The sequence below is a fragment of the Scyliorhinus canicula genome, chromosome 11 (genome assembly GCF_902713615.1).
Source record: "Scyliorhinus canicula chromosome 11, sScyCan1.1, whole genome shotgun sequence".
NCBI lineage: Eukaryota > Metazoa > Chordata > Chondrichthyes > Carcharhiniformes > Scyliorhinidae > Scyliorhinus > Scyliorhinus canicula.
Window position 1 is genome coordinate 19,756,997 of NC_052156.1, and position 288,358 is coordinate 20,045,354.

At 47.9% G+C, this 288,358-nt stretch overlaps 1 protein-coding gene and 1 non-coding gene across 8 annotated transcripts; both read left to right on the forward strand.

The window, feature by feature from the left end:
- Nucleotides 1-399: 399 nt before the first annotated feature.
- On the forward strand, nucleotides 400-228,238 carry lhfpl4a (LHFPL tetraspan subfamily member 4a). 7 transcript variants are annotated; one of them, XM_038812442.1, is made up of 6 exons: nucleotides 400-1,001; nucleotides 174,648-174,884; nucleotides 181,196-181,279; nucleotides 193,646-193,662; nucleotides 221,734-221,748; nucleotides 225,609-228,238. In XM_038812442.1, exons 1-5 carry the CDS (start codon nucleotides 596-598, stop codon nucleotides 221,740-221,742), a joined length of 753 nt encoding a protein of 250 aa, XP_038668370.1. In that variant the 5' UTR covers nucleotides 400-595; the 3' UTR covers nucleotides 221,743-221,748; nucleotides 225,609-228,238. The 7 variants fall into 7 exon arrangements, with proteins under 7 accessions (XP_038668370.1, XP_038668369.1, XP_038668372.1 ...); XM_038812441.1 differs by lacking the exon at nucleotides 221,734-221,748; XM_038812444.1 differs by lacking the exon at nucleotides 181,196-181,279 and having other exon boundaries at nucleotides 225,609-225,721.
- Nucleotides 75,529-75,728, forward strand: LOC119974042. Its single transcript, XR_005462437.1, has one exon. It is a non-coding gene; the product is annotated as a U2 spliceosomal RNA (small nuclear RNA).
- Nucleotides 228,239-288,358: the final 60,120 nt, after the last annotated feature.

Consider the following 288,358-nt stretch of genomic DNA (forward strand, 5'->3'; position numbering starts at 1 on the left):
GTCTGCCTCTGGGAGATTAGACAAAGATTTACACACCTTGATATTGCTTCACTATGTGACTGTGTGTGTGCACACAGGGATGTCAAAGTATCTCGCTTCAGTGGGTTAGATTGGGAAAATATGGTTACACCGCGCCCAGCAGCTCAATCGTGTTTCATTTAACGAAAAAATGTTTCCACCTTTCCAGGGACCTGGCGAGTTCAATCTGATTTGGGAATCCTGAGCTGAACACACCGTGATGTTCGCCGGGAAATATTCCCAATAAGGCTGCATTGACTCGGTGACGCGCATTCGCCAAACAGCAAGTGTGTCGGGGGCGCGCATCCTGGAGCCAGAGAGAGGGAGGAAGGGAGAGAGGGAGGGAGAGTGGGGGGGTGGGGTGGGGGGAGGGGGGGGGGGAGAGAAAGAGAGGGAGTGAAAGAGGCAGAGAGCATCTGGAGAGATGGGGCATCTCCATCATATAGCCACACTATAACGATTGGACAAGGGGCAACATATTATTGGGATTTTATTTTAAATGTGAAGCTCTTGCATTAAGGAGCTACCGAGGAGAGAGAGAGGGACCGGGGGGAGAGAGAGAGAGAGAGAGGAGAATATGTTGCCTTCACAGGAAGCCTGTAAAATCTACCATGACAATTACATGCGGAATTCCCGAGCCATCGGCGTGCTGTGGGCCATCTTCACCATTTGCTTCGCGATCATCAACGTGGTGGTTTTCATCCAGCCTTACTGGATCGGGGACGGTGTGGATACTCCCTACGCTGGCTACTTTGGCCTTTTCCACTACTGCATCGGCACAGGTTTAAGCAGCCGGGATTTAATATGCCAGGGAACCTTCTCCGATTTCTCCAGCATCCCCTCGGGTGGCTTCAAAGCGGCGGCGTTCTTCGTGCTGCTCTCCATGGTGCTGATCCTGGGCTGCATCACCTGCTTCGCTCTCTTCTTCTTCTGCAACACTGCCACTGTCTACAAGATCTGCGCCTGGATGCAGCTCCTCGCAGGTAGGGGGTGGGCGATGGGTACATATGTGGGGATATACCTGTGTCTGTGTGTGTGTATTATATATACATGTGTGTGTACAGAGAGAGAGAGGATTCCTCAGATTGCCCTTAATACTGGAATACAGCCAATGTCAGGGAACTGCCAGAGAATGGTGCCCCCAGTATCAATCCACCCAGCTCCATCTCACATCCGATGGCTGTTATTAATCGAATCGATGTGCAGGGACATATAACAGGGTTATATAATATGTGGAGCAACGATTAAAGGTGGCGATAGACTGGAGGATGGTTAACAGTTCCGGATTCCCAGGCTCCAGTGGGAGTGTGCTGAATGCAATGCGAAGTTAATGTGATGAATCGCAGGATGCTGAATCTTCTGTGGCGACAGGGCTGGAATAATAACCCTTCTACCCTCCCAAAGAGTTTAACATCGCTCAACCTAATTATATCTCAGACATCGAACTGAACGTATCGACTGCATGGTGTGGATTGCGGATCAGTAACCGGGGCTGTCATCATGCTCCGAGTGCAGTCGCTCATTTTGATGATTAATCGAGATGATTGATCGCTGGGTGTAGATTACGGAGAGCGACACTAACAGGGGGTTGGGTTCCCTCTACAGTGATGTGGAATGGGATTGGTCACTCAGTGCTTTGAATTGAATGCTGTGGAATCACCCAAGGGCAATGAAGAGTTAATTAGCCACTGGAACTATTAATGAAAGAGCTGGGTAGCCAGACATAGACACGGCTGTTGTATTTTTATACTTCAGGGTCCAACTATTCAAATATGGATTCGAACTTGAGTTGGGTAGTCTCGATTGCAATCAGGAATATTGATAGGCAACGTTGCGAGTTTTCTATGCAGACAATTTGTTGATTTCATTGCTTTTGGGGAGATGGAATGCTGAATTTATTATTCCCTCTGCTCCCCCACCAACATTTCAGTTCGTCCATTCCCAAGTCTGGATGAAGAGGCAACCACTAAAACACAACAAAGTGAGGGTGTCAGTGCAGCACATGTCCAGGTATTGTAGGGACCACATTGATTAGGAGACAGTTCACAGCGAATGGTAAGTGAGGTGTACTCTTCTGAGTAGCTCTCAGATAGGAAATATCCATTCCCTCATTCTTATGAAGGGAAGCAAGGATTTCATCGTTGAGTCAGTATTGCAAGTTGATACGCAAAGGAGCTGAACTGTTAGAAAATCCTCTTTATGCAATGCAATGTATTCTCAAAGGGGACCTCTTTTAGCAATGCTTTTCTATGCACATTTGTCAGGCGGAAATGTTTTGTCTTGGGGGTTTGCAACACTTGTAGCCCAGGGCTCTGGGCATCGACAGATGTCACACGATTCCTGCGAAGCACTGTCAATTTTAAATATTTGAACGAATTTCACGGAAGGAGAGGAAATGATGATCGGGTGGACTTGGAACTCAAACCGAGCCCCACATGTAGGCAAAAAGCTTCTTTCTCCACTTGCTGGATCAAATGGAGAAATTTACTGGTTATCAACGCCAGGTGATGAAGACAGGACTGAGAAACAAGATACATGAACAGACCTGGGGCACTGTTACACACGGATCATTCAAAGAAAACTAAATGTTAGGTTAATAAAGCCATAAAATAAACTGGAGTTCATTTGTCGTGGCATAGAATTTAGAAAGAATAAGGCTGTTGAGCTGGATGTGCCTTCTGGGGGTCGAGACTCCTATGTCAAGACAAGCCATCGCCCCACACCATGTCAGAGTTAGTCACAATGGACAGATGGTGCTCTTTCCATTCAGTTGGGCTGCGAAAGCTGGAGGTCAATGCAAGGCGTTGATACTGTGCACCTTGTGTTGCCCTATTATGTATTTTCTCTTCATGTACTAAATGATCTGTTTGAGCTGCTGGCAGAAAAATACTTTTCACTGTACCTTGGTACACGTGACAATAAACAAATCCAATCCAATCCAATCCAAGGCCTCAAACCCGCTCACCATTGTGGGTGGTTGTCTGTGGCTGTAGCTGTGATCGTGTAGGTATGGCGGTCACAGAGGCTGGGTAATCCTCAAATTTCTCCTAAAGCGCTACCCCCCCCCCCCACCTTTCCCCCCCCCCCCCCCCCCCCCCCCCCCCCCCCCCACACACACACACACACACACACTTCCCAGGAGGCTGTCTCCAGTCATCTGCTACGCTCCAGATACCAGAGATGTTTTAATTCACTCAATAAACTATCCACTGTTTGCCGGTGGTTGTCCATCACCCCTGCCTGATTTGCCTCCCTAAGACCAACCCAGAGGCGGGAAGATGGCAGCCAGACGTCACTCTGAATATTGGGGAAAGTTTTGGTCTTCAGATTATGAAGCAGACATGCGGACACTGGAGAAGGTGCAAAGCAGGATTTCCCGCTACCGTACCAAAGTTGGGAATCTGTGCTGACCAGGAAGGATTGAACACCACTGGTGCTCCTTTCTGTAGAGTGGAAAATAGCGAGGAGTGTCCTGATGGAGGTTTTTAAGGTTATGAAGTTTCCCATTTACAGGTGTAAGAAATGGTACTTTTCAAAATATATCAGCAACATAGAACATAGAACAGTACAGCACAGAACAGGCCCTTCGGCCCTCGATGTTGTGCCGAGCAATGATCACCCTACTTAAACCCACGTAACCCGTATACCCGTAACCCAACAATCCCCCCATTAACCTTACACTACGGGCAATTTAGCATGGCCAATCCACCTAACCTTCACATCTTTGGACTGTGGGAGGAAACCGGAGCACCCGGAGGAAACCCACGCACACACGGGGAGGACGTGCAGACTCCACACAGACAGTGACCCAGCCGGGAATCAAACCTGGGACCCTGGAGCTGTGAAGCATTGATGCTAACCACCATGCTACCGTGAGGCCCAAAGGAGACAAGAGGAGAGGTGACCTCTCCTGACACCCTGGGTACCTGTCTTGTGTTCATTGGCTGGAAAGGGCAGAATAAGTGATTGACAAATCACAAACAATCAGCACCTTGAAATAAAGTATGTTACTGGGTGCTCAGAGGCAGTGGCCAGTCCTTGTCAGGAAGCTACCTGATCTTCAGATGGAGGAAGACCAGGAAAGATGGAGGAAGACTGGGGCAAGAGCTTTCTAGTTCTTCAGCTAGAGAGGCAGATGCTGCCAGCACACAGTACAGAGAAGCACACTTGAGTCTATCCCATCCACAGAAAATGCTGAACAATCTCAGCAGGTCTGATGGCATCTGTGGAGAGTGAACAGAGCGAATGTTTCAAGTCTGATTGAAGCTTTGACAAAGACTCATCCAGACTCAAAACATTAGCTCCGTTCTCTCTCCACAGATGCTGTCAGACCTGCTGAGATTATCCAGAATTTTCTGTTTGTGTTTCAAATTCCAGCATCCAGCTGCCCCAGGGTACCGGGTTCAATTCTGGCCTCGGGTGACAGTCTGTGTGGAGTTTGCACGTTCTCCCAGTGTCTGCGTGGGTTTCCTCTGGGTGCTCCGGTTTCCTCCCACAGTCCAAAGATGTGTGGGTAAGGTGGATTGGCCATGTTAAATTGCCCTTTGTGTCCAAAAATGTTAGCTGGTGTTACTGGGTTATGGGGATAGGGTGGAGACATGGGCTTAAGCAGGGTGCTCTTTCCAAGGGCCGGTGCAGACTTGATGGGCTGAATGGCCTCCTTCTGCACTGTAAATTCTATGATTCTATGATCTGCAGTAATTTGCTTTTATCTATCCATCCATCTGTTAGGAGCTGTGAACCACTCTCACATGTCATGGGTCGTTTGTTTATGCTATCTGTATAGCTAATGCATTATAACTAAAATATTGCTTTTTAATAAACTATCTTAAAATCATATATGAGTTCTCAACTGCCTATTTTGGGTAACTTCTGTCTCCTGAATTCTAAAACTTAAACAGGGCAGACCAGACCTTGGGGCCACATATGTAAGATTGTCGCTAATAGATTCAGCAGGGAATTCAGGAGAAACGTCTTTATCCAGACAGCAGTTAGGATGTGGAGTTTGCTACCACAAGGAGTAGTCGAAGCCACTTCCATGGATTCTTTAAGGAAAGCTAGATAAATATATAATGAAGAAAGGAAGATAATTAAATGTTGGTAGGCTTGGATGAAAAAGGGTGCTAATGTGATGTGATAACATTTTCTTTCAATCAGTGAGTGGTTCGGGTCTGGAATCCACTGCCTGGAAGAATGATGGAGGCAGGTTCAATTGAGCCATTCAGAAGAGCATTCGATGATTATCTGAATTGAAACATTGTGCAGGGGTACAGGGAAAAGGCAGGGGAATGATACAAAGTCATGATAGTCGTTTGGAAGCCGGTGCAGACAGAATGGGCCAAATGGCCTCCTTCCGCACCATAATAATTCTGCTATGATGTTCATGTGGGGCAACACGGTGGCACAGTGGTTAGCACTGCTGCCTCACAGCTCCAGGGACCCGGGTTCTATTCTAGCCTAGGGTGACTGCCTGTATGATGTTTGTATGTTCTGCCCGTGTTTGCGTGGGTTTCCTCCAGGTGCTCCGGTTTCCTCCAAAGACGTGCAGGTTAGGTGGATTGACCATGATAAATTACCCCTTAGTGCCCAAACATTAGGTGGGGCACAGGGTTGTGGGGGAGTGGACCTAAATAGGGTGCTCTTTTGAGGGTCGGTGCAGACTCGATGGGCCAAATGGCCTCCTTCTGCACTGTGGAGATTCTATGCGGATTCTATGACATGACATGTTGGAATAAATGGTCTGTTTCCATGTTATGAATACTGTGTGTGCTATGCATGCAATCTAACCTTGACCTAGCTTTATCCAACTTAAAATCATGCCCTTCTAGTCCTTCATAACCTATTTACTTGGAACATACGGTCAACTTGAACTCAATGGAGGCAGTAGGGGAACGAGCTTGAAGGCTTTGTTGTCAGCTCCTCTTCCGTTCTCGCTAGCCAGGTACTCCGTGAGCCCAGTGATGGTGTCGGCCGTAAGGGTGTGAGAGCACAAAGGCAGCATTTGGGACTGGAGTGTGCCTCATTGTGGGCACCAATCTGTGACAACCATAGGAACTTAATGGTTTAGCTGCTCATCTTTGAGAAAACTGTCCAGAATGATCTAGTAATCTCTGTGACATAGCCTTCCCTTTTCTAGTGTCAGTTTGTTTCCGGCACCAATCCAAAGGAGTTTCCAGGCATCCACCAACAGTGATGACATCACGCAGGGTAGGCAGTCAAACTCATTAAAGTAACACTGAAACACCCAGACAACAAACCGGTAAATAAAAACCAGGAATCCCCTCACTTTTAATTTCAAATATTTAGATATAATGAGATAAATGATTGGGGCATACATATTTGATTAAGGCAGAAGATAAAATATCGACAAACATTTAAAGAAATGGTTATTTTCAAAATATGTGGAATACTTTTATCGGACAGCTCCAGGGACCCGGGTTCAATTCCGGTCTCGGCTGACTGTCTGTGTGGAGTTTGCACTTTCTCCCCATATCTGTGTGGGTTTCTTTCCTCCGGGTGCTCCGGTTTCCTCCCGCAGTCCAAAGATGTACAGGTTAGGTGAATTGGCCGTGATCAATTGCACCTTAGTGTCCAAAAGGTTAGGTTAGGTGGGGGTACTGGGTTAAGAGAATAAGGTGGGGGCCTGGCCCTAGGTAGGGCACCTTTTCAGAGGGTCAGTGCAGACTCAATGAACGAATGGCCTGCTCCTGCACTGTAGTGATTCTATTCTATGATAATCAGGAATTCATGCACTGTTAAAATCCCAATTACATCTAATTCAAGATGTATACGTTTTACTACAGTTTATTTTAACAGGGAATAAGAGCCGAAGCATGGAGGGTTTTTGTCAGTTTAGTGATTTCCAATTGATTGAAGTCTGGGGAACGGCGAGGACTCAACAGTGCACTCTCTGGAAGTCTTGATGTCTGAAAAAATGCAACATCCCCATTGATATGTTGGGATGTCTTGCTCGAGACCCCCATAACTGGAGAAGAAACATGCATGGAGGTGCCAAGCATTTTGTGCATCCCTACCAGGCCCAAGTTGAGGCTAAGCACTAACAATGGAAGAAATGGACCAAAATCCAAAGCAATGTCAAACACTGCCTGCCTCACCTGTGGCAGAGTGTGTAGATCCAGCATTGGACTTTATCATCACCTCAGGATCCAGAACCTGTAGAAGAAAGTAATCCTCGGTCTGGAGGGGCTGCCTAAGAAGAATAAGGAGATTCTCTGGAGAAGCATAAAATCACTTTTGATTGTTGTGCCTACTGCAGAAGTTGCTGCCAGTTTCAGAGGAGTAATAACGGTGAACGTGAACAGTTTCTTCATCATTCCTACTGCAAGATTTGGGCCAAAGTATTCCATTCATCATCTTATGAATCTTGATTAGATTAAGTACGCTGCTGTAAAGAGCACAATTGTAGCACTTTTAACCTCTCTTCGTAACTAAGTCAGTCCTATCCAGTCAGCTCATATCATTGTCCAAAGATTCATAGATTGGTTATGCTGCTTTGCTGATCGACAGTAGTATTAAATGGTCATTATGGAGACACAAACTTCCCCTCACTGAGATTTCCAAATTAAAATGTATATTCTTGCAAATCATATTGGTCTTTGAATCAAGGAAGTTCAAAAGAAGCTAAGTGCTTAGTATCAGTCATTTAGCCACAATGTTAATAGGGCTTGTGTGCAACAGGAACATTGGCCTTGACATTTTGCTGTGAGGTAATTGTGTATGAATGATTAACACTTTTGTTTAAACTCCTTTCCACTATTTTAGCAGGTCTGTTCACCCATTCATTTTAACTGTCTTCTTTGAAACAGCAGAGAAGGATTTCAGATGAAGGCATTAAGTGCTCACTGCATAATTTCAAAGCCATTACCTAGAGATGTTTTTGCATTTGTAAACAAAACCAAATATTGGTTGTTTGTACATAGTTATGATATTACTTATGTCATCGTGGGCCGAAGGGCCTGTTCTGTGCTGTATTTTTCTATGTTCTATGTTCTATCATTGTGCCCCAAACATGTGCACTTTGTGACTCAACTCTGTCATGCAAATTTTGGAGGTTCATTTGCCAGATGCGTTTTAATATTTTGGCTGAAGGCTTAATGAAGTAGTGTTGTAAATAAATGCACTGTCCTTCCAGGTTGATTAGATTGAATAGGCTGAAAGTCTTGTGTTGACTTAATGTTGGAATCTAATGATGAAGTGAGATTTCAGCACTCTCAAGTCAGTTCTTATCTTCAACATAAATTAGTGGTGTTTGTCAGAAAGATGACAAAAATGATCGGTGTGGAAATTGGAATTGTTGTGTGGAATTTCCTTTTGAAATTGGGTTGTATGGTTGAAGAGAGAGTGGAGAATAAAATGTGGACAATCAATTCCAGGCATTTTTTTTCCCAATTAAGGGGCAATTTAGCATGTCCAATCCACCTACCCTGCATATCTTTGGGCTGTGAGGGTGAGACCCACGCAGGCACGGGGAGAATGTGCAAACTCCAGAGGGACAGTGACCCGGGGCCGGGATCAAACCCAGGTCCTCGGCACCGTGAGGCAGCAGTGCTAACCATTGCACTACCGTGCCGCCTCATCCACTCCAGACATAATGGGCGGGATTCTCCGCTGGCTCACGCCGAAATCGCGACACGTCATTGGGCAGAGAAAAGGTTCCGACACCAAGATCGCAGCGGGCGCCGATTTGTGGCAAATCGCAATTCTCCATCACCTTAGCAGTGGCGCCAGTATAGTCTGGAATGCATGTGCAGTAAACATAATTTGCATATCATTAGCGGTCCTGACCCAGTATTCTCCGGGGCCACCACGATTCTCCGCCTCCGATGGGTGGAGTTCCCAACAGCGTGGCTCACCTTTGCTTTAAAAATCATGAAAACGGCATTGTGGCTGATGAGGGAGAGAGAGGAGGTAGGACACAGAGAGACGTGACTGCGGGCTGCCGGACCGGAGGGGGTCCCTGCCAGGGCTGGGGGGTGGGGAGAGATCGGTGGGGGGGAAGGGCTGAGTGGCTGGGGTGGTCTCCAGTTACGGCCTGCCATTGCTGCAGCCTGCAATGCCGTCATCTTGCTGCGCACTGCACTGACCACCCACCTTGGCCCCTGGTTCTGCAGAGTGACACCGGCTGTATGGGTGCCGACCCCCCCCCCCCCCCCCATATCCCATCCTCCGCCATACCCCCTCTGCCCCCTCTACCCGGCTGACATCAGGCGGCTCACCCAGGGCAGTGCCCACTGTAGCCCCTACGGGGGCGCCGGGCTGGGGTGGCAAAGCCTACCACTGGCAAGGGCAGCGCCAGCCGATGGAACAAATGGCTGCAGGGACAAGCGGCAGGGCCAGTGGCCCCCACAGTGCCAGGCACCGACAGGGCAAGAGGTGCGGAGACGGGAGGCATGCGAGGCAGAGCCCGCAGTGCCAACTGGGGCCACCATGTAGCCCATTGCACCTGGTTGGCCAGGGGGGTACGCAACATGCTAACATGTTGACCTTTCACCACCTGAAGACAATGGGTATTGGAATTCAACCAGCAGTGGTGGCCTTCCTGTTAGTCGCCACAGCCCTGGGGATGCCCTGTGGCTGTACAATGACGGCAGATGACAGGCCGCTCTACACAAACTGAAAAGGGTCACTCTCGATGGACATGTAGCTGATATGTGACCATCAGCTGTGCATCAAGTATGTCTGTGTCCGGTTTCTGGGCAGTGTGAACGATGCCATCATTCTGGCAGACTCGATGATTCCTGACATGTTCGAGATGCCCCCCTGGCTGTGGGTTGGCTCCTCGATGACAGGGGTTCTCCACTGCAGTCGTGGCTGTTGACGCCTATCTGGAGGCCATAGGCCGACGCGAAGACCCGATACAATGACGCCCACGCAGCAACCAGGTCCATGATGAAGCAGTGCTTCGGCCTCCTGAAGACGCGATTCAGGTGCCTGGACTATGCTGGAAGGCACCTCCAGTATAACGGTGAGAGGGTTGCCCGCATTGTCCTCCACAACATCGCACAGCAGGGGGATGACGTGCTGGATGAGGAGCATGAACGGCAGTCCTCGTCCGATGAGGAGGGCGCGGGGGAGGGCGAGGATGGGCAGGATGTGGGGCCAAAGCAGGCACAGGAGGCCACAAGACGTGTGCGCCTGGGCCAACGTGCACAAGACACTCTGATCACCTCCAGGTTCACCGACTAGGTGTGCGGGGGGCTACTGGTCAGGGGCACGGACACCGCATCCCACCCAGCACCCCACCCCCTCATCCCTGGCTATCCCCCGCCTGCACCCCCTCCATGAAACATACCTGCCGCACTGTGGGTACAGACTCTGGGTTGACAGTAACAGTGGGTGTGGTCCATGGGATGGAGGATGATGACAACCCGCTCTGCAATGAGCTCTAGTGCTCTGCATCGTTCGGCAATGCCTGACTCCTGCCCACGGTAGCATTTTCCACCATCCATCTGTGTGATCCCTGCATGGTAGCTGGCCATTCCATCAAGTGGTGCCATCGGATCCCTGGGGTGACGACGGTGGGAATGGTCTGGGGGGAGGGTGGGTAAGGGTAGGGAGCCCAGGCCACTCACAGTGTCCACCCATTCCCCCCACCCCCCGCATCTCCCCTGCCCAGACCAGCCCACTCCTCACACCCACCTGACCGAGCACCGGGACAGGTTGTAACAGTGTGAACAGGTGTTTACTGTAACAATGTATATACAGATTTGTACCCTTGCCCCTAAAACTAAACTGTGCCCTGCACCCGTGCCAACTTAGCCGGTGTCTAACTTTCTGGCCTTATGGACCCTAACGCTACGTCTTGGTGGATCCCCAGACTGTACAGCAGGAGTGGAAGTGGTCTGCTGCGATTCCTGCCCTGTGACCTGGGTCCCCGTTGGCAGCCGTATTCTGGGGCGACCGGGCTGGGATGAGCCTGGCTGCTGCTCAGGGGCCCCAATTGGTGTGGGGCCACTTTATGCTCCAGGGACAGGAGGGGGTGGGGGGGAGTCCGAGGTGCTCCGGTACCTACCCTGCGGGAGTCACAGTCATGGTCCCCAACACAACCTCCTCCCTCAGGGTGCCCAATGGCCCCAGGGCTACTTCATGGGATGGAGGTGTGAGTGGAGCTATCCCCTGAGGCTCCCCCGCCACCTGGCATTGCCAATCCTGGAGCCCCACTCTGGTTTCGACCAGTGTTTGCATGCTTGTAGCTATAGAGCACAGGGAGTAGACCATCTCAGCTTGGGCCACTGTGCAGAGTCTGCATGTTCTCCCCGTATCTGCACCAGTTTCCTCCCACAAGTCCCGAAATACGTGCTTGTAAGGTGAATTGGACATTCTGAATTCTCCCTCCGTGTACCCGAACAGGCGCTGGAGTGTGGCGACGAGAGGGGCTTTTCACAGTAACATCATTGCAGTGTTAATGTAAGCCTACTTGTGACACTAATAAAGATTATTATTATCTCTGTCTGGGACTGTGCCACATCACCCAATAACTATGCCGTCACCTTCTGGGTTTGTGTCGCATGCGCCATCTCCCCCTGTTACTGGACCACCTCCCTCTGTGTCTGCACCACGTTGTTCAGTACCTGAGAAATGCCGCCGATGGTCCCAGCCATGACCTGCTGCGGCTGGGCCGGTGCTAGCCCCTTAACAGTCGCTGAATCGGCCCAGGTGCGGTGCCAGTTTTGCTGCTGTAGAACGCACCGAATTCTGCGCCGGCGTCAACACGTAGGGCTGCATTCTCTGATTTTGAGGCAATGTCCGGAGTTTTTACGATGAAAAAGTCGGCGCTGCCACGGCATCAATGCTCTGTCCAGTGGGGGGCTAGCAGCCGCGCCCCATAAAACACCTGGTGTTCCCGACATAAATGGCCAGAGAATTGCCGGGACCGTGGCCGCACATGCACGCAGTGACGACCTACAGCGGTCATGCCGTACAACATGGTGCCGGCGCACACGGACCCGGCCTGCCAGATAGTGTTCCCCCGTACCCCCCCCCGCCTCACCACCCCCGGACCACCCCCCACCAGTTCCCCCAGCCCCCGCCAAAGCCCACCCAGCCCCCGCAGAATGGTTTCCCACTGACTGTGACGGCGCTGAAAACAGTCCGCAGGCGCCACGCGAGGTCGATGAAACCTCAGACCACAAGTGATCCACGCCGTCGGGAAGTCGGCCCATCGGGGGCGGAGCATCGGGGGACGGCCTTCAGATGACATCCTGAGGCCATCCCAACGGCGTGCGGCGTACTCCCCGATGACGCCGTTTTGAAGGGGCCGGAGCTTCCGAAAACAGGCGCCGCCCCCGAATTCGGATCAAAATGGATTCTCTGCCCAATCGCCGAATGCGATTTTGGCATTGGCAATCGGAGAATCCCGCCCTCTATCTCAGAAATGGAGAACCCAGCCCAATGTCTCTGAATTGCTGGCTCACCACAAAAACAAATTCTTATATTTTCAGCCCTTCTAGGACCAGTCACTTTTCGGTTGTCAGTTCTCACAGCATCATAAATCTCACACATAAACATTAATAGCACAAATATTAGTCGTGTTTTTACACCATTCCTCCTCGGTCCAACAATAAACACATAAAACAGAATTTTAGTTGACAGTTTTAAAAGATTTATTTCTGCTTATCCCATTTCAATTTGCCACTATATTTTTCTTCTTTCTCTTGTAATTGAATTATTTTCCTGTCCAACGAGTTCATTTCATCCATTCAAAACTTTTCCCTTTCTGATGATCAATATTTTCCGTTCTGGTTTTCTTCTTAATTCCCAATGGCTGAAAAGCAGCTCCAATAATAATAATCGATTGTTGTCACAAGTAGGCTTCAAATGAAGTTACTGTGAAAAGCCCCGAGTCGCCACATTCCGGCGCTTGGGCGGGGAGGCCGGTACGGGAATTGAACCCGCACTGCTGGCTTTGTTCTGTATTACAAGCCAGCTATTTAGCCCACAGTGCTAAACCAGCCCAAGGTGCTTAGAGATGTCAAGAGTTGATAAACGTACATCTTAGTCCAAAGATGTGCAGGTTAGGTGGATTGGCCATGATAAATTGCCCTTAGTGTCCAAAATTGCCCTTAGTGTTGGGTGGGGTTACTGGGTTATGGGGATAGGCTGGAGGTGTTGACCTTGGGTGGGGTGCTCTTTCCAAGAGCCGGTGCAGACTCGATGGGCCGAATGGCCTCCTTCTGCACTGTAAATTCTATTCTATTAGATATGATGAGATCAAACCAGGGACAAACAACTGAAGGGCAAATAAACTAACTTATGTCTAACAGAGTTCTAATGCAAGTGGATGAACTAATACAGTCAAAATTGTATTATCCGGCATGCGCAGGGAATGAGTGGTACTGGTTAATCAAAAGTGCCAATTAATGGAGAGTTTCAGATGGAATACAGCCCAATGCTTCACAGAATCATAGAATCCCTTCAGTGCAGAGGAGGCTATTCGGCCCATTAAGTCTGCACCGACCCTCTGAGAGAGCACTCTACTTAGGCCCACTCTCCCACCCTATCCCTGTAACCCCACCTAATCTACACATCTTTGGACACTGAAGGGCAGTTTAGCATGGCCAATCCACCCAACCTGCACATCTTTGGACTGTGGGAGGAAATCCACGCACACATGGGAGAAAGTGCAAACTCTGCCCAGTCACCCAAGGTTGAAATTGAACCCAGGTCCCTGGCGCTGTAGTGCTAACCACTGTGCTGCCCCTAAGCATGAACAAATGTGCAAGTACTCGGGAAGTAAAGAACAGTATTGTTTATACTTCTAAATCTTCAACAGTGTTTTAGAATATAAATTAAAGTTTAAAGTGATGCAGTATACAGGCATGGGCTCTGGATTACTTTGTAATTGCTCCCGGTTGGCAAAACCGTAATTGGGGAATGTCAGAAATTCTGGTTAGTTGAGAATTCTGCTGGTGTGCTGGATAGCACAAAGTTGGCTGCATACCAATGAAGAGTTAAGGTTTAAAAACGCAGCTTTGCAATACGATGATGCAGACTTTCAGTTGTGCCAATTGTGTTACAATCCTGTACTGAACTCAACTTTCAAAACTTGTAAAAGAGATTTTCAGGCTCTTGTGAATGCAAACCTGCTGAATCTGCCTTCATAACTTACATAGTGTCAAACCTCAGATTACCAGGTGGTTCATACACATACATTTTATTTACAGGGACACACATTATATATCACACACCTTCATTCCAGCAACACTGCTCCTGCTCTTACATATGTAAGCATGGGTGATGACCACTACTGGAATATAACTCAATACCCAATCATTATACAATTAACATACATAACCTATACTTAGATACATGTAGAGATTTCAACCATGCAGCTCCCTTATTGTAGATTAAAAAATTATCCAAAGATGTCCAAAGATGAGCAGGTTAGGTTAATTGGCCATTCTAAATTGCCCCTTAGTATCCAGGGATGTGCAGGTTAGTTTACTGGGATTGGGGGGGTGGATCTAGGTTGAGTAATGTATCGGAGGGCCGGGGCGGACTCGATGGGCCAAATGGCCTCCTTCTGAACTGTAGAGGTTCGATGGTTCTATGATGATGTTTGAAGTTTATTGGGTTGTGTAAACAAGGGCACAGAAGTCCGAGATCAAACATCTGTAAGTATGAGCTAATACATGATACATCAGCACACACAGAGGATACACTCATATCTCGATAGAAAAAAAGCCAGTGACCAATCTTCCCGCTAAACCGAAGCCATGCAGTAGTCTGAAATGTACTGCACAGGCGTGATCTGTGTGTGCAAGGGTAAAGCAAAAAACAACTAAATTGTAAAGGGAACATCGCTGGTGGCTAAATGTGATTCTGACTAGTGCCTCAAACTGAAAATTAAACTCTGATTCACCTCAATTTAACAATTAGTCATTGTGACCTCAAAGGCATACAAAAAGACAATCTGACCTCGAACTGAACTGAGCATGGATTGCAAGAATGTAAAACAATTCCTTATAGCTTTGAAAGAATGTGCAGGGTTACGATCCCAAATGTGGATACGACTGGACAATCAAGTTCCAGAATGGAACCCTGGTTAAATAGACTGTAACTCTTATTACTTTTTGTTTGGAGACGTGGATGAACAGGGTCACATTAACCTTTAACAATGGAATAAAACATTTATTTCACATGAAAAGATTGACGAGAACGTAACAATCTTCACAGATTAATGCAGATTTTTAATCATTACACAAGTTACTGAATCTTATACTTTAATATTCTAGGTAAATACACAGTGGGCTGGTTTCTCCGCAGCCCCGTGCCGATATCGCGTTCGGTGCAGAGGCGGAGAATCCAATTTCACGCCAAAATCGGATCCAGCGCCAGTCTGGAGATGATGGTCCGGGACCCGAGAATCGGCATGAGTACGCCACGCGGCTGGGGGCCATGGACAGAGGCCAGCCCAGCGAGCCTCCTCTCCTGACCAGTCAAGTTCCCGACGGTGTGGAACTAACCTGCTATTGCCAGTCGGGATGCTCGCGTGGCGGCTGCGGACTCAGTCCGCGACCGCCCTGGTGGGGTGCGGGGGGGATCGGACACCTTATAGGCGACCGGGGAACAGATCCACGCGATCAGATCCTTGGGCGTGCGGCCGATCGGCGGGATTTAATTTGTATGTCTGACTCCGAGGTTCAAATCCGCCGTGGCGCTCGGCGCGGCCGCAAGAGGCTGCCGCCGGCGCATGCGCGGTCTCAAAACCGGAAGTGCGGGGGCCCGTGTCCGCAGCTAAAGCTGCGTGAATTACTCCGGGTCCCTGCTAGCCCCATGCAGGGCATTGAATTAGCTGATCTTTTTTGCAGGAATCTTCAGAGTAAAACTCCAGTGTTTTTCCGCTGACGTTGGGACATTGTCCCATTTTGGGAGAATCCAACCCAGTATATGTAAACCACCTGTCCAACTGTGGGTCAGACACACCGCACTTTGAGACCAAGTAACAGATGCCACCTGATATAACTTCCGTGGATTTCTCACCAAACCCCCCAGATGTTTGTCAGATGTGAGCCAACTGGCCTCATTGGAATCTGACTTCCGCACAACTGTTTCCAAACTCCACTCTTGAACAACATGCCTCAAAATCTTCTCCCAAGCAACAATTTCTCTCACAAGCCTTCACCGAGGATCCATTTCCAGGATTTCAGTCTCACCTTTCAGTATGCCTTGGCCTTGGATTGCCACATGCATTCACACTTCCACACAATCTCTCAAGTACCCCGCCAGGCCAACAGAACAACACTGCTTCACAGTCTGTGTTAAGGTGTCACCAATCTTTTTGTTTTACCTCTGTTGTCAGGTTCCCCCATTTTAAACCTGGTTACTGCAACTGTCTCTTTATCTCAAAACTGCCTTTTATTTGACTTGTCCTGAACAGGAACTTGCTCAACTTTCTGTTCTTTGTCCCTTTAACTTAACTGTCTTCCTGGTTGTCTGGATTTTCTCCGCTTCTTTTGGCAGGTCTGCCTTTCCCAGAAGCTCCCTTGTCCTGTCCAGCTTCCTCTTGGTTCAGTTAACAGCTAAATTCAAAAGTTCTTTCAATCTAAAGTGGCCCCTGGTTGCTAAGCAACAACGTGGTCTTTACTTTCATGTTATAAACCCTGTAATTACAATATAGGCTCAGTCTGAAATGAAAGCAAAACTCACACACGTGCAGGCACCGTTGTTTAACATGAGCGAACTGAAGTTTTAACCTTTCTCAGCACACAACTACAGGGATACAAATTAAGCTTAGACATAAACTAATACCTGAAGCAGAATCTGCAGAAAGGGCCACAAATGTAGATTGGAATGTGCTTGTCTGTTTCACGTTACTGTTCAGAATCATTCAGCGTTTCTTTGCAATAATAACAAAAGGGACAGATTTTCAAAATGGCTTTGGGAAACCCAACACCCGGATAGATTTCAGTCCTGGCCCCATACCTGGGGTGTGTCACTCCGACTATTTTGGTGGAAATGCCCTCATTGGGCTGGAGGTGAGCTCAGTGCCTAATTAGTGGCACTGACATCGCCAGGGAAAGAAAGACCGACATTTCTCTACTGCTTTTCACAATCTCCAGACACCTCAAAGCACTTTACAAGCAGTGGAGTACTTTTTGAAGTGTTGAAACTGAGGAAAGGCAGCGACTAATTTCCACCCAGTAAGCTCCCACAAACAGCAGTGTATTAATGACCAGATAATCTGTTTTAGTGATGTTGACTGAGGGATAGATATTAGTCAGCGTACCAGGGATAACAACCCCACACTTGTTCCAAATAGCAATCTTTTACATTCACTCGGGCATTCATAGAATTTACAGTGCAGAAGGAGGCCATTCGGCCCATCGAGTCTGCACCTTGGAAAGAGCACCCTACCCAACTGTACACCTTCACCCTATCCCCATAACCCAGTAACCCCACCCAACACGAAGAGCAATTTTGGACACTAAGGGCAATTTAGCATGGTCAATCCACCTAACCTGCACATCTTTGGACTGTGGGAGGAAACCGGAGCACCCGGAGGAAACCCACGCACACACGGCAAGAACGTGCAGACTCCGCACAGACAGTGCCCCAAGCCAGAATTGAACCTTGGACCCTGGAGTTGTGAAGCAATTGTGCTAATCACTATGCTACCGTGCTGCCCTGAAGAGCAGGTAATAGGACCTCGGTTTAAAAGACCGTGGCTAGGATTCTCTGGCCGTTCGCTGCCGGCAGGATTCTCTGGCCTCGCTGGCAGCACACCCCTATTGTGGGATTCCTGGCAAAGTGGGGTGGCTTCAAAGGGAACTCCCATTGATAGCGGCGGGTGCAGTGAATTCCGCTGCTAGTGAACAGCGCCAAATTCTCCGCCCTCGCTAGCAGCGATCACTGGGTGGACTCACATCAAAGAATCCTGGTCAGTATTTCTGTCTGTATAGTATACCCTCAGTGCTGCACTGCAGCGTCAGCAGTGATTTCTGTGCTGAAGCCCTTGAGTAAGATTTGAACCAACCCCTGGTGATTCAGAGGGAAGTGGGCTACCACCTGAGCAATAGTTGACACTCTGAAGGGAGATGGGAGCTACTTGAAGAACGTGAGTGGCAAAGGCAGATGGCATCCATGAGGGGGCCTGTCACTACCTTGCGAAGAGATCAGGCAGCTCCTGACAGGACCAACAGCATAAACACTCATGGCAGCGGCTGTCCGGCGAGATGATTTGCATTTGGATTTTGTTTATTATCACGTGTACCAAGGTACAGTGAAAAGTATTTTTCTGCGAGCAGCTCAAACAGATCATTCGGTACATGAAAAGAGAAGAAAATACATAATAGGGCAACACAAGGTACACAATGTAAATACAGCCCATAAAAGGGTCATTTAGGAGACTGGTAAAAGCAGGGAAGAAGCTGTTTTTGAGTCTGTTCTTGTGTGTTCTCAGACTTTTGTATCTCCTGCCCGATGGAAGAAGTTGGAAGAGTGAGTAAGCCGGGTGGGAGGTGTCTTTGATTATGCTGCCCGCTTTCCCCCGGCATCGGGAGGCGTAGATGGAGTCAATGGATGGGAGGCAGATTCATGCGATCGACTGGGCTGTGATCACGACTCTCTGAAGTTTCTTGTGGTCTTGGGCTGGGCAGTTGCCATACCAGGCTGTGAAGCTGCCAGATAGGATGCTTTCTATGATGTATCTGTAAAATTTGGTAAGGGTTAAGTGGACATGCCGAATTTCCTTAGTTTCCTGAGGAAGTATAGGCGCTGTTGTGCTTTCTTGGTGGTAGCGTCGACGTGGGTGGACCAGGACAGAATTTTGGGGAAGTGCACCCCTGGGAATTTGAAACTGCTAACCATCTCCACCTCGGCCCCGTTGATGCTGGCAGGGGAGTGTATAGTACTTTACTTCCTGAAGTCAGTGACCAGCTCTTTAGTTTGGCTGGCATTGAGGGATAGATTGTTGTCGTTGCACCACTCCATTAGGTTCTCTATCCCCTCCTGTATTCTGACTCATCGTTATCCGAGATCCAGCCCACTATAGTCGTGTCGTCAACAAACTTGTATAGAGTTGGAACCAAGTTTTGCCACGCAGTCGTGTGTGTACAGGAAGTAGAGTAGGGGGGCTAAGTACACAGCCTTGCAGGGCCCCGGTATTGAGGACTATCATGGAGGAGGTGTTGTTGTTTATTCTTACTGATTGTGGTCTGTGGGTCAGAAAGTCGAGGATCCAGTTGCAGAGTGAGGAGCCAAGTCCTAGGTTTTGGAGCTTTGATATGAGCTTGGCTGGGAGGTAATAGGCATGACCTGATGCAAAATCCTTCTGCAAGATTCTGTTATAAAGATCCTTAAAGGGACTTAAAGGGCTGTTAATTAGAGGCAACGAGGTTCCTGTTGCCCCCAGTCCTCTCTTTTGAAAATTTGAGTATGTCCCGGTGGTGTTGGGATCCAGAGATTCCCTCTGGGAAGATAATTTTAACATTGCGCCCACACCTGATTCCAGCCCCCACCATCAATCGAAAATCTGTCTCAAAATGTGGTGCCCAGAACTCATTGACCTTTCATTTCTGATGTTATTTGTGGGTCCCCAATGGCATTTCTGATCGGTGAACTGGCAGATGTGCTCTGCTATAAAGACACCAGTGTTACTCTGTGTAATACAGAATGTATTATTTTAACACCAGAATTTTACATTTCTTGGGCAGGCACATGCCAAAAGTGCACAGAATTGTGTGAGAGGAGGAGTCAGGCATGCATCCTGATGTCATCGCGCACTCACGCAATATTTCGGTGTGTGGGTGCACGCAAGAATCAGAAGCACGCCTGCCGCCGATCAAGCCGGCAATTTAGCCCATGAAGGGGATCAATTGAAAACAATTTTATCTGGCCCATCTGCTTTTGTGGTTGGGGAGGGCGGGCCGATTGGTCAGACGGCCTTCATGTTTTAGCTTCAACCTCGACCCAGGGATGGATGTCATGTCAGAGCTGAAATAAAATTTTGAAAAGGTGTCTGGGGACCGAGGTTTGTGCCTGAATGTGCTGCCTCGACATTCTTTGCCGTGCTTCTCCATCGCAAATTATTTTTCACAGGTCAGCAGTTCCCTGAGACAGCTCCACACCAGCTGTCCTGCTGAGGGAGTACATTCGAGGTGCCAGCCCGCACCCTCCCTTTTCTCCGGGAGGCCCGCCCTCTTCCCACCTTCCCCGGCCGCGCTGAGCTTTTCCCGACGCGCGTTTCATGCTGGCTGCCCGTTAAGTGTCCGGCCAGCACTAAGTCGCATTCTAGAGCTGATCGTGGCCAGAAACATGCCTGCTGCCAGGTCCACCTAGTGCACACGCAGGCCAGTGGGTGAAAATATCAGGCCGGGAGATCGTGCAAACTCCACGCAGACAGTCACCCAAGGCCGGAATTGAACCCGGGTCGCTGGCGCTGTGAGGCAGCAATGCTAACCACTATGCCGTCCAATAAATGCAACGGATATCGTTGGAAAACGTAAAAACATTCCAGATGCTGGAAATTTGTAGAAGTAACAACAGGAAATGCTAGAGGCGAGGAACAGGCAGACCGGTCGGTTGGTCTATTTTCACCACCTGCGCACCTTCATCCTTGGCCCTCGATAGGGTCTCAAAATCCTGCCCAAGGTTTCAGGTCTGTGAATTCTTTGGCAGAACTGGAAAATTTCTCAGATGTGACATTTTTTAAAGCAATCACGGAGGGGACGAAAGGGAGAGTGGTGGAAAAGAATGAGCAAAAGGGATGTTTGTGACAAGGTAGACAGAAAGGATGATAGTGCAGGGCAAATAGGGTGGCAATAGGATAAAAATCAAAAGATGCTTCTAGGGCAGTGCTTTGTAAACCTCCTCATTGGTGGAGACTGTGCAGGTCACATACTGTCCTATCCAACCTGCTTTTGTTTGCCACTGCAAAATAAACTGCTCAGAGTGAATGTGAAGAGGGGAGTGCCTTTACTGAGGCACCAATAACTGGCTTCAAGCTGAGAAGCTCAGTCTCATGTCAGACTCCACATTCAGTTGATTCCTCTTCTTCATTTTGTATATCCAATCTCACAGCTGTAAGTTGTAACAGTAACCCAAATCTTGCGTTTAAACCTACATTTTTGTTGCTGGCACTCATGATGATTCGTGCTGTCCACCAGTCACACCAGTGGCTGAGGGTTCTGGCCTGTTTTCTCGTACGGTCACAGCCGTGGAATTGCACCTCAGTAACCTGCATTTTGATCCAGCCAGCGGACCACATGGTAGGTAAGGTAAAGTCGCCATAGTCCCAGATGATCACAGGCTGCTTTCCCCTTTGAGGGGGGAGAGCTGACCTGCGGTGGTTTAGCCTGAGGATCACCACACCTCAGGCGAGGGGAGAGGTTGAGAAGGCCGGGCCTTCATGAAGAACCTCAACCCGTACGGGAATTGAACCCGCGCTGCTGGCCTCGCTTTGCATCACGAACCAGCTGTCCAGCCAACTGAGCTAAACCAGCCCCATCGGACAACTAAGCTAAACTAACCGCCTCAGACCACCAGTGCTCCACGGACCACACCTTGAGAACCATTGATCTCAAGAAGCTATATTTGTCAACAGCAAAACCTGTGCCAGCTGTCTGAAAAAATGTGAACATACATCAAAACATGCACAGCAAATAGAAGCAGGAAGAGGCCATTTGGCCCTTCAAGCCTGCTCCACCATTCATTATGATCAGGGCTGATCATCAAGTTCAACACCCTGATCCCGCCGTCCCCCCATATCCCTTTAGACCCAAGAGCTATATCTAATTCCTTCTTGAAATTACATAACGTTTTGGCCTCAGCTACTTTCTGTGGCAGTGAATTCCACAGATTCACCACTCTCTGGGTGAAGAAATATCTCCTCACCTCAGTTCTAACAATTTACCCCTTATCCTGAACTATGACCCCTAGTTCTGGACTCCCCCACCATTGGGAACATTCTTTCTAAATCTATCCTGTTTAATCTTATTAGAATTTCTTAAGTTTCTATGAGATCCCCTCTCACTCTTCTAAACTCCAATGAATATAATCCTAACCGACATAGTCTTTCTTCATATGACAGTCCTTCCATTCCAGGAATCAGCCTGGTAAACCTTCTCTGCAATCCCTCCACAGCAAGAACATCCTTCCTCAGATAAGGACACCAAAACTGCGCACAATACTCCAGGTGTGGCCTCACCAATGCGCTATACAATTGCAGTAAAACATCCCAATTCTGATACTCAAATCCTCTCGCTATGAAGGCCAACATACCATTTGCCTTCTTTACTGCCTGCTGAACCTGCGAGCTTACTTTCAGCGACTGATGCACAAGGGCCCCACGGTCTCGCTGAGTATACACCCATTCAAATAATAATCTCTCTCCCTATTTTTGCTCCCAAAGTGGATACCCTCACATTTATTCACATTATACTGCATCTGCCATGCATGTGCCCACTCACTCAGCCTGTCCAAATCCCACTGAAGCATCTCTGCATCCACCTCTCAGCTCACCCTCACACTCAACATTGGATCATCTGCAAATACAGAGATAATACATTTAGTTCCCTTGTCCAAGTCATTAATATATAATGTGAACAGTTGGGGTCTTAGCACAGATCCCTGTGGGACCCATTAGTCGCTGCCTAATAAGACCCATTTATTCCAACGTTTTGCTTCCTGTCTGCTAACCAGTTTTCTATCCATCTCAAGACACTACCCACAATCCCATGCGCTTTAATAGTACGTAGTAATCTGCTGTGTGAGAACTTTTCGAAAGCCTTCTGAAAGTCTAAATAAACCATATCCACCAGTTCCCCCTGGTCAACCCTACTCGTTACATATTTTAAAGTATTCGAGTAGATCTGTCAACCGTGATTTCCCTTTCATAAATCCATGCTGACTTTGTCTGATTATACCACTGCTTTCCAAATGCTGTGTCATGAAATCCTTGGTTACGGTTTGAAATTGTGAACTTGATGTTGACTAAATGGCTGGGAAGTGCCCAATTGAAATATTCCACAAGTATCTGTTGAGCTTCACTGGAACACCATGGTGAGGACAGTCAGAGTGGGTCTGTAACAGAGAATTAACTGGCAAGTGACTAAAAGTCAGGGCCCTTGTGCTTCTCAGTGTGGAAGAGATCACATTGTGAGCAGCGGTTACAGAATGCTAACTTGCCCGAAGAACAAGTAAATCACTGTTTCACCTGAAAGATGTGTTTGGGGCCTTGGACAGTAGGAATGGAGGAGGTGAAAGGGCAGGTATTGCAACTTTTGCACTTGCATGGGAAGATACCATGGGAAGGGGAGTGGGTGTTGGGAGTGGTGGAAGAGTGGAACAGGATGTAACAAGTTGTGGTAGTATGACTAGAGGTACTACGGTACCTAGCAATGCTGAGACACCATTGGTGGAGAAGCTCGCTGCTCATTGGCCCGATGGTATGTAACACTTGTCACCCATTGGTTAGAATAGTAAGGTAGCTCCGCCCAGTAAGGCGGGGTATAAGAGCCCGTGTATCCCCCACAGCTTCCTTTCTGTACCTGAGCTGCTGGGGGAAAACATCTTGTCTCTTAAAGCCTTCATCCTAACAGCCTAACAACCTCAGTACTGTGGTCATTGATAGTGCATCACGAGTGGAATTAGCCCCTTGCTGAAGATTGCTTGCTATTTTAAATCTTTGTACCCAGTCCTATTCTCATCTCTGTCCTCGGCCTCCTATACTGTTCCATTGAAGCTCAACAAAAGCTCAAGGAACAGTGCCTCACTGTTTGATGAGGCACTTTACAGCCTTCAGGGCATAACATGTGTTTAATAATTTCAGAACTTCCACCCTCATACTTTCGGACAGCAGGACCTGATAATGAATTTACGGTTGCCATTCATACCTCCTCTTGACCCATCTTTTGATCTTTACCTGCCACATTACCTCCTCTTTCCCTCACACTATCATTGTTTTTGTCATTTTAATTTCTCCTGGCTTCCACCCTATCTTTGATCTTCTCTTTTGTCCTTTCTTCCATTCTATCCCCCTTTCCCTGCCCCTGTGGTTGCTTATAACCTGCTACTCTATAAGAATAAATGCAGTGGGACTACAGAATGCTCCAGTACAGAGGGGTCTCATATATGAAATACAAAGGGTTAGTGTGCAAGTTCAGCAAGTAGTTAAGAAGGCAAATGGAATGTCGGTATTTATTGCAAGGAAGTGGAGTAGACAAATAGCGAAATTTTGCTACAAACTGAACAGGGAGTTGGCAAGACCACACCTAGAACACTGTATATAGTTTTGGTCTCCATATTTATAGAGATACAGATTTGCACTGGATCCCGTTTAGAGATTGAATCCTAGGATGAAGCGGTTGTCTTATGAGGAAAGTTTGAACACGCTGGCCCACTACTCATTGGTGTTTAGAGGAATGAGAGCTGATCTTATTGGAACATAGGTTTTTGGAGGTACTCGACAGGATGGATGCTGTGAAGATGCTTCTTATCCTGTGGAATTTAGAACGAGAGGGCATAGTTTCAGAATAAGGGATCACCCATTTAAAATGGAGATGGGGCGGAATTTCCTCCTCTCTCATTGAGTCATGAATCTTTGCAATTCTCTGTGGCAGAGAGCTGTGGAGGCTGGGTCATTAAATACATTCAAAGCTGAAAAATAAAGATTCTGGATGTATCGGGAAATTCAAGGGTTAGGAAATCAGGCAGGAATAGGTGGAGTTTAGTCCAAGATCTGATCAGCCATGATTTTATTAAATATCAGAGCCAGCTGGAAGGGCCATAAGGCCTACCATTTATTATGTTCTTATTTTCCAGTTCAGATGAAAGGTTACAAATGTATTTGGATAAAGGCTTTGATTACCCTATTGCAATTCATTTAATTATTGGTACAGGTTTGCACACAAGCTCCAGGCTTTCCTACAGACCTGACAATTCAAGTTTCCACAATCTGAAGTTGGGATAAAAACACTGCACTGAGAGTGGCAGATTTTCACAAAACTCTAAGTAATCATGCAGTGGTCGAATACAATGGAACTTTGGAGTCATGATGCAGATGTTTTCCATCCTCCATATGGGCTCTATCCCAAACAGAATGGCAAGATTGGAATGAAAACCAGCTCGAATTGTTTTGCACACCTTCTAGTGATCAATTTTGGACTAGTTGTGGTAGTTAGGGATCAAGCTGTTTGCCTTTCGGACATCAGTTCAATTTTATTGTCACAAGTAGGCTTACATTAACACTGCAATGAAGTTCCTGTGAAAATCCCCTCGTCACTGCCCTCCGCCGCCTGTTTGGGTACACTGAGGGAGTATTCAGAATGTTCAATTCACCCAACAAGAAAGTCTTTCAGGGCTTGTGGGAGGAAACCCACGCAGACCCGGGGAGAACGTGCAGACGCCCCACAGTGACCCAAGCTGGGAATTGAACCTGGGTCCCTGGCGCTGTGAAGCAACAGTGCTAACCACTGTGCTACCGTGCCGCCCTATGCATCATTGCTACATTAGATAGTTCTTTTTATGATTTAGAACATAGAAAAGTACAGCACAGTACAGGCCCTTCGGCCCACGATGTTGTGCTGACCATTTAGCCTAATCTAAGATCAACCTAACCTACGCCCCTTCAATTTACTGCTGTTGATGTGCCTGTCCAAGAGTCGCTTAAATGTCCCTAATGACTCTGACTCCACCACCTCTGCTGGCAGTGCATTCCACACACCCACCACCTCTGCTGGCAATGCATTCCACACACCCACCACTCTCTGCTGGCAATGCATTCCACACACACACCACCTCTGCTGGCAATGCATTCCACACACCCACCACCTCTGCTGGCAATGCATTCCACACACCCACCACTCTCTGCTGGCAATGCATTCCACACACCCACCACCTCCGCTGGCAGTGCATTCCACACACCCACCACCTCTGCTGGCAATGCATTCCACACACCCACCGCCTCTGCTGGCAGTGCATTCCACACACCCACCACCTCTGCTGGCAATGCATTCCACACACCCACCACCTCTGCTGGCAATGCATTCCACACACCCACCACTCTCTGCTGGCAGTGCATTCCACACACCCACCACCTCCGCTGGCAGTGCATTCCACACACCCACCACCTCCGCTGGCAGTGCATTCCGCACACCCACCACCTCCTCTGGCAGTGCATTCCACACACCCACCACCTCCGCTGGCAGTGCATTCCACACACCCACCACCTCCGCTGGCAGTGCATTCCACACACCCACCACCTCTGCTGGCAGTGCATTCCACACACCCACCACCTCTGCTGCCAGTGCATTCCACACACCCACCACCTCTGCTGGCAGTGCATTCCACACACCCACCACCTCCGCTGGCAGTGCATTCCACACACCCACCACCTCTGCTGGCAGTGCATTCCACACACCCACCACCTCCGCTGGCAGTGCATTCCACACACCCACCACACTCTGTGTAAAGAGAGTGCAATCGCACTCGGCGTGGGGGCAGAGAATGGGCGTCAGACCCATGATTGGGTCCGACACTGCTCCCGCCATTCTCCGGGGACGGGAGAATTGCCGCCAGTTGCCCGCGTGCGGTTGACCCGGCGCCAGTCGGGGGCCATTGAAAGAGGCCCCCGCGGCAATTCTCCGCCGACAACTGGCCGAGTTCGCCCCGGCGTGGTTCACTCATGGTTCCACCCAGCGGGGGCTCGGAGTGGCGGCTGAAGACTCAGTCTGCGGCTGCCCTGGTGGGAGGGGCATCCAGGACGGCGATTGGGGGCCACCGATCGGCGGGCACGCGCAATCGGGGGGGGTGCCTATATTGTCAGGGCCGGCCCGCGGTGTGGGTCCGCTGTGTTGCGCGGGGCCGCCGCCTCAGGCGGCCTCCGTGCGCATGCGCGGACTCGCGGCCGAAAGTGCAGGGCCCCATATCGGAAGCCGGAGCTGCGAAGAGCAGAGCACTCCGGTGACCTGCTAGCTCCCTGCAAAACGGAAAATCACTCTGGACTTTCTCCAGAAAAGTCCAGAGTGATTTGTGCCGGTTTTCTCACAGGCGTGGGGACATAGCCCCATTATGAGAGAATTCCGCCCCCTATCACAGACATCTCCCCTATGCCTTCCTCCAATCACCTTAAAATGATGTCCCCTTGTGACAGCCATTTCCACCCTGGGGAAAAGTCTCTGGCTATCCACTCTATCCATGCCTCTCATCACATTGTTCACTTCCACTCTAGTTTCATTCCATGTTTGCCTTGATTGTCTTTTGTTTTGAATTCTTGTCCAGTACTGGCATGATTAGCAGGGACCAAACATTGGTTACGATTGGGTGAAGTGATTTATTACTAAGTGTTGATGTTGATATCGGTCACTACTGTGGTACTCTTTATGTGCTGAGGTTTATGCATATGAGATAGAGCTCAAAGGTTGACTGGAGCAGCTTTATAAGGAGGTTAGGAATTGTCAACCAATAGTCAACCAATTGTCAACCAATAGCCAAAGTTGTAGCCACAACCCAGTTAGATATTTGCTGAGTAGAGTTCAATTACAGCCCAGGAACTGATCAGGTATGCTGTTAAATTGGGCCTACTTATTGCAGTTGACAAAAAAAAGGAACTCTATTTGATTCTGTGTTTTATTTTCCTTACTCAAACATTCCTCAATTTAAAAGGCTACATTGTTCATTAATGTTAGAAGTCTTGGTCAATGTCTGGTTGTATCCTGAGCATGGCAAACATCCACCTCAGTGTGGACAATCTATCCACATACTGTGTTCTGCAACCTAAACAATGATGTGGTTAATGTAAGAGGCAGCACATTTCAAAAATATATCCCACTTAAGCCAATTAGTTGGCGTAAGTGGTGAATACTGAAGTGTGATTAATGTCAGAATCAAGTAAAGCAGACTGTTGTCCATTAACTTTGCGTGACCATTGTGATGGTTTGAGACCATCTGAATGACTTGCAGTGGCAAGGAGTTATCCTTCTTCGCTCAAGGCTAATGTACTAAAATATTTAATGTGGTTCTAAGGACTATGAGCTAAACTTTCTTCTGCCGCATTGATTTCAGTTGTGGCCTCAAGTGGTGTAACAGTGCTCTTTGTTTCTGGTTTAGGCATTTGAATACAGTCACTTTATCAGGGCTTTGTGTACCTCGTAATTGGAGTCAGAATTTGCTGCAGTCCTTGGTGAAAAGCACCGACCGTAACTGCTGACTAGAGGGTTTCCGACCTGATTGAAATCCAGTTCTTGGGCAGGAAGCCAACATCCTTGTTTTATTTATCACAGATTTCTTTGTAAGTTATAGCCCTTGCATTATCACTTTCATACACACAAGGATTACCCACCTGTAATATGTTTGGCAGTCCAGTTAGGTGTTCTTATTCATAGATTATATTTGTAACACCAAATCAAAATTCCTTAATGTTGTAGTGCCAGACGCTATGTACATTGACTGACATATTTTCATTGAAAAGCGGAGCACAGGGAAGGCCATTTTCATGTTCACTGTTATATTTTATTTATTGCAAAATGGTTCATTATTCTGAAGAAATCCTAATCCAACTGGAGTAGAAGACATGTTAATGGCCACTTGCTGCTTATTGTCAGTTTGCAGGTTGACCACATGTATATGACAGGAACAAGAGTCATTGGCCTGGGATTCGACTAAATCTTTTCCTTTTGTCTTGAACATTGTGGCCATTTTCTTTTGTGCAGGTTTGAATCATCTACTGTCCATGTCTGTAGCCTAACCATCGAACAAGGTCACTGGGGAGTTAGGAAGTGAAGTGAAGTCTTTCAGAAAGGGGAATCATGGAAAAAGAAAATGGAGCAATTAGATCAGGAAGAATGGCAATCGTGGACTGACACAATACAGACAAGGAAGAAAATAAGTCAGAGGAAGTGTGATCAGGATTAGGATAACAACCATGGACTGGGTGGTGTGGTCTTGAATCTGAGAAAGTGAGATTGTGCCTGGGGGATAATGAACTAAAGCTTCTGAACTTGAATGTTTGAACTAGTTTGTTGACATAATAGTCTCCCAGTTGGGCAGCTACAATAGATGCCTTGCTCTGTCATCTTGCTCGCCCTACACTCTTAATAAATACAATTATGTATACAATATAGGTAAAAGCAAATTACTTTTGGGCAGCACGGTAGCATGGTGGTTAGCATAAATGCTTCACAGCTCCAGGGTCCCAGGTTCGGTTCCCGGCTGGGTCACTGTCTGTGCGGAGTCTGCACGTCCTCCCCGTGTGTGCGTGGGTTTCCTCCGGGTGCTCCGGTTTCCTCCCACAGTCCAAAGATGTGCGGGTTAGGTGGATTGGCCATGCTAAATTGCCCGTAGTGTCCTAAAAAAGTAAGGTTGGGGGGGGGGGGTTGTTGGGTTACGGGTATAGGGTGGATACGTGGGTTTGAGTAGGGTGATCATTGCTCGGCACAACATCGAGGGCTGAAGGGCCTGTTCTGTGCTGTACTGTTCTATGTTCTACTGCGGATGCTGGAATCTGAAACGAAAGGGAAAATGCTGGAAAATCTCAGCAAGTCTGGCAGCATCTGTGCTGCCAGATGCTGCCACACTTGCTGAGATTTTCCAGCATTTCCCCATATAATATAGGTAACCTGAGTTGGAATTATTTTCTTTGAGGTAAAGTAGGGGATGTAGAATGAAGGATACAGCATCCAAAAATGACAAAACAACATTTCCACAACATAAAACCAACCTCAGATGTCGGCTCCAAGGAGGTGGATATTTTTGCACCACGTTAGATGCACAGTAAGCCTCATTTGATTATTCCCTCATATGTTCTCCTCTATTTGCAAAATCTGTTCCTGTCTTCACGGCCGCCTTTTTTTTTGACAGCGTCATCAAATGTGTTCTCAACCTAACAAGAGAAAAGCACCACGGCACCTGTGGGAATCTTTCCATTTCCGACAGCGGACATTTATAGCATCTTTGAGATTGCCAATTCGTGGGCAGCTTCGCACTTTGTAGCTATTCTGAAAGCTGGGTTCAAACCGCTCACACTCAGTTCATTGAGACATTGTCACCTTCAGTTTTCATCTTAACATTTTGGGTAAAGTCAAACTCAAAACCCACAAGTAAAGCCCATTGTCAAACCCATTGCACAATGCAAAGCCCATAACGTTTGTTTTTATTCATATTAAGCTTTGATTAATTCTGAACAAAATAATTTAACGTTATATTTCAGTGACTCAATATTAAGAATTCATGTGAACAGTACACAAGATCAATAATCAAGTTAGGATTCATTTTTTTCATAAATTTAGTGTACCCAATTAATTTTTTCCAATTAAGGGGCAATTTAGCGTGGCTAGTCCACCTAACCTGCACATCTTTGGGTTGTGGGGGCGAAACCCACACAAACACGGGGAGAATGTTCAAACTCCACACGGACAGTGACCCAGAGCTGGGATTGAACCTGGGACCTCGGCGCCGTGAGGCAGCAGTGCTAACCACTCCGCCACCCTTCTGCCCCCAACTTAAGGATTAATGAAGATAATTGTCTTTTGAAATTGCAAACCCATCCTCTGCGATTTTCCGCAATATCTTTGCAGTCACATTTTCGCTCTAATGTGCCTTAAAAGTAAAAACAAAACTTTCAAATTTGTTGAAGTGTTTTGGGGAGGTTTTCCTCAAGAAAGTAAATCAAATTGTCAAGGAAGTTATTCTGGACATAAATATAAATGCTAGAAATAATAAATGGATCAGACAGCATTAGGGGAGAAAGAAATGTCGTTAATTGGAAGAATTTGTGTTTTGGGTCGAGACCTGATATCAGGCCTCCACTGTGTCGAGAGCAGTTACCTGGCAATGATTTTCCTTGAATTAGTCCAGTAGCTCCCTGTCCTAATAAGAATGACAGGCTGGTTCTCAAAGCTGGAGGGCCAATGGCTAGCTATCCAGCATATTAGATCTGCAGCCTGCCATAGCAGGTGAGAGAGAGATATTGCCGTCATCTTGAGGTGCCCACTCAGCAACTTTAAACAAATGTAAAAATCTTTTTAAATGGCCACAGCTGCCAGGCCACCATTGCCGAGGGGTAACCCCTCCATGGCCAGCAGGTGAGGGAAGGCCTCAGGCTCTGCCTGGAGTGCTGGCCTCTCACCAGGTGGTCACCTCAAGGCAGTTGTTCCCAAGGCCAACGGGAGTCCAAGAAATCAACTGGAAAATTCAAGCCAACCTCTCATCATTGACCTGAATTGGCCATTAGCTCACCTCAGTGGGTTACATAGAACATAGAACATAGAACAGTACAGCGCAGAACAGGCCCTTCGGCCCTCAATGTTGTGCCGAGCCATGATCACCCTACTCAAACCCACGTATCCACCCTATACCCATAACCCAACAACCCCCCCCCCCCCCCTTAACCTTACTTTTATTAGGACACTACGGGCAATTTAGCATGGCCAATCTGCCTAACCCGCATATCTTTGGACTGTGGGAGGAAACCGGAGCACCCGGAGGAAACCCACGCACACAGGGGGAGGACGTGCAGACTCCGCACAGACAGTGACCCAGCCGGGAATCGAACCTGGGACCCTGGAGCTGTGAAGCATTTATGCTAACCACCATGCTACCCTGCTGCCCCTTGCTGTTACCTGCTTCTTGAGGGCACCCAGCCCTTCCGCCACATGGAGAAGCTGCCAGCTTAATGGAGGTGGCCTCCTTGTGGCAGCTCAGGGTCAGAGCTGGTATCTGGATAGCCCGGGGGGGGTTGGGGGGGTTGGAAACCAGAACGGCAGCTCTTCCTCCTCCAACCCACAGCCCGCTGAATTTTATTTTGGACTTACCAATTGGGAGCTCGTGGCCTGCCTTGGCAGCACCCATCCCTCCAACTGGCACTGCTGGTCCTCTGATTTGGTCAGAGCATCAGGAGCCTGCCCACTGGAAAAGTGTTGAGCCAGTCCTGATGACGGCAGATGCAGAGCTGGGTCTCACTTTTCACCCTGAATTTGGAGACTTGAGGCTTACGGTAAAATGCAGGCCTCTGTCTTTGCCTATACTAAACAGTATATTGAAAAAGAGTTATACAGAATCAAAACGACAACTGTTTCTCTCCCCACAGATGCTGCAAAACCTGCTGAGTTTTTCCAGCATTTTCCGCTTGTATTTCAGCTTTCCAGCACTTTCCAGCACCCCTTGCCAGGAATGGGGCAAATAAGCTGTGCGCCTGCATCCCCTTTAAGATGTGAAATTGTAAGGCCATGTGGCATTCTTAAAGGATCGCGCAATGCAATGGGTCTCAAACAAAGGGGAATTAAAGGGAACATTGCTGTTCAAACACATGGGGCTGGATTCTCTGCCAGCGGGATGCTCCATTTTGCTGGCAGCCAGGGGGTTTCTCAACGGCGTGGGACTGCCCCACAATGGAAAACCCCATCTTGCCGGCGCGGTGAGAGAAATGTGGTGCGACTCTCACTCTAATTCCACTAAATATCATGATATTCGCCTTGTGCTCAAAAATCTTTCACCTGAGGAAGGAGCAGTGCTCTGAAAGCTCGTGGTTCGAAACAAACCTGTTGAACTTTAACCTGGTGTTGTCAGACTTCTTACTGTGCTCACCCCAGTCCAACGCCGGCATCTCCACATCATGGCTCAAAATTCTTCTCCCTCCATTATGCTCAGCATCAAGATCTCTGCCTTGACCAAAGCTAGCAAGCCTTGAGATCACCTTCCTCCCCAGCAGAGTTGAACGTCCCAGACTCACCATAAAGAATGTCCTGGATCTACTGGTAATATCAAAAAAAACAAACATCAGCATCCATTTTATCCAGATGCTTCCTTTTCACAATTTCTGATGGACTCAAATTTGATAGTGACAAAAAGGTGAAGCAAAGCAAGCAGCTAGAGATCGACCAATTAGACAACACTAAACACATAGAACAGCAACGAACCAGTCATGTCAATGAAGCGATTGTCGATATAATAGTTACACCAAAGCAGTCACCCTCTGAGGCTCTCCAGTTTATTTGTTTTCAGACGATGGCTTTTTGTAACCGCGGGTCTTAATTGAATGTGGCAAATAATGGTAATATCATCTCATTCTTAATTCGGCCTAATGGTTAGTTTCTTCTTTCTGACAGAAGAACGGAATTGTCATGAGGCAGAATGAGACCATTTGGCCCATTGTGTCCGCACACACTCCCCGAATGAGCAACTCACGTATAACCATTCTCCCGCTTTCTCCTCATATTCTTTTCAGATAAGTCTAATTCCCTTTGGAATGTTTCAATTGAACCGGCCTCCACCACATTCTCAAGCAGTGCATTCCAAACCCTCGCTGCATAAAATGATTTGCTTTATATCATTTTTACCTCTTTTGCGAATCACTTTAAATCTATGCCCACTTGTTCTCGATCCTTTCACAAATGCGAAGTTTCTTCCTATCTTCTCTGTCCAATCCCCCGCCTGATTGTGAATACCTCTATCAAATCTCCTTCTTTTCTTTAAGAAAAAAACTGTCCTAACGTCTCCAGTCTATCTTCATAATGAAGCTCCTCATCCCGGAACCATTCTCATGGATCTTTTGTGCACCCTCTCTAATGTCCGCATATTCTTAATGAAGGCTCATCTGGGATTTGAACCCAGGATCACTCGCACCCAAAACAAGAATCATGCCCATAGACCAGCAGGCTGATATATGACACAATTTGAGGCAGGGTGGACAAGGACTTTTTTTAATTTCAAAAATATACTTCATTCATAAAATCTGCAAAGAAAAAACATTGCAAATACATTTCAAATTGTCATAACAGTAAAGTACGATCATATTCACAATTTCTCCAGAGCTTAAGGTGCTCTCTGCGGTGCTTCAATTCACTAATGAGGACATTACATCCAATTCAATATTTTCATTACAATTCTGTTCAAACTATACAGATCGGTCATGTTGCACTCTGCTGTGCTTCAGTACAGTTAGATACAGTTACCATTAAGCACACAGACCGATGGGTTTTACCCGGTTACCAGTCCCTTGGCCTAAATTTGCTGAAAGGCCTTACACAATGGCATTTCACCATAGCACCTTGGTGGCGGCTGCCCCAAGCTGGAGTGCGTTCCTCAGCACATAGTCCTGGACCTTGGAATATACCAGTCTGCAACACTTGGTCGAGGATAATTGTTTCTACTGGAAGATTAACAAGCTTCGGCAGACCAAAGAGCATTTTTGTCCCTGGGAACATCCGTACAGCAGAGTCCTGCGTCACAGAGCTGCTCGGGATAAACCTCGACAAATACCACTGCATCTGTATCCAGACCTCCTTTAAAAAGGCACATTGCACTAGGAGGTGAGTGACCATCTCACCCGTCACCTCCAGCCCCCCAAACCCCTCCCGCCCCGTAGCTGCTTTGAGGGTAGCGTGCAGTGCCACTGAAACTTCGGGCATGCATGAAGGATCTGACAGTGAGGGCCCTTCTCACCACTAGCCAAGCTGGGTCTTAATGCTTGTTTGAAAGTTCTGGTGATGAGGCATCTACTAGATGACTCTGTCAACCTGCTCAGGGAACCTTCCGATAAGATCCACGGTCTCCTTTTCCCTAAGCACCTTCAGGACATTACATGCAGATCATCGCTTGATCGCCTTGTGGTCAAAGGGGCTTTTCTTAACAAATTTTGTCACGAGGTGATATGGCACGGCCCACCTATTTGAAGCATTATGCAGAAATGTGGCAGACCCATCCTTTGCAACACCCGAGTACCTCAGTACATAGTGACACTTGGTGTTTGCGTCCCAGGGGTCCACGCACAGCTTGATGCAGCCACACACCATGGTGGCCATCAGGATGAGGGAGACGTTGGGTACTTTTCTCCTTCCCTTATCCAAAGATTTGTGCATGGTGTCCCTTCAGACACAATCCATCTTGGATCTCCAGATAAATTTGAAGATGGCGCGGGTGGCTGCTGTGGCGCAGGGCCAGGGTAATGGGCCAGACCTGTGCCACGTACAGCAACACCGAGAGTTCCTCACACCTGATGACCAGGGTTTTGCTTGCAATGGAGAGGGAGCGTTCCTCCCTCAAGCCCAATTTCTGTCTTACCCTGGCAATATGCTGCTCCCAGTTTTTGCTGCATGCCCTAGCTGCTTCAAACCATATCCCCAGCACTTTCAGGAAACCTGATCTGATGGTGAAGGGGACAAAGGACCGGTCAGCCCAGTTCCCAAGTTCGAACTCACTCTTGCCACGGTTTACCTTGGCTCCCCAGGCCAGTTTGAACTTTTCGCAGGCGTTCAAGAGCCTGCGCACCGACGTTGGATCTGAGCAGAAGGCAGCGACATCATCCATGTAAAGGGAAGCTTTGGCCTGCGTGCCTCCGCTGCCTGGGATGGTCACTCCTCTTCTGCCCGGATCCTAATGGGATATTTTAGAAAGAGCTTCAACCAACATCCAACTGTGCCATTTCTTACCTGGAAGTGGTTGACAGGTTAGTGTAAAATGTCCTTTCCCGACAACAAACCTCCAGTGGTTTTTTTTTTTTTATAAATGTTTTTATTCAGTTTTCATATTTTATATTGAACAAATTACAAATTGTTAGGAGAAAGAAAAAAGAAAAAAAACAAACACGCAAAAATTAACATACATATTTATAGGTAAGCATCTTCGTGGTAGTAACTGCGCCCCCCCCCCCCCCCCCCCCTCAACATGTTTATTTAGTTTGGTTTTGGGCCTTAGCTAGCCATCGAACCCCCGTAACGAACCTGTAGCCCCCCCCCCCCCCCCTCCCGCTACCTTCCCCCGACTATTCTTCCTCTTGTACATTGGCCACAAATAGGTCCCGGAACAGTTGCATGAATGGCTCCCACGTTCTGTGGAAGCCGTCGTCCGACCCTCGGATGGCAAATTTGATTTTCTCCATTTGGAGAGATTCCGAGAGGTCGGACAGCCAGTCCGCAGCTCTGGGCGGTGCTGCTGACCGCCAGCCAAACAGGATTCTACGGCGGGCGATCAGGGAGGCAAAGGCAAGGGCGTCTGCCCTCCTCCCCAGGAATAGATCTGGCTGTTCTGAAACCCCGAAGACCGCCACTATCGGGCATGGCTCCACCCTCACTCCCACCACTTTGGACATTACCTCGAAGAAGGCTGTCCAGTACTCCACGAGTCTGGGGCAAGACCAGAACATGTGGGCGTGGTTGGCCGGGCCTCTTTGGCACCGTTCACATCTGTCTTCCACCTCCGGGAAGAACCTACTCATACGGGTTCTTGTTAAGTGGGCTCTATGTACCACTTTTAGTTGCGTCAGGCTGAGCCTTGCGCACGTGGAGGTGGAGTTGACCCTATGCAGTGCTTCGCTCCAGAGTCCCCACCCGATCTCCATCCCCAGGTCGTCCTCCCATTTCCTCCTTGTTGCGTCCAGTACGGTGTCGTCCCTATCTACCAGTCGGTCATACATGTCACTACAGTTCCCTTTCTCTAGGATACTTGCGTCCAGTAGGTCTTCCAGTAGTGTCTGTCGTGGCGGTTGTGGGTACGTCCTTGTCTCCTTTCGTAGGAAGTTTTTGAGCTGCAGGTACCGTAGCTCGTTCCCCCCAGCTAGCTGAAATTTCTCTGTCAGTTCGTCCAGTGTTGCGATCCTGTCGTCCGTGTATAGGTCCCTGACTGTCAGTGTCCCCCCGTCCTGCCTCCACCTTTTGAAGGTGGCGTCGGTCAGTGCTGGTTTGAACCTATGGTTGTTGCAGATGGGAGCCCTGTTCGACATTTTGGTCAGGCCAAGTTGCTGCCGCAGTTGGTTCCAGGATTGGAGGGTGGCTGTCACCACTGGGCTGCTGGAGTGTTTTTTGGGTGGGGATGGGAGTGCTGCCGTGGCGAGGGCCCGGAGGGAGGTTCCCATGCAGGAGGCCTCCTCCGCACGCACCCACTCAGCTTCTGGCTCCTGGATCCATCCCCTTACTCGCTCGGCTGTTGCTGCCCAGTGGTAGAATTGTAGATTCGGGAGGGCTAACCCTCCCCTGGTTTTTGTTTTTTGTAAGACCTTCTTTGGGATCCTAGCATTTTTACCCCCCCATACGAACGCCATGATGAGTTTGTCCAGCGCTTTGAAAAAGGCCTTGGGGATGTAGATCGGAATGGATCTAAACAGGAAGAGGAACCTGGGCAGTACGTTCATTTTGATCGTCTGAACTCTCCCCGCGAGGGAGAGCAGGAGTGTGTTCCATCTTTGCAGGTCCTTTTTAACTTCCTCCGTCAGGCTGGTGAGGTTCCATTTGTGGATCCCTTTCCAGTCATGGGCTATTTGGATCCCCAGGTAGCGGAATTTATGTCGGGCTTGTTTGAACCGCAGCCCCTTTAGTGCTGCCCCCCCCCCCCCCCCCCCCCCCCCCCCTTGCGGGTGTACTGGGAAGATCTCACTTTTGCTCATGTTGAGTTTGTAGCCCGAGAAGGCTCCAAACTCTTTCAGGAGCGCGATGATTCCGTCCATGCTGCTTTGTGGGTCCGAGATATAGAGGAGCAGATCATCCGCATAGAGTGAGACTCTGTGCTCTCTACCTCCCCTTCGGATCCCCCTCCAATTTTTTGCTGCCCTGAGCGCGATTGCTAGCGGTTCAATTGCTAGTGCGAACAGCAGCGGGGACAGTGGGCATCCTTGTCTGGTGCCCCTGTGCAGCTGGAAGTATTGGGAGTTGGTATTGTTGGTCTGTACACTCGCCATGGGAGCGTTGTACAGGAGCTTTACCCAAGCGGTGAACCCTGTTCCAAGCCCGAACCGCTCCAGTACCTCTATGAGGTATTTCCACTCGACTCTGTCGAAGGCCTTTTCTGCGTCCAGGGAGACGATCACCTCTTGTGTTCTCTCCCCGGAGGGGGTCATTATCACGTTCAGCAGGCGCCTGATGTTCGCGGTCAGCTGTCTACCTTTGACAAAGCCCGTCTGGTCCTCTGTGACCACCTCAGGTACACAGTCTTCTAGCCTTTTGGCTAGGATTTTGGCCAGTATTTTGGCGTCTGCATTCAGCAGAGATATGGGTCTGTATGACCCACATTCTGTTGGGTCTTTGTCTTTCTTAGGTATCAGCGAGATTGAGGCCTGTGCTAACGTGGGTGGCAACGTGCCCCTAGCTAGCGAGTCTGTGAACATCTCCCGCAGGTGCGGGGCCAGCGCTGCCGCAAATTTTTTGTAGAAGTCCGCCGGGAATCCGTCCGGTCCCGGCGCCTTCCCCGCCTGCATGGAGCTAATGCTCTCCATGATCTCTCCCAGTGCTAGTGGTGCTTCCAGATCCCGTTTTCTGCCCTCTCCCACAACTGGTATGTTCAGTCCGTCAAGAAACCGGTTCATCCCAGCCTTCCCCGTTGGGGGCTCTGAGGTAAACCTCCAGTGGTTGATGGTGACAGTATAAAAGCATCTAACCAATGTTGTACATGACCTGAGAATGTTTGACAGGGCAGCAGAGATGAAGTGTTGCCCTGCAATAATTGATGCATCACATGACAATACAATCCCCAGTTCCACAGCTAGCATGCAGGACCAAACAACAATCTGCATTTCTAAACTCACATGCAAAATGGAAGATACAGCCATGCTCCAGCTTCAACCAGCACAATGGGACATCATTGTGTAACCTTCAACGTCCACCAGGGGAAAAGTTACAGTCAGAATTCACAGTATTAGATTACTTTTAATTCCTCCGAAGGAAAATCAGACAAGGTACTGTGAAAATTGTGTGAAGTTATGTGTGAGCAAACCACTGAGTATAGATTGTCTATTATACTTTCTTTTTTGGACAAGTTAAATATTCCTTAGTTTAGAAAGAGTTAAACCACTGGCAGAGGGCAACATGAGTGACAGCAACAGTTTCATTGTTCCATGGCCTGGATCTGGATTCGGGGGTGATCATTCATTGTAGTGTAAACAATCTAAGGTACTGATCATTCCTAAGGTCATCAGTCAATGCAGTGTAAATGGACAGTGATTAATACTCTGATCCACACACTGTTGGAAATTCTGTACCTGACGCTCGCATTCTTTTCTCTTGTTTTTAAATTTGAAGTACCCAATTCATAATTTTTCCAATTAAGGGGCAATTTAGCATGGCCAATTCACCTCTCTGCACATCTTTGGGTTGTGGCAGCGAAACCCACGCAGACACGGGGACAATGTGCAAACTCCACACGGACAGTGACCTGGGGCCGGGATCGAACCCGGGTCCTCGGCACTATGAGGCAGCAGTGCTAACCACTGCACCACCGTGCTTGCCCACTGACCGTTGCATCCTTAAATGGGTGCAATGTATGATTGTGCAGTTTCATCAACTTCCCCTTCCAGTAAAGACTTTCAGAATGGAAACGTTATCTCTCCATGAGCGACAGACAAATATTTAACAATGATAAATGTGAGAAAAGCTAAGCACTGTGGATGCTGGAAACCAGAAGGAAAAATAAAATGCTGGGAATACCCAACAGGCCATGCAGCATTTGCAGAGAAAGTACCAAAGCGAATGGCAAGGTAGAAGACAAGGGGGCCAGTAGAATCATAGGGGGCCTGTTCGGATCGTTTCCCCGATACAGTCCCACCATCAGGGGACTTAACCGATGACGGGACTGGATGTGGAGAGGCTGCCTGTCCCAAAGAGGCGGAAAGCCAATTCATGTAATTAAAGGTAAAATTCACGGTGCCAATCACATTTTGCCAAAGGCACGCTGGGAAACTATCAGTTAAATGGAGGCAGCTGCCCTGTTGCCTTTTGGGAGGAGGTGGGTTAGCATGGCCAAATAAGAGATCACGGGCTGGAAAGCCAGAATCCATGGCCCCACTAAACTTTGTTTTTCAATTTTCTGCCCTGTGAATTTTTTTTAATTCCTTTTTTTTAACAATAACCTCTTGGATGTTCCAGGTCTCCTGCTGTTGAGAATTCAGAGTTACCGGCCAGCATCAGGAGCAGTCTATCCTTCCTTAATTGGATGGCGGGCTCCCGGGCAGCCAATTAGGAGGCCGCCTGTGGCAAAATTGCCGAGCAGGTCCCATGGCCGGCAAGCGCTAGCTCAGAACCCACTTTTAACCCTGACATCAGGATCTGAGCCCCCTCTTCAAATCTGGCCCACTGTTTCAGGTTGTTGATTTTCTGTCAGAACCGACCTGCTGGGTATTTCTAGCATTTTCTGATTTTTCTTAAAACAACAGATATGACTTGATTTAAAACAGTTATTTTGAGGCCGCCAAGTTTACAGCAGACTTTGTAAGAGAGAAATAGGTCAGAATGTAATCCTCAGAGGTAAGAGCGGAAAGAGCAAGCAGTCCGGTGAACTGTTAATAGACAATCGTCAGGAGCACAGTGGGGAGCCATGGTCTCTGCTGATTTAAAACACCGAATCAAAGGGAAAGTCAAACCGAGATGCTCATGCGTTAGCACAAAGTTTCCATCGCATGAGCACAGCGGGTTAAATACCTGATGAGTGAGCGTTTGGGTACTTGTTTGGGCTGTGAGGCTGCTGGTTCTCTGCTCTCCGGCCTACTTCATTCCTCAAGGCAATGGCCCACGCCTTGGTCTTTCAGAATCACCTTCCATCGCCAGTTCCCACCTCCAGGCTGTGCCTCACACCACTGTTTGGGCACCAACTCCACCAGTTAAGACTTTGCATATCAAAACAGCATCGCGTAAGTGAAGCTGACCCGGCATGGGGCCGGGATCTGGAAATGATACGGGCATTCTTTTTTTGCAAAAATATACTTTATTCATTAAATATCTGAAAGAACATTACAAACATTTCAAAGTGGCCTCCACACAAAGTGCAGTAATATTCAGGTTTTCAACATACATCATGCTGCACTCTGAGATGCTTCAATACAGTCAAAGAAATATTACAGACATTTCAAAATGGTAATTGCAAATGCTGCAGAGGTATTTAAGTTGTCTACATGCATCAAGTTGCACCCTGGCGTGCTACAATACAATTGCGGTGCATGTAATATTTACGATATATATTCAATGTTAGTCATATAGCTCAAAGGGGTCCGACACAATTCCCCTCCCCTCGATGCACTATGGCCGAAAGGTCTTAGACAGCGACTTTCCCCCATTGTGCCTCTGTGGAAGCTGTCCCAATCTTTAGTGCACTCCTCAGCATGATGTCCTGGACTTTGGAATGTGCCAGTCTGAAACATTTGGTTGGGGACAACTCTGGGTTCCCATCCCTGAATTGAAAATCCAGTCCTTGGTGTATGTGGTTCTAAGCTAACCTTGGGGCAGTTAGTACAAAGTACACATGAAGGTAAGCATTACCGATGCTATGAGTAATGGTACCAACACTGTTCAATGGCAAGGAATCAAATAGGGAATTCAGAGAGCGATGAGAATGTGGAACTTGCTACGACAGGGGTAGTTAAGGTGAATAGTATAAATGTATTTAAGAAGAAGCTGGATAACCACATGAGGGGGACATGAATAGAAGGTTATGCTGATAGAGATTGATGAAGAAGGAGTTGAGGAGCATGAACACTGTTATGTTCTTCATTAAGAGCTAGGAACTAATTTTTATGTGAATACATATCCCGGGGTGCCACATTTTACTGTTGCACTGTGATCATGTGCTGAATAACAATGCATCAGCCACATGGAGAGCAAAAGGAAATACACTGGATGAAGTTCAAGCATATAGAAGATAAAATGTGATTATTTTGAACTTACAGGGACATAACATGGTGACAACAGGGGTCTGTGAGTAAAAAGGCCCCAAACATTTTAAACAAATGTAATGTCGAATTTGATTGAAAAATCAGTCTGAATTAGCGTCAGAGAGAGAGAGAAAAATACTGAGCGAATCATCTTTTAAAAATAAATTTAGAGGACCCAATTAAGGGGCAATTAAGCATGGCCAATCCACCTAGCCTGCACATCTTTGGGTTGTGAGGGTGAGACCCATGCAGACACGGGGAGAATCTGCAAAGCCCACACAGATAGTGACCTGGGGCCGGGATCAAAACCGAGTCCTCATCACCGTAAGGCAGCAGTGCTAACCACTGCGCCACCGTGACACCCGTACAGTGTGAATCATGTAAAAATGATATGGATGCTGCAGTAATGAATGCACAGCTCCAGCACATGATGAATTGGTGGGTTAATGATCTTGTAGAGGTAGTTGAAAAGTTTAATCAAAAGTGTGGACTGATAATCAATAGCTTCCTACAAGTTACTAGTCAAGAGGACATGTTCAGCTATGTTCTTTTGTTGGCGGTAGAGAAAAGGTTACATTTATTTACTAACCGGGCAGAAGCTTAGTGAACACAAGAGCAGAAACCCAGGTAATAAAAATTTTGAAACGTTCAGCACGCGTTCCCAGCCAAAGTTAAATCATTGGATCTTTCGATATGTATTTCAAGACCTAAGGCAGGAATCAGGGATAGAATTCTCCGACCCCCCGCAGGGCCCACCGATCGGCCAACGGGCCAGTGCCGTGGGGGCACTCTTTTTCTTCCACCGCCGCCATGGCCTCCACCATGGCGGAGGCGGAAGAGACCCCCCCCTACCGCGCATGTGCCGGTGGTGACGTCAACGAACCGGCGAAGGCCTTTCGGCCAGCCCCGATGCCGGCCGGCGGGCGTCAAAGGCCGTTGCCGCCGATTTTGGCGCCAGCGGCGTTGTGCCAACCACTCCGGCGCGGGCCTGGCCCCTAAAGGTGCGAAGAATTCCGCACCTTTGCGGAGGCCCAATGCCGGAGTGGTTGGCACCACTCCGCAACCCCCCCCCCCCCCCCCCCCCCCCCTCCCCCCCCCCCCCCCCCCCCCCCCGCCCCGTCAGGTAGGGGAGAATCCCGGCCCAGGTGAGCCTGCTGACAATTTCATAACAAGATTGAAAAATGTGGCCAGAAAATGTCAGTTCAAGGTCACAGATGAAGGGCTGCAAGATTAGTTTAAATCTGTGCACCCTAAAACACAAAAAACAATTGTTTGGAAAGACAAGCTCACAATATCACAGGCTGTAGACTCTGGCACAGCACATGAAGCCACGAGTTGACAGGTGAAGAAAATGGCTTACCTAACTGTCGACCTTTCATTTAATTCAAGAGAAAGGCAGCAGGAAGTGAAGCAACAGTAAAATAATGAACACCAGACAGTGAGAAAGAGCTGTGAGTGACTACTCAGGCAGCACGGTAGCATAGTGGTTAGCACGATTGCTTCACTGCTCTAGGGTCCCAAGTTCGATTCCCGGCTTGGGTCACTGTCTGTGCGGAGTCTGCACATTCTCCCCGTGTGTGCGTGGGTTTCCTCCAGGTGCTTCGGGTTCCTCCCACAGTCCAAAGATGTGCCGGTTAGGTGGATTGGCCATGATAAATTGCCCTTAGTGTTGGGTGGGGTTACTGGGTTATGGGGTTATATGGATAGGGTGGAGGTGTGGGCTTGGGTAGGGTGCTCTTTCCAAGAGCCATTGCAGACTCGGTGGGCCGAATGGCCTCCTTCTGCACTGTAACTTCTATGACATGACTATGATATGACTTGAGCTCGTTGACAGAAGGAAATGTCCCGTACATGGATCAAATTGCAGAGCTTGTGGAAAGCCCAATCACTGGGAGAAGATGTGCAGACCAAAGAAAGAAGATAGCAAAGGAATTATCAGAGACAAAGAAGAAGGGAGAATGAGAAGTAAAAAGAACCAAAACAGCCATACCCTGGAAGATGACAATGTGTTTGAGAACACAATAGACGCAGGAAACATACAACTGTGACAGTTTCCCCGAGAAAAGGAATTCACACAACCATTCAGATCAGGAAGCATGTGAGAAATAAGCTCACAAACAAATCTGAAGCTGAAGCTTGATACTGCTCAGGCTATGTCAGGATATCTTCCCTGAAAATTTTCAAGTGAATGGATAGTCAAAGAAAGGTGCCCTAGAACTGAGCTACTGGCAAACGGGGGAACTGAGATTCGACAGCTGGGAACAACGCAAATCAGAGAGACACACAAAAGGAAAGTATTAAAACTGTATTTTCTCTGTCAATAAACCTTGAGGTGAAGGAGGGGACTCTGAGGGTCAAGGGCAGTACACCCATGGGATAGCTCTATCCAATCAGAAACAAGGCAAACCTGGGACAAATGTATCTGGAGTGGCTTGACGAGACAGTCAGATGGTTCGAAGATTTGAGTATCACATCACTGTTGATGAAGCGAGGAAACCAGTGATTCATCACCCGCGTAAAGTACCGATAGAACTAGCAGCAAAACTTGAAGTAAAGCACCAGAAATGGAAGAAAGGGAAGTGATCACCATGGCTACGGAGTTCCAGCGTGGTGAGAGAGAAGCCAAATGGATGGCTAAGAAATTGCTTGGATACCAAAGGTGTTAATCAAGCAATAAAGAGGAATCACTGGCCTATTTCAACACTGGAACCGATCGCACCAGCCTTGGCAGTGACTAAAATGTCCGGCAAGCTCGATAAGCGACTACTTGAATGTGAAGCTTGATGAGGAATCTTCGCCGCTGACAACATTCAGTGCATCCTTTTGTCAGTACAAATCATTGCATTTACCCATTAGCCTTAAAGTGAGCCAGGCTATGTTCCAGCAGAAAGTGGGCAAGACATGTCAAGGATGTAAAGCACAGTTGGCACAGCTGATGATATTGGGGTGTACATGAAAAAGATTGTAACCACCATCTGCATGAAGCCACGGTGGGAACCACCGAAACAGGGATGAAGCTAACACAGAGAGATGCATTGCGAAGGAGATGGAATGATGGTTCTTCGGACCGTGTGCACACACAACAGAGTCAAGTCGAGGCCTGAAACAAATCACAGCCACCGCTGAGATGGAAGATCCAAGAGGCAAAAAAGAGACAAGAAGTGTCTTTGGTTTGATCCAATACACGAGTTCTTCCATTCCTCGCATGTCAGAATACATAGTAAATCTATGAGAACTGATGAACGAAGATGGTGAATATGTTAAGACGATGGAGAAAAACCTTGGAATTATACAAGGATAGTTTGGACTTTAAAAAATGCTTTTTTTAATGGACACCAAAGATGGTTGAGAATGCGTAGTGTCCTAAAATGTAAGGTTAAGGAAGGGTTGTTGGGTTACGGGTATAGGGTGGATACGTGGGTTTGAGTAGGGTGATCATTGCTCGGCACAACATCGAGGGCCGAAGGGCCTGTTCTGTGCTGTACTGTTCTGTGTTCTGTGTGTGTTCTGTGTACAATTAGCCAATGACAGGGATTGCTGCAGGGGGGCTTCTCTAAGGAACAATGAAACCCTCCTGTACTTCCAGACAAGGTACTTTTAAAACCACCCAAAGACAGGTTAAGGACAAAGAGACGTAATGGCCCTTTCATCTCTAAGACTCTGGGTATAATGGCTAGTACATTCTGTTTCTCTCAGAATACACACATCTGGGGTTAAAAGCCTGCTTGCCATCAGCCTGAGCTGTTCTGTTTGTCAGCCTGTATGTGTGTGTGCTGTGAAAAAAGCAGCTGAACGTTTGCCACACTGAAGAGAATACAATAACCAAGGCAGGACCCCTGCAAAGATAGCCAAGTTTTGCAGGAACATCTAACACTCTCTCTCTTTCTGTGAAAGTCGATAAGCCAGCAGAAGAATCACAGCTGGAAAAGAACAGGAATATCTACCAAACTACAGGACACCTGAAGTGAAAAATCAACTCTTCGCCGGGTAGACAATAGCCATACTGAAAAGAATTGTACGAGCTCTAACACGTCTCTAACCACTCCTCCCACTTCAAGGGCTACTTCGTATAACAATTCTTATCTCTAATCTGTGTGACTGCAGATGTGTTTGACCATTTCTCCTTACTTTTTAGCAATTAACAAACTTGCCCAATCTTAACTCAAGAGAGCCTGGCTGAATTGGCTCCTTTTTAACCATAACAATTGGGTCTGGAAAAGACGTCCAAGGGAAAGGGAACCTACTTAGATTAAACCTTTGTTGCTACCAACAGAGGGTGTGTTGAATAAGGACATAGTGTCAGCCATCCCTTCCCACCGGGGTCTATGACACTTAGTCGGGTATTGTAGCTGGACGGTGACAAATCGAGGGCCTTGCCAAGAGCAATAACTTCTGGGGAACCTCACCTGGGGATGTTTGTAGCAAGTACCAGTGGTCAGAGTCACATGAAAAGAGGCGCCATAAACTCAAAGAAGCAGTACACAAGGAAACATTTGACAGAAGAAAAACCTGTTGCTCTGCACATAGATACTTCTACAAGAGGATTTCACACAGTCCAGTTGCAGACAGAAAACCAATTGCAGTTGCATCCAAAGCTCTAACATCAACTGAGACCCAGATATGCCAACATCAAAATGTAGCACCACAAAACGGAGTCAAATTAGAGAAAGCCAGCAAACATGAAGAGTTACAGATGCTCTCTCAGCATGTGATCCAGGCTCAACAAATACAGTAAGCGCAGTCGGAAATACAGAAGCACAGGTCCATCAGAGGTTAACAGATGGTGTTCTGTTAGCCAGATCCAGAATAATCGTAGCCAAAGCAATGCAGGAAGGACTTCTCTGGAAGACACATCAAGGCCACATGGGAACAGTAGAAGTGTACGCTTAGAGACAATCATCAGGATAGGCATCTACAAAGACATCACATCAATGGTGTCTCCATGCAAAGTATACCCTAAGTGCCAAAATACACTGCATAAAGAGATGATAGCTACTGAAGTACCACCCAAGGCACGGCATACTGTGAGAGCTGATTTATTCACACACAATCTAGAATGGTATCTCATGGTTGCAGACCACTACTCAAAATTCCCTTTTATCTGAAAGATGAAAGATTTGAGAGCTACAACAATGATCTCAGCCGCACGAGTTCCATTCCCTGAGCAAAGGATTCCTGAAAGGTTAATGTGTGAGATTGGAACCCAATTCACCTCCAGAGAATTTAAAGGAATTGTCGAACGGTACAGGCTCAACATCATCACCACATTCCCCAAAGGGACACAAGTTTATAGGAGAAACACCCAGACGAGAACTCTCACAAAATGCCGAGGGACAAAAGAATACCCAAACCATGCCTTGTTGTGACTCTGATCTGCACCTTTCAAGGCTGACATGCCTGCAGAGTTGAAGGATGCCTGTCGAAGTCAATATTTTTCCCGCTTCTGGACTGTAATAGAAAGATTCAACAACACTCGTTAAGAAAACAAAACAAAGCTTTATTTACGAATTACAGCTGCATGCAGAAATGGCTGAAACTTGAAGTCAGAGAACAGTCAGTAAAAACTGCTGTTTCCTTCTCCGCGCATTCACAGAGAATCCGCTCAATATTTATACATTATCAGAATCAGGGTTACGTGACTACAGCTTGGTCAGGAATTCAATCAGAAGTACAAACATAACCAATATCATAAAACAGGCGTCACCTTGCTGACCTTTCAGGACTCTGAGTCTCATACCATTATCTTGTCTTTTGATCGCATGTTTAAGAATAGGAGGAGACTTGTTCTGGCCCTATCTTGTCGTATTTAGACTGCTTTGGGTTATGACGAGTTAGTCTTATCAGAATTTACAGAGCCCAGGCATTTCAGAACAACTTGACCTTCTCTGATCTTAATCATGCTTTAGGTCATGCAAAGTCAGTTTTTCTTTCATTGTACCCAGTAGTTGACCAGTTTTCCCATCATGCCATTATTTACTTCGTACAACATCACAGCCAAGCAAGACACACGCTGCAAGTGACCCGGAGGAAGTCAACAACTCATTGCTGCACAGTTAGAAGGAGGTCAACACATCAAGCATGCTAATTCCCTACCTGAATTGTTGAACGGCCAAACCATGCACGGACAGCATCCAGTCATGAAAACCTGGAACCAGCTCAAGCTGTTGATGCAGCTGAGACTCCAAGGCCAACGAGACCAAAATCGGTAAGCAAATAAGAAGGAACATAGTCTATATTTGACCGACACTTGAGCTGAAACAGCAGGAAAAAATCAACATCACTAACAACATCACTAACCAGCAAAACCATTAACCAGCAACATCAATAACCAGCAAAATCATTAACCAGCAACATCAATAACCAACAACATCGTTAACCAGCAACATTAACAACCAGTGCGGCAACCTAACAGAATTACCAACAAGTGGTGCAGCATCAACCCCATCAGTAGCAAGGAGCACAACATTAGCGACATCATGCAAGACTCCTGCAACACCAGGAGCAACACACAACTCTGCCTGTGCAGCATTGCAATTCACCACTGAGGGTGGCGATTGTTAATTCCACAAGGTGAGCTGCAAGAGACTACCAGCTAAGCGTTACCGTGAATAATGTTTTTTCTCAGAAAAGAAAACACGCTACAAAAGATTCTTAAAACATTTAGTTTATTTATTGTTGATCTCAGAGCAGGCTCGAAGGGCCAAATGGCCCCACTCCTGAACCTAGTTTCTATGTTTATTTAGTTCAGGACAAAAGGTTGATGATTGAAAGTTACATTGATATGGAGGCACTATTCTAGCCAGAAGATAGTGATCACAGCAACTTGTATTTGCATACTTGGATTGGGAAATGCCTCGCAGTCGTTCACCTGCCCAATTCTATTGGCCATGGAACGGTGTATATATATATATATATAGCAAGGGGAGGTCCAGATAGAAAAACGGGAATAGAATGGCATGATAAAATGGCAGCACGGTAGCATTGAGGATAGCACAATTGCTTCACAGCTCCAGGGTCCCAGGTTCGATTCCGGTTTGGGTCACTGTTTGTGCGGAGTCTGCACAGCCTCTCCGTGTGTGTGTGGGTTTCCTCCGGGTGCTCCGGTTTCCTCCCACAGTCCAAAGATGTGCAGGTTAGGTGGATTGGTCATGCTAAATTGCCCTTAGTGTCCAAAATTGCCCTTAGTGTTGGGTGGGGTTACGGGGTTATGGGGATAGGGTAGAGGTGTTGACCTTGGGTAGGGTGCTCTTTCCAAGAGCCGGTGCAGACTCGATGGGCCGAATGGCCTCCTTCTGCACTGTAAATTCTATGAAAATGTGAAATTTCAAAGGGAAAATAACCAACATATTCCTGCATAACTCTCAAAATGCCTGACAACGGAAAATAAAATGTCATGATGCTGATTAAGAAAAATGTAACCCTCATACAGTACTTAAAGCAGTTGAGCTGCGTGTTGAAGGTGACTCGCCAAGTGTATTAATCTCCTTTGTCCTACTATCAATTGTGTTGAGATTTTTCTTAACAAATCGGGATTGAAAGAATTATCCTGAGTGCAGGAGCATGTAATCACAACATTGGGAGAGGTTGATGTTTGGAAAGATGTCAATGACCCTCCATAATGAGGAGAGGTGTTAAAATTCCAATTTGATAACTGACTCCAACATGTTGATGGATGGTGAAATCGACCAGCCATTGCCTGTCTGAGTAACTGGCTCCACTTCTCAATTAGAAGTATAATAATCGTCTTTCGAATCCCATCACCCATCGGTAAGACAGAATGCACCAAAAGCCAATGTCCTCACTGACAGTCGCTGTTGACACAAGCTAAACAGACCCCCTCAACCAATGTGCGTATCGACTGAGAACAGGATTGCACTCAGTATGGTTAAACTCGGAAATGAATAAAAGAAATATTCAGTGCAAAGTACTGTAGGATTGTAAATGCCGACAAAATCATAGGATCCCTGCAGTACAGAAGGAAGCCATTCAGCCCATCGGGTTCGCAGCAACCCTTCGAAACAGCACCCCTACGTAGGCCCACTACCCCCAACCTATCCCTGTAACCTAGTAACCCCACCCAATATTTTTGGATACTAAGGGACAATTTAGCATGGCCAATCCACCTAACATGTTATCCCTGTAAACATCAGTGACCTTAGGGAACAATGGGGCAATAAAACAAGAAATACAAGGGACTGATCCAAAGCTGAAATCTTAATATTTAAGACATCATTTGTGCTCCTTGAATGAATCTTCTCCCATTTATGCATTACGTCAGCACTGCTGGGAAGGGTGAGGATGTGATTTAGTTTCAATTATGCATCTGAGCTCTGAAACTACTCCTTAGCTTGGGTACATTCATTTTATTTTCTGTCCACACCACAAGTCTGGCAGTCACTCTATTACCGTGGTCCTTACTAAAAGAGAGCTCCTCAATCACAGCAGTGGTTTTCAGATTTTACTGAATAGGGAACAACTGGAAAATGGTCTCCCAATTCCAAGACCCTTATCGTGTGTCAAAGGAAAGCAGAGCTAAAATTAGACAATGTTTTTATTTTTAATGCAGCACCATTGATGACTCAGTGCAGAAATCAATGAAATCAACAGATGAATTGAACGGAAACATGATGATCTCAAACGATGATGTCGCCAGGAGCCACGGTTTGAAAACTTAAGCCTTGGTCCAACACTGCACTCTACACAGTTGAGGTCTTGTGGTGCAATGGTATAGTTCCTGCCTTTCAGCCAGAATCTCGGGTTTCAGTCCCACTCCAAGGCTCGATGGCTTTCCTTGGAAGGTGCTTTTGTAATGTGTTGAAACAGGCTGATTACCAACTTGCAAGTATGCCTATGGCAGGTGGTAAGAGTGGGCAAGTCTCTTGGTCCACCAAAGCTTGGTGACAGCCACAATGCAACAGCCTTCCAATGTTAAAAGACTCCCCACCAAATCCTTGCTCCAGGGTGCATTCTGTGTTAGGAATCCCTCTTACTTTGAGGGGTATTATGCAGTTTAGTTTTCTTCATACCAGCACAGTTTTAGGCTTTTAATGCCACTTAATAATGGCTAAATCACTGAATCCATTGAGGAATACCTGAAGAGCTAACTGACTGCTTAGCCTGCCCCGCGGTGCAATCCTGCATGAAGAGTTGGCCAGATTAAAATGTTCCCTCCTGCCATGCAATCTGGTTACTGATTGTTACTCAGATGCCTGGGAAGCAGATGCCTGTGTGTCACAATTGCCAGTTTGTCTGCAGTTTTAGCTTTGGCTCTGATGCAAAATGCGCTCCTTCGTACTTGAAGAATTAATGTAGGCACAGGAAACTCCTGTTGTATTTTCGTCTTGAGGAGTTCTTTTGCGTCAGTTTTGTCTGGTACCCGTATTCCTTCCGGAAGATCTCTGCTCGTGATAATCAGCCACATTCTTTTTCTTCCTTCATGCATGCGGAGTCTGGAGAACAGCCTACAATCAGCAACCAACAGCAGAAGACAGGGATCTTTGACGCAGGTGCAGGGGGTAGGAGACGAAACCTTACTCTATTAAAACTTCCTGTGCTGAAACCTTAACCTCTCTAATGGGTCAGTGATAATGCACCACAATACTTTATAGTAAACCCATAGCACATTTTATACAATGCGCAGAAATCAGAACAAAATATACATTATGCACTGTGTTGGGAAAGCTTTCAAGCAAAATTAGATTAAAAACAAATCAGCTAATCTATTCTTTTCCCAAAAGGAAATCAACATTACATAATATTACCATTTTTGTGTAATCCTCCTCTGCCTGTCAATAAACGTGTTGCTGCCTTGTGGAGGTTAGGCTCACTGCTTATCACAGAACATTCTAGTTGTCTTCTAGATGTCTTACATACCAGCATAGCTTCAGGAAACCTCTGAGTTATTTCAGAATATTGATTCCTCTTTAACACCACAAATGTTTGTTCTGTTCGAAAAGCAATAGAGCTCCTGCCTCTTTCTCTCTCTGTTTTATGGATGGGCTCTCTCGCCCACAATTGGAGCCTGTGAGATTTGTTTGACATCAAGAGCCGATGACGTTGCTCACGCTGAGTCCAGACTTTGAGAACGCTGCTGCTAGACATCAAATAATCTCTGTGGAGCAGGGGGTGCCCAAGCGTTGTGGACAATTACTTTTCTAATGCTGAATAAGCGTGCTCTGGCCTAACCCGACAGCTTGCAATTCCTTCCACATTAATTCACCCTTTAAATGGATTATGGTCTTTTATTTGCTCGCATTCTCTGTGATCTTGGTACTCATCAAGGAGAGGAATGTCATAGCTGGGAAGCAAAACTCTCCCCATGGTTCACATACAGTGTCAGCATCAGGAACATCCACATCAGGCGGAATAAAGCTGTGTCCATTAATGAGTCTTCTCCTTCACTGCAGTAGTGTGGTATCTCCAATACCGTCAGGACTTGGGGCGGGGCGGATCAGGGTGACGTTATAAGTTTAATGCAAAATTGTAATTATGGGCAATCATGGTGGCCCACACTGCTGAGGTTACAATTGTTCGAACCCACTCCTCTTGGCTCACCTGCAGCCAGCAAAGTAAAGGGATACGCTACTCACATTCCTCGGAGTTGAGAAGACAGCTTGCTAATCTATAAGCCATCCTGTATCAGTCCCCTCACGGTGTCCTCAAAGGACACGGATTTCTTGCTGCAGTGGCCAATAGCAGATATTGCTGTTGTTAGGAGTGTCCAATTCTCCATAACTAATCATCTCAAATAACAGCAACTGGAGGTCAGTGAGCCACGTCAGGTGACACAGTCAGCATCATTAAATCTATTCAGGAATAGTATAGAATAACCATGGACGTTAATGCACTTTTAAAAGACAGGAGCATTTGAACAGTCCTTTATGGCTTTCTTTGCCTTTGAACGATAGTCAGCAGGCTGGATTCTCCGGACCCCCAACCACATGTTTCACGGTGGCGCGCTCTTCGCTGGCAGCGGGATTCTATCTTCCTGCCCATTGTCAATGGGATTTCCCCTTGTAGCCACCCCACGAAACCCGCTGGGGGGCCTGTGCTGCCCACGAGAAAATTGAATGGCAACGACAGGGGGATTTCACCCAGTGTTTCTGACCAACTACTTCATTAGAAACCCATGGAACTGCTGTACAAACCACTTCAATTTTGTTTGCGCAGACGCATTTGAACTTCATTGTATGTGATGGAAAATTAAACGTTGATGCACTTGTGACATCTTGTGGGATCCTGCGGCTGCCAAAATGAATGACGATGGTAAAGGGGTGAATTGTATCACATCTGAACCTTCTTCGGTGTTCCCTAGATCTTCCCTCTGAAACTGTTTAAAGATACAATCGGGAACCAGCTCTTAATTACAGGGTTTGGTAATTAGTGCGTGGTGTTACAAATGGCCTGTCAAAACAGGTAGAATCTCCTCAAACAGCTCATTACTCTGAGACAGGAACCGTTAATTATGTAATAATCAGGTTGTTAATGATATAGACTATTGGCCAGCATTGGGACTATCAAACTCCTTTTGATCTGGCACAGATTTTGTTTTGGTGGGGGTGCAAGGTGTGGGACAATCATAAAAGTTTATTTTTGGTTTGTGACTGATTTGATGTATTTGGCACCCAGATTCAAGATTTAACACTCTCAAAATGCATGTTGTGGGTCCTGGATCATTGTGATCCAGGACAAACACGCCTACAGTAAGTGTTTGCGGCTTGAGGAACTTCGGCTCAGAGACATTGAGCTCCAGACACGGCAAGACATTCAGGGAGGGGGAAAGGTACCTGGATTCTCTGTACCAGGAGGTAGTCACACCACTTAGGATAGGGTCTTCTGATTCAGCCAGTGGCCAGGGACAGCGCAGTGTGACTGCGAGTAAGGACAGGTAAGGAGGGTAGGGGTGGTGGAGTGTCAGCCTCTGCAATTGTCCAACAGGTTTGAGGTCCTTGCAGATTGCTTGAATGAGAGTGAGGGCTGCAGGGTGGATGGGCTGACTGACCATAGCACCGAGGTGCGGAAAGCCGTTCAACTGGGGGGGGGGGGGGGGGGGGGCACGTAAGAATGTAGTGGCATTCGGGGACATTTTAGTGAGGGGCTTAACACTGTTCTCTGCAGCAAAGAATCAGAGACCAGACGGCTGTGTTGCCTGCCAGGTGCCAGGGTTTGGGCGCCTGCCCGGGCTGGAGAAGAACTTGCAGTTGGAGAGGCATGATTCAAGTGGTCATGGTCCATGTAGCTACCAACAGCACAGGCGCAATGAGGAAGGAGGTTCTGCATAGTCAGTTTGAGGAGCTAGGCACAACGTTAAGAAGCAGAGCCTCGAAGGTAGCCATTTCTGGATCATTACACGAGCCAGAGCAGATTGACATCGGAAAAATAAGATTAGAGAAATGACTGTGTGGGAGAATTGGGTTCCAGTTTGTGGGGCACTTGTGTGGGATGGCCCACAACAGATGCAAGCTGGGGCTGATGTTCTAGCGAGATACATAACGAGGGAAGTAGAGAGATAATGACAGTAAGAGAGGGAGATACGAATATCGGAAATGATGAACCGTCCGTGGCAGGAAGGGACAGAAAGTACAAATCTAAGAGCAATCCAGCAGTCAGGTTAGATGTTATAAAAGTAATAAAAAGACAAAACTAAATGACCCCTAATTGCAACAATAGGATAGGACAGAGGATGAAAGAAGAGATTGTCAGAAAGATATGGCGATAATCATGGAGGATTTTATCTATATCTGGACTGGAAAAATCAGATGGGCAAATGTAGCATAGATGAGGAGTTCTTAGAATATTTTTGAAGATAGTTTCTTCGAGCAGCACATTCGGGGACCAACCAGAGGGCAGGTTAAATCCTGGTATTGTGCAAAAGGATAGGATGAATTAATAACCTCACAGTGAAACCACCCCGAGATAGCAACAATCAGAATTTGATTGAATTTTACATGCAGTTTGAAGGAGAGAAGAGTACATCCAAGATTCGTATTTTAAACTTAAATAAGGGCAATTATAAGGGCCTGAAAGTAGAGCTAATCAGAGTAAACTGGCAAATGTGCTTAAGGGATAGATCAATAGAGGTTCAGTGGCAGAGTGAACATGGCTTTGTGAAAGGCAAATCCTGGGCGGGGTTCTCTGATCCTGAGGCTAAGTGCTGACGCCGTCGTAAACACCGTCGCGTTTCTCGATGGCATCAACATGGCCTCAGGAGCAGAAGTTCTGAGCCCTACAGGGGGTCAGCACGGCACTGGAGTGACCCACGCCGCTCCAGCTGCTGATCCCCAGCGTCATATGGGCGCCGCGGGTCTGCGCATGCACAGTGGGACCGGTGCCAATGCGCGCATGCGCAATGGCTCCCTTCTCTGCGCCGGCCCTGACGCAACATGGCGTAGGGTTACAGGGGCCGGCGCGGAACAAAAGAGGCCCCCAGCTAGAGAATCCGGCCCGCCTATTGGTAGGCCCCAATCGCGGGCCAGGCCACAGCGGAGGCCACCTCCCCCCCCCCCCCAACCGGGTCGGACCCCCTCCCCCCCCCCACCAGGCAGCCCCCGGATGCATCCACGTTGAGGGTCCGCCGGGCAAGAGCAGGTGTGAACGGCGCCTGCGGGACTCGGCTTTTTTTGCCATCCCGGGCCGAGAATCGCTGCGGGGGGGGGGGGGGGGGGGGGGGAGCCGTAGAGTGGCCCCCGATTAGATTTTCGGCACCGATTTTCCGCTCTCCGTAGAATCGGAGGACCGGCGTCGGGGCGGCATGGCGCGATTTGCGCCAATCCTGGCGATTCTGCCTTGGGGGGGAGAGAATCCCGCCCCCTGTTTACCTAATTTGTTGGAGTTCTTTGAAGGAGTCACATATGCTGCGGAGAAAGGAGAACGAGTGGATGTACTGTACTTAGATTCTCAGAAGACATTTAATAAAGTGACACATCAAACGGTTATTGCATAGATTAAAAGCTCATGTTGGAGGGGGTAACATACTGGCATAGATTGAAACTTGACTAGCCAACGGGAAACAGAAAGTTGGCAGGAATGGGTCTTTTTCTGGTTGGCAGGGTAGATGAGTGGTGTGCCATAGGGATCAGTGCTGGGGCCTCAGCTTTTTACAATTTATATAAATGACTTGGATGAAGGGACTGAAGGTATTGTTGCTAAATTTGCTGACGACACAAAGATAGGTGGGAAAGTAAATTGTGAAGAGGACATAAGGAGGCGACAAAGGGACATAGATGGATTAAGTGAGTGGACAAAAATCTGGCAAATGGAGATTGGCAAATATGAAATTGTCTATTTTGGAAGCAAGAATAAAAAATAAGCTTATTATCTAAATGGTGAGAGATTGCAGAGCTCTGAGGTGCAAAGGGATCTGGGTGTTCTCGTGTATGAATCACAAAATCCTAGGATACAAGTACATCAAGTAATTAGGGAGGCTAATAGAATATTATCATTTATTGTGAGGGAAATTGATCACAAAATTAGGGAGGTTATGCTTCAATTGTACAGTGCACTGGTGAGATCACATCTGGAGTATTGCATACAGTTTGGTCTCCTCAAGGAAGATGTACATGCGTTAGAAGCAGGTCAGGGAAGGTTTATTGACTAATACCAGGAAATGGGCAGGTTGTTTTATGGGGAAAGGTTGCAGAGGTTAGGGCCGGGATTCTCCCCTACCTGGCAGGGCGGGGGGTCCCGGCATGTTGGAGTGGCGTGAACCACTCCGGCGTCGGACCGCCCCAAAGGTGCGGAATCTTCGCATCTTTAGGGGCCAAGCCCTCACATTGAGGGGCTAGGCCTGCGCCGGAGCGGTTTCCACTCCGCCAGCTGGCGTGAACGGCCTTTTGCGCCACGCCAGCCGGGGCTGAAAGGACTTCGCCGGCCGGCGTGAGTCCGCGCATGAGCCAGAGCATCAGCAGCTGCTGACGTCATACTGGCGCATGCACAGGGGAGGGGGTCTCTTCCGCCTCCGCCATGCGGAAGAAAAAGAGTTCCCCCACGGCACAGGCCTGCCCGCCAATCGGTGGGCCTCGATCGCGGGCCAGCCACCGTGGGGGCACCCCCTGGGGTCAGATCACCCCGGCGCCCCCAGGACCCCAGAGCCCACCCTGCCAATCCCACCGGTAAGAGAGGTGGTTTAATCCACGCCGGCGGGAGAGGCTAGTCAGTGGCGGGACTTTGGCCCATCGCGGGCCGGAGAATCGCCACGGGGAGCCTGCCGACCACCGCGGGGGGCCCGCCGACTGGTGCGGCGCGATTCCCGCCCCCGCCGAATCTCAGGGGGCGGAGAATTCGGGACACGGCGGGGGCGGGATTGACGCCGGCCCTGGGCGATTCTCTGACCCGGCGGGGGGTCGGAGAATCCCGCCCTAGGCTTGTATCCACTTGAGTTTGGAAGAGTTAAAGGTGACTTGATTAAAGCCTTTAAGGTGGTGTATTGACAGGATGGACATAGGAAGATGTTTCCTCTTGTCTGAGAATCTAGAACGAGTTTCTGTTTAAAAGTAAGTGGTCACTCATTTAAGTTGGAGATGAAAAGAATATTTTTCTCTCAGTGGATCGAGAGTCTCTGGAACTCTGTTCCTCTAAAGGCAGCGGAAGCAGAATTTTGAATATTTCGAAGGCAGAGCTAGATAGATTCTTGATTAACAATGGGGTGAAAGGTTATCAGGGGTTGGCATTATTGGATGGTGGAGTAGGCTCGAGGGGCCGAGTAGCCCACTCCTGCTCCTGATGTGTATGTCCATATGTATAATGCATGCTCCACTTATTTATGAATACACAATCACCTTCTCCACTATTCTTCCTCACCCCCCAGCTTTCCTGCTACTTCTTCATCCTCACACGTCCCTTCCCTGCCAACCTCCTTCCCTCACTCTGCTTCTGCTCTCATCACCTTCTCTGCCCACCTTCGCCATCTCTCTCATCCTCTGTCTCTCTCCCACTCTTCTTTCAACCCGACAAATGCCCCCCATCTTCTCCTTATTTGTATCCTCTCATCTCTGTCCTCCTTACTCCCACCCTCTGCTCCCCTCGTAACCTTTTCTTATTTGATGCCATTCCCTCCTTCTTCATCCCATCCTCCCCTTCCACCCACTTTCCCCCAAGCCTTCCTTCCCCTGCCCATCTTTTCTATGGTCTTTGCACACCCCAACCTTCTTTCCTTTCGCCCCAACCCCGTGTCCTTCTCACACATCCTCCGCAGCCTCTTTTTCCCCAGAACCTCCGGTTCCTCTTCTCTCTCCCTTCCTCATATCCCTTCCTTTTCTTACCTGATCCCTCCCCCCGACCTCTCTGCTTCTCCTTTTCCTTCTATTCTTTGTTTCCTTCTTGCTCTCCCTAGTACCCTAATATTTACTCACTTCTCCTTCACCGCTTCATATGCAAACATGCGAACAGAATCTCTGACACGTATGTATCCCATTGCTCCAACAATTGTTTTCTAAATATATTGTTGGTATCTTCAGTTGAAGGATCGCGTTTAAAAGAAATTCAAAGATTGGCTGGTGACATATTAGTGCAATATTCTTGCACTGAAGTGGTGCTTGGTGAAGTAAACATATACTTTTTAAAATGTATTCTTTCATGGCCAGTGAAAAATGAAAATGAAATGAAAATCGCTTATTGTCACGAGTAGGCTTCAATGAAGTTACTGTGAAAAGCCCCTAGTCGCCACATTCCGGCGCCTGTCTGGGGAGGCTGGTACGGGAATCGAACCGTGCTGCTGGCCTGCTTGGTCTGCTTTAAAAGCCAGCGATTTAGCCCAGTGAGCTAAACCAGTGGGCGTTGCAGGTAGCATTTGTTGCCCATCTCCAGCTGCCCTTGAACTGAGTTGCTTGCTGACCATTTCAGAGGGCAGTTAAGAGTCCAAGTCACAGCGATTGACTCTTATCTGCCCTCCGAAATAGCCAGCAAGCCATTCAGTTCAAGGGCAAGAGGGCAAAATGATGTGAAAGCTCACTGTGAGGTCTAATTTCATAGAATCACTTTCACAGACTTTTACAAAACAAAAGGAAGCTGTTTGGGTCATCTGCCTGTATGAGCTCCATGAATCAGCTTTCTACAGAGTTCATTCTTCTGCCTTAACCCCTGCCCTTTAAAAAAAAAATTCTAAAACAAGATAAATGTTAGGAAGTTGGAATCAAGTGAAAAGTTAAAAAATGGATACAAAAGGAGCTGATAGGGTTTAGCTACACTGAGGACTTGTGAGATGCAGATTAGGCTAGAAGCGGGGTGAAATACTTACTTTGATAAGCAAAGTGGAGATTAGCAGTCTATCGACCTAGATCATAGCCATGTCCAGTTGCAACGCAGAGCACTGTCAGAAAGAATCAAGCTGGTGTACAGAAAATAAAGCACCAGAGGTTTTGCTGTGTGAGACCATTTTGTTCTACTCCAAGTTAGAAGAACGGTTTCTCAAAAGAAAACTACAGGTCCTGTCTGATAAATATTTGCTTGATTTGGCTCATAATGCTAAAACCTATGGGTCGTTGTTTTGGGGAAGAGTATTCTCAGAGTTTAGGAAATTAGATAGATTTAGATGGGGGAGTAATTTAAGTACACTGTCTGGCTAACCATTATTGTAGTTAATTGTAAATATTCTTTACTGCTGCCTTTCTCGTTGTGTTTTACAATTTGACAAATCATTTGTTCTTGGAATAATTAAGGTGGCACGGTAGCACAGTGATTAGCACTGCTGCTTCATAGCGCCAGGGTCCAAGGTTCGATTCCCGGCTTGGGTCACTGACTGTGCGGAGTCTGCACATTCTCCCTGTGTTTGCATGGGTTTCCTCCAGGTGCTCCGGTTTCCTCCCAAAAGTCCGAAAAGACGTGCTGTTAGGTGAATTGGACATTCTGAATTGCCCCTCCGTGTAGCTGAGCACGCGCCGGAATGTGGCGACTGCGGGCTTTTCACAGTAACTTCATTGCAGTGTTAATGTAAGCCTACTTGTGAAAATAAATATTATTATTATTCACAGCAAGACCTCACGGTTTCATCTCTTTTCTCGGGCGGGATTCTCCGACCCTCCCCGACCCCCCGCTGGGTCGGAGAATCGCCGGGGGAAGCGTGAATCCCCGCCCTGCCGCCGCCTACCGAATTCTACGGCACCAGTTTTTTTGGCGGGGGCGGGAATCATGTTGTGCCGGTCAGGGGCCGTTGGCAGTGGCCCCCCGGCGATTCTCCAGTCCCCGATGGGCCAAGCGGCCGCTTGTTTTCGGCCAGTCCCGCCGGCGTGGATTAGGCCAGATCCGTACAGGCGGGACCAGGCTCTGAGGGTGGCCTGCGGAGTCCTTGGGGGGCGCGGGGGGATCCGGCCCCAGTGGGGCCCCCGTGACGGCCTAACCCGCGATTGGGGCCCACCGATCTGCGGGTGGGCCTGTGCCGTGGGGGCACTCTTTCTCTCCGCGCCAGCCTGTGTAAAACTCCGCCATGGCCGGCACGAAAAGAAACCCCCTGCGCATGCGCAGGAATCACGCCAGCGGTTCTGCGCATGCACCAGAACACGCTGGCGCTCCTGCGCATGCACCAACTCGCATCGGCTGGCGAAGGCCCTTCGGCGCTGGTTGGCGCGGCGCCAACCTCTCCAGCACTGGCCTAGCCCCCGAAGCTGCAGAGGATTCCGCACATTCCGGGCGAACCGACGCGGGAGTGGTTGACGCCGCTCCTTGGTGCCGGTAAGGCCCACCGGATACCGGAGAATCCCGGCCCTCATTAATGTTTTCCAAATCACAAAAAATAAATAGCTAACATCCAGCATTCCAAGTTTGACATTTGGGATTTGGGATGCCCTTGCATCGAACATCAGTGAGGTTCATAACATAAGTTATCATGAATTTTGGGATAAAATTAACCCCGTCACTCAAATATGATTTTAATTTGCTGACTTCCGCAATATCCCAGTACAGCCTGTTAAGTGCAAATCTAACAACCACAATCACACCTATCACCTAATGACACTTATTCTGGTTAAACCTACTTACGTTTTTTATAATGCCAGCAATGGTGCTGGAAAACATCAAGCCTTGAATTTCCACGCCATTCTTGGAACAGAATTAGCAGCTTTTGGGTGACTGAGGTATTTGGATAGAAATATTTTCCATTGGATTCCTGCCCGTCTCTGCCTCATAGAGACATTTTGACTTGGGTGGCAGGAGGCATTTCTTCTGCCCTCTTCAGTCATGACGTCAATTTTGGATTTGAGTACAAAAGCAGTGAAGTCTTGCTTCAATTGTATGGAAGGTTGGTTAGACTGCACCTGGAGTACCGTGTGCAGTTTTGGTCCGCTTACCTCAGAAAGGATATTATTGCCATAGAGGGAGTGCAACGAATGTTCACTAGACTTGTTCCGGGGACGGTGGGACTGTCCTATGAAGAGAAATTGGGGAAGCTGGTCCTGTATTCACTAGAGTTTTGAAGGATGAGAGGTGATCTCATTGACCTGCAAAATACTTAAAGGTACAGACAGAGTAGATGCAGGTACGTTGTTTCACTGGTTTGGGAAGTCTAGATCCAGGGAGCACAATTTCAAATAACAGGGAAGCCACTTAGGTCTGAGATGTAGAGAATTTTCTTTACTCAGAGGGTGGTGAATCTTTGGAATTCTCGACCCCAGAGGCTGTGGAAGCTCATTGCTTATGTTTAAGATAGAGATTGATAAATGTCCGATTTATAATAATGTAAAGGGTTATGGAGATAGTGGGCGTAAAAGACATGGAGGTGTCCCAGCTGCCTTGATCATATTGAATGGTGGAGCAGGTTGAATGGGTTGAATGGCCAACTCCATTTGCTGTCTTTCTATGGATGTGGGGCTGGTCGAAAGCCAGGCTTCCCCAGTAACCCCATCAGATCAATCCAGCTTTTGGTAAGCACAGCCGGATGAAGCTGACATTTTTGCCACACAGTTGCCTTAAGTGGGCCTCACCGTCATATCCAAGAGAAATTGATTTGGAGAGAAGCAAATTAACAAGGGTGCAGGGATTGGCCAGAATCCTAGTACTTCAGCACTTGGGCCAGACCAGCCTGGCAGCAATTGGGACATTACTCTGACATCCTACTGGGTCTGTAGGACATCAGTTACTGGCTCAGAAAATCACCTCTATTATTCAAACATTTCCCAGGTCAGAAGGCTGAGTGAGAGTAAAGGGGTGGGCACATGTTCCATCATGCCATGCTTCCAGTGGCAGAGAGCGCGGCCTAGAATTCCTAATCTTCGGATCAAGATAAATTAACATTACAGTGCAGTTGTAATCGAATGTAGTGGTGAGCCTGGTAGAAGTCAGCAAAAAAAAAAACACCTAGTCAAGACTGTTACATGTATATGCAGTTATGTGTTATTAATAAACAGTTATTGTTCAACCATGTAGGGGCATGGGCAGTATATCAGTCATTTCATTTGTGGCCCATTCAACCCTTCACTTTTGCTTTAATAGTGCACATGGAAATCAAGTGAATTTTAACTTGCAGAATGTCCCTGTTAGTTGTAGTATTAGGGTTTTTAGGACTGTAACGTTTCATGTGTGACTGGGGAAACAATACCACCCACATTATGATATAGAGAGTCTCTTGGGAGTTATAGAGGACGGGATTTTCCGGTTGTACCCGTCGGCGGGATCTTCAGGTCCCTCCGACGGTGCCCCCCCCCCCCCGCTCCACCGCGGCTTCCTTGGCGGCAGAGGGTGCTAACAATGGGAAGCCCTGACAGCGACGGGGCCGGGAAATGCCACCACTGGCCACTGAAAAATATGCCGCGAGGAGGTGTGGGGTGGGGCAGATAATCTCGTCCAGAGTGTACTGGCATGAAGGTAGCACCTAGTCAGAACTGTATCCTATATATATATATATATATATGCATACAGTTACGCGTTGTTAATAAAATTATACTAATACTACAACTAACAGGGACATTCTGCAAGTTAAAATTCACTTGCTGAACAATGAGCTCTGAAAGAACTGAATCTCATCACCTGAGCTCACCGACCTTTTCTGCCAGTTTTAACAAGGTCACGTTGTGAGCTTCCTGTACCTAGGACCATCCTAACCTTCTGATTCCTGGCTAGAGAATATACTAAGCCTCTCGAGCCTGTCAATTTGTGAACTGAACCAAACACAGCATGAACCTTGCTTATGAGCCAGCCTTTATATGTGAGGGGAAGCCAGGATGGATTTTATACCTTGTGTTTATAAATAGTTACTGATATCCAGAATGAAGAAGCAAAGAAACTGCAGTCTGACCTGAGAGAAGTGGCCACATCGTGAAGGCCACGAATGCACTGCTGGAGATTGCCTAAGGAGCTGCATTTCAGGTCGGAAGGCTGATGGGCAGAAGAAAGATCCACTGTGTTGTGAAGACGGCTCTTTGAGGTACATTGTGAGACCTGCTTGGAAGCAAATACAAAGGGCCTAGCCGGATCGCAAAGGGTGAGCAAACTCCAAAAAACATGGTTGAAAACCCCTTTTAAATTCTGCGCATTAAGCAGGCAGCACCAGCCGAATGGTTGTCTTGACGAGCGTGACTTGAAGAACACTACATCCCAGATCCAGAGTTGGCGCCCACACGTGAACAAAAAAAATTGAAGCTGTACTCCCCTGTGCTGAAAACAGCCATGGATGGCAAATCAACACTGCTTGACCAAGGAAGGAAGATGGAAGGGGCAGACCTGGTATAACATTGGGCATTATGGAGGAGATAATTTTAAAGATATGTGGAAGCATCAGGTCTGAATAAGAAAACACGAGGCTGAACAAACACTGATATATGGGGTGGCACGGTAGCATTGTGGTTAGCACAGTTGCTTCACAGCTCCAGGGTCCCAGGTTTGATTCCTGGCTTGGATCACTAACTGTGCGGAGTCTGCACGTTCTCCCTGTGTGTGCGTGGGTTTCCTCCGGGTGCTTCGGTTTCCTCCCACAGTCCAAAGATGTGTGGGTTAGATGGATTGGCCATGCTAAATTGCCCATGCTAAATTGCCCTTAGTGTCCAAAAAGGTTAAGTGGGGTTACGGGGATAGGGTAAAGATGTGGGCTTGGGTAGGGTGCTCTTTCCAAGGGCCGGTGCAGACTCGATGGGCCAAATGGCCTTCTTCAGCACTGTAAATTCTATGAAATTCTATGAAATATTCAGTGGGCCCAATAATACGGGAATGGTTTAGCACAGGGCTAAATAGCTGGCTTTTAAAGCATACCAAGGCAGGCCAGCAGCGTGGATTCAATTCCCGTTCCAACCTCCCCGAACAGGCGCCGGATTGTGGCGACTAGGGGCTTTTCACAGTAACTTCATTTGAAGCCAACTTGTGACAATAAGCGATTTTCACTTTTTTTTCCACAACATGCAGTCCATCCTGGAGCAGGAGAGAAATGGCCACTAACTCACCAAGACAAAACTCAGGGAGGCATAAGTGCCCATGAAGACACAGAACGCAGCCTTAGAAGTCAAACTGTAGGTTGAGCTCAAGGATGAAGAACACACAAACGGACGGGAGGTAAACCTTTAACTTCCAGGAAGAACATGGTGGAGCCCATCGAGAAAGAAAACCCAAGTCTGCTTGATGAATGAATGGAGTGAACATTCTGCCCAGAAGAAGAGAAATAAGCTCAAGGAAGACAGATTATCGACAAAGAAAAATACAACCCGAAGGAGCGTAAGAAGCGAACCAGATGATGACATTTGAGTAATTGAAAGACGAGTCCGACATCTTCAACTCCAGACCAATAAAGTCATCCCAAAACAGCTAAGTCTATAATTCCTCCAAATGTGAAAATAACTAAATCTGAAGGACTTGTAGAGTTTCCAGATTGTCAGAAGCTGTGAAGTCAGAGATCTTGGCCGGGATTCTCCCCTACCTGGCGGGGCGGGGGGTCCTGGCATGTCGGAGTGGCGTGAACTACTCCGGCATCGGGCCGCCCCAAAGGTGCTCCGCACCTTTAGGGGCCAAGCCGTCACCTTGAGGGGCTAGGCCCGAGCCGGAGTGGTTGGCGTCCCGCCGGCCGGCGGGAACGGCCTTTGGTGCCACGCCAGCCGGGGCCGAAGGGACTTCACCGGCCGGCGGAAGTCCGCGCATGCGCCGGAGCGTCAGCGGCTGCTGACGTCATCCCCACGCATGCACAGGGGAGGTGGTCTCTTCCGCGTCCGCTATCGTGAAGACTATGGCGAACGCGGAAGGAAAAGAGTGTCCCCACGGCACAGGTCTGCCCGCCGATCAGTGGGCCCCGATCGTGGGCCAGGCCACCGCGGGGGCACTCCCCGGGGGCCAGATCGCCCCGTGCTCCCCCCAGGACCCCAGAGTCCGTCCGCGCCGCCTGGTCCCGCCGGTAAGGTAGCTGGTTTGATTCCCACCGGCGGGACCGGCACGAGAGCGGCAGGACTTCGGCCCATCGCAGGCCGGAGAATTGCCGGGGGGGGGGGGGGGCGCCGATAGGCGTGGCGCGATTCCCGCCCCCGCCGAATCTCTGGTGCCGGGGACTTTGGGAGACGGTGGGGGCGGGGTTCACGGCGGGGGTCGGAGAATCCCGCCCCTTGTAGGAGAAGGGGTGACATGTAAATATTTTTGTAAATACATTTGGGTAAAGACTTGGAGGAGGTGTAGTATTAGGGTGTTGGGAACTGTCAGGGTTAATGGGGGACAGGGGAAACAGTACTGTCCACATTATGATTTAGAGAGTCACATGGGAGTAATAATAATCTTTTATTGTCACAAGTATGAAGTTACTGTGGAAAGCCCCTAGTCGCCACATTCCGGCGCCTGTTCGGGTAAGCTGGTACGGGAATTGAACCCGCGCTGCTGGCCTTGCTCTGCATTACAAACCAGCTGTCTAGCCCATTGAGCTAAACCAGCCCTTAGAGAGGAGGTGGTAAGTTTGGGGAAGTCAGCATGTAGATTGTACCTAGACAGGTTTGTACCTAAATATATTAGATATATAAAGCATTATTATCAGTCTCTAGACCTATTCATGTGACAATATACAACCTTGCAACATTAACTAACTTGAAAACTAGAAGAAGCACAAAACCAAATGCAAAAATATTCTATATTAAGCCAGGCTTCAGTTTATTTTAATGTGTGTGGAGCTCACTATACCGTACCTTCAACATGCTGACCTGTACAGAAATAACTTCCTTTTCAGCCATGGATTTCTATTTTCCTGCATGAGTAAATGTCTCGTCAATCTGCTAATCTTCCTGTCAGTGTTGCAACTATAAAATAAACACAATGTGGATTATGTTCTGCTCTTTGAGCGAGGCATTACAGAAATAAACATACAGCTCATGCATGTCTAATCCTGAGCATCAAGCAGTTTGCAGGGACATCATAGTCCGTGAAATGAGTTGTTTTAGATTCCCGCTGGATTAGTTATTTGGGATGAGATTCACTGACCTGGATTCACCTTTGTTTTCCTCCTCCCCTCCCACTTTCAACTATAGAGCTGTGCAGTTTACGGAGGGAATGGTGTAAAGCTGCTGTTCCATCATTGTTCTCTCATTGGAGTTCCAGTACAGACACACAAGGCTCCTGTTCATACCATCTGAATACAGTGTTGTTAATGGAAATTCACCATAGTTGTTCTTTTTGAATTCTCTGCCCAAAGCAGGTCTGAGCCACTGTGCCAAAACCTCCAAATCTGCGGATAGGGCAAGGAGGCAGGTCCCGAATCAAGCCCCATGTCTGGCCCACATCAGCTGTCCAGCCAACAATTCCAAGTTACTGTGACAACAGACACTTTTACATGTTGTAGCCTCGAGTTATGGATGGTAATGGTGGGGGATCCAATTTTCTTTCTATTACATGGAATCTCTATCACCAGGAACCTTCCCACTCACCATTGGCACATGCTGGAAGGCTTTATAAGTTGATACTCAACCTGTTAAGCAGCATTCTTCATGCACCTTCTGTGGCCATCAAGTCCTGGGATGGGATTTGAACCTGCAGCTCCTGGCTCAGAGGCAGAGATGCTATCACTGCACCAAGAAACCTTCTCACCATAGAGAAATGGAAAGACAGTTTAGTCAGTGGTTTCGGTTACAGTATTCTAAGCAGTTTTCCTTGTAAACTCAATGCCATTAATTACCAATTAAACAATTCATTTACACCTTACTGCTCATCATAAAACCATCTGCATAATTTATTAACCACTTCAGTCACACTGTACAAGATCAATTCCACATTTGGTCCAGATTTGTCATGTCACATGGCAGGCAGATGTGTGTTTCAGAGAGTCTGCATGTGGAATATCCAACTTAACACAACTTTTGAGGATAACTCAACTGTTGTCTTTATTCACATTCATTTCTATAGCTGGACTGGAGTGGAGGCTCAATACAATTTCTATGTGTTCACATTGATTCTGAACTGTGATAAGTTGTTGTAATTGAGCATTTCATCCAGGAGACAAACATTTTGTAACTCTTAGCAGAATAAGAACTCATCCATGGAGGTCATGTCTTATGAAGAAAGGTTGAGGGAGCTAGGGCTTTACTCACTGGAGCGAATAAGGAAGAGGGGTGACCTGATAGAGGTGTACAAGGTGATGAGAGGCATGGATAGGGTGGATAGCCAGAGACTTTTCCCCAGGGCGGAAATGGCTGTCACCAGGGGACATAATTTTAAGGTGATTGGAGGAAGGTATAGGGGAGATGTCAGAGGTAGGATCTTTACACAGAGTGGTGGGTGCGTGGAATGCACTGCCAGCAGAGGTGGTGGAGTCAGAGTCATTGGGGACATTTAAGCGACTCTTGGACAGGCACATGGACAGCAGTAAATTGAAGGGGTGTAGATTAGATTGATCTTAGATTAGGATAAATGGTCGGCACAACATCGTAGGCCGAAGGGCCTGTACTGTGCTGTACTGTTCTATGTTCTATGTATATGCCTTAACTGGGTAGTACAATTTTTTTTCAAAAGCCAATTTTAAATACAAATTTATCAAATAATGATTTTGGGAAAGAGCAGCTTCATAATCTAGGGTACATTTGAACAAGTAACTGTGTGCGACTTTCGAACCAAAGAGGGCTTTGTGTGCCCAGTTCAAAAGGGTTTGATCCACTTGCTGCAGGGCCTACATCACCTCTTTTAGGGAGGGCCCTGCCAAAATAAGTGACACTCAGGCAATCAACTGGACAGCCGTTTGGCCTTCTCTGACGTCAAGGACCCCGGTATGCAGAAATCACGTGTGCTGAGAGCTGCCAGCCAATCAGAGAGACCGGTTGCTCCATTGAACGGCAGCACCACCAGAAAGATGGTGGCTGCATCCTGTACTGCACTTACTCAAGGCTTAGCATTGTCACTGGATCCCAGAGAATAGATTAATATTGGCAGGGTATATTCACGCCCAGAGCCTGTCACACAAAAACATTACAGTTCTATGCTATTTGACTAGTTTGGGCTGATGCCGTCACGTATCAGGGTTTCCTTGGCTGAAGAGTAAGAGTTCTATCGTATGCAAAGGTTGTGTCTTCACTCTCAGTTTCTTAGTGATCTATCTGAATAGGAAGAAACCCCAAATCTGAGCATTGATTGCTGGAAGGAAATGGAAGAGTTGAGAAGTCACGAATGAACTGCCAGAGCTCTATTACTAAGTAACTGTATACTACGGATAGGACTTTCCCATTGCCTAATATTGTGCTTCTCAATCCTTCCTTTTTAAGTACACATTAGCGTGGTTCACTTTGCAGCAGTACTAACGGATCTACGTACACAATCCAGGCTGACACTTCAGCGCAGTGCACAGGGAATATTGCATTTCCAGGCATTTCATCTTTTGTTTATGATGTTAAACCAGCTCTGCACCACCACTACCAAAATATAAATTAACCAGTCGTTTATTTAATTTGCCGCTTGTGGGAGTGTTCTGTGTGTAACAGGCTGTCACTTTGCCCACATAACAACAGTGACTGCACTTCAAAAATAACTCTTTGGCTGAGATGTTCTGAGAATAGGATAAGGTGTTAACTGCATGCAAACGATTTCCTCTTTAATCCTCTGCAACTCCCAATGACTGCCTCCTGTTCTGTGGAGTCAAACGATTCTCATCCTATTTTAAGCTCAATAACTCCACCTCACAGTTTGGAACGCAGTGCGAATGCCTGATTCTCTTAGTTACTGTTTATATTTGTATTTGTACAGCGTTCCTCACACAAAGATAACACATCTTTGCAAGCTGCAAAAAGATCAGGGAACAAACTGGTGCACGGGGAGGGGGGGGGGGGGGGAGATGGGTACTGTTTGCGTAGTTCTAGAGGGTTTGAACGTTTTTAGAAACAGGAAAGAAGATGGAGTGGTTTTTGAAGAGATTTGTGCAGAATAGCCTACTGACGGAGAGAGAGCCTCTGAGAGTGGTGTGGGGGATGTAGGAAATGAGCAGTAGCACACTTTCAGGCATTGGGCAGGATTTTCCATTTGGGAGACCATGGATTCTCCGACCCCCCACCGGGTCGGAGAATCGCCGGGGGTCGGGATGAATCCCCCCCCCCCCCACCCACCTCCGAATTCTCCGTCTCCCCAAAAATCGCCCCAGCGTGAATCGCGCCGCCCGCCTCGGAGAATGGCGGGGACCGGCACGACGCAATGGGCCCCGGGGCCGCCCGCATTCTCTGGGCCGCGATGGGCCGAAGTCCTGCCCGTTTAATGAGGGTCCCCCTGGCGTAAATCAAGGTTGGTCCCTACCGGCGGGACCCAGCTCCATGGGCAGCCTCCAGAGTCCTTGGAGGGGGGGGCAAGCTGGCCCCGGGAGGTGGCCTGGCCCGCAATCAGGGCCCACCGATCTGCGGGCAGGCCTGTGCCGTGGGGGCACTCTATTCCTCCGCGTCAGCCTTGTACCAATCCGCGATGGCTGACGCGGAGAGGACCCACCCCTGTGCATGTGCGGGGATGACGCAAGCAGACGCTGGCACTCCCGTGCATGCGCCAACTTACGCCGGCTGACGTGGTGCCAAGCCCCTTCCCCGCCGCCGGGGAGGCACAAACCACTCCGGCGCCATCCTAGCCCCCAAAGGCGCGGAGGATTCCACACCTTTGGGACGGCTCGACGACGGAGTGGATCCCGCCCGGGTTTGCGCCGTTTTTTTCCCACACCAACGATTTGTACAGAATCCCGCCCCATGCGCGTGCATTAGGCACTGTTTGCATATCATGATCTGGCCCTACCCGGTACACTCCAGGGCCTCCATGATTCTCCACCTCCGATGGGCTGCCATTAACACATTCTGACCTCTTAATGTGCACTATCAGCACCCTTCTTAGCCTTGATCGCCACCATATACATTCCCTTTGTCTTTCTGTCCAGAAATCTTTGTCAATCTCCACCTATCGCTGGTCCTCTATCCAGCCCCACAACTCCATGCACCCCCCTCCCCACCAACAGTATAAATCTGATTTTATTTCCAGTTCATAGAATCATAGAATCCCTACAGTACAGAAGGAGGCTATTTGGCCCATCTAGTCTGCACCAACCCTAGGCTCACTCCCCCCCACCACAACCCCATCTCACCTGCACATCCTTGGTCACGTAGTAATTTAGCATGTCCAATCCACCGAACCGGCACATCTTTGGACTGTGGGAGAAAACCCACACAGACATGGGGAGAAAATGCAAACTCCACACAGTCACCCAAGATGGGAATTGAGCCCGGGTCCCTGGCGCTGTGAGGTAGCAGTGTTAACCACTGTGCCACCCTGTCACCCAGTCTGCTCCAGCTTTGACAAAGAGTCACCCAGACTGGAAACGTTAGCTGCCTTCTCTCTCCACAGGTGCTGTTTGACCTGCTGAGATTGTCCAGCGTTTCCTGTTTGTGTTTCAGATTCCAGCATCCGCAGTCATTTGCTTTTATCTTGTATTGATTCACCCGGCCTGCCCCAGGAATTGAACCGTCTTCTGCATCACATTGCATTGGGCTAGATTTTGGAGTCAGTGGTGAAGCAACTGTATCATCAGTGACCTGGAGGAAAGCTGCCCACAAAAGACCCAGCAATCTGTGTGTGGGTGGTTCCCCTTTGTTGATGCCAGTTTGAATCTGGCACCAGGTCAAGGGGCTCGCTAGATGTCCATGAACAGTGATGTCAATGGAGCAGGGTAGGGCAGCCAATCACATCGAAATATTCTCAGTGGTCGCAAACGAGGAAGTAAAAACCACTAAACCTTTACTCCACTTGAGCTGTAATTTTTTAGATTTTACGGAGAACAAAACAAATGATTGGGTCACACACATAGGATTAAGATAGAAGCTAAAATATTGTAAACACGGTTTTAAAAATATATTATTTTTAAAATGTGTATTCTTTTATGATAATGGAAAAATTTGACACTCAACTATTACAAAATTACTCTTTCATAGAATCATAGACTTTACAGTGCAGAAGGAGGCCATTTGGCCCATCGGGTCTGCACCGGCCCTTGGAAAGAGCAATTTACTTAAGCCCATGCCTCCACCCTATCCCCGTAATCCCACCTAACCGTTTTGGACACTAAGGGGCAGTTTAAAGTGGCGAATCCACCTAAGCCGCACATCTTTGGACTGTGGGAAGAAACCGGAGCACCCAGAGGAAACCCCATGCACACACGGGGAGAATGTGCAAACTCCACACAGTCACCCGAGCCGGAATTGATCCCGGGACTCTGGAGCTGTGAGGCAGCAGTGCTAACCACTGTGCCGTCGTGCAGTTTTCAGCGCCAGAGAGGCATTTTCGCGGTAATTATAAACTTCAGTGCTCCATAAAAAAAAATCTAGTTACCCCTCGTTCGAGAAGGTGCAACTATTCCCTGGGCTTTTACTGAAAAACTAAGGGCATCAGTGTGGAAGTTCTTGTCAGTTCCAACCCCTGGAGAAGTGCAGAATCACTGACAAGCCACCTCTGCACTTAACCCAACATGGGTGGGTTCACTCCGACAGCTTTATCATCGTTACTGCCGTAAGGTCCAGGACACTTCCAATCGCACCAGGCAATCTCCCAGGAAGGCCAAAGAAGCACGATTGGAAATCTCAACCTGTTTTAGGGAAAACAATATGGGAAGTTACCCTCTGGTCCCTTTTATGCGATCAAAACAAATCCAGGAGACCATGCTAGCACTGATTGATGTTGCGCGATAGCTATTCTGACCCAGCAATTTGTTATGCTTTTCATAGTTTGCCCGCATTGTGGCTATGTCTTCCATATCTGTGATAAGTTAGCCTTCAGTACAAACAAGGACTGACGGCTCGGTCTATCATAACTGATGATGACTGCTGGGGAGAGACATGTACGCCCACTGCTGACAACAGGATGGAACATTAAGCACATCTGGATACTTGAGTAAGCATTCCTCGCCACGTCTCCCTGTGGCACCGAAAGGGAAAGGCTGCACAGAACTAACAGCTGCCATGCATTATTCAGCAATCGCTTGGTTTAATTGTGATGTTACGGCAATTGTTCCGTTGATATGAAGGACTCAGCATTTTATTTTAAGAAAGTCATGTTTGGTCTGTTTTTCCAACAACTCCCTGACGCCCACAGTGAAATGAAGTTTGTGAAACTTATTTTACAGAAGACCTGTCCGGCTTTACGTTAACAACTACTTCACTTTGCTTGGTGCCTTTTTAATGTTTTTGTTTAAAGTTCATTTTTGTGGGTGATTTGAGCAAGCCCACTTCTTATTTTAAAAATGTATTCCTGAGGTCTCCAAATTATTCTAGAAATTGTGGGTTTAATGCATGGTAATGCAGTGCTAATGTCCCCACTGAAATGGGTGTAGTAGTATCGCAGTGGTTAGCATTGCTGCCTCACGGCGCCGAGATCCCAGGCTCGATCCTGGCTCTGGGTCACTGTCTGTGTGGAGTTTGCACATTCTCCCCATGTCTGCATGGGTTTCGCCCCCACAACCCAAAGATGTACAGGGTAGGTAGATTGGCCACGCTAAGTTTCCCCTTATTTGGAAAAAAAAGAATTGGATACTCTAAATTTAATTTTAAAAAAGGAGGGTTTGAAAGCGCTCGAATATTGCTGACTTTTCATCCCACCTGAACAATCAGTCCTGCTCTTTAACATACAGACAGGGCTAAATCGCTGGCTTTGAAAGCAGACCAAGGCAGGCCAGCAGCATGGTTTGATTCCCGTACCAGCCTCCCCGAACAGGCGCTGGAATGTGGCGACTAGGGGCTCCTTGTGACAATAAGCGATTTTCATTTCACATGAGCTTGGTACGTTGGGGGAGGGCGGTATTGTCACTGGACTAGTAATCCAGACACCCAGGATAATGTTCTGAGGTCCCAGGTTCAAATCTCACCATGGCAGATGGTGAAATGTGAGTTTAATAAAAATCTGAAATCTAATCTGAGATTTTCCAGGAAAATGGGACCAGGAGCACTCACTAATGTTCCTTCCTAGATGGAACTCCTGCATTATCTCTCTATTGGGATGGAACTCCTGCGTTGTCTCTTTGAGCCACATTTGGGTGAACAGTCATCCTGACTAGAGGGTGAACAGACTTCAGCACTGCAGTGCAGGTAAACCTTTCTAGTGAGAGGTTGCTCCAAATTTCCATCCAAGAAAACAAAGGTCTTCGCTTCAAACCACTTGTGATGTGTTGGGAACTTCAGGCCATGAAACCATTGCTGATTGTCATAAAAACCGATCTGATTCACTAATGTCCTTCAAGGAAGGAAATCTGCTGTCCGATATGTGACTCCAGAGCCACACAGCAATGAGGTTGACCCTTAACTGCCCCCCACTGAAATGGCTTAGAAAGCCACTGAGTTCAAGGGCAATTAAGGATGAGTAGCAAATGCTGGGCCCAGCCAGCGACGCCCACATCCCAAGAATAAATTTTTTTAAACGCACATTGTTTACTATTGAATTTTATAATAAACAGTCTGTGATTTGTTTCCCTTTGGCACGAGGCGGCGTGATCTCATCACATTTTCCTCCAAAATGTCACTCTGATATGGTGCACACTGTTCATTACATTAGTCTCTGTCAGTCATGTGGTTCCTAGTTCACTGCGCTGTAGCCTCGCCTCATTGCGCTGACTCCATCTGACAAAAACAATAGAATCGGATAACCTACAAGTTGTGGAATGGATCTGCATGTCACAGCTCCGCAAAGTAATGTGCATAGCTGCATTGCACAAAGAGGCCAGACAGCAAAAAACTCTGAGCAAGATTCAATTAATCATTGTGTGCTGAATTACGACCTATTAATCTGGCATCAATCGTTCTTCAGAAGTGGAAATGCGCACGTTTGGAGACGAGGACCTAATCTCTGCAGCCGTGTACCGCTCCGATATAGCTGCTAGACTTTCTCATCTGCACTTGCGTCGCCTGCAGAATAGTGAGTCCAATGTGTCAATCAATGGGATCCAGAATTTCTTCACTGGCTTCCAACTTGCTGAGACTGAACAGTTAGATGCTGCAGTGGTTGTGATTGATTATACCTTTGGTGCGGAGGACGCGATCTACAAGTTTGTACCTCCTTTTGTAATGAGGTTTCATTCAGACTAATGGGACATGGAGCATCTTTTGACCTTGCAAGCTTTGCTTGAGAGATGGCAGGGATGCATTTGCAATAACACCTACAGAGCAATAATATTTAAAGGGAAGACGATAGATAGATAAATTAAGTAGAACAGAAGTGCCACCCCCCAGCTCCCTGCACTGGTACATTTGTATTGAATGCAGTGTATGTACAGCTGCTGCTTGGTTAGTGGGTGAGTTGGTAGTATTCTTACCTCCGACTCATCAAGTCCTGGGCTCTGGTCCTAGTGCACAAAAATCCAGGCCAAGAGAGTGCTATACTGTCAGGAAAGCTTCATTATGATGAGGTGCTAAACTGAGACCTCATCTGCCTGCTTGGGTGTATGTCAAGGAATCTGTGACATTCTTTTCAAGGAAGAGCTGTGGAGTTATTCTGGGTCAATATTTATCGCTTAATCAACATCGCAAAAACAGACTATCTGGCCATTTGTCACATTGTTCTTTCTGAGGGCTTGCTGTGCACAAATTGGCTACATTGCAACAATAACTACATATCAAATGAATGTCATTGGCTGCAAAACATTTCTAAATGACCAGTGGTTGTGAAAAGCCTTATATCATGTGATTTGTTTTGGTCCTGAATGTTAACAATCTGCATAAATCCGGAGGACCTTGTCTTACTCTCACTTTGTGCTGAATTGGTTGATCTCTCCTGGGAACTGTTCTGATCACAGGAACTTGTGCGCATGTGGTGCTTATTTGAGGACAAATGTAAGCTCATCAGTGGTGCCTCCCACAGCTTGAATACTTGCAAATGCTCACTGTCCCGGCAATGCATGAAGAAAAGGTCCTTGGAATGGGGGGGCTTTGTAGGTGGGGGGGGGGGGGGGGGGGGGGGGGAGTGTGAATCTTTGATATCTGTAAATCCGTACCCTAACGAGTCAATACGTTCAGGAGAGGGGGTAAACTTTAGAATAAAATGCACTATATGCATGTGCCATGCTTATTTCCCACAATGTTGTGGAGATGCCGGCGTTGGACTGGGGTGAGCACAGTAAGAAGTCTTACAACACCAGGTTAAAGTCCAACAGGTTTGCTTTGAATCACTAGCTTTCGGAGTCCGGCTCCTTCCTCTGGTGAATCATTCACCTGAGGAAGGAACTGGGCTCTGAAAGCTAGTGACTCAAAACAAACCTGTTGGACTTTAATAATAATCATTGCTTATTGTCACAAGTAGGCTTCAATGAAGTTAATGTGAAAAGCCTCAAGTCGCTACATTCCGGCCCCTGTTTGGGGAGGCCGGTAGAGGAATTAAACGCTCACTGCTGGCCTCGTTCTGCATTACAAGCAAGCTGTTTAGCCCACTTTGCTAAACCAGCCCCTGTAACCTGGCGTTGTAAGACTTCTTATTATTTCCTACAATGCCTTCATCTTCTATTATTTCCATCCTATTATTTTGCCACTACTGTCTCGTTTTTCTCTCATGCTTAAGCTTACTCATTTGTTACTCTGACTTCTCGGCCTTTTAGCTTAGATCAAGTGTAGTATCTGCTCTGCCTTTTGGCTCAGATCTGTTATGTCTCTCTTGTGGGGACCATGAATTGGATTCAATTTGAATTTGATTTGGTTTTTGGAGCAGGCAAGGAGCTGGATTAGGGGTTTGCCCCTGTCCACACTCAGAGCCCAGGCTTTGTAACTCCGAAACAATACTTCCAGGTCCAACCTCATCCATGATTGCTGAAAATCAAGCTAATCATCACAACTCTCCACATTACTGCTGCCTGCTCCACCTGGCTCCTCTCCCTTCACTCACATACCCCATGGTGACCTCTCTCCATCCCCACAATTCATTGCACCCCGACCTTTGAAAGTCCATCTATAACCCACTCATCCAAACTTTCTCCTGGATCCTCTACTTCAAGAAAATGCCCTAAATCCACATTCCTGTACTTGGCCTGGGACTGGATTTAATTTCTTTAGGCGAAACTTTTGGCCATGACAGTAAGAACAAGGTGAAAAGCGGCTTAAAGTCATTCCCCAGTCACCCCTGGGAGCACAGCTTTTGGATCCTGAATTTGAGAAAAGAATTCCCCCCAAAATAATAATAATGTTCCAGCACTAAGCTGAAGAGTCCTTTGCTACATAAAATGAATGCGGTGCCTTTACTGAATTACTGATAGTATGTAGCTAGTGGCATAACCCCACTTGGGAAGTCATCATTGATCTCCCATGGGACTTGTGGAGTACGAGCGTCCCAGGGGGTGGAGACTAACCACCTGGGGCTCGTTATGAGCTAACATAAAAGCAGGGCCTGGTGTGGTGAGTCCTCCCAGCTCAGATTGTACTGGGAGCGATATGCTATGTTATGCAGACCTTTGTAAATAATGCAAATAAATCTATGTTCATTTACCGCCAGCCTTCTCTGAATCATTAAAACTAGCCTGCACTTTAAGCACCAAGGGTTTCTCGTTACTAAAGCTGATAGGGGAGGAAAACAAGTTGACGCTTTCTTGCTCCCATTGCCAGTCTATTCTCATCGGTTGCCTTCACCTTTTGCTACTTTCTCCTGCCATCTCTCACCACTCCTGCATTAACGACCCATGCCTGCTTCCTACTGCCCTGTTGACCCATCTTCATGGAGGCCTCGTGGACAATGACCAAGTCACAACCATGAATATGGCAAAATACTGAGATGGAGGAAGCCACGACAGAGCTTTCCACTCCTTGAAAGGAGGTGGCAGTGTGTGGAAATAGGCCAGAGAACCAGTCACAATACACCCCCCCCCATCTCTAAACTTTTGGTGGATGAGGAAGAAGCAACCCGGCAGCGGTTCCAGTCACGGTGGTGAGGCAAAGGTGGGCCTCACTGACCAAATGTTTCCTCATTCTCCCACATGACCCCATCGAGCATTGGGCAGGAATGCGGAGGGAGCATCCTGGTCTACATGTTCTCTACACAAATGAACAAAAAGAAAGACAGACTTGCAATATTATAGCTCCTTTATAACCATAAGACATCCCAAAGTTCTTCACAGTTAATGAAGTACTTTTGAAATGCAGTCACTGCTGCAGTATAGAAAAGGTAGCAGCCAATTCGCACACAGGAAGCTCTCACAAACAAGAATGTAATAATGATCAGAAAATATGTTCTTGTGACATTGCTTAAGATAAATGTCAACCAGGACATCAGGGGTAACCCCCTTGCTCGCCTTTGTGCCATAGGTTATGTTCTATCTATCTGAGAGGGAGAACAATTTAATATCTCACTGGGACCAGGTTTAGCTCAGTGTGCTAGATGCTGGTATGCGATGCAGAGCGAGGCCAGTCGCACAGGTTCAATACCAGCTGAGGTTATTCATGAAGGTCCTGCCTTCTCAACCTTGCCCTTCACCTGAGGTAATCCTCGTTAAACCACCACCAGTCAGCTCTCCCCCTCAAAGGGCAAAGCAGCCTATGGCCATCTGGGACTATGGCGACTTTGCCTTTTATCTCTGATGGTGCAGCATACACTTAGGGCGTGATTCTCCGCTCCCCAGGCCGGGTGGGAGAATCGCAGGAGGGCCGCTCTGGCACCCCCCGCGATTCTCTCCTCCCCCCCCCAAAAATGGCATGTCGCGTTTTGCGACACGCCGCTCGGAGAATCTCTGGATGGGCCGAGCGGTCTGCCGTTCCCGACCTGTTCACACCGGCGGCAACCTGGTCGCTGCCGGCGTGAACAGCGCGCGACAGGTGAGTTTCGGGCCTGTGGGGGGCGGGGAGGGGGTTGAGCACCACGGCCGTGCTCGGGAGGGGACTGGCCCGCGATCGGTGCCCACCGATTGTCGGGCCGGCGTCTCCAAGAGACGCGCTCTTTCCCCTCTGCCGCCCCGCAAGATCAAGCCGCCACGTCTTGCGGGGCAGCGGAGGGGAAGACGGCAACCGCGCATGCGCAGGTTGGAGCCGGCCAACCTGCGCATGCGCTGTTGACGTCATTAGGCACCGCCGGCCGCGTCATTCTCGGTGCGTCACCTTGATGCCAGCGTCAAGGCCCGGATGGCGAGTTTGACGAAACGCTGCTCCTAGCCCCCCCCGGGGGGGGAGAATAGGGGGCGAGGAGCAGCCTCCGACGCCGTTGTGAAACACTCCGGGTTTCACGACAGCGTCGGCCGTTGCGGAGAATTCCGCCCTTAGTGTCCTGCGCTGGAGTGCCAGTCTAGATTTTTATGCTCAAGTCCTAGAATGGAACTTTAAACTCACAACTCTGGTGACTCAGAATGCTACCAACTGAGATCAGCTGACACTATGTCTAAAATGGGAATAATAACGAAGGCCATTGCAGGAAAATGTGACCAGAATCACATCATTTGAACACAAAATATCTCTGATGCTCTTGTAATGTTTTGTGATAAAATACAATTTCAAGTATACAATCTAAGTTAACAGTATCCCTGATATGTTGTGCTTTCCATAGCATGGAACAGCACATCCTGTGTCTCACTGTGAGCAACATCATGGAGGATCTGCTCATCTATATTGCTGCACAGAAATGCCATTCTTTCCGCAGTCCACATTTGCCTATGAATAATGCAGAATTTGTAAGCATTATTCCAGTGGGCAGGACAGGTTGTGGGTAGGGGATCTTTTGCGCCAGATCTATCACTTGTTCAGCCAAACAATTTTCCTCAGTACTTTCCAGTAGATGGGTGAAGTGCCTATCCTAAAATAGGGACGTGTATTGAAATGAAGTGATAATCACATGGTTGTGTTAGTTTTCTCAATTCATGTCATTATTCACTCATTTACATTCCTCTGTAACCGTGTCTGTGTACAAAGGGAGTTCAGGGTTGCTAGGCACCTAGGAAAAGTCCTATGTGTTAATAGAAGAGTGAAACAACAGAGATATGAAAGCTTGAAAAAAGTTCTATGTATCCACTGGTTATATTTTAAAAAAAATTTAGAACACCCAATTGAGGGGCAATTTAGCGTGGCCAATTCACCTACCCTGCACATCCTTTTGGGTTGTGGGGGTGAGACCCACGCAGACACGGGGAGAATGTGCAAACTACACACGGGCAGTGACCCGGGGCCGGGATCGAACCCGGGTCCTCGGCACCATGAGCAAACAGTGCCAACCACTGCGCCAACGTGCAGCCCTTCTGTTTTTTGTTTCTGTCAAGTATTTTATCATCTTCCTTTGTGAAATTTTCCGGAGGGAAGTTTTCCCATATTGCCGCACCCATCTCCACCCCCCCCCCCCCCCCCCCCCCCAACCTCACCTCCCTTCAGACAGGGATTTGCCGATGACAATCTCTCTGTACCTCGGCTTTGTGTAAGAAGAGGTAGAACAGAGGCAACCCAGGAGGCTGAGGTTGTACTGAAGAAGCATGCCACTACATGCCATTGTTCCCTACCTGACAAGACAAGGCAATGGTGCTCCTGGTCAAAAATTGTTCTTGAAACACAAGCACTAACGCCACATGAATACTGAAAGACAGAGGCTGAGGAGAGACCTGATAGAGGTCTACAAAATTATGGGAGGCATAGACAGGGTGAATAGTCAGAGGCTCAATTACAAGGAGGCACAGGTTCAAGGTGAGAGGGGAAAGTTTAAGGGAGATGTGTGGGGTAAGTTTTTCACGCAGACAATGAAGGGTGTCTGGAACACGCTGCCAGATGATGTGTTAGAAGCACATTAGCAACATAAGAGGCATCTGGATGTGCACGTGAATAGGGCGGAAATGACCGAGTATGTGCAGCAGGTTTTTTTAAAGTTGAGGCATCATGATCAGCACAGACTTGGAGGGCTGAAGGGCCTGTTCCTGTGCTGTACTTTTCTTTGCTTTTTGGTCTTTGAAGAACTTTATTTGACTCTATCCTTCCCGTTGCATAAACAGTCCTCCATACGTCTTCCTGTCATTTTCATGAAGTCACCCGCAGATCCTTCCCCCGTGTCTACTCCATTCATGCTGCCTCAGCAAAGCCAAATCCAAGATAAAAAGCAAATGTCTGCAGATTCTGAAATCTGAAACAAAAACAGAAAATACTGGCCAGCATCTGTGCAGAAAGAAGGGAGCTCACGTTTCCAGTCTGGACGACTCTTTGATAAAGCTTTCAAAGATTCCAGCTTTGACAAAGGGTTATCCAGTCTCAAAACATTAGCTCCCTTTTTTCTCCACAGATGTTGTCAGGCCTGCTGAGAAAGCCAAATCCAAACCTTGGCAAGAAGGTTGTGTGTGTGGATCATACGGCAAGCATAATTTTTACCTCCACCCATAATGTGTCTTTGCCTAATACTTCATAGAATCATAGAATCTACAGTGCAGAAGGAGGCCATCCAGCCCATCGAGTCCACACCGGCCCTTGGAAAGAGTATACCAAAAAGCCCACACCTCCACCCCACCCCCATAACCCAGCAACCCGACCCAACCCTTTAGGGACGCTACAGGGCAATTTAGCATGACCAATCCACCCAACCTACATATCTTTGGACTGGCTGTTTCCCCTTGCTACTAGTATGTAAAATCGATGAACTTTTACTGCTAATTTTGGGTTTCTCTGAAGGCCAATCAAAATGCACAGTGGTTGGCAGCTGCGTGCCTTATATGAGTGCTTATGTGAGTGCCTTATAACTGAGTGGTCTTCACCTCACGTCAGCTGTTATGGCAAGGACCAGCTTCAGGTTGCACTGTGTTTGCTGGTGAATGGGCAAGTTCTCCTCACCTCATTCCACCATAAATGACAGACATTCATGGAGGTTGTTGGGAGGACGTTGCATGTGCTGCCTTCCTGCGAGACAGAGTTATTGAAGCGGGCCCACTGATTTGTGGGAAAGAAGGCCCGGTGAAAGACGCTGAGATTCTCGTCTGCAACCTGGTCATTTGATCGCTTTGGCAGCAGTCTGGGCATCCATGCAGGAAACACATTAGCAACTCTACCCAAATCCGTTGCTCACGCCAGGGAGGACTGCAGGTGCTGAGAAGGCATCCGTTGGATGAACGGTCATTTGAGGTGGATTACCTTTCTGTGTTTTTTGTTTCCAAAATTACTTACTTCATATTTTTCCATATTGAAAAACAGCAACTGTTTACCCTGCGAGGTGATGCATAATCCTCTTCATGAAGATTATTCGCATTTCTACTGACAGTTTGAAATGTAACACCAAGACTGTGCCTATTGCTGGAGTGCAGTTCAATCCTGCACTTCGAACAGCGAGTTGTATTTATTGTTGGGGGAAGGAAAGGAGGAAGAGACGGAAGTAAATATTAGCACACATTCCTTTCATCAGGTACATTGATTGATTCGGTTTTAAGTCCTGGGTTTTGGGGATTTGAAAGAAAGGTCAGGACTGTTTCCATGTCTTGAGCCCTCCACCCGGAGAAAACAGTCACGCAATAGGATTTTCACATGGGCGCCCCCTTAATTGGCATGGGATCTCCATCCAATCAAGGATGGCGGGTAAGCTCTCGAAGTTGAAGGGCAACTCAGAGGCAGAAAAGATACAAGAAAGGGTGCCTCAAAATAGAGGCCTCCTCTCATCAACCCTTTCAAATCTTCAGTTAAAAAATAGATTCAGTAGCCGAACTACCTGTATGTGTGCATATGTGGCAGGCGTGGTTGCAGGGAGTGAGGAGCACACTCCACAGGGCAGCCTGTGACTACTCCCGCACCCGGTGGGCCTCTAGGCCGCCCTGGGGCACTGGCAATGGGAGCCTGGGGGGGGGGGGGGGGGGGGGGTGGAACATGGGGACTGGAATGCTCTAGTCAGCTTCCTTCACTTGGTCTCCAAAAGAGGCTGATCAGCCATTCATAGAAGATTTGCTGCTCTTCTGAGCCCAATACCACCTTCTCAAAAATAGCCCAGAGGGATGGAGCCAAGGAACCGGCATGTCAACGATCAGGACTACTTTTCGACCCATTCACCTGTGATCCCGGCCCCGGCGGAGGCTGCAAATACAGCCAAGGGTCGTGCTTTAAAGTGAATCCTTATTCTCCACCTGACAAAGAGCCACAAATCATCAAACAAGACCATGCACATGATATATTGGTACATCTCGTGCACATTTCCTACATATTTCTCGAATTGCTCCCTCTAATCAAACTCTCGCTAGCTAATTGGCTCAAATTTCAAATTGGTGAACTACCAGCAAATCAGAACTTTGAAAATGTACAAATCGAACAGAAAGAAAGTTGGTAAATATGCAATGAAAAGCTACTTAGAGCATTTCTTTCAGTCCCATCTTCATTGCTTTCTACAACAAACGCTTCTGACTGGAAGTAAGTTTAGTAACATCATAAAACATCAAAAACAACAGAAAACAAACAGCCCAGGTGTTCCCAAAGTACCTTATCTAAAAGAAATTAGGTTAATCTAATCAAGTGGATGGCTACAGCATGTTGAATGCTGGCAAATGAAATTCTGAGCAACGTCACATTTCAAAGGGAAATCTTTATATTACTCATGCTTGTTTACTGTGCTCCAGATAGCTACAACAGCTGCCTTTATTTTGTTCATTTATACTGGGAACTTCATGAGATATTTACTGTCCTAAATACAATTGTTAAGGAAAAACATTTACTGGACAAGAATATGGGAGCCAGGAATAGGTTATTCAACCACTTGTGCCTGCCCCACCCAGCATTCAATTCAACCATGGTTTACCTCTATCCCCATCCGCTGGACAAACCTAGGCTAAGTGAGTGTGAGAAGACTAACGCAGGACTGCGTGCAGGCTGCTGATGGATTGCAGGTCGAACTTGGCCCTGCAATATATCTGTAGGAGATTGAGTAAATGGCTCAAAGGAATTACAGATGCGAAAAAGGTTCTCAAGTCGAAGTCAGTGGGGAGATTGCAGAATATAGAGTTCCAACTGGGAGAGGGTTGGTAATAAATGATTAACCTTTGCTGCGTTGTCGGCTTTTCCCTGGCACCTTCACTCATGCAGAGGAAATCCCAGAATGAAATAGGGATCCATTGTCCATTAATTGGGCCATGGTAATTTGATTTTGAAATTGCTTTACCTTCCTTGCTACATTTGGCAAAAATGGCTCCGACGCTGGCTGGCGTATTCTCCGGTCGACAGGAATCGCGCCGCGCGCCTCGCAGGATCGCGAGAATCGGTGCGACGCGATGGGCCCCGGGGCTGCCTCAAATCTCCGGCCCGGATGGGCCGAAGTCCCGCTGGCGTGAATCAAACATGGTTTTTAACGGCGCCAACCAGTCGTGTTGGCTGACGCTGGTGAGCGCGGAGGTAGGGGTCGGAGATGAGATGGCATGGTCATAGCTGGGGGAGGGGGTGCTGGTGCCGGTGGAGGATGCCATCCAGGGCCGGAGTTGTATGCCGGTGATCGTGGTCGGTGCTGGGGGTGGGGAGTGCCGGGGAGGGGCGTGCCGGGGGGAGAGGAGTGCCGGGGATCGGGAGTGCCGGGGGTGGGGAGTGCCGGGTCAGGGAGGGGAGTGTCGTGGGTGGGGGTGCCGGGGAGGGGAGTGCCGGGGGTGGGGAGTGCCGGGGAGGGGAGTGCCGTGGGTGGGGGTGCCGGGGAGGGGAGTGCCGGAGGTGGGGAGCGCTGGGGGTGGGGAGGGTTGTCCCGGGGGTGGGGAGTGCCGGGAGTGGGGGTGCTGGGGGAGGGGTGTGCCAGGGGTGGGGAGTGCCGGGTCAGGGAGGGGAGTGTCGTGGATGGGGGTGCCGGGGAGGGGAGTGCCGGGGGTGGGGAGTGCCGGGTCAGGGAGGGGAGTGTCGTGGGTGGGGGTGCCGGGGAGGGGTGTGCCGGGGGTGGGGAGTGCCGGGGAGGGGAGGGGAGTGCCGTGGGTGGGGGTGCCGGGGAGGGGAGTGCCGTGGGTGGGGGTGCCGGGGAGGGGAGTGCCGGGGGGAGGGGAGTGCCAGGGATGGGGAGTGCCGGAGGTGGGGAGTGCCGGGGGGAGGGGAGTGCTGGGGGTGGGGAGGGTTGTCCCGGGGGTGGGGAGTGCCGGGAGTGGGGGTGCCGGGGGAGGAGTGTACCAGGGGTGGGGGTGCCGGGGGTGGGGGGTGCCGGGGGAGGGGTGTGCCAGAGGTGGGGGTGCCAGGGGAGGGGAGTGCCAGGGGTGGGGGTGCCGAGGATGCGGAGGGGAGTGCCCACGTTGGGGGGGGGAGGTTTCCCTGGCCAGGTGCCAGCTGGCAACAGTCATGACCATGCAGCCCATGGCACCTGGCTACGGAGGGGGGTATGAGCAATGATGACATGTCGTCTATACCCACTCCCTACAGACCGTTATGTTTGGGCATCACACAGCGATGTTGGCCAACGTAGCGGGACCTGCCCATCTATATGTTGCCCTATTGGGGCTGGAGCAGGGATGTGCCAGGGAGGTGGCAGAGGTGCCCGATAAGACCCCGTATTTACGGCGCCGCTCGTCGTAGCAGGATCTCACAGACTGGGAATGCACGAGGACACTCAGGATGAGCCGGGAAACCGTCGTCCATATCTGCCATCTGATGGCACAACTGGCACCACGTGGGACTGCGGGTGGACACCTTCTCCCGGTGGCCGTTAAGATGATGGTGGGCCTGAACGTCTACACCACAGGGTCATTCCAGTCGCCGAGTGGGTACCTGTCCGGAATCTCCCAGACATCGGGGCATTGCTGCATCCGTGCAGTGACTGACACCCTGTAGGATATTGCGAAACGGTACATCTGGTTCCCTGTGGACCAGGCCAACCAGGACATGTTGATGAACAGGAAGGGGGTACCACTCCATGAACATTCAAGTGGTCTGTGATCACCTGCACATCTGCGCCCGGTACCCGGACAGTGTACATGATGCGTTTGCCCTGGCACAATCGTTCATCCCTGCCATGTTCCAGGGACACCCCCCCCCCCCCCCCCCCCTCCACCCCCCTCCGCCGGCTGAGGGGCTGGTTGCTGGGCAACAAGGGTTACCCGTTGCGGTCATGGCTGATGACGCCTATACGGAGGCCACAGACTGGTGCGGAGACCGGATACAATGTGGCCCATGCAGCGACTAGGGGTGTGGTCGAGAGGTGCTTTGGGCTGCTGAAGATGCACAAGGTGCCTGGACCTCTCTGGAGGGGCACTCCAGTACAATTCAGAGAGGGTCGGCCGCATTATTGTAGTCTGCTGCGTCCTCCACAATATAGCCCAGCGGAGGGGCACTGTGCTGGAGGCAGAGAAGGGGAAGGGGGAGGAGCAATACGACGAAGGACAGGCCTCCCCAGATGATGCGCTTCTGCAGGTGTGAAAGTGATTTTAATGACAAACAGTTCATACATGTGCCCTCGCCCCTATGAATAATCTGTGCTCTGCACCCGTGTAAACTTACTCAGTGTCTAATTATTTGGCCTTACGGGCCCTATGTCTATGTCTCGGTGGTTCCCCAGACAGTACAGCAGAACTGGAGGCGGACTCCTGTGATTCCTGCCCTGTGACTAGGGACCCCTTTGGTGGACGTTTCCTGGGGCGGCCCGGGCTGGATGGGCCAGGCTGCGGCTCGGGTGACCAGGATGGCGTGCTGCCCGCTGCCCAACTGATGCACCTGGGATGAAAGCGGGGGAGTCCGAGGTGTCGTGGTGTTCTGGGACCTCCACTACAGGGGGATCCGGAACGGGCCCCAGCAACCCCTCCTCTCTCGGGGTGCCCGATGGCCCCCGGGCCTCTGCATGGGTCGGGGATGCGAATGGATCAGCACCCGACGCACCCCCAGCACCTGGCGCGGTCAGTCCTGGAATCCCGCCCTGGTATCAACAAGGGTCTACAAGTTTCCAGCCATGGAACTCAGGGAGTTGGCCATCGCCTGGGCAATGGCATCGATGCCCTCGGAGGAGGACTGCGCCATGGCCTGTTGATACTGGGCCATGGCCTGCTGAGACTGGGCCATGGCCTGTTGATACTGGGCCATGGCCTGCTGAGACTGGGCCATGGCCTGCTGAGACTGGGCCATGGCCTGCTGAAACTGGGCCATGGCCTGTTGAGACTGGGCCATGGCCTGCTGAGACTGGGCCATGGCCTGCTGAGACTGGGCCATGGCCTGCTGAGACTGGGCCATGGCCTGCTGAGACTGGGCCATGGCCTGCTGAGACTGGGCCATGACCTGCTGAGACTGGGCCATGGCCTGTTGAGACTGGGCCATGGCCTGTTGAGACTGGGCCATGGCCTGCTGAGACTGGGCCATGGCCTGCTGAGACTGGGCCATGGCCTGCTGAGACTGGGCCATGGCCTGCTGAGACTGGGCCATGGCCTGTTGAGACTGGGCCATGGCCTGCTGAGACTGGGCTATGGCCTGCTGAGACTAGGCCATGGCCTGCTGAGACTGGGCCATGACCTGCTGAGACTGGGCCATGGCCTGCTGAGACTGGGCCATGGCCTGTTGAGACTGGGCCATGGCCTGTTGAGACTGGGCCATGGCCTGCTGAGACTGGGCCATGGCCTGTTGAGACTGGGCCACGGCGTTGAGTGCCGCTGACTTCTGCTGCTGGCTCTGGCTCATGGCTTCCTGTGAGAGGGCAGCCACGTCCTGGGCCACGTACACCACCTGCACGGAAAGCCCCAGGCCTTGCATACTGCTCCCCATGTCTGACACTGTCACACCCATCACACCCATTGCCTCCACCACGGACGCCTTTCGTCCTGGGTGGCATGCATGAGAAGCACCACTCCCTGCTCCTGCATGTGGGTGGACTCCTCCACCTGCGTCTGCAGCTGCTGCAAGCCGGCAGTCATACCCTTCAATTGTCCCTGGGTCCGTGACTGCATCGGGTCTATGGGTGGCTGTGGTAACTCAAGGAACCCGGGACCTGTCTGGGCGGCAGATGGTTGCTGGGGCCGGGCTGCCCTCCGACCGTCCGCCCCATCGGCTGCTCCAACCTCCACCGGCTGTACCTGGACGGCTGTATTGTGCCACCAGTTAGTGTACCAGAAACCTCATCGCTAAAGGGCCCAACCGAAGTGAGTGTCTCTGTGATGGTGGTGTAGGAGATAGCAGTGGTGTAATGTCAAGGTCCTCATTGCACCCGATGTCCGGGGTCCCCTGTGGTGGTGTTTCCTGTCCGTCCGTCCCCTGTCATTGGGTGTCCTGTGTGAGGGTTTCCTGTGTGTGGGTGTCCTGGGTGGTTGAGTCCTGTGTGAGGGTGTCCAGGGTAGGTGTGTCCTGTGTGAGGGTGTCCTGGGTGTGTGTGTCCTGTGTGAGGGTGTCCAGGGTAGGTGTGTCCTGGGTGTGGGTGTCCAGGGTAGGTGTGTCCTGGGTGTGGGTGTCCAGGGTGTTGGTGTCCTGGGTCGACTAGGGACGGGGGCCTGGTGGTGTGGCTGCCCACCCCGTCGCTGGGTGTGGCCCTACTGGCACCAGATGGGGGTGGCGGACGCCTGATGGTCCGGGTCTATCTCTGGCCGTGGGCGCCCTGGCACTGGGTGGGGGCATCGTATTCCTCACGGCCTTGGTTGGTCCCTGTCCTTTGTGCGCCCTGGCACGTTCAGGGGGCGTCGTTTTCCTGACGGCCCTGGTCGGTCCATGTCCTGTGGACGTCTGGCACTGGGTGGGGGCGCGTATGCCAGACAGCCCTGGTCGTTCCCTGTCCTGTGGGCGCCCTGGCACGTCCTGGGGTGGTCGGCATCTGCAGGGATGGGTGGGTCGATGTTTGGTCCTGCAATACACATTACAGCACGCATGGTCGGACACACAGACGGAGGGGAAGGCAGTGGGGGGTCTCACTTGGTGCTGCGCCCCCGACTTCTGCTTCCGCAACCTCCCTTGTCCTCGGGTCCGCCTGCAATGGCCAGGGCCCTCTCCTCATGAACGGTGAGGGGGCGCGATTCAGGTTGACCCCCTCCGGTCCTCTCATGCGCCCGGTTGTTATGAGCGTGCTTCTCCTGGGGTGGGGGGGGGGATGACAGAGATAAAGAGCAACAGTGTTAGGCGGACATATACCTGTGGACCAGCGGTTGTGTGTATGTTGGCAGAGGTTCACAACCCATAGTGCCAATGCAGCCTGCATGGGTGGGTGCAGCCTTGTCGGTTCCAGCTTGAGAGGGGGGGGGGGGGGGGGGCGCTCACCCTGGCTGCCCTGACTAGGTCACTGACCTTCTTGTGGCACTGGTTGCCTGTCCTGGCTGTTCCGGCCACGGCGCTGACGGCCTCTGCCACCTCCATCCACAGGCGCCGGCTGACGTGTGGGGCGACCCTGTAGCCATGTCCGGGGTACAGGGCCTCCCTCCTCTGCTCCACTGCGTTCATGAGCGCCTCGATGTCCCACTCCTGGAACCTCGGTGCTGCACGGTGGGCGGCCATTTTGCCGAGTCTCCGGCAGTGGCATCTTTTGTGCTGCGAAGCCGCGCAGTGTCAATGACGGCGCGCGGGTCTGTGATGGGTGACGCCATTGCGATTGGCGTCACGCCTCTGCTAGCCCCTTCCAGGTCGGAGGTTTCTGGTAGTTCCGGGTAGCCCGACGCCGGAGTGGTTTGCGCCGTTCTTGGCGCCGGCGTCGGACCATCCCACCCATAATCTTTATTAGTGTCACAAGTAGGCTAACATTAACACCGCAATGACGTTACTGTGAAAATCCCCCTAGTCGCCACACTCCGGCGCCGGTTCGGGTACACAGAGGGAGAATTCAGAATGCCCGAATTCACCGAACAGCACGTCTTTCGGGACTTGTGGGAGGAAACCGGAGCACCCGGAGGAAAAACTCGCAGACACGGGGAGAACGTGCAAATTCCGCACACAGTGACCCAAGCTGAGATTTGAACCTAGGAGCCTGGTGCTGTGAAGCAACAGTGCTAACCATTGTGCTACCGTGCACATGTTAACTTCACGTGCCTGTGTCCTGGGGCATAGATCAGTAGCTTATTGCTTACAAATGGCATTAGCTATGGTTCTTGGTGGTTGCATCCACTTCTCTATAGCCTGTAACGTTCATATGAGTAACTGTTCCTGTTAAACTCTGTAAGGTTACGCTCCGGAACCCTGTAATACAAATATGTAACTGGTACGAGTGGGTATCACGGCAGTCCTATTATGCTAATTCTATAGCCCTGTACCCAATATTCGAATATTCCAGACTACTAGCAGATATTCTACTGAAGATCATTGACGTGGTCTAGGCTTGTGATTCATAACTGATGTCTATCAGATTTCTCAACCTTATAACTGGACCTATTACCCAGTGCAGGATTTTAATGTCAGAAGCGGGATCAGCTGACATCCAAATGATGCAAATTAGCAATTCCAAAATCAGACAATTATCAGATTTATAAGCGAGTGAACTCCATGGTTAAAATGTTAACATTTAGACTGCATAGCTCTGAAATGCACCCAGTGTTATAGAACATAGAACACAGAACAGTACAGCACAGAACAGGCCCTTCGGCCCTCGATGTTGTACCGAGCAATGATCACCCCACTTAAACCCACATACCCCAACCCAACAATCCCCCCATTAACCTTTACACTACGGGCAATTTAGCATGGCCAATCCACCTAACCCGCACATCTTTGGACTGTGGGAGGAAACCGGAGCACCCGGAGGAAACCCACGCACACACGGGGAGGACGTGCAGACTCCACACAGACAGTGACCCAGCCGGGAATCGAACCTGGGACCCTGGAGCTGTGAAGCATTGATGCTAACCACCATGCTACCGTGAGGCCCCTTGTTGTCAAAGGGTTATTGAGATAAGCACGAGTGTTCAGTTGACATGTTTCCCATGTAGATGTTGGAAACAGAGGCGCTTGTCAGTGATTCGGGATGTTGTTTGTAACTGAGGATCTCTTGTAGGTTCATGGAGGTCAACTGCATCCTCTCTCGTATGGGTTCTAGAGGGAGGCAGAAGATTTGTATAGAGCATAGGTTTAGAACAGCACCGCCTCCAAGCTCCCCTCCAAGTCACACGCCATCCTGACTTGGAATTATATTGCCATTCCTTCATTACTGCTAGGTCAGAACCCTGGCTCTACCGAAAAGCAGTGTTGGAGGACTTTCACCACATGGTGCTCAGAGTCCAAGAAAGGAACTCGCTGCCATCTGCTCAAGGACATTTAAGGATGGGCAATAAATGCCAGCCTTGCCAGCAATGCCCACATCCCCGCAAATTCATTTTACAAAAATCACTTGAGCTGGAAAGGGGAGGAGGGAAGTGACATGACTGTTTGACAACAATATAATCGTTCTTTAGATTGTGTTGCGCTGATCAGGTGAGGTTAGTTGTATCAGGCAACATTCGAGGACAGGTTGAGTTTCTTCTATGCTGTGTATCAGCAATGCCGAAGAGCGCTGGAGAAACTCCATCAGCAATGCCCCCGCCTTATCTTTCAGCTTCAATGGGAGAACAATCGAACAAATGCAAAGGTCCTTCTCGAAGACAGGGCACAAGTTCCTTCTATCCAAACTTTCAGGCAATACTCCTGCAAAGTCAACTTTGATGGATTAGCTGCTGTGTCTGCATGGCCTGTTCTCTCAACTCTAAAATGGCCAACATTCCAAGGCCAGGCGAAGAAAACGCTTCCAAGACACTCTGAAGCTCTCCTTGAAGTGAGGCAGCCTTGACCGAATGACTGGAGGAGTTTGCTACCAATCATTCAGAATGGCGATATCGAGCTGCATCAGGCTTCAAGTCCCAATATCTTACGTTATGAGGCAGAGCGCTGGTGGAGAAGGAAAGTCAATCAAGCAAATCCCGCATTCCGGAACCCACTACCTCTGGGATATCCTGCTCCATGTGGCCAACAATCTGTGGGTTGGCCTTGTTTAGTCACGTGTAGACCCATGGCAGAAACTCGCAACCCTGAGAAGACATCATTCTCATATTGAGAGATAGGCAATGATGCAGAACCCGTCCCCCTATTTGGAAATTAGTGTCGATGTCAAGCACTCTCTGGTTGGGTGTAGTTGAGTTGCAGAGTAAAGTTCCTTCTGCCCTACTCAATAATTCATCGTAACCTGCCAGGTATCAGCCGTGGTACATTTGGTAGCAATCTCGCCTCTGCGTCACAACGTTGTGGGTTCAAGTCCCACTCCAGAGATTGAGCACAAAAGACCAAGGACAACACTCCAGAAAAAAGTACTGTCAGAGGCACTGGCATTTGATGAGGCAGCAAATTGAAGCTTCACCTGCCTGCTCGGGAGGATGTAGAGCAGCCCATGACACTGTTTTAAAGAAGAGCCAGCAAAGTTATCACCCTGGTCAATATTTACCCATCAATCAACATTAAAATAACATTATCTGGCCATCGGCACGTTGCTGTTTGTGGGAGCTTGCTGTGCACAAATGGCTGCACTGTACATTACAAAAATGACTGCACTTCCAAACTACTTTGAGACTTACAGTAGTTGTGAAAGGTGCCGTATAAATGCAAGTTTGGCTTGTTTTTTAAGTTTTCAACTCCACCAATGGGACATTCCCAACCTCCCATAACAATCATGCATTGAGATGTCTGTCTATAATTCAGCACAAATTAGCTGCCTGAGCTATTTTTATACCATGGGCCCGTAGCCATGGAAACTGGGTTGAGACTGCCAAGTTCGTATTACAGAGGAAATTCATCCAACATTGTTGTGAGGCTCATTTGAACCTCAATCTATGAAGGTAAAGAGCAATGTGCTGACCCACTAGAGATGAATTGATCAGGAAATGTGTCCTTCTCGGTTAAGGTTGGGTTTGAGTTTAATTTCAATCTGCAAACTCCTCTGGAAAATGACTATCTTGAAATGTATGTGTCCTGTGTAAATATTTTCTATATTTAAGAAAATAGGCATTTTAAAATTCAACTACGAGTCTATTAATGATTTTAAATTAAGTTCCAGGCCACGTTACTGTAAGGTTGCTAAATGTAACTAGGCCCTATCAGTTTCCTCCCAATTTTCAGTAATGAAAGGACTCATCAATAGTGCTATGGAGTCACACCCATAAACTGCTCACTGGCATTCAGGTTGGATTTCACTCGAATCCCCACAGCTATATGCTTCATTATGGCTAAGTTCTAAAGCAAGTCAATGCCACAGGGGAGATCTCTGCAAATATCAAGGCAGTAGAGTTTAAGGGGAAAATGTTCCAATTGTTGGAATCAAGAGGAATCAAAAAGGAAGATGTTTGTCAGAGGGTTAATCATCAGAGCCGGAGAACATCACTGCGGAAACCTCTCAGAGGGACATCCTTGGGGCAATGTGAGGTCAGCGGTGGGTTTCCTCACTGATGTTTCTACAGTTTTTCTAAGGTTGGCCTGGTGGCACAGTGGTTAGCACTGCTGCCGCACGGCTCCAGGGACCCGGGTTCAATTCTGGCCTTGGTGACTGACTGTGTGGAATTTGCACGTTCTCCCCGTGTCTCCGTGGGTTTCCTCCGGGTGCTCCCGTTTCCTCCCACAGTCCAAAGATGTGCAGGTTAGGTGGATTGGTTGTGCTAAAATTGCCCCTTAGTGTCCACGGATGTGCAGGTTAGGTGGGGTTTCAGGATAGGGCGGGCGAGTGGGCCTAGGTGGGGTGCTCTTTCAGAGGGTTGGTGCAGACTCGATGGGCTGAATGGCTTCCTTCTGCACTGTAGGGATTCTATGCTCAAGTCCATTCACAATTCTCCAGTAAAGAAGCCAGTAACTAGGCCCTATCAGTTTCTTCCCACTTTTCAGTAATGAAAGGACTCATCAATAGTGCTATGGAGTGACACCCATAAGCTGCTCACTGGCATTCAGATTGGTTTATTATGCAGGACTTGGACAATATCCAAGTTTGGGATGGCAAACTGGCAGATAACATTATTAAAAATTCTTTCACAGGATATGGGCATCGCTGGCTCGCCCAGCATTTATTGCCTTCTTGAACTGCTGCAGTCTTGTGTGGTGTAGGAATACTCACAGGGTTGTTAGGCAGGGAGTTCCAGAGTTTTGACCCAGCAACAGTGATGGAATGGCAAAATATCTCCACGTCAGGATGGTGAGTGGCCTGGAGGAGAACCTGTGTTCACATTCATTTGCTGTTCTTGTTCCTTTCGGTGGTAGAGGTCACACGTTTGGAAGATGCTGTCAAAGGAGCTATGGTGAGTTGCTGCAGTGCATTGTAGATGGTGTGCACTACTGCCACTGTGTGCCGGTGGTGGAGGGAGTAAATGTTTATTATGGTGAATGGGGTGCCAATCAAACAGAGTGCTTTGTCTTGGATAATGCCGAGTTTCTTGAATGTTGTTGCTGATGAACTCATCCAGGCAAGCGGAGGGTATTCCATTAGACTCCTGACTTGTGCCTTGTAGATGATGGACAGGCTTTGAAGAGATAGGAGGTGAGTTACTTGCCACAGGAATCCTAGCCTCTGACCTGCTCTTCCAGCCACAATATTTATATGGCTGGTCCAGTTCAGTGTCTGGTCAATGGACCCCTAGAATGTTGATAACGGAGGATTCAGCTATGGTAATGCCATTGAGTGTCAAGTGGCAATGGCTGGATTCTCTCTTGTTGGAGATGGTCATTGCCTGGCACTTGTGTGGCATGAATGTAACTTGCCACTTGTCAGCCCAAGCCTGGATATTGTCCAGGTCTTGCTGTCTTTGGGCATGGACTGCGTCAGTATCTGTGGAGTTGCGAATAGTGTTGAACATTGCGCAGTCATCAGTGAACATCCCCACTTCTCACCTTACGAGGGCCCGTTCGCGGGCCCGTGCCCCCCCCCCCTTTGGCCAGCTCACGCACCCCGGACCACCCCCCAACAGTGCCCCCAGCACCTGTCAAAGTCCCCACTGCCCTCAGATCAACCCTCCCCCGACTGTGGCGGCGCTGGACTGAGTCCGTAGTTCCCGACGGATGACACCAAACGCAAGTGACGCTGTCGGGAACTCGGCCGGTTGGGGCGGAGCATCGGGGGGGGGGGGGGGGGGGGGTAGGCCTCAGGCAACGTCCTGAGGCTGACGGTACAGCAACTGGCGGACTCTCCGGGGGGCGGAGAATTGCGAAAGCGCCGCTGCCCCCGATTTGGTCGTGAACGGGGATTCTCAGGCTGATCGGCGATCGCGATCTCGCCACGGACAACCTGACAACCCCGCCCCAGGCACAAACAAAAAACACGGGCTGAGGTTTCTCAAGATCTGCCCCTTTTGCATTCAGGCAATAAAAGAGTGATTAGAGAACGAAAGGGGTACAGAGCAGAAATCGCAATAAAAATAAGAATTCTGGTTTCACGTGAGTCCAGAATGACGGTTCTTTCAGGTGGCTTTGCCTGACAGAATTCCCAGTCTGGCTCCTCGGAACTGAGTTGCAGGTTGAGTCTATTGAAGATACAGTGAAGTGTTCCTGAGTCCTGGAAATTCTTTCACTCTGTAGGATTTTTTCTGGAGACCAGACTTTGGGAGAGATGGAGGTCAAAGGCAAACTGCTAGCCGAGAGCCTGGTTTCCAAGGTCAACCCGCAACTGAAATAAAATCCAAAAGCTTTCGAATTAAAGCAAGCCAAGCCATCCAAGTCCAGGATATGTGACAGGGTGGATTCGGGTTGAGCTATTGAGCTAATGAGGCCCCTGGTTAAAATCATTGTCTTTTTTGAACAGGCAACTGTCGGACCATTAGCACAAAGTTGGAGATGAGGAGTCACAAACAGTGAGGAGTCTTTGTCTATAGCTGGCTGGTGCAGACATCTCGTCTCCTATTCTTTGTGTTGGCTTGGCTGGAATATTTACACAGTGCATGGAGTGTTACATTCCAGGAGTTTGATGTCTCCCCCAGGAAAATGGTGTGGGCTGGATACACGGGACTAGGGACAAGTCATCTGGATTTGGGCTTCTGCCACCATTTTGGACAAGTTGGGGACTGAAAATTCAGCCCAAGATGTTGACTGGAGGCAAGTTTTCAGGTGATTACATTTTCATGACATCCGTCCATAGCCTCTGTCCATTTTTAAACTGCCCGGAAACCTCCAGAACTACTATCATGTGGTCAGCGGTGGCACGGCCGGTAGCACAATGGTTAACACTGTTGCTTCACAACGCCAGGGTCCAAGGTACGATTCCCTGCTTGGGGCACTGTCTATGCGGAGTCTGCACGTTCTCCCCGTGTCTGCATGGGTTTCCTCTGGGTGCTCCGGTTTCCTCCCACAAGCCCTGAAAGACGTGCTTGCTAGGTAATTTGAACATTCTGAATTCTCCCAAACAGGCGCCGGAGTGTGGCGACTAGGGGCTTTTCACAGTAACTTCATTGCAGTGTTAATGTAAGCCTACTTGTGACAATAAGGATAATTATTATAAAGATTATTATTTAATCAGTCTTGCCATTTGCCTATTTAAAAATAATAGTAATGTCATAAAGTAGCCAGGGTGACGTATGTCTATTTTTTCCCTTCATGTCTTTTAATCATGATGGATGTCATGAAAATGTAATCACCTGAAAACTTGCCTCCAGTCAACATCTTGGGCTGAATTTTCAGAGAGAGTCCCAACTTGTCCAAAATGGTGGCAGAGGCCCGAATCCAGATGACTTGTCCCATGTCCCGTGTAGCCACACCACACCATTTTCCTAGGGCTGATAATGGGGGTCAGTTGCATATTTGCTGTTTACAGGTGCAACTGGTGCTGTTGAGCACAGGGCTAAATCGCTGGTTTTGAAAACAGACCAAGGCAGGCCAGCAGCACGGTTCAATTCCCGGAACAGGTGCCGGAATGTGGTGACTAGGGGGCTTTACACAGTAACTTCATTTGAAGCCTACTTGTGACAATAAGCGATTTTCATTTTCATTTAACAGAGGCAGCTGAACATATAAAGCTGCAGATGAATTCAGTCTGATCTGATATTTGTTGGGGAGGAGCAGGAAACACAACTTGTGCAGATTAGACCTGGCAGGAGAAAGTCTAAAGTTCCCTGCAGAGTGAGGATACCTTTTGGATAGGTCTAGGGTCCCCTTTTGATAAGACTGAAACATTGCAGCAACTGTCACAAAATGGTTGAAAATCAATGGACCGATTTTAACCCAAGCGAGGAGGAGGGTGGGGTTGCTGGACTGAGAGGGCAAAAGCTTTTGCTCCGACTAACTCAGCACTCGATGGCCGGAAGGAGACAATGCCAGAGAAAACAGCATTGCACATTGTGCCAAAGGGGAGACAACACGGGATGGCAACCTGCCCTCGGCACAAGGGCACCTGACCAACGTGAGGGCAGAATGAGGGCTCCAGGTCATGAGATAGCGGCCGTGCCTTGTGCACCAGTGTGCCAAAGCCACCATTTTGTGCCTTCTCAAACCGTGCCCACAATGCTGAAAGTGGCAGCGGGAACCATGACTTCACACCCAATTCTTGCTGATATGATTGTGCGAACAGACATACGGTGATGCACATTGCGCAATGCGAGGCCACAAATATGCTGGATCAGCTTTTTGAACAACCTTCCGAATTACCATTCATCCTCACGGTCCAGTTTCAGGAATGGGCAACAGATGCAGCATGCAAAGCCACCAAACAGCTTGGCTGCCTTACAAAGCACAGCCGTTGACACCTCAAATACAATCATGGGGGCAGCAGGCAGGGGTTCTTCACTGGAGCACCCATGGCATCTTGATCTGCAGTGCCCACACTTAGTTCACTTGGTGACTGCCATGTGATCAGTGCCTAACACCCAGCCCACGCTTGAGTCCACTATTTCCTGGCCAATACCCTGCTCCCGCATCCACTCTTGAGTGATGCTGTACACTGGACATTTACTCAGGGTTGGAGTTCATGCGATTGAGCCCCCGGGACCATAGCCATAGAATCGCTACAGTGTAGAAGGAGGCAGTTCGGCCCATTGAGTCTGCGTTGATCCTCTGAAAGAGCGCCCTACCTGGGTGAGGACGGGTGGGGGGGGGGGGGGGGGGGGGGGGGGGGTTGTTGTGCAAGCAGAGCTGAGACCTGTGTAAGAAACGGAGTTATGTAAGCGCAGCCCTTCACGCTGCCTTTAAGCATGCACATGCTGCCTTTATGATACAATCCCACCCACTCACTGCCACCTATGCAAACATCCCCTTGTGCCCAGTAAACTGACAGCACGACCTCCACCATTACCACCATGTTCCCAAGTCCCTTTACCACGACCTTTATCAGCAGCCCCCTGGCTACTTCCATGGCTGCCTGCTCCACAATACGAATATCTCAGTGACCCATCCCAGTCCGAGCCATCTTCCTGATGTCATGGGCCCTGCCAAGATGGCATGAATTGATGTTAACCTGATATATCCATGTATCTGTGCTTCACAGTCCTCATTCAGATGTGCACTGTGCGCACTGACATTAGCAGCTTGGTCATACAAGCCCTAGTGCTATAGGAGAGGAATGTGCCAGGTCTTCGATCTCAGCTGCAGAATGCAGATGTGATATTTCAACTGGACCCTTATGCACTTGTGCCTGACAACTCACCTTGTCTGAACGCAGCAGGTCATAGAATCCGCAAGCTTCTGTGCTCGCCGACAGCACTTCCCACTCCTGAGGTCTCCACTCGGGCCTAGTTTTGTTATGGTGGGAGGGTTGTGCCAGTCAGGTGGATAAAAGATGTCTATTTTCCTCTCCACACTAGTCGCCACACTACAGTCCTTCACAAGGTCAGTCTATCAGGTGAGATGGAGGTTTTGGAACAATGGGTGAGGGTGGAGATTTCAGGGGGGTGGTGTGGGTGGAGGTGGGTGAGATGGAGGTTTTGGGGCATTGGGTGAGGGTGAAGGTGGGTGAGATGGAGGTTTTGGGGCGTTGGGTGAGGGTGGAGGTGGGTGAGATGGAGCTTTTGGGAAGGTAGGTGAGGGTGGAGATTTCAGGGGTTGAGTGTGAGGTTAAGAGGGGAGGATGAGGGTGGAGGTTTCGGGGGGTGAGGGTGGAGGTTTCGGGGGAGTGAGGGTGGAGGTTTCGGGGGGGTGAGGGTGGAGGTTTTGGGGGGTGAGCGTGGAGGGTTTGGAGGGGTGAGGGTGGAGGTTTCAGGGGGGTGTGAGGGTGGAGGTTTCGGGGGGTGAGGGGGAGGATTCGGGGGGTGAGAGTGGAGGTTTCGGGGGTGAGGGTGGAGGTTTCAGGGGAGTGAGGGTGGAGGTTTCGGGGGGAGTGAGGGTGGAGGTTTCGGTGGGGTGAGGGTGGAGGTTTCGGGGGGGTGAGGGTGGAGGTTTCGGGGGGAGTGAGGGTGGAGGTTTCGGGGGGTGAGGGTGGAGGTTTTCGGGGGGTTGAGGGTGGAGGTTTCGGGGAGGTGAGAGTGGAGGTTCCGGGGGGTGAGGGGGGAGGTTTCGGGGGTGAGTGTGGAGGTTTCGGGGGGTGAGGGTGGAGGTGTCGGGGGTGAGGGTGGAGGTTTCGGGGGGGTGAGGGTGGAGATGTCGGGGGCGAGGGTGGAGGTGTCGGGGGGGTGATGGGGAGGATTCGGGGGGGTGAGGGTGGAGGTTTCGGGAGGTGTGAGGGTGGAGGTTTCGGGGGAGGGTGGAGGTTTCGGGGGGTGAGGGTGGAGGTTTCGGGGGAGGGTGGAGGTTTCGGGGGGTGAGGGTGGAGGTTTCGGGGGAGGGTGGAGGTTTCTGGGGGTGAGGGTGGAGGTTTCGGGGGAGTGACGGTGGATGTTTCTGGGGGTGAGGGTGGAGGTTTCGGGGGAGGGTGGAGGTTTCGGGGGAGTGACGGTGGATGTTTCTGGGGGTGAGGGTGGAGGTTTCGGGGGAGTGACGGTGGATGTTTCTGGGGGTGAGCGTGGAGGGTTTGGAGGGGTGAGGGTGGAGGTTTCAGGGGGGTGTGAGGGTGGAGGTTTCGGGGGGTGAGGGGGAGGATTCGGGGGGTGAGAGTGGAGGTTTCGGGGGTGAGGGTGGAAGTTTCAGGGGAGTGAGGGTGGAGGTTTCGGGGGGAGTGAGGGTGGAGGTTTCGGTGGGGTGAGGGTGGAGGTTTCGGGGGGGGTGAGTGTGGAGGTTTCGGGGGGAGTGAGGGTGGAGGTTTCGGGGGGTGAGGGTGGAGGTTTTCGGGGGGTTGAGGGTGGAGGTTTCGGGGAGGTGAGAGTGGAGGTTCCGGGGGGTGAGGGGGGAGGTTTCGGGGGTGAGTGTGGAGGTTTCGGGGGGTGAGGGTGGAGGTGTCGGGGGTGAGGGTGGAGGTTTCGGGGGGGTGAGGGTGGAGATGTCGGGGGCGAGGGTGGAGGTGTCGGGGGGGTGATGGGGAGGATTCGGGGGGGTGAGGGTGGAGGTTTCGGGAGGTGTGAGGGTGGAGGTTTCGGGGGAGGGTGGAGGTTTCGGGGGGTGAGGGTGGAGGTTTCGGGGGAGGGTGGAGGTTTCGGGGGGTGAGGGTGGAGGTTTCGGGGGAGGGTGGAGGTTTCTGGGGGTGAGGGTGGAGGTTTCGGGGGAGTGACGGTGGATGTTTCTGGGGGTGAGGGTGGAGGTTTCGGGGGAGGGTGGAGGTTTCGGGGGTGAGGGTGGAGGTTTCTGGGGGTGAGAGTGGAGGTTCCGGGGGAGGGTGGAGGTTTCGGGGGAGGGTGGTGGTTTCGGGGGAGTGACGGTGGATGTTTCTGGGGGGGAGGGTGGAGGTTTCGGGGGAGTGACGGTGGATGTTTCAGGGGGGGAGGGTGGAGGTTTCGGGGGAGTGACGGTGGATGTTTCTGGGGGTGAGGGTGGAGGTTTCGGGGGGGTGAGTGTGGAGGTTTCGGGGGGGGTGAGTGTGGAGGTTCCGGGGGGGAGGGGTTGAGGGTGGAGGTTTTGGAGGGGTAAGGGGGGAGGATTCGGGGGCTGGGGGTGGAGGTTTCTGGGGGTGAGGGTGGCAGTTTCAGTGGGGTGAGGGTGGAGGTTTCGGGGGGGGTGAGAGTGGAGGTTGCGGGGGGTTGAGGGTGGAGGTTTCGGGGGAGGTGAGAGTGGAGGTTCCGGGGGGTGAGGGGGGAGGTTTCGGGGGTGAGTGTGGAGGTTTCGGGGGGTGAGGGTGGAGGTGTCGGGGGTGAGGGTGGAGGTTTCGGGGGGGTGAGGGTGGAGATGTCGGGGGCGAGGGTGGAGGTGTCGGGGGGGTGATGGGGAGGATTCGGGGGGGGTGAGTGTGGAGGTTTCGGGAGGTGTGAGGGTGGAGGTTTCGGGGGAGGGTGGAGGTTTCGGGGGGTGAGGGCGGAGGTTTCGGGGGAGGGTGGAGGTGTCGGGGGGGTGATGGGGAGGATTCGGGGGGGTGAGGGTGGAGGTTTCGGGAGGTGTGAGGGTGGAGGTTTCGGGGGAGGGTGGAGGTTTCGGGGGGTGAGGGCGGAGGTTTCGGGGGAGGGTGGAGGTTTCGGGGGGTGAGGGTGGAGGTTTCGGGGGAGGGTGGATGTTTCTGGGGGTGAGGGTGGAGGTTTCGGGGGGGTGAGTGTGGAGGTTTCGGGGAGGGTGAGTGTGGAGGTTCCGGGGGGGGTGGGGGTGAGGGTGGAGGTTTTGGAGGGGTAAGGGGGGAGGATTCGGGGGGTGGGGGTGGAGGTTTCGGGGGTGAGGGTGGCGGTTTCAGGGATGAGGGTGGAGGTTTTGGAGGGGTGAGGGGGGAGGTTTCGGGAGGGGTGAGGGTGGCGGTTTCAGGGATGAGGGTGGAGGTTTTGGAGGGGTGAGGGGGGAGGTTTCGGGAGGGGTGAGGGTGGAGGTTTCGGGGGTGAGTGTGGAGGTTTCGGGGGGGGTGAGGGTGGAGGTGTCGGGGGAGTGAGGGTGGAGGTTTCGGGGGTGAGTGTGGAGGTTTCGGTGTGGATGAGGGTGGAGGTGTCGGGGGGGTGAGGGTGCAGGTTTCGGGGGGGTCAGAGCTGAGGGTTTGGGGGTGAGGTGGAGGTTTCGGGGGGCAGAGCGGATGTTTTGGGGGGTGAGGTGGAGGATTCGGGGGGGTGAGGGTGGCGTTTTCGGGGGGGTCAGAGCTGAGGTTTTGGGGGGTGAGGTGGAGGATTCGGGGGAGTGAGGGTGGAGGTTTCGGGGGGTCAGAGCTGAGGTTTCGGGGGGTGTGTGGGTGGAGGTTTCGGGGGGGTGTGGGTGAAGGTTTTGGGGGGGTGAGGGTGGCGGTTTCGGGGGTGAGGGCAGAGGTTTCGGGGGGTCAGAGCTGAGGTTTTGGGGGGTGATGGTTGAGGTTTCGGGGTGAGGGCAGAGGTTTCGGGGGGTCAGAGCTGAGGTTTTGTGGGGTGATGGTTGAGGTTTCAGGGGGTCAGAGCGGATGTTTTGGGGGTGAGGTGGAGGTTTCGGGGGGGCAGAGCGGATGTTTTGGGGGGTGATGGTTGAGGTTTCAGGGGGTCAGAGCTGAGGTTTTGTGGGGTGAAGTGGAGGATTCGGGGGGGTGATGGTTGAGGTTTCGGGGGTCAGAGCGGATGTTTTGGGGGTGAGGTGGAGGTTTTGGGAGGGGTGAGGGTGGAGGTTTCGGGGGGGGGGTGTGGGTGAAGGTTTCGCGGGGGGTGATGGTGGAGGTTTCAAGGGGTCAGAGTGATGTTTTGGGGGTTGAGGTGGAGGATTTGGGGGTTAGAGCGGAGGTTTTGGGGGGTGAAGGTGGAGGTTTCAGGGGGTCAGAGCGGATGTTTTGGGGGGTGAGGTGGAGGTTTCGGGGGGTCAGAGCTGAGGTTTTGGGGGTGAGGTGGAGGATTCGGGGGTGTGAGGGTGGAATTTTCGGGGGGTCAGAGCTGTGGTTTTGGGGGGTGAGGTGGAGGTTTCAGGGGGTCAGAGTGGATGTTTTGGGGGTGAGGTGGAGGTTTTTGGGAGGGGTGAGGGTGGAGGTTTTGGGGGGGGTTGAGGGTTGAGGTTTCGGGGGGTCAGAGCTGATGTTTTGGGGGGTGACGGTTGAGGTTTTGGGGGTGAGGTGGAGGTTTCGGGAGGGGTGAGGGTGGAGGTTTTGGGGGGGTGTGGGTGGAGGTTTCGGGGGGTCAGAGCTGATGTTTTGGGGGGTGACGGTTGAGGTTTCAGGGGGTCAGAGCGGATGTTTTGGGGGGTGAGGTGGATGATTCGGTGGTGTGAGGGTGGAGGTTTCAGGGGGTCAGAGGTGAGGTTTTGGGGGGTGACGGTTGAGGTTTCGGGGGGTCAGAGCGGATGTTTTGGGGGATGAGGTGGAGGTTTCGGGGGGGTCAGAGCTGAGGTTTTGGGGGGTGAGGTGAAGGATTCGGGGGTGTGAGGGTGGAAGATTCGGGGGGTCAGAGCTGAGGTTTTGGGGGTTGGATGAGGTGCGCAGCCTGTTGTGTGTCAGGCGGGTTCTGGTCTGAAGGTGTCTGTGGGATGGCTGTGAGGCTCTCGTGCTGCAAGACAAGCATAAAAGTTGGCTCAGTGCAAGGTAGATACTGCAGTCCATCTTTAAAGCGGAAGAATTAGTTTATATTTGTGCTGAGGCTGTGAATATGAAAACCAAAATCTTACCTGGTAGTGAGTTGTGAGTTGATCCTGCTGCTACAGGTTGAGGCCCTGCATCGTGTCCGAATGATCCTGTGCCCATTGCCATTTTCTCGAGGTCTCCTCCAGTTCCCGAGTGAGATCCTCCACCTTCCACTTCAGCACCTGGTTCTCATCTGCCCGGCTCCAGAAATCCCCTTCTGCCTCTACCTGGCATTCAAGGGACGACATTCTCAGTGCAGGGCTGCCCCGCTCAAAGTCCTTTGTTGCTGGGGTCGGGGGTGTCATGGGGTCAGGTTGCCTCATGCTCCCTGGGGTGAGTTCGATCTTCTCCAGCCATTCTGAGAGAAGGCTGCTTCTTCTGGGCGCTCACTGTCTGTGCATTCTTTTCCTTCTATCCATATACAAAAATGTAGAGGTTTGTAATTAGGGGTTGGTTTAGCACACTGGGCTAAATCGCTGGCTTTTAAAGCAGACCAAGGCAGGCCAGCAGCACGGTTCAATTCCTGTAGCAGCCTCCCCGAACAGGCGCTGGAATGTGGCGACTAGGGGCTTTTCACAGTAACTTCATTGAAGCCTACTCGTGACAATAAGCGATTTACATTTAAATTTTTCATTTTCATTTCGTCATTTTTTCAATTGTGAGGCGAGTAAATACAAAATGTATTGCTGTGCTGGGGAGTTCCTCCCGTGGCAGGAATGGTGGCGTCAAACACCCTATTTGACTGCTCTGCCTGTACCTGGATCCACGCCCGCATTTCTCCTCCACATTTCTATCCTCTACAAGAGGTTGCAGAAGTCTGCCTCGCTCCTTCTTGCCTCATACAGCCTCGAGGGCTCTGAGGAGACAGTTGCAACAATTAATCAACTTATTAGAGGAAAATATGAAATTTAAAAATAACATAATTCCCCACTATCGTAGTCATCGGACGCGTCAGTGCTCGCCTGGACCCAGAAGGCCGAGTAGACCCTTGCAGGTTTGTGCGTGGGGTTGAATTTCTTTATATTCTGCCTGATTGTCACAATTCTAAATATTCCCTTATCATCAAGGAATTGGACACACGCATGGGCAATGGAATCCATATCAACAGAATATATTGCGCAAGAGAACAGCATCCTTAAAAGTATAACACAGCTTAAAATGTGCTAGACTGACTAAACCTCTCAATGTCAAGCTGCAGATCACTTCTTCATAAACAGTTAGCCAAATGCACATGGCAAAAATTAATTTCCAGATCCTCTCTGGCCACAGGTGAGGTGCCAGAGGACTGGAGGGCAGTTAATTATTCAGGTACCTTTATTCAAGAAGGGGAGTAATTGCATTCAAGAAGGTAATTACATTGAGTCTACCATCAGTGGTAGGGAAATTATTGGAAAAACTCTGAGGGACAGAATTAATCTCGACTTGGAAAGGCAAGAATTCCTTCAAGGATCAAGGATAGTCAGTATGGTTTTGTCAGGGGGGAGATCATGTCTAACAAACTTAACTGAGTTTTTCGGGGAGGTGACTAGGTGTGTCGATGAGGGTAGTGTAGTTGATGCAGTTTACATGGACTTCAGTAAGGCTCTGTTCTTTCTTCATTAATGGTGTCAGACCTGCTGAAATTTTCCGCATTTTCTGCTATTGGTTCACCAGGATGGTGCCTGTGGTGGAATATTTCAGCTGTGAAGAGAGGCTGGTTTGGCTGGGGTTGTTTTCCTTCGAGCAGAGAAGACTAAGATGGGATCTGATTGTGATGTACAAAATGATGAGAGACATAGATAGGGTTGTGAGATTCGTGTGACCTGTTTTTCGGAGAATCCAGTCCCAGACCTACCATGGCAAGCACTAGCAGAAGATCCCGTGGGAAATTCATATTGGCGTAAACTGATTTTTGGGCCGAATTCTTCCCCACCGCCCGTCATTGAATGCGCTGGCTGGAAAGTGAAAGAAATCAGCCCCAAACACGTCACTGCTGGGTTTATCTGTAACTTGCGGTATAATTCCGGGCTACTACTCTGGTGAATGACAGCCTCTGCAGGTAACCTTTCTCAGAACAAGTGTGAGTGTATGTACTCCTGGCTGGTATATTCTGGTGTGACCACGTGGTTAGGTTGGACACCAATCACACCAACCCCTTGACCCTGTTGTTCCCCCTCTTCAAAAAGCAAATATATAACAGGTGGGGGGAAGGAGCCATTCTGTAAATATGATAGCAGAATTAGAAATAAAATGCACCACGGCCACAAGTCAGTGGACTCTGGAAACTGGGAAAAAGAAAAATTGGAAAGAAAATTCTTCAGTGACCTGAAAAATGGCTGCGAGATTTCCTTTTTAGAGCTCAAGTACTCGGCAGCCCTGACACCCAGCTTCTCAAAGCAGGGTGTAGAGATCTGTGAAATGATTGGAAAATTGGAGGAATAGGATTGTAATCTGTGATTCGCATGCAACCCCAGTCACAATTTGACCAGTGTTTTCTACACCATTTCAAATGCCAATTGGAGAATTGCAATGGGGCGGGGGTGGCGTTGGGGCAGAGATCGTGCATGAAAAATTGCCGCCAAGTATTCGCTTAAGCCTCAGAAAGGAAATATGATGCCCACTTACATTGGCGGACGGCAGCGAATTGCCCACTTGTTTTACACCCTCACCCAATTTGAAGTCAATGGAAACAGAATTGGGCGAGACAGGGCCCCATTTTCCACCTACTGGTTAAACGTGTAAATTCACCTCTAAACGTGTGCTGGTGGCAAACAAATTCTTGCCAGCAGCAGGATTGTCCTGCGCTCAGAGGCCTGTATCATTTTTTCCGCTTCCCGTTTGGAGCAGGATCCTTTTTTTGCAGGAGGCTGCAGCTGTTCCTTTGCCTGGATGGCCTGTTATGTTCTATGGATGAGCTGGGCAGGGAGTAGCTGATTCTAATTCTGCCCAAGCATCGTGACGCACATGCCCTCCAATGTTGTAGCTCGTGCACAATAACCACAGTCACAATAAACACGACGCACAGCACAGCTTCCCAGATGGTAAGTGCACAGCTGAAACAAAGCAGTCTCCCGAGACAAGAGAGAGGGATGAATTCCAGCTCCTGCTGTTTGGCCGTTGACATCATGACCAACAACAATTTACTATGTGAGGTGTACTTTTGTTTGTTGGGCATCTATCTCTTAAGTGTTAATTACTTAATGTGAGCTGGTCAGGAAGGAATTTCTAAGAACATGCTCTGTGGTTGGCATTGGTCCATATACAGTTGTATTCAGCGCAGCCTATAGCAAACTGGAGCTAACATCAGTGTGGGGGGCACGGTAGTACAGTGGCCAGCACTACTGCTTCACAGCTCCAGGGTCCCAGGTTCAATTCCCGGCTTGGGTCACTGTCTTTGCGGAGTCTGCACATCCTCCCCGTGTCTGCATGAGTTTCCTCCTGGAGCTCCGGTTTCCTCCCACAGCCCAAAGATGTGCAGGTTAGGTGGACTGGCCACGCTAAATTGCCTTTAGTGTCCAAAAAGGCTGGGTGGGGTTGCGGGGATGGGGTGGACGTGTGGGCTTGGGTGGGGTGCTCTTTCCAGGAACTGGTGCAGACTCGATGGGCCGAATGGTCTCCTTCTGCACTGTAAATTCTACGATTCTATGATCAGTCTGTAAGATTCAGAGATGCTGAATGGTTTTTAAAGTGGAAGGCAGGCTGGAGGAATGATTTGGGTGATTCCCATCATAAACAAAAAGGCTTTTTGCTTAAGGTGGGTCAAACTAGATCTGGGGAAATATTGCAGTGCATGTTTTTGATGGACTCCGCCGTAAATCACTTTGTGTAAAATAAGTCTTAATTTTACATTTTCTCTCTCCACATTGGCTTGCTTTAGGCAAAAGCGATCTTCTCTTTATTCTTAATGAGAATTGGAGGTTTAGAAAATGAACTGAGAGAATAGTTTCTCCCTCTATCCAGCTCCCAAATCATGAAACATGGGACATCAATCAAACAATTTGTTCAGGGGTTGTAAATGTTCCACTCAGGTTTGGCTGAGCATAACCAAATCATTTGTATCTCACGATTGCATAATCCTTCAATGGCCTTGATGATTAATCCTTGAAAAGTTGCTGCAGAATTTTTCATCCCAAAAGATAGATAAAGACCATCCTGGGTTACAAAAACTGCATCAGTTAATGGAACTAGCCAAAAATTGCTTCAATATATCAATTATTGTAACAAATATTGCCTGTCCAATCGTCTCAATATAATCTTCTAACCACCTGGAATGAAGAGCATGACATATGAGGAGTGGTTGAGGACTCTGGGTTGAGGACTCGGAGTTTAGAAGGATGAGGGGGGGATCTTATTGAAACTTACAGGACACTGCGAGGCCTGGGTAGAGTGGACGTGAAGACGATGTTTCCACTTGTAGGAACAACTAGAACCCGAGTCCACAGCCTCAGACTGAAGGGATGATCCTTTAAAACGGAGATAAGGAAGCATTTCTTGAGCCAGAGGGTGGTGAGTCCGTGGAGCTCTTTGCCACAGAAGGCTATGGAGGCCAAATCACTGAGTGTCTTTAAGACAGAGATAGATCGGTTCAGGGGTTATGGTGAGAAGGCAGGAGAATGGGGATGAGACACATATCAGTCATGATTGAATGGCGGAGCAGACTCGATGGGCTGAATGGCCTAATTCTGCTCCCATGACTTATGGTCTTGTGGAATTGGCTATGCATTTGCCTTTGTTACCACATTAACTTTGCAATAATCTATACGTAAATTGCTGTAACCCACACAGTTTAGCTTCCATTACAATAAGTGAGCTCCAGTTATTATGACTCTGTTCAGTAATGTCATTTTCCATCACAAACTTGATCTCTTCCCTCACTTGAGCTGACTTCTTGGGATTGAGTCTGTAAGGATCTTGCTTTATTCGGTAATGCATCTGCTATGGTATCGTATATGGCCCAGGGCATGTTCCCTCTATTAACGGTTCACCAGAGACAGGTAGCAATGTCTCCAGTGACAACATTTTGAATGTTGCCATTTCTACCTGTTCCAGCTTTCATTGTTTGTTGAGCAATTTCCAAATGCCCTTTGGCCAATTCACCCGCTTTGGTGACCACTCCCAGGAATTTGATATGCAAGTCAAAACCACTGAGCTTTCTTTTATAAATTTTTCTTCAATTAAGGGGACCTCTCACCTGATAGCCATCAGTTATAAAGGACTGAACCCTGTTGACTCATTCAGGGCATCCCGAATGGCAAACATTAAAAATGGAATTCCTTTATCCCAATCATTAGGGCATTCCTGACAATCGTCTTCCGTCATGGCTTTTAAAGTTTGGTGCTATCTTTCTTGTGGCTACCGATGATAAGCTGAATACTTCAATTATTTTATTCCCAAACTATTCATTATATCTTTGAATACTTGCAACGCCTTAATGTGATTATATTTCGTTTTGTAATCCATTTTGTAAAGAATTTGAACTAACATTTTGACTCACAATGCTTTCTGCAACTTTCCCCAAAGGTACTGACCAGGAAATCAGGGGAGGTAGTGGTATTGTCACTGGGCTAGTAATCCAGAGACCCCGAGTCATGCTCTGGAGACCTGGGTTCAAGTCCCGCCATGGCAGACGGTAATATTTAAATTCAGTACAAAAATATGAAACCATTGTCGATTGTCGTAAAAGCCCATCTCGCTCATGAATGTTCTTTAGGGAAGGAACTCTGTTGTCCTTACCTGGTCTGCCCTCCATGTGACACCAGATCCACAGCAATGTGGTTGACTCTTACAAATGCTCTCAAAGATGGGCAATAAATGCTGGCCCAGCCAGCGACGCCTGCATCCCATGAACAAATAAAAAAAAACCTTGATGAAATCAAAATATACTGATTCCTTACTTCTCGCTTTTGGTAGGGGTCCTACGCAATCTATTAAGACCCAGCTAACCGGTTCTTCAAAAGCCAATATTGGAATGAAGGGTGCAGGTTTAGATGATAATTGGGAATTCTCCACTACCTGACTGACATGTGTGACACGCCTGGAGGAATTTAACCATGTCTTCATGCCATCCTGGCAATAAAACTGTGAATATCTTGGGTGGAGCTTATATCTGCATGAGATCTACAGGGACAGACCAATCAGCCTCCCCGTGAGCCTTGTAGAATACAAACGTCCCAGCTGTTGGGCGGGGGCCCATCTGCGGAGTAATGGACTTGAGCATAAAAGCCGGCCCAGATAGGAGCCAAGCATGTGTAGTCCCAGCTGGGACTTGGAATATACTATAAATATAGTTTACTGTGCTATAAAATAAGTTTCTTTACGCCTCTCATTTTGGACTCCTTTGTGGTCACTAAGTATCTTTAACCCTTTTTCTAACTAAAATGTACTACCAATTCAAGGGATGTCTTCAATAGTTACCCCTGCAGAAAGGACAAAAAGGCAGCAAGGTAGCATAGTGGTTAGTGATGTGTTATCTGTGTTGGTCTAACATCGACTGCAACTGGATGCAGTAAAACGAGAAACAGGCTTCCGACACAGGAGATGGTCCAACACTATTTATTGAACCTGTTGATTGCTGTACATAATCTGCTGTGGGTTGACACTCTATTAACCTAACTGATAACCTCCTACTGGCTTGACCAGCCTAGCTCTCTATCACATGGTGATGATGTTCATTGGCCTGTGCACTGCGACTATCTCTCTGGCCGGGTCCTGTGAGAGAGGGAAAGCCTTAGTGCCCTGTGGGCTTTATAGTGATGGTGTCCTGTCTAGTGATTGGTTGCTTTGTGTCGTGTGTGTTCATTGGTTATCCTGTGTGTCAATCGCTGCCTGTCTGCATCTCATTATATACATGAGTGTATATTATGACAGTTAGCACAATTGCTTCACAGCTCCAGGGTCCCAGGTTCTATTCCCAGCTTGGGTCACTGTCTGTGCGGAGTCTACACGTTCTCCCTGTGTGTGTGTGAGTTTCCTCCGGGTGCTCCGGTTTCTTCCCACAGTCCAAAGACATGCAGGTTAGGTGTATTGGCCATGATAAATTGCCCTTAGTGGTCACAATTGTCTTTCGTGTTGGGTGGGGTACTGGGTTATGGGGATAGGGTGGAGGTGTGGGCTTGTGGAGGGTGCTCTTTCCAAGAGCCTGTGCAGACTCAATGGGCCAAATGGCCTCCTCCTGCATTGTAAATTCTATGAAAATGGAAAAGAGAACTTGCATTTAAATAGCACCTTTCCCAACAACAAGACAACCCAGATTGCTTCATAGACAATGACGAACAGGAGCATGGGAACATGAGTAGAGCATTCAATTGGGCCCATTCCACCATTTACTTCCATAGAATCACCACAGTGCAGAAGGAGGCCATTTGGCCCATCATGTCTGCACCGACTGTCCAAAAGAGCACTCTACCTAGACCCACTGCCCCACCGTATCCCTGGAATTCATCACGGCCAATCCACCTAACCTCGACATCTTTGGACTGTGGGAGGAAACCGGAGCACCTGGAGGAAACCCATACAGACCCAGGTGAATGTGCAAACTCCACACTGTCATCCAAGGCCTGATTGGAACCCAGATCCCTGGCACTGTGAGGCAGCAGAGCTAACCACTGTGACACTGTGCTGCCCTTGGATCACAGTTGATATTTATCTCACTCCATTTACCCATTTAATAATAATAATCTTTATTCATTTTTTTAATATAAATTTAGAATACCCTATTTTTTTTCCAATTAAGGGGCAATTTAGTGTAGCAAAATCACTTACCCTACACATCTTTGGGTGACGTGGGTGAGACCCAAGCAGGCACAGGGAGAGTGCAAACTCCACATGGACAGTGACCCAGGGCTGGGATGAAACCTGGGTCCTCTGTGCCGTAGGCAGCAGTGCTAACCACTGCACCACCATGCCGCCCCAATAATCTTTATTGTCACAAATAGGCTTACATTAACATTGCAATGCAGTTACTGTGAAAATTTCCTACTCGCCACACTCGAGCGCCTGTTCGGGTGCACTGAAGGAGAATTCAGAATGTCCAAATCACCTAACAGAACGTCTTTCGGGACTTTTGGGAGGAAACCGGAGCGCTCGGAGGAAACCCACTTGGACATGGGGAGAACCTGCAGACTCCACACCGACAGTGACCCAAGCCGGGTATCGACCCTGGAACCCTGGTGCTGTGAACCAACAATGCTAACCACTGTGCTACCGATTTAATCCCAGAATAGCCTTGCCTAACAAAAGTCTATCCATTTCAATTTTGAAATTGATCTACTCTCAAGAGCTTTGTGGGCAGTTTGCTGTGAATGAAGCAGCTTTGAATTGTCATTGTTGGAGTACAGGGAAACAAAACAGCAATTTGAAGAAGCAACGTTCCACAAACACTGATGAATAAATGATAAGATAATCTGTTTCAGTCATTTGGACTGGCCAGGGCCAGGTCAGTTGGAAAACCTGCCAAGCAGTGTCTATTCTTGCAAGACTGCCTGAAGAGGCAGACAGAACCTTGGTTTCACATCCCGACTTTGATATTGATTTTACTAGACTGTGAGAAATGAATGAATGGCTTGCAGTTCAAGGAGGGGGTTTAAACCCGGCTGACTGGTTTTCTCCTTCCAGGAATTGGCAGGTGTTGCTTCCTCTGCCTGAGCTAGCAGGTGTATTGCACAGGTGATTTTTTTTTCACTGCCTATGTTTGGCTAAGGATTGGGAATCACTTCCGTTGCAATTCCGTTCCGATGGATGAACATTGGGTGGGATTCTCCGATTGCTGACGCCGAAATTGTGTTCGCCGTTTGGCTGGAGAATCCGTTTTTACGCCGAAATTGGAGGTGGCGCCATTTTTCGGACACGCCGCCCCCTCCAAAACGGTGTAACCGCTGAGTACGTCACCTGAGGCCCTCTCCTGATGCGCCACCTCCAATGGGCTGACTTCCCAATGACGACGGTCTCAGTTTTTGGGGACCTCACGTGGCGGCTGCAGACTGTATCCAGCATCGTCACAGTCGTGGGGCAAGGGGGGGGGGGGGGGGGGCATAGTCATCCTGCTGGCAGGGGAGGGCTTCGGTGGGGGCTGGGGGGACTGGTGGGGAGTGGTCCGGGGGTGGCGATGCGGGTTACAGGGGGGAACTATCTGGCAGGACGCGGCCGGCGCCATGTTGTGCGGAGCGGCCGCCGCAGGTCGCCGCCAGGCACATGCGCGGCCATTCTCTGTCCGTATCTGCAGCTAAAGTCGAGGGTTTTACGTGGTGCAGCTGCTAACCCTCCATCGGGTGGAGCATCGGTGTGGGGACAGCACTGACATTTTGGGCGTAAGACCAGACGCTTCTCCGGACATAGCCTCAAAATCGGAGAATCCAACGATAGTCTCCCAAATGGAAAATCCTGGTAAAAGTTACAAACACACAAAAATAAAAGTTACAAGTGAAGACAAAATGTCACTTATAAAGGTGACTTAAGTTCCATCTATTTCAGTGCAGGCCTGATACGTTTTGAAGTTGAGAGGTTGCAATGTCAAAACAAAGGAGGCCTCGAGATAGTAGGGTTGGCTCTGCAGTTGCAATGGCTTCCACTGTTGAATTGCCGGAGGTTGCTTTAACAGATGGGCTTCGTTGGCAAGAAAAATCAGGGGCACAAAGAGGAGAGAAAGTCCCTTGTTTCTAATTCTGCAGGTGTGGAACTTATAACTACTATCTTACTTACAGCAGACTAGTAGCTGTTTATGGATATCTCTCCCTGGGCTGAAGCTTCTTAAGATGGATCTGCGAGATGGATTTCTGGATTTGTCCTTTTCCTGCCCTTTTTATTGCTTTTGCAGAAAAGGCAAGGTGGCCACTGCTATCACGTGACCCGTGTAACAAAGCCGAATCTCTATCCATGTAAGGCAAGTAGTAATTACATTACAATTGATCAACGTGTCCTTTCCCCCCTGTAGTCATGAAAAAAGTCAAGGTTGTTCAAATCTTCCAGTGGTTTATCAATTTGTGATTAGAGGAAAAGCCATTACGTCAAAGAGTTTCTGCAAATTCAGAATGATCGTTTAAATGCGCGTGTCAGAGGAATGCATCCTTGTCTCCGCGGGATGCAAGAGAAAGGTGATCGAAATCCACAATTCTCTCGGACAGCCTGCACCCACCTTGAGAATAGTCTTTAAACTTTATTAGTTTAAAGTTTTAAAAAGCAACCTTTGTCCAAGATTTTAAAAATATAACCATTAAATCAGGTTTTCTAAAATTTATAACGTCATAATTGCGCAACATAACATACCATAGAGCTGGGTCTAGCACAGGAGTTGAATTCAGCATTCAATATCATAAAAGAATATATGGGGCTGAATTTTCCAATTTTCAGGCTGTGCACTGACGCCGGCATGGGAACGGTGGCCTTTTACGACCAAATATTCGGAGCAAAAATGGCCACTGATTCCCTGTTTGGTGAGGAGCTAGTAGGCAAGCAGCGTAGAACACCCGGCTCTGCCAAATAGCGGACTCAGCCTGCCAAATAGCGCCCCCCTTTGGCTGGCTCCCGACCCACAAACAACCCCCCAATAGTGCCCCCAGCCCCTGCCAAAGCCCCCCCCCCCCTGCCCGCGGGATTGGCTCTCCCCCGATTTGGCGGCGCTGGACTGAGTTCGCAGCCACCATGCTGAGTTCCTGACAAATAATAGCATGAGAGATCCACGCAGTCGGGAACTCGGCCGGTCGGGATGGAGCATCAGGGGTAGGGCGTCAGGCAACGTCCTGAGGCCATCGATACGGCGGGCGGCGTACTCCTAGAGTACACCGCGTTGGAGGGATGGAACTTTGCGATTTTGCCGTCGGCAACCAGAGAATCTCACCCATAGTACGTATGCTGAAGATAATAAATTCAATTACTATTTTAATACATACCAGCGTTTCCCCCCCCCCCCCCCCCCCCCCCCACCCACCCCTATTTCTACAGCATTAGGTGAAGGAGATATAACAAAAGGCTAAATCTTAAATGTTGTGAAAAAAGTTATTTATGACTTGAACCCTGATGGCACCAGGAGGAATATAATATCCGGAAGTGCAGCTCTTGAATAATTTACAAAAGGTTTTTATCACTAAGGGATCCGTTGATTATGCCATTACTTGTTATTCAGATTCCCACTATTAAATCATGCATCTCTGACATACATAGAAACATGGAAGATAGAAGCAGGAGGAGGCCTTTTGGCCCTTCGGGCCTGCTCTGCCATTCATCACAATCATTGCTGATCATCCAACTCAATAGCCTAACCCTGCTTTCTCCCCATAGCCTTTGATCCCATTATCCCCAAGTGTTGTATCTAGCTGCCTCTTGAATATATTGGGCGGAATTCTCCACAAGGCCCAACGCCATCGTGAAACCTGGAGAGTTTCACGACGGCGTCGGAAGCCTTTCCCGGCCCCCTATTCTCCCCTACCCGGGGGGGATAGGCGGGCCATGCCGGGAAACTCGGCGGCCGGGCCTTGTCCTCGGCTTCAAGGCCCGGTGCGCCAAGAATGACGCCGCGGCGGTGCCTAATGACGTCAGCCGCGCATGTGCGGGTTGGGCAGCTCAAACCCGCGCATGCGCGGTTGCCGTCTTTCCCCTCAGCCGCCCCGCAAGACGCGGCGGTTTGATCTTGTGGGGCCGCGGAGAGGAAAGAGTGCGTCCCCTTGAGACACCGGCCCGACGATCGGTGGGCACCGATCGCGGGTCAATCCCCTCCCGAGCACGGTTGTGGTGCTCGATCCCCGATCCACCCCCACTAGGCCCCACACTTACCTGGCGCGCCATGTTCACAACGGCAGCGACCAGGTGTGGTTGCCGCCATCGTGAACAGGTCGGGAACGGCAGACCGCTCGGCCCATCCGGGTTGGAGAATCCCGGGCCGCCATGTAAAACGGCGGCCCGTGTTTCTCCGAGCGGCGTGTCGGAAAATCGGACACGCCATTTTGGGGTGGGTGGGAGAATAGCGGGAGGTGCGGGAGCAGACCTCCCGCTATTCTCCCACCCACCGTGGTTGCGGAGAATCGCGGCCATTCAATATTTTAGTATCAACTACTTCCTGTGGTAATGAATTCCACAGGCTCACCACTCTTTGGGTGAAGAAATGTCTCCTCATCTCTGTCCGAAATGGTTTACTCTGAATCCTCAGACTGTGACCCCTGGTTCTGGACACACCCATCATTGGTAACATCTTCCCTGCATCTACCCTGTTAGAATTTTATAAGTCCCTATGAGATTCCCCCTCATTCTTCTGAACTCCAGCGAGAACAATCCCAACCTAGTCAATCTCTCCTCATATGACAGTTCCGCCATTCCTGGAATCAGTCTGGTAAACCTTTGCTGCACTCCCTCGAGAGCAAGAACATCCTTCCTCAGAGAAGGAGACCAAAACTGCACACAATACTCCAGGTTTGGCCTCACCAAGGCACAGTATAATTGCAGCAACACATCCCTGCTTCTATACTCGAAACCTCTCGCAATGAAGGCCAACAGTTTAGCACAGGGCTAAAGATCTGGCTTTTAAAGCAGACCAAGGCAGGCCAGCAGCACGATTCAATTCCCGTACCAGTCTCCCCGAACAGGCGCCGGAATGTGGTGACTAGGGGCTTTTCACTGTAACTTAATTTGAAGCCTACTTGTGACAATAAATGTTTTTCATTTAATTTCATTTTCAACACAGCATTAGCCTTCTTTACCGCCTGCTGAACCTGCATGCTTACCTTCAGCGACTGGTGCACAAGGACACCCAGGTCCTGCTGCACACTCCCCTCTGTCAATTTACAACCATTCAGGTAGTAATCTGCCTTTCTGTTTTTGCTTACAAAGTGAATAACCCCACACTTATCCAAATTATACTGCATCTGCCATTGATTTGCCCACTTGCCCAACCTGTCCAGATCATGCTGTAGGATCCCTGCATTCTCGTCACAGTTCACCCTCCCACCCAACTTGGTATTATCTGCAAACTTTGAGATGTTACATTTGTTCCCTCATCCAAATCATCAATATATCTTGTGAATAGCTGGGGTCCCAGGACCGATCCCTCTGGTACCCCACTAGTTACTGCCTGCCAATTTGAAAAGGACCCATTAATTCCTTGGATCGGGTACTGTTTCTAATTTCCTTTGTAAGCCATGGATTGGCCCTCTTACCCATTTTGCTTTTGTGCCAGACAGAAATGAACAGTTGCTGTAGTTCTCCCATGTGTTCCTTGAATGTTTGCCATTGCCTAACTACTGTTATCACTTTAAGTAACTCTCCCCAATCTATCAAGGCCAACTCATGCCTCATATCTTCATAGTTCCCTTTATTAAGATTCAGCACCCTAGTCTCCGAATCAACTACCTCACTCTCCACCTTGATAAAAAATTCTATCATGTAACGGTTGCTCGTCTCCAAGGGGCCTCGCACAGCCAGATTGGCAATGATTCCCTTCTCATTACACAGTACCCAGTCTAAGATGGCCTGCTCCCTAGTTGGCTCCTCCACATATTGGTCAAGAAAACCTCCCGTATACACTCCAGGAATTCCTCATCTACGGCATGTGGCTAATTTGATTTGCCCAATCTATGTGAAGATTAAAATCACCCATGATCACCGATATTCCCTTATTATATGCATCTCTGATTTCATGCTTAATGCCATTCCCAACATCACCATTGCAGTTTGGGCGTCTATATATGATACCCGCTAATGTTTTTTGCCCTTGGTATTTCTTCTGTGGCAAAGAGTTCCACAGATTCGCCACCCCCTGGCTGAAGAAATTCCTCTTCATTTCTGTTTTAAAGGATCGTCCCTTTAGTCTGAGATGGTGTCCTCTGGTTCTAGTTTTTCCAACAAGCGGAAACATCCTCTCCACGTCCACTCATCCAGGCCTCGCAGTATCATGTAAGTTTCAATAAGGTCCCTCTCATCCTTCTGAACTCCAACGAGTACAGACCCAAAGTCCTCAACTGTTCCTCTTATGACAAGCTCTTAATTTCAGGGATCATTCTTGTGAAACTCCTCTGACCCTTTCCAGGGCCAGTACATCCTTCCTTAGATACGGGGCCCAAAACTGCTCACAATACTCCAAATGGGGTCTGACCAGAGCCTTATACAGCCTCAGAAATACACCCCTTGTCTTGTATTCTAGCCCTCTCGACATGAATGCTAACATTGCATTTGCCTTCTTAACTGCCGACTGAACCTGCACATTAACCTTAACAGAATCGTGAACAAGTACTCCCAAGCCCCTTTGTGCTTCTGATTTCCTGAGCATTTCCCCATTTAGAAAATAGTCTATGATTAAATTCCTCCTTCCCAAGTGCATAACCTCACACTTTTCCACATTGTATTTCATTTGCCACTTCATTGCCCACTCTCCTAGCTTGTCCAAATCCTCCTGCAGCCCCCTTGCTTCCTCAATACTACCTGTCCCTCTACCGATCTTTGTATCATCTGCAAACTTAGCAACAGTACCTTCAGTACCTTCTTCCAGATCATTAATGTATATTGTGAAAAGTTGTGGTCTCAGCACAGACCTCTGAGGCACACCACTAGTCACCGGCTGTCATCCTGAAAAATACCCCTTTATCCCTATTCTCTGCCTTCTGCCAGTCAGCCAATCCTCTATCTATGCCAGGATCTTACCCTTAACACAACGGGCTTTTAACTTATTTAACAGTCTCCGATGTGGCACCTTGTCAAAGACGTTCTGAAAAACTAAATAAATCACGTCCACTGGTTCTCCTTTGTCTAAGTTCCTTGTTACCTCCTGAAAGAACTCTAACAGATTTGTCGGACACGACCTCCATTTGACAAAGCCATGCTGACTCAGTCCTATTTTACCAAGGTAACTCATTATCGTTACCTTGGCTGCACTTCCAAGTACTTCGCAATCTCATCTTTAAAAACAGACTCCAAAATCTTACCATTGACCAAAGTCAGGCAACCGGCCTATAATTTCCCGTCTTCTGCCTCCCTCCCTTCTTAAACAGTGGTGCTACATTAGCCACCTTCCAGTCCTCTGGGACCCTTCCTACCTCCAGTGATTCCTGAAAGATCATCACCAATGCCTCCACAATTTCCTCAGCTATCTCTTTTAGGACCCTGGGGTGTAGTCCCATTTATCACAAAGTATTACTTTTCTTATTTACTTAGGGCTGCATGGTAGCATTGTGGATAGCACAATTGCTTCACAGCTCCAGGGTCCCAGGTTCGATTCCGGCTTGGGTCACTGTCTGTGCGGAGTCTGCACATCCTCCCCGTGTGTGCGTGGGTTTCCTCCGGGTGCTCCGGTTTCCTCCCACAGTCCAAAGATGTGCAGGTTAGGTGGATTGGCCATGATAAATTGCCCTTAGTGTCCAAAATTTCCCTTAGTGTTGCGTGGGGTTACTGGGTTATGGAGATAGGGTGGAGGTGTTGACCTTGGGTATGGTGCTCTTTCCAAGAGCTGGTGCGGACTCGATGGGCCAAATGGCCTCCTTCTGCACTGTAAATTCTATGAAAAAAAAAATTCTATGATATGATTTTCTACCTTTTGTTTTTGTCCCTCTTTCTCTGAGTCTTTGCATAGGTTCCCATCCCCCTGGCATATTAGTTTATCAGTCAGTAAAGTGAATGAATCTGCAGTGAGAACTACTCTGTCTGCGGATCCACCTTCCCAAAGTGTATTTTTCCTGTACATCTTTAAAACTGCCTTGGGATTACGGAGACATGGCTTCAGGGTGGCCAGGGATGGGAACTGAATGTCCCAGGGTTTTCAGTACTGAGGAAGAACAGACATAAAAGCCTTAAAACTGCCAAAACCTCCTTAAACAATAGCTCTTTGACTAAGCTTTTGGTTATCTGACCTACTATCTCCTTGTGTTGATTGATTGGATATTTTATTCTGTAACACGTCCATAAGGTGCCTCAGGATGTTTTAGTATGTTTAGAAGGCACTATGGGATATAAATATGTTGTTGTATGGTGCAGCAGAATCCAAAAGTGCAGCTGTTACGGAAGCCTGGTCAGCTCTCAACAGGGGCTAAGATACTGGACCAGAGCCATAACGTTTTTAAGTTTTTATGCAGTGCGGAAAGATCGATTTGTTCCAGGAGTGATAACATAAGAAATAGGGCTTGGTTATTTTAGAAACAAACTTTATTAAAACAAAAGAAAAACAGTATTCAAACTTTAACTCAAACCATACCAGATTACATGTAATTTCTTAATCCTAACACACAGGTTCCCGTTAAACAGCACTTCAAAGGAACATGCAGCTCTCATTCCACTTACGCAGGAGGCAAAGGTGATACTTGCATTTACAAAGCAATTTTTCTTCTCTCCTTCAGAACCTTTTTTGAAAGCGTGTGTCTAGAACAGCTTTCCATGACCTCCCTCTGTGCCATTTCAAATCCTTCTGCCTCTACCTGTTCAAAAATAATTGTTCATCTCTCTCTCTGAGCTCTGCCCAGCCCCTCAAACAAATGTTCTCTCCTGGGGTGTCCAGACATGAACTCATTATCGTTACCTTGGCTGTCTGATTTCCCACTCCCGTTAATGCAAAAGAACAGAGCCATGCTATTGATATGCCACTAACCTCCAATTTACGGACAAAAGTGGCCTTCAGACTCTGTAATGGGATAATGGCTGGTCAAACAAGAGTGTCCTGAAGGATAATGGATCTTGAGCGGATCACCCTGGCTGAACAGGGTCATCCTGTGTATTCCCATTAACGAGTTTGAATCTGAATGGGACAATGCAACACAGGCCAGGTGTGGGAGTTTCTCTCTGACCCCATGCTAGCAGGTTTCCCTCAGTCTGTTAACCCCTAAATTGTCTACGACATCTTCAATCTCGTTTCTGGACCCAATTTCCTAATATCTTCTCGTAACACAGGCATTTTGCTTTTGGAATCTGTTGATGTTCACATTGAGTTGGAGTGCAGATATACCTTACATTTCACCATTTTCAATTCCACTGGAAAACTTGCAAAAGTTCACCAAAGCTGAAGTTGTGATTACAGAAATGACTGGATGGAATATGACTGGAGAGCACATGTGATACAGGTTCTAGGGAGATCGGGCCATGTCCCTTTGCAAAAAAGTGACGACATATAAGGCTGGATTCTCTGGTCCTCCAGCCAATTGTTTCTCGGCAGTGCGCTGTTTGCTGGGGGTGGGGTGCTATCTTCCCGCCGCTTGTCAACGGGATTTCCAATTGAAACCGCTCCAAGCCACTGGGCGGGGTGCGCTGCCAGAGAGGTGCCCTGGGTGGGGGGGGGGGGGGGGGGGGCACACTTTAATGATCCGTGGCACTAGGTTCAAATTGGACTGTTAGCGGTGTGCGCAGCTGCATGGCTGCCTTGCTGGCTGCACCAATGGTGTTCCATGCCCGTCCACCCTGACCCCACAGCCAACCACCCGGCCATCCCCTGCTACTCCCCCCGGCCCTGGCAGAAGCCCCCCCCCCCCGGCCAGCGGCACAACTGTCAGCACACTATGGCGATGTTGGACACCTTCCGTAACCCCCCCCCCCCCCCCCCCCCCCAGCAGCTGCCATGCCGGTTTCACGATTTTTAAAAGCATAAGTGAAATGCGCCGTCGGGAACTCAGCGCATCGGAGGTGGAGAGTTGCAGATGCCTCGGAGAATACCAGGTCGAAGCCGTTAATGATATGCCAATGGTGTCTACTGTATGCGCGTTCCGGACCGCATTGATGCTGCTGTCGAGGTGCTGGAGCATTGATGCTGCTGTCGAGGTGCTGGAGCTTTGACGCTGCTGTCGAGGTGCTGAAGCATTGATGCTGCTGTCGAGGTGCTGGAGCATTGATGCTGCTGTCGAGGTGCTGGAGCATTGATGCTGCTGTCGAGGTGCTGGAGCTTTGACGCTGCTGTCGAGGTGCTGGAGCATTGATGCTGCTGTCGAGGTGCTGGAGCATTGATGCTGCTGTCGAGGTGCTGGAGCTTTGACGCTGCTGTCGAGGTGCTGGAGCTTTGATGCTGCTGTCGAGGTGCTGGAGCATTGATGCTGCTGTCGAGGTGCTGGAGCATTGATGCTGCTGTCGAGGTGCTGGAGCATTGATGCTGCTGTCGAGGTGCTGGAGCATTGATGCTGCTGTCGAGGTGCTGGAGCATTGATGCTGCTGTCGAGGTGCTGGAGCATTGATGCTGCTGTCGAGGTGCTGGAGCATTGATGCTGCTGTCTAGGTGCTGAAGCATTGATGCTGCTGACGAGGTGCTGGAGCATTGATGCTGCTGTCGAGGTGCTGGAGTATTGATGCTGCTGTCGAGGTGCTGGAGCATTGATGCTGCTGTTGAGGTGCTGGAGCATTGATGCTGCTGTTGAGGTGCTGGAGCATTGATGCTGCTGTCGAGGTGCTGGAGCATTGATGCTGCTGTCGAGGTGCTGGAGCATTGATGCTGCTGTCGAGGTGCTGGAGCATTGATGCTGCTGTCGAGGTGCTGGAGCATTGATGCTGCTGTCGAGGTGCTGGAGCATTGATGCTGCTGTCGAGGTGCTGGAGCATTGATGCTGCTGTCGAGGTGCTGGACCATTGATGCTGCTGTCGAGGTGCTGAAGCATTGATGCTGCTGTCGAGGTGCTGGAGCTTTGACGCTGCTGTCGAGGTGCTGCAGCATTGATGCTGCTGTCGAGGTGCTGGAGCATTGATGCTGCTGTCGAGGTGCTGGAGCATTGATGCTGCTGTCGAGGTGCTGGAGCATTGATGCTGCTGTCGAGGTGCTGGAGCATTGATGCTGCTGTCGAGGTGCTGGAGCATTGACGCTGCTGTCGAGGTGCTGGAGCATTGATGCTGCTGTCGAGGTGCTGGAGCATTGATGCTGCTGTCGAGGTGCTGGAGTATTGATGCTGCTGTCGAGGTGCTGGAGCATTGATGCTGCTGTCGAGGTGCTGAAGCATTGATGCTGCTGTCGAGGTGCTGGAGCATTGATGCTGCTGTCGAGGTGCTGAAGCATTGATGCTGCTGTCGAGGTGCTGGAGCATTGATGCTGCTGTCGAGGTGCTGGAGCATTGATGCTGCTGTCGAGGTGCTGGAGTATTGATGCTGCTGTCGAGGTGCTGGAGCATTGATGCTGCTGTCGAGGTGCTGGAGCATTGATGCTGCTGTCGAGGTGCTGGAGCATTGATGCTGCTGTCCAGGTGCTGGAGCATTGATGCTGCTGTCGAGGTGCTGGAGCATTAATGCCGCTGTCAAGGTGCTGAAGCATTGATGCTGCTGTCGAGGTGCTGGAGCATTAATGCCGCTGTCAAGGTGCTGGAGCATTGATGCTGCTGTCGAGGTGCTGGAGCATTAATGCCGCTGTCAAGGTGCTGGAGCATTGATGCTGCTGTCGAGGTGCTGGAGCATTGCTATTTGGCATCAAATCTCCGTCTGCCGCAATGTTGCCGTTGGAACGAATTCTCCGCCCAATCGCATTTCCCGATTTCGATGTCGTCTAACGGAGAATACCGCCCAGTGTCTCTCTTGTCCCTTATGGACCGCAGTATCAGCTCTAGGGAGGCATTTGTGAAGGAAGGTGCAGCCTTCCCTTGCTACAGACCCTGGGCGGGATTCTCCGACCCCCCCGCCGGGTCGGAGAATCGGCGGGGGCCGGCGTCAATCCCGCCCCCGCCGTGTCTTGAATTCTCCGCCACCAGAGATTCGGCGGGGGCGGGAATAGCGCCGCGCCGGTCGCCCCCCCCCCAGTAATTCTCCGGCCACGATGGGCCAAAGTCCCGGCGCTGTCAAGCCTCTCTCGCCGGCGGGAACCAAAACACCTACCTGACCAGGGGGACTGGCGGCGCGGGCGGGCTCCAGGGTCCTGGGGGGGGCACTGGTGGGCGATCTGGCCCCGGGGGGTGCCCCCACAGTGGCCTGTCCTGCGATCGGGGCCCACCGATCGGCGGACGGGCCTGTGCCATGGGGGCACTCTTTTCCTTCCGCTTTCGCCATGGTCTTCACCATGGCGGAGGCGGAAGTGACCCCCTCCCTTGTGCATGTGCCGGGATGACGTCAGCAGCCGCTGACGCTCCGGCGCATGTGCGGACTTACGCCGGCCGGTGAAGCCCTTTTGGCCCCGGCTGCCGTAGCGCCAAAGGCCGTCCACGCCAGCCGGCGGAGCGCCAACCACTCTGGCGCGGGCCTAGCCTCTCAATGTGAGGGCTTGGCCCCTAAAGGTGCGGAAACATCCAGTGGCTGCATTAGAAAGTCATTGAGAAAGATGCTGCAGAAACCCCCAGCTTTCCCACTGGCAGGATTTCCCTGCTCCTTGTGCCCCAGTTACTTAAAGTTGCTCCTTTTTTGTTCTCTGTTCTGAACATACGAACTAGGAGCAGGAGTAGATCATACGGCCCTGAGAAGCTGCTCCACCGTTCTACGATCATGATTGATCTGCTGCCTCAACTTTCTGCGCCATGTCCCTCAATTCGCTGAGAGATCAAAGGTCCGTCTACCTCAGCCTTAAGTGTACTCAATGATGGAGCAACCACAATCTTCTGGGGGAGACAATTCCAAAGGTTCACAAAACTCCGAGTGAAGAAATATCTCCTCATCTCAGTCCTAAATAACCCTCCTCTCATCCTGAGGCTATGTCCTCGTGTTTTTAAATTCCCAGCCAGGAAAAAACAATCTTTCAGGATCTTTCATATTTCAATGAGATGACCTCTCAGTCTTCTAAACCCACAGGATAAAGGTCTAATTTACTCAGTCTCTCATCATGGGACAAATCTCTGATCCCAGGAACTGATCTAGTGAACCTTCATAGAGGCACCTTCAAGGCAAGTATGTCCTTCCTTTGATGTGTTGACTAGAATTGTACGCAGTACTCCAGGTGTGATGTCACCAAAGTGCTATTTGTCAAATTGCCTTCCTAATAGCTTGTAGTTCCTGCATACTAACTGTTTTCCTTCTACACCCAAGTCTCTCTGAATGTAAACATTAAAAAATTTAAAGCTTTAAAATATAATTTTGCAAGAAGGGGACAAGGGACGCGATTCTCCCAAAAGGAACTAAGTCCCCAAGCAAGCGCGTTTAGTCACGTGTTTCCTAGCGCTCGCAGTGCCGAGAAACACGTGGCTATTCAACGTGACTCACGTTGAATAAAGGGCCTGAACGGGGAGCGCACGGCCAAGGCCACACAGAGGCCCGTTTTGTACCGCGGGGAACTCCGCTTGCCGGAATTCCCCATTGCAGCGAGAGATCGGGACGCCATTTTTTAAATTGTGGGCGGGATTCACATCGCAAACTTGGGTACATTACTTGTGGTCTCTTTTGTAACTAGCTGAGGCCCCAACACTGATTCTTTTGGCATTTCACTAGCTACAGCCTGTCAAGCTGAAAATGTCCCATTAGCACTACATTCTGCTTCCAGTCCATTAATCGATCCTCCATCCACACTAATATATTAACCCAAACTTCATGAAGCGTTAACTTGCCTACTAACCTTTTACCTGGCACTTTATCAAATACCAAGTATACAACATCTATTAGCTCCCCTTTATCTAGTCTGTTTGTTCGATCCTTAAAAAAAATCCTTAATATATTTTTCAAACACGATTTCCTTTTTTGTAAAATTAAATTGACTTTGTCTGACCCGGCAATGATTTTCGAAGTTCATTGTTAAGACTGCCTCAATCATAGATTTCAGCACTTTCCTGAAAACTGATGCCCGGCTAACTGACCTGTAGTTCCTAGGTTTCTGTCTTCCTAATTTCCATACTCCATTCTGCTTTTTGCTGGGCAGCACAGTAACACAGAAGGGCTGCATGGTAGCACAGTGGTTAGCACTGTTGCTTAACAGTTCCAGGGTCCCAGGTTCGATTCCCGGCTTCGGTCACATATCTGTGCAGAGTCTGCACGTTCTCCCCATGTCTGGGTGGGTTTCTTCCGGGTGCTCCGATTTCCTCCCACAGTCCAAAGATGTGCAGTTAAGGTGGATTGGCCATGCTAAATTGCCCTTAATGTCCAAAAATTTTAGGGGGCGTTACTAGATTATGGGGATGTGGTGGAGGCGCGGGCTTGGGTGGGATGCTCTTTCCAGGTGCCGGTGCAGACTCGATGGGCTGAATGACCCCCTTCTGCACTGTAAATTCTATTCTACTTTTTGATCACCTTAGTGTCTATAACGTTTATGTTGCAGGATGAATGCGAAAGTGGAGTTGAGACCACATAGAGCAGCCATGATCTGATAGAATGGCATAACAGGTGCAAAGGGCCGAACGGCCAACTCCCAGGTCTTGTGTTCCAATATTTTTCTTCCAAAATAGCTCAATTTATTTCCAGTTTAATTAAATATAATTGTAACATATGAACTAAGCAATCACCACCAACACTGATAAAATACTCAGAAAAGAGTAAGCAAATAGAGCTTCTAATTGCCAAAACAAAGAGAGAAAAAAGTTGCATGATCATGGCGGAAGAGCATCAGTAAATTTAGTATCATTTTATCCTTAAATCTCTGCAGAATCGCCAGGCTGGAAAAGTGTTGATTCAGAATAGATCAGACTGCAGTGGTGAGGGCTCAGTTAATTTGGACTGGATTAATCAGATTAATTTGAGTTAGTTGAGGCAGATTTATATTTGGCCTAGTTAAATCTAACCAAACTGAGCCAGATTGGATCGAGTTGAGCTGAGCCAGTTCCAGAGGTTACTGATACATTTGGCAATTAATCCATCCTTCAATGCAATTTATTTTCCATTAAAAATTAACAGCATATGTGGCTTTCCTGATGGCAGCTGTGGTTTAGTCATCAGTAGAGAAATGCAGTTGACTCTGATGAGGTGTGTTGGGACTTGATTTCATTCCTTGTAGCACAAACAGTAAAAAAACGATCAGTGCTACGTTTGAAATAGGCCAGCTATTACCAAATGGCGAGGCATGGAGACGAGGTAGAAGCTGATCTCTTATTATTGTCAACACTCATGTTACTCTGCAGGCATTTTTTGCCTCTTGCACAGCAATGTGGCCCTCTTCTCTTTGGACCGAATCCCTATGTTTTGTGGGGAGGCAGGGATAAAAGTGTTGTTTCACTATTCTTCAAACTGATCAGGAAAATCTAAAGCCTCAGATTATTCCTTACAACGAGGCAGGGAGGTAAAGGCTCAGTACTTTCTAACAGGGCAGTGGGAAGAGCGTGAAATGAATGCCAACTCTAGAAACAGCACAACTTTGTTACAAGGAAGAAATTTGCATTGGAGACAGTTCAGAGAAGGTTTGAAGGGTTGATCCTGGGATGATGGTGGTTGTCTAATGAAGGGGTTGTCTAATGAAGGGGTTGATGGGTTGTCTAATGTAGGGGTTGGGCCGATATGTATTGGAGCTTGGAAGAATGAGAGGCAATCTTATTGAAACGTACAAGGTTCTGAGGGGGCTAAATGGCGTAGATGCTAAGGGGGTGTCTTTCCTCATGGCAGAATCTCGAGCTGGGGGCATAGTTTCAGAGGCTTATTTTAGAGTGAGATGAGGAATTTCTTCTCTTCAATGGCCACAAGGGACATGTCGGAACTAGAAGAGGTATATCAGTTGCCGAAGGGGAATGGGTTCAGGTACCTACAGACTAGGGCCTTCCTGAGAAAGGAGGTGGGTTTGGTCCCACTGTTGACACCCCTGGGGCTGCAGGACAGGTAGGGAAAGGCAAGAGATCTCGAATATTTTTTTTTAATAAACAATTTTATTGAGGTAGTGTTTGGCTTTGTAAACAGTTACAGACATCAACAGAAAGAAAGCAAAAAAGGCAAAAATGTGCAAACATCCACGTACTTTCAATACTTCATTCGTAACATACTGCACGAGCCCGCTCCTCTCCCACCGACGAGATCTTGAATATTTATGAGGAGCCAAAGGGAAGAAGCTCCGCTGGAGGAAATTAAGAAAAAGTGGGAGGAGGAACTATGGGGTGGGGGGGGGGGGGGGTCGAGGAACGCGATTAAGCCTTGTCATGCATGAGATCAAGCCTAATACAGTTTATGGTGGTGCACTGAACTTGTATGATGATGTCTAGGATGAGTCGGTTCTTCCCGGGGGTAGGAGATAAATGCAGATGGTGTGCTGGGACCCAAACGTTCTGGGCATGTCCGAGGCTGGTGGGGTTCTCGAAGGGGGTTGCGGAAGTATTGTCAAAGGTTCAGGGTGTGGAGGTAACACAGAGCCCGTGGTGAGCAATATTTAGAGCATTGGAAGATCTGGGTGCTCAGGTGGGGCGATAGGCTGATGTAGTGGCCTTCGCCTCCCTGACTCGCCCACAGAAGGATCGTGATGAGTTGGCAGGATTCGGAGCTGCCAAGGATGTGGACAAGGGTGTGCGACCTGGCGGAATTTCTACACTTGGAGAAGATTAAGTTCGCCATTCGGGGAATGGGTGAGGGGTTCTCCATGAGGTAGAAGCTGTTCATTGACTTTTTAAAAGAGTCCTAAAACTTCAGCGGGTGGAGGGTCTTGTTTTTTTTTCTCTTTTTCATTCTTTTCTGGGGGGGGGGGGGGTGATTGTCGAGGATTATACTGGAAAAAGGTGGTGATGTAGGAGGAACTGGGAAAAGTTAGCGTTATACATGTTATTACATTGTTGATGGTTTGTCATGGTCCTTTGTGCCTTTTTGTTCTGCATATATTTGAAAATACCCCCCCATAAACTATATTTAAAAAAAAAAGAAATACATTCTAAATGTAGATTTCGCTTTGCAACTTCTGTGTTCCAGCATATGCAAAGTACAATTTCATAGATCTCTAAATCTGAAATAGCATATTGGTGAAGGGGTAATTTGATGCACTCGATGTATCTGAAAATGAAAATGAAAATGAAAATCGCTTATTGTCACAAGTAGGCTTCAATGAAGTTACTGTGAAAAGCCCCTAGTCGCCACATTCTGGCGCCTGTCCGGGGAGGCTGGTACGGGAATCGAACCGTGCTGCTGGCCTGCTTTAAAAGCCAGCGATTTAGCCTTGTGAGCTAAACCAGCCCCATGTATCTGCTACATCATAAGCCTTTCAACGAGTAGATAAGGTTTAATTAAAAGGAGCAGATTTGTAAGATCCAACAATGGTTTGTTGGAAAATGTAGGGTGCAGAATGGGACTACTGCATTATTCCAGATTAGACGTTTTCCGACTCAATTGCTGGTCTTTGCTGAGTTAACTGACTCCGCTAGAGTGGTGGTAAGGGTGCTCCAATTAGCTTCGACACCCTCAAACCTAACTGGGGTTTCCAATTTAGACTGCTATCCAGGGACTTAACCTTTGGAATGTGCATAAATGTGGACAAACTTTGAGAACAGAATCTGGCATCGCTGTCATGTAATTCTTCCTCCACTGGAATAGTGTTCACATAAAGAATTGACACTTTACTGAGGCAGCAATGGTGGCCGGTCACCATCAAGTTATATCCCAGAAACGTCCTTTCCCACAGAGCAAATATTGAAAGAGCAAAAAGACAACAGTCAGAACCTGTGAACAATGATAATACTGTCTGATTACATAATGAGACCCCCTCCTCTCTTAGTACACCAACAGGATAAAGTGCTTAATAAGGCCCTTATGATGCAGATCGTGTTTTTCGAAAGAACACAATTGTACACCTATGCAGCACGCATGTGTAAATACAAGCTCGAAAAAAGCAGATGGAACTCAACAGGAATTTTGGCAAAAGCCAGATAGCTATTAACAGAGTTAAAGGAGACATTTCAATAATCATTGCTTAAGCTAATGCCTCTGTACAGGGATTTTCATGGTCTCTAAGCTGGCTAAAAGAATTAGACTGGAAGTTGCCCTATTCATTCCATTTCTCTCCATTTACACCCGCTGTCCTCCTTCTCTTTGAGGGTACCGATTCCTTGGTGAAGCTGCAAGAGCAACTACTACCCCATCCAAGTGGCCATTCTGCATTTCCAAACAAAGACAGAGTGCTGGCTGACTAGCTACTCATTTGAAAAGAATCGTACAATCATAGAATTTACAGTGCAGAAGGAGGCCATTCAGCCCATCGAGTCTGCACCGGCCCTTGGAAAGAGCACCCTACCTAAGCCCCACGTCTCCACCCCATCCCCTTTTTATCCCCGTAACTCAACTAACCTTTTTGGACACTAAGGGCAATTTAGCGTGGCCAATCCACCTAACCTGCACATCTTTGGACTGTGGGAGGAAACCGGAGCACCCGGAGGAAACCCACGCACACATGGGGAGAACGTGCAGACTCCGCACAGACAGTGACCCCAAGCTGGGAATCGAACCTGGGACTCTGGAGCTGTGAAGCAACTGCGCTAACCACTGTGCTGCCATGCTGCCCAAAAGGACTTCACATCTGAGCTTGATGGGCAGTACAGTGGCGCAGTGGTTAGCAGTGCTGCCTCACGGCGCCGAGGACCCGGGTTTGATCCCGGCTCTGGGTCACCGTCCGTGTGGAGTTTGCACATTCTCCCTGTGTTTGCGTAGGTCTCACCCCCACAACCCAAAGATTGGCCGCGCTAAATTGCCCCCTAATTGGGAAAAAAAATAATTGGGTACTCTAAATTAATTTTAAAAAACATCTGAGCTTTATTCCGTTTGCACCCAATATAGGCACAATTTTCAGCAGTGATCACAGGTTTGTGACGATAGCAGACTGGGCTAAATCGCTGGCTTTGAAAGCAGACCAAGCAGGCCAGCAGCACGGTTCGATTCCCGTAACAGCCTCGCCGGAATGTGCCGACTAGGGGCTTTTCACAGTAACTTCATTGAAGTCTACAATAAGCGATTTTCATAAGACCATAAAACATAGGATCAGAATTAGCCTCTCTGCCCATCGAGTCTGCTCCGTCATTCAATCGTGGCTGATATATTTATCATCCCCATTCCCCTGCCTTCTCCCTATAAACCTCTGATCCCCTTCTTAGTCAAAAACCTATCTATCTCTGTCTTAAAAGACACTCAGTAATTTGGCCTCCACAGCCATCTGCAGCAAAACGTTCCACAGATTCACCACCCTCTGGCTGAAGAAATTTCTCCTCATCTCTGTTTTAAAGGATCGTCCCTTTAGTCTGAGATTGTGTCCTCTGGTTCTAGTATTTCCTACAAGACCAGAAGGGGAAACCAGAAACCATGTCCAACTTATCCTTCCCTAATACAGGAGGGCTGAGGCTAATTCTATCATCCGTTAAAATCATCTAGAGAGCACAGGTTGGGATCAAACTTGATGTTTCATGAAGCTTCCATCAAAATGTGTTTGAAAAATAAATGTTGCCAACAATAAAAGGCACAGGGATAGCCTCACTGGTTGCCCTTGAACTGGTGATTTCAGAAGGCATTAAGAGCTGACCGGTTTGCTGTGGGTCTGGAGTGACATGTAGGCCAGACCAAGTAAGGATGGCAGATTTCCATCCCTGAAGGGCATAAGTTAACCAGGTGGGTTTTTGCAACATTTGATAGTTTCATGGGGTGAGATTTGACGGGGATAAAACAGAGTCCTGTTTTGGGTGCGGTTCGCGAGGTGTTTAGCACCGAGAACAACCCTGCTATCGAACGGGACTGTGTTCTTATTTTGACCTCGGCTAGGAACCCCCGCCGAGGCTGCACTTACCTCGCTTCCATTTTTAAATGCCTCCTCGATCTCTCAACCTCCCTCAGACTTCATAATGCGGCCTCCGGACCCCCCTTCACCCCACCTCACAAGGGCAGGGCACGCCCGGGCCCGATCCTGGCACAGGCAACCTGGCATCAGGGCATGTTGGCACTGCCAGCCTGGCATCGTGGCACTGCCATCTGGGCATCCTGGCAGTGCCAAGTTCCCCAGGTGGATGCAGGAGTGCCAGGGTACCACCCGGCCAAGAGCCAGACCACCCAGGGACCTCCAATAGCCTGGGAGACCCTCCAGGTGCCAGGTTTGTGTGGACCAGTGCTAAACGGCACCGTGGCGTGTCTCACGGGTACGGGCCTTCGCTCCTGGGCTTTGGGAGCATTGGGCTCTGACATATTTAAGTGAACCTAACTGCTCACTTAAATATGTCAATCTGGATCTTGCGCAGCGAGGCCGTTCGATCGTGTCCATGGTCACCATTACTGAGACTAGCGTTCAAGTCCAGATATTTGTCATGCTGGGATTGGATGCTGGGATTGGAACCTGTGCCCTCCCAGAGCATGAGACTGGCTCCCTGCATTATTAGTCCAGTATCATTACCACTGTGCCACTGTTTTCCCTCCCCAAATTACACCCCCCCCCCCCCCCCGCATACCCCATAAACATTCTTCACTTGTTCCCATTACCTATTCCCTTTGGCCTTGCACCTCAATCTCTTTTGTTGCTGTCTTTACTTTCAATCGCCCCATCACAGACTTTTGTTCTTCTTCTCACCCTCCCTTCTTTCACACGCAAGTAAATTTTTCCTAGTTCTGATTCAAGGGCATTGACCTGAAACTTTAGCTCCGGCCAGAATTTTTAAGGCCCTTTGGGAAAGGGGTGGGAGATGGGAAAGCACCTGAACTGGGGTCAAGGATGCCTTGTCATTGAGACACATTCTCCCTGCGGCTGCAGCCTCGGCAATGGCCAGAAATAGTGGTGGCGCTGCTGAGCTGTTGGCGGTCTGATTTGGGCCTGTAACACTTGGGGGCTGGCTGCTGTCCTTCATTCAAGAATAGCCTGGGTGGCAGGCTCTTAATTGGCTGCCACGAGCAGTACCTGGATTATGCTGTCTGACTAGCAGGATCTCCTCCTGCTATCAGGCCTGGCAGTGGGAATCCTGCTGTCACAATCCAGCCCTTTGATCCTCTCTACACAGTTGCTGCCAGGCCTACTGAGTATTTCCAGCGTTTTCTTTTTCTATCAGAATCATTTGGCTTGCTAGTTCATAACCACTATGATGAATTATCTTGAATTAATATTCAAATCTAATGAGCGAGAAACCAGAAAAAGTAGATCAAAATTGAAATAAATCTCAACAGATCCCTTCAGCATTAATGTATCAGATCGATGTACTGCAGGAACCTCATGGCTTATTTATATGGATCAATACATTGGCTGGATGGTACACTGGGTTGGGGGTGAGGAGGGGTGATGGGGTAGGGTCCTACCCTCGCCAGCGTAAAGTCCAGGTTGCCACACAGCCATTTAGCAGCTGTCAAGGCATTAATTGGCTTGAGGCGAGACTGCCGTTCCCATGGAGTAAGAAGTCCCGCCTTTGGGGGCTACAGCTTTCTTGACCCAGCATGCCACCAGGAATGGTGGCCACTGCTGGGACTGCAGCCAGTCCTGAAGGAGGCATCCTGTGGTGGAGGTAGATTGGGGCAGGTTGGTCCTGGAGAGGGATTGGGGCAGGATAGGGAACAAAATGCTGGTGTTGGGTGAATACTTTGGAGGGGCATCCCATGGGCGCAGGGGTCCCCATAAAGGAGGCACTTGGCTCCCTCCCTCCATTTGACTAGCCACCGGCCTGACCAGTGAAGGGTACCAAGCTGCACACGTGGTACAGGCCTTTCCCATAACGGGTAAAACCGCAGCAGTGGCAAGGCGAAGCCCTTAAGTGGCCATTTATTGGCTACTTAAGGGCCTCAATTGGCCCTCAGGTGGCCACCCTCCTGACACCTCTCCCGTCACTGATAAAATTGCAGCGGTAGTGAGGGTGAGCATGGCCCCCAATTTTACAGACACGCCTGCCTACCAACCCGCCCGCAGAGGGGTCATTAAATCTCACCCATGGATCAAGCTGCTTGTTATCTGGGGGCCAACAACAAAAAAACCCCCTCCTTCTACAGTGTTTTGTTCCTATAATGAATCATTAATGAATATAATGTTGTCTTTTCTGCATTCAATTCACTGTTTCTCCCACTGCTGCATGGTAGCTGCTGATACTCTCACTGCTGGAACTGCCACACACTTCCAGCTCATCCGTCTTGCATACAGACTGACAAAATACTGACATAGACTGCTAATGCGGGGTCAAACTGAAAAGACCACATTCCCTGCCATACTTAACCACACCCCTGCTGCCAGCATATGTTTTCTGATCTGGACCCAGTCGAGCACGGCTGTAATTTACCAGCTGACGAAGCACCAAATGAGCTGCCTTTCCAATCGGAATTAATCTCCTCGGATAGGAAAAGGCCTCCAGTCAGAGCACAAGAGAGAGAGAGAAATAGCACCGTTACTCCTCCCGGAGCCCGAGCTCTGGCCCAGAGTGAAGCACCCACTATTCCCTGTGTGTGAATAAATCACCGGTGCCCCCCCTTCCACTGCCCCCCCGATATACTTACGCCCCTCCTCAACACCACAGTTTGCAGATATTAATCACTCATACAGAAGGAAGCAAGAGATAAATCAATGTGCCATGAGAATTCATCCTCTCCTTAGGAGAGGTGATTAGACACAGGTTAAATCAAAAGGTCAGATTATTGTTGTTATTTAAAGCACTACTTCTTAATAGGGTAATACTAATATTAGGTTTGGGGAAAATGTAAATTCATCTTTAACTGGAATGTTTGGTATTAAGATAATACTAGACAATAGGTGAAAAGTAACGCCACCCCCCCTTCCCAACCCGGCTGCCAGGGTGCCCAGATGGCACTGTCAGGGTGCAAGGCTGGCAGTGCCACCTGCCCAGATGCCAACACCCAAGGTCCTCCGATCGCATGGGATCTCCCCCCCCCCCCAGCGCCGTTCCGCCTGGTATCCATTTGTGGGGACCAGTGCTAAACAGCTGGGGTCTCCTCGGTGAGGTCAGTAGATCTCGGGAGCCAGTTAGATCTGGTGTCAGCAGAATTAAGTGAGCTTTAAAGCTCGCTTAACCCCACAAGTCCCAGTCCTTCCCATTGTGGGTGGGATCCGGATCACGACGTCTCGTGAGATCTCCTTAGAGACGTAACAACAGTCGGAAATCCTGGAAAAAGCCCCTCATGGGATCTACCGGCTGTGACCTAGCCCGATTCCAGCGGCACGTGGCCAATATAATCGCGTCCATAGAAAATAGGAGTAGTCTAATTGCTCCACCATTCAATATGATCATGTGTGATCTTCTATTTCAGCACCATCCTTCACTCTCTGTACATCCCTTGCCACCACCTTTAGAGTCTAGAAATCTCTCTATTTCCTTCTTGAATATATTCAGTGACCTGACCTCCACAGCCTTCTGTGGTAGAATTCCACAGGTTCACTAACTTCTGAGTGAAGAGGTTCCTCCTCATCTCAGTCCTAAATAACCCAGCCCGTATGCCGAGACTGTGACCTCTTGCCAGTGGAGACAACATCCCTCCACCCAGTCTGTCCAACCCTGTCAGACTTTAATACATTTCAATGAGACCCTCTCTCATTCTTCTAAACTCCAGTGAATACAGATCCAGTCGTCCCAATCTCCCCTCATGCGATAATAATACCATCCTAGGAATCAATCTGGTGAATCTTTGCTGCGCTCCCTCTGTCGCAAGTATATCCTTTCTTAGATAAGGAGACCAAAACCACACACAGTAGACTAGGTGTGCTCTCACCAAGGCCTTGTACAGCTGCCAAAAGACATCCCTGCTCCTGTCCTCAAGTCTTTGAAGTATTCACTGTGTACCTCCAGGTACTGTTACTTTGCAGTTCTGATTCTGGGAGCCATAGCTATACAACAGCAATGACTTGTAATTAGATAGCATCCTTATTGTAAGGACATTTCACAGGAGTGTCATGAACCAAAATTTGACATTGAGCAACAAAAGGAGATAAGTAGGTTTTAAGGAGCATATTAAAGGTGGAGAGAGAAGCGGAGAGGTTTAGGGAGGGAATTCCAGAGCTTCGAGCAAGGATGTCTTACTGCCGACTTTCCAACAAATGGTGACGTGATTAACAATCCAGGACAGGTAAGAAACCAAAATAGGTCTACAAGATTATGAGAGGCATGGATAGAGCGGATGGGCAGGCACTCTTTCCCAGGGTGGAGGGGTCAGTCACTAGGAGGCATAGGTTTAAGGTCCATGGGGCAAAGTTTAGAGGAGATGTGCAAGGCAGGTTTTTTTTACACAAAGGGTGGTGAGGGCCTGGAACGCATTGCCAGGGGAGGTTGTGGAAGCCGATACATTAACGGCGTTCAAAAGGCATCTCGTCAAATACCTGGATAGGATGGGTATAGAGGGATACGGCACTAGGAAATGCTGAGGGTTTTGGCAAAGGCTGGTATCGTGACCGGTACAGGCTTGGAGGGCTGAAGGGCCTGTTCCTGTGTTGTATTGCTCTTTGTTCTTTGGTGGAGCAGAGAGAAATTGGAGGATGATACGGCTGAAGGAGGTTACAGATGCCCCTTCTTGCGTCAGGCTCCAAACAGAAGTGGACCCAATGAATCTACCAGACCCAAAGGAGGTGAGGCAGCACAAGTCAGGAGTTGATCAATGTTACAAGGGACACTCACTGCATTCAGATTAAGGAATTATTGGAATGCTTTGTCTTTAAAAGATGTTGTGCTGCTATATCGCCTTGGGTTCAGTGCCTCTACAGTATGACAAAGTAAACCTTAAATAAAACACGGTGGTGCCAGCAGGAGCTTGACATTCAAACTGCCCTCAAGCTCCAAAGCTTGAATACTCATTAATTTCAGTGTTCCAATATTACAGCATCTATTATTTATACATTAAAAATTGAGCTGCTAATGGAATAGGGCCTGTAGTGACGCTACCAGAGTAATGTGATGTCACTCATTAATTCAAATGGCATTCCACCCAATTTTAGCTGATGATTAATCAATTGATGTGAAATCTCTTCTGTGGCCACTCTGTGCAATTTCTACCTGTACCCATTGGCTATTGCTGCACTCATAGAACATACAGTGCAGAAGGAGGCCATTCAGCCCATCGAGTCTGCACCGACCCACTTAAGCTCTCACGTCCACCCGATCCCCGTAACCCAATAACCCCTCCTAACTTTTTTGTCAGATGGATGATGCACTTTTTTGGGAGCCATTCATTCGAAAGAGTCTTTGGGAAGATAGCTCACCCTTTAAAGTCTGCAGCTCTAAGGGCAATTTATCATGGCCATCCACCTAACCTGCACGTCTTTGGACTTTGCACTCATCCGCTCCTCAGGGAACATTGGATATTTAGGTAAAAGTGGGGAAAAGCAAGTTTCTCATTCACCATGAGGGCACAATTAACAGTCCAATCCACAGTAATACCCAAGTACTTAGAGCTTCAGAATTTAAAGAGTGAGCTATCTTCCCAAAAACTCTTTCGGATGAATGGCTCCCAAAACAGTGCATCATCCATCTGACAACCATGGTTGAAATGTTGGGTGGCCTAAATCAAAACTCTTAAATTTCTCGGTAACTTTTATACATTTTCCGTGAAAAATTAATAGCTTTGATGTCTGTCTTAGTCAATGGACTGATGTGTTACATAGAAACGTAGAAAATAGGAGCAGGAGTAAGTCATTCGGCCCTTCGAACCTGTTCCACCATCGTGGCTGATTGTCTCAATGCCATTCTCCCGCTCTCTCCCCATAACCATTGGCACCTTTAGAGTCTAGAAATCTATCTATTTCCTTTTTGAATATTCAGTGATTTGGCCTCCAGAGCCTGTTGTGTTGCTCTGCTGCTTCTGATATAGAGATGTTGGTGACTGAATCACTTTTAATCCCCTTCCACTACATCCCCCCGGCCCCCTAATCAGATTGACAGTTCTTATTCCCCAACATCAATTAACCACCCCGCGATTCACCAAACCAACCACAATTTTCCAAACCCATGTCACCTACTTACCCTGAAATCTCCGACCTCCTCCATGATCTACTGAACCCCAACAATCTTCCACTCAACAGGTGCTACAGTTCCCTGCGACGTGCCTCCTTCCTTGTGATCTGTGTCTCTGCTCGCAATCTGCCAACCGTGCCCCACTCTTTCGCCTTCCCCTCACAATCTGCCTACTCCCACCACTGCACCAGATATTTATCCCCAGCTGCACGCTGTGACATCCCACCGGACCCTGATCGCCATGACCATTCACCATGACCCCAGGTCAGCACGCCCCACAGCCAGCCTCACAGCCAAGTGAGAGAAGTGAAATCAAAATTGATAACGAGGACCTAGCATTAAATTCTTCGCATCTAGAATTTGCAGCTGGTAACGACCCCCCCCCAACCCCTCACCCCGTACCCAGGGCAGATCTGGGTCAGAATGGCTGAGTTACAGAATGACCAAATAACTGAATAAACTAATGAGAGACTAAACAATAAACAGAAAGGGTGAATAATAAAATAACAGACGGAAAGAGTAAGGAGAGAAAGTAGTATCTGAATAAGGAACGGAATGATTGAATGAACAGAATTAAAGAGCGAAGCGATTAAACAACAAAATAATGGCATGACCGAGTATGGGCAAGTCGTTGGACAAACGAGTCACAGAAAAAGCAAACGCCGTTAAACGTTTCTGTTAGTAAAGGAAATACTACCAGAGCTACTTAATTAAATTAATTAAGGTCATAGTCCAAATGGACAAGGTTCTAATATAAATGTAAACATCTGTAGTAAGTGGAGTGAGATCGGGAGGAGTAGGCCAAGTAAAGATGGAAAAAGCAATTTCTTCTGCAATTACAGAGAATTATTTAGCACTGGCTTGGAGCAGTGCTTGCCTCGATGTTAGGACTGTGATGCTGTTTTTGTTTGTACATTTAAGCTGCGTGCATATGTGGGAAGCAGTTCTATTGGGGTTTAATCTTTCATCCTTGCAGTACCCCCGCTTGCACTTGAGGAACAAAGGTAGTGAGTAAAGTCCCATGGTATCTCCAAGATTAAAAAGAGTAAATGGGGGGGTCATGTGATGTGTGCACGGGAGCAGCTGCATTTTCACGAGCTCTGTCTCTGCTCACCTTGTAATTCTTTATTTTATCCGAGTGCACATTTTATATTTGTCTTTTATTGTGCTGTGTCCCTGGAGGGTCCCTGGATTAATGTTTTTGTGAAGAGGAGCTGAGATTAATTGTAAGAATCCTCGTTTGACCGTGCTGGTTGGAGTGGCTTGGGATGTGGCCCAGCTTGCAGTGGTGTTCATAGATCATAGAATTTACAGTGCAGAAGGAGGCCATTCGGCCCATCAGGTCTGCACCGACATTTGGAATGAGCACCCCATTTAAGCCCACGCCTCCACCCCATCCTTGTAACCCAGTAACCCCATCCAACCTTTTGGACACAAAGAGGCAATTTATCATGGCCAACCCACCTAACCTGCACATCTTTGGACTGTGGGAGGAAACCGGAGCACCCGGAGGAAACCCACGCACACACGGGGAGAACGTACAGACTCCACTCAGCCAGTCACCCGAGGCTGGAATTGAACCCGGGTCCCTGGAGCCATGAGACAGCAGTGCTAACCACTGTGCCACCATGCCGCTGGTGCTGATAAGCAGGCCTTCGCCTCTGTGGTGCTGGGTGCCATTGGGAATGTTGTTCTGGATGAAGATCCCAGCTCTGTGGTGCAGATCTTTGGAACTCCAATTTGCGAGATATCATGGGGAGAATGGTGGAGGAGGAAGACAGAATTCTTGCATTCGAAAGAGCACTTCCCTGGTAAGGACCTGCCTGTGAGATCCTTGCTCCATGGCATGTCGTCCATCCTGACATTCGGGGGGTAGGGACCGGGGGCAAGATTTATCCGTGAGCCTCAGTCCCTGATGGAAAATGAAAGGCAAGTTCCCGACTGAGTTAGAAAATTGGCTGCCATGCTTTAGTAACCTGGATTTGGAGGCTGGGTGCTTAAGGTTTGACGGAGCACAGAGTATCCGATCTTTGAGGCCTGGGGTCAGTTGGGCCCCTTGACGACAGACCCTCTATTATTTTATCCTCGTTTCACGTTGTGAGGGGTTGGAGGTGGCTGAGCAGGTTGAGTCATCCCCAGGGCTGGAGCCTAAACTGTGGGCCACTTGGGCACCGGAGAGGCGACATGGTGGACGTTACGGTATTTCATTTGTTGGAATCCTTGAGGGATCCTGAGGAATGTTCACTGATCCTGTCTTGGCTCCGACCTTCTTGAGCAACATAGATGGTGCAATTCGTCTATGATCCTGGATGTTATTCCCTTATGATTATGTTGTTGATTATTTATTGCTGTCTTTTCCCTGCAAGGGCGTGCGAGATGTCAATAGGAGGGCAAGTGTCATCTGTTATCCTATTCCAGCAAAATCATATTGAGACAGTTATGTGAAATGTGGGGCTGGATTCTCCGTTTGGGAGACTATGTGCTGACACCGGCGTGGGAACAGTGGCGTTTTACACCCAAAAAAGGTGCAAAAGCTGCACCGATCCTCCATCTGGTGGGGGCTAGCAGGTACGCAGTGTAAAGCCCCCGGCTTTAGCTGCGGATACGGCCGGAGAATTGCCGGGTCCATGCCGCACATGCGCAGGGCAGCGGTCTGCAGCAGCCGCGCTGTGCAACATGGCGCCGGCCACGCGGGGACCCAGCCTGCCAAATAGTGCCCCCCTTTGGCCAGCCTTGCCACCCTCAGACCATCCCCACTAGTGCCCCCAGCTCCCATCAATGACCCCCGTGCCCGCGGAACGGCTCCCACCCGACTGTGGCGGTGCTGGACTCAGTCCGCAGCTGGCACCCCGCGTTCCCGAAGGAAAATAGCACGCGCGCCCCACGCCGTTGGGAACTAGGCTCATCGGGGTCGGAGCATCAGTGGAGGGCCTCGGGGGACATCCTGAGGCCAACCCGACGGCGTGCGGCATACTCTGCGAGTACGCCATTTTCAAGGGGGCGGAGCATCGCAAAAGCGGTACCTTCCCCGATTTTGGCGCCAACGGGGATTCTCCAGCCAATTGGGTAAATGATTTCGCCGTTGGAGACCGGAGAATCACGCCCGCGTGGTCTGTGTGCAGTTTTACTCCTTTTTGCCATTATATGTTATAATCCTTGTGGTTCTGGGAAGTGAGTGCTTTTTTAGGCACCCCTTATCTCGTTTGTAATGAAGATGAGTGGATCCTTTCTTATCCAGTGGGTTACAGCTAGTGGCTCTAGCTCTTCCTTTCTGTTTGCCTGGGAGGCCCTAAAGGATTTGATCACAATCGGAACATGTTGTTGCCAGTCCTCTCCGTACAAATGTATGGAATGATGTTGGTTCTGTACTGGGCCTGAGACTGGGTTAAGTTGTGTTTTGTAGTATACATGTAACTGCCCCTTAGAACTGAGGTTGTCACTTATTTTCTTTGCTGGTTTCCTTTTTTTTTAACGGGTGGGTACAAAGAATCGGTTCCTGCGTGAGTGCAGACGGGTCTGGTATCCGAGGAGAGCGGGTTGTGATGTGTCTTTGGTGTCTCTGGCGCTGCTGGAGCTCAGGGAGTGGTGCACGCCCGAACATGGTGTGGAAAATGTATCCTGAACTCTCCTGGTAACTGCAGGTATAAGCGGTGTGGGAAGGTGCGCACCATTTTGCCATGTTTTCATGGCATTTCTCCCTTGCTCTTTGCTGGGGCTCATAGAGGCAGTAAGTTATGTCTAATGATCGTATCGAGCCAGTTATACTGCTGTTCTCCTGTCCTCCCTCTGTATTCATGGAAGCTGAACCATTTTTCTTTGTTTACTGTGATGTACCATTTTTGTATTTTTGTTGTGTTGTTTGTCAAAAATGTAAAAACTTTAATAAACGTACTTCTAAAAAAGAGTAAAAAGAGAAGGTAAGGAAAAGAGTGTCTTTTACAACATCCCTAAGTGTTTTCCACCGAGGAACAGTTGAACTATCCATGTATGGAGACTCGGAGGCCAATTTGCACATTGAAAGCTCCCACAAACCGCAATTCGATGAATGCTCAGATGATCTGCTTTTGTGATGTTGGCTCAGGGATATATGTTGGCCAAGTTACCTCCCATTCTCTCATTTTCAAATCGTACCATGGGCGGGATTCTCCGATAATAGGGCTAAGTGTTGACACCGTGGTAAACGCCGGAGCGTTTTACGGCGGCATCACCTGGCCGGCAGGAGCAGCGATTCTGCGGCGCACGGGGGGCCAGCACGGCACTGGAACGCTTCACACAGCTCCAGCTGCCGATACGGGTGGCGCGAGTTCGCGCATGCGCGTGGGTTGCTGCCTACGCGTCGGTCCCCGGGCAACATGGCGGAGCCCTACAGGGTCCCAGTGCAGAGGAACATAGCACCCCCCCCCCTCCCCCCGGAATTAGCCTGCCCACCAATCGGTGGCCCCCGATCGCGGGCCTGGCCACCATGGAGGCCCCCCCCCCAGAGTCGGATCCCCCCCCCCTCCCCCCCACCAGGACAGCCCCCGCAGCCAGAACGGCAAGGTTCCGCCGGGTAGGACCACATGAGAACGACCCCGGCAGGACTCAGCCGAACTCGGCGGGCATTCGACCTGTTGAACGTGGAGAATCGCCGGGGGGTGGGGGCCGCGTTGAGCTGCCCCCGACCGGCGCCACGCGACCGAGCCGGCGCCAATGCCGCCGATTGTCCGGTCGCCAGAGTATCGGTAATCCGGCGTTGGGGGATTCGCACCTTTCAAACTTGGAAAACTTTAACAAGTACAGCACCTCCTCAGTTATACACAGAACTGTCGGCCTAGATTTAAGGAGCTGGATTATCATTTTCCTGTGGGGTTCAGCATAAGTGCGGACACAAACTGATTCCTGGAACGGATCAGCTGCAAAATAACTCAGGCTTGATTTGGGTCAGCCATTGGGGTCACAGGGCATTGGGTCATTGTGGAACAGGGCAGATAGGCGTAGTCTCCACTGTTAAAAACTGCTATCCCGGAAAGCACCACAAGACCACGGTGCCTTTGGAACAAGGCGCAGTTTTCAAAGGGAAGGGGTGGTGCTTGGTGGGGGCGGGGGCGGGGGCAGGGGGTGCTGGGGGCAGTTAGAAGCCCGTATGTCTCTAATTAAGTGATTGTTCATCTCGTTGATGAGTTCATTTATATGGCAGTTTGAAAATAACAGCTGTGAGTAACAGGGAACTGGCAGCATATGGAGCACATCAAGGCACAGCTGTTGTGAACACGCTGGGAGTCATGATGGCAAATGGATGCACTGGTCAATATACTGAGGAAATGGAGAATTACACTCAACTCAATCAGTGACACAGAGTTACCGTTGCCGGTGTTGAGAGACTTGCATTTGTGAGCAGTGAGTGGTTGGGTTCTTGAGACTGATGTTGGCCTCACTTGGGCAGTGGCGAGTGGTAGAGCAAGCTCAGAATGAGCGAGCAGTAGCTGAGGGAGTTGAAATGGGAGCAGGCCGCTCTGGCATTGGACGGAGCAGTGAGGAGGAGCTTCAGGCGATGATTCTGCTGCTCAGGAGGAGGTCAGAGGGGCCTCAAGGGAAGAAGGATCTACCTAAAACATTAGGTCCCACCCTAAAAGTCAGCTACCTGCAAACGACAGAGCACCAGTGCTGGTGGAGACTACGCCTATCTGTCCTGTTCCACAATGACCCAATGCCCTGTGACCCCAATGGCTGACCCAAATCAAGCCTGAGTTATTTTGCATCTGATCTGTTCCAGGAATCAGTTTGGATCTGTGTTGCCCCCTCGCTGTTCTCAGCCATCAGGTGCGTGATGGATGCCCTTTTCCAGAGCGGTGGTTAATACATCCATTTTTCAGGACTGCAGAGTTATCCCCTGAGGAGGTGCCTCCCGACACCTGTCTGTCACCCAAACACAAATTACAGAGAGGCTCTACAAACAGAACCATCCACTAATACAAACCTGCATTGAACACACAATTGGCATCTTGAAAACAGGCATCCTTTGCCTTGACTGGTAGGTCCAGCACAAGCCAAGGGGAGGAACCGCATGCTGCAGGTGTGCCCAGAGGTCACGCATTGGAGTCAATATCCAAGCCAACCCTCATGGCAATTGGCAAGATGGCGTGGCATCAGGGGTTACACTAATTCAGCAATGTTTCAATTGAGCACCTTTGAGCCCTATGACCTTTCATCAAGGAGGGAAAGAAATTGAAAAAATGAAAATCGCTTATTGTCACGCGTAGGCTTCAATGAAGTTACTGTGAAAAGCCCCTAGTCGCCACATTCCGGCGCCTGTCCGGGGAGGCTGGTACGGGAATTGAACCGTGCTGCTGGCCTGCTTGGTCTGCTTTAAAAGCCAGCGATTTAGCCCAGTGAGCTAAACCAGCCCCTTTATTATTCAGCAAGAATCCCATTTCTCCCCAAAAAGATTGAGAATGGGGTCTTCACCGCCATCGTTCTTCCACATCACCGGCCATGAGTATCGGAGCAAACCCAGCCCCCCACCCCCCAACGCCCCACCTACAACTCTCCCCCCTTAGATCTATGCCACTTTTGATATCAAGCAATAATAATAAACCTGACTGACAGCATAAGCAGTTGTTCAAGAAAAAGTTAATGAACAAACAGAAAACGTCACCCAGTGACCCATTGAGTGCAACTAATGTATTTCGCCTCATGTTCCCGCCCATCTCCACTGGGTACCTGCCTGTGCCTGAGGTTGAGGTGGAGGCAGCCTACACCATTGTCTCTGCTGGAGGTTGAGGTGCCCGTGGCTTCCAATCACGTGCTTGTAGGGGCTCCTCCATAGGCAGTTGCAGCGGCGTCATTGCAGGGGTAGCCTTCATCACAGGATCTTGCAGAATGGATGGTTCCTGCAGTGGAGAGGCCGAGGAGCTGAGGGGTGGCACTGGAGAGACCCTCACCATCCTCATCAGCTGCTTCAGCCCTTACTATCTGGATGAGATCATCAGTTTGCATCAGTTCATTGCATCTCTTTCTCATCAGTGAGATAGTGTTCCATGCTACAGAGAGTCGCACTCTTTCCACATCCATAGAATCCATAGACTCAATACAGTGCAAAAGGAGGCCATTTGACCCATCAATTCTGAAAGAGCATCCTACCCAGGCCCACTCCCCCGCCCTATCCCCACAATAATGTAATCCCACCTAACCTGCACATCTTTGGATACGAAGGGGAAATTTATCATGGTCAATCCACCTAACCAATAGTACTTGGAGGAAACCCCACGCAGACATGGGGCGAATGTGCAAACTCTACACAGGCAGACACCCAAGACTGGAATCAAACCCAGGTCCCTAGTGCTGTGAGGCAGCACTGTGCCACCACGCTGCCCCATTCTTGCATATCAGCGTGTTGTTCCTACCTTCGGTCAAAGTAGTGCTCCGTAGGGACCTCTGATATTTGGGAACTCTGCTGCAGAAAAACTTTTGTTGTTAGTGACCCCCGAGGCCCAGTATCTTGGCCCAGCGCAGCATGCCTGGGCCTGTCCTCTGTCCTCCAAAGGGGTCTTCCCACAGCTGACTCTGCCTCACTCGCCTCCTCCTGCTCAATCATGATGTGTTGCTCACCCAGTGCTCCCTATTCTGATCTTAATTGAGGCCCAACCGAGGCGTGTGTGTCTGCGCTGGTGGAAGGTACGGAGGAATGGCGTGATGATTCTAGAACATCACTTCCCACCGAGTAGACTGGTGGAGACTGGCCTGGGACATTCTGCTCCCCTTCTTCCTGACCTTGAAGGAAACAGAGGAAGATGCTGCTGGAAGTCACGTTACTCAGCAGGAGCCTCATTAGAACCAACCCCATTGATAACAGTCTTTCTGTAGCCTCAGTACCTATTTGGCAGGTGCATCCTTCATTATTGAATGACCCTAATCTGCAGGTATCCCAACTCACTGTTACCCATGGACTGTCGGCTTCGCACCCTCACAATTTCCACTGCCTCCTCCCCCTCTGTTGGGGTCAGAGTGCGGGGGTCCGGGTACCAGCACTATTTCCCGAGCATTATACGCTCTCCTTGCCTGCAGGATGCAGAAAGGATGCTTTATGAGTCGGTTGCCCTCCCTCATCTATTCCAGCTTGACACTCAAGTCCGATGTTGAACTCCTCATTAATGCCTCCTGCTCACTAGTGCCCCCTGTGTTAGGGTCTCAGTGATGCAACTGGCCATTTGTCTGAAAATGTTGAGAACGAGGGGCAGTCAGTCTGCTGAGCTCATGTGGACATTGGCGTGGACAGAGTTAGAGGCCTGTTATCCGCGTGGTCCCCGACATTCATCTTTCCAGACCTAACCAGCATCATTCAATCACTCCTGCATTGGACCCACATCCTTCTGGAGATTCCCCAACCACTGACCACTGTCACCACCATTTTGCCCTCTTTGTGTCTCTTGTCTTTCAGATGCTGCGGACAAGATTCATGCAATCCCTGCAGTGCAGAGGGAGGCCAATAGGCCCATCGAGTCTGAAAGAGCACCCTCTTAGGCCCATTCAACCGTCCTAACCCCATAACCTCACCTTCACATCTTTGTGACACCAAGGGGCAATTTTAGCGTGGCCAATCCACCTAACTTGCACATCTTTGGACTGTGGGAGGAAAGCCTCGCAGACACAGGGAGAACGTGTAAACACCACATGGACAGTGACCCGAGGCTGAAATTGAACCTGGGTCCCTGACACTGTGAGGCAGCAGTGCTAACTGTTGTGTTATGTACTCTGGGATAACACAGGCTGCAACTCGATGCAGCTGTGACCAAGAGATACTCCAGACTTTGAAGTAAGTTCAATGTGATTTATTGAACCATTAGCACAGTTCTCTATCAGATCGACTCTCCTGCTAATCTTGCTATAGTAACTCAGTCTAACTAACCAGTCTGCTCTAAGCCACATGGCGGGTGTGATGCTTCTGGTCTGCCCCTGTCCTGCTCTCTAAGTGTCGCCTGTGGAAAGAGACAGAGCATGTGTGCCCTGTCCTTTTTTTATGGGTTGTGTAATGCCCCCTTGTGGCAGTGTCACCTCTGGGTGTCTTGACTGCCCATTGATCGTATCCTATTCTATGTGTTCATTAGCTGTATGTCTGCATGTCATGACATCTCTGGTGCTCCCTCTAGTGTTTACTTAGTCGTAGTGTATTTACATTAACCCCTTGTGTATTTACAGTGATTCATATCACCACACTAACCACCGTGCCGCCCCAAATAGACCTGTTTGACTGGTATAGTTGCACCATTGTTATAGACAGCGCCTCTCATTCGAGAAGCAACTATCACAGTTGTTACCACTGATGTTTCCAATAGAGTTGAAATGACAAATCATTCTGAATGTGCCATTGGAGCTTTTTTTTCAAGCATGACAATCAATAGCTGAAACAAATTGCCATTAATTCGGCTCATTTTAAGTTTGTTTGTTTCAAAGCTGACTTTACTGACAAAGCTATTGTTTAAAAAGTTTTTTTTAAAAACAATAATTCAGTTGGGTTCATACTAATTACACTTTTTTCTACTAATACATAAATGATATATTATTGCAAAATTACCCATTTTCTCAGAGACACTTGGCAATTTGTCACATTTTCATCAAGCAGCTCCAAATAGTTTTTGTTTTAGGCTAAATTATTATCTCTGAACTAGCAGCGATCCACGTTTCCAACACGTTCCTGGGGAAAAGGGACGCTCGGGGTCATTCTCTGACTTTACAGAGAGCCTTACCTGCTGAGGCCTCAAACCAAATATTTGGCCGTACGCTGTTTATGGCCTTCTGAGAATGTGTCCGAGATTTCGCTGCTACTGCCTCTGAGTGTGACCAAAGGCAGGAAGTTAGAAAATTACAGTCTTTAACTACTCAACAGTCACCCAAGGCCGGAATTGAATCCGGGTCCCTGGCGCTGTGAGGCAGTAGTGCTAACCACTGTGCCGCCTTCTCCTGTCTGCCATTGCATTTGTTTAAAGCCTCAAGGGAAAGATCTAAGAATCTTGCTTGCACCCGGGGATGTCTACCCATGCCATCACTGGCCTGTTGAGGTCCCTGCTGCTCTATTCCATCAATGAATGGCAAACCGTGTTGTATTGCCATTCGGTTTCGAGGTCCCCACCTCCAGGTCGCTCCTGGTGCCACCTGAGTGCCAAACCTGCCCCTGGGGCCAATGAGGCCCTTTGTACATGAAAATTGGTTTCTGCCACTGTGATCTCAGGCCCACTAGCATCTTGAGTCACCTATAGAGTTTCACAAGGTGGCCAAGGTGATCAGAGGATTAGATAGGGTGGACAGTGAGAGCCTTTTTCCTCAGATGGTGATGTCCAGCACGAGGGGACATAGCTTTAAATTGAGGGGATAGATATAGGACAGATGTCAGAGGTAGGTTCTTTACTCAGAGAGTAGTAAGGGCGTGGAAGGCCCTGCCTGCAACAGTAGTGGACTCGCCAACACTAAACACATTCAAATGGTCATTGGATAGGCATATGGACTATAAGGGAATAGTGTAGAGGGTCTTTAGAGGGGTTTCACAGGACAGTGCAACATCGTGGGCCGAAGGGCCTGTACTGCGCTGTAATGTTCTATGTTCTAAGGTGAAGTTGCTCAGTGCACTTCAAAGGCCAAGGAAGGAGATCCACATATGAGCCACAGACTGGGCAACTCATGAGAAAGTGGCTGCTTGCCGCTGTCAGGTGAATAAGGCTGATTTTGCACTTGTCAATGCCAGTAACACGATGAGAGCTGAGACTGAACAATCGGCGACGTTAATAATGTGAAAGCACATTGAGATTCCACGGGGAGCTGGTGAATTGGGCTGTGATTCCTTTGCAAGAGGAGAATCAATCTATTGAGTCGGTTTGATTAATGTGTGTGGAGACAAGGCTTCCGGCTGAATTTTGTGGTTCATTAATAATAGTTATCTTTGGTTCATCACTTTCTCGCGGGTGTTCTGACTAATAAGATTAACAAATGACCGGATGATTATTGTCCACTTAATTAAAGGGGAGGTGACGTTACTAAATGCTTTTTATATCTTGCATATTGAGTTTCGCTGTGGAGTTATTTTCAGTTCTTCTTTCCAAACGCTTATGGTTTGGTCTTAAATCTAAATGCTTTTCTCCTCTTCCCGTTGCATACTTACCTTTTTATTATTCAGTTGAAGCTTTCTTGGTGATTAGCCCCAAACTCGCTCTGCATTGATGAAAGAGCACCAGAATGTAGTATGGGTTTTCAAATTAAGCTCTCCAGATTGCAAGCAATCAGCAAGTTCATCAGATCTATGCCCTTCTTATTCAATGTCAGCACTTGGCTGTATTTGCTAATTTATTTAATTTACTGGCATGTTATTCCTGTGACGGTGCACCAAAAACCAAGAGGCCCAGAGTTTTCCCTTCGGGTAGCTGTTGCTGTCTCTTTGAAGTTGTAGCAAATGATGACCATGTATACATTTATAGGAGAGACTACATGACAGTGTTTTAATTGGGGGGAGGGGTGCATGTGTCTGAAATAGTATGTTCAAGGGGTCCCAGGAAAATATCAATAGTTGCTTTCGATTTTTAGCACCATGTTAGTATTACAGGACGTTCCCCCTAATGTAAGAGGTCTGAAAAACACTGGTGTCAAGGAATCACAAGTGACAGCACATGGTTCCTCCCTCTATGATTATCCAATACCTATAATAGCCATGTATAAGCATTATAGGAGACGATGGGGAAGTGGGTGTATTGGAAATGTTCCAATGTGGGACATGCCATAAAGTGTGACAGATGATTGTGTCATCCTGAGGAGCATTGATGCATTGTAGAATGTTATAGTCAGGATAATGGATATCTGTTACATTTGCCATGGTTATCACAGCAGGCAGGAAATGCTGTTGCCCCCTGGGGGCGACATGGCTGTGGTGAACGTATTGCTACTACAATTCATAACTGTATTGTATTGTATTATGTTGATGCCGTTGTGGTCTCCGCCCCCTCGAGGGAGGTATATAAATCTGCAGCCTGTAGGCGGCACTCAGTACAGAGCAGTCACAGGCAGGCACAGATCTAACTTATTAAAACCACTGTTCACTTCGACTAATCGTCTCGTGTGAATTGATGGTCGCATCAGTGGCTTGAACTGATTCATTAAGTGCAACAAGAACAACGACAATTTGTACTATATCGCACCTTCATCCGGTCCCGCCCTCTACCGGGATATTCCGGTCCCGCCCTCTGCCGGGATCTTCCGGTCCCGCCCTCTGCCGGGATCTTCCTGTCCCGCCCTCTGCCGGGATATTCCGGTCCCGCCCTCTGCCGGGATCTTCCGGTCCCACCCTCAGCCGTGATCCTCCGGTCTCACCCTCTGCCGGGATCTTCCGGTCCCACCCTCTGCCGGGATCTTCCGGTCTCACCCTCTGCCAGGATGATCCGGTCCCACCCTCTGCCAGGATGATCCGGTCCCGCCCTCTGCCAGGATCATCGGGTCCCGCTCTCTGCCGGGATCTTCCAGTTCCGCCCTCTGCCAAGATCTTCCAGTCCCGCCCTCAGCCGGGATCTTCCAGTTCCGCCCTCAGCCGGGATCTTCCGGTCCCGCCCTCTGCCGGGATCTTCCGGTCCCACCCTCTGCCGGGATCTTCCGGTCCCACCCTCTGCCAGGATCATCGGGTCCCACCCTCTGCCGGGATCTTCCGGTTCCGCCCTCTGCCAAGATCTTCCGGTTCCGCCCTCTGCCGGGATCTTCCGGTTCCACCCTCCATCGGGATCTCCCGGTCACAACCTCTGCCAGGATCTTCCAGTCCCATCCTCTGTTCGGATGTTCTGGTCCCACCCTCTGCCGGGATCTTCTGGTCCTGTCCTCTGACAGGATCTTCCGATCCTGCCCTCTTCCAGGATCTTCCGGTCCCGCTCTCTGTTGGGATCTTCCGGTCCCGCTCTCTGTTGGGATCTTCCGGTCCCGCTCTCTGTCGGGATCTTCCGGTCCCGCCCTCTGCCGGGATCTTCCGGTCCCACCCTCTGTCAAGATCTTCTGGTCTCACTCTCTGTCGAGATCTTCCGGTCCCTCCCTCTGTTGGGATCTTCCGGTCCCACTCTCTGTCGGGATATTCCGGTCTCACCCTCTGTCGGGATCTTCCGGTCCCACCCTCTGTTGGGATCTTCCGGTCCCGCCCTCTGTTGGGATCTTCCGGTCCCACTCTCTGTCGAGATCTTCTGGTCTCGCCCATGACAGGATCTTCCGGTCCCGCACTCTGCCGGGATCTTTCGGTCCCACCCTCTGTCGGGATCTTCCGGTCCCGCTCTCTGTTGGGATCTTCCGGTCCCGCCCTCTGCCGGGATCTTTCGGTCCCACCCTCTGCTGGAACTTTCGGTCCCACCCTCTGCCGGGATTTTCCAGTACTGCCAAAGGTCAATGGACATTTTGTGGGTCTGGGGCAGATCCTGCCACAATTGAGCCAGACGCCCTGGCAATGGCTTCAGTCTCCAACTATAGTTGGACACGTTGCTGCCGATCCATGATTGAACATCGGGCAGTAATGTGCCAAATCAGAGGCACTGGGGAGGCCATTGTTGATGTGGAACTGGGTACCATCAGTGTACACGTTGAAGCTGACATTGTGTTTTCAGATGGTGTTGCAACATATAGATGACAAATAGGTGGGGAGGCCAAGGAAAGATCCATGGGGGCGACCTGAGGTAATAACATGGAAGATAAATATGGTGACAGGAGGAATCTCATGTAGATTGTCCACTGAGCTAATGCAGTGTGAAGTTTGAGGCTGGAGACCAAATGCATTTTGACATTTCCTTTTCTAATCAGTGGTGGACTAATGTGTACCGTATCTCATTTACCATCAATAATTAATCAAAGTTATTTTTTTTAGACCCTTTGACGTGGATTCGAAATGATATCAAAGTGATTACCTTCAGAAGAATTTGCTCTCACCTTGGAGCTTCTGACTGAATGCAGAAACAGGAGGGGAAAATATGCTGTACAGCTGCAGTGTAATCAAGTTTAATTTAATCTCTTTGGTACTGCGCCTTTTTACCTCTAAGCCCATGATGAGCATGTCAAGCAGGGCTGTGGAAGCTCTGTTCATGAGGCAGGAGCAGAGTGTGCTGGAAGTTGTGAAGGTGCAGAAGGCAGGAAGTTGCTCTCATCTCCATGTTCTCAGTGGCATTGGTCGCTATCGGCCCAGTTACTGCCCAGCACCATGATGCCGAGGACCATCTTCTCCACAGAACTCAGGAGATGCAGGTTTGCCTGACCATTATTGGTTCTGCTCCCCTGTCTATTCCATACCATCTTGTCCTGGAAGGGAAGAATGTTTGTGTGATGTGCCTGCCGTTGCTGAATAGCTTGAGGTATGTGGAGGCAGTGAGCAATGGATGTGAGGTCTCCAGCATTGATAAGTACAACAGGTAAGGCAGATGAACTTAGAACCTGGATTAGTGCTTGGAACTATGATGTTGTTACTGTGACAGAGACATGGTTGAGGGAGGAACAGGATTGGCAGCTAAACTGGGCTGGTTTAGCACAGTGGGTAAACAGCTGGCTTGTAATGCAGAACAGGTTCAATTCCCGTACCGGCCTCCCCAAACAGGTGCCAGAATGTGGCGACTAAGGGCTTTTCACAGTAACTTCATTGAAGCCTACTTGTGACAATAAGCTATTATTATTATTATTATTATTATTAATAAATAATTTTGGGCAGCACGGTAGCATGGTGGTTAGCATAAATGCTTCACAGCTCCAGGGTCCCAGGTTCGGTTCCCGGCTGGGTCACTGTCTGTGCGGAGTCTGCATGTCCTCCCCGTGTGTGCGTGGGTTTCCTCCGGGTGCTCCGGTTTCCTCCCACAGTCCAAAGATGTGCGGGTTAGGTGGATTGGCCATGCTAAATTGCCCGTAGTGTCCTAAAAAGTAAGGTTAAGGGGGGGTTGTTGGGTTACGGGAATAGGGTGGATACGTGGGTTTGAGTAGGGTGATCATTGCTCGGCACAACATCGAGGGCCGAAAGGCCTGTTCTGTGCTGTACTGTTCTATGTTCTAAATTTTCCAGGATTCGATACATCAGGCGGAATATAGGAGGATGTAAAAGGGGTGGGGGAATTGCATTGTTGGTTAAGGAGAATGTCACAGCTGTACTGCGGGAGGACACCTCGGAGGGCTCATGCAGCGAGGCAATATGGGTAGAGCTCAGGAATAGGAAAGGTGCAATCAAAATGCAGGCCTCCCAACAGCTAGCGGGAGATAGAGGAGAGAATGTGTAGACAGATTTTGGAAAGGTGTAAAAACAACAGGGTTGTTGTGGTGGGTGATCTTAATTTCCCCTCTGTTGACTGAGACTCGCTTACTGCTAGAGACTTCGGCGGGGCAGAATTTGCAAGGAGCATCCAGAAGGGTTTCTTGAAACAATATGTAAATAGTCCAACTGGGGAAGGGGCCATACTGGACCTGGTATTGGGGAAAGAGCCCAGCCAGGTGATCAAAGTTTCAGTAGGTGAGCATTTCAGCAATAGTGATCATAATTCTGTAAGTTTTAAGGTACTCGTGGGTAAGGATAAAAGTAGTCCTCGGGTGAAGTTGCTAAATTGGGGGAAGACTGATTACAACAATATTAGGCAGGAACTGAAGAATTTAGATTGGGGGCGGCTGTTTGAGGGTCGGAGTTAGGAGGGCTAAGAAGGGTCATGAAAAGTCCTTGACAAACAGGATTAAGGAGAATCTCAAGGCATTTTATATGTATATAAAGAGCAAGAGGGTAGCCATGGAAAGGGTTGGCCCACCCAAGGACAAAGGAGGGCATCTATGTGTGTGGAGCCAGAGGAAATGGGTGAAGACTAAATGAATACTTTGCATCAATATTCACCAAAGAAAAGGATTTGGTGGAAGATGAGTTGAGGAAGGTTGTGTAGATAGACTGGGTCATATCAATATCAAAAAGGAGGAAATGTTGGGTGTCTTGAAAAGCATTAAAGTAGATAAGTCCCCAGGGCCTGACGGGATCTACCCCAGAATACTGAGGAAGGCAGGGAGGAAATTACTGGGGCCTTGACAGAAATCTTTGTATCCTGGAGAATAGATCAATATTGTTCCATTGTTCAAAATGGGTAGCAGGAATAATCCAGGAAATTATAGGCCGGTGAGCCTTACGTCAGTGTTATGGAAGTTATTGGATAAGATTCTTAGTGACAAAATTTACTCGCAGTCGGAAACAAGTGGACTTATTAGCAATTGGCAGCGTGGTTTTGTGAAGGGCAGGTCAAATTGTCTCACCGATTTGATTGAGTTTTTTGAGGAAGTGACAATGATGATTGATGAAGGAAGGGCAGTGGATGTTGTCCACATGGACTTCAGTAAAACATTTGACATGGTCTCTCTTGGCATTCTGCTACAAAAGGTGAAGCCACACAGATCAGAGGTGAGCAGGCAAGGGTGGATACAGAACTGGATCGATCATAGAAGACAGGGGGTAGTGGTGGAAAGGTGCTTTTATGAATGGAAGACTGATCAATGCTGGGACCTTTGTTGTGCGTTGTTATATAAATGCTTTGGAGGAAAATGTAGCTGGTCTGATTAGTAAGTTTGCGGACAACACAAAGATTGTGGAGTTGCGGATAGTGAAGAGGATTGCCAGAGGATATAGCAGGATATAGATTGGTTGGAGACTTGGATGGAGAAATGGCAAGTGGAACTTAATCCGGAGAAATGTGAGGTAATGCATTTTGGAAAGTCCAGTACAGTTGGGAATTATACAGTAAATGGCAGAACCCTTAGGAGAATTGACAGGTAGCGAGATCTAGGCGTACAGGTCCACAATCACTGAAAGTGGCAACTCAGATGGATAAGGTAGTCAAGAAGGCGTGCGGCATGCTTGCCTTCATTGGGTGGGGCATTGAGTATAAACATTGGCAAGTCGTGCTGCTGTTGTACAGTTAGGCCTCTTTTGGAATATTGCGTGCAATTCTGGTCACCACACTACCAGGAGGATATGGATGCTTTGGAGAGGGTACAGAAGAGGTTTACCAGGGTATTGCCTGGTCTGGAGGATATTAGCCATGTGCAGTGGTTGGATAAACTCAGATTCTTTTCACTAGAACGAAAGAGGTTGAGGGGCAACCTAATAGAAGTCTACAAAATTATGAGTGACATGGGCAGAGTGGATAGTCAGACGTTTTTGCCCAGGGGGGAAAAGGTCAAATACTAGGTGACATAGGTTTAAGGTGCAAGGGGCAAGGTTTAGAGGAGATGTGCGAGGCAGGTTTTTTACACAGAGGGTGGTGAATACCTGGAACATGCTGCCGAGGGAGGTGGTGGAAGCAGATATGACAGCGATGTTTACAAGCCATCTTGATGAATAAATGAATAGGATGATGATAGATGGATATGGACCCCAGAAGTGCAGAAGGTTTTTGTTTAGACAGACATCATGATCGCTTGGAGGGCTGAAGGGCCTGTTCCTGTGCTGTACTGTTCTTTGTTCTTTGATAGATGTGTGAGGGTGAGGCAGAGTATCTGGATGTTAGGGTGAAAATTCTGAGTGCCAACGTGCATGAGTGTAGGGAGTATCCTGCATTGAGCACTTAAGAGGTTGGCAGAATGGTGGATAGGAGATGTCATGTGAAGATTCATTCCCTGAATATGACTACCCACATGAGAGCATTTGGCTTCTTATAGCACAGTTGCTAGCTCCTCAGGCCCAAACTCCAGGAGTTGTCCTTCCGGGTGACCTGCTCCCATTTCTTTCTGAGGGTAGCCCTTTGAAGGAGTTGCCCTGCCCCCTCGCTCGATCCATCACCATGGGACCATGGCATCTCTCCTCATGCCCACTTGGACCATTAATGCTTTTGGAATCACATGCATCACAATGGAACCTCTGCCTGTTCTGACATTCTAAAAATTTGCATTGTAGCATCTGTTTTTGTTCAGCTTAAAAGATAGCCTGCCTTTAAGGAAGTGTAAGCTGCCTGTGACTGGCAAATAACACTGCCAGGGGTCCGGGGCAGCACGGTGGCACAGTGGTTAGCACTGCTGTCTCACAGCGCCAGGGACCCGAGTTCGATTCCGCCCCCGGGTTACTGTCTGTGTGGCGTTTGTACATTCTCCCCGTGTCTGCGTGGGTTTCCTCCGGGTGCTCTGGTTTCCTCCCATAGTCCAAAGATGTGCAGGTTAGGTGGATTAACCATGATAAATTGCCTCTTTGGGTCCGGTTGCAGTAATAGGGTGGGGGATTGGGCCAAGGGAGACTGGTATTTCAAAGGGTCCTTATGCACTTTTGGATTCTGTGGTTCTGTCCTGTGTGTACAGCTTGGTCGGAAGCACAAATCAGCTCCCTTTGGCTTCTGTCACATAAAGGAATATCATGTTTAACGGTCAGATATCCCCATCATGGAATACATAAAAATAAGGAATAGTACACCTAACCATTCTATAGCTCAAATCGATCTGTTTGCAATGTCCTGCAGTGCAGATTTACTTCCAGGAATTTCCTAGCTGGAGTGTGCTGCATTATAATGTGATAATGCAGGTCCTTAAAATGTTAAGGAGGTTAAGTTAATCTAAATACAAGCAGGCTTTTTGGTTTAGGATATAAACACACACAACTGGATGATAAAGGCTTAGAACAACCAGGCCTCAAGTAAAATTAGATTTTAAAATATTGTCCCCCCCCCCCCACCCATACAAATGCAGGTTGTTGTTGTTGAAATTCCTTTAAATGATAGAAACAGGTTAAAGAAACCTTGCCCGGTGATCTGCCCGGCTTGTCAGAGTGCAGTGCAATCAGCTGACATGTTTCCTGAAATAGACCAAATGTGATCATCTATTCAATGGCATTCTCAAAGCAAAGCAGGCAATGTGAGGGCGCCCAACTGTCTGCTGGGAAGTATCAGGAGGAGCTGGGTGCCTAAGATATGAAATGCAACTTCAGAACACGCGTGAAAAGTGGCCTTGAAAGCAGTTCTCAGCTTCCTGTACTGTAGCCCATCAAATGTATTAAACTTTGTACAGGGTTGTATATTAGGTGTGTTGGAGAATGCTTTCCAAGAACTACTTGTGAAAGCTCTCGAAATAAGGAGATGGCAAACCTAAAGCGGTCAGCAGGACCATGTTGCTCTTCACTAGCTGGGGGTGGGGTAATTTTTATAAGGCCACGAAGGAGTCCACACCGAGTAGTTCAAAGGAACTTAGGGCGTCATTCTCCGGCCGTGTCCGCCCAGTGACCAGAGAATCCCACCTGAGGACAATGGACATCTCTATTGTCCGCGTCTCGCTTGTGGCCGGCGGCGTGGAAGAATCCAGCCCTAATTATTTACAGTAACTATTATATACATCACACGGTAGATCCCAACTGGGTCTGCCTTACTGGCACCTAACCAGCCGGCCTTATATTCAAGCCAACTAGACATTCTTTAGGGGTCCCCTAGCCCCTGAATGAGGCAGCTCATATTCTGCAAGGTTGACGGAGAAGTTAATTGTTGCCACCCCGGGTTATCGCAGGAATGATTTTGTTTTTGCTCTGTCCACACCCTCTCACCCAATCGACCAGCCGTTCAAGCGGACTATTGTAAATCTATCCTGTTGTTACACCAAAGGGATTGGCTGAGTTGTGACAGCTTCTTGTTGTAGTGCCTTGGTTTGTTCCCATCAATTATTCAAACGGACCGAGCTTTGGGGAAATGTATCCCATTACCAGCGGATTGAGAGAGTGCGGTGAGGAGAGGATAGTAAAGATGAGCTTTTAGTATGGAAAGCAGCTGCTGCCAGTGACTAATCCTCCATTACTTCAATAGAAATGGAAGGCTTTTTTTTTTCCCAGGGTATCCTGTGGGGGCATTAATGTACTTTCAAAAAGATCAAAGCAGTGTGATGCCATTTCTATTTCCGAAGAGATCTATGATTTAATCTGCTGTATCTGGGAACTAGAGAGCGCCAATAAAGGGGAAGCTTTAAAGGGGTTGAAATTGCTCCTTTATCGCAAAAAAAGGAAAAATATTTCTCTCTCTCCCCATGGCACGGTAAACTCACAGAAACACGCTTTCACTGTCTCACACTTATCTCTCTCTGCCATGCATCCAAATATCTCCCAATCACACCTCTCGCTTGAGGAAGGGGGCGAGGTGAATTGGTTTGATTTTGAAAATTGGTGCTGCAATTTTATTCGATATATATATCTTTTTAAAATGAAACCGTGGCAATTACACAAAAGATCCGGCAGCGACAATCTTTCCATTTACACCACAATCCTTTATCAAGCTCATACATATTTATGACAGTGTCGGTGGGGATTAGCACCTTAACTGAGAGAGAAAAATATTCCAGGAGGTAGAATTAATTATTCTCAGGGCGAACTGTGTTGTGAACCCACTGGGTCAAAACTGACACAAAGTAAAACAAAAAGAAAAAGACGATGGGTTATTTACTGAATAATTAGTGAGTTAAAACAATTGGGTGTTGAGACAGTGCCGCAAGCATTCACGCCAGTCATTTTTCTTCAGAGAAGGCGTGTCGTGGTTCAGTGTCGAAGTAGTACCTCACTTCGCTTAGGTAAGAAGAATCCTTTACCGAGGTCTCTTGGGATCCCAACATCAGCTGCATCCTCGAACAAAAAGCTGTCCTGATTCCATGGGGATTTCCTTTGAAATCGTTATTTTATGAACAGTTCAGTTCCATTCCAGCCGCTCTTCAGTCACCTGATGCCTCAACCTCCGCCTATCGTTGGCCCTCGATTTAGCCCCACTGCTCCATGCCCCCCTCCCCACAACGGTATAAATCTGCTCCCATTTCCAGTTCTCTCCAACTTCGACAAAGAGTCATCCAGACTCCAAACATTTGCTCTATTCTCTCTCCACAGATGCTGCCAGACCTGCTGAGATTGTCTGTTTTTGCTTCACACCAATACACTTCTTGTTTTCCAGAAAAACAACAATAATTGCAAGAGTTGTGCCAGAATGGGAGAGATGGGTGTTTGAGTCCCCCACTGTTTCTAATGAATCTGATTCCGAAACTGAAAACATGATCGAATGTGTGTGTGTGCGTGATAGGGAGAGGAGTGGGGAGCAATATGAATCGGAAAAAGCAGCTCAAGTATTGAACCATCAGCTGGACAAGTGTAAGTAACGTAGGTAGAGAATTAACAGATGAAATTTAATGGAAACAAGTGTAAAATGTTATATTTTGAAAGGAAAAATAGGTGAAACACAGATCCTGAATGGTGTTGCTCAAGATGAAGATGTAAGGGAGCTAGGAGTCTTAGCACACTTAACGGGTTGAATTTAATGTGCCCAGTCAGTATGGCGTCCCACAGCCATTTAACAGCGATTGCCTGAATAGACTAGAGGCGGGACTTCCAGCCCTCAGGAACACCAATTAAATCCCACCTCAGAGAGCTGACGACCAATCAGACGTGATTTGGTGTGCTCAGCGCTGAAGAAGAGCCATGCGGACTCAAAACATTGGGCGCAATTTTCCGGCCTCGTTGCGCTCTCGCTTGAGTGAAACAAGGCCGGTGGATAACGGGAGAGGGCAAAAACGAGAATCGCGCCAGGCGCCAAACAGTTTGCGATGCAATCGGCCCACTCCTGTAGGCAAAATCGGGATCTTGCAGTAGCGAGGTGAGAAACCAATTAGAACCACTTAAACCCTATTTCCATATAATTAACAAGAGCCACCCCATATCCAATGGCCTCCCTTGATTCAGCAATCTCCCCAGCAAGTGGTCACGCTGACACCGATTAGTGCTCCTTTTTAAAAATGGGAACCTGGCAGAATGGTATCTGTGCGGAGCCGAGGAGGTGAGTAACCATTTGGGCTGGCAGACAAAGAGCCCGGGGGTGCTGGGATTCCCACCCCAGTGCTCGGTGGGGGGGTGAGGGACCCTCCGCAGTGATGGGCCATCACAGAATGGCGGGGGGGGGGGGGGTGCTGGTGAGCAACCGGGGGGCAGCCGCTTGTGACACACCATGCCGACCCCTGGATTTTTTACCTGTTCCGGGGGCAACCCTTGTCCCTGCCCGTCTGCCCCACCAACCACCCATCACCCCCATCGACTATCGAGACTTCTGACTGCGTGGCTTATAGCGAATTGGCAATTGTCAATAAGTATGCACTTTACACAGCCCAAGTGGATTCCCATGGGTGGACAGGACGTGTAGAATGTGGCAGTCATTGCCCAGCATTCCAATTGCACCTTGATGCCTGGACACTGCGGGAGGCAACACCACACACACAGCAGCCAACATCCAAACACCCAGGGGATGGGACACAGCTCCGGGGACATGTCCATAGGGAGGGGGGTTTGTCTGGTGAGATGGGCCAAGGGTTTGGAGGCCCACATTGTGGAAGAAAATGACAGAGGCGTTTATAATGGTTGTGCACAAAGGTGTTTAATGTGTTTTATAATCCCCCACTCTCCCGATGAAGCCAAACCCCCACCCCAAACCAACTCCCTCCCCACCCCCTACCTAACACTGCCCCTCTCCCCCCTGTGACTTTGGTGTTCCTTAACGTGCCTGGCCCTCCTAGCTCTACCACTATGTCTCGGTGTTTGCCCAGGATGCACATCAGAGGTGGAGGCAGCCAGCTGCTTAACTCGTCCCATGGCCCTCGATGCCCCTGGCGGGCGTCCTCTGTGGGCTCTGAGACTGGAGGGCCCAGGTTCACTTGTCAGCGGCACATGGACAGCCGTGCCGCCCTATCCCGTGTGCTGACTTCGAGACATGGCCTCATCAGAGGGGTGGAACCCAAGGGATCTGGTGGCCACTGTCGCTACTCCATGGATGGGTCTGGGTTGGCACCCAGCACCCCCTTCTTCCGTCGGTGCCCATAGGGCTCTGGGGTTCACCTTGGGACAGAGTGACAGCTGGCTTGATTCTCGGCTGCCTCTGTGTCATCTGGCTCTGCCAGCCCTGGCGGCTCCCCAGCGTCTATTGTGTTAACGTCCTTGGCGATGCTCCTCAGTGACTGGGACATGCTCTGCATTGTCTCGCCAATGTCCACCTGCGACTGGGACAAGCTCTGCAGCAACTTGCCCATTCCCATGAGAGCGGGACATGTCGCGCAGAACCCCATCAAGGTTGGCCTGGTACTGGGTGACATCCCCCAGCGATTTGGATATTCTGCCGAGACTCTCAGCCATGACCGTCACTGGACATCTTGGACACCTTCACTAATGGTGCCGACGTCATGCACCAGGCTCTCCACTGCGGTCGCCTCTCTATCAGTGTTGGACTCGGGACCACTCATTGCCAGCACCATCTCCTGCGTCCGTAGCCTCGGGGACTCCTCCAAGCGGCTATGGATCTGCTGAAGTGACGCTGACGTCTCCCTCTGGATGTCCCGGCTGCTCCATATCATCACAATCAGCCCCGAGTACCTTTGCACCACAGGCTGAGCATCAGGCTGGGACCCAGCTGGGTCCTGGGATCCAGCAGCCCTCTGACTGCTGTCTCACCTGGGGGTTCCTGTAACGCAGCATCAACAGTGTGGTGCTCACCAGAGCGCCTGGAAGCTGGCGGCAATTCCTGCTCGCTACCACACTTGGAAATCTTACCGGAGAATCATGCCCCCTTAACTCTGTTTCTCTCCCCACAGAGGCTGCCTGGCCTGCTGTGCTTTTCCAGCATTTTCTGTTTTATTTCAGATTTCCAGCCTCTGCAGTATTTTGCTTTTATTACTGGGGTGTTTGGGGAGGGGGGTCCCAGCGGGGATAAACTGGCAGGCGCCAGCTAAGGGGGTGAAAGGATTGGGCCCAGCAGGCCCATTAAGGAGAGAGCCCCCTCGCTGCCACCTGCTTGGGCGCTTGGCTGAGTTCTTCCCCACCAGCTGGTAAATCCCAGAGACATTAAGATGAGGCCCTCAAGCAAACTTGTGGGGGAGGCAGGAGTGGGTGCTCGGCAGCAACTAGGTTGCCCGCTGGATTTAGCATGCTGCCCATCTTCAAACCTTTGGCAGGGAAGGGTCAAATCCTTCCCCACATGTTGATTCTGTGCAGATCAGCAACAAACAAAGCCTGGACGATACTGACCAAAAGAGTAGGTTCAAGAAGGTATTAATCAAACAGTATATTGTTGTCTTCATATCTCACCTGGAATACTTCAGAAAGTTCTCATGACCAAGGAACAAAACAGACATTTCAGCCACTGGCGTTACTGTGTGTAATGATCCAAAGTTGATCCCTATTTTGGTATAATCTCCAAATGTTGGCAATACTCCTTCCAAACCTGTATTGTTTATTTACAATGAATGGGAGTGGCCTTAGAACTGAACCCTGAGCGTTTACTCCCCAATTCCAACCGTTCTGAAAATCTGCCCTTCATTCCAATTCTCTGTTTTTCCATCTTCTAAATCATGTTGCATCAATTCTGGTGCCCCCCCCCCCCACCACCCCCTGCTTCCGAATCTAGGCTCCTTAATCTTTACCAGTAACCCCCCATGTCGCTCTTTATCAAAGGTTTCCTGAAACATATGCACATCGCAACCACTACGTATTCCCCCACTTAACATATCATAGAATCCCTACAGTGCAGGAGGAGGCCATTCAGCCCATTCGAGTCTGCACCGAGCTTTCGGATGAGCACTCGACCAATGCCCACTCACCCGTCCACCCCGCAGTACCCCGTAGCCCCAAAACCTATCCTGCACATCACTGGACACTAATGGGAAATTTATCATGGCCAATCCGCCTAACCTGCACATCTTTGGACTGTGGGAGGAAACCGGAGCACCCGGAGGAAAACCACGCAGACACTGGGAGAATGGGCAAACTCCACACAGTCACCCAAGGCCAGAATTGAATTGGGTCCCTGGAGCTGTGAGACAACAGTGCTAACCACTGTGCCACTGTGCTGCCCCGAGGAGCACTCTACTTGGGCCCACTCCCCCACTTTAGCCCGTAACTCTCGCATTGCTCATGGCCAATCTGCTATCTCGATCTCTTCATATCTGCTATCTCAAGAATTCCCTGAGGTTTGCCAAGTATACTTACCCCTTTCGAAATCCATGTGGGCTATCTTTAAATACTTTTTCTTCATCTGGGAACATGATCATTTCCTCCTTACTTAAAGACACTAAACTCTTCCTCTCTTCAAATAGTAAACCAACCAGCCTCTATTATCATTAGCTCTTTTTCTCTTTTGAAAACTTGGTATTACACTGACAGCTCTCCATGTCATCAGCTGCCTAGCTCCGAAGCATGGAGTGGCGAGGTGGCACCGTGGTTAGCATTACAACTTCGCAGTGCCAGGGACCCGGGTTCAATTCCCGTCTGTGTGGAGTTTGCACATTCTCTCTATGTCACTGTGGTTTCCTCCGGGTGCTCTGGTTTCCTCCCACAGTCCAAAGATGTGGAGGTTAGTTGGGGTTACGGGAATAGGGTGGGGGAGGGGGCCTTGGTCGGGTGCTCTTTCAGAGGGTCGGTGCTGACTTGATGGGTCGAATGGCCTCCTTCTGCACTGTAGCGATTCTATGGTCTATGGTTTTATACTCACTGGAATTCCCTCGCGCTGCATTGCCACCTCTGTATCTCCTCCATTAAGACACCAAGGGCTGGATTCTCTGTTCCTGAGGCTAAGTGCCGATGCCAATGGAGAATTGATGGTTTCACAACGGAAAAATTGACAAGAAACCCTCACCGGTTCCAGTACCAGTGAGGGGCTAGCACCAGCGCCACGTGACACACCCGCGGATCGTGCGGAAAACGGCCGGAGAATCGCTGAGTCCCGGTCCGCGCATGCGCAGCACTGACAAGCTGCAGCCACAGCACGCCTACACCCTCCACACACAAACCGGAAAACATGGCGCCAGCCATGCTGGACCACGTACCCGCCCACACCGACCCCACAGCCCACCCCCTGGCCACGCCCCGCCAATCCTCCCCAGCCCTAGCAGAGCCGCCCCGGCCAGCGGCACAGATCCTGGCTGAGTGTGGCGGTGCTGGACGCTGTCCACACCGCAGCACGCCAGGCTCCCGACCGCTGGGACCACACGTGGCCCGTGCCATCGGGAACTCGGCCCATTCGAGGTGAAACATCGCGGGTGGGTCGGCTGATGGCGTGCCAGTAGCCGATTTGATGTCAACTCGCGATTCCCTGTCACCTCAAAAACAGCATCAATGCGTTTCACTCAGCACCGACAGTAGGCACCATTTGCATATCATTAGCGGGCCGACCCGGTATTCTCCAGGGCCTCCGTGATAGTCTGCATCCGATGGGCCGAGTTCCCAATGGCGTAGTTCACTTCTGTTTTTAAAAATAGTGGGGTTGGGTTCATAGATCACAGATCATAGAATTTACAGTGCTGAAGGAGCCATTTGGCCCAACGAGTCTGCACTGGCTCTTGGAAAGAGCACCCTACCCAAGCCCACACCTCCACCCTATCCCCATAACCCTGTACCCCGCCCCATAGGGTTCTCCAGTCGCCGATGCGAAAGTTCTCGCCCGAATCGGGGGGGGGGGGGGGGGGCTGGGGGGTGTCGCTTTCACAATGCTCCGCCCCCTCAAAGCGGCGTACTCAGAGGCATTGCCTCAGGCCCACCTCCTGATGCTCCGCCTCCAACCAGCCGAGTTCCCGACGGCGTCAGTTGTGTGTCATCTCATCCATCGGAAACTCAGCGTGGCGGCTGCGGACTCAGTCCAGCGGTGCCACAGTCGGAGGAGGAGGGCTGATCCGCGGGCAGAGGGAACTTTGTCAGGGGCTGGGGGCGCTGGAGTGGGGGTGGCACCAGGGCGCGTGAGCCGACCAAAGGGGGGGGGGCGCAGGACGCCTCTGCCCGCATGCGCGGCCACGGACCCGGAAATTCTCTGGTCCTTATTGGCAGCTGGAGCCAGATGCACTACGCTGCTGGCATGCTGACCCCCAGCCATTTTGTCTGCCGTAAAACGCCACCGTTCCCAAGCTGGTGTGGGGACACAGCCTCAGAATCGATGACTCCAGCCCGTGAAACAGGTGTGGCAGCTGCTGAGGGTGCGAGAGGGGGTACGGAAAATGCCCAACATCGCCATAGTTTGCTGACAGTTGTGCCGCTGGCCAGGAGGCTTCTGCCAGGGCCGGGCGTAGTAGCGGGCCAGGAGGTGGGCTGTGGGGTCGGGGTGGACGGGCATTGAACACCATTGGTGCAGCCGGCAAAGCAGCCATGCAGCTGCGCACACCGCTAACAGCCCACTTTGAACATAGTGCCACGGGTCGTATAGGTATCCCCCAAAGGAGACCCTCCTGGAAGCCCCCCTGCACCATTTTTCATTAGAATCGATTGTGCTGCACACAGCACAGGTTCTGGCCCCTTAATAGTAGCTTTTTCTGTCATAAACATTCACGGATTCTCCGTTGGCGTCAACACTTAGGGCTGGATTCTCTGATTGCCGAAATCGCATTCGTTGATTGGCCAGAGAATCCGTTTTGACTCCAAAATTTGATTGGCCAGTGAATCCGTTTTGACTCCAAAATCGGAGCAGCCGGTCTTTTTCGGATGTTCCGGCCCTCAAAAACGTCGTCATCGCTGAGTACGCCGCACGCCGTTGGGACGGCCTCATGATGTCACCTGAGGCTCTCCCCCGATGCTCCCACCCCGATGGGCTGATTTCCCGACGGCGTTGGGCGCGTGTGCTCACAGTTTTCGGAAACCTCCAGCGCTGCCACAGTCGGGGAGGGGAGCTGTTCCGCTGGCCATGGGGGGCTTCAGCGGGGGCTGGAGGTACTGGTGGGGGGTGGTCCGGGGGTGGCGAGGGAAGTTACAGAGGGGCACTATCGGGCAGGTCGGGTCTGCGTGCGGCTGGCGCCATGTTGTACGACGCAACCGCTGCAGGTCGCCCCATGTACATGTACGGCCACAGACCCAGCAATTGCCTGTAGATGCGGCCGAATGCAGCTCAAAGTTGTGCACAGAGCGCACCTGACCAGAAACCAAAATGAACAGGTTCTTCCCGGAGGTGGAGGGTAAATGTGAACGGTGCCAGTGGGGCACAGCCAACCACACCCACATGTTTTGGGCTTACCCCAAACTTGCTGGGTTCTGGGCAGCCTTCTCCGAGGCAATGTCCAAGGTTGTGGGGGTGAGGATGAAACCATGCCCGATAGTAGCAATCTTCGGGGTATTGGAGCAGTCAAAGCTACACATGGGGAAGGGGGCTAACGCCCTTGCTTTCGCTTCCCTAATCGCACGTCGGAGTATCCTGCTCGGCTGGCGTTCGGCACCGCCACCCAAAGCTGCAGACTGGCTCGCTGACCTCTCGGAATTTCTCCACCTGGAGAAGATTAAGTACGCCATCCGAGGGTCGGAGGAGGGCTTCCTGGATACTTGGGGGCAGTTTGTCGGCCTGTTTCAAAACCTGTTCGAGACCAGAAACGAGGAGTAAGCTAAGAATGAAAAGAAAACAACAACAAGGGGGGGGGTCGGCGGAGGCAGAAGGAGGGGGGGGGGGGGGGGGGGGGAGTATAGACCGATCCAGAGGGCAATGAAATGTACATAGAGTTAGTTAAATGAAGGACAAAATAAACCTCTCTGTACAGTAAAGTAAATTAGCGCAGGCAAGAAAATTTAACGGATACACACAACTGTTTACAAACAAGAGAAAAGCCAATAAAAAGATTTTTTAAAAAAAACTCTGCAATGAAGTTGCCATAAAAGACCCCTAGTCGCACATTCCGGCACCTATCCGGGTACACGGAGGGAGAATTCAGAATTTCCAAATTAGCTAACAAGCATGTCTTTCAGGACTTGTGGGAGGAAACCGGAGCACCTGGAAGAAACCCGCGCAGGCTACGGGGAGAACGTGCAGACTCCACACAGACAGTGACCCACGCTGGGAATCGAACTCAGGTCCCTGGCGCTGTGAAGCAGCAGTGCTAACCACTGTGCTACCATGCCACCCCACTGTGAATATCCCCCAGTCGCCACATTCCGGCGCCTGTTCGGATACAACAGAGAGCACAGTTTAAATATACTTTGCAGACTTTGAGACTTCCGGTGGATCTAGAAAACATTATATAAATGAAAGTCTTTCTTTCAAGCTTTTTGTTTTAACCTGACAATCTTCTGCATTTCGAAGTAAATCACTGTATCTAAAGCACTTTGGAACATTTCTGGATGATGCAACAAAGCATTACATAAACACCAGTATTTCTATATTTTGTGTCGTTTCTGCCCTGTTGAAAATGCGTCTGGTTCCTTTTTTGCAGACAAATCTATTAACCCTTTCTAGGTTTTTGATTCCAATATGCTTTAAGCCACTTTGTTATCTTCCAACCCAGGTTTTGATTCAACTGGGGATAGGGAAGATGATAGTTTTTAAAATGTTACTGCATTTCGATTTATTATTGTCACATGTATTAGTATACAGTGAAAAGTATTGTTTCTTGCATGCTGTACAAACAATGCATACTGCACATAGGGAAGGAAGGAGAGACTGCAGAATTTAATGTTACAGTTATAGCAAGGTGTAGAGAAAAGATCAACTTAATACGAGGTAGGTCCATTCAAAAGTCTGATGGCCGTAGGGAAGAAGCTGTTCTTGAGTCGGTTGGTACGTGACCTCAAACTTTGGTATCTTTTTCCTGACGGAAGCAGGTGGAAGAGAGTATGTCCAGGGTGCGTGGGCTCCATAATTATGCTGGCTGCCTTTCTGAGGCAGCGGGAATTATAGATAGAGTCAATGGATGGGAGGCTGGTTTGCGTGATGGACTGGGCTACATACACGACCTTTTGTAGTTTCCTGCGGTCTTGGGTAGAGCAGGCTCCATACCAAGCTGTGATACAACCAGAAAGAATGCTTTCTATGGTGCATCTGTAAAAGTTGGTGAGGGTCGTAGCTGACATGCCAAATTTCCTTAGTCTTCTGAGAAAGTAGAGTCGTTGGTGGGCTTTCTTAACTATACTGTCGACATGGGGGGACCAGGACAGGCTATTGGTGATCTGTACACCTAAAAGCCTGAAGCTCTCGACCCTTTCTACTTCACTCCCATTGATATAGACAGGGGCATGTTTTCCACTACGCTTCCTGAAGTCAATGACAATCTCCTTCGTTTTGTTGACATTAAGGGAGAGATTATTGTTGTCGCACCAGTTCACCAGATTCTCTATCTCATTCCTGTACTCTGTCTCGTCATTGTTTGAAATCCGACCCACTACGGGGGTGTCATCAGCAAATTAGAAAATCGTGTTGGAGGGGAATTTGGCCACACAGTCATAGGTGTATAAGGAGTATAGTAGGGGGCTGAGGACACAGCCTTGTGGGGCACCGGTGTTGAGGATGATCGTGGAGGAGGTGTTGCCTATCTTTACTGATTGTGGCCTGTGGGTTAGAAAGTTCAGGATCCAGTCGCAGAGGGAGGAGCCGAGGCCAAGGCCACGGAGTTTGGAGATGAGTTTCATAGGAATGATGGTGTTGAAGGCTGAGCTGTAGTTGATAAATAGGAGTCTGGCATAGGTGTCTTTGTTATCTAGGTGTTCCAGAGTAGAGTGTAGGGCCATGGAGATGGCGTCTGCTGTGGACCTGTTGCAGCGGTAGGTGAACTGTAGTGGATCAAGGCAATTCGGGAGACTGGAGTTGATTTCTACCATGAGTAACCTTTCGAAGGGCTTCATGATCATGGATGTCAGAGCCACTGAACGATAGGCATTAAGGCACGCTGCTTGACCTTTTTTTGGTACAGGGATGCAGTGTTCTGCGATGATGATGTTAAGACCTGGGGATGTTGGGGGGGGGGGGGGGGTAGAGGAGATGGGCATTCCGCTGCAGCATTATGAATGCTTTCAAGTGGGCATGTATTTTGATATTGCTGCATGTTGCGACCCAGCGCAATTCTTCTCTCTTGGAGCTGACTGTCTGACATTAGCTGTCAGAGTGCTTGCCGTGCATGCTGAAAGTATTTAAATAAGATGGATGGTTCATTGAACATTTTATTTGCTACATTCTAGTTCAAGTGCATTAAAGTGAAAGAGCTGATAGAAAACTCACATCCTTCACAAGACAACCCAAGACTCAGCCACAAAAGAATCGGGAGCTTTAATTTATAGATTTTTTTTTAATGGTGGGTTAATTCTGTTTTATCTTCAATCAGTTTCATTCGGTATCTGCAAGCAATGTAAAAGTCAGTCGAAAATCCTTTCAAGGCCAATCTGTTCTGTCTGCTCCTTAAATCCATGATGGATGTTGTTAAGCTGCTGGAGCGCTCTTTGCAGTTGATGTTTGGCAGGTGTCTGTGGACCCTGTTCAACAAGCCCGTAAGTTTGTGTTTGTTAGCATTCCGCTCCATAACTCAGGGCTACAATCTAAGTCAGCGAGTCTTGTAGTTGTGCAAGTTATAAAGGGGTTAGTGTGGCGGTTTGTCAATCTAAAGATCAAAAAGAGCAAGCTTATTATTATTAACCATCGTTGCAATCACTGTATTACAACCACCACGTTGTAATCCAGGCCACTCCGTCTTCAGGCATCTTAGCCTGTTTCTACTTAATCTCCGATCAGTGCCGGCACTCCGAGTCAAATGCTTTTGGTTCATGCTCTACCTGTGCACATAATCCAGGCTGACACGTCAAAGTAATATTGAGGAAGCTCTGCATTGTTGGAGGTGCCAGTGATCAGATGAAATGTTAAACCAAGGACATATAGGTCCTTTTCAGCGTATGATTTGAAGAAGAGCAGAAGACTTCCAATTTCCTGTTTTTTAAATAATATTTTATTGAGGTACTTGAAAATTTTTATAACAGTAACATAAACAATGACATCAACATGGTAAAGTAAACATTTCCCCCCCCAGCCCAATCTTCACACACCTCAACCATACAACAACAATCCGCCCCCCCCACCCCCCCCCCCCCCCCCCCCCCCCCCCGCCTCCTTTGGAATACTGCATCTGCTGACATTTTCATTTTCCCCGAGAAAGTCGACGAACGGCTGCCACCTCCGGGTGAACCCTAACATTGACCCATTTAAGGTGAACTTTATTTTCTGGAGACTGAGAAACCCAGCCATGCCACTAACCCAGGTCTCTACACTCGGGGGCTTCAAGTCCCTCCACATTAATAAGATCCGTCTCCGGGCTACCAGGGAGGCAAAGGCCAGGACGTCGGCCTCTTTCTCCCCCTGAACTCCCGGATCTTCCGACACTCCAAAGATCACTCCGGACTCGGCACCACCCATGTTTTTAGCACCATGGACATCGCCTTAGCAAAACCCTGCCAAAACTCTCTAAGCTTCGGGCATGCCCAAAACATGTGGACATGATTTGCTGGGCTTCCCGCGCACCTCGCACACCTATCCTCTACCCCGAAAAAACTGCTCATCCTAGCCACTGTCATGTGTGCCCGGTGGACTACCTTAAATTGTATCAGGCTAAGCCTGGCGCACAATGAGGAGGTATTAACCCTGCTTCGGGCATCCGCCCATAGACCCGCCTCTATCTCTCCTCCTAGCTCATCCTCCCACTTGCCCTTAAGCTCCTCCACCGGGGTTTTCTCCGCCTCTGAAAGCTCTTGGTAAATATCCGATACCTTCCCCTCTCCCACCCAGGTACTGGAAACTACTCTATCCTGTATCCCCCGTGGCAGCAGCGGAAAGGCTGGCACCTGTTTTCTCAGGAAGTCTCGCACCTGCAAATACCTAAAACCATTCCCTGCTGGCAATTTAAATTTATCCTCCAAAGCTTTCAAGCTGGGCTCTTTCAATTTCCTAACCAACATTTGCCCCTCCAGTGACAGTGATAAAGCATTTGGCCATTTATTTTGTTATGATTAGTTGATATGTGTAAATTGGCTACTGTATTTTCTTCATTATATAAGTTACTAAATTAAGGTTGTGAAGTGTTTTGGGACACTCTGAGTTCCTTTCCTCACTACAGAATGGATATTTCCTGTTCTATTAATGTAGTACAGTAGAATGATCTCTCTCCTTGCCAATTTCTAACATTCCTGGCCTGATGGAGATGGTGCTTTGGGAAATGACGTTTGGAAATGCAGGGCATGAAAGAGAAGACTGTGAAGAACTTTAATGGGAGAGGAGAAACTCGAAATATACAAGGTCAAATAAATGGGGCAAATTCTTAGTGACCTCCTCAACCCGAGAACCCTGCACTCCTCCTTGAGACATTGGTCATCATGAAAAGCATTGAGTTAAGACCAGGTGAAGGGGGAATCCAGGAGCTCCCCACCTTCCTCACTCTTTGTTTACAGGATACTGCGAGGTCAGGATAGAGTGCTCGTGGATAGGATGTTTCCACTTGTAGGAAAAACTAGAACCAGAGGACACAATCTCAGACTGAAGGGACGATCCTTTAAAACAGCGATGAGGAGGAACTTCTTCAGCCAGAAGGTGGTGAATCTGTGGAACTTTTTGCCACAGATGGCTGTGGAGGCCAAATCACCGAATGTCTTTAATACAGAGATAGGTAGGTTCTTGATTAATAAGGGGATCAGGGGGTATGGGGGTGAGAACAATATCAGCCATGATTGAATGGCGGAGCAGATTCGATGGACCGAGTGGCCTAATTCTGCTCCTATGCCTTATCGTGTTATGGACCACAATGTCTTTTTCTTAAAAGATAAAGATATCTTTATTAATTTAGTGTGCACTTAATCGCTTACATTCTGTGATCATAAAATAACAAGGCAGACAGATTTAATTGAGTTTAATAAAGAAAAAGGTTAAGTTTATTATATCAAAACCAAATGGTGTAAAAGTAACAAAACTATGCCCACGCGCACATACGGTAAAAGTTCACACACACAAATGCAGGTTACAGGGTAGGGGAGGATATGATTTGGTCAAATTACAGTCCATCAGAAACAACAGAAGTTCACAGTCGTAGCTTGGAGTAACTGCTGGCTGAATCCTGTTGTCTTGCTTTCGGTGCTGTGGTGATTTAAAGCTGCAGTTGATCTTTCTGTTGTCCTGGAGACGCTGTTGTGGAGTTGAATTCTTTGATTAAGAAATTTCTGTCTACTGCAGAGTGGAGACAAAGTCAAATTAGTATTCAGGGCCCAAGCTTGGGAGTGAGGGAGAGGTAGGCACTCAACTGCTAATTCCATTCTGCCGAGAAATGTATGTGCTTAAAGCCACACAAAGCTTATGTGAACTCCCTCAAACTGCCAGGAATTCAAACAGGTTGCATACTCCAATTATAATTAGGTTAACTCATCTGGTGAGCCATCTTAGTAATCAAGGTCTTTTATTCAGGTAGTTAACCTTTGACTGATGTGCAGGTTAGGTAGATCGCAAAGATGTGCATGTTCGCAAAGATGCGAATGTTAAGTGAACAGGCCATGCTAAATTGCCCCGTGGTGTCCAAAAGGTTAGGTGGGGTTATGGTGTCACGGGAATAGGGCAGGGGCCTGGATGGGGCACTCTGAGGCATTTTGCAGGTTCAATGGGCGAAATAGCTTCCTTCTACACTGTAGGGTTCTGTGATTCTATGACTGGGTCATCTTCAGCTGTTAAATTCTGACGGTGATGTTCATAGATACCTTGTCAATAGGGCAACGTCTGGCCAAGGGTTGGGGGGGGGGGGGGGGAGTCATGTCTTTGGAGAGTTTTGCCTACTCGCTGTCTCCTCGCCCCCCGGGGTTGGAATCTGGAATAAATACCGTAATGTGAATGAATGTCAGCCATCTTGATGTCGGTTGAAATCACTCATCACAGCAACCCGCAAGAAATGACCAACAGTAACGGGGGAACAACAATTTACACTGCATGAGAAGATAGTGCTGATTGGTTGGCAAGTAGATTCTGATTGGTGGCGTGTTGCCATGGAGAATGAAAGACTACTCAAGGTCTGCACTACCAAATGACTATTTGATATAAGCACGTTTTCTTCACAGCTGGACAAATTAAAGGCATTCTTTCTTTTTTCTTGAGGGCTGGCAAATCACCCATAAAACAAGATTATAATAAAATCGATTATAAATGGCAATAGAGTACAATTTCAGAATAAGAAAATGCTCAACTCTGCATACAGAACTGTTGAGGAACAAGGGCAGGAAAACAAAATGATTCACTCAGTGACGAAGGGCTGTGGCGGGGGGGGGAATTTTGTAACAGGAATTGGAAACCGGGATGTATCAGGGTGAAATCAGGACTTGGAATCACAGTTTATATATTCAGACTGTGCCAAGGCAAATTGTGGCAGTCGGCAGCAAGAGTGTCTGAAAATGTGTGAATCAACACATGAATAAACGACTGCGCTGAGGATTTCCATGCTTGAGTGAGAACAGATTGGAGCTGGCAGGAGTTTCCCAAACATAGTCCGTATCTGTCTGCCTGCTGCTCTTGTTTTTTCCTACAGTCTGTGTTAAACTGCGTAGAGATTGACAGCAGAAGTAAGCACACCAGGTGAAATCTGCCTCGCCAAAGTTTGACACTATGGTCAACCACCCATTACCATACCAACCTTTAGAGCACTTGTATTTGCATGCTCACAGTAGCCTACATCATCAGCAGCATTTAAAGCACATTGATTACAGATGAAATAGAAATCCAGCTCTAAAATGAGTTTGTCATTTAATCCATCACAGTTGCATTGGCATGCAGGTTTTCTGCTCTCGACGGAAAGGATTAAAAACTGGGACTGTTTTCACCGATTCGAAGTGAGTGGCCTGTTTCTCCACACAATGACACTTCAACCACAGCTCTGTCTTTAGGTTGAAGAGGTGACCAGTCCCTTTTCCCACAGGGAGATGAGGAACAATCGTAAAGTGTCACTCATTTGCATCCCCTGATGATGGCTCAATGACGATGCTTGACATAGGCCTGGAGGCAGGCTATCTGTCTGCATAGCCCAGGAGACAGATGGAGGAGACAGTGAAACAAATGTATAAATTAAGGTGATTATTTCACTTTAAAATCCACAATTCAATTGTCATGTGAGTGTCTCTTTAAGAGGGCTTGGTCTCTTATCATGTGACTTCAGTGATGTCATTTTGTTGGTGGAGCTGGGCTATGGCTGGCAGGTGAGAGAGGTTTTTTTTGGTTTCAGTTTTCGTTTGGGTTGCTTTGGACTGCAGAAGTGTTTTCCCTGTTTTTCTCTGTTTTCATTTTAGAAGCTGTTCCAGTGGGAGTGGCAAACTGCCTTGGTAATTTTAAAGATAGTTGTTTTCTGGAAGGAGTTTGAAACTGCTGGATGGAACTGGATCAGAATCTCAGGGAAAGGACCAGTCCCATTCAAGATTACAATATGCTGGGCCATGTCCTTGAAAGGGGTTTTGGTTTATTGGATTTTGTTATTGAATTGGAACAGCTTAGAGGGAATTCATTAAGTGTTATCTACATAGATTACTGTAGCTGTTGTGTTGTCTTTATGTTTGTAATTGATTAAAAAAAACTTCTTGCTGTGTGTTTTTATATATATATATATATTAAACCTTTTTTTGATTAAAGTGTCCAGGAAGTCTGATGAATCACACCTGAAGTGAAGACTTTTGTACTCATCCTAGCCGAATTCAACATAAAGGTTATAGGTCAGGTGAACTTCATAATACACTTTGGAGTTTCTAAGCCTTGGCCCATAACACAATTAACAGAACAGTTGACCTTCTCAATATGTTTCAACCAATAAGCTACGGCAAGTCAGTGGCATCTAAGCACAGTTTGGCTAAAAGAGCATCATTAGATCCCTTGGGTCGGGTTCTGGACAAGGGTGAAAACTTGGGACAGGTAGAGCATTTTCCTGAGAGCTATCTCCACTATTTTAGAGACTAACGTGTACCCAGAATAAGGTGAGTTCTTTGAAATACCAGCCCTTAGAGACATGCAGATCAATTTCAAGTGAGAACTGTAGGCCATGATACCAAGAGTACCCTGCAAGTGTGAGCCACCATGAGGACTGTTTCCCCAAAGTTATCAGCAGCAATGTTTGGTGGACCAATTGTTCACACTCTCAGAAAGGGGCAACCCCATTGGCGACAGAGCCTATAGGGAGAAGCTGGACTCATTGAGAATGCCAGCAGGGAATCTTAGCTGATTCTTGATGTGTTATATGTGTTGGTCTAACATCGACTGCAACTGGATGCAATGAAACGAGAAACCGGCTTCCGACACAGGAGATGGTCCAACACTGTTTTATTGAACTTGCTGCTTGCTGTACATAATCTGCTGTGGGTTGACACTCTATTAACCAAACAGATAACCTCCTACTGGCTTGACCAGACTAGCTCGTTACCACGTGGTGATGATGTTCACTGGCTTGTGCACAGTGACTATCTCAGTAGCTGTGTCCTGTGAGAGAGAGTCTTAATACCCTTTGGGCTTTATAGTGGTGGTGTCCTGTCTGATGATTGATTGTTCTGTGTCGTGTGTGTTCATTGGTTATCCTGTGTGTCAATCACTGCCTGTCTGCATCTCAATATGCAAGAGTGGCTATTATGACAATTCTAACCACCAGGCCGTACCAGCCTCCCCGAACAGGCGCCGGGTGGCGACTAGGGGCTTTTCACAGTAACTTAATTTGAAGCCTACTTGTGACAATAAGCGATTTTCATTTCATGTTCATTTCATGAGCACAGGAAGAAAGAATGAGATACTCTGCATGCTCAGGGGTACGGTAAACAAAGTTGCGCACCCAATCTTGGGGCAAAATGGGCATGATATCACTGGTGTGCCTGGCACCCACAACACTTGGCCATTTCTCCCACCAGGATGTGTGAAGTCCAGACAGAGGCAAGTTACTTCATACAGAACCTCCAGCCTCTGTCCTGCTCATGTTGCCACAGATTTATTTGGCTGATCCAATTTGGTTTCTGGTTAATGGTGGGTGCCCGGGATGTTGTCGGTGGGGGGGAATTCAGCAATGCCATTGAATGTCAAGAGTAGATGGTTAGATTCTCTTGTGTTAGAAATGGTCATTGTCAGGCACTTGTATGGCACAAATGTTACTTGCTACCTATCAGCCCATGTTGTCCAAATCTTGCTGCATATGGACAGGAACTGCTTCAGTGTCTCTTCCATAGATGCAAGTCCGGCCTGACCATAAGTGCAGGCGAATGGCCTCTTGCGTGTTTGAACATTCCCGCATCCTCAGTGGGCAAGAGTGGTGGTCACCCATTTGAAGACCTGCCTACAAGTTGATTCAGGTGGGCAAATGGACAAGAAGGTACCCCATCGAATTTTCAGCTGGCCAACCGTCCCTTCTTTCAGGCAAGAAACGGGGGGGGGGGGGGGGGGGGGGGGGGGGGGGGGGGATGGAGGGGGTGGGGGGTGGTCAGGAATTGCACGTCTCCAGTTTCGAGTTGGCAAAAAACTTTTATAGCTCACATGAGATTTTACCTTAGCGGACGATATGCTCTTACTCATAGAGAGCATCTGTTTGTTAAGTAGTGTTTCCCACCGTGTGTAGGTGTTGTTAACAAGAAATAGATGTAAGCGTGTGTGTGTGTGTGGTCAGGAGGAGGCTGGGAATAATAAGACCTAATCATAGCCAGAACACATTGCCAGGAAGGGTGTTTGATGACAGAACACTGAATCTAATTACAAAACAGCTAGATGGAAGATGGTACGGTTGACATTCCAAAAAAGATAAGCTGACGGGCCTTGCTTGTTCTAAATCTATCTTCCAATAAAACTGAAACACAAAGAAAAAGCCCTGTAGCTGCTGAGGTAAATAGTAATCAATCTTGGCTGAGGAGGACTATTGGCATTCACTTACTCTGATTAATATTTCCAATATATTAAATAATAGTTTCCCAAAAGCTTATGTTAGCAATTCTCTGCATCTTCTGAGCATCACTGGCCCAGCCAATTTCAAGAATTCCCATCAGAAGTGACATGGACTGTTAAAGTGCCAAGCATGCTTCCACTCTACCGCTTTTATTAATAATGGAGAAAGCTTTCTGCTACAAGAATCTCTTTCAAAGTATTTGCCTGACGACCTGTTTCTCTCTCTCTCTCTCTCTCTCTCTTTCTTCCCCTCCATCCTTCCCTCAGCTGTTTGCCTTGTGCTGGGCTGCATGATATTTCCTGATGGCTGGGACTCGGAAGCTGTGAGACGGATGTGTGGAAACAAAACAGGGAAATACACACTGGGGAACTGTTCTGTGCGCTGGACCTACATCCTGGCTATCATCGGGATTCTGGACGCGTTAATCCTCTCCTTCTTGGCGTTCGTACTTGGGAACCGACAAAATGAACTCCTTCAGGAAGACCTTAAAGTGGAGAACAAAGGTGGGTTTGAACTTTCTGTGCAAAAATGCTTGAAATTGGCAATTTACATTCCACCAGCCACCCCCCCCCCCCCCCCCCAAACAAGATATGCAGGTTGTATTACTGCCCGGAGGCCAAAAAATACACAGCCCAAAACAACAAGCAACTTTTTGGGTTAGTACCCTCCCCCCAACCATTCGAATGACAGAGTGGTCACAGAATAGACCTGTAATCAGTTCCAGATTCCTTTCTTCATAAACTTGCACTGGCAAAATCACAATGGTTCATTATCTTGTGTGAATGTCATCGTGTGTAACACGCGGGGAGCAACCGACTGCAGACTTTCCAACCCGCTATGAATATTAAAACCCTGCCTAGCTACAAAGTGCCGCCCAAACTCTCTCTTCTTCACAACTCCCTTCATCATTTGGTCCGACCGACAGTGCGCCAGGAAGCTAAGGAATGAAGCAAGTGCGCGTATTGTTGTTAACCGTGCGAGTGCTTGCACAAGATCTAGGGTGTCACCTTTGAAATGAAGGTGAGTTGGAAGGTCTGCAGCATCAACAACAACAGCCGCAATGACAGCCACTATAGCCCCAGGAGTGAGCCAAACACACACGCCTCCTGATGCACACGCCTCCTGATACTAAACGTCTCAGACAGAACATGCATTAGGGAGTCATTTCCAGGCTGCCATTCTCAGCTTCAGTAAAATCTAAACGGTTCGAGTTGCTCCTGTGATTTGTGACAAAATCCAATACCACAAATTAAATAGCCTAATATTACTCTAAATCAGATAATCCTACTATATGTCACCGGCAGCTTTCCTCAAGGATACAAGACTCAATATACTTACCATCTAAACCCTTCCATTAGATTACAGCCTGAACTTCACTTCTAAATACCCATTATTCTCTTGTATAACTGAGCTCAATGATTTACATTAATCTGAAATGCCTCTGAACTGTAGTTCGCTCCCAGTTATCTATGTCAACTATCTGGATCCCTTGAATAAACTACAGCTCTCTCCAGTTATCTATTATACTTTTATACCAATCAGGGGTATGCCTTGCTTTAGATTAAAGACATGTACCTCACACCCAGGTATCCATTATTCTTTTATATAAACCACCCAAATCCATTGATGTAGATGGCAGGCCTGCAATTCATGATTAGCTACCCATTCTTTTCTTTATATAAACTATTTAAATCCAAGAATTAGACTCCAGTTGTAGCCGACTCCATTATCCATTATTTCTTCTGTTGTTTTCACTGGTGTGGGTTAGTGTTCTGGCAGAACGTGAAACCATCTTTCACTCCCACAGAACAAACCAATATTTCCAATGTGTGAGTGGATAGCGGTAATGGGGAGGCCATAGTGAGCAGTTGATTGTGTCTGTAATTACTAATGATGGATAGTGATTGCTGGATGTCGAAATTACATTAGCTCTGACAATCCACTATGGGATACTAGAACATGAACATATGACAATTATTTAGGTGCATCCTTTTGGTGTTTCAGTGTGGTGTTAACCTATTTAAAATGAACGGATTAATGCCTGTACTTGATTAAAGAAGAGTGGGAGCTTCCAGAATGGTAAACGTTCACATGCTGTATCACATGGTGCAACTGCAGAGCCATTTTGTGCCTTGAAGTCTGGACAAAAGTCACATCAGACTCCAAGGTAGTCCCAAATTGGGCATGTCCAAAATTGGCTCCTTTGGGTGTTTGGGCAGCAAAGTCTTAGGTCGAATGGAACTACTCCTTTTGAAGGCAGAATTGACCATTGTTCCTTCTGACTTTTTGCGGAATCCACCGCTGCTTTTTACTGTTTTGTGTGCTAAAGGGTTAAAAGGTGCGAGGACCTCCTGGTGACAGCAGTTTAAACAGTACATGTGCCTGTCAATCTAATATCAAGCTGGTGTGCGCAAGTTTATTCTCTGGTTTTGTTAAATGTCCACATGCCCCAAGAGACGTGCCTCCTCCACCTGCCCAGTAATATCTCTGTAGCCTCTGGTGTGGCTTCTTACGGATATGAACCTCAGTACCGGGAAGTGAACAAAGGAAAAGTGGGCAGAAAACGGAAAGAGCTCAGAGGGGTAGATTAAATTGGAGCCAGGAAAATTCCACTTCTGATTCCTGACCTGTGCTGTGCTGGCTGGTCCACGCCAGGCTAGTAGTGTGTTAAAATTGGCCTGTGTAACCCGGTGTTTAGAATGGGAAATAACCCCGTCTGGGATATCAGCCTGATTATTATGGCACAAGGGGTGGTATTCATATGTGAAGAGTGTTGGTTGTGACTGAAATGGCTTTACACACACTGTCCAGGCAAAATCTCTTAGATGATAGGTGTCCCTCAAACAGTCCCTACAACAGAATAGGAACTTCAGGAGTGAGAGGGTTTTGGATTGCCTCAGATTTTGGATTACCCAATGATGGGTCGTGCATATATGTGTCTGACCAATTCCCGGCTAATTACTAAGAATCCAATGTGACAGTCTGATCCTGGAGCTTTGGAGAAATGATGGACCATCACTGGGCAGACTGATATAGAAGGAAACTATATTTGCTTTGTGAGCCTATTCGCTCTGTCTCCTCGTGTGGTTTTCATTTTATAAGAAAGCAATCAAATATTTGCTTCTCACCGCAGAAACATTCAATTGGTCCCTCAGGAAGAATTTAATGGGAACACATGCATGTATCCGAGGCACGGATGAGAACTCGGGTTGAACTAACGTTCTGTAGTCAGGGATCCTGAGGCCAGTTGTATCATTTCAAGGGTTATGGTGTTCGGGCCGGAAAGTGGAGCTGAGTCCAAAAAAGGTCAGCCATGATCTCATTGAATGATGGAGCAGGCTCGAGGGGCCAGATAGCCTACTCCTGCTCCTAGTTCTTATGTTCTTATTGCAATGCTTTACTGGCAATTGAACCTAGACTTACTTATTGAGTGCTTCGCAAAGTGAAGCACCAGCTAAGCCCCTGTGTTTGCAGAACTCTCACCCATTCAGTTGGCTCGGATCATCCCGAGAATGGCCTCTTCATTCCTGCATTTTCGTCTGTTCCAGGAGTGGCGCCCAGATCTCCCAGCAGAAGAATGACACGTTTAGGGACACCCGGATTTTGGATCACGTACCTGTTGTAGTTATCAGATTACCTGAGCTCTATCATTCTCTATTCCTGTACTTCAGAAAATTTCTATTTATCTTAAAAAGTTTCATGCAATTGCTGATGTCTTCAGTTGATGATAGTACCTCTTAATTATGGCAATTTGAAGTTTGGCTCTCATTTAATTTCACGGGGTGGTTTTATTAGTAACACAAACAAGCCATAGTGAATCACAGCCTTCCTTTTACGTAGTGCCTACACTTCTTTCCCATAGATTTCAACAGAAAGAAAAGAGGTTGAGGTATGATCAGGCTTCTGATTTCTCACCCATTCCACACTGCTAATGAGACCAATTTCACACACCCTAATTTGAAAAGAGAGAGGAGTTCATTCATGGCAAGACACTTTGAAGAACATGCCCTTTTAAGGGAAACAGGGGACTTCTCCACGGTGTCCTGGCCCATATATTTATCCCTCAGTCAACATCATTGAGAAAAATGTATAATCTCATCATTATCCCATTGCTGTTTGTGGGAGCTTTGCTGTCCACAAATAAGCCTGTGGTGTTTCATACATTTACAATATTGACTTCATTTTATAATTAATCAATTGGCTGTAAAGTGCTTTGGAGGGTCCTGAGGTCTAGGAAAATATTATGGGTGCGATCGAACGCCCACACTGTGCCTGAAAAGCAGCCCATGTTGCACAGCATGCCAATAGAAGTCAAGAGACCCGCTTCCGGTATCTACCCGGCTCGCAATGCCTCGCAATCTCGTGAGATGTTGTCCATGGGGTGGGCAGGATCACTTTTTCGCAAATCTGCATATTAAAATAAGATAACCAGTTTCACTTTAATGTTCAGAGTTATCCGAGGCATTGGGATATATCCCCTTTGCCTCCCAAATCTTGGGCGAGTGTTGTTCAGTGCTAGTCTCCTCAAATGGGGACCAGACGGAACGGCACTCGTGGGGATCTCCCAAGGGATTGGAGGCCCCCAGGTGCATGCACTTTGGGCATGGTGATACCTTGGCACTGCTGGTGCCACCTGGGCACTGCCAAGGAGCACAGGTAGCACTGCCAGGTTGGCACTGCCAAGATGCCAAGCTGGTATTTGTTGCACGGTGGTGATTGAGCTGGGATGCCCTGTGCGGGTGTTGAGATAGTGGGTTGTGGCTTGGTGGGGTGGGGGGTCGCTTCGGGGGCTCTTGCTGTACTGAGGAATTCCAGCGAGCTGAGTTCCTCGGTGCACAAAACGGGACTATGAAGCCTCGGCTATGCGTTTCCCGCTGAGGCCTCCTATCTACCTCAGGTGCCGTTTTATAGCATTGTGTTTCTCGCCACTGCGAGTACCGGGAAACACGCAGCTAAACGCCCTCGCTATGGGCCTTTGCTCCCATTTAATTAAATCCTGCCCTTATGCAAATGCAATTCTTTCTTTAATCTGGGAAGGGTTTAAGTTCTCCCTGCAATCGTCAATGATCTGTGCAGGAGCCAATCAATTAAACTTATCATTACATTTGTTTCTGATGCAGTCAGCACATGTGGATGCCAAGCACCCCGCCCGCCCAGACATCTTTTTACATTGAATTTAAATAAAATTTAAAAGGTGTTGAATTTCAGAAGAGTCATTGGGCTGGATTCTCCGATTTTGAGGAAGTGGCTAGTTTTACAATGAAAAAGTCGGCGCCGCCCCGGCACCGATGCTCCGCCCAGTGCAGGGCTAGCAGCCATGCCCTGTGAATCTCCCGGCATTCCCGACATAAATGGCTGGAGAATTGCTGGGTCCGGCCGCACATGCGCACGGCGACGACCTGCAGCGGTCGCGCCATACAACAGAGTGCCGGCCGGCCAAATAGTACCCCCCTGGACATCCCCTCGCCACTCCCTGAACGCCCCCCACCAGTCCCCCCAGCCCTCGCTGAGACCCCCTACTGCCAGCAGCACGGCTCCCGCTCAGCTCTGACAGTGCTGGACACAGTCCGCAGCTGCCACGCGGGTTTATGAAACCTCAAACCACACGCGACCCGCGCGGTCGGGAACTCGGCCCATCGGGGCGGAGGATCGGGGAGGGCCTCAAAGTGACATGCTGATGCCATCACAACGGCGTGCGACGCGCGCCTCAATGATGCCGATTTGGAGAGGGCCGAGTATCTGAAAAATGGCGTCGATCCCCAATTCAGTCACAAATGGGGATTCTCTGCCCGATTGCCGAATACGATTTCGGCGTCAGGCAAGGGAGAATCCCGCCATAGAGTTATGATAGGACGGAAAGAGGCTCTTTGGCCCATCATGTCTGCGCCAGCCATCAAGCCCCTATCTATTCTAATCCCATTGTCCAGCGCTCGATCCGTAGCCTTGTATGCTATGGCATTTCATGTGCTCATTTAAATGCTTCTTAAATTCTGTGAGGGTTCTCGCAGTGAGTTCCAGATTCTCACCAGCCTCTGCGTGAAAAAGATTTTCCTCAAATCGCCTCTAAATCGCTTGCCCATTTACCTTAAAACTTTGCCCCATGGTTATTGACCCCTCCACTAGGGTTCAAACTTTAGCTGAAGGCCCTGAAAATTCCAGTCTTTCATAGAATTTACAGTGCAGAAGGAGGCCATTTGGCCCATCGAGTCTGCACCAGCCCTTGGAAAGAGCACCCTACCTAAGGCCCTACCTCTATCCTATTCCCTCATCTCCAACCTATCCCGTAAGCCCACCTAACCATTTTCTTGGACACTAAGGGCAATTTAGCATGGCCAGTCCACCTAACCTGCACATCTTTGGACTGTGGGAGGAAACCGGAGCACCCGGAGGAAACCCATGCAGTCACGGAGAGAACGTGCAGGCTCCGCACAGACCGTGACCCAAGCCGGGAATCGAACCTGGGACCCTGGAGCTGTGAAGCAACTGTTCTAACCACAGTGCTACCGTGCTGCCCACGGTAACTTTCTCAGTGTTACTGCAACAATCAGAGAGCCCTGCAGAAATTCAAGTGATAAAATCTGGGTCTTTGGAAGAACCGCTTAATTAAACATCAACAATGTAGTGAGGTAAATGTTAACTTTGTGCAGTAGTGTAAAATGGGTAATAGGAAGTGGCCAGACTTAATGGAAATAGAAATCAGATTTACAGTATTGCAACATTGCCCCATTGTCTCCTACAGAATGGATATATTTGGAAAAATGTTGAACAGTTAAAGATTGTAATTTGCTAACTTCCTGCCTTTGGTCACACTCAGAGGCAGTAGCAGCGAAATCTCGGACACATTCTCAGAAGGCCATAAACAGCGTACGGCCAAATATTTGGTTTGAAGCCTCCGCAGGTAAGGCTCTCTGAAAAGTCAGAGAATGGTCCCGTGCATCCCTTAACCCCAGGAACGTGTCGGAAACGTGGATCGCTGCTAGTGCCTTTGCTCAGTGGCTGCAGTTTCCTCGTCTCATCTCCACATATCGGAGCCCAAACAAAATCTTTGATTCACACCAAGGGCGATACAAAGTCTCGAGGCTAAAAAGGGTCTGTTTACCTGGAAAACCTTTTCTCTTTTTTTGAATAATTTAACCTACAAAAATAACTATTCGGAGCTGCCAGATGAAAATGTGACAAATTGCCAAGTGTCTCTGATAAAATAGGTAATTGTCATTTCAACTATATTGGAAACATCAATGGTAACAACATCGAATGAGAGGCACTGTCTACACCAGTGATGTAACAAACCAGTCAAACAAATCAAGGGAGCATAGTCGTTATCACTGTTGCTCCACAGCACCAAGGACCTGGGTTCGATTCCCGACTTGGGTCAGTGTCTGTGCGGAGTCTGCACGTTCTACCCATGTGTGCATGGGTTTCCTCCGGGTGCTCTGGTTTCCTCCCACAAGTCCCGAAAGACGTGCTGTTAGGTCAATTGGACATTCTGAATTTTCCCTCATTGTACCCGAACAGGCGACGGAGCGTGGCGACTAGGGACTTTTCACAGTAACTTCATTGCAGTGTAAATGTAATCCTACTTGTGACAGTAATAAACATTTATTTCTTATTTATTTATTTGGGGCGGCATGGTGGCACAGTGGTTAGCACTGCTGCCTCACAGCGCCAGGAACCCAGGTTCAATTCAGGCCTCGGGTGACTGTGTGGTTTTTGTACGTTCTCCCCGTGTCTGCAGGGTTTCCTCCGGGTGCTCCGGTTTCCTCCCCACAGTCCAGTGATGTGCAGGTTAGATGGATTGGCCATGCTTATTGCCCCTTAAGCCCAAAGATGGGCAGGTTAGGTGAGGTCACAGGGATGGGGATTGGGCCTAGGAATGGTGCTCTTTCAGAGGGTCGGAGCAGACTCGATGGGCAGAATGGCCTCATTCTGCACTGTCGGTAATCTATGGGGCAGGATTATTTTGTTTATAATAATCATTTTAAACTGTAAACCACAGAATAACGATTAGTCTTCTCTTCCCACAATAAAAACACAGCTCTTACTTCCCTTGACTTAATTCTCTGCACCCACCCCGGCTTTCATCACGTTAATGCAATCCAATTGGAAAAGATTGGGAACCACAAATGAGAAGTGGAACTTAATGTTTAAATTTCTCAATTATTGATGTCCCCACACTGTCGCTGTGCTTCATCACGTGACTATTTATGCATGTGGGTGGCATGGTGGCACAGTGGTTAGCACCGTTGCTTCACCGCGCCAGGGTTCCAGGTTCGATTCCCGGCTTGGGTCACTGTCTATGCGGATTCTCCACGTTTTCCCCGTGATTGCGTGTGTTTCCTCTGGTGTCCTCCCACAAGTCCCAAAAGACGTGCTTATTAGCTGAATTGGACATTCTGAATTCTCCCTCCATGTACCCCAACAGGCGCCGGAGTGTGGGCGACTCGGCGCTTTTCACAGTAACTTCATTGCCGTGTTAATGTAAGCCTACTTGTGACAATAAAGATTATTATTATTGTGAATTATGAGTGCAATCTATTGGCTCTTGTTTAAAAATCATGTTGACTACACTGTTATGCATTAAAAGTAAAAAAGTAATGGTCAGCAAAAGGTTCCAGATGGAGATGGTGGTTGCAGATCAGGGGGGTAGGTATGTGATTGTAACAGGGGAGCCGGAGGGGAGGCTAGCGGTGCTGGTAAGTGTATATGGTCCCAATTGGGACATTGCGGGATTCGTGAAGAAGGTGTTTGGGGCCATCCCCGACTTGGACACACACAAACTGATTGTGGGGGGGACTGGAACTTGGCGCAGGAGCCTAAATTGGACAGGTCACGGCCACGCTCGCTGGACCTGTCAGGCGGTGCGAAGGCACTGGCTGGGCTAATGGTGGAAATGGGAGGGGTGGACCCTTGGAGGTTTCTGAACCCGAGGAAGAGGGAGTGCTCGTTTTTCTCAGCAGTCCGTGAGGTGTACACGCGGATTGACTTTTTCATGGTGGGGAAGGCGCTGCTGGCTGGGGTTAAAGGGTCGGAGTACTCGGCAATTGCAATATCAGATCATGCTCTGCATTGGGTAGATATGGTACTGGAGAAGGGGATGGTACAGAGACCAGGGTGGAAGTTAGATGCAGGACTGTTGGGGGACCGAGGGTTCTGTGACAAAATTGAAAAAGTAATCGAGGAATATGTAGGTTTTAACTGCACAGGTGAGGTGGTTGTCTGGGAGGCTTTAAAGGTGGTGGTGAGGGGTGAGGTGATCTCGTTCATGGCTAGGCTTGACAAAGAGGAGAGGTTGGAACATCAGAGGGTAATAGATGAGATGCTGGAGGTAGACAGGAGGTATGCAGAAGATAACGTACCAGCGCAGTTGGAAAAGAGGAAGGAACTCCAGGCGAGCTTTGACCAACTATCTACCAATTGAAGAGAGCAAGGGGGGCAGTTTACGAGCATGGAGAGAAGGTGGGCTGTATGTTGGCGGGTCAGCTCCATAAGGAGGCTGCGGCAAGGGAAATTGGCCAGGTGCGGGACAGGGCAGGGAGGTTGGTCCATATCAGATTAACAAGGTCTTTAAGGCATTCTATGAGAGGTTGTACAGGTCAGAGTCACCTGGGGGAAGCTGGGAGATGTAAGAATTTCTAGATGGGTTGGAGTACCCGAGGTTAGGGAAGGGGGACAGGGCTACATTAGAGGGGGCGATGATGGAGCAGGAAATAAGGGCAGCACAATTGCATTGTGGATAGCACAATTGCTTCACAGTTCCAGGGTCCCAGGTTCGATTCCCGGCTTAGGTCACTGTCTGTGTGGAGTCTGCACATCCTCCCCGTGTGTGCATGGGTTTCCTCCGGATGCTCCGGTTTCCTCCTACAGTCCAAAGATGTGCAGGTTAGGTGGAATGGCTATGCTAAATTGCCCTTAGTGTTGGGTGGGGTGATTGGGTTATGGGGATAGGGTGGAAGTGTGGACCTTGGGTAGGGTGCTCTTTCCAAGAGCCGGTGCAGACTCGATGGGCCGAATGGCCTCCTTCTGCACTGTAAATTCTATGATTCTATGAGCACTTCGGGTTGGGGGCAGGGTCAAGGGAAATGCCGATTTGGGGGAACCATAGATTTAAGCCAGGGAAGTGGGATGGAAATTTTGGGAGATGGGAGGAGAAAGGAATTAGGACACTAAAAGATTTGTTTCTGGGGGTCGTTTTGCGGGATTGAAGGAGCTGGGAGCGAAGTATGGGCTGGAGCAGGGGGAAATATTTAGATACATGCAGGTTCGAGACTTTGCCAGAAAGGAGATACAGAGCCGTCTTCCACATTGCTGGAGGAGGTGCTGATGACAGGGGGACTGGAGAAGGGGGTAGTATCGGTGGTTTACGGGGCTATTTTGGCGGAGGAGAAAGTGCCACTAGAAGGGATCAAGGCAAAGTGGGAGGAAGAGTTGGGAGAGGATGTGGAGGAGGGGTTTTGGTGTGAGGTGCTTCGGAGGGTGAACACCTCCACCTCGTGTGCGAGGTTGGGGCTGATACAGCTGAAGGTGGTGTATAGAACGCACCTTACAAGGGCGAGGGTGAGCCGGCTCTTTGAGGGGTAGAAGATGTGTGTGAACATTGCGGGGGGGGGGGGGGGGGGTCCGTTCATATGCTTTGGTCCTGTCCAAAGCTGGAGGATTACTGGAAGGAGTTGTTTAGGGTAACCTCTAAAGTGGTACACGTGAAACTGGACTCTGGCCCTCGGGAGGCCATATTCGGGGTGCCGGACCAGCTGGGGTTGGAAACGGGCGCTGAGGCAGATGTTGTAGCCTTCGCCTCGTTGATCGCCCGAAGGCGGATCCTGTTAGGATGGCGATGAACGTCTCCACCTTGTGCCCTGGCGTGGAGGGGGGGGGGGGGGGGGGGGGGGGGGGGGGGGGGGGGGGGGGGGGGGGGGGGGGCTGCTGGAATTCTTAATGCTTGAAAAGGTCAAATTTGAACTGAGGGGAAGGATGGAGGGGTTCTACAATTCATGGGCGTTATTTATGATGCACTTTCAAGAATTGGATCACATTGAATATTAGGGGGGTTGGGGGCTGGGATGGTTGGGGGGGGAGAGGGACTGTCTGTGTTAATGGTGACTATGGGTGATTCCTGATTCCTTTTTGTAATTTATTTATGTTAACATGCGGGCCAATGTCTGGGGTTTGGTGGGAGGCTGGGATCGTTGTTATTGATATGGGGATTGGCATTGCATTCGTTACAGATTATTGTTTATTGTTGGGTGTAAATTTGGGAGAAAATGAAAGAAACGAGGGATGCACTATGACTGGGGAGCCACAGAATGCAGAGCACTGAGTTATACTGATGTGGAATGTACAGGATATACATGGAAGAATAGCAGGAATTGGAAGGCATACAATCAGATAGTGTGATTTTGAAGGTACACATTTGAGAAATAATGTAATATAGAAGATTGTCAATGGAACACAATGACTGAGTTTTTTTAAATCAGGAGACGTGCATAATAGGAAGCCGAGTCCATTTCGCCTGCTGTACATTCTCTTCCAAAGTCAAAATGGTTGAGTTGCAAAGAAGAAACTGTGTTTGAAAATCCAGGCTCAATGGCATTCAGCAACATCTTTTGTATCCCAACACATCTTTGTTCCATGAGCTACTTTAACCTGTCTGCACCCTTCGCTCTCTATGGTTTCAATATGCCGCGGTTGCTTGTGGATTGATGCATGTCAAAGGACGAGCTGACGTGGTGGGAAAGAAATCAGCAGAAAAATGGTGGGATCAAAGCAAGCGTCATAATTACAAACATATCAACGGATTCCAAAATCACCATCATCCTGGATCCTGCAAGTCAGAAGATGAAGGTGCAAAACGCCTAACTGCAAGTTCCGGGAAGTGGAGAGGTTTGTTTGCATCCCTTCCTGACGCCTTTTCAAGTGATTTCCATAGTGAAGTAACAGACGCAGGGTCGCTCGTGAACCCAGCAACCGTGCTGCAATATTTCACAGAAACCGCTGGTGAAGGGAGTCCAGGACAAGGGCCACAGCCTTAAAATCAATACCTTGCCATTCAGGAGAGCAGTTGGGAAACACTCCTTTAGGTAGAAAGGTGGGAGGAGCGTGTAACTATCTTCCACAAAAAGCAGCAGATGCCAGCTCAATGAATCATTTAAAATCTAAGATCAATGATATTTTTGTTATTGAAGGGGATAGAGAGCCAAGGTGGGTGGATGGAGTTATGTTACAGATCTGCCAGGATCAATTTGAATGATTTGATTTATTGTCACATGTACCGAAGTGCAGTGAAACATATTTTTCTGCGTACGTAAGGGAGCATACATAGTACGTACACAGTAGACATAAAAGAAGAATCAACAACAGTCTTGAGGGACTGAATGGCCTACACTTGTTTCCTTGTTCCTATATTGATAGGTTAATTTTTACAGAAATCAAATAATAAGAATTGATGCGTTTGATCTTGCTGAAATCACACCCAGCCTTTCCCCAGCTTTCAGAAGGAACATCGGTTCAATACAAAGATTTTCTCCACTTCGGGATGGCTAACGGGCCCTTTGAAAATGGCGGGTGGGTCGCAATTCCGGTATTCCCCGGGCCCCATTCCCAGGGTTTCCAATTTTTGGGAGTGCCTTTTAGGGGTGTGGTTCTCCTTCGGGTGGCAAGCTGGCATCCTGTACTCCCAACCTGGCCGGCTGCATTGCAGTGACTTGCGTGTCCGAGTCCTCCTTAATTTCTGTGGAGTAAGAACAACCTTTCAACATATGGTTCAGGGCACCTTAGTGGTGAGGAAAGCTTTTGAAAGGTAAGTCCAAAAGGTCATCCTCATGCCCCCTATGTTATACCCCCCACATGCCAAGTTATGCTCCCCACACACCTCCACGGCCCTATTGCCCCTATGCCAATGTATGCTCCCCAACCAGTTCCTATGGTCAGTTATAGAACATAGAACATACAGTGCCGAAGGAGGCCATTTGGCCCATCGAGTCTGCACCGACCCACTTAAGCCCTCACTTCCACCAGTAACCCAATAACCCATCCTAATCTTTTTGGTCACTAAGGGCAATTTATCATGGCCAATCCACCTAACCTGCACGTCTTTGGACTGTGGGAGGAAACCGGAGCACCCGGAGGAAATTCACACAGACACGGGGAGAACGTGCAGACTCTGCACAGACAGTGACCCAGCGGGGAATCGAACCTGGGACCCTGGCGCTGTGAAGCCACAGTGCTATCCACTTGTGCTACCGTGCTGCCCCACGGTCGTGGGATGGCTGCATTGTTCTGTGAGCAGAGATTGAGGAGTCTGGGCCTGTATTCTCGAGATTTTAGGACAGTGAGATACAATCTCATTGAAACAAACAGAATTCTTACAGAACTCGACAGGATATAATGTTTCCCCTGGCTGGGGGGTTCGGTCTTGAAGCAGTGGACGCAATCTCAGAATGAGAGGGAGGCAATTTAGGATTAAGATGAGGAGGAATTTCTTCCATCAGAGGGTGGTGAATCTTTGGAATTCAGGGATGTGGAGTATCAGTCACTGAGTATACTCAAGGTAGAGACTTTAAATTTCCAGATACCAATGACATCATGGGATAGTGCGGGGAGATGTTCTACAATATGTTGATGTACTTAGCTAGAGTAGAGTGGGGGAAGCTTGTGTGGAGCACAAAAAGCTGTTGAGCTGAGTGGCCTGTTTCTGTGCTGGAAATGCAATGGGATACTATGTGATAAATCAGGATTCCAAGCCTCCAGCAATCCTTGTTGGAAGTGTAAATGTGTAAGAGCTACTCTTGACTTTGATACTCAAGTGATCAAACTGCCTGCTGACACCTTCTGTCTTGATGAAACATGAATAGTGGGAGCTACTAGAGGGATCCAGTGCCTGTTGAGCAAAGAGTGGACACAAATCACAGAAAAAGGGGAGAACATGTTGAAAAGGCCAAATAATCATTGATACTGAACATATACTGAATTGGTACTGAATTGATACCAACTATCATTGCATGGCAGTGCCAAGATTTCTCATTTCTTTATATCAGAATTATTCATCTTTGTCATCTGACTTCCATGCCTAAAGGTGCTTACTGAAATATGTGACAGTTTTCAGGTTATCTATAAGGACTACAATACAAAAGGTTTACATTGAAGGTGACAAATGTATTGGCATTAAAAACAGATTTGTCCCAGTGTATTGAATGGCTCGCGGTCCACATCTAATAATAAAACCTACCCGCTTTAGATCAATTTCCCCAAAACGTGCCCCTCTGTTTGTACCATAGAATCTTAGAGTGCAGAAGGAGGCCATTCGGCCCATCGAGTATGCACCGACCGTCTGAAAGAACACCCAACCTCGGCCTACTCCCCCACTCTATCTCCATAGCCCTGCCTAACCTTTGGATGCTGAGGGACACTTTAGCATAGCCAATGCTTCAAATCTGCACATCTCGGATGGTGGGAGGAAGCTGGAGCACCCGGAGGAAACCGCGCGGACATGGGAAGAAAGTGCAAACTCCACGCAGACAGTGGCTCAAGGTCAGAATCGAACCCGGGTCCCTGGCACTGTGAGGCAGTCGTGCTAACCACTGTACCACCATGAATTATCTCTAAATTATAGTGTGAAGAGGCCTCACATCCATCAACCCTGGGCCCTCCATAAGAACCTCAATTATGCGAAAGAGAGTTGAGATTTTAATCCCATCCATCAATTGGAAGCCAGGTGGGTGAGTCAAAGTCACCCAAGTTGCCTACTCTCCCCTGGAGCTGCAGGAAGCTGCCAAGTTCTGATTTTGAGCTGCTCTCAAACAGGTTGGAAGGACACCCTCCAAAGCCAGTGGGATCCATGTTAACATATGCATGTTGGGTCCCAATGTTGTCACTTGGTCCTGGCTGCAATTTTAACCTGAATAGGAAGCGCAGGGATTTTGTTCCAGGTTGATCCAGCAATGAGGAGAATCGGGGCCCAAAGAAGCCAAAAAGGAAGTAAATCTGTGAAGTAAATCTTTCCTTCATAAATTATACGTTCCTCCTCTCTGGAGCAGCAGATGAAATTCAAACTCACTCCACTACTTATCCCCTGTGAACTGGGCCACAGTTGAAATTGAGCAATGAATTATATCCAACCTATCAAATCTCCGAATTGGGGAAGGAAAACTTCAACTCCCTAAGTCTCAAAAACCAACACAACTTACCTCCAAAATATCAACCTTACTTTGCAAGCCAGGTCAGTTACATTCCAAAGGCTAATCATTATACAGCATATTACAGAAAGGCCAGAGTTCTGTGATTGCAAAGCCTTGGACTTTACAGCCTTGAAAAGACGGGACTGGGAGGAAGCCTCATATTAAAGAATAAGTGAAATGCCAATTGTCACAACGTATCACCTCAAATGAAACTGTGGCAACAGGATACAGGAGCAGAATTTCAGACCAGCTGAGGCCACTTTGGAGCCATGTTTATCATGTGTGGGATGAGCATCCAAGTGGATTAGAAAAGGTAAAGACCCTGAATCATTTAGCATTGTAATGGGGCTCTGTAGGTTTTCCCTAGAGGGATGAGCTTGGATGGAACCAATATCCTTCCTCATCTGTACCTGTTTGGCGATTTTGTGACAATCCTTATCACTATGCTTTCAAGCATTTAGCCATTTCATTTTGCTGCATGGTGATTATAGCACATTTATCCACACGTTAAAACCCCTCTTCATTCCTGACCCGAATGTTGAATAGAATAGATCAACAGGATTCAATCGTCCGAAGGGTAACAAGCATGTTGGCGATAGGGGTTTTGGCGAATGTCCTAAATGTAAATCAGTCGCTTAACATGGGATGGCACATAAAGAGACCAGCACGAGTTGAAGAGTGCTGACCATCTCATAGATAATTTGCAATAGAATCGTTGCTTTCATGGAGGAGACCTTACTCTCAGAAATTTTATCCATAATTAGATATATTTCTCAGGAATTCGATAGAGCTTTTGGGATTAAGGGATATGGGGTAAGGTGGGATCAGGGTATTGAACTTGATGCTCAGCCATGATCATAATGATTGGCGGAGCAGGCTTGAAGGGCTGAATGGCCTCCTCCTGCTTCTATTTTATATGTTTCTATGATTATTTTTATCTCAGTGGGGAGAATATGTGTTCCATTGACAGGAGCAGGCTCAATGTTGACAAGTATCCCCCTCAATCCTTTTTCTCTCTGAAATGTAATGTTCTTGCACTTTACGTGTGCAATATAGATGAGTGATCAACATAGTTACAAATAAAGGATCTGGCAAAGTTACTGGTTAAGTGGTGACTTTTCAATAACCTGGTCTGCATGAAATCTTAGAGCAACAAATTGCGATCAGCTTGTTTTATTATTTTTTTCCCACTCTTGGTTCAATTTATATTCCTTAATATACCTCAGTAATGGAGCAAATTTCCTATCACGGAATTCAACACTGCCATCGAACACAGCCACATACAGGGCAAAGCTGCCTCATAAAATATCCTTTAATGACTAAAAAGTCCAATTATGTGAATTCTGTGAATTTTTTTAACACATTTTATTGTGATTTTCTAACGTCATCGATGTAATGCACAGGAGGTTATTCTAAGTAAAAGCATAAATGCCCACACATGTATTTTATCATCCCTGTATTGCTGTTGTCAAACACAGGCGCCCTGAATGAACATTGCATCACAATCTGTCCAATATTGCAGCATCAGGCACTTGTTTTACAATGATATTATTGCAAAATGACTCACCATAATGCTAATAGTCTAAATATGAATGATCTATTCGTTACTCAATACTAGAAGAATGAAATGAAAATCGCTTATTGTCATGAGTAGGCTTCAATGAAGTTACTGTGAAAAGCCCCTAGTCGCCACATTCCGGCACCTGTCCGGAGAGTCTGATACGGGAATTGAACCGTGCTGCTGGCCTGCTTGGTCTGCTTTAAAAGCCAGCGATTTAGCTCAGTGAGCTAAACCAGCCCCTACTGAAGAAATCACGTTAACAGACCTCTTTTTAATCCCCTGCCAGTCATTCCTCCAATGAAGACAATTTTGTCACAAAATGTTGCGGATCCTTAATTTCTTCCGTCATTTTCTGCTGCCAACTTCAATTATTATTCTAATGAGAATGGGAACTTTCCCAAAATCCAAGTGGTTTTATTCAACGATTGGAAATAATAAAATAAGAATATGCCAGACATACACAACAATTCAACAGCAACTTGAATTTATATTGTGCCTTTAACATATTAAAACATCCCTTCACAGGAGAGTTACCCAACAAAATCTGACACCGGGCCACTTCAGAAGATATGGGGACAGATGAACCAGAAGCTTGATCAAAGTGGAAGATTTTAGGGAGTGACCTGATAGGAGGTAAAATAGGCAGAGAGGTTTAGGGAGGGTATTCTAGAGTTTAGGCCCTTGGCAGCTGACACATGGCTGCCAATGGTGGACTGATTAAAATGACAACTGCTCATTAGGACAGAATTTGTGGAGCACCGCTATTAAGGGGATTTTTAAAAATATCATTCATGGGATGTGGACGTCACCGGCTGGGCCTGAATTTATTGCCCATCACTAAATGCCCTTGAACTGAGTGGCTTGCTAGACCATCTCAAAGGGCTGTGGATCTGGAGTCACATGTAGGCCAGACCAGGTAAGGACGGCAGATTTCCTTCCTCAAAGGACATGAGTCAACCAGATGAGCTATTACGACAATCGACAATGGTGTCATGGTCGCCATTAGACTTTTTAATTCCCAATTTTTATTGAATTCAGATTTAACCATTGGCCATGGTGGGATTCAAATCCAGGTCCCCAAAGCATTCCCTCTGTCTCTGGATTATAAATCCAGGGCTGACAGAGGTTGCAGACATAGCGGGACAGTACCATGAAGAGCGATCCATCGGTATTTGAAAACAAAAGACAGGTTAGCAGTTTCTGGGTGCAATCTTTGATCAGAACTAGCCAGCAATTCATCTTTACCTCCCAGCTCTCCACTAATCACAGCGCCCTATCGGCAGCATGGTCGCACAGTGGTTAGCACTGTTGCTTCACAGCACCAGGTTCGATTCCCGGCTTGGGTGACTGTCTGCGCGGAGTCTGCAACATTCTCCCAGTGTCTGCGTGGGTTTCCTCCGGGTGCTCCGGTTTCCTCCCACAAGTCCCGAAAGTCGTGCTTGTTAGGTGAATTGGACAGTCTTGAATGCTCCCTCAGTGTACCCAAATAGGCGCCGGAATGTGGCGCCGAGGGTCTTTTCACAGTAACTTCATTGCAGTGTTAATGTAAGCCTACTTGTGACAATAAAGATTATTATTATTATCGCTGTTTCATACAGTTTATTTCTAAAAGGGGACTGCTCCAAGGCACCCAGAGTAACGAGGGAGCCAAGTGTAGTTTTCATTGCAGTGTTACTATGGCAAACACACAAAGTGAGATGTGATCGACACTTCATGGAACGTTTTAACAGACTGAGCTGAGTAGACGGTAACAAAATAAAAGTTACATCATACCAATAGTGTCAAAAGTATAACGTGAGAAGAAGGGCAAGATTTTATATCTCAAATGCATCACACACCAGCAATGAAAACAATGGTGGTAGATTTTGGATTTTCATCTTTTTTTCTCATGTAAAAGATTTTTTCGAAGCAGGTTTATTTGTAGCCTTTTATTTGTATTAACCCCAAGTTTTTATTTATTTACCCAACTTCCCCTCCCCAATCAGACTGTTCCAAATGCAACTAGCCTATCGCAAGAGTGCTGTTTCTGTGACTCAGTCTCCAGATTTTTTTTCCTTCTTCCCTTGTGGCATGGAGAGGGAAGATATTCGTAGCCATTTAGCACCTCCCTATTGATGGATCAGCTATATCACCTTTCAGGAGCTCACACCAGCTGAGTTGAATCGCAGAAATGTCACATCGGTCAAAGCCAAGGATAAGACCCGAGGAAAATACTGGAATGGCTAACAGAATGGTTGAATGAGATGCAGGAGGGAGAGCACCCAGCCACACTGGCTAATGCACCAGCCCAGGGAATGGTATCTGGCTCTTGTCGTAGGGACAGGTCACTCTGACCAGAGTTGCCATCGGGCCCATGCCCTCCTGGATTTCAGTGATGAAACTGACACTGGTCGTGCAATGGCGGCTCTCCAATGTCGAAAGAATGAGATGGGCAGAGGGAAATTGCTTTAAGTCGGAATGATTTACTTGTGCTTCTATAAGGACAAACAATTCATTACATTTATTGCTTTTTAAAATTTCTATTGTTTTTCAGATTTCACCGGTGCCGCGGTAAGTGGAAACCATGTTATTTCATGTAATGTCGTCTGCGGAACAGACCAGTGAGATGCAGGCTACCAATCTGACATCTAATACCTATGTTAAGAAAATCTGGTTTACGTGTGCAGTGCAAAACAAGTTTTGAAACTGGAACACCTAATGTTACAAGGAAAAATAGTGAATTTTGTCCATCTTGCTGTCGACACGGGATTTATAAAAAGCTTACCTTCAATTAGAACTAACAAAGGGCCCTAGATTCATTGTGTACTTTTTTGTTTTCTTCAAACAATCTCCCTGCTTCTTTAAACTGCTCCACACTGTTGTATTATCTCTTAAAGAGTCCATAGATAGATGAACTCTCTCTCATACCTCTGCCAAACGCCTTCTCTGCATCATAGGTGGTTTGGATCAAGTGTCTGCTTATTAGTTTGGAATGGTTCCCTCCCTCCCTTGCTTCTACTTGGTACCTTCCGTCTCATGGGACAGATTCGATCGGGAGCTTGCTATTCAGAATCACCCCTTGTGTCCTATAACACAAAAAGCATTGTACCCTCTGTATGTTATTTAAAACGTGCAATATTTAATATTTGACGTATCTACGATAGGAAATATAATTCTTTGGGATACCAAAGACAATGAGATTCAGGACTTCTAAGTTTTAATCTGAGAGGTACATTGTACCTTGTGCATTAAACAGAAGGAAACAATACCTTTCTTACAAAAAGTAAATGCAGGATTTACCCTCCATATTCTGAATGGAGGAAATATACTTCTTTACATATTGTACATACAAAAGAATGCAATTGCTTGTATATGAATACAAACAATACTGTGGCTTGTATATATTGCATATATAGAGATTAAATACTTTACATATTTGACATAGGAACGCAGTAAAAATATAGTGTATATTATAAATAAGTAGGATACAGTGTGTGGTTTTGAAGCAAATATCTACAAAGTCCATTTGTAAAGTGAACCGAATTGTTCTGCGCCAAAATGTTTCTCGTTACTTTAAAATGAGTGTTTTTTAGTTAACTATCTGGTTACTTCCAGTTAAGTGAGGAGTTGGATTGCTGTGCTGACTGCTCAGTCAGTCTGCACCTCCACACAGGGAGAATTTGGGTGTTTAAAACATAAATATATTCCTGAAATTGGTCTTTTCACTTTTAATATTTATTCTTAAAGCTCATTGACCAATATACATTGACGTTAGAAATTACTTAGTTGTTAGACCTGCTAGTTTTGTGTCTAGATAACAGAGCCATAGTGGGTTTCATGACTTCAGTTGGTGTTGGTTCTGTTCATGATGTACTTTACATTCTGGTCCTTGTAAGCCAAGACTCTAACTTTCAGCATGATGCTCGGAATAGGGTTACTGCCCGGAGAGGAGTGGATTCAGGCTCGGCTGTAAAGTTGTACTGAACTTTCATTTTCAAACAATATGTTGAGAATAATGGATAAACTGGGAGTGTCTACATGTCAGTGTCTCAATTTAAATTACATCACAGACCAGAGGGAGGTTCAAGCTCTTATGACCATAATAAAAATCTGCAAGATTGCTTTGCAGATGTAAACACCGTTTTTTTAAATTCACAAGCCAATTTGTTTTATTCCATATTTAAAGGCTTGTTGGCTTTTGGTCCCTCTGTGGCTCACACCACATTTACTCATGAGATGGGTCGATAACCTGCTCTCAGACCCTTCTATTGCTGTCCTATAAACAGACATTATCGGATTTAGTCTACCACCGACCCACTCCCACCCCAGGGCGAATCACATTCCAGCTCCCTCTTCGTCCATGTGGGGACTCACCTGACACTGAAAACATGCCCTCCAATGACAACATGGCTGAGACAGGAACTAACCAAAGACAGAACTGTGAGTGTAAATTCACATCCTACCAGGCCGGTATCGTACTGCCATTGTCGTTTGTCACAGAGCTTGAGTATTGTTAAAAAAGGAAGCACGTTGCCGAAGCTCTTGGTCCAGTGCACATCATGACAGATGCAAGGATTTCACATTTCAAAGGGAACAACAATATATAGCTTCCTGGTGCATTTGCTATTGCGACATCTTGACCAATCAAAGCCAACTTGCCAACCAATTAGCATCTCTGGTTGGAGTATAAATTGTTGTTCTCTTTGAAATTTTGCATTCTGGCATCTGTCCTGGATGAGAGTGCAAGATAAAAAGCTTTGATAGCATCTCTCTTTTTCAATGCCATTTGCTCTATTACTCTGTCACCAGTGTCATTCAGTTTTGCAATCATACACTCTGCTGGAAGCAGCTCCCAATGCTGGTATCACAACTCTGAACACACCACGTAACTGATACATGATGACATTCACACACAGATTAAGCATTGTGTGATACCATCAGTGCAGGTTTATTGAGAAATAAATGCAGTTAATTAACAAAGAGTATTTTGTCATTATTTGCTATGATATTGAGAGATGCCTAAATTAATCTCAGCTACTGAACAGTCGTGGTGTGACCATCAATTTCACACATGAAGCTATGAATCAAAATGGGGATTTTCACCAATCATCTGAGCCTGTGCATATCATGTGAGAGTTCCTGTATTCACCATCGTAGAAAATTCAGAATCGCATTCCTCATACAGTTACAATTCACAATATATAACAAGCAGAGGAATTCTCCCTTTTGCCATCCCCTGCCTCATACGACTTGTAAGCTTCGGCAGAAATATTAGCACGTGGTTCTGTTTCAGATATCAGGCATTTGCTTGGAAAAATGCAACATGGAAACTATTCCTGAAATCGGAGCATTTTCATGATGGAGAATTTTGCTAAGTTTTAAATTTGTATAATTTGGCCCAAGCGTTCACTTTGCTGAACAGAATATCACTCCATATCTGGCACCAAACAGTCTCAGCAGTTAAAGCAAGAGTCAAAACTCAGAGTAATTGCCTCCATTCTACTTCAGAAAAGTACTTCCATATACACTAACGAGTAGTTTATGACTTAGCATAACAAGGTTGGTTAATGTGCTGTTAGTTTGAAAACATAAGTAACAATTTTATCAAGCTGACTCATGCTTATTAGAAATTCATTTGAGACTGCCCAATCATAATTCATGTTGGGAGAGAGTCATTTTCCCCCATCAGTCATGATTATAGTTGGATCAAAGTCCCAGAAGCATTGGTGGAAGGAAGGGCAACTCAAATTGGGGTGGTGAAGGCTGCATTGGAGCAGTGATTCTCCCATTTCTGTCACCTGTGGCCCAATGTAATTTTGGATTAGGCCGAGAAGGAGGCCTCCATCCAAAACAGGCAAGAGCAAATCAATGTTCTGGGAAAATGGAATTTCGTTGGCCTTGCATGAATTGCAATGAAACCCTAATGCATGGTAACCACTCATGAGGCAAGACAGTGAAGAATCATAGAATCCCTACAATGCAGAAGGAGGCCATTTGGCCTCCACCAAGCCCAATCCGTCACTCTATCCCCATAACCCCTAACCTTTGGACAATAAGGGGCAATTTTGCATGCCTGATCCACCCAACCTGCACATCTTTGGACTGTGGGAAGAAACCGGAGCAACCGGAGGAAACCCACGCAGTTACGGGGAGAATGTAGAAACTCCACACAGTCACCCGAGGTTGGAATTGAACCTGGGTCCCTAGCACTGTGAGGCAGCAATGCTACCCATTGTGCACTGTACCACCCCAATGGGCCAAGAGATTAATTCTAGTTCAGAACTAATTGCTGTAGGTTCAGGTGTGTTCCTTAGACTATGCTTCTCCAATCTACATTGCCTACTATTATATCACCAGGAACAAGCGTAAATACATAGCCCACTATTAGATCACCAGGCACAAGCATAATTACATAGCCCACTATTAGATCACCAGGCACAAGTTTATTAAGTAAGTGCAGCTTTCTCAGCAAGTGAAGCATTGAAGCGGAACAAACCGATTAATTTCAAAAGTGGTTATCTTCCAGACTATGGCCACATTAAGTCAATTTTTAATAAGGTTTGGGAGAGAAAAGTCTCCCCAACTGCTCCACAAAGCCATCTGCAAAAAAATTCCATCACTGGAATTCATTCCTGGCAGTGAATGAAGACAGTCAAGCACATAGCAGTAATTGTAGTTACAATGAACTAACTTGCACAATGAGCTGAAAATTAAATCTTTGGTTTGTTTAACATCACATCCAGAGATCAAGTGTGAACATTGAACGAGAAGACCAAAATCTACACATAGAGATTAGGTTATTGTGGATGAATTGACAGCGAGGGCTTCAGCAAGATTTAGCATCAAACAAGAGCAAATCAATAACATTTAGAAGGGAGGCAATTACTCGCCAATAAATGCTCCATGCGCTTGATTTTAACTCTGTGTGAATGAATGGGTTTTGTGAACGAGTTAAAATCTCACCCCATGTGTCACAAAAAGATCCAGCCAGGTTAGCTGAAAAAGTTTAAATAATACCTAAAGTGTGGCAAAGACAACACTGGTCTTCAAAATTGAACCAGTGGAGCAACACCGGCCATAAAGTATTAACAATGCAAAGGAGAAAGTCCTCCAACTCTTGCCTGCTGAAACCCTGCATGATATGGGAAACCATGAGCCAGGAGTTGTCTCGACAGACTCTGGTGAGTAATTGTTATTGTGTTTTTACCTTTAACAATAAATGAGTTATTTTAATAAATGCTGTGAACCCAGAACAGACAAGCACATTAATAGCCGGATATTATTGGGTCATGTACAATTTATGTCTGTTTCTAAGGAGTTAGATTCCGAAGGCAGAGTGACACTATTTTATCTGCATTCTCCTCTCCACAGATACATCAGGACTTTCTGCCTCAGCTACAAGCCAGAACTCGCCTCCAATTTCAGAGGTACCTGCTCACCCAACAACATCTGCCTCAACAACAGCATCTGCATCACCCACTGCTCAAATTGTGCTCACCAGCACGGCTCCTATATCGCCTTCATCGCAATCGTTGGTTAGATCTCCTGCACATGAAAATGTGGATGGCATTGAAGAATTGGCAGTGCCAGTGGAGGATGGCGAATTGGACAGATCCATTGCAGATTGTAGCAGCCACAAAGAGGAGTCCCCCGAGCATGTTAATGAGGAGACAGATATTGATGGACAAGCCTTCAAGGCAAAAGTATTGGTGCATCAACAGGATATTCACCGGGCAGTGAAGCACTTCCACAAATCCGTGGATCAAAGATTGGAAGAAATTCAAGGATCTCTCTTTGATCTCAATGAGGTGCTGGATGCAAGAATGGGTGCTGTGCAGACCTGTATGGTCACCCATGGGGTTAGTGACTTGGTATCAGTTCTGAAGGAAGGGCTGGTGGATCTCAAAGAAGGATTGCAGACAGCTATCAGGGATGGTTTCTCAGAGCTCAGGGATGCCATGAAAACCGGCTTTAACCAACTGGATGGACGCCTTGAGCATATGGAAAGCACACTGGAACAAACCTTTGGGCACCAAAGGCCAAACGATGGCACTCATGCCAGCAATTTAGCTTTGTTGGTGACGAGCTCAAGTACTATAACCACAGAAACATATCAAGTAGACATTGGGCCTGCCCTACAGATGTGTCAAGAGATCACTTGCCACGATGCACAGACATCAGCTAGTGCTTCTTCTGTGTCCATTATCCATGCCCCACAAATTGATGTGTCTCTATCTTCGACTGATATTGCTATGATGGGGTCACAATCCACCACGAGTGGACATTCACTGAAAAGATGTTGTAAAGTAACACTGGAAAAACTACCACAGTACAAACATTAGGCACGCACATTTCATCAATTTGTAAATAAAAAATGTCATTTAATTTCTTGTATTTGCTTCAGTTATTTGTAAAGCCTCTAAAACCTGAACAATACCACTGTATGAAAGTATTTCTCTTTCGTGCAGGTTATTTGAATATTGGGTTCACGTTTATATGATTGCAGTACTATCTGATTATTCTCTACAACACAAGATAAATATAGACTTGTATTTTGTAAGCATCAATGTTCTTTCTGTAAACAGCACAAAAATGGCAGTTTGACACTTCTTCATGTGAAGTAGTATCCAAGCCAGGTGCCAAGACAATCACCCTCTGGGGCAGGCTGTTCCGCTGTTCAAGATCCTTCACCTCTGCTTGCATTGCACATATTCGCTGCTCGTCAAACTGAACATCATTCTTTACTGCCAGAGTGTATAACACTCAGCAAAGATTCCAATCCCCGACTGGCAAAATGAGATACCTCCACCTTGGCTTCAGTCAAGCACATCGGATCAATCAGATCAGTTGTGGAAAAGTTACTTTCTGCTTTATCCCATGGGTTTTACGCTAGTTTCATCAGCAAGCCCAAGAGACAAACTTGCACACTTCTGCTCTTCTCAGTCAACGCTGCTGCACATTAATTGTGTGAAACAAGGGGATTGTGTATTGATACAGGGACTTTTCGCAGTCACCACGTGATGGAATGCTGTGTCCCGCAGAGCATCTGTATATTCGGGGAATGGAATTCCTCTCGGCTGGTGCAAACCAAGAGAGTTTTCAGCCCAGTTTGTATGGAGCCAAACACTGCTTGAACTTGTGAAAACCATGAAACAGTACAGAAACTTCAACCGCCTTCTGAACTGAAGAAATTGACAAAGAATGAAGAATGCGTCTTGAATGCCTCAGCCGACATGTGAACTGGTCTGTGGACAATCCCTACCAGAAGATTTGGAAGTACCTTGTACCAAAAGGAAATTCAAGGTAGGTGTGTCTTTGAAAGCTGCATGTAGAGTAAAGGGAGTGTTAGGATTGTGTTCAGGTGCGGGACAATCAAATCTCAGATCTCTTTGTTGTCCTCCTGTGAGCTTTCATGTGATACTCTCCCAAGCCCTTACCCTGTAACGACCTGAATGCACTTGTATCAAGATCGGTTTCACCACTCCCATCTTCCAATCATAGATTCTGTTCCACTTCATGCTGAACCTTAGAGTCGACAGCTACTAGGATAATCCAAATCAGAGAGATGTGCAAAATAACACTGTGACCTGGGTGGAGATTCTGCCAGTGCTGATATTGCATCTGAGTGATTTAATTCTTCTGATAGAAGATTCAATCCATGGAGATTCTCAGACAATCTCAGAAGTTGGTCAGATTTGCTCCGTATTAATGGGATAATTTAGCTAACGAAAACGATGTGTCTCTTCTTCCCAAACACCTATTGCGCGGATGATGGAAAATTGGCCCGGAAAAAGATTTCCGTATAAAATCCATGTTTTCTACATGTTAGTAAATGGACAGGAAATTCACCATAGACTGGAAAGGGGGTTTGATCCAACCAATCAAATCATGGAGATTTGCGTCAAAAGATTTTCAATGTACAACTTTTGGCAAGTGACAATTGAATAAGATGGAATGAACTCTGGATATGCATCTATATTTCAATCAGTATGCCTGTTGGATCAGATTCTGAATCATATCTTCAAATTGAATTAATATCTCATTTTACCGTCACTGCTCAAAACACACACTTCAATAAATTAAGATTTAGGGTACTTTGAAACTGTGGAAATGTTCCAATCCACAATGGATAAGAAAAGTTTACTAAAGTGGCTGGATACTACAGAATGGATTTTCCGACTGCCCTTTTATATCTAGAAACCAAGGGTACTCTGAGATCCAATTTATCCAGATTAAAATCAGATTGATTTGCCTGATTGTAGTGTTTCTAAACAAACTGAATCCTCAACTCAGTTCTCAGTGGCTGGCCACAATTCAAAGATACCCGTATATTGGTACAAAATTGAGTAGTCGTTTGGGATTACAGAACATGAACGTTGCTGAAATAAAAGAGACATCTTTTTGTCGCAGGTTTTCACCTTGCATTCGTCAGGATATTTTGCGAGAATGCAAATCCAAAGGAGACAACAAATTTATAACTATGAGAAGAGAGTGCTAATGGGTGACAGGATGGCACAGTGGTTAGCACTGCTGCCTCACAGCACCAGCGAACCGGGTTCAATTCCGACATTGGGGAACAGTCTGTATGGAGTTTGCACTTTCTCTCCATGTGTGTGGGTTTCCTCCGGGTGCTCCGGTTTCCTCTCACAGTCCAAAGAAGTGCAGGTTAGATGGATTGGCCATGCTAAAAATTGCCCCTCGCTGTCCAGAGATGTGCAGGTTAGGTGGAGTTATGGGAATATGGCGGGAGAGTGGGCCTAGGTAGGGTGCTCTTTCAGAGGATCAGTGCAGACCCGATGGGCTGGATGGCCTCCTTCAGTCCAGTAGGAATTCTGTGCTTGATTGGTTGGCAAGTATATTCTGATTGGTTGCTATGGAGAATGCACCAGTTGATAGTGACTGAGTTAACTGCCAAGTATTGTTTGAAATTTAAACCAACCAGCCTGACTTTGGTTGGTCAAGGCATTACCCTGAGGAATGCACCAGAAAATGGAGGTCACTTATTTTGTTTAGCTGAAACAGGCACAATGTGTGTACATATTCTTTCTGTCTGCCAAGAACAAGGTCCATGTAGCGTCCGTTATATGCAAATGCTCCAAAAAGACATCTTGCCTATCACACAAATGAGTATGGCAGTATATGAATTTCCTTTCCCATGTGATACTCGGAATGTAGGCCGTACATCCCAAAGACTGGATCGTATCAAACAGCATGCCCATTCTCTGTTTGCAATGGGCAAGGTACAGACCATCGCCAACCAGCCCATGCTTACAAACTGCAAAGCACAGTGGTTAACTTTAGATGTGATTCCACAATTCGACAACATTTGTTAAATAGTCCTCGGTGTGCGAACAATTACATTGAGTTCTAAATTTAAGATTTTCAGTCAGGCAGAAAGAACATGTACACACATTGTGCCTATTTCAGCCAAACCAAATAAGTGACTGCCATTTGCTGGTTCATTCCTCAGATTGGGCCTTGCCCAATCAGTCAAGTTGTCTATTTAAATTTCAAACAATGCTTGGTCAGTCACTGTCAACTGGTGCATTCTCCATGGCAACGGCTCAATCAGAGTCCACTTGATAACCAAGCAGAGCTCTCATCTCATACGGTATGAATTTGTTATCTCTCTTGAATTTGTATTCTTGCGAACTGTTCTGATGAGTGCAAGATGAAAAGCTTTGATAATTTCTTTTTTCAGCAATACAAAACTGTGTCTTATTTACAAAGGCCTTGATGTTTTGGTTTCATCTGTGTGTGCTGAATTGACTCATGAGTGCCTGATACCTAAAGTGAAAAGTACGTTCAATGGGTGTGATTTACCGGCCGCGCTGCGCTTCAGCGTCAGCGCAAGGCGGCCGCTAGATCCCGGGAGAGGACACGCGCGGGCCTTCCGACAGACTTTACGTCTCACAGGACATACCCAAATCCCACGAGGTGCCAAAACCAGGATCTTGCCCCAAGGGGGCATGACCAAATGGGCCAGAAACCTACTTAGGCAAGGTTACCCGGGACCGACTGGCCTCCTGGGATCCGTTGCAGGGTCCTGGGTGGCCAGGGGTAGTGAGTGGGGCTTCCTGGCCCTCCCCCTGGAACTCTGGCACCATAGCACTGCCCAGCTGCAACCTTGATACTGCCACCCTGGCACTGCCAGGGTACCCGAGTGACACTGCCAAGTTGGCAGGAGCACTGCCAGGGTGACAGTTCAAGGGTGATCGAGCGCCAGGGTGGTACTGCCAATGTTCAGGGCCAAAGGGGGGGGGGGGGGGGCTATGGCCATGAAAGGAGGGTTGGAGCGGGGTTTGAAGGGTGATGGGGTGCAGGACAGGTAAGTAGGGGCCTCTGGGAGATTGAAAATGAAATGAAAATCACTTATTGTCACAAGTAGGCTTCAAATGAAGTTATTGTGAAAAGCCCCTCGTCGCTGCATTCCGGCACCTGTTCGGGGAGGCTGGTACGGGAATTGAACCGTACTGCTGGCCTGCCTTGGTTTGCTTTAAAAGCCAGCGATTTAGCCCTGTCCTAAACCAGCCCAGGTTTGGGAGGGGGGGGAGGGGGGGGGGGGTCCTGGAGGAGGGGATCTGTAAGTGGGTTTGGGGGGCTTGAAGAGGGGGGGCTCCCCAGGGACCCCATAGCGGGTTGTCCTCACTCGGCGGGATGTGCGATAATGCTGATGTGTGGGGGGTTGACATTGCCTATGAGTGGGGATCAGTGCTGATCAATGGGCGGGATTTACATCGTAACATCTCGCGAGGCGTTGCGAGCCAGGTAGATCCTGGGAGCAGGGTCTCCCGCTTTTATTGGCCACACGGCGCAGCAGTGAGCTGTTTTTCTGGCGGAGCGTTGTCATTGGATCGCGCCCTCAGTGTAATTTGGTAGCGGTGGGGAACCCGCTGGCAGAGCCGGCGGGAGATTCCCTGCAAAACCCGCCACAAATGGCACTTAGAAATGTTTCCATTAAATTCCGCCCAATGCGTCTGATTTACTGCTTTTATTTAGGGGCTGTTTAGCTCACAGGGCTAATCGCTGGCTTTGAAAGCAGACCAAGGCAGGCCAGCAGCACGGTTCAATTCCCGTAACAGCCTCCCCAAACAGGCGCCGGAATGTGGCAACTAGGGGCTTTTCATAGTAACTTCATTTGAAGCCTACTCGTGACAAGCGATTTTCATTTCATTTTCATTTCAGAACTGGAGCATCTGAACTTTTTGTCAGTATCTTGAAGTTTGTGATCATAAAACTTTTTCACCATAAACAAAGAGGAAAGATTAACGTAACTATCGGCATTGCCAATGCCCAACAATTGTATTCTGAGGCAATCTTCAGAACTGAAGGAAAAATCTTTCATTTTGATCTCTGTTATCAAATAATGAACCAGACTGTAAATCCATCTTTGTCATTCGGTGAGCTGACAAGATTACAGTTATGAAATTAACCAACCTTTAATTGACAATCCTGCAGACAGTTAAATATGTTGTGGTCTATTTATGATGACATAATCTTTGACAAGTCTAGTTAAAGGACTCAATTTGATCTGGATACTGAATCACCCAGACAGCGGCTCAAACTAGTTTGAACTCATTCACTGCAGTAAAAGCCACATCAGACCAATATTCTGGACGTTGCCAATTTTGAATGTTGTATTCTGGTTCAACAGTAAAATGGGAAAGGTGGCAGAACCATGCTTTCCAGGGGAAATTAGAGATCGTATTCGATCCAAGGAAGAGGCATACAAAACTGGTCAAAAAGAACAATAAATCTGAGGAATAGGAGCAGTTTAGAGTTCAGCAAAGGAGGACCAAGGGATTGATTAAGAAGGAAAAAATAGAGTATGAGAGTAAGCTTACGGGGAACATTAACACTGACTGTAAAAGGTTCTATAGGTATGGGAAGAGAGAAGATTGGTGAAGATAGTCAAACAGGGGAATTTATAATGGGGAACAAAGAAATGGCTGGTTAACTAAATACATATTTTGGTTCTGTCCTCACAAACGAGGACATAAATAACATCAGAAATGTTGGGGAACACAGGTTTAGTGAGAGGGAGGAACTGAAATAAATCAGTATTAGTAGGGAAATGGTATTGGGGAAATTGAAGGACAATATATCCCCACGGCCTGATAATCTATATCCCAGAGTTCTTAAGGAAGTGGCCCTGGAAATAGTGGGTGCATGGGTCATAATTCTCCAAGATTCCAAAGACTCAAGAACAGTTCCTACAGATTGGCAGGTAGGTAATTTAAGAAAAAGGTGGAGAGAAAACAGGAAATTATGGACCAGTCAGCCTGATGTCAGTAGTGGGGGAAATTCTGGAGCCCATTCTAAAAATTTCATAACTGAGCACTTGGAAAACAGTAGCAGAATCGGACCGAGTCAGCAATCATTTATGAAAGAGCAATCATGCTTGACATATATACTGGAATTCTTTGAGGATTTAACTCTGTGTTGATGAGGGGGTGCCAGTGGATGTGGTTTATTTGGACTTCCAGAAGTCTTTCGACAAAGTCGCACATTAGAGATTAGTGTTAAAATTAAAGTGCATGGGATTGGGGATGGTGTATTGAGAAGGATAGAAAACTGGTTGGCAGACAGGAAATAGACAAAGAATAGGAAGGCAGTGACTAGTGAGGTACAGCAGGGATCAGTGCTAGGATCCCAGGTATCCACAATGATTTAGATGAGGGAACTAAATGTAATATCTCCCAATTTGCAGATGATGCAAAGTTGGTTGGGAGGGTGAGCTGTGTGGAGGATGCAGAGATGTACCTGTGTAATTTGGACAGGCTGAGTGAGTGGGCAAATGCATGGCAGATGCAGTATAATGTGGATAAATGTGAGGTTATCCACTTTGGTGGCAAAAACAGGAAGGTAGATTATTATCTGAATGGTTATAAATTGAGAGAGGGAAATGTGCAACGAGACCTGGGTGTCCTCATACACCACTTGCTGAAAGTAAGCGTGCAGGTACAGCAGGCGGTAAAGAAGGCAAATAGTAAATTGGCCTTCATAGCGAGAGGATTCGAGTACAGGAGCAGGGTTGTCAATTATACAGGGCCTTGGTGAGACCACACCTGGAATATTATGTGCAGTTTTGTTCTCCTTATTTGAGGAAGGGTGTTCTTGTGATAGGGGGTGTGCTGTGAAAGTTTACTAGACTGATTTCTGGGATAGCAGGATTGACGTATGAGGAGAGATTGAGTTGGTTAGGATTATATTTGCTGAAATTCAAAAGAATGAGGGGAGATCTCATCCAAACCTATAAAATTCTAACAGGACTAGACAGGGTAGATGCAGGAAGGATGTTCCAGTTGTTGGGGGAATCCATAACCAGGGATCACAGTCTAAGGATGCGGGGTAGACCTTTTAGGACTGAGATGAGGAGAAATGTCTTCACCCAGAGTGGTGAACTTGTGGAAGTCGCTACCACAGAAAATAGTTGAGGCAGCACGGTGGCACAGTGGTTAGCACCACTGCCTCAGCGCCAGAGAACCGGGTTCAATTCCAACCTTGGGTAACTATCTGTGTGGAGTTTGTATATTCTCCCTGTGTCTGCGTGGGTTTTCTCTGGTGCTCCAGTTTCCTCCACAGTCCAATGATGTGTAGGTTATATGGATTGGCCAAGCTACGTTGTCCCTTCGTGTCCAAAATATTCAGTGGGGTTGCTGAGTCACAGGGATAAGAAGGATGTGTGGGCCTAGATAGGGTGCTCCTTCAGAGGGTTGCTGCAGATTCGATAGGCCGAATGGCCTCCATCTGCACTGTAGGAATTCGATGATTCAAAACATTGCATGTTAGATATAGCTCTTGGGTTGAAAGAGATCAAAGAATCTGGGGGGAAGGCGGGAACAGGATATTGAGTTGGATGATCAGCCATGATCATAATGAATGGCAGAACAGCCTCAAAGGGCCGAATGACCTCCTCTTTTGTATTTAAAAAAAAATTATTTTTAATTCATTTACGGGATGTGGGCGTCGCTGGTTAGACCAGCATTCAGTGCCCATCCCTAGTTGCCCATCAGAAGGTGGTGGTGAGTTGCCTTCTTGAACCGCTGCAGTCCTTCAGGTGTAGGTACACCCATTGTGTTGTTCGAGAGAGAGTTCCAGAATTTGGTCCCAGCGACAGCGAAGGAATAGTGATAGATCTCCAAGTGAGGGCGGTGAGTGACTTGCAGGGGAATCTCTAGGTGGTGGGGTTCCCAGGTATCTGCTGCTCCTGTCCTTCTAGATGGTAGTGGTCATGGGTTTGGAAGGTGCTCTCGAAGGAACCTTGTTGAGTTATTACAGTGCATCTTTTAGATGGTACATAAGTCTGCCGCTGTTCATCAGTGGTGGAGGGGTTGAATGTTTGTGGAAGGGGGAGCTATCAAGCGGGCTGCTTTGTCCTGGATGGTGTCGAGCATCTTAAGTGTTTTGGAACTGCACTCATCCAGGCAATTGGAGAGTATTCCATCACACTCCTGACTTGTGCCTTGTAGATAGTGGACAGACTTTGGGGGGGGTCAGGAGGTGAGTTACTCACCACAGGATTCCTGGCCTTTGACCTGCCCTGGTAGCCACAGTATTAATGTGACTAGTCCAGTTCAGTTTCTGGTTAATGGTAACCCCCCAGGATGTTGATTGCGGGGGATTCAGTGATGGTAACACCATTGAATGTCAAGGGGCGATGGTTATGTTTCTATAAAAAGTGCTTGGTTATTTAAGTAATCTTAAAAATGTGGTACGCCTCATTTGCACCTTCCCTTCATTCAGCATCCCAATCACCAATTATAATTGGCCAAGGGAGCTGAAGAGAGATGTCAGAATGCCCACTATCCTCCCTCTCACCTGTAGAGAAACACCTGATTCACCGCCCGGGCATCAGTGGTATGACTAAGATGACCACATCGGTCAAACTGCAAGGTGGCAGGGCAGAATTTTGTTTTTTTTATCCACGTTAACTTTGGAACAGAAACTGTGGTGAGCTATAGGTTTGTAAGTGGAACCTTTCGCACAGAGCAGGGTTTAAAAAGAAAATGCCAGTGTTTGGAGATGGGGGTGAAAGGGATTACATTCCTTCTCTGCCCAACTGGTTCTATGTTGACCCAGCATACATATTGAAATTGGATCTCTCATTTTTGCAAAAATGTTGGATAGATCTATGTGGACAGACCACCTATATGTCCACACTGAGATAATATGATAAATGATAGCATCAAACACTATGCTGTGTGAATACATGGATTTAGTTCTTTCATTGTCTAACTTTGTATAAAATTACTTCAACATAATCTCTCTGCTTGTATTTCCAATAAGCAGAAGATCCACTCTTAACCTAAGAAGACTGAGCTTTAGAAAATTCCAGCCCACCATTTTGAGGATCTTTGATGGTTGATAATAATGAGGGTGAATTTCTGTTGGGGCTCTCTTGCTCATTTGCCATGATGCTTATGCCTTAGGTCCTGAGCTTTTGCAGCTTTGCCACTTGTGGTAGTCACCACTGATGTATATATTACATATCGAAGATGTTGTTATAGGTGCTTTACGGTAAGGCCCCTGTACTACAGGTACGGGGGTAGATCCCTGCCTGCTGGCCCTGCCTAGTAGGCGGAGTATAAATATGTGTGCTCCCCGTACAGCAGTCATTTCGTCAGCTGCTGCAGGAGGCCACACATCTTAGTGTAATAAAGCCTCGATTACATCCTACTCTCGTCTTTGCGTAATTGATAGTGCATCAATTTATTACACTGAGTTTTCAGAGATGGACCTCCGCATCAAGCTGGATTGCCTGCAGCTGCATCCTCAAGCACACAACTCCAAAAAAGACTTTGAACATTGGCTAGCCTGTTTCGAAGCGTACATCGGAACTACGGCAGACACAATTCCAGAAGCTCCAGATCCTTTCCACGCGGCTGAGCTCCAACGTCTTTCCACTGATCCAGGACGCACCAACCTACACAGAGGCCATGGCGCTACTGAAGCAAAACTACACTCAGTGGACTAACAAAATCTAGACACCTCGCCACATGGCGCCAGCTTCCCCGGTAAGCCAGTAGAAGATTTCTGGCGCGCCCTTCTCGCCCTAGTCAGAGACTGTGACTGTGATGCCGTTTCGGCCACGGAACACTCGAATTTACTGATGAGAGACGCATTTGTTACGGGCATAGCGTCTGACTGCATCCGCCAGCACCTCAACCTCGCGACGACCAAAATGCTATCGCTCTCATTTACGGTTGCATCACGCATCATTCAGGCCTATGCCCCGACCGCGTGGCCCACCCCTCCTGTGCATCGTGGACTCCGCAGACGGCCGTCCCATCGTGGACCCCATCGGCGACCGTACTCAGCCAACCCCACGCTTGTGCTGCGTGGCAGCCAACCAACCCCAGGAGGCCCAAATACTACTTCTGTGGGCAGTCAGAACATCTCCAACAGCGCTGCCCGGCGCGGAGCGCACTCTGCAAGGCCTGTGGCAAGAAGGGACATTTTGCTGCAGTGTGCCAGGCCCGCTCAATCGCCACTATTGTCCGGGCACCCCCCCCACGTGCAGCCAGTGGGCGCCACCATCTTCCCCTCCTCGGACCACGTGCGGCCAGTGGACGCCGCCATTTTGCTTGACTCGCAACACGTGCGGCCCGTGGGCACCGCCATGTTGTTGCTCCCAGGACCAGCGGGTGCCGCCATCTTGCCTTCCTCATGACACGTGCACTCCGTGGCGATCCGGGGGTACTGCATTGCCATTCTCACTGTCCAGGGCGTGAAGTTCAGCGGCTTCCACCTCTACGTCCTCCCCAACATCTGCGCTGCCTTGCTACTCGGCCTGGACGTCCAGTGCGACCTCCTGAGCCTAACCCTGAAGTTCGGCGGGCCCCTACCACCCCTTACTGTGTGCAGCCTCGTGACCCTCAAGGTCGACCCACCTTTCCTCTTTGCAAAACTAACCCCGGATTGCAAACGCGTCGCCACCAGGAGCAGACGGTACTGCGCCCAGGACAAGATCTTCATCGGGTCTGAAGTCCAGTGGCTGCTTCGGGAAGGCACCATCGAAGCCAGCAACAGCCCCTGGAGAGCCCAAGTGGTAGGAGTCAAAACTGGGGAGAAGAATAGGATGGTCATTGACTACAGTCAGACCATCAATCGGTACACGCAGCTCGACGCATACCCCCTCCCACATATATCTGATATTGTCAATCAGATTGCACAGTACCGGGTCTTCTCAACAGTGGACCTGAAATCTGCCTACCACCAGCTCCCCATCGGTAAGGCGGACCGCCCATACACTGTGTTCGAAGCAGATGGCCGCCTTTACTACTTTCCTCGGGTCCCCGTCGGCGTCACCAATGGGGGTCTCGGTCTTCCAACGGGAGATGGATCGAATGGTTGACTGGTACGGACTGCGGGTCACCTTCCCGTACCTGGACAATGTCACCATCTGCGGCCACGATCAGCAGGACCATAACGCCAACCTTGCCAAATTTCTCCACACCGCCACTCTCCTCAATCTCAGGTATAACACGAATTCGTGTTCAGCACGAATCGCCGCGTGGCCATCCTCGGCTAAGTGGTCCAGAACGGAGTTCTGAGGCCCGACCCCGATTGCATGCGCCCCCTCATGGAACTCCCCCTCCCCCACTATCCCATGGCACCTCAAACGCTGCCTGGGATTCTTTTCGTCTTACGCCCAGTGGGTCCGAAACTATGCGGACATGGCCCGCCCACTCATCCAATCCACTGACGGCCGAGGCTCACCAGGCCTTCAACCATATCAAGACAGACATTGCCACAGCCGCGATGCACGCGGTCGACGAGACATTACCATTCCAAGTGGAGAGCGGTGCATCAGACGTCGCTCTGGCCGCCACCCTCAACCAGGCAGGCAGGCCCGTGGCATTCTTTTCCCGCACCCTCCATGCCTCCGAGATTTGGCACTCCTCTGTCGAAAAGGAGACCCAAGCTATTGTTGAAGCTGTGCGGCACTGGAGGCATTACCTGGCCGGCAGGAGATTCACTCTCCTCACTGACCAATGGTCGGTTGCCTTCATGTTTAACAACACACAGCGGGGAAAATCAAAAATTATAAAATCTTAAGGTGGAGGATTGAGCTCCCCACCTACAACTACGAGATTTTGTATCGCCCCGGTAAGCTCAATGAGCCCCCCCGATGCCCTATCCCGAGGTACATGTGCCAGCGCACAAGTGGACCGACTCCGCACCCTGCACAACAACCTCTGTCACCCAGGAATCACCCGTCTTTACCATTTCATCAAGGCCTGCAACCTGCCCTACTCCATTGAGGAAGTCAGGGCTATCACCAGAGACAGCCAGGTCTGCGCGAAGTGTAAACCGCACTTCTACCGGCCAGACCGCGCGTTCCTGGTGAAGGCCTCCCGCCCCTTTGAACGCCTCAGCGTGGACTTCAAAGGGCCCCTCCCCTCCACCGACCGCAACATGTACTTTCTCAGTGTGGTTGATGAATATTCCCGATTCCCCTTTGCCGTCCCATGCCCCGACATGACGTCTGCCACAGTCATCAAAGCGCTCAAACCATCTTCGCTCTGTTTGGTTTCCCCGCCTACCTCCACAGCGACCGGGAATCCTCATTCATGAGCGATGAGCTGCGCCAGTACCCGCTCAACAGGGGCATTGCCTCGAGCAGGACAACCAGCTACAACCCCAGGGGAAACGGGCAGGTAGAGAGGGAGAACGGGACGGTCCTGCTGGCCCTATAGTCCAGAAATCTCCAGGCCTCCCGCTGGCAGGAGGTCCTCCCCGACGCACTTCACTCCATTCGGTCGCTCCTGTGCACCACGACTAATGAAACCCCCCATGAACGTCGCTTTTCCTTCCCTAGGAAGTCCACCTCCGGGGTATAGCTCCCAACATGACTGGCAGCTCCAGGACCCATTCTCCTCCGTAGACACGTTCGACTCCACAAGGTGGATCCGTTGGTTGAGAGGGTACAGCTACTTCACACCAACCCGCAGTACGCTTACGTAGCGTACCCCGATGGCCGCCAAGACACAGTCTCCCTCGGGGACCTGGCACCAGCTGGTTCCACACACACACACACCCCGACCCTGCGCCACCCTCCCTTACCCCGGCGCACCCCGCCGCAGCCCCCGCTCCGGGACACTCCGCCCTCTACTTGCCCACACCCGGGGATGAAGAGGATTTCGACACGCTCCCGTAGTCTTCGAAAACCATGCCGCCGCTGGAGTCGCCACAAGCACTACGGCGCTCTCTCCCACAGATTAAGGCACCGGACCGTCTGAATTTCTAATTTTATCTGTACTTTTAAAACACAATTTCCTGTATATAGTTCTCCACCAACCCCGCCGGACTCATTTTTAACAGGGGGTGAATGTGGTAGTCATCACTGATGTATATATTGTATATAGAGGATGTTATTATAGGTGCTTTACGGTAGGGCCCCTGCACTACAAGTACAGGGGTAGATCCCAGCCTGCTGGCCCCGCCCAGGAGACGGAGTATAAATATGTGTGCTCCCCATACAGCAGCCATTTCGTCAGCTGCTGTAGGAGGCCACACATCTCAGTGTAATAAAGCCTCGATTACATCCTACTCTCGGCTTTGCGTAATTGATAGTGCGTCACCACTGAACTTGCAACAGAAGAATGAGCCCCTGTGGAGGTTCGCCCGCCCCGGGGATTCAGTTCCAATAAAGGGGGGCTTTCCTCTGTGAAGTGTATAGGGGAAAATTGCAAACACGTTTGTAAAGAACACATTTATATCTTTGCTTCTGTGCACCGCCCAGTAAACTGTTTTCAGATCTGTGAAAAAAGATGGTCGTGAAATATTCTTTTAAAATATGTGTAATTGAACTGCTTAACCCAATGATATCTTTTATTGCAATCTCCCTTACCCCAGGAAGGCCATTTTTGATACTATGAAAGATTTGGCTCCAGATTGATTTCAGCAGCAGGGTAACTGATTAAGACATCCAAAGCGACTGTAAGTGGCATACAGCTTGGGGCTCACCATTGTCACAGGCTTGTAGCAGTGTTAAGTGCTGTCACTGCACTGGGAGCAACACGTGGAGCAGTGGCACAGCATCCCGTCCTTGCATTATTTCGATCAAAGCACCAAGCTCCTCTTTCCCGCCGTACGATTTACAGTTCTCATTTTCCTGTCAGATTCCGTTCTCTGAATGCCTGGTAAATAGAATAGAACAGTACAGCACAGAACAGGCCCTTCGGCCCTCGATGTTGTGCCGAGCAATGATCACCCTACTCAAACCCACGTATCCACCCTATACCCGTTACCCAACAACCCCCCACCCCATCCTTACTTTTTTTAGGACACTATGGGCAATTTAGCATGGCCAATCCACCTAACCCGCACATCTTTGGACTGTGGGAGGAAACCGGAGCACCCGGAGGAAACCCACGCACACACGGGGAGGACGTGCAGACTCCGCACAGACAGTGACCCAGCCGGGAACCGAACCTGGGACCCTGGAGCTGTGAAGCATTTATGCTAACCACCATGCTACCGTGCTGCCCGAATGAAGAGCCCTTTGGCACACTATTTCCACATGTTTAAAGGAGTGACTCTGCCTGCTACTCGACACACTACACAGTGTACTTCCCTCTTCTCAACAACAGCAGCTGCTGGAGAGCAGGACTCCCAGGCCAAAGAAGTCACAAAGCAATTGTGGTAGCGGCCCATGTGCAGGGAGAGAAGGCATGTAATTCCTTTCACCGCCTTCTCCAAGCGCGAGCATTTTCTTTTTAAAGCCTCCCCTATTGAAAAGGCCCAATTTTAAACCTGTAGCTCAGCACAGTTCCTGTTCCAAAGGTCATGGAGATAAAAAACAGAATTCTGCTCTGCCATCTTGAAGCTTGACAGATATTGTGGTCATCTTAGTCGTGCCATTGATGCCCAGGTGGTGAATCAGGGCCAACCGCGTGGGAGCACGCAAACTCTAGCCAATAGCGAGTAAGCGCCGGGCCTGCACAGTGTGGTCCCTGGAGTCGGAGAGCGAAGACCCATCCTTTAGTGTTTTGTGCTATATATATACCAGCCTTTGCCTTTCATTAATTCTACCTTTTTGTTACTACTCAAAATCTCCTGAGTGTTATCTCGAGCCACCACATTGGCGATGAGGTAAAAGGTTTGAAGCCTCCGTTATTTCACGATTCAGGGGGGGGATGGCAAGAGCATTTGAACAAAAAAAAAGAAAAAATAACGAGAGCCAGGAACCATCAATCATGACACCCAAAACGTGAATGAAAATGCCTATTATTGGTAAACGAGACCCACTTGACCAAGGGGCTGAAGATTGGAGCCAGTACATCGAATGAATCTGATTTTTCTCCACTGTGAACGAGATCACAGGGGAAGACAAGTAGAAGCTGAACTTCTGACAATTTGTGGGGCACAAACCTATAATTTTATAAGCAACCACCAGAGGCCTTTGATCAATTAGTCAAGTTAATCAAATAACTTTTTACCCTCGTTTACCCTCCAGCGGTTCAAATTCAATTCCACTGTCAGGGGCCCTAAAGACTCCATCTCAGCCTTCATAGCCAGACTTTACCTGCTCGATGAGCACTGCAAGTTCGGAACCATGCTGCGTGACCATTCAATTTGTGAAGTCCATAATCTCAACATCCAAAAGAAAGTCCTGGCTCGAACTACAATTAAGTCAGAAAAAGCGACCGAGATAGTTTGACAGATATTGTGGCCAGGCGAGAGAGTGCACCGAAAAAGGCGCTACTGACCTCCAAGTCATGGCCGAGGGAGAAGTCAATCAAGTATGGCAGCGAGGGGCATGGTGGGGTCAATAGGCACAGGAGCAGACCGGACAGGATCCTCGGGACCAGGCCGGAGTCAAAGGACTGGGAAAATAAAGGGTCTTTGAGCTAAGGCAAGGATGGACCGCTATCGATGTGGGGGGACCATCCCCAAGAGACTTGGCATTGTTGCGAGTTTCTGTTGTAATCATAGCGGCCATATTTAAGCACGTTCTTCTGTAAGGCAGAGCACGCCAATGCAAAATAAAACAATAGCAGGAGCAGTCCATGACGCCACTGAGCCAAGTGGAAAAGACCTCGGAGGGGGAGCCCGTAATGGACCTCCTGAATGTAGTCCAGGTAAACAAGACAGCCCTCACTGAAATCATCCTCAGTGTGAATGGAAGTCGATTCCCGGACCTCCATGACAGTTATGGGGGAGAAGACCTTCAATTACATTTGTGAAGGAGCTTAAACTTTAAATTTTAACATCACCACCGCCAAGCTGTCAACTTACACAGGGGTAACTCTGAAAATCCTTGGGACCACCAACACATAAGTGGCTTATAAAGAGCAAGAGGTCCACCTGGCCCTGGTTATCATAGAGGGGCAGAGACCCAGCCAAATGGGAAGGGACTGGTTGCAGCAAATCAAATAGGCTGGAAATGTTTTACATTTCCAACTGTGTCCTTCAACCTGACCTGCGAAGATACGAGGATGTATTTCACAGCGATTAAAGGCATGAAGGCAAAACTTAATGTCAATCCAGATTCAACATCCAAGTTTTTTAGGACCAGACCATTCCCCAATGGTCTGCAGCAAAAGGTCGAAGCTGAATTGAAGCGATTAGAAGGAATGGGCATTATTAGACCAGCTCCGTTCTCCAAGTGGGCAGCCCCCATCGTCCATGCGCTCAAGCCGGATTAATCCATAAGAATCCGTGGGGACTACAAGTTCACCATCAATCAGCTGCTCAAGTGGATAGGTCCCCAATCCCCATGCTGGCGGGAAGCTTACCTACTCTAAATTAGAACTTCAGTTATATTTGTTGAATGTAATTGCCACGCATTCCTACAGTTGGGATTGGATGAAGAGTACCAGAGGTTCAGCATGATAAATACATATAAGGGCCTATTTCAGTTAGCCTGTGCTATTTTCTAGCGTACAATGGAAAACCTCCTCCAACACATTCCAAAAGTCATGGTCTACCTCAACAATATTCACCAGGACTGCTCCCAAGGAGTACATGTCCAGCCTGGAAGAGGTGCTAAAAAGTATCCGAGGTGCAGGTGTCCACCTCAAACGTACAAAATGTACATTCCAGGCCTCAGAAGTGATGTATATAGGGTTCTTTGTGCACGCAACAGGTCTACATCCCTCGAGGAGAAAGGCAGGCTATCCGAGAAGTATAGCCTGTATTGCGACTCCGGATCAAATGGGGCTGGTATTGATCCCACACTAGCCTTGGATGTCGTGACACAAGCTAACAATTTAGAGGCAGTGGAGGGTTTGACAGAGACAGTGGTGTGGTAGAGCTGGCTGCCATCAGTTATTGTTTGAAATGTGATGTATTTTCAGATGATGTTGCTGAATGGACGCATGAGGATGAGAAATAGGAGGGGCCAACGATAGATCTTAGGGGGAACACACCAGAAGCAACTTTACAGGAGCAGGAAGAGGAGACATTGCAGGTGATCCTCTGGCGATGAGCAGATAGATAAGGGTAGAAGCAGTTGAGAGCAGTTCCACGCCAGATGGACAATGGTGGAGAGCCGTTGGAGGAGGACGATGTGATGAACCACGTCAACGGCTGCAGGCAGGTTAGAAAGGATGAAGAGGGTGGAAAATTATGTTACAGCCACATAGGATGTATTTTGTGACTTTCATTGATCAGAGCTCTTTTGGTGCTCTGGCAGGGGCGACACCTATTTGGTGGAATATAGTAAATACAGAACCTGGAAGAGGAATAAATCGAATCATGTCAAGGTAGACAATCCTTGAGACTTTAGCCTGAGAAAAACATCCCAAATGAAGAGGTGCTAAGATGTTCTATTAGTGTAGGCCATTTCATTAAACAGTGCAGAACCTGGAGTGGGGAAGTGGGAAGGTGCTGCATGTAATAGAGACCCAATAAAACCTAGGAGCAGAAGTAGGCCCTCAAACTTGACCCTATGCCTGAAACCTCCTCCATCCGTCCCCATATAGAGTCCGGATCCTCGCACCACCTGCACCTTATTAATATTTTCCACCCAGTGGTAGAACAAGTCCAAAGATGTGCGGGTTAGGTGGATTGGCCATGATAAATTGCCCTTAGTGTCCAAAATTGCCCTTAGCGTTGGGTGGGGTTACTGGGTTATGGGGATGGGGTGGAGGTGTTGATCTTGGGTAGGGTGCTCTTTCCAAGAGCCGGTGCAGACTCGATGGGCCGAATGGCCTCCTTCTGCACTGTAAATTCTATGTAAACAACAGATTGGGCAGAGTCAACTGCACCCCCCCCCCCACCCCCCGACTGTCTATCCCTTTGCAAAAGCGTCCTACGAATCCGAGGAGTCTTATCAGCCCAAACAAAAGTAGAAATCAATTTATTAACCCTGCAAAAGAAAGACGTGGGAAGAAAAACTGGGAGACACTGGAAGAAAAACAAAAACCTTCGGAGAATATTCATCTTCACCATCTGTAACCTTCCTGCTGTGGTCAGAGAGAGGATGTCCCACCTTTTCAAATCAGCCTTCACCCCCTCCATCAGACTGAAACAGTTGAACTTATAGAGCATGGCCCGGAGTGCCAGATATCCAAAGATAATCCTGGTTGGATGAAAAGGCAGCCTCCCCAGGTCAGCTCCCCTCCCCGACTCACTGATGATTACGTGCGTCCCCCCTGGGTCTCTTTATATATACTTACTAAATTCTCCTTTAAATGACTGTTCCAAAAAGCTAAGTTTTCTTTTGGGACTTTTGCTGAGCTCACAAAAATCTCCCAACCCATTCTCACCGATTGCCCCAGATAGAACCTCCCCCACGCCCTCTTCCCCCAGCCCGCGCTCACGAACAGGCCCCTTCCCTGACTCGCTGCAGACGCCAGTCAACACCCTGAGCTCTGAAGCTGGCGGGCTGCTGGTTTGTTTTGCCAGCTGCAGCTCAGTGATGCATAAACCTAAAAACGGGTTGGGGGAGGGAATGGGTAGGGGGTGATGGGGGAGGCTTGCTTCCCAAATGTGACCCTGAGCAGGGGGTCATGGGCATGCCATCAATTAAGTGCCCATTTTGGGCTTCAATGGAAAAAACATTACCCCCCCCCCCCCCCCCCCCCCACACACACACACACACACACCCTACCCCCACCCCTCCGATCTCCTGCCTTTGTAAAGCTTCTGCAATCTGGTAAATCAATCTGGAAGCATTCTGAAAATAGTAAAATGTTTCAGAAATCCTTCTGATGCAATGGCCGGAATTCTCTGATTCCCCCTCCCCAGCCGGGTCGGAGAATCGCCGGGGGGAGGCTCGAATCCTGCACGACCGCCCCAACGCCAGCTGCCCTATTCTCTGGCGCTGTTTTTTAGGGGGCCGGCGGGATTCCCGCCACGCCGGTCGGGGGCCGTTATTAGCGGCCCCCCTGGCGATTTTCCCGGCCCCGATGGCGCCAAGTGGCCGTCCAATTTTGGCCAGTCCCACTGACGTAAATTACTCACCTCACAAATGGCGGGACCTGGCAGCTAAGTGTGCAGGGGCGGTCCCTGGGGGGGGAATCTGACCCCGAGGGGGGCCCCACAGTGGGGCCACGATCGGGGTCTGCCGATCCAGCGGGCAGGCTGTTTCCGTGGGGGCCTTCTTTCCTCCGCGCCGGGCCCCTGTCGAGCTCTGCCATTTGCTCGGGGGCTGACACAGAGAAGAGTACCCTCGCACATGCGCGGAAATACACCGGCCGGTCTGCGCATGCATGGAAATACACGGCCGGTCGACACATGAACTCGCGCAGGCCCTTCCGTGCCGGCTGGAGCGACGCCAACCACTTCAGCGTCAACCTAGCCCCCGAATATTTGGAGAATTCCTCACTTTCGGGGGCTGTTGACGCCAGAGTGGTTGGCGCCGGTTCTCCCACCTGCATGGGGACTTAGTCCCCAGAAGGGAGAATCCTGCCCAATGATTCTCAAGTTAATACAGAGGGCCCACACCTAAATCTCACAGTGCCAAGCGTAGCAATCTGTGGTATTTTTCACCTGGTTTTTGTAATGTTTCTGGCCAAGTTACATCAGATGAGCTCCAGAACCGTTTGGAAATTCAACCCCAGAGTTTGTATCTCAACACAAGCTTCAGAAATGCTTTAGTCCAAATCTAAGAAGAGGTGCAACAAGCTTAAAACTGTTCTTTGAACTTCTGGTGACGGCGGGCGGGAGGCAGCCGCGCAACGGAGGGCTCCCGTTCGGGAACGGCGTTTTTGGGGCTTTAAGCCCGGTCCCAGGGTCCACGGAGGTGGCAAAGGTACGGAGAAGGCACAGAGGAGGCACAGCAGAAGAAGATGTCAAGGGTCGGTAAGAAAACGGCTGTTAAAAAAGCAGTTGAGGGCCTGTCGGGGAGTGGAGAGGTCACCACGGGGTCACCAGGGAAAAGGAGGCTGGAGCACCAGGGGAGGCCGCATTGCTGAAGGCTGAAGAAACAACCAAGGTGATGGCTGCAGAATTCGAAAGGCAGTTTACAAAACACTTGGAGGAGATGAGGGAGGTTTTGAGTGTGCTGGTGGAGGAGACGATTTCCCCGGTGACGACGGCGGTGGCGAGTGCAGTGGTGGAGGTGCGGGCGCAAGGGGAGGCGCTGAAGGAAGTGGAGGAGACGGTGGCGCAGCACGGTGATCAACTTACCTCGATGGGGAAGGAGATGCGGAAGGCGATGGAGGTGAACAAGGATCTGAGAGGAAAATTGGAAGACCTGGAAAACAGGTCCAGGCGACAGAATTTGAGGATTGTGGGGCTGCCCGAAGTAGTTGAAGGGCCGAGGCCGACGGAGTATTTTACCACTATGCTGGCGAAACTATTGGGGCAGGGGGAGGATCCCTCCCGATAAGAACTGGATGGGGTTCATCGGTCGGGGAGGCCTGTACCAAAGGCGGGTGAGCCGCCAAGGGTAGTGACTCTGTGCTTCCATAGGTACAGTGTGAAGGAGAAGGTCCTGTGCTAGGCCAAGCAGAAGCGGGTGGTGCAGTGGGCTGGAGCTGGTATACGTGTATACCAGGGCTTTGCGGTGGAGCTGGCGAGGAGGCGGGCTGCCTTCAATCGGATGAAGAGGGCACTGTACATTAGCAAGGTGCAGTGCGGCATTGTATATCCAGCGAAGCTGAGGGTGACTTATAAGCTCAAGGACTTTTATTTTGGAACGGTGGAAGCAGCGGAGGAGTTTGTGAAGGCAGAAGGACTGTGGCAGAATTGAGAAATGGCCATGTGCCGATGTAACCTCAGGACTGTATTTTCTTCTTTTTTGTCTCTTCTTTTTTGTTTCACTGCGTCCGGGTGTATGGGCTAAAGGAGCCGGTGTTGTATATATTTGGACAAGGGAAGTGATGGGACTTGCACTCGAAGTGAGGGCTCTTTGAGGTGTAGGTGGATATGCGGGGCGTGTGTGCTAAAAGGGGATTTCAAGTCACATGATCGATCTCTATCGCCACCAGCTGGTTGGAGGTCGCATTGCTAACTATATACAGAACTGTGCACAGACATATCGCTACATACACTTGGGACCTGTTGCAGTGGGCACACATACCATCCTTTGGCTTCGCAGAACCTGGCCTTGAATTCATTCCATGCCCATCGAATTAAAGGTCACAAACAAATTGATGGCGGGCATGACACCATTACAAAGAAAAAACCTGCCTCTAATTTGCAATTGGTCATTTGGATTAGTAATACACCGAGACGGGTGTTAGGTACTGTGAATGTAGTAACTAGTAACATTTATGAACCAGATATAACAACATTGTTTGAGACGGTGTTCAGTGATTTTACTTTTGGTATTTGAATACACTTTTACGATTACGATCGAGATGAACACAAAAAAGAATGTTGATACATTTTTTAAAAGCACAATTCAGTTGGAGAGTCTAACCCGGCTGATTGCAAAGTCCTCGGTGAGATATACTCGAACGGGCTCAGCTCGGTCCATTGTCCTAATGAACACACATCACAAACCTCCATTACCGTATCTTCATTTTTAGCAAATTAAAATCAGCAACCCACACATTCAGTGTAGGAAACATTGGAAGGAAACACTGACGAGGTCTGATAACTAAAGCATGAAGCAGTTCCTTGGAGTACCCTTTTAATGAAGGAAGCAAGTGTGATTGGGACTCGCAACGCAATTCACACTTCTTGGTGGTGTGAAAAGAAATCCATTACAAAATCCTAAACAGCAGAAAAGATTTGCAATTTTAGCTTCCTTTGTTTTGAGGAGGAGCCAGTCTGTTCTGCGTTCGGTGTGGGAGGGGAACCGAAAAGAGAAAATGGAAACCATTGTAAAGAAGGTACATGGACATCCTCAACCCCCCCCCCCCCCCCCCCCCCCCCATTACAGGGTTGCTTTGGCAGAGGTTGGGATTCCACCCAATCAGTTAATTGTACACAACAGGGAATGATCACGGGAACAAAATAAACAGTGTAATTGCGGAGCTTCACTATCCCCCAGTGTCTTCCCTAGCCTCAGCACCATTTATTTCACTGCAATAAAAAATTTTAAAACCTTCCAGAGAATTTTGGGGGCATTTTGAATATGCTCACTTTATTTGATGAGTGTGGGAGATTTATGTGAAGCATGAATGTCCCTGGTTTATTCAGGATGAGATTAAGATTCCTGCAATGGATTTTTTTTTCTGTGTGTGATCCTTGATTAAATCTTTACCGCTGTTTCTTCTTCTGCATCCTGCTGTTCAGAGGATCTGATGTGAGGTAAGACTAAACATATCGCTTCTGGCTCTTAAATTAATCATTCATCTTCTGTACAAGTTATCCCAATGGTAAGAGTGGAAAAATTAAATATTCCAATACTACAGTAATGTGGCAGTGTGATGGTGTATTTTTGGTGATGTAGTATTCCAGTATAAATGTCTAATTGTTGAGTTTTTTATTGTAATGATGTGAAGTTCTTGAGAAGGTATAGCGGTGGAATGATGGTGACCCTCCAGACCAGGCAACATCCTGGTAAACCTCTTCTGCACCCTCTCCAAAGCCTCCACATCCTTCTGGTAGTGTGTGGCGACCAGAATTCTGCGCAGCATGCCAAGTGCGGCCTTACCAAGGTTCCATACAACTGTAGCGTGACTTGCCAGTCTTGGTATTTGATGCCCCGTCCAATGAAGGCAAGCATTCCGTATGCTTTCTTAACTGCCTTGTCCACTTGTATTTCCACTTTCAAAGATCTGTGGACATGCGCGCCCAGATCTCTCTGACTTTCTATATTCCTCTACCTCTTGTGTTCTGAAGACATTGTGTATGCTATAAAGTCATGGATGAGCCAACATTTCCTTCTTGTGTACATCAGGAAGACTGAAGGTTTGGTTCCCCACCATACACCCGGCACCCTGTTGCTGATTTAATTCTCCCTTCTCGGCCATTTGCTCAAGACTTTGCCTACCCTATCTCTGCAGCTACCCGCGACCTTATTTCTATCGTTTCTTGCATCTTTCAGTCAGCAGAGCTGGCCTTTTGGAATCCACAGCCTACCATACAAACATATGAACATAGAAAATAGGAGCAGGGGGCCCCTCGGTTCACAGCTGATCGATTGTGTCCTTAACTTCACATTATGCCCACCCACCATCGATAACCTTTGACTCCCTTGGTGTCGAGAATCTATCTACCCTACCTCTGCGTTCATCAACCCTGCCTCCACTGCTCTCTAGGTAAAAGTGTTTCAAAGATTTTGACCTTCTGAGAAAAAAAAAAAGTCTTCTCATCTCTGTCTTAAGTGGGAGGCCCCTCATTTTTAAACTATGTCTCCTAGTTCCAATTGGCAATTCTCAAATGGCCTCTCAACTCCTCCCTGTGACTACTGAACTCCATCGTTAAGAGCCTTCTGAAAACAATACTTTTTCTGTCAAATCTTTGGTCACCTCCTAGTGGTCAGCTCCTTAGTGGAGCTGAGTCCACAAAAGATCAGCCATGATCTAATTGAATGGCGGAGCAGGCTCGAGGGGCCAGATGGCCTACTCCTGCTCCTAGTTCTTATGTTCTTATGTTCTAACACACACCATGACGGCGTTCCCGTATCCCCTTTATCGAATAGAATAGATACCCTACACTGCAGAAGGAGGCCATTCGGCCCATCGAGTCTGCACCGATCCTTCGAATGAGCACTCCACTAATGTCCACCCTACTCTATAACCACGTAATCTAACCCTTCTCTGGTCTCTGAGGGGCAATTTAGCACGGCCAATCCACCTAACTCGCACATCTTTGGACTGTGGGAGGAAACCAGAGCACACAGAGGAAATCCATGCCGACGCAGAGAGAACGTACAAACTCCACATAGTCACCCAAGGCCGGAATTAAACACGTGCCCCTGGTGCTGTGAGGCAGCAGTGCTAACCACTGTTCCACCATTATCTTTTTCATTTCTCTCCCCCTTCTGTAAAGGACATTGGGGTATTTCTTTATAGGTTCCATATAAATGCAAAGCATTCAAATGTAATGGTAGTTGTTGGTGAGATAAACTGGTTTTGGCTGATTGACTGCAGGTGACAAAGGACACAGTATTAACATATTTTCCAAAGAGCATATTCAGTTATCAGAGGGATATGGGAGAGGGGTTACACAGAGTTTGATCACAGAACTTTAGGGAATGTCATATGAGGAAACATTGCCAACCGTGGGTCTTTCTACTCTTGAAAAGGTAAATCTGAGATGGGAGAAGATGGAACTGTTTAAAATAATGAAAAATGTGGACAAATCATATTCAGTACATTTTGCTGCGGTGTACAGATTAAGTACATGTGTTATATTTATAAATGAAGGAAAAAGAATTAAAATAAGAAATGCAAGGGAGCAGGGCCAGCTCGGTGGCGCAATGGTTAGCACTGCTGTCTCACAGCACTGTGGACCCAGGTTCGAACCCGGCCCCTGGTCATTGTCCGTGTGGAGTTTGCACATTCTCCCTGTGTCTGCATGGGTCTCACCCCCACAACCCAAAAGATATGTGGCGGAGGTAGATTGGTCAGGCGAAATTGCCCCTTATTTGGAAAAAAAGTGAATTGGGTACTCTAAATTAATTTTTTTTTTAAATAATTTTTATTAAGGTTTTCACAAAATATAACCAACAAAACAATATTAACAGAATAACCATTGTAACAACCCAAGAACAACACCCACCCCCCTACAAAATCAACTACTAAATCGAAAACAAAAAAAGGCAAACAACAGAAAGGAAAGAGATAACACCCGCCACATCCCACAAACCCATGGGCACACTTCTCCCTCCCACCATACCCAAACCCCCCCCCCCCCCCCCCCCCCCGGTGGTTACTGCTGCTGCCGGCCCATTTCCCTACCGTTCTGCCAGGAAGTCCAGGAAAGGCTGCCACCGCCTAAAGAACCCCTTCACTGATCCTCTCAGGGCAAATTTAACCCTCTCCAATTTAATGAACCCCGCCATATCATTGATCCAGGCCTCCACGCTTGGGGGCCTCGCATCCTTCCATTGGAGCAAAATCCTCCGCCGGGCTACTAGGGACGCAAAGGCCAGGACACCGGCCTCTTTTGCCTCCTGCACTCCCGGCTCCACCCCAACCCCAAAAATTGCGAGTCCCCAGCCTGGCTTGACCCTGGATCCCACCACCCTCGACACCGTCCTTGCTACCCCCTTCCAAAATTCCCCCTGCGCTGGGCATGCCCAGGGAGCATTTTACTAAAGTGGTCATAAGCATGTGAAACTGATAACAGAGAGACATGGTAGAATTTTTTTAAAATGTGCTTCCATGGGGTACTGGATAAATTCTTGACAATAAATGAACATATAAAGAGATGAATTGGGAAGCGGAGTCGGCCTCTCTGTTGCCCGAGCCGGCGCTGCCATTCATTAATATCATGGCCAATATGATTGTAACCTGAACTCCACATTCCCACCGACACACCGGCACAGTGGTTAGCACTGCTGCCTCACAGCACCAGGGAACCAGGTTCAATTCCAGCCTCGGGTGACTGTCTGTGCGGAGTCTGCACGTTCTCCCCGTGTCTGCGTGGGTTTCCTCCAGGTGCTCCGGTTTCCTCCCAAAATCCAAAGAAGTGCGGGTTAGGTGGGGTTGCAGGGATAGAGTGGGAAGTGGGCCTAGGTAGGGTGCTCTTTCAGAGGGTCAGTGCAGACTCGATGGGCCAAATGTCCTCCTCCTGCACTGGAAGGATTCTATGTATACCTCCAATAAACTTTCACCCCTTTGCTTGTCAAGAATATATCAAGCTCGCCTTATAAATATTCAAGGACTCTGCTTCCACCGCTCTTTGAGGAAGAGAATTTAATGTGAACACAATTGTCCTTCACCGTCAAATCTGATCCAACATGTCAGCCATTTTGTAAGACACACCTCCTTGACTGGTAACCGAACCCACGACATAGCAGTGAGGGCACAAAATCTAACCACTAGACCACCAGGGTGAATAGAATTACACCAATAGAATTGTGGGTGGATGGCCTAGATGGACCAAAAGCACTCCTATTTGAAACTATTAGCGCAATATTATGACCGAATTTGTCACAAAAAGACCGACCGTGTTTATGAAACCTCACATTTAACTTGTTTTGCCTCCTCGCTCCGCAGATTGAAGCCCGGTGTTGCAGACGCCTCATTACTTGCCAACATCACTAAGATTAAAAACGCCTTTAAGCACTGCACCAACGCGACAGTACGGACCTTTTTACTGAAAACAAAAACAAAATGGAAAAAATAGCAAAGCAAGGGAAAAACAACAGGAAATTACATCTGCAAAGACTGCCATGCCCCCCCCACCCCCACCTCCGCACCCCCACCCCCTTCTCCACAAGGATGTACAAAATTGCTGCTCCAGTGAAATCCTTCCCCTGGGACATTCTCGTACAACAGCGGGTGATGTACTACACTGCAAGGACCCTGGATCAAACAGTATGTATTCACCAATCAGGATCGACTTCTCAGACTTCAGGCGCATACACAGCATCTGATTCTGTATGTTATTGTACTTTGACTACAAGACTGTAAAGTTGATTTGATATTTTTCTGTACAAAGTTTAAAAAATGATGAAATATATAATGTAAATTCTACTGAATACAGGGTAAGATAGGCTATAGTGGCACATGTATAAAGAATTTTAACAAAAAAGTTGCTACATGCCAGGAAGCTTCAGAGTAGATCATCTGTTATATATCAGGAACGCCAGTGGACAGACCATACAAGCATTTTCAGTTTTTAAAAAAGACAAACACTACACTCAGACTGCTTTATAAACTCTTTGTCTGCTCCTGGGTTCAAACTGCTTTTCAGGGCGGGATTGATACCGTTCATCCTGTCACCCAAAAGATCTGAATTGGTCTAGGCTGGTCATTGGTGCTTGTGTTCCAGGTAACTTATTTATCCTTTTTTAAGGTGTATTTGGGGGAGGGGGCAGGGGGGGGCAAGGAATGCTGCCGAGGTATACAGCATCACTTGTATATCTGTGAGAAACACGCGGGAGAAGGTTCACTTTGCCCGACAGCTTCGTTGATTATGAGTGGGATCTATTGACCGACAACCCATTTGGCCCAAATCGAGACGCACGGTGAAGCAGACTCATAGACTTTTCAACCCCTGAATCTGCCCAGAATTTAACCTGGTTCGGAGAAACTGAAAGAACATTTATGCCCATCAAGCCCCCAAAACAACATTGGTGCTGTTTGATCCCCTCCTGTGCTAGTATTGGGAGAAGATTGCTGCCTGGAAATACAGGCTGGCTGACTTGCGCTGTGGTGGGCCTGAAAATCGGCACTCACTTGTTTGCTCAAACGTTTGCGGCTAAAATTCAGAGAAAATTTGCAGCTCGAAGGAGGCAGTTCTGGAGATCGACTGGTCTGTAGATCAGGCTGTGGAAGAGGGATGGGACTGGGATCAGTGTTGGTGCTAACTGATTGGTCAACATGGTTTTTAAAATTTGTTTAGTTTGAAAAAGTAAATGGCAAATAACTGCTCTAATTATTTCTCTGTAGGTAATTACATTTTTTTACAGAGAATACATTTTACACAGGCTCATGGTCAGCTCCAGCTCCTCTCGTTCTTTGTCTAACCTCCGTCCCTACCTGTACCTCTCCTCCTTGTTCCTCCTTCCCATTACAGAGCAGCCCCTTCAGGAATTCAAAAACAAGAAACCGAAATGTAACAAATATCTTCTAAGTTACAAGTGACTTTGAGTTACAGTCTGTACTGTGGGTCGTTTTAGATTTCCTCTTTATTTCCATGGATCCGGGGACATGGAGAGCAGGGAGGAGATACAGGTTGGGTGCAGCAGAGATAATGGGGTCAGGTGGAGTAGAGAGGCTGGGCAGGTTCAAGGCTCAAGCTAGCAGCAACTCCTTGGCTGCATTTTCCAGATGGTCTATCTTGATGTAGTTAGTCAGGATTGTGCAGGTAATGAACGTGAAGCAACAGCCGTAGCTCTGTCGTTACTGCTTAAATAAGGAGAAGAAAATCATTTTGTGTTTAGTAACTGCTGCCTCGTGATGGCTTTGCCTTTTAGGAATGATCCACCCTTCTAACTGCAAGTATGTCATGTTCTAAGGACAGCAGCTGACTCTTGAGGTTTTCCAAATTTTGGCCAAAATCACCTGATTGAAATCCAGTTAAGAGCCGGAATCATCCTGACTTCCAATAAAATCCCCACACACGTTTTACCAGGCGTTGTGATTGCAGTGCACTGTTAGTGATGGTGGAAGCTAATTAAACTCTGAATAGCAAATACAGATCTGGACAGCATTGAACAACCATTTCTAATGTAGTGTGTAACTTACTGTGACTTCTTCAAAGACATTAGATTCTCCATTGGCATGGGGCTGCACACTATGGGAAACCCCATTGGCCGGCTGCCAGTACGGAGAATCCTGTACCAGAAAACGGGTGTGGCGGGACACAGAATCCTACCCATGAGGCTTTGCATATGGATGATTTTGCCCGTTCAGTATGTGCAAATTAGATGTGTTGCGTCTTACATTGGGCTGGTGCCCATACCATTGGGTGGTATTACTGCTCACTTGTGTGGGACTAATTACGCCAGATGCTACATTAGTCCAGGGGAACACAGTGAACCTGTGTCAGAAGGGGCAGCAGAGTTAGCACTGCTGCCTCACATGGCCAGGGACCCGTGTTCGATTCCAGCCTCGGGTCACTGTCTGTGTGGAGTTTGCACCTTCTCCCCATATCTGCGTGGGTTTCCTCCGGGTGCTCCAGTTTCCTCCCACAGTCCAAAGAAGTGCATGTTAGGTGGACTGGCCATGATAAATTGTCCCTTAGTGTCCAAAGATATGCAGGTTAGATGGGATTATGGGGTTCCGGGGATAGAGTGGGGGAGCGGGCTAAGGTAAAGTGCTCTTTCAGTGGGTCGGTACTGACTTGCTGGGTCTCCTTCTGCACTGTTGGAATTGTATGGTTCTAAGTGTGTAGAGCAGGGCGGCACAGTGGAGCAGCGGTTAGCAGTGCTGCCTCAAGGCGCCGAGGACCCGGGTTCGATCTCAGCCCCAGGTTACTGTCTGTGCCCTAACCCTAACATTCACCCTGTGTCTGCATGGGTCTCACCCCAAACAACTCAAAAGATGTGCAGGGTACGTGGATTGGCCATGCTAAATTTACCCTTCGTTGGAATTGTTTTAAAAAAAGAACAAGCAGAGTTGCAACCCGTGTGCAACTCTGATTGAACACCAGTGGGGCCATTTTCCACTATCCAACCTGTACAATTTAAAGGAATCATCGACTTACTTTGAGGTTAGTTGCTGAATTGTTTTATTCTGACTGTGATGGTTCTAAAAGTGGCTGGTACTTTCCATAATTGTTTCAAGTTCCTAAAGACTGCACTCTGACGGGTGATAAAGGAGCTTTTGGCTGACTTCAAGGCTACTGCACAAACCAGTTGCTCCCAGATATGGGTGCATTAGTAGACATTCCCCTTGGAATACATTATGACCTGGAGGATAAACAGAGCCCACAAAAAGCTGAACAAACATCTGGAAGAGGAAGGAAGAGAGGGAGGGAGAAGGGCAGCCAGCAGGAAGCCATATCAGTCCAAGGGTTTCAGGGAGCATTTCTCTGCTTGAACCACAGTGAGAAACACTTTGTGAACCATCTGCACTTCAGTAAGTTGCAGTAGTGCGGCTTTCATTATCTCTTAACAGAAACCAGCAGACAGTGAGCACATCTCTTCCATGATGAACGCCACTTGGAGGAAGCACTGAGGGTGGCAAGGGCACCGAATATACTCTGGGTGGTAGACTTCAATGTTCATCACCAAGAGTGGGTCAGTAACACCACAGGGTTGGCAGAGTCCTGAAGGACATAACTACGAGACTGGATCCGCGGCAGGTGGTGAGGGAGCCAACAAGAGGGGAAAACATACCAGACTTCATCCTCAGCAACCTGCCTGCTGCAGATGCATCTGTCATTGACAGTATCAGAGGAGTGACCTTGTGGAGACCAAGTCCCGTCTTCACATTGAGGACACCCTCTATCATGTGTGGCACTACCATTGTGCTAAATGGGATAGATTCAGAACAGATCTAGCAACTCAAGATTGGGCATCCATGAGGTGCTGTGGGCCATCAGCAGCAGCAGAATTGTACTTCGACACAATCCATAACCTCATGGCCCGGCATATCCCCACTCACCATTGCCACCAAGTCAGGGGATCAACCCTGGTTCAATGCAGAGTGTCGGAGGGTATGCCAGGAGCAGCACCAGGTGTACCACAAAATGAGGTGTTGACCTGGTGAAGCTACAACACAGAATTACGTGTGTGCCAAACAACATAAGCAGCAAGTGACAGACAGAGCCAAGTGATCCCAAAACCAACGGATCAGATCTAAGCTCTGCAGCCCTGCCACATCCATCGCGAATGGTGGTGGACGATTACACTCACTGGAGGAGGAGGTTCCACAAATATCCCCATCCTCAATGATGGAGGAGCCCAGCACATATGTGTAAAAGACAAGGCTGACAATTTACAATAACCTTGAGCCAGAAGTGCCCAAAAAATGATCCCTCTTGGTCTGCTCTGGAGGTCCCCAGCATCACAGATGCCAGCCAATTCGATTCATCCTAAGAGATATCAAGAAATGGCTGAAGGCACTGCATACTGCAAAGGCTCTGGGCCCTGACAATATTCTGGCAATAGTGCTGAAGAATTGTGTTCCAGAACTTGCCGCGCGCCCTCGCCACACTGTTCCAGTACAGCTGTAACACTGGCATCTACCCGGAATTGTAGAAAATTGCCCAGGTATGTCCTGTACACAAAAAGGTGGACAAATCCTGCGGCACTGTGGCACAGGGGCAGCATGGTAGCCAGTGGTTAGCACTGCTGCCTCACAGCGCCAGAGACTGGGGTTCGATTTCAACCTCGGGTGATTTTGTGGAGTTTTCATGTTATCCCCATGTCTGCGTGGGTTTCCTCCGGGTGCTCCGGTTTCCTCCCACAGTCCAAAGATGTGCAGGTTAGGTGGATTGGCCATGATAAATTGCCCCTAGCTGGGGATAGGTTAGGGGATTGGGCCTGGTTAGGGTGCTCTTTCTGAGGGTCAGTGCAGGCTCGGTGGGCCGAATGGCCTCCTTCTGCACTGTAGTTGTCCTATGATTCTAAGAAACCCAACCTGGCCAGTTATTTCCCTATCAGTCTACTCTCCATCATCAACGAGTGATGGAAGGAGTCATCAACAGTGCTATCAGGCAGCACTTACCCAGCAATAACCTTCTCACAGTTGCTCAGTTTGGGTTCCGCCAAAGTCACTCAGCTCCTGACCTCATTACAGCCTTGGTTCAAACATGGACAAAAGAGAGTGACTGCCCTTGACATCAAGGCAGCATTTGCTTGCGTACAGCATTAAGGAGCCCTAGCTAAACTGTCTGTGGAATCAGGGGAAAAATACTGCCCTGGTTGGAGTCATACCTAGCACAAAGGAAAATGGTTGTCATTGTTGGAGGTCAATCATCTTCCATCAACTCAGTCTCAGGACATCACTGCAACAGTTCCTTGCATTGTGTCTTAGGCCCAACCATCTTCAGCTGCTTCATCACTGACCTCCCTTCCTTCATAAAGGGCAGGTGGGGATATTCGCAGATGACTGAACAATGTTCAGCACCATTTGCGACCCCCTCAGACACTGAAACAGTTCACGTGCAAATGCAGCAAGACCTGGACAATATCCAGGTTTAGGCTGACAAGTGGCAAGTAACATTTGTGCCACACAAGTGGCAGGCAATGACCACCGCTAATAAGAGAGAATCAAACCATCGCCCCTTGATATTCTACTGCATTACCATCACTGAATCCTTGATCATCAGCACCCTGGGGATTACCATTGATCGGAAACTGAACTGGACCCAGCCATATACATACTGTGGCTACAAGAGCAAGTCAGAGGCTAGGAATCCTCACATCCCGACCCCCCCCCCCCCCCCCCCCCAAAGCCTGTCCACCATCTACAAGGCACGTCAGGTGTGTAATGGAATACTCTCCACTTGCCTGGATGAGTGCAGCTCCAACAGCACTCAAGAAGCATGACACCATCCAGGAGAAAGCAGTCTTCTTCAATGGCACCCCTTCCACAAATGTACATGTCCTCCACCATTGATGCACAGTGTCTACAACAGTACTTTTCAAACTTTTTTTCCTGGGACCCATTTTTAACAACCAGCCGATCTTTACGACCCACACCGTCCAATCTTCGCGACCCACACCGTCCGATCTTCGCGACCCACACCGTCCGATTTCGCCACCCACACCAACCGATCTTCGCGACCCACAACGGCCAATCTTCACAACCCACGTCGGCAGACCTTTGCAACCCACGCCAGCTGACGTTCGTGACCCATGCTGCTGACCTTCGGAACACACCATTTTCACTTACCTTTAGCACGACAGGTGAGCCTGCTTGGTCCTCATGATCTCACGTGCTACCTTTTTCAAAGCTCAGTTTCTGCTAAGGACTTCAGCTGATGATTTAAGTTCTTGCTGCATCCTTTGAAAAAAATCAAAAATTTGTCCTCGAACTCGCCACACTTAGTCTTCAAATGCCTTTGAAGTTTTGAGGATTTTAAACTTGCAGTTTCCAGTATTTCCCTGCAGATAACACACATGGGCCTTGCATCCTGATTTGCATTGGCACAATTAACAAAGCCATACCTCAAGATATCATCTTCATAGTGCTTTGTTCCCGATTTCAGCTTCTTAATGAGTTATTCAGCAAAGGCCCTGGAGCTCTGTATGCAGCACACACCAGCACTGCTTTGTCCTGCCGTGGACTCTCCTCAGAAGTTTTCTCCAGCAGATTCAGTTGTGAGATCCTGGACTGTTTGTGTCTGTGGCCCTCTCTTCCTTATTACAAAATGATCCATCTACAGTTCTTCACAGTACTTGTTTGTTGGCAGCTACTAAATGGAAGAATCTCTCCTCCGTGATTTTACACCCAAAGCACGGACATACAGGACGCATGATGTCAGCATACGTGCCGGGTGCATGACCTGCTCTCTGCCATCGCTTCAAGCTGGAAGACTCCATCGTTCATATTTAAAGGGCGGTCGCGGCTGACATTCTCAACTGAAAAGCCGGTGGCGGCTGGCATTCGGAAAAGCTGGCCTCGGCCATTGTGTGATTCTCCCGCAATTGGGAACGCCGTGACCAATAACTCCGTGACCCTCCGGACACCTTCCGAGACCCACCCACAGGTCACGACACACAGATTTAAAACCCGATCCACAAGATGCACCGCAGGAGCACACTGAGGCACCTTCGGCCGCACCATCCAAACCCACTACCATCTATAAGGACAAGGGCAGCAGATATATGGGAACATTACCACTTGGAAGTTCCCCTCCATGTCACGCACCATCCTGACTTGTAAATATATCGCCGTTCCTTCACTGTTGCTGGGTCAAAATCCTGAAACTCCCTCCCTAACAGCATTGTGGGTGTGCCTACAACACAGGGACTGTTGCCGTTCAAGACGGCAGCTCACCACCACATTCTCGAGGGTAGTTATGGATGGGCAACAAATCTGGCCTAGTCAGCGAAGCCCACATCCCGTAAAAACGAATTTTTAAAAATACAAATCTACATCCTATTTTAAGCGGTTTCCTCAGGGTTATCCTAGAAATGACTGTGACCAAAAGGGCTTCACTGACCATCTTAAGAGTGCTTTTCCTCCTATCCTGTAATGGACCTTGTGGAGAAATAAATGGCACCTGAAATCTTGCCAAAGTATTTATGAACTGATAAGAGCTGGAGTATTGTTCTAGGTCATGACGATATCTTCACACTGTGTAAATATCAGTGGTTTTTGAATGTGTGTGTGAGACAACACCTGGAATTGAGAGTTACTGTCTTCTCATGCTGTAGATACCACACTATACATGTCAGAGATGCCTGTAACTGGGAGTCAGCACAGTATAGACATCTTTCCACATCAAAATCTTTGAATCAGTGAATCGTATATTTGTGAGACCATCTCAAGCCCATGCACTGACTAACTTATTAATAACACCAGCCTGCTTAGGGAAAGGTGAGCGGTCCTGCTCTAGTTAGTGAGGGCCTGGCTGAATAATATCCTGAAGATTTATTGAGAAAAATCAGCAGGTGAAGCTTTTTATATAAACCTCATGTGGAGAAATATCAGTGGAAACAATAAATTATATTTTCATACTCACAAGATACATCGCCAAGCATTTTCCTTTTGATTTTATTTACTGTATATTTTTTAAAAAGACTGAAGAAGCATGATAAGTTAGTATAATATTATTAAGTAGAATGTCAACTCCCCTAATCAGTTAGCCTTTCCAAAAGCTAGTTAACAATTGACTGACCAAACTTAAAATCCCTAATTATAGATAGGCTATATATTCACATGTGTGACGATAATTTTAACTGCTATTCCTCATGTTTTGAAAGAACTCTCTTGTATTCAGTAATGATAACATATTCTATCTTTAATTATGCAAGACCAGATCATAGCATTGCTTTTCATTCCATTCATTCTGCACTGTATGTTCTATGTTCCATGATGTAAATGGAAGTCAGCCAGCAGTAGGGCTTTGTGATCCTCAGTTTCTTATTCATTCCAGAATATCATGTCAGATTATTTATGTCAAGTAATTTGCTTCAGAGTGAAATGGGTCAGTCGAGACTACTTTCGTTGCATGCGTCTAATTATTTGGCTACCTAGGTCACTGTTAGCTGGTACAAGGATGCAATGCTCCACTACACACAGGGCGTTACCTCCCTATTGTGGGAGCTTCTGAAGCAAGAAGTAGAGGCAGCTGGGTATCATTGCACGGCACAGTGCATTGCAGCGCGGCACGGTGGCACAGTGGTTAGCACTGCTGCCTAACAGCGCCAGGGACCCGGGTTCGATTCCAACCTCGGGTAACTGCGTGGAGTTTGCACATTCTCCCCGTGTCTGCGTGGGTTTCCTCCAGGTGCTCCGGTTTCCTCCCATAGTCCAAAGATGTGCAGGTTAGGTGGATTGGCCATGCTATACTTTCCCCTTAGGGTGGAGTTGCAGGACTAGGGTGTGGGATTGGGCCTAGGTAAGATAGTCTTTCGAAGGGTCGGTGCAGACTCAATGGGTTGAATGGCCTCCTCCTGCACTGTAGGGATTCTATGATCTATGACACTGTAATGGTGTAATGGTAGATTTCTATCAATGACAATTACTACCGTCAGGACATGATGCCGTAGAGATGAAAATATGGTGGAAAAGGAGGCCAGTAAATGTTTCCATCTATAAGGAGAAATTAATTCCATCAGATGACATTAATTTATAGATACACTGGAAGCTTCATCAGATTAATTTCAGTTTATTGTAGATACAGCACTAATTTAGAGGGGAATTGATCTCGAGAATAATGTCACCCTCAAAGAGAAATATCTTAATTTTGTTCTGTACTTCTATCTCTAGAGGATTTCAAAATATTGCTAGGTAGGTAGGTACGAAGAGGCTCACTAGAAAGTCTTCATGGTTGGGGAAAGGATTCATCACCAACACGTCTTTATATTTACACTCCTGGAATGGTGTGTCGAAAGCATACAAAATCAACATTCTGCAGATGCTGGAAATCTCAAACAAGCACAGAAAATGCTGGACATACGCAGCAGGTCGGACAACATTTGGAGAAAGAAACAGTTTAATTTTCAGGTCGATGACCATTCATCAGAGGTAAAACGCCTCTTTCTTTTCACAGATGCTGCGTGACCTGCTGAGTAGTTCCAATATTTACTGCTATTATCTGCAAAAGAGGCATTGTGGAATAAAAAGGTCAGATTCTCAAGTCCCTGAACTAGAACCATGAACACAAAATTAGACATCACGCAGAATTTGATGTGTATTTAATCTTGTGCATAATAATTTACACTGTAATGAGGAATGTTTTTTTTCTGTGAGAGTAAACCTATTCTTAGATAGGATTTCACTTTGTGAAAGCTGAGTCTTGTGAGCTAGACGGTAAATAAAAACTACACGTCTTTGAACTCTCAGTGACCTGCACAAATATGTCCATTTGTCTGGGATGTGCTTCTGGGCGACCGATCACCTTAGCCCTGTTCAACAGGTTTTGCTCCCCGAGTGCCATGTCCCTCACACCAGACGCGTACAGGAGTCAAGTTCACCCCTGCTACATCCAATTATTCTATGCTGCGTTGCAATCCCAATGTTTACTGGTACTGCACTGTCCACGACAATTAGTCTCCCAAATTCTCAAAGTTACTGAGGAGACACCGAGTCTTGCGTGACACTGCTGTTTAATCGCACTGCACCATTCTGTTCTGCACATCTCAGCCTCAAGAATCCAGAGTGTGCAGTCGTGACCTCAGAGTCACCTCAGCACAGAGTTAAACGGTCTGTGTAAAATTGAGGTGGACATTTAGTGAGCAGTGACACCAGCACATGTGTAACGTGTCCTGGGTCCGACACAAGTTTCAAAAAACTGACTATTTGAACTACCAATGGTAATGGTGTCACTGTCGATCGTAATAGAATCACTATCGGTCGTGTTCACAAGTAAACGGCTGACAATTACAGCGTTCACAAGTAAACCCTGACAATCACAGTGGCGAGGCTGCTAATTACTCTGCCACTGTTCATTTGGAAATATTACATTTGTTAGATAACATTCCTGCAATAACATGCGATTTCAGCACTTTGGCTGGAACTGCAGATGATACCGGGCACATATTAATGTCCGTGCGAATCGTAAAACTCAAAACAAACGCAAACTTTAGACCATAGCCACCATTTTGGCATGGCATAGGCTAAAATTGTTCTCTACATTGCATTGGACTAAATGGACATAGAAAGGTTTGCCTTTGATGTTATTTTGGTATTACTACGATGGTGTCTGCTGCCGTGCATCTGTGTGAGGCTCTGCAACGAATATTAATATGCGAATATCCATGATCCTCCTCATCTGTAGGAGGAAGTGATGACAGTTCTGATTGTGTTTTAACATATACTGAAATATTTAGACAGAATTGTTACCGACCCATCAATCACTTTTAAAAACAATATGGTCAAAATTACAAATATTGCAATGTCTCATCCATTGTTTCAGAGGTGAATACAAAGATCTAAAAGTATCAAACAAATTGAAGTTCAGTCGTGAACATTCATTTTTAATAAAGATACAACAGTTATTGAATTAAGGAGCAACGTAAAGAAATGACCTCTTTTGGAGAGATTACATATTACACCCGAGAATAATTCATTAATCGTTTTCTTTCAAATTTCTGTCTCAAGGAAGCAGCAGTAGCAAAACTAATAAATAGCATGATCTGTGCACTACATTGGCCAAATATGAAAGCAAAGCTGTCGTTTATTCTACTGTACAGTGAATTAAAATTTGTTTTCCATTTTATTTCAAGAACAAGGTCAATGTTGGCCTATGCTATGTCATTTTCTTTGACCTCATAAAGCCATTTTCCACCAAACGTATATTATTTCCTGTCGCTGCCTTGCACCTCACCCAACAAGATCCTTTAGCAATGACAATATGCGTGAAATGGTACTGGTTATTAGTGGCACATCAAAAGTCCAATTCAAATCCACGGGGGTTCAAAATTCTGGTTCTGGAGATATTCAGTCATCTCTTCCTTCACTGAGTGAGTTTCCTTAGGCTCCAATACGCAATGTGCAGTCTTTCATGGTGTTCAACATCATGTGCAGTCGCTGAGCTTCCAGACTCTTTCATTGTTGCTTTCTCAGATCTCAGGTGGACTGCTGGATGCTCCAATGTTAGAGGAGTAGGGATGCAGTAGGTGCAACTGTTATGAACAGTCTCCTCCAATACGAGTGCCGCGCTCACTGGCCCATTGTAACACATACGCTGTCAATAGGTTTGTGGGCCCTGCTGTCCTGGTCTGCAAGCTAAAGGTTGGCATTTAGACATAAGTACCCTTATTGCCCAGTCTGTCCTGTTCGTCCATGCTGAAAGATAAGATGCAGCTTTAAGGGACTTCATTGCTTAGGCTTTCTTACATATCTTGCACACAATTGTAGCAACAAACATTTAGCAGAAAAGCCTAACTCCGGCTCTTTCTACTCTCCGCCAAAGAAGGGAAGTTGTAAGCTAGAGGACCGATTGGCCATGCAGCCTCTACAAACGCAAGAATAAAACGGAGACTAGAAGCCCCATTGCCCAGACCAATCATTCACTGGTACCCGAATGAGTAAGTATAGCATTAGAAAGCCCAACACTGGCCCAACCATCATGCCCTTCCTGGTTGAAGGAGCAAAGGCAGAAATTTGGGGACTATTGCACATTGCAAATACCACTGTAAGATTCAAATGAGCAAGAAAGAAAACCAGGTAATCTAAGAAATTCTGTCTGAATGAAATGCTGCCTCTCGTGATAGGGATGGCAGCGAATAACCCAGGAGGGGAATGTAATTAGCTTTTTTTTTAAATATCAGAGGGCTAACCAAATTCATTCTTATTCAGATTCCCCACCAAGCAGAAGAAGCATTCTTCAGACTTTGTCAGGATAAGATATCACTGGAGTGGCTCTCCCATATTCAGGCTTCTATATGGGCCCATCTATATCATAGCGTTGATTGTAAATATTAATTAATCAAACCAACAATTGATTGCAACTAATCAATTCCCTCAATGTGACAATATCAAAGAACCTGTGACCCCACATTAAGAACCACCAAGCCCTCTGATTAATTAGTCATTTGACTAAATGTTTATTACAATTTCCTCTTGATACTGGGTAAAGCTGTAAATCTCTTGGGGTTTTTTTTAACCACAGTTACTGTGCTGTATCTGAAAATAAGTCTGTAGTTTGAAAAAAAAAACTATATGTACAAGAGTTTTTGATCATTTCAGGAGAAATATTGTGTCATTAATTCAAGCAAATTTTCATCTTTTAGGTATATTAGTTTAACAAAATAATGTTAAATATAAGCAATGCAATTTTTAGCTTCTGTGTAGTTGGAATGATGTTAAAATAAAGAAACCACTTCATACCACGAGGAGACAAAGGGTTTGTGAGTACTTTCTCGTTTCTATCTCTGGTTTCCCACACTCAGTTACCCCTCCTCATCATTCCTCCTACTTATTCCCTCTTACAGGAGCAACACGAGTCTCATTTTGCCAGGACAGCTATTGAGCACAGTGGTGAGCACAGTTGCTTCACAGCACCAGGATCCAGGGTTCGATTCCCGGCTTGGATCACTTTCAGTGTGGTGTCTGCACGTTCTTCCCATGTCTGCTCGAGTTTCCTCCGGGTGCTCCGGTTTCCTCCCACAAGTCCCAAAAGATGTGCTTGTTAGATGACATTCTGAATTCTCCCTCTATGTACCCAAACAGGCACCAGAGCGTGATGACTGGGTGATTTTCACACTAACTTCTTTGCGGTGTTAACGTAAGCCTAATTGTGACAATAATAAAGATTATTCTTAAATTGGCTACGGCCATCTCCCTCGAACAACCCATTCTAATAGTTACCTAACATCTTCATATTTTTCCTTTCCCAGGAGATGGATTCCTGTCATCCCTTCCCTGCTCAAATCAGGAAAAATAGATTAAGTAAAGTCCAGTGTCCTTTTTCCCAACTGATAATTTGATATTTTTCATGCCTCTTGTATTGGAAATGTCGTTATGCCATCATTGAATGTTAGTATCATGGTACTGCCTCCCTCCTTTTTAAAAGTGTTCCCTCAATGCAATAGTTTTGCTGTTCTTGGGATTGGGCACACCAGTATTTACTGCCCGTACCGAGCTGTCCCTGATAGCATTAAGGGCCAACCACGGAACATGGAACTGGGAGTCAGACGGAGGCTACACTTTGTGGCAGGTTTCAATTTCTTAATCTCTTCCCTTCGTTGCTAAACCACAAATTGCCGGATTTATTAAACTCATGTTCACAATTTGCTGCAGGAGGATTTGAACTTATAAATCACTGAGTTGCTAGTCTGGTTCCATAAAGTTGTAGAGGGTCATATAATTGCTGGCTGTGATCTCAAATCAAAATATCTAGTTGAGGAGGTGGCAGGAGTTAATCGATGTGGACTCTCTTAGCAGACTCTGAAGACTCCTGTGGTTTTCTTTCAGGACAGCATCTTAATGGAGTATAAATCATTGATCCTTTATGGAAGGTGAAAAGACTTCAACCACTAAAATTGGCCACTGTATATTTTTTCTACCCAGCAACCAGTCTGTCTCTTCCTTTCATTCCCTTGTTTCTCTTCTGGCTGTGCCTTCTGCCAACATCAATATGTCTTCAGATAATTTCTCTCTTGATAGTTTTCTTTCTATTTTCTACTGTTGCAGACACCAAATCTTGAGATATACGGCCTGTCACAAAACCGGGAGGTCTTGATGTATGTATAAAGCTTCAGAGGTGATTGCAGTCTCCCTGCCTCACTTGCCTACAATTGCTGAGCAGCTTTCATGATACCGAGGAAGAATTCAGAATGTCCAGCTCACCTAACAGCAGGTCTTTCGTAGAGGTTATTGGGTAAAGATCTCAGCTGACTGGGCTTATATTGGTACACTTAATAGAATCCTTGACCTGTGCAACAGTTGCACATTACACTTAAAAAGGAACAGTGCATATTTTATAGAGGCACTCAAGTGGTCACATGGGGCCCCTTGCCTAACCAATGGACGTCTATTAGTTAGACCAGGGTTTTTCAAAGTGCGGGTCATGAACCGCAGGTGGGTCGCCGACGGGTGTCAGGATGGTCGCTGAGAAATCAGTTGCAGTGTTCCCACGGTGGTCAAGATTGTGGGGGAAGTGTCCAATGGCCACTACCAGCTTTTGAATGAGAACAAAATGAGGCTGAGTGCAGACCTCCGACCATAAGAGGCAGCAGTAAGTGGGCCACACACCCTGCACATACATTTACTGTCAAGCGCCTGCATGTACATGCTTTTGGTGCCAAATTATGGAGGAGAGCTTCTTCCATTTTCTAGCTGCTTTCAAGTATGGCAAGTGGATTGTGAAGATGGATCATTTTGTTACAAGAAAGAGATGGCCAGACACACATATAGGAAGTATACCTACTGGTCAAAATATCACATCTGAATCTGACGGAGAGAGCTGCACAGGAGAATCCACAGTAGGGCAGAGAAGTACTCATATTAGCTCTGTACAGAGCTCCGAGGCCTTTGGTTAACAGCCTACAAAGAAGAAACTTAACTTGGGAATAAGCCGTATAAAGATGATTTCTTGAGGAATGGTTTTTTCAATTGTGCCAATGTAAATAAGGATGCAATGCCCATGTGTGTTATATGCAGGGATGTACTGGCAAATGAGAGAAGTTTCAGATTTTGAAAGAGAAGTGGTGAGTGAAAAATTAACTTACAACTGACTCCAAATGAGAAGACTAAGCTGCTGTATTTGACCTGTGACAGCACATTAAAAACACGCCAAGAGTCTATGAGGCTGTCAGCATTCCCAGGAGTATCCAATGCTGAGTAAAACTAGCATTTTGTTGCTATTGTCCTTCAGACGACCTACATGTGTGAGGTTGGGTTTTCCGTTCTCACAAAAATTAAGATGGCACAAAGGAACTGTCTGAACTGTGCACCTGATATGCACATTGCCCTCTCCTCCTGTGAACCTGATTGGAGTGAGGTCGTGAGGACCAAGCAGGCTTCTCTTTTGCATTAAAGGTAAGTGAACATGGCATGTCATGAAGGTCTATGAGGCTGTCAGCATTCCTAGGAATATCCAGTGCTAAGTAAAACAAGTATTTTGTTGCTATTGCCCGTCATGATGACCGACATGTGTGAGGCTGGATTTTCCATTTTCACAAAGATGAAGACGGCACAAAGGAACTGGCTGAACTCTGCACCAGGTATGCACATTGCCCTCTCCTCCAGTGAATCGGATTGTGAGGACCAAGCAGGCTCCCCTTTTGCACTAAAGGTAAATGAACATGGCGTGTGTCGTGAAACTGGGCCGGTTGACAAAAGTGGGTCCCGGGAAAAAAGTTTTAAAAACACTGTATTAGAGAGATTGAGTAGACAAGGCCTAAATTTCCTAGAGTTTAGAAGGAGAGGAAGTTCTCAATGAAATGTATAAAATTCTTAAGGGGTCTGACAGGGTAGATGCTGAGAAAATGAGAACACAGAGTCTCAGGATAAAGGGGTGGCCTTTCAGGACTGAAAAATGGAGACATTACTTTACTCGAAAGGTTGTGCATCTTTGGACTTCACTGCCCCAAACACAGTGCATGCTCAGTCACCGAGCATATTCAAGACAGAGGTCAATAGATTTTTGAGCGTGAAGACATAATGACAATAGTTCAGGAAAGTGATTTGAGGTGGAAAATCTACCATGATCTTAATGGATGGCTTGAAGAGACAAAGGGACTGCCCCGCTTCTTATTCTTATGTTGATATGTGGGCAGTGGCCGGGGGGGTGGGGGGGGGGGGGGGAGGAAGGAGGCTGTCAGTCAGGGAATAATTGTCCTGGTCACTTGATGTTGGATGTCTGGGGGGGGGGGGGGGGGGGGGGGGGGGGTGGAGCATGGGTGTCATTCCAGGTTCGGTGGTCAGACGGAAAAATGACATTAGATCAGGTGGATCCCAGAGGCAGATTGTGGCAGAATAAGGTGGGTGGAGAAGAAAGAGAAACAGAGCTGACAGCAAAAGTAGAAGACAAGCCTGGCAAACAAAAAAAAAGGAAATCAATTATTTTTAACTTGGACCAATATCCAACCTTGTACAATCCGAAAGGAAATAAAAGCATATTGATGCAAGGCATTATAAAAGCGAGGGACTTGTGAATTTAATTTGTTTTTTAACTGTTTGACAATTCATTGGATAGCTAGGGGGTTGCTTGTAATTACAATCAAACAAAGTTACAGAATCACAGCAACACTCTTTGTTAAGTTAAGGGTTAAATCAGGAGCAACTGTTGCTGATGTAACTGTGATGAATCTGACATGATTAAGAGACAGATCTGGTGGGAAGCAGAAGTACGTGTTCGAGCACAGAGATGTACGTAGATCTGTAAATAAGCAAGAATGTTTTATTACTGAGATACCCTCAATCACGACACAGGAGAGAAGATAGATGATTCAAAGGCTTTAATCATCTGAGAACTGTACAGCAGCCAAGAAGTGTGCTCATCACATGTTGCCTGAGTGAGCCTTATCTTATATACCGTTTCCTGGGGACGGAGCCAGAGGTGAAGTCCCCCAGGGTTCCAAGCCCGGTCTTAAAGGGCCAATGCATTAAAGGTAAGGTACCATTATATCAGCTACTGATAACATTCATCACAATTACAAGTAACGATCTATGGTAGGATTCTGAGGGTAATAGGCAAACCCCATCAAGACCTAAACCCAAGACGAAACACCCTTCACCACAATGGGCCAAATGCTCTGTCAAAGAAGAGTGAGGCTAGAGGTATTTACAGTTAATTATGTACAAATATGGTACTGCAAGTTCAAGTGAGGTGTAAATGCGAGGTTAAACATAAATATTCAAAATCTGCTGTCTAAGCCCTTCACTTCTGTCATTAGTTTCCCAAAACTGGCATCTGGCTGTCTATCTCACCATTGAAGTGCATTGAATGACATGACTTTGCAGCATTTGTACAAAAGTAGGCAACTAAACTCACCACGGAAAGTTAAAGCCTCATCATTTCAAGTCTAAGCATCCATTTAACGAAATGATGAGTGCCAATTCTGCCGATCAATCTCTCATGCACTGAAAATCATTTGTTGCAGCAGTCACATTTCTTCAGGTACTAATTATTGTTGGAGATCTTAAAAATGTAACATTTTGTTTTCTTTTACTCTTCCTTTCTGCCTCTTTTCTTGACCTCTCTTCATTCGGTCTTCCTTTAACTCTCGTTAAACTCTCGTCTTTCTGTCTCTGATTTGACACAGAATTCACCCACTCTAATTTACACATGCTTCTCAAACCTTGCACTGTTTATTTCACAATCCTTCAATCTGATTGGTTAGGGAGGTTGATTGCCCTGTTGCCCTCGCTGTAATGCTATCAGCTTGCATTCTCAGCAACTTGTCAGGCAAATAATTGTAAAATCCCAACATGCAAGGAAAATCTAATTGCAGACAGTGTTAATTATCCTGTCACAGTACACGGGCCTGAGTTCACCTTATGAGTTTTCCCATTTAATTGTACTGTGATATTAGTAGTACTCCATTAACGGTACTGACGACACAAAGATAGGTAAGAAAGTAAGTTGTGAAGAGGACACGTAAATGTAAATGTCGCCACAATCCCAGAGACTGCTCTCCACTTTGAACGCTGACTGTGGTGGTGATTTAACCTGAGGGGCATCACACTCTTTTATTACACTCCTGTATTTATTACACTTTCCTGTGTGTCTTGGTGGAGCTCCAATGAGTTTCATCGAATCAGTTAGTTGTCGAGGATCCATATTCTGCGAAGTCTTCCACAGTCCAATATCCGGTGTGAATTTTCTTCTCTTTTTATCTAACCTAATCTAACTAGTTCCATTAAAGCCAACACGCCAGGTACCATCTTTTATTACGCTCCTGTATTATCTTTGATTACACTTCTCTGTGTGTCTTGATGTACTACGGAGTGTAATATGTGTTACTCGAACCTCGGTTACTAATGAGGTCTTCTGAATCTCGATGAAGAAGACTCGAACTCGTCCAGTGGTAACCAAAGGTTTATTGAGTAACGATAACAATAATTGCATGAGTTCTTTAACATTGATACTAGTGATAAGGTTGACAAGATCTAACTACAGTAACTACACTAACCATCTGAGCTAATCTGATACTCCTGCCCTTGTCACAGTCCATCCAAAAGAGAGAGAGAGAGAGAGACCAAATGTGGTTTATTTTATACCACTGTTGGTCCGGCTCTCTAGTGATCATGTGGTGGCTACTGATTGCACATTAACCCATAATGTACATGCACATACAGAGATCACTACACACACCTCAGGCAAGGGGCAAGATTGAGAAGGCAGGTCCTTCATGAATAGCCTCCGGCGGTAAGGTCATTGAATCCGCCGTGTTGCCGTCGCTCTGCGCCATGAACCAGCCGTCCAGCCAACTTTTTAATATTTCATTTATGGAGTGTGGTCATCCCAACAGCCCAGGTATTGCCAGATGGCAAGGAACACAAAACATTTATAAATCAAATACAGAACAAAATTAAACATTTTATCTGGGTCAATGGGTCATTAAAAGCTCAGCAAATTAAAAAGGTGCCCTGGAGTAATAAAAATGATGTGATGTGATCTTTGTGTAAACACAAGGCTCTCCGAACGTCCTTGCCTTTTGTTGGCACGTCTGCAGTTTACAATCGGTACAACTAAGTTGTGTCGATCTGCAAATTTGGTTTGAAGCTATTTCTGCTGGTATTCCACATTCGAAAATCAATACACCCAAATTTGTAACAGCCCTTCCTGCAATCCAGCCCCCGAGTACCCACTGAGCTCAACCACGTCAATTGAAACCAAAGCCATTGGCTGTACTTGCAGGCTCACAATTCAGGATAAACCAATCAGATTAGTTGTTGTCGGAAGGACCTGTGAGCAGTGACAATTCAGACTTTTGGAAATGACAACGCCCGAATGCAGAAACTTTGATTAATTGTTACTGGGACCAAGAAGAAAAAAAGCCTTTCAATCAATTTTTGATTTATTTTTCAGCTTGACAGCACTAGATTTGCTTCTGGCCCCATGTGAGATCCTGAACATTTTTTACTTCCATCAACGACGTGGCTGAATGTGTTCCCTTCTCTTACGTACACACTAAGAACTCACCATTTGTGTGCTGCTCGGGCAGCAGGGTAGCATGGTGGTTAGCATAAATGCTTCACAGCTCCAGGGTCCCAGGTTCGGTTCCCGGCTGGGTCACTGTCTGTGTGGAGTCTGCACGTCCTCCCCATGTGTGCGTGGGTTTCCTCCGGGTGCTCCGGTTTCCTCCCACAGTCCAAAGATGTGCGGGTTAGGTGGATTGGCGATGCTAAATTGCCCGTAGTGTTCTAAAAAGTAAGGTTAAGGGGGGGTTGTTGGGTTACGGGTATAGGGTGGATACGTGGGTTTGAGTAGGGTGATCATTGTTCGGCACAACATCGAGGGCCGAAGGGCCTGTTCTGTGCTGTACTGTTCTATTCTATTCTATTCCACAGTGTCCCACTCGCCTTGGCAGCGGATTTCTCTTTCAGCGCGTCAGTTTTACTGGCCTATTTGAGTTCAAATAGAAGTTTAAACCTCGCTGCATTTCCTCACAGTCGCTGTTCAGTGATTCCTCACTCACATTGTTATGTGCTGATCCAGGAGGTCTATCAGGATAATTCAATAATAATAATAATAATAATAATAATCGCTTATTGTCACATGTAGGCTTCAATGAAGTTACTGTGAAAAGCCCCTAGTCACCACATTCCGGCGCCTGTTCGGGGAGGCCAGTACGGGAATTGAAAATGCGCTGCTGGCATTACAACTCAGCTGTTTAGCCCACTGTACTAAACCCGCCCCCGAGGACCGGCATGGAACTAAAAGGGCGGCACACTGACTGCTGCCTCTAGGCGCCGAGGATCCGGGTTCGACCCCGGCCCCGTGTGGAGTTTGCACATTCTCCCCGTGTCTGCGTGGGTCTCACCCCCACAACCCAAAGATGTGCAAGGTAGGTGGATTGGCCACGCTAAATTGCCCTTTAATTGGAAAATAAAAGATAATGGGACAAAGTGAAGGCATTAAACCAGCTTCCTGGATATTCACCTGCAGTGTTTTGTTCATGTCAACATTAACATAGCCAGAACAAAACCTTTTTCTTTTAGGTCAAGGGTGGTTATTAGAGACCTTGATGGGTTTCCTCTGTGCCATCCATGGATTGCATTGTAGGGGAGCCTGCAAGCTGGTAAACACATTATTATCTCTCTGTGATGCTATGATCTCCTTTCTATTGGGAAAAGGACAAAAGTGCACAACAAACAAGGCTTCTCTAACCTGCTTGATGCAACAATGGATGAAAATTTGACCCAAGTGTCAATGGTCTCACCTCGATGTGGATGTGGTTGGACAAAGTTCCAATACTGCGGTCACCTTCACAGCAAAGGGGGTACTACCTCAGTATTAGATCTGGTTTACAAAATGACCGAGTGATGGTCACTTTCATGAAGTAACCATGGCAAAGAGACTCCTGAGCAAACAAAGCTGAGTCAGCTGTGTCACCGCTTGGGTCAACGATCCGTTTGCCCCCCAAGCATGTAACAGGGCTTTAGGGCAGGAGTGGGCCATTCAGTCCCTCGAGCCTGCGCTGCCATTTAATAAAATCATGGTTGTGGTTCCAACTCCACTTTGCTGTCTGCCCCTGCTTAACCCTTGAGATTCTCGTGTCTATCAAAAATCTGTCTAACTCTGGCTGGAACAAATTCTTTCACCCAGCCTCCACTGCTTCCTGAGGAAGACAATTCCACACACCAACGCTCCTCGGCAAGAAGACAATTCTCCTCATCTCCAGCTTAAACGGTAGATCTCTTCTTCTTAAGCTGTGACCCCTGGTTCCGGCCTCTCCCACAAGTGGAAACATCCTCCTGGTATCCACCCCATCAAATTCCATCAGGACCTTATATGTTTCAATAAGAGGGCAGCACGGTGGCCTAGTGGTTAGCATAACCGCCTCACGGCGCTGAGGTCCCAGGTTCGATCCCGGCTCTGGGTCACTGTCCGTGTGGAGTTTGCACATTCTCCCCGTGTCTGCGTGGGTTTCGCCCCCACAACCCAAAAATGTGCAGAGTAGGTGGATTGGCCACGCTAAATTGCCCCTTAATAGAAAAAATAATTGGGTAATCTAAATTTATAAAAAAAAAAAAAAAAAAAAAAAAAAATATGTTTCAATAAGATCACCTCTCATTCTTCTGAACTCCAATGGTTACAGACCCAACCTGTTCAACCTTTCTTTTTCATTTCTATTTTTATTGACATTTTAGCATTTTATATCAAAAAGTTTACAAACCACAACAGTACCAATACATATATCAGAAAAATACAAGCAACAACAGTAACAGGAACCCCAATAACAGAAGTGCCACCCAGAACAACCCCCCCCCCCCCCCCCCCCCCCCCCACTAACCTCTCGCCCCTTCCCCGCACTAACAGCTAACAGTGACAAGGGCCGGGATTCTCCCCTACCCGGCGGGGCGGGGGGTTTCCGGCGTGATGGCGTGGCGTGAACCACTCCGGCGTCGGGCCGTCCCAACCGCACCTTTAGGGGCCAAGCCCTAACATTGAGGGGCTAGGCCCACGCCGGAGTGGTTGGCGCGCCGCTGGCTGACGCCAGCCGGGGCCGAAGGGACTTCGCCGGCCGGCGGAAGTCCGCGCATGTGCCGGAGTGTCAGCGGCTGCTGACGTTATCCCCTGCGCATGCGCGGGGAGTCGGAGAATCCCGCCCCAGATCCTTGAAATGCAAAATAAACAGCCGCCATCTATGATAGAACCTATCGATTGACCCCTCTCACCACGAACCTGACCTTCCTGAAATATTCGAAGAAGCATTCATGACTCTTGGTCATTCTGCTATATTTTTCTTTGCATTCTGATGTAGCTTCATTAAGGGTCTTTATCAAGCATGAAACCTAATTAGATTCTAAAGGTTAATTTAAATTGTTTCACACCGATGACTGTTTAAATTTGCCTGAATGGGAAGACGAGCATATTTTTGAAGCATTAACATTTAATTAAACAACCACTGACATTTCCCATTAAAGAGACTTAGGGCTTCCTGAGGATGATCTGTGGTAGTACCCAAGGACCATAACCCATGGTGTCACACTAGCACGGTGCCATTTAGGACTTCATCAAAATCAATTAAAGGGAACAGATAGTGGGTTGTTCAGCCTGACTCTCTGCCTCTCATCCGCACCTGGAGAAGGAAACCACAATGTTCTCCAGGTGCGTGAGGGCAAAAGGATGAAAGGCTTTCACTCTCTCCCTCCCCCTCCACACCTGAGTTAGCCATTCCCACCAAGAGAGGTAATCCAGCATCTACTTAGAAAGTACAAGCAGCAAGCCCACTCAAGGTGACCACTCAACCCTCCATCAAGACAACCATCCATGACTCCCACCCCCTTTCCCCACCTCCCAATAATACCACGCCAAAATAAACAATAAAACAAACAAAAAGCAAACAGAAAACCCCAGCCCCCAGCTCAAATACCGCTAACACCACGCAAAACAAAAACGCCAAGCTCATTATCTAAATTACAATAAAATAATGAGCTGCCGTTACCCTAACTACTTCGCTCACATTAGCTAACTCTTCAGCTAGCAGATTAAAGACAAATAAATAGCTATAACAACCAGCCCCCGCACACGTCCAACTTAAATAAACAAGGAAAAAACACCCATTCAACACAAGAACAAGAAAATACAAACTTGCAAAAGAAACACCAACCCCATAACCACATGCCCTTCCCAATCATACAAAGACCTGGTAAATATTATAAATAACTCGCCCCCAGCCATGCTTCGTAACAAAAGCATCAGCCTCCTTCGTCGCCTCGAAATAATAGTCCTTCATGTCATAAGTCACTTGGAGGTGTACAGGGTATACCACCCAAACCAAACTCCACAATATGGCCGTGGCCTTGTTAAATGCCGCCTGCCTTTTATTCAGTTCCGCTCCCACACCTTGATAGCGCCTGATGGCATGGCCCTCCAAATTGTAGTCTTGGTGATCTTTAACCCACCTCCTGATAACTATGGAACCTCGCGATGATTGCTCACGGTGACTCGCCAGAACGGGCTTCTGCCTGAGTGACGGGTAGGTTCGATCCAGCTCTGGAGGGGACGTTGATCCACCATCCCTCACCATCTTCCCAAACATCTTTGAGGTGCAGTCCGCCAGATTTGGGCCCTCCACTCCCTCCGGAAACCCCACGACTCTAAAGTTCTATCAAGACTGCTCGTTAATAAAGTATGTTGACTTGTCTTTCTTGAACCCCAATGCACATGTCCTCACACTTACCAACATTAAACTCCATTAGGTATCTGCCCACCCACTTAGTTTGGTACATATGTGGCTACAACTGTTTCATCTCGGGACCTTCAGCTGAAGGACAGAATCATTGAATGATGCGGCACAGAAACAGGCAACTTGGTTATATAGTTAGTTAGTGTATAATGTTTATATAAACTTGAATTAGCCAGTATAATCTCACTCCTGCTTTTAATAGTCTCCTTTTTCAAGCAATTCTCCAATTTTCTTTTTAATTCATTTGTAAATCTTGTTGCACCATTTAGTGACAGATTATATAACATTCCAACCACAGTTTGAGTAAAGACATTTATCCAACCTCCCATTATTATTTTTTGATTATTTTAAATTTGGATTTCCCCATTACTCCCTCAGTAATAGGAAAACTCAAGTGGCAATGATCATAACCTTTCATAATCTTGAAGACCCCTATCAGGTCAAGGCATCTTTTCAATCACTTTTATATCCATCACATCATAGTGTGTAGCCTAATTAAGATTTTGTACAAGTTTAACATTACCTCCTCAGTACCATCCAGGACAAAGCAACCCACTTGATTGGCACCCCATCCACCACTTTAAACATTCACTTCCTCCACTACTGGCACAGAATGAGAGCAGCGTGTACCACACAAAAGATGCACCACAGCAACTCGCCAAGATTCCTTCGACAGAACCTTCCAGACCTCTACCACCTAGATACATGGGAGCACCACCATTTGCAAGTTCCCCTCCAAGGCACACACCATCCTGACTTGTAAGTATTGTAAGAGCCCTTCCTGTTTATTTCCTTTGCTCCTATTTCCTTATGTTATTTGATTATTTTGGCCAGTGGACCTATAATCGGAACGTGCCTTTAAGCAGAAGACTCAGTTGAACCAGCCTGCTTGTCAGGACACTGTGTTCCCAGGTTTTGTCAGACTCCTCAGCACCAAGTGGATCTTAGGAACCAGGGGCGGGATTCTCCCCTACCCGGCGTGACGGAGGGTCCCGGCGTAGGGGAGTGGCGCCAACCACTCAGGGGTCGGGCCTCCCCAATGGTGAGGAATTCTCCCCACCTTTGGGGGCCAGCCCCGCGCCGGAGCGGTTGGCACCAGAAGACTGGCGCAAAAATCCGGCGCCCCCGGCAGCGGGGCTGGCCGAAAGGCTTTCGCCGGTTGGCGCATGCGCTGGCAGTGACGTCAGCGGCAGTTGGCCACTGACCAACGATCGCGGGCCAGGCCACCGTGGGGGCACCCCCCGGGGTTCGATCGCCCCCCGCCCCCCCCCCCCCCCCAGGACCCGCTCACGCCACTGATCCCGCCGTTCCAGAGGTGGTTCAAACCTCGGCCGCGGGAGAGGCCTCCCAGCGGCGGGACTTCGGCCCATCCGGGCCGGAGAATCACCGCAGGGGCCTCTCTGATCGGAGTGGCGAGATTCCCGCCACCGCCACTTCCCGGGTGGCGGAGAATCTCTGCCACGGCGGGGGCGTGATGTTCGGCGGATCCAGGCGATTCTCCGACCCTGCTGGGGGTCGGAGAATTTCGCCCCAGGTTTGGAGGGAGTCGGATCGATTGATTGGCTGGCAACCAGTGGGTGGCCAGGTATAGTGTTCTGCCTGACAACTCTCTGTGAATGATTCTTGCATGATGCTTTCTGAGAGAAGTGGGCAGAAGCATTAAGACCTTGGAATTGAAAGGAATGCTCTCTCTCCTGTTTACTGAAGTGAAGGAACTGCTTTATTGTTCTGAAAGCAGTGAGCGCACCCTTTGCTGTGATCTTGGAATGATGCTGAGCTGACAAGATAGACAACCTTGGCAGAGAAAACCATCTTCACCCTGGAAGGAAGAAATTCCAAAACAAAAGCTGAACTTCAGAGAGACACTAACCGGAAATCATCCCAGTGCTGCATCAAAGATATTTATCCGTTTATTTTATTAATATTTTCTTTATGTTTCCACCACTCTTTCCCCTCTGTTGTTTGTTTTTGTGTGTATAATTAGAGAGATTGGGGGGAGCTAGGAAGGAGAGGGTTGGGAAAGGGATAGGAGATAGTTACATTTTCTGTCCATTTAATTATAATACTGTACATAATAAAATGTTACTTGTGTTAAAGATACAAACCTGGGGACTGCAGTTTATTGGGCTCAGCTAAGGACAGAGTATTTAAACCTATGCTGCGACTACAGGTCACGTGGGACTGGAATTCACTAGCCCAGGGTGTCGTGACTGTATATCATTGTCCCTTCACTGTCTCTGGGTCAATATCCTGGAACACCCTCCCCGGGGTGTACCTACACCACATGGACTGCAAGCGGTTTAAGATGGCAGCTCACCACCACCTTGTCAAGGGAAATTAGGGATGGGAAGCAAATCTTGCCCGAGCCAGCATTGCCCACTTCCCACCAATTAATAAAAATAAATTGAATGATTTAGCTGGCTTAGTTCATGATATAATAGGAGGGAATTTATTATCCACATTAAAAATGAATGTCAAAGTCAGTCAGGTTCCAGATTCAGGCTAACACTACAAGCTCAATTTGTTAATCAAGTAATTTCTTGAAACCTCTCAAAAACGGGTAAGCATGAATTTCAGGCAACTCTATGGCACAACAGCTCAACATGCCAATTTGCGATGCCATTGAGTAATAAAGATATGAACCGGGACTCCCCCCCCCCCCCCTCATACCCCCTCCTCACCCCTCCCCCAACACCCCCCCCCCCCCCCCCAACCCCCGGCATGTTCTCCAACAGTGGAAGGGGCACAGGGTCTTCTGGTCACAGCAAGATCTACGTCGCTTTGTATGTCAAGCCCACCCCGCCCACCGGGAAACCCGTGCCAACGGATCGCCAACGGCAGGACTGGAAGATACCATCGGTGGGATGGGCTGGAAAACCCATTTATTTGTGCTGATCATTCACTACATGGCGAGGTTCCAGTTTGGTCCAGGTCATGCCAACAGGGAGAGGAAGCAGCTCCTTTTTTACTGCACATGGAAGGAACGGGAAAGCTGCCTGAAGTGAGGTTTCACAAACCTCAGCACAGCAAAAAACAGACCCCCTACTTGTCCTTCATCAGGATGATGTTGTCAAAAGAAAGAGAAGTAATTAAAGAAAAAACAATAAGGATGTTCACTGACTTGGCAATGGTCGCCCAAGGAACCAAGTCAACAAATCCTGAATGAATCTGGTTTTAATAGCACACAAAGCAAAATAATAGCAAAATAAAACATATGCCAGATAAAGATAAAACCTCAAAACCATGATACAGAAATAAAGATGAATTGGATAGATTGCAGTGAAGATCAATTAATCAGAAGATTAACTTAAAATGTAAAAGCTGATTGCGGACTTCATTGGGTTTCACAATGTTTAATTCAAATTTAGCTGATTTCAAGCTTCACTAGCCTAGGCAGTAATGTGTTTTTAAACATAAGTTTTGCACATCATTTCAATCATTACAATTAGCCAATTACAGTTAATTAATCCCATTTGCTCAGACTGGTACATGTTACGAAGCTTGCATTCAGATTGTTGTGGGAATATAAAGGGTCACTTCGACATTCAAAGATATGTTATGGCTTCCTTTGTGTTTTTTGAATGAAGTATGGCATTCCGTGGTGTCGCGTGCTCTGAAAAGATGTCATCAAAAGTTTATCACCTTGACTGAGTTGCCTTGCAGTATTCCCTGTCTAATAGCATCAGCTGTTACACCTTGACAACAAGGTGATGCAGCTTAAAAAGTTACAGAATAGTTTTGCAAAGACTGATGGTTAAGCCAAGCAGAGGAGCAATATGGGCAAAAGAAAACTTAACAGCTCTCAGAAAGGTGAAAATAACATCAGTGGGAAGATAGCACAAAGTAATATATGCTTGTCGAAAGGGAGAAGCCAGGAGCGGGGCCTATAAACTGTGCAGAGACAGTGAGAATTAGTTGACGAGTAGCAGGAAAGAGGGAGACACAGATTGGGGCTATAAACAGCCATCACCTCCACCAGGAACCAATCAGACCCCACATTAAGAAAGAAAAGTAAGGTTGCGACATTACAGGGAAGCAGATAGCTGGTGGCAGCATTTCTTTATTATTTTATCTAAACTAAGGGATAGACTGGTGAGACTTATCTTTCTTTTTGTTAAGGTAAGGTTTATTGCATGCTGGTAATGTTTATTAATAGTGGTAAAGTTCATTAGTTTTTATGAAGGTTTATTTGCTGTAGTAAATTTGAGGTACTCAGGTTATTAACTTAGAACGAAATGGCAAGGCTTGTCCAACCGCTATTGGGCTGTGTGGGAACTCCAGGATTCTTCCTGTGACCTGGATAACTGTGGGTGTTGGAAGTGTTGTCAGTTGCAGCAGCTTGAGCTCTGGGGTTCACTGCGGCAGGCAGCAGGGCAGTGTGCCCATGAGCTGAGAGCTTTGTAGAAAGGACGTTTGTAGATGTCGTCACCCGCAGGCAGAGAGGGAATGGGTGATCAGCATAAAATCATGTGGAAAAACAGGCAGGTAGAGCAGGAGGCCCCGAACTGCATCCCACCCTCCAACTAATATTCAATTCGGGATATTGATTTGGTGCTTCATCTGGGGAGTGAAGTCACATCCAATGCACCACAGATGATGCAGTGGTATGGCGGGTTTCTGTGTGTGGGGGGAGGGGTGGGGGGTACAAGGAAGACTGGAAGACCAATAGTAACAGGTGATGCAATATTCAGAGGAATGGACAGGCATCTCTGTGGCTGCCAACATGAATCCAAGATAATGTGTTGCCTCCCTGGTGCCAGGGTCCAGGTTGTCACCATGCAGCTGCGGGGTGGGGGGCGTACACAGCCAGCAACTGTGGTCCACATTACCAATGACGTAGATAAAAGAGAGATGTTGTCCTGCAGCTTGAGATTAGGGAGCTAGGATGGAATTTAGCAAGCAAAGCCTCAAAAGTACTAATCTCCAGATTACTCCTAGTACCATACGAACTGAGTATCGAAATAGGAGGATAAAGCAGATGAATGCATGGCAGGAGGATGGTCTTTAGGTTCCTGGGATATTGGGATAGGCTGTGGGGCAGGTTGTACCTGTACGTGTGGATTGGCTACACCTAAATAGACTGTGTTCGATGTGAAGTGTATTACCTACGCTTTCGGGAGGGTTTAAGGTAACTTAGCAGGTATGTAGATACTGGGAGATAATATCAGAGAGGAATACCAAGGTGCACAGTATACAGGGAGAGATAGATGGCACAAGAATAATAAATTAACAGGTGTGGTCAGAGTAAGGGAGAAAATAATAAAGTCTCAATCAGGGTTACTGCGCATGCATGTAAATGCGCGTGCTGGAAGAACTCCGGATCAGAATTGATGATCTGGAGTCTGACCTTCAAACTCTGCGGCACATCCGGGAGGAGGAGAGTTACCTGGACGTTTTGCTTCAGGAGGCAGTCACACCCGGTAGATTAATGTGGTAAATAGATTGGTGAGTTAGAGGCACAAATTGCCATGTGGAAATATGGTGCTGTGGTAATAACAGAGACCTGGCTCAAGGAAGAACTCAATTGGGTGTTGAATATTGCTGGATAAAGAAGATTGGAAAAGATAGGAAAGGAAGAAAAGAGGGGAGGGAGACATTATTGATTAAGGAAACCATTGCAATTCAGGAGAAAGAGGATGTTCCAGAGGAGTTGAAGTTAGAGTCAATTTGGCTGGAGCCAATGTAATTACTGTCAATTATTCGGAAGGATGTAAAGGAACAAATTTGCAAGGAAATTACAGAGAGGTGCAAAAAGTATAGATAGTTATAATGGGGGACTTCAGTTATCCAAATACAGACTGGGATATCAGTAGTGTAGAGGGCAGAGTGGCGCAAGAGTTTCTAGAACATGTTCAGGAAGATTTTCTATTTTTCCAGTCCAATGCGAATGGAGGCAATGCTGGTCCTGATTCCTGGGAAAGAGGTGGACCAAGTGTCAGCTGTAGAGCTTTTAGGGAAGAATGATCATTGTATCATAAAGTTTAGGATTACTATGAAAAAGGGCAAAGAATAATCCAAAGTAAGGAAAAATAATAAGTACAATTGGGAATCGGATTGACTTTTTCTTTATTCTTTCATGGGATGCGGTCGTTGCTGACGAGGTCAGCATTTGTTTCCCATCCCTAATTGCCCTTGAATGGAGTAGTTTGCAGGACCATTTCAGAAGGCAGGGAAGAGTTAACCACATTGCTGTGGGTCTGGAGTCACGTGTAGACCAGATAAGGATGGCAGATTTTCCTCCCTAAAGGACTGTAGAGATCGACCATGCGGTTCAAGTGCAGTCTCGCAAACACTATAGAACTCGGTAGAAATTTGAGTTACACTTCTCGGTTGCAAGTAAGAATCTTTTATTGCCTCTACTGATTACAATTGAGAGAAACGTAAATCTATTCTTAATAAAGCCTTGCCAGCGAAAGACTTAAAGAGAAGTAATTTATAAAACAATTTTAACTTTCAAAAATAATACAGAAATGGTTTCTTGCTTAAAGCAAAACAGCTTGCGCGAGCTTCAAGAGTTAGAGTGGAAAAGTGAAAATACGAAAATAAGGATAGCAAGTAGTCAGATCAAAATATAGAGTGATCCTGGATAGAAAATGGCTGTCTGACCTCTCATCTTTAAGGAAAATGTCATCAGTTTGAGGCCATCTGTTCTTACCTCTGTGTTGTCCTAATTGGTTTGGGTGAGTTTCAAACACATTTGATTGGATGGTTAACTGTCAATCCTCAATGTGCAACATAAGTTTTAAATGTTTCATGTTTGAATATTTGTGTGTGCTATGGAATAAGATTTTGTGCTGTAATCAAGACTGGTTTTTACTGGTTTTCTGCTGACTGTCACTTTATCCATATTCTGAACAATGGTGGCTTCATATTGCTATGGTGCTTATTTCGACCTTGATCTTGATTACTGGTGCATTTCTTAATATGAAACTTACTTTGAAATCTGTTCATTAGAACAATAGTCCGTCCATATTGTCAGTAAAAATGTCGCTTTTATCTTCAATTAGTTTGTGGATGTGTCAAGCTTTGTACCTCTGTTTAAGTTATGTGTTTTGTCATGACCTAAGGTTATGAATACTGAAATCGTTATTTTTAAATGGGTATTAAAGACTGTGCTTTAATATTTAAATTAAAATGGCCTTTCACCTATCAGAAATAGCTGATTTCCTTCAAGGACAGAAAGATTTTTACAACAATTGATGATAATCTCATGGTCAGTATTACCGTGATTAGCTTTATATTCCAGATGTATTAATCAAATGCAAATTCCACCAGCTGCCGTGGACTTGTATTCTAGCCCTCTTGACATAAATGCTAACATTGCATTTGCCTTCTTAACTGCCGACTGAACCTGCACATTAACCTTAAGAGAATTGTGAACAAGAACTCCCAAGTCCCTTTGTGCTTCTCATTTCCGAAGCATTTCCCCATTTAGAAAATAGCCTATCCCTAAATTCCTCCTTCCAAAGTGCATAAACTCACACTTTTCCACATTGTATTTCATTTGCCACTTCACTGCCCACTCTCCAAGCTTGTCCAAATTCTCTGCAGCCCCCTTGCTTCCTCAAAACTACCTGTCCCTCTACCGATCATCTGCAAACTTAACAACAGTGCCTTCCATCTGGAAGTTCCTTCTTCCAGATCATTAATGTATATTGTGAAAAGTTGTGGTCCCAGCATAGACCCCTGAGGCACATCACTAGTCACTGGCTGCCATCCTGAAAAAGACCCCTTTATCCCCACTCTCTGCCTTCTGCCAGTCAGCCAATCCTCTATCCATGCCAGGATCTTACCCATAACACCATGGGCTTTTAAATTATTTAACAGTCTCCTATGCAGCACCTTGTCAAAGGCCTTCTGGAAATCAAAATACATCACGTCCACTGGTTCTCCTTTGTCTAACTTCCTTTTTACCTCCTCAAAGAACTTGAACAGATTTGTCAGACATGACCTCCCTTTGACAAAGCCGTGCTGACTCAGTCCTATTTTACCATGCACTTCCAAGTGCTTTGCGATCTCATCTTTAATAACAGCCTCTAAAATCTTACCAATGACCGAAGTCAGGCTAACCGGCTTATAATTTCCTGTCTTCTGCCTCCCTCCCTTCTTAAACAGTGGTGTTACATTAGCCACCTTCCAGTCCTCTGGGACCCTTCCTGCCTCCAGCGATTCCTGAAAGATCATCACTAATGCCTCCACAATTTCCTCAGCTATCTCTTTTAGAACGCTGAGGTGTAGTCCAACCGGTCGCACTCATACTTCACCTTCTCCCCCCTTATTGCTTTTTTAGTTGTCCTCTGTTCGCTTTTAAAGGATTCCCAATCCTCTGGTTTCCCACTAATCCTCACCAATTTGTCTGCTTTTTCCTTAGCCTTTATGCTGTCCTTGACATCCCTCGTCAGCCATGGATGCCTTGTCCTCCCCTTAGCATGTTTCCTCCTCCTTGGGATGAATTTCTGTTGTGCCTCCTTAATAACCCCAAATACTCCTGCCATTCCTGTTCCACTGTCTTCCCTGCTAGGCTCAAAACTACTCTGGCCAGCTCCTCCCTCATGTCTTTGTAGTTACCCTCATTCAATTATAATACCTTTACATCTGATTGCAGCTTCTCCATCTCAAACTGCAGGGTAAATTCTATCATATTGTGGCCACTGCTCCCTAAGGGTTCCTTCACCTTAAGTTCCCTCATTACGCATCACCAAATCCAGAATTGCCTGTTCCCCAGTAGGCTCTGTCACACGCTGCTCCAAATAAACATCTCTTAGACTATCCACAAATTCAATTTCTTGGGATTCACTACCAACCTGATTTTCCCAGTCTACCAGCATATTGAAGTCCCCCATGATTATTGTAATATTGCATTTTTTACATGCCCTTTCTATCTCCTGATTTATTTTCTGCCTCACTTCCTGACTACTGTTAGGGGGCCTGTACATAACTCCCATCAGGGTCTTTTTACCATTGCGATTCCTCAACTCTACCCACAGAGATTCGTTGCCTTCTGATCCTATATCGCTCCTTGCTATCGATTTAACTTCATTCCTTACTAACAATGCAACCCCGCCCCCTTTGCCCATCTGCCTGTCCTTTCGATAGGACACATATCCTTGGATATTTAGATCCCAACCATGATCCCCTTGTAGCCACGTCTCTGTGATGCCCACAACATCGTATTGGCCAATTTCAATTTGCGCAACAAGCTCATTTACCTTGTTCCGTATACTGCGCGCATTTAGGTACAACACCCTCAATCCTGCATTGACCACGTCACGTCCCTTTTCACACTCTCCTCAGTCACTGTACCCTGTACTGTGGCCCCTTTTTGATTTTTGACTATGGCTTCTCTGCCTTACATTTTCCAACTTACTACTTTTTGTTTCTGGCCCCGTTTTACTTCCCTCCAACTTCCTGCACCGGTTCCCATCCCCCTGCCACTTTAGTTGAAACCCTCCCCATATCCCCAGCGAATTAGCCCGGGGATCTGGATTACTAGTTCAGTGAAATTATGCCACCATCACCAATTCTGAATATAGACGATTCAGAGGGGAGTTCAAAATGCCAAGAAGAGAAGCAAAGAGGGAGCACAAAAAGAGAGACTGGCAGTCAACATTAAAGGGAATTATTAAGCCTTCTAGAGGCGATATATAGTAACAATGTGCTAAGAGGAGGAGGAGTAGGACCAATTAAGGACCAAACTGGGGATTTACACATGGAGGCAGAGGGTGTGGCTGAACTATTAATTGATACCTGTTGATACCAAGGAAGAAAATGCTACCCAGGTCATGTTGAAAGAGAAGGTAATTCAGACACTAGAAGGGCTTAATATTGATAAGGAGGAGGTATTGGATCAGCTGTCTGGACTTAAAAGTGGAAAAGGCACCACAACCGGATCAGGTGCTCAAAGGATACGGAGGGAAGTGAGAGTAGAAATTGCAGACACTGGCCGTAATTCCTCAGTCTTCCTTAGACTCAGGGATCATAGAATTTACAGTGCAGAAGGAGGCCATTCGGCCCATCGAGTCTGCACCGGCTCTTGGAAAGAGCACCCTACCCAAGTTCAACACCTCCACCCTATCTCCATAACCCAGTAACCCCACACAACACTAAGGGCAATTTTGGACACTAAGGGCAATTTATCATGGCCAATCCACCTAACCTGAAACCCACGCACACACGGGGAGGATGTGCAGACAGTGACCCAAGCCGAAATCGAACCTCGGACCCTGGAGCTGTGAAGCCATTATGCTATCCACAATGCTACCGTGCTGTAGGGATGTTGTCAGAGGATTAGGAGAATTGTAAGTGTCACACTCTCGGTCAAAAAAGGTGTAAAGGTGAGCCCAGCAACTACAGGCGGTGAAGAAGGTTCTGGAAATAAGACCCAGGACAAAATGAATATTCACATGGACAAATCAGACTAATTAAGGAAAACCAGCATGGATTTTCACGAGGGAAAATCATGTTTAACCCACTCGCTGGGTTTGTTTTAACAGAGGGACCAGAGAAGGTTGCTGAGGGTAATGCTGTTGATGGACTTCCAAAAGGCATTCGATACAGTGCCACACAACAGACCCGGTGAGCAAAGTTATAGCTCATAGAATTAAAGAGACAGGAGCAACATTGGTACGAAATTGGCTGGGTGACAGGAATTAGAGAGGATGGCTAGTGGATGATTTGCAGGCTGGAGGAAGGTTTGTAGCAGTGTTCCCCTATGACCCTTGCATTTCCTGACATACATTGGGCTCAACCTTGGTGTACAGGGCACAATTTCAAAGTTTGCGCATGATACAAGACTTGAAAGCATTGAGCACTGTGAGGAGGGCAGTGTCGAGCATCAAACGGACTGGAGCAAGTCGGTGGAATGGGCGGTCAGGTGGCAGATGAAGTTCAATGCAGAGAAATGTGAAATGATTCATTTTGGTAGGAAGAACATGGAGGGACAAAACAAAATAAAGGGTTGTTATGAAATCCATTAGGCTGTGCGTTCCTGTGGACATTGTAACATTTAAGGTACAGCGTGTTCCAATGGTGTTACATTGGGCCTAGTTCCGGTTCTGACCGGATGCCGGCGGGTAGCTGTTTTAACACGTATTCATGACATGCAAATGAATGCAGATTGCGTTCCCGCCACCAGCCAATGGGATGACTGACCCGCCATTAAGAGAATTTAAATGTAATTTTGCCCTTTATTTTCCGATGATGTCACCGAGAGGCAGCAGATAGATAAGAAATAGAAGGAACCAAGGAAACGTTCTCAGGGAACACCAGAGATAATGGTGTAGGTGTGGGAAGAGAAACCTTTGCAAGTGATTGTAAGCAATGGAACCAGGTGAGTGCAGTCCCACACAGCTGAGCTGGAGGGGCATTGGAGAACGCTGACGTTATCAGTCTTGTTAAAGTTGCAGATAGGCTGAGAAGAACAAGGAGGTAAAGTTCCCCTTTGTCACATCATATTGAATGTCATTTGTGTTTTGGATAAGAGCAATTTGATATTGTGGTATTGGCGGAAATTTGATTGGAGGGAGGGATTCTACATGAAGTTCCATGAAAGAAGGGCACATATTTGGGAGGTGACGGTAATGTCACAGCAATGATGAGCGGCATGGTAGCACAGTGGTTAGCACTGTTGCTTCACAGCTCCAGGGTCACAGGTTCGATTCCCGGCATGGGTCACTGTCTATGCGGAGTCTGCAAGTTCTCCCGTGTCTGCGTGTGTTTCCTCCGGGTGCTCTGGTTTCCTCCCACATGGCCCGAAAGACGTGCTTGTTAGGTGAATTGGACATTCTGAATTCTCCCTTAGTGTACCCGATCAAGCACTGGAATATGGCGACTAGGGGATTTTCACAGTCACGTCATTGCAGTGTTAATGCAAGCCTTCTTGTGACACTAATAAAGATTATTATGTTCTTGTCGGGTGGCCTGATTTGTATTACAAGAATACTTGGAACTAAAGGTATAAATGATTTATTAACCTTAACTGTGGGTCAAATATATACAAACACCAAATGAACAACAGTATGAATATGTACAAGCAACCTCTCTCCCAGCTCCTTAGTCAATCTGAGGTCACCTGACTCTAACATTCACTTAGATACTAATGAGACTCCTAGTGGTCAGTCGGTGAATTACAGCACAACCATGCTATCACTACAGTGATTTGATTTGATTTATTGTCACATGTACCGAAGTACAGTGAAAAGTATTTTTCTGCGGCCAAGGGAACATACACAGTACATACATAGGAGACAAAAGTAAGAATAATCGCCAGTGTACATTGACAAATAATACATTGACAAACAGGGATTGGTTACAGTGCGGAACAAGGGACCAAACAAAGCAAAGTGACAATATGTTTAATGATTTTGGAAAGGAAAAGAGAGATTGGAGATGGGGCGGATGCTAACTGAGTGGAAATTATTGGCATGGTTTTTAATTGATTGCTTTAATTAAATTGATTTATGATTGTAATTGTTGATCATCTACAGATTACATTTTTAAAATCTCTAATCACTAAAGTGTTTTATGAGGCAATTGATTGTCAATCCAGATATCAATGATTATCAGTGAACTTCATATTTTACTGTTTTTGACAGAGGTTGAAATGTTGTTTCCATTTCAATCCCTCACTACCAGCAGTTTAAATAAGACCTATAGTTGAGAGGGCTGGTGGAACACTGTATGCGGGCTTCCACTAATCTCAGTTAGTCCCCGTAAAGAGTTGGGTCTGTGATAAATAATCCCGATGTGGAGATGCCGGCATTGGACTGGGGTGAGCACAGTAAGAAGTCTTACAACACCAGGTTAAAGTCCAACAGGTTTGTTTGGAAACACTAGCTTTCGGAACGTAGCTCCTTCCTCAGGTCTGAAGAAGGAGCTGCGCTTTGAAAGCTAGTGATTCGAAACAAACCTGTTGGACTTTAACCTGGCGTTGTAAGACTTCTTACTATTAATACCCACATTATTGCATATAGACAGGATTCCTGCTCTTGATCAACATTCAACAACCCTCACGCTATATGAGCATCGGGAGGGGTTAATTGTGATGACCCCAGATTGATTTGTTTTCAATTTATTTCACAGGATGTTGCTATTACTGGCTAGGCCAGCATTTATTGCCCATCTTTAATTCCCCTTGAGAAGGTGTTGGTGAGCTGCCTTCTTGAATCCATTGCAATCCATGCATCTCAGGTGTACCCTGAGTGCTGTTAGGGAGGGAGTACCAGGATTTTGACCCAGCGATACTGAAGGAACGGCGTCATATTTACAAGTGTAGCTTGGAGTGGAACATGTAAGTGGTGGTGCTAAATAACCTCTAGACACTCATTTTTGAGGCTTGCATTTGTACATTGCCGATTGAGCTGTCATGTGAGAGTATCTTTAAGAAATGGATGTTTAAGCAATGTACCTTTAAGAAATGAAGCTGATCATATTACTGAAGTGATGTCAGAGGGTGAGGGGGAGCTGAGCTCACTTGTGCTTTTTGAGTTTCAGTTTGAGAACGCAGCTGGGAGTGTCTGTTTTTTTTGCTGTGAGATGCAGGAAGAAACACCTAGCTGGTCTGTTGATTTCTGCAATCCAAAGTCTAAATATATTGAATGTAACCCAATGTGCTCCTATTTTTGAAGGTTTGAAGTCTTTTGGATGTTTAAAGGAACAGTTTGAAGGATTATTTAGTGTTGTAGTCTTTTGGGGTTATCTTTGAAGTAATGGGTGTTAAGATATTCAATCTTTGTTTTAAAAGGTTAACTTGAGTTCATCGAATAAACATTGTTTTGTTTTAAAAACCACTTGTCCATTTCTGCTGTATCACACCTGGAGAGTACGCCATGTGCTTCCCACACCACAATCTATTAAAAGTTGTGGGTCGGTTGAACTCCATGAAACCCTTTGGGGTTCTGTAAACCTGGACCCATAACAAGCAAGAAATTAAAGGCTGATCAGTAGCTGTGAAAGAGGTCTCCCAACGTAGAGTCAGTGGTTTCATAAGTGTGCAGGAAATGTTGTAAGAGAAACAGACCCAATCATTGAGGCTGCTCTGCAGAATGGCAGAGATACTGTGATGCATAATACCAGTGCTCACAATCTCAGCCGGGCTTTCATGAGGAGGTGCTGAGCGACAAACTATATATCCTCCATCTGAGAATGGGGTGGGTCATCCCTGATTGCCCCCTCTGACTTCTATAGCCACTACAGAGTGGCTTCCATGTTACCTCCCTGAAATCTCAGCCAGGGAATATTGGGAAATGTGCTTAAAGCAGAACAATTATGATGAAAATGGGGGTTCTTGTGATCGCTAACCCAGCATCTTTGTCATTTGAAGTTTCTAGGATAGGTGTTAATTACAAGATCGGAAAATGTCACATTATTGGGTCTGATGAAGTGCAGGGTGTAGATTTGATAACATATAATGTGACAAACCAGTGCCTCCTGGAGGATGAAGCAATGCCGTGTGATTGAGTATCAGCCAATGTGTGGCTGCAATTCAACCACCAAAAATCTATCTCCTCATTTTTAAATAATTTCCTTCGATTATAATGAAACAAAAGGTAAAGAGCAAAGAGGCATTGGGCAAATAACAATAAACCTGGAACCCAGTCAGTTTCAAAACAAGTTAGATTCTGTAAGAAAGGAATTGACAGCAGCTTTCCTTCCCATTGGTCACATAAGAGATCAGTGTGTAAAATTAAAGTGCATGGGATTAGGGGTAATGTATTGAGATGGATTAAAAAAAACTGGTTGGCAGACAGGAAACAAAGAATAGGAATTAACCGGTCTTTTTCAAATTGGCAGGCAGTGACTAGTGGAGTACCACAGGGATCGGTGCTGGGACCCCAGCTATTCACAATATTAATTAATGATTTAGATGACAGGACAAAATGTAATATGTTCAGATTTGTAGGCAATACAAAGTTGGGTGGGAGGGTGAGCTGTGAGGAGGATGCAGAGATGCTTCAGTGTGAATTGGACAAGTTGAGTGAGTGGGTAAATGAATGGCAGATGCAATGTAATTTGGATAATTACGAGGTTATCCACTTTGGCAGCAAAAACGGGAGGGCAGACTATTATTTGAATGGCCATAAATTAGGAGGGGGGGAAATGTGCAACGAGATCTGGGTGTCCTCATACACCAGCCACTGAAGATAAGCATGCAGGTGCAGCAGGCAAAGAAGACAAATGGTGTGCTGGCCTTCATAGCGAGAGGATTCGAGTACAGATGCAGGGATTGCTGCAATTATACAGGGCCTTTGTGGGGCCACAGCTGGAATATTGTGTACAGCTTTCGTCTCCTTATCCGAGGAAGGATGTTCTTGCTATAGGACATCCTTCCTCAGATATAGAACGAAGGTTTACCAGACTGATTCCTGGGATGGCGGGACAGTCTTATGAGGAGAGATTGAGTCGGTTAGGATTGTCGTCACTGGAGTTCAGAGGAATGAGGGGGGATCTGATAGAAATCTATAAAATTCTAACAGGACTAGACAAGGTAGATTCAAGACAGATGTTCCTGATGGTGGGGTGCCCAGAACCATGTGTCACAGCCTGAGGATATGGGCTTTACCTTTTAGCACTGAGGTGAGGAGAAATTTCTTCACCCAGAGAATGGTGAGTCTGTGGAAATCTCTACCCAATTCATAAACCTGGAATATAAAGCTAATCTCCGTAATGGTGAGTAAGACAACTATTGACAAATGTCGTTAAAAAAAATCATCTGGTTCACTAATGTCCTTTAGGGAAGGAAATCTGCCATCCTTACCTGGTCTGGCCTACATGTGACTCCAGATCCACAGCAATGTGATTGATTCTTAATTGCCCTCTGAAATGGTCCAGCAACCCACTCAGTTCAAGGGCAATTATAGATGAGCAACAAATGGCGGCGCTGGCAATGATGCCCACATCCCATCATATTTTTTGTTTAATGCTTAGGGAGCGAGAGACCGGGGAGGGGAAATGCAGGGACAAAGGGACAAAAGAGGCCAGAAAAGGAACAGGGCTACAAAGTGCCACAACCAAGGGCTCGAAACAGGGAACCGCTGCAAGCACCCACCCAGTACGGTCTGTGGGCAAAGGGGGCCCCCAGAGTGCAGGGGACTACCCGCGTGGCGGACACACAGTGGACGGCCATGGCGGGTGCCCCCGGGACAAAGGGGGAACCCCGGAGCGCAGGGACCCGACCGCATGGGGAGAGCAGTGCTAGCGGCCATCCTGGACGGCCCCCGAACAAAGGGAAACCCCGGAGGGCAGGGGCTCGTCCACCAGACAAATATGGTTAATCCCACAGGAACGAGGGGGCAGAAGCCCCCCACCAGGATAATCACCTGGAATGTAAGAGGATTTAACAGCCCAGTGAAGAGATCTAGAGTCCTCACCCACCTCAGAAACATGAGGGCCGACATAGTCTTCCTCCAAGAGACGCACCTGAGGGAGCAGGACCAACTGCGGGTAAGAAAGGGCTGGGTGGGACAAACCTACCATTCCTGCTATGGGACAAGGGCCAGGGGGGTGGCGATCCTGATTGGCAAGAGGACAATGTTTAGGGCGACAAAGACGGTTACAGACCCAGGGGGCGGTATGTCATGGTCAGCGGGGCCCTGGATGGGGCGCCGGTAGTTCTAGTCAACGTGTACGCGCCCAACTGGGACGACACGAGTTTAATCAAAAAGACAATGGCAGAAATCCCAGACATAGCGACGCATCGACTAATCATGGGGGGGACTTCAACTGTGTACAGGATCCAAAGACGGACAGATCAAACCCTAAAACGGGGAAAACCTCAAGCATGGCAAGGGAACTCAGTCACTTTATGGAGCAGATGGGAGCAGTGGACCCCTGGAGATTCGCCCACCCGGGGAAGAAAGAATTCTCTTTCTTCTCCCCAGTACACAACGTGTACACCAGAATTGACTTCTTTGTGGTGGGGAAAACGGTGCTTCCAGGGATAGACAAGGTGGAATACTCCGCAATTGTGATATCAGACCACGCTCCACACTACATGGACGTGCGGCTAGAGACGGGAAGGGCCCAGCGCCCCACATGGAGGTTGGACGGTGCCTTACTAGCTGACAAGGCTTTCAGCGAAAGGATAGCGCGGGCCATAGCAGAGTACACGGAGAACAACCAAAACGGGGAGGTCTCATCCTCCACGTTCTGGGAAGCGCTTAAGGCCGTACTAAGAGGGGAAATCATTGCCTTCAAAGCGCAAAGAGATAGGGAGGAAAGGGTGGCTAGGCAGAAGCTGGTCGACTCCATACTGGAGGTAGACCGTAAATACTCCGAGGCCCCGACCGTAGAGCTCCTGGCAGAGAGAAAAGAATTACAAAGTAACTTTGACCTGCTCTCCACCAGGAAAGCAGTACACCAACTCCGCCAGGCGCGCGGGACCCTGTACGAACACGGAGACAAAGCCAGCCGCCTGTTGGCCCACCAGCTGAGAAAGCAGGCAGCCAGCAGGGAAATTGCGCAAATCAGAGGTACCAGAGGCACGTTGGAAACAGAACCAGAGAGGATTAACAAAACCTTCAAGGCCTTCTACCAAGAGCTGTACACCTCAGAGCCCCCAACGGGGAAGGCTGGGATGAACCGGTTCCTTGATGGACTGGACATACCAGTCGTGGGAGAGGGCAGAAAACGGGACCTGGAAGCACCACTAGCACTGGGAGAGATCATGGACAGCATCAGCTCCATGCAAGCGGGGAAGGCGCCGGGACCGGACGGATTCCCGGCGGACTTCTACAAAAAATTTGCGACAGCGCTGGCCCCGCACCTGCGGGAGATGTTCACAGACTCGCTAGCTAGGGGCACACTGCCACCCACGTTGGCACGGGCCTCAATCTCGCTGATACCTAAGAAAGACAAAGACCCAACGGAATGTGGGTCGTACAGACCCATATCTCTGCTGAACGCAGACGCCAAAATACTGGCCAAAATCCTAGCCAAAAGGCTCAGGACTGTGTACCTGAGGTGGTCACAGAGGACCAAACGGGCTTCGTCAAAGGTAGACAGCTTACCTCGAACATCAAGCGCCTGCTGAACGTGATAATGACCCCCTGCGGGGAGAGAACACAAGAGGTGAACGTCTCCCTGGACGCAGAAAAGGCCTTCGATAGAGTCGAATGGAAATACCTCATAGAGGTACTGGAGCGGTTCGGGCTTGGAACAGGGTTCACCGCTTGGGTAAAGATCCTATACAACGCTCCCATGGCGAGTGTACGGACCAACAATACCAACTCCCAATACTTCCAGCTGCACAGGGGCACCAGACAAGGATGCCCACTGTCCCCGCTGCTGTTCGCACTAGCAATCGAACCGCTAGCAATCGCGCTCAGAGCAGCAAAAAATTGGAGGGGGATCCGAAGGGGAGGCAGAGAGCACAGAGTCTCACTCTATGCAGATGATCTGCTCCTCTACATCTCGGACCCACAAAGCAGCATGGACGGAATCATCGCGCTCCTGAAAGAGTTTGGAGCCTTCTCGGGCTACAAACTCAACATGAGCAAAAGCGAGATCTTCCCAGTACACCCGCAAAAGGGGCTGCCGTTCAAACAGGCCCGACACAAATTCCGCTACCTGGGGATCCAAATAGCCCATGACTGGAAAGGGATCCACAAATGGAACCGCACCAGCCTGACGGAGGAAGTAAAAAAGGACCTGCAAAGATGGAACACACTCCCGCTCTCCCTCGCGGGGAGAGTCCAGACGATCAAAATGAACGTACTGCCCAGGTTCCTTTTCCTGTTTAGATCCATTCCAATCTACATCCCCAAGGCCTTATCATGGCGTTCGTATGGGGGGGGTAAAAATGCTAGGATCCCAAAGAAGGTCCGACAAAAAAAAAAATCCAGGGGGGGGGGGGGGGGGGGGGGGGGGGGGGGCTAGCCCTCCCGAACCTACAATTCTACCACTGGGCGGCAACAGCCGAGCGAGTAAGGGGATGGATCCAGGAGCCAGAAGCCGAGTGGGTGCGTGCGGAGGAGGCCTCCTGCATGGGGACCCCCCTCCGGGCCCTCGCCACGGCAGCACTCCCATCCCCACCCAAAAGGCACTCCAGCAGCCCAGTGGTGACAGCCACCCTCCAATCCTGGAACCAACTGCGGCAGCAATTTGGCCTGACCAAAATGTCGGACAAGGCTCCCATCTGCAACAACCATAGGTTCACACCAGCACTGACTGACGCCACCTTCAAAAGGTGGAGGCAGGACCGGGGGGACACTGACAGTCAGGGACCTATACACGGACGACAGGATCGCAACACTGGACGAACTGACAGAGAAATTTCGGCTAGCCGGGGGGAACGAGCTACGGTACCTGCAGCTCAAAAACTTCTTATGAAAGGAGACAAGGACGTACCCACAACCGCCACGACAGACACTACTGGAAGACCTACTGGACGCAAGTATCCTAGAGAAAGGGAACTGTAGCGACATGTATGACCGACTGGTAGAAAGGGACGACACTGTACTGAACGCAACAAGAATGAAATGGGAGGACGACCTGGGGATGGAGATAGGGTGGGGACTCTGGAGCGAAGCACTGCATAGGGTCAACTCCACCTCCACATGCGCAAGGCTCAGCCTGACGCAACTAAAAGTGGTACATAGAGCCCATTTAACAAGAAACCGTATGAGTAGGTTCTTCCCAGAGGTGGAGGACAGATGTGAACGGTGCCAAAGAGGCCCGGCCAACCACGCCCACATGTTCTGGTTTTGCCCCAGACTTGTGGAGTACTGGACAGCCTTCTTCGAGGCTATGTCCAAAGTGGTGGGGGTGAGGGTGGAGCCATGCCCGATAGTGGCGGTCTTCGGGGTTTCAGACCAGCCAGATCTATTCCTGGGGAGGAGGGCGGACGCCCGTGCCTTTGCCTCCCTGATCGCCCGCCGTAGAATCCTGTTTGGCTGGCGGTCAGCAGCACCACCCAGAGCTGCAGACTGGCTGTCCGACCTCTCGGAATCTCTCCAAATGGAGAAAATCAAATTCGCCATCCGAGGGTCAGACGACGGCTTCCACAGAATGTGGGAGCCATTCATGCAATTGTTCCGGGACCTGTTTGTGGCCAACGAACAAGAGGAAGAATAGTCAGGTGGCCAAGAATCAGGGGAAAATGGACGGGAATCGGGGGAAGGTAGCCGGGGGGGGGGGGGGGGGGGGGGGGGGGCCTACGGGTTCGCTATGGGGGTTTGATGGCAAGCCAAGGCCCAAACCAAACTGTAAATAAATGCCTATAAACATGTGCCTCGGCCATATTGGGGAATGTAAAATATGTATGCCGGCTAAAGGGGGCGGCCACAGTTGTTATTATGAAGATGCTTACCTGTAAATGTACATGTTAATTTTTGCGTGTTTTTTTTTTCTCTAATACTTCGTAATTTGTTGGATATAAAATATGAAAACTCAATAAAAAACATTTAAAAAAAAAAGAATATTGGGTGGGTGGGGGCGTAATTAGAAATCATTTTATCGAAGTCAAGCAAGATATCCCACTAATGTGAGGAAGCATAGTGTTACATTATTTTGAATTATTATCAAAGAACATGTTGCATTTATTGAAATATGGGCATCTGTCTCTAACTGTTGCATCATGAGCTCACTTGCTTAAAAATAAATTTAGAGTACCCAATTATTTCACTTTTTTTCCAATTAAGGGGCAATTTAGCATGGCCAATCCACCTATCCTGCACATCTATGGGTTGTGGGGGTGAAACCCACGCAGACACGGGGAGAATGGGCAAACTCCACACGGACAGTGACCCAGGGCCGGGTATCGAACCCGGGTCCTCAGCGCCGTAGGCAGTAATGCTAATCTCTGTGCCACTTGCCGCCCCCTCATGGGCTCCCTTAATGGCAGAATTATTTATTATCCTAACAACTGGCCTCCCTGTATCTAATGTTTTCTTGGTCCAACTTTGAAACAGATGGCGAAATTCACTTGTAGGTATGTGCAAAAGATACAAATATCTCGTTCTGTTTTCAAATGGGTCCTATTGCTATACTCTTGGATTATCCCATTTTAGACATTTGTGCACATCTAGCCCAGCAACAACTGCGAAGATGTCCAGATCATACTTTTAACAACCCCTTATAAGGAAACTGCACATACCCTCATAAAGCCAAGATCACGAGTGCAGTATGTTGTGGAATTATGGACATAGATACTGTCTCCCTACCCTGCATTAGTGTGGGTCAAGTTCCAGAATATGTATATATAAAATTATTCAATACATTCAGTCAACATTTAACAATTCTGAACACAATCAGGCTATTAAAATGGCTGCTGCAAATCAAGTGACCTTTTGACCTTTTAAGCTCCAGATAATCCTGAGTCTCAATCAAATACCGAATTATATATGGACATACACATCGCTCTGGGAATGCACACATCCCTTTGTTTAAGGGTTGGCCATCAACAAAAGAACCACAGCATTTCAGATGTTCCATCTTTCTGTTTCACCTTTGAATTATGATGGTCCCGCATTTAAACTAGACGGGATGAATTTAAAAGTATCAAACAACATCACAGCATGTGTAATCGAAACACAACACCCCATTTTTGCAAAAGGACTGTGAACATGTTTTTAAAAAAATTATTTTTATTCAGATTTTTATCGAAACAAAATTTTTACATAACCAACAAAACAAGGTGAACGTTAACATTATATAAAGAGGAAAAAAACAAGAATATGCAGTGCATGAACATTCCCCCCCCCCCCCCCCCCACCCCCTGGCATTTTAATGTTCTCCTAGTAAGTCGAGGAACGGCTGCCACCTCCGAGAGAACCCAGTCATGGACCCTCTTAAGGCAAACTTTATTTTCTCAAGACTGAGAAACCCAGCCATGTCACCAACCCAGGTCTCCACACTCGGGGGTTTCGAGTCCCTCCACATTAAAAGGCTCTGTCTCCGGACTACCAGGGAGGCAAAGGCCAAAACCTTGGCCTCTTTCGCTTCCTGAACTCCCGGATCGTCTGACACACCAAAGATCGCTATCTCTGGACTCGGCACCACCCGCCTGTTTAGGATCTTGGATATTGCACAAGCGAATCCCTGCCAGAATCCTTTGAGAGCCGGACATGCCCGGAACATATGGACATGGTTCGCTGAGCTTCCCACACATCTCGCACATCTATCCTCAACCCCAAAGAACTTGCTCATTCTCGCTGCCGTCATGTGTGCCCCATAGGCCATCTTAAACTGAATTAAGCTAAGCCTGGCACATGATGAGGGGAATTAACGCTGCTTAGGGCATCAGCCCACAGGCCCGCATCCAGCTCCCCGCTTAACTCCTCCTCCCACTTGCCCTTAAGTTCCTCCATTGGGGCTTCCTCCGCCTCCTGTAGTTCTTGGTAGATGTCCAACACCTCCCCCTCCTCTACCCAAGTGCCAGAGACCACCCTGTCCTGTATCCTACGTGAGGGTAGTAACGGAAATGTCACCACCTGTTTTTTTAGAAAGGCGCGTACCTGAAGGCATTTCCAGGGGGCAGATTAACTTTCTCCTCCAGCGCCTTCAAGCTGGGAAAAGTCCCGTCTATGAACAGGTCCCTCATCCTTTTAGTACCTGCCCTATGCCAGCTTTGAAACCCTCCGTCTCTCTTGCCCGGGACAAATCTGTGATTGTTGCGTATCGGGGTCCAAACTGAGGCTCCCTCCACCCCCCTGTGCCTTCTCCACTGACCCCAGGTCCTTAGTGCGGCGGCCACCACCGGACTTGAGGAGTAGCGGGCCGGCGAGAACGGCAAAGGTGCCGTTACAAGTGCCCCTAAGCTGGTGCCTTTGCATGAGGCCGCTTCTAACCAATCCCACGTCGACCCCTCTCCCAATACCCATTTCCTAATCATGGCTATATTAGCTGCCCAGTAGTAGCTGCAAAAATTCGGCAGCGCCAGCACCCCCCTCCCTCCGACTGCGCTCTAGATACAGTCTCTTTACTCGCGGGGTTTTATTTGCCCATGCAAATCCCGAAATGATCTTGTTCACCCGCTTAAAGAAGGACTCAGGGATGAAGATGGGAAGGCACTGAAGACGAACAGAAATCTGGGGTGGACCATCATCTTAACGGTCTGCACCCTCCCCGCTAGAGAAAGCGGGAGCATGTCCCACCTTTTAAAGTCCCCCTCCATCTGCTCTACCGGCCGGGATAAGTTAAGCTTGTGGAGGGCATCCCAGTTTCGAGCCACCTGTATGCCTAGGTACCGAAAGCTCTTCTCTACCATCTTAAGCGGAAGCTCTCCCAGTCTCTTCTCCTGTCCTTTAGCTTGGACCACGAACATCTCGCTTTTCCTCTCGTTTAATTCGTACCCCGAAAAGTTACCGAAGTCCCTCAGAATCTACATGACCTCCCCCATCCCCTCTAGTGGGTCCGAAATATACAGGAGCAGATCATCCGCGTAGAGCGAGACCCGATGCTCCTCCCCACCCCCTGCCAGTTCTTCGAAGCCCTCAGTGCTATGGCCAATGGCTCTATTGCAAGGGCAAATAGTAACGCGGAGAGGGGGCACTCCTGTTTCGTCCCCCGGGGAAGCCTAAAATACCCCAACCTCACCCTGTTCGTGCATACACTTGCTACGGGGGCCTGATAAAGTAGTTTGACCCACCCTATGAATCCCTCCCCGAATCCAAACCTTCTTAGCGTTTAGGACTGTAAACTTGTAATGGTCACATGGTGAGGTAGCCATTTTGTTGTCTGCCTTAAAAATAACAGCTAGAAGCTGCTCTGCAGACAGAGTTTCATCAGAAAGCCATTGAACCAGCTGAAAGTCATCTGAGCAGCCAAGGTAATACACAGCAATAGTGCCCCCCCCCCCCAACCACACCCAGAAGAGCTCCCCCTGCAGTCTACACCAACTTCAAGTTCACCTGAGATCCAATCTCCAGGAAATTTGATGACAAGAGGCCTCGCAGCTTCCTCAGAATCATTTTTCTTTTAAAAAGACCTTCACTTCAGCTGAAGCATCAACTCATCTAAGAAACGGCATGCCAACCGTGAAAAAGACTGAGATACTTTTAAATTGTAATTGTATTGTTTAACCCTCAGCTGTATCTAATCTTTCTATGTGTGATCGTGTGTGCGAGCCGAGTGAGTGAGAGGTCACATTCCGAGGCAAGCGTGCGATAATAAAGAAGCTTTTTAAAAAAACTCATAAAAAGCTTGCTGCTGAGATTTTTAAAATTGAGACAAACACTCTTGAGGGTAAGAAGGTGCCCGCCTTCTACAAACAAAGATATTGATCACAGATGATAAAAGGGAACACATAAATGATGCCCGTGACATGAATTTGTATCTTCTGTAAAAAAAGCATTTCCCTCATGAAGGTAGAGGATTGGAGTTAGCCGCTCAAGATCAATATCAGTGCTGTTAAGTCAATGCCTTTCAATTTTATGTGGAATGAAGACGGAAAGACAAATCGGCAATCGAATACTATGCTCGCCACGATAAACAGATCTGCTGGGTAAAACAATAAATTAAACATAATTGTTAAAAAAAAGACCTTCAAATCTTTTTATCATCATTGTAATATCTGATTTCTCCAACGATCGCCATTGAGTGTTTAAACATTTCGATCATTATTGATATTTTGTAAACATAGAGCGGGAATATTTTCCTGTCAATATAAAACAAAGTCGGTGCTGAGGGAATATATGTTTTCCCAATTCTTGCCAACACGGCAGCAGCAAGTATTCCCAGGACAGGTTCAGCATCAGATAGGTGAGAAAGATTGCTTGCTCATTACTGCAGGATCAGTTATACCAAAGCTTTACCTACTGAAGCTTATCAATTCAATTATTCTAGTTAGCAAATACTTTCAGAATACAATCAGTGCTGTGATAAATACGGTAAGTCAACGGATTGGACCTACCCTCTGCCACGTGACAATTGATCTCACGGATTTCTCTAGTTTCTCTCCTCATGCCCTCTCTAAGCTCATTTTGTCCTTGGGACCCACCTCCCCTTCCTTTGGCTCTGTACCTACTAAACTGCTGACCACCCAGCTTCCCCTCTGGTTCCCACGTTAGCGGATCTTGTTAATGGTTCTCTGTCTTCGGGTGTTGTCCTTCTCTCCTTTAAGGCTGCCATCATCGCCCCCGCACCCACCCTGGCCCTCGAAAAAAACCAATCCTCGACCCCATCCTCCTTGCAAACTACCAAACCATCCTCAACCTCCCTTTCCTCTCAAAGCTCCATGAATTAGTCATTGTCACTCTCAACTCCGTGTTCACCTTTCCTGGGACTCCATTGTCTGAATCCGTCTAATCGGGATTTCCGCCTCTGCCCCAGTATCGAAACAGCTCTGATCAAAGTCACAACTGGTGGAAGCAGGTTCAATTGAGGCATACAAAAGGGAATTTGGTTGCTATCTTAAAAGAATGTGCAGGGATACGGGGAGAAGGCAGGGAAATACTGCAAGGTGAGCTGCTCTTTCAGAGAGCTGGTGCAAACCGATGGGCCGAATGGCTTCCTTCTGCACTCTGACAATTCCGTGATTCTGTGACATCCTGTATGTCTGCGAAAATGGTCAATTTTGCCTCCTCGTCCTTCTCGACCTGTCTGCAGCCTTAGACACAGTTAACCATACCACCTTCCTCCACACCATCTTCCTCCACTGCCTCTCCATGTTGCCCATCTGAGTAGGACCACACTCACCTGGTTCCATTCTTAACTGTTCAATTGTAGCCAAAGAATCGCTTACAATGCCCTCTCTTCTGTTATTATTACTGGTGTCCCCCAGGATCCATCTTCGGCCGCCACCTATTTTTCATCTGTGTACTGCTCCTCAGTGACATCATTCTAAAGTACAGCATTTGTTTTCACATGTACACTGATGACACCCAGCTCTACCTCACATCTCCACTGTTGCCAAATAATCGGATTATTTATCTGACATCCAGGATTGGATAAATCATAGAATCATAGAATTGACAGTGCAGAATGAGGCCATTCGGCCCATCGAGTCTGCACCGGCCCTGACAAAGAGCACCCTGCTGAAGCCCACGTATCTACCCTATCCCGTAACCCAGTAACCCCCACTTAACATTTTTGGACACTAAGGGCAATTTAGCATGGCCAATCCACCTAACCCGCACATCTTTGGACTGTGGGAGGAAACCGGAGCACCCGGAGGAAACCCACACAGATACGGGGAGGACGTGCAGACTCCGCACAGAAAGTGACCCAGCCGGGAATCAAACCTGGGACCCTGGAGCTGTTAAGCAACTGTGCTAACCACTGTGCTACCGTGCTGCCCTATGAAAATTCCTCCAATTAAATATTGGGAAGACTGAAGCTATTGTTTTCAGTCCCACTATAAACTTCATTACCTATCTACCAACTCCATCCCTCTCCCAAGCAACATTCTGCAATTAAATCAGTCTGTTCGCAAACTTGCTATCAAATTTGACCCCGAGGTGAGCTTCTGAACCATGTTCATGCCATCTCGAAGACTTATTTCAACCTCCTAATGTCACCTGGCTGCACCACCCCTGTCTCAGCCCATCTGCTGCTGAACCCTCATTCGTGCCTTGGTGACCCCCAGACCCAGCTACTCTAATGGACTCCTGGACATCCATGTTTTAGGCTCAGTACAATTGAGGTCTCCTGAAGTTCTGATGTTCGTTTCTTAAGTCGCAGCAAGTCCCCTTCCCATCTCATCCCTGCGCTCGCTGACCTACACTGGCTCCCAGTCAAGCAATGTCTCGATTTAAAAATTCTCATCCTTGTTTTCAAATCCCTGGATGGGCTTGCCCCTCCCTATCTCTGCAATCTCCTCTGACCCCACAACCCTCCGAGATGTCAGCCCTCCTCTAATTCTGGCCTCCTTTGTGTCCCCAATTTTAATCACTGCCCCATTGGCAGCTGTGCCTCTGGTTGTCTAGGCCTCAGGCTTTGGAATTCCCTCCCTACACTTCTCCACCTCGCTTTTCTCCTTTAAGACATTCCTCTAAACCTACCCCGTGAACCAAGCTTTTGATCATCTGACCTAATATCTCATTGTGGGGCTCCGTGTCCACTTTGTTTGGAATGTTCCAGTGAAACACCTTGAAATGTTTCTTTACGTTAAAGATAATATATAAATGTAAATTGTTGTTGTCTAAAGATGCAATGGTCTCTGCCCCAATTGCTCTGTGCTAAATACTCCTCATTCCAACACCTCCACCAAAGAAAAACTCTTCCAACCTCTCTTCATTCTCTCAGTGACAATTATAAATGGATGGCCCCTCCTCACTGACTACAAAACTGGAGAAAGAAGTCTTTCCTTACTTTTCCTATCAAAACACTTCAAAATTTTTTAAACCTCCATCTACTTTGAGTCTGAAACCTTTCCCCGGCACTATAGGGTTCGATCTACCAGCCGCATTGTGCCTGAAAGGCGGGAATGGCATTCCCAGTAGATGCTGGGAGATCCCTCATGCGGGATCTACCCAGCTCGCCACACCTCACGAGACGTTACGATCTGAATCCCGCCCATTGTGGGCAGAATCACTGTTTTGCAAATCTGCACATTAGAGTGAGACAGTTAGTCTCAGTCCAATATTCGCTCTCCTGACCTACCTGAGGTGTTGGGATTTAACCCCTTCATCTCAGAGACCTCGGGCGCACGCCGTTCAATGCTGGTCTCCACAAACGGGTACCAGACGGAACGGCACTTGTGGGGGTCTCACAGAGAATTGGAGGTTCCCAGGTGCTTGCCCTCTGGGAAGGATGGCATCCTGGCACTACCAATGTGCCAAGCTGGCATTTTTCCTGCGCTGGATCGTGCTTTGGGGAGCCCTGCGCAGTAAGGTGCAGAGGTAGGGCCACCAAAGGACCCCCATGTAGGCAAGTTGGGGGAGTTCGGGAGCCCTATCGGGAGAAATGTTGAGAGATTGGGACGGCACTTTAAAATGGCATCTTGACCTCCTCAGTGCAGCCTCGGTGGAGAGCTCTCTGCTGAGCCCCCGAATTGAACCAGAGTCACGATAGATAGTGTGTTCCTCAGCACTGTCTATAGCCAAATGCCCAAACATTACTCTCCAGTAAGGGATGAGCGATAATTGCTGGCCTCGCCACCGATCTCACATTTGATTTGATTTGATTTATTGTCACATGTACCGGAGTACAGTGAAAAGTATTTTTCCGCGGCCGAGGGAACGTACGCAGTGTGTACATAGTAGAGAAAAAGTATAATCAACAGGGAACATTGGCAAATGGTACATTGACGAGCAGTGATTGGTTACAGTGCGGAACAAGGGGGCAGACAAAGCAAAGACGTGAACAAGAGCAGCATAGGGCATTGTGAATAGTGTTCTTACAGGGAACAGATCAGTCCAAGGGGGAGTCGTTGAGGAGTCTAGTAGCTGTGGGGAAGAAGCTGTTCCGGTGTCTGGATGTGTGGGTCTTCAGACTTCTGTATCTTCTGCCTGATGGGAGGGTCTGGAAAAAGGCGATGCCTGGGTGGGAGGTGTCTCTGATAATGCTGTCTGCCTTCCTGAGGCAGCGGGAAGTGTAGGCAGAATCAATGTGAGGGTGGCAAGCTTGTGTGATGCGTTGGGCTGAGTTCACCACACTCTGCAGTTTCTTGCGATCTTGGGCCGAGCAGTTCTTACATCCCATGGAAGAATATGTTTTGAAGAACAACACGCTGTACTCCACTTGTTGCCTGTCGCTGCCATGTACAAATCGAGCATTTCCTCAAAGTCAATGAAAGGGAAGATCAAGTATGGTGAATGGTGATTGGTTATCCATTAACGTTCATTCTGTGCCCCACTAAAGTTAAATTTCATCCTCAATACCTCTGAATAGTCAGCCTCCTCCAAAATGATCGGGCAGTATGAGCTTTCGTGTAAGTCAGTGTTTCTCAAACGGAGGTCCACGGGCCCGTGAAATAATGTGGAGTGTGAGTCAGGGGGTGGGGGTGGAATGTGGCTGTCACACATGCAGCACACAGCGCACTGGCTGCCTCTCCTCAGAGCGAAACATGCAAGTTTGGACAGAACATGCCGAGAGATGCAAGCACACCCATCTCATTGAAATCTGTAAAATATATCTGCTTTTGCCAACGTTTTTTTTAAACGTTCTTTACCTGAAGCACTCATTGTCATTAAGGTGTGTGAGGTGGTGGTGGGGGGGTGGTCCGTGATTACTGATATATTTTGAAAAGGTGTCCCACAAGCAAAAAGAGTTTGAAAATGATAGATGTTGATGAGCCCAAGGTTACCAAGATGCTTATGGATTTATGAAGGTTCCAAGGTAACGTACCAATCTAAAAAACACACTAGTCCCTCATCACCACAGCCTCTTATATAGCACCAAGGTTCTTGCCTCTACTACGTCGCGTACAAGTCCATCCAAGACCCATTTCACAGCCTCTTGAGCCATCAGTGGTGGGCCAGCAATGAGCTGGACTGTTTAATCTTTCCTTTCTCTTCGCTGCATTACTCCCGAGTTACTCCAAGCAGTTGTTTTACTCTGGCTTTCGCCAGAAGAAAGACGAAAAAAGAAAGACGATCTCTACTTGCGAAAAGGCAAAGCTGGTGTGGTGCTCCATTGAAGACAAGTCTATTACTCGTCTATTACTATAGGACTCCTACATCAGACTCCTATTTATGTGGCACTGTCAAACCTGCAATATTAGGTCAGCGGGAAGAGTGAGGGGTTGGGTGCACAAGCCCAACTCAGAGTGGGTACAGATGGAGTAGGCCTCCTGCAAGGGAATGACCCTCCAGGCCCGAGCCATGGCAGCACTCCCATCCCCTGTCGGCGAAATACACATCGAGCCCAGTGCTAACGGCCACACTGAAAACGTGGTGCCAGCTAAGACAACATTTCAGGCGAAACGAGATGTCCCCCATGGCCCCCATCTGCGGTAACCACAGATTCTCACCAGCCATGCTGGACGCAACGTTTAAAAAATGGAGGCAGGATGGGACAACGCTGACAGTTCTACGTAGGACACAGACTAGTGACGCTGAACGAACAGTGGGAGGAATGGGAATTGCCAACAGGACAGGAAATGAGGCACCTACAAACAAAACATTTTCTCCGCAAAGAGACAGCAGGATACCCCCAGGACCCCGGAGACCACACGATTCGAGGACCTGATGACCACAGACAGTAAGGAGGGGGGGACACTGTGGGAAAATATACGGACAGCTACTGGACAGAGCGCAAACACCACTGGACGAGACCAGACAAAAATGGGAGGACGAACTGGGGAGCGAAGCACTGAGCGGGGCTAACGTCACCTCCTCCTTCGCAAGGCTTAGCCTAATGCAGTTCAAAGTGGTGCAAAGAGCGCATCTGATCAGAACCTGAATGAACAGGTTCTTCCCGGAGGTGGAGGATAAATGTGAACGGTGCCAGAGGGGCCCGGCCAACCACACCCACATGTTTTGGGCTTGTCTCAAACTTGCTGGGCTCTGGACAGCCTTCTCCAAAGCAATGTCCAAGGTTGGGCAGCACAGCAGCATTGTGGATAGCACAATCGCTTCACAGCTCCAGGGTCCCAGGTTCGATTCCGGCTTGGGTCACTGTCTGTGCGGAGTCTGCACATCCTCCCTGTGTGTGCGTGGGTTTCCTCCGGGTGCTCCGGTTTCCTCCCACAGTCCAAAGATGTGCAGGTTAGGTGGATTGGCCATGATAAATTGCCCTTAGTGTCCAAAATTGCCCTTAGTGTTGGGTGGGGTTACTGGGTTATGGGGATAGGGTGGAGGTGTTAACTTTGGGTAGGGTGCTCTTTCCAGGAGCCGGTGCAGACTCGATGGGTCGAATGGCCTCCTTCTGCACTGTAAATTCTATGTTGTGGAGGTAAGGATGAAGCCATGCCCAAACGAGCCAATCTTCGGGGTGTCAGAGCAGCCAGAGTTACAGATGGGGAAGAGGGCTGTGCCCTACCTTTCGCTTCCCTAATCGCACACCGGAGAATCCTGCTCGGCTGGCCGTCGGCAGCCCACCCACAGCTGCAGACTGGCTGGCGGAATTTCTCCACTTGGAGAAGATCAAATACGCCATCCGAGGGTCGGAGGAAGGCTTCCTTACAGCATGGGGGCAATTTGTCGGCCTGTTCCAAAACCTGTTTGAGGCCAGCAACAACCAATAGAGGGAGAATTGAAGGAATAGAGGGGGGGGGGGGGGGGGAGACAAGGAGCAATGCCAGGGACGCACAACCCAGGGGGAGGGGGTAAAGGGACAGAGAGTCTGAAAGGGGCACAGAGGGACAACACGGGGTGGGGGAGGCAGGGGAACATGCCTTCTTCCCCCCCCCCCCCCCACTCACCTACCAAAAGAAAAGGGGAAACCCCGTTGTATCGATCAAGGAGGATAACAAGGGGGTGGGAGGGGGGGGTTAGGGAAAGGGGGCTGGGGGAGAGGGGTGCGGGAGGGAGTGAGGACACTCCACACACGACGGCAGCAATCTGTAAATAAAGTAAAGAAAGACAAAAGCCTTTTTGCGTTACACTGTGCAATAAATAAACTCAAACGCCAATGTACATAATGTTTGAAAATGCCAATAAAAATTTTTTTTTTTTTTTTAAAAAGCCAATTTTCAGAACTGTGTCAAGAGCTGGCTTCCTATTTTTCTCTGCAATGTGGAAGTGGCACTGGGTGAATTGCTCCTGCAGAGGGCGAGCACAGTCACGATGGGCCAAATGGCCACCTTCAGTCCTGTAATAATTCTATGATTCCACTCTGGTACCCACTAATATTCATAGGATCATAAAGCATGAGATAGGAGGAGGAGTCAGCCATTCAGTCTCTTGCACTGATACGCCATCCAATAGGATCAAGGCGGGTCCGGTCTTGGCCTCATCGCCACTTTCCTGCCCGCCCTCCATAACCCATGACTCCCTGTCGATGAAGGATCAGCCTAACTCAGCCTTTAATAAATTATTTTTTAAAAGAAATTTAGAGTATCCAATTCTTTTTTCCCCCCCAGTTAAAGGGCAATTTTAGCGTGGCTAATTCACCTATCCTGCACATCTTTGGGTTGTAAGGGTCAGACCCACGCAGACATGGGGAGAATGTACAAACTCCACACGGACAGTGACCCAGAGCCGGGATTGAACCCTGGTTCTCAGCGCCGTGAAGCAGCAGTGCTAACCCATTGTGCCACCATTCCGCCCCGTCTTGAACAAATTCAATGATCCAACCTCCACTGCCCTCTGGCATAGATAAATCTAAAGATTAACCACCCTCAGAGAAGAAATTCCTCCTCAGACCTCTCTGAAATGAAGACCGCCCTTCTCCTGACCCCCTCGTTCTAGATTTCCTCATGTGGAAAGCTATCCTCTCAGCATTCACCCTGTCAAGGCCCCGTAAGAGTTCAGTCTACACCAGGGGTGGGCAAACTTTTCCGTGCAAGGGCCACATTCAGAAATTCACAATTTTAAAGGGCCGCATAGTATATTAATTAATAGTCCAGGTTGTAACCAATTAGCGTGCGGCATATACCTCAGCGCTTCCCCCGGCGGCATCCTGCCTTTAGCCCTCTTTTTCTCTACTTTTCAAAAATGGTGCTTCACCCGGTTATGATTCTGGGCGCCTCATATAGAACATAGAACAGCACAGCACAGAACAGGCCCTTCGGCCCTCGATGTTGTGCCGAGCAATGATCACCCTACTCAAGTCAACGTATCCACCCTATACCAGTAACCCAACAGCCTCCCCCCCCCATTAACCTTATAAAAAAAATATTAAAAAATTTTTTAAAAAAAATTAAAAACAATTTTATGACTTGATCTTGGTGGGCCGCATAAAAACCTTTGGCGGGCCTACCCCTGGTCCACACTAAGACCAGCAAAACAATTGATGGACAGAAGCTGGGCGCAGGCAATGGCTTAACCGGCAAAATGAATTAGGCTAAATTTAAAAGTTAAAAGAACATAGGTCCCCTAGTTATTCATCAAGAACATGTCATCAAATGACCTTATTTTTGTTATTATCACAATGACATTCATTAACTCAAGTTCCCTCATAGGATTCAGACTGTAAATACAGGAGAGCGTCTATTGAAACTGTTACTGACCATATGACTTAATCTGATTAATTTATAGTGAGTATACGAAAGAGCACAGGATTGGAGGGGTCATTCAAAAATGTTACTAATTAACCAATGATACTGTTGGGATACCCCTCCCCTGGTACGTTAGTACTAAAAGAATCTTCAGAATTGAGTTGCCTCTGATCAGCTCTGGTGCTGTAACCATTCTTATTATATGTACATTGCATGCCCTCTAGTGTTTCCTTTGTGGATTTGCAACTGCAGATCCTCTCCTCACGCTGTTGACAATGTGGAAATTGACAAGAAACTTATAAGACCTCAAGAAATAGGAACAGGAGGAGGCCATTTGGCCCCTCGAGCCTGCTCTGCCATTTGTCATGAGAGTGTACCTTTAAGAAATGGGTGTTTAAAAAGGTCACAAAGTCACAGGTTAAGACAAGAGGAGAAATCAAAGAGTGAAGACGAAGTTGAAGTGCAATTATCAGAAACAATTTTTGATCGGATGGTTGAAAAAGAATAAGAACAGGTGGAGGATGAGGCGAATATTTTTAGTGCAGGAAAATTGGCGGAGTGACAATAGAAAGATATAGAAATAAAACGGATGTATCTGAAATCATATACAGAAGAAGAATCTGAGTGTATACCAGAGTGTTATTACCGTAAAAGTGATGTCTTGATGAGAAAATGGAGACCTTTACATATGCAGGCGGATGGAAAGTGAGCAGATGTTCATCAAGTAGTATTGCCGGTAAGGTACAGAAAAGAGGTATTGTGAGTTGCACATGAGGTACCAGTGGGAGGTCATTTGGGAATAAGGAAAACTCAAGCTAAAACATTTTTATTTGCCTGGACTACATAAAGATGGAGTTAAATTTTGTAAATCATGTTGCACATGTCAAGTGATAGGGAAACCTCAAGCAGTGATAAAACCAGCGCCCTTAATACCCATTCCAGCATTTGAGGAACCTATCACAGGGTCCTAATTGATTGCGTAGGACCGCTTCCAAAAAATGAAAAGTGGGAATCAATATCTGTTGACTATAATGGATGTGTCATTATTAGGTTTCCAGAGGCCATTCCAGTACGTAATATTACAGCTAAAAAGATTGTGGAGGAGTTACTTAAATTCTTTACTAGATATGGACTACCCACAGAAATATAATCGGATCAAGGATCAAATTCTACCTCAAGGTTATTCAAAGAAGTTATGGATAGCTTAGGAATAAAACAATTTAAATCAACTGCGTACCATCCAGAATCGCAGGGAGTGTTAGAAAGGTGGCATCAAACATTAAAGACAATGTTGAGGGCTTATTGTAAAGATTATCCAGAGGATTGTGATAAAGGAATTCCATTTGTACTGTTTGCAATTAGGGATGCTCCTAATGAGTCAACCAAATTCAGTCCTTTTGAACTAATTTTTGGTCATGAGGTAAGAGGACCACTTAAACTGATTAAGGAAAAATTGGTGAGTGAGAAATCGGACATTACACTATTGGATTACATGTCAAATTTTAGGGAACGATTAAATAGAGCAGGTGAATTGGCGGGACAACATTTAAAAGTTGCACAAAATGTGATGAAACGGGTAGCGGACAAGGAATCCAAAGTTCGTCGTTTTGCCAGTGGAGATAAAGTTTTAGTATTACCAGTGGTAGGTGAGCCTTTAAAAGCAAGGTTTTGTGGACCTTATCAGATTGAAAGGAACTTAAGTGAGGTGAATTATGTGGTAAAATCACCAGATAGAAGGAAGATTCACTGAGTGTGTCATGCGAATATGCTTAAAAAGTACTTTGATAGGGAAGGAGAGAAAAAGGTTTTAATGATTCTAACTCAAAGTGACGAACCAAATCCAGATGACTGTGAATTTGACATACCTCAAATTAAACTGGAAAATGAGGATGTTCTTAAAAATTGGGATAAATTGTTGATTTATCTTCCAGAGGAAAAACAGATTGATCTGAAAGAGTTATTGATATCACGTGGGCAAGTTTGTAGAGATAAATTGGGAAGTACTAAAATGACTATACATGATGTAGATGTGGGAAATGCTGTTCCAATCAAACAACATCCATACAGACTGAACCCTTTAAAATTGGCACAGGTTAACAAAGAGATTGAGAGTATGCTTAATAATGGCATACTTCGGCCCTCGATGTTGTGCCGAGCCATGATCACCCTACTCAAACCCACGTATCCACCCTATACCCGTAACCCAACAACCCCCCCCTCCCCTCCTCCCCTTAACCTTACTTTTTAGGACACTACGGGCAATTTAGCATGGCCAATCCACCTAACCCGCACATCTTTGGACTGTGGGAGGAAACCGGAGCACCCGGAGGAAACCCACGCACACACGGGGAGGACGTGCAGACTCCGCACAGACAGTGACCCAGCCGGGAATCGAACCTGGGACCCTGGAGCTGTGAAGCATTTATGCTAACCACCATGCTACCGTGTTGCCCGGAATGGTCACATATTAAATGGCTGAATGTCAAAAGTGCAAGTAAGAGGAAGGAAAGAAAGTGGAAATAAAAGCTGGAGCTGCTGAAAAGCAGAGGATTGATGGTCCTTGGCCTCTGAAAGAGCAAAAGTAGGCGACGGTTTGGAGTGGACACCCTTCGTTAGAATGTAGGGTTGCCAAATCCGATTGGACATATTCCGGGAGAAGTCGGCGGACGCAATGGTGGGGCGCGAGCAGGTTCCCGGGAAGCGTGAGAGAGAAAAACCCACATCAACTTTAACTCGGCAAATGGGATGAATATGCAGCGAGGGTGAATCATGATTAAAGTTTAGAGGGGAGAAAAAGCTTGACTCAGTCTCGAGGGGTTTGATACAAATCCAATCGCTTGGCTTCAAGCAGGGATATTCAACACTGCTTAAACTAAAAAGAATATTTATTCTCTCTCTCTCTCTCTGCGTCCGCGTTGTTAATTAAATAAAACGACCTGAAGGGGTGGCACTGTGATGCAGTGGTTAGCACTGCTGCCTGACGCCACTGAGGACCCATGTTCGATCCAGGTCACTGTCTGTGTGGAGTTTGCACATGTGCTGGCTAGGTTGAGGCTAGGTTGATTGGCCTCGCTAAATTTCCCCTTCATTGGAAAAAAATAACAATTGGGTACTCTAAATTTAAAAAACAAATAAATAAAACGACCCGAATCCTCTAATGCTCACTGCTCGCACTCAATGAAATTCAAACCCCAGCAATCCCTTCGCAGTACGCAAAGATTCTCGCCAATCAGAGGCAACCTGGCTTTTTATTCGGCTTAACCTCTCTATTTGCTTGGGCAGCACTGCACCTGATTTTATGTCATCGGATGGCAGTGCCCCATGGCGGCAGTTATAGTTTCTTCCCCTTCTTGATGGTCGCTGGTGATGAATTCTGAAACTGATCTGTTTACAATATCAATTTTCAGATCGCCAGGTCCGCGGGAGATTGATGCCGATTCTGGCGGACTCTCAGCCATTCCGGGAGGATTGGCAATACAGATCACAACATCACATGGGCGATTAAGAAATAGGAACAGATAGGGCAGCACGGTGGCGCAGTGGGTTAGCCCTGCTGCCTCACGGCGCCGAGGTCCCAGGTTCGATCCCAGCTCTGGGTCACTGGCCGTGTGGAGTTTGCACATTCTCCCCGTGTTTCGCCCCCTCAACCCAAAGATGTGCAGGCTAGGTGGATTGGCCACGCTAAATTGCCCCTTAATTGGAAAAAAAATAATTGGGTACTCTAAATTTTAAAAAAACGAAATAGGAACAGATGCAGGTCAAAATGTCCTTCCAATCTGCCATCTTTCTATAAAATCATGACTGATCTTCTACCTCAACTCACCTCCCACACTATTCCCATTTCTCTTGATTCCTGTAGTATCCAAACATCTATCCTGAATATACTAAACAAACTGAGCTCCCTCAGGTAGAGCATTCCAAAGGTTCACAGCATTTTGAGTGAAGAGATTTCTTACCTCCTTGATCCTCAATGGCCAAACTCTCTTTCTGGGACTATGACCTTTAGTTTGGGACTTGCCAGCCACGGAAAACACCCTCAACCCACTCTCTATATTAATAATATAATAATAATCTTTATTGGCCCAAGTAGGTTTACATTAACACTGCAATGAAGTTACTGTGAAAATCCCCTAGTCGCCACATTCCGGCGCCTGTTCGGGTACACCGAGAGAGAATTCAGAATGTCCAATTCACCCAACAAGCACATCCTTCGGGATTTGTGGGAGGAAACTGGAGCACCCGGAGGAAACCCATGCAAACACAGGGAGAACGTGCAGACTCCGCACAGATAGTGACCCAAGCCGAGAATTAAACCTGGGACCACGGCACTGTGAAGCAACAGTGCTAACAACTGTGCTCCCTTCCAATTTGAGCAGAATATAAAGACTATATTTAATCAGCTTTATTCTTAAACAGAAGGATGCAACAGGTTTCATTCATCATGTGTAAGGATAAATAAAATATAGTTCAATGCCTTAGGTACAGACTCTTTCAAGCCTGACCAAGGATCTATTACACCAAATGTTAATTTCATTTGCCTCCTTTCAAATGCAGGCAGCTCTTGCCACGTTTATCCGTTTCTGTTTTATTACAGGTTACAAGTGAGTTTATTGCGTTTGTTACTTTTAGTCTATTGCAAAAGGATTAGGATACAAGGATAAAGCGTTGCCACAATTGTGTAAGGCTTTGTGAGACCACACCCAGAGTACTGGGCCTCCTTAGGTAAGGAAGGATACGTACGTACTGGGCAGCATGGTAGGGGATTGTCACAGTAACTTCATTGCAGTGTTAATTTAAGCCTACTTGTGTCACTAATAAAGATTATTATTATTATAACTCACAGGTCTTCTCCATTCATCAAATTAGCTTTGAGCTGAACACCATCATCGACAGTATCCTCAGTATTCACAATGATGAGGCCACGTTGTTCCGTGAACTCACAAGACAGTGAAATAACAAGTGGGTTTTGGACATCTTACTCATGGGGGTGATTCACGCCGTTTCCAAAACTTCTCCTTTCAATCCAGTAGTGTCTGTAACCTCATACACAGAATAAAAATCTTTGAAAAATCAACAGAAGGTATCCTGTCAAATGCGCCGGGGTAAAGTCGTCGTATTTGAGGGCTGACTTTGATTAAAGAAACACCCCGACTTGAGTCAGTAGAATGAAGTTGACTGGAAATGTTTCTAATTTTATCTTTTTTTTGAGAAAACAACGTTTTGGAAAGCGAGATGACCTTTGTAAGAAGAAATAGCTGAGATTCTTGTGGCTCTAGATTTTCTCTGTTTATTTTGTCTGTGTGTGAAAAAGCACAGACTGTTCCTGTTCTCGCATCCTGTGGCCGGTAAGAGGATGTCTGAGTGTTTTCAGGAGAATTGAGACATGCTTTTCACCGCTGAGCTTTGTGCAGGAATGTGGCCACTCAAAACCCTGTTTGCCCTCTTCATCAAAGTCCGCCACTATTATCTTTGTCCACTATACTACACCTGAATGGAGATATTTTCTGCTCAGTTAGTGACATTACCTTCCTAGCCTTTATTTGTTCTCAATGACGTGTATCAACTTCTAGAATGTTACATTTCACCTTTCACATGCTCACCTGTTACTGCAATCTGAAGGTCAAGAGGTCAAAGTTCCAGGGCAGCTTATTGCTCAGTCTCACTGAATATTTCAATTCAGCCTTGGCACAGAAGTGAAACACATATTTATATTAGAACTTCGCTAAGACTAGAGTCATTGGATAATGGATGTCCCTTCATAGACTAGAAGACAGGGAGTATTGGCAGAAAGGTCTCCCTGGACAATCTCAGTCAAGCTATATTTGTTAGTTGACGAGAGGGAGGTCAGGAAGCTCTGGAAGCAGGTTACTAATGTGTTGTTTTGTCTGCGTGGT

Coding starts and splice junctions, on each gene's coding strand:
- lhfpl4a (XM_038812438.1), top strand. CDS start 596: ATGTTGCCTTCACAGGAAGCCTGTAAAATCTACCATGACAATTACATG. Junction 1,002..174,647: donor CTGGATGCAGCTCCTCGCAG/GTAGGGGGTGGG, acceptor TCCTTCCCTCAG/CTGTTTGCCTTGTGCTGGGC. Junction 174,885..198,462: donor CCTTAAAGTGGAGAACAAAG/GTGGGTTTGAAC, acceptor TCCTCTCCACAG/ATACATCAGGACTTTCTGCC.